Source organism: Pinus tabuliformis, chromosome 7 (genome assembly GCF_031772625.1).
Source record: "Pinus tabuliformis cultivar Carrire ecotype Pingquan chromosome 7, CPIR1, whole genome shotgun sequence".
Lineage (NCBI taxonomy): Eukaryota > Viridiplantae > Streptophyta > Pinopsida > Pinales > Pinaceae > Pinus > Pinus tabuliformis.
Window position 1 is genome coordinate 1,882,877,726 of NC_142293.1, and position 288,358 is coordinate 1,883,166,083.

At 38.6% G+C, this 288,358-nt stretch overlaps 2 protein-coding genes and 2 long non-coding RNA genes across 9 annotated transcripts; 2 read left to right on the forward strand and 2 right to left on the reverse strand.

Moving 5' to 3' along the window:
• Positions 1–29,122: 29,122 nt before the first annotated feature.
• On the reverse strand, positions 29,123–110,845 carry LOC149255995 (protein LPA3-like). 5 transcript variants are annotated; one of them, XM_089457356.1, is made up of 9 exons: positions 110,564–110,834; positions 109,065–109,280; positions 58,486–58,533; positions 58,310–58,349; positions 57,923–58,023; positions 48,991–49,183; positions 29,823–29,873; positions 29,519–29,636; positions 29,123–29,408 (listed from the first exon to the last, which is right to left on the reverse strand). In XM_089457356.1, the coding sequence occupies exons 1-9, from the start codon at positions 110,690–110,692 to the stop codon at positions 29,288–29,290; spliced, it is 1,017 nt and encodes a 338-aa protein (XP_089313482.1). In that variant the 5' UTR covers positions 110,693–110,834; the 3' UTR covers positions 29,123–29,287. The 5 variants fall into 5 exon arrangements, with proteins under 5 accessions (XP_089313482.1, XP_089313480.1, XP_089313481.1 ...); XM_089457354.1 differs by having other exon boundaries at positions 29,823–29,921; positions 110,564–110,829; XM_089457355.1 differs by lacking the exon at positions 110,564–110,834 and adding an exon at positions 109,810–109,986 and having other exon boundaries at positions 29,823–29,921.
• Positions 110,846–112,466: 1,621 nt separating this feature from the next.
• On the forward strand, positions 112,467–112,898 carry LOC149255996 (uncharacterized). The gene has a single exon (XM_089455177.1). The coding sequence runs from the start codon at positions 112,467–112,469 to the stop codon at positions 112,896–112,898; it is 432 nt and encodes a 143-aa protein (XP_089311303.1).
• A 10,511-nt stretch (positions 112,899–123,409) lies between these two features.
• Positions 123,410–124,623, forward strand: LOC149255997 (uncharacterized). Its single transcript, XR_016266434.1, has 3 exons — positions 123,410–123,541; positions 124,183–124,326; positions 124,437–124,623. It is a non-coding gene; the product is annotated as an uncharacterized LOC149255997 (long non-coding RNA).
• A 112,021-nt stretch (positions 124,624–236,644) lies between these two features.
• Positions 236,645–237,628, reverse strand: LOC149255998 (uncharacterized). 2 transcript variants are annotated; one of them, XR_016266436.1, is made up of 4 exons: positions 237,396–237,628; positions 237,268–237,321; positions 237,148–237,193; positions 236,645–237,042 (listed from the first exon to the last, which is right to left on the reverse strand). It is a non-coding gene; the product is annotated as an uncharacterized LOC149255998 (long non-coding RNA). The 2 variants fall into 2 exon arrangements; XR_016266435.1 differs by having other exon boundaries at positions 237,148–237,321.
• Positions 237,629–288,358: the final 50,730 nt, after the last annotated feature.

Below are 288,358 nucleotides of genomic sequence, written 5' to 3' on the forward strand. Positions count from 1 at the left end.
CCAAGGTAGAGCTATTACCTCGTGATATATGTCACCATGGTTTAATTAAGATGTTGAATGTACATGAATTAAATAAACAAATAGAGTAGTTGAGAAGGAGAATTTGGTAAACCCTACACCCAAAAGGCAAAGAAAGGATATGGCTGCAACCAATGTTGAAATCCTAGTTCTAGAAACAGAGACATGGTATCCTAGTCATCAAATCCCAAAAAACACAGAAAACCCTAGGACTAAAGGAAACACTAGAGTTTATAAGATAAAAAACAAAGAACATCAATAGGAAATGCAAGAGGAGGAAGGGTCGGGGCATGTAGCAGTAAAGAATAAAAAGGGAAAGCAACCAAAAATGGAGGCAAAGGATACAAGCTGAGATAAAGATTCTAGGGTTTATTATTCGAGAAAGCCTCGCACTAGAGTTAACAATAAGTTGGGATTAGGCTTTAAATCCCAATTTAAACCTAAACTAAAAGAACCAATAATCGTTGATGAAGAAGATACAAGATCATCCAAAAATAAGAAGAGAACCACAAAAAGGAAGAAAACAAAATCTGCAGAAGGAAAGGAACAATAAACCCTAACAACCAACAAAAACAGTCAAGTAAGAGATTAAAGGGTTACCAGATCAAGATCAAACCAAGACAAGTTGAGCATGCTTGCTGAAGCCATAGAACAATAATTAAAGTTGAGTGTTTGATGAAATGCATTGATCCAAGAAAAGGGGGAATGATTTTTGTTGTTAAAAGAAACCCAAATTTTGACTAATATATCTCATAGAACTTCGTTGAAGATTTTTGACAATCTATTCATTATAATTTAAGGTCTAATGATGAGAAATAGAAAGCTTTTGTGGATCAAATACATGCTAATGATGGTTTTGGTCACAAGTTTGATGAAAAGGAGATGACATAGGATAAGGGAGATAGGTGTATTTCAGTTGCATAACTTAAAGGTATTTTTTGGCAGGCTCAATATATCTCATGGATAGCTACAGGAAGGATCTACGCATGGACTAGATGGTGAATGACTCTACAAAATAATAAATAGTTCCAGATCCTAAAATATAGTGTGTGACTCATCAATTTGTTCCAGAGAATCAGCAGAGGCCTCATAGCAGTGTGCAAAGATTTTTGTTTTTAGTTTGAATGCCAAGAGAATAGCTAGAATAGTTAGGATAATCGGTTTTATGACATTTTGCAAATTATATTATGAGGTTTTCTAATATTTAATAGTTAAACTTCCAGAATTGGTGGATATTGAAAACTTTATGTAATTTCATGTATATACATTAGAAAGAAGGAAAAAGGGTTGGATTCTGAAACAAAAATAGCCTGTTATGTGTGATCAATTTGTTACATTTTCAAGTACTGAAAGGACTAAGATATTATGTTCATGATACAGAGATTCCTGTGATGGTATGCTCAATCAATTCTTCTACTGTGATAGTTTTCTTTCTATGTCATATCATTTATCTTCTATCTTTTGATGTTTAAATGAGATTATGTGACATAATTCATTAGTTAATGCTCTGGTTCATATGGTTTAGGAATCTACACTCTTTCTCCTAAAACTTGCGGGATTCATGTTTCATGCCCTGCTATAGTGGATTGTTTTCTCCTTCTACTACCATTCAGATAATGTTTGATATGTCTACCATTTGTCATCTATCTTGCCTTTGTCCCTCTTGATTCATACAGTTAGGATCTTGGTATCTATATATGAAAACTAATTTATTGACTCCATTGCCCAATAGAGTAATTGCTTCATCCCAACCAAACCCTATTTCAGCACAACCCTACTGAAGATCTAACCATTGTTTAAAAATACATCTAGTTGTTAAGCTTAGTGATTAAGCTGTCAGAGACAGCCCTCTTTAGATTGAAGGGGCTAGCCTTCAATTTGCAAGATTTGTTTGAAAAGGTTACCTTAGGGAGTTTTTTTGTTATAACAAATAAAACATTTTGAATGCTAAAACACCTAATCTTTGGGATTAGGAAAACCCATGTAAATATTGTAAATAGAAAAATAAAGGAAGTTGGAAGACGAAGAGACATTGGGAGATGGAACCCAATAGCCTCCCTCTCCTTGTATATATTCATATTCTCTCTTAATGAAAAAGACAACAATTTCATTCATTAGTTACTCCTGGCCTGACATGGTATCAGAGGCAGCTCCCAAAAATTAGTTTTTGTCTTCCTGTAACTCCTATCCACTACTAGATTCCCCTCTATATTCTTTTTCCATTGAATTCCCTATCCCTATGCATCAACTCTTGAAGTGTTGATTGTTCTCTACATTGTATTGTTGGAGTGATTAATTCCCTATGCATTGAGTTTTGAATGTTGTTTGTTGGTTATGAAGAATCACAATGGTTAAGTGTAGGTTGTGACAATGGACTGTGTATGATTTAGATCCCCTGGTTTATTCTTTATGTGTTAAATACATGCATTGGATTATACACTGTGTTGAACCTTGGCTGGTTTGTATTGAGTACTAAATAAAAGAGGTATTGTATTGAATGTTGGAGCCTGTTGAATATTAAGCATTGTGATTGAATGTTGAATGGTGAATGTTAAGAGTTGTAATCAATACTAGAGCATGAATTGTGTGTGTTAGATTATTGTTGAGCATCCAAACTTTGTGTTGAAGAATCTCCAACATCACTGTGCATACCGAGCACCTTTTTACGTTGAGTTTTTAAAGCAAGTGCGTTGGAATGGAGCCTTGAAATCCATGCATAACTCCTATTATGTTGCGTTGAATTTTTTTGAAGGGTTGCCTTGAATACCGTGAATCATGGCTTGAGTGATGGCATATATGTGTGCATTGACTAATGCACTAAAGTATTTTTTGGGTGGTTAATGTTGTTGAGAAATCTATGACATTAGGATTAGGTGATTTCTCTTGTAATGATAACTGCTTGTGAATGCTTTTTACTTATTTACATTAGGTTCTTCTTTAGATTATTATAGTGTTATTCTTCATCAAAAAGTTACCAAAGAATAAATAATAAGGAGAGAAGTGACACAAAATGTAAGCGATCAACCAAGGCCAAAACCTCTCCAACTTGAGAGGAAAATCCAAATGAATTCTTATTCTTATAGAAACTTCAAGTGACAAATACCAAGACCAAGACCCTTGACACAATGACCTTTCCGGGACCAAGTCACAAGACCCTTTCTCAATGCTTATCCTTCTTGTCAAAGTTAACATTGGTCAAACTGACTTCTAACACTGCTAACTTTAGTTATTTTGGTATTTCGGCCTTCCTCCACAGATCTGCAACTTTCGGTTGCCTAAAATCTCTGCAAACTCACACATGTGGGCTGGAATATGGACTCTTATGATGTGTTCCTCCTTCGCTTGGCTTGAGATATTCTTCTTGTAACTTTAGCTAGCAAGATTGAAGGTTTGATAACCTTTAACTTGGATTCTATAACGACTGATGTAATCCTACTGCAAAAACCCTAGTTTCTGTCACACGTGTAAGGAAGATGACCCAAAAAAAATCTCAAATTACTTCGCTTTCCTTCCCTTCCTCCTCGTTGGTTATGTCATTTATCTCCTTGTGAACCTTGGCTGGTTTATATTGAGTACTAAATAAAAGAGGTATTGTATTGAATGTTGGAGCCTGTTGAATATTAAGCATTGTGATTGAATGTTGAATGGTGAATGTTAAGAGTTGTAATCAATACTAGAGCATGAATTGTGTGTGTTAGATTATTGTTGAGCATCCAAACTTTGTGTTGAAGAATCTCCAACATCACTGTGCATACCGAGCACCTTTTTACGTTGAGTTTTTAAAGCAAGTGCGTTGGAATGGAGCCTTGAAATCCATGCATAACTCCTATTATGTTGCGTTGAATTTTTTTGAAGGGTTGCCTTGAATACCGTGAATCATGGCTTGAGTGATGGCATATATGTGTGCATTGACTAATGCACTAAAGTATTTTTTGGATGGTTAATGTTGTTGAGAAATCTATGACATTAGGATTAGGTGATTTCTCTTGTAATGATAACTGCTTGTGAATGTTTTTTACTTATTTACATTAGGTTCTTCTTTAGATTATTATAGTGTTATTCTTCATCAAAAAGTTACCAAAGAATAAATAATAAGGAGAGATGTGACACAAAATGTAAGCGATCAACCAAGGCCAAAACCTCTCCAACTTGAGAGGAAAATCCAAATGAATTCTTATTCTTATAGAAACTTCAAGTGACAAATACCAAGACCAAGACCCTTGACACAATGACCTTTCCGGGACCAAGTCACAAGACCCTTTCTCAATGATTCTCCTTCTTGTCAAAGTTAACATTGGTCAAACTGACTTCTAACACTGCTAACTTCAGTTATTTTGGTATTTCGGCCTTCCTCCACAGATCTGCAACTTTCGGTTGCCTAAAATCTCTGCAAACTCACACATGTGGGCTGGAATATGGACTCTTATGATGTGTTCCTCCTTCGCTTGGCTTGAGATATTCTTCTTGTAACTTTAGCTAGCAAGATTGAAGGTTTGATAATCTTTAACTTGGATTCTATAACGACTGATGTAACCCTACTGCAAAAACCCTAGTTTCTGTCACACGTGTGAGGAAGATGACCCAAAAACAATCTCAAATTACTTCGCTTTCCTTCCCTTCCTCCTCGTTGGTTATGTCATTTATCTCCTTGTAATTCTTGGGCCTTTTCTCTTATTTTAAATGCTTGACCAAATTCTACCTCAAGTGATGTTGAGTTGCTCTATATATAGTAGACTACCCATGTGTTATAGGTCGACTTTTCCTTGTGCCTAGGCCGACATGCCTTTCTAGGGTCTCTTTCTTTCAGACTTCATCAAGGTCTTCGTATATTTCATGGAGATATCATAGTCAAATATTTTAGTCCTTGGATGTTGATTGCTTTCTCCATAGTTTCATATATCATGATCTCTTTCTTTCTTCACACATTTCCTCTCCAGGAACATTCAATTAGAGTTCAACCACCTCATATTTCTTATGAGGACATCTTATGTTGATTTCATCTAGGCAATGTGTGACCCATGCCTTTTTGCATTCTTTCAAAGGAAGAGATCCTTCCTTTTGATCATGCTCTCAGGATAGAGCATTTATCCATGTTACCTGCAACTATATGACATGACTCTATTTTATAAAATACAAGCATGCATACCTCATTATCATTTTAGGTCACCTAGACTTCCTTCAACAACTTCTTTGATTGGAAGAACTTCAATTCCTTGATCTGCTTCACTTCTTTCAACATCATACCATCATTCCAAGAATCCCATATAGGTTGGAATTCCTGGAGAAACACTTGCTTCTTCTAGTATGTGAACCTTCCAATGAAGATTCCAATGAAGGATCTTGATCATCTTTATCCTACAAATGCTCCTTTTGAATGATGTATGATGAGATCTATGCTAGATGCCTTAGTTTTTCCCATAAGTACTACTTATGGTTCTAACGAGGTTACCAAGAGCTACATCTTTCTATAGATGACAACCATAGAATTCTATTTCAACTATCTTTCATGTTTCTTCATGATGATGTAACAAGCTCTTGCTTTCAAGTGTATGCTTCTATGATGCCATCTCCTAACATGATGCATCCTATCATGCTTCTAATGATTCTTACCATGATAGTAATATTTTACAACATAATATTGAAAAGAACTTAGGTGAGGAAGACTTATCTTAACAATAGTAAATATCTTTTACTTCCTCCATCTTGAATTTCTTCTTTTCAACTTCTTCCACTTCTTCAGTGATGTGGGCTTCTTCCCTTCTTCATTTGTTTCTTTCCTTCTTGAGCTTAGGACAGTTTCTCTTGAAGTGCCCATATCCTTGACATCCATAGCATTGGATTTGTGACATACTGATCTTCTTCTTTTTCTAAGGACCAACCTTGCCAAATATCCCTTTGCTTCTTGACATGACAACAAATGTTTGACCCTACTCATCTTATCTTGTATCACTTTTTTCCTTCAACTTGTTTTCTTCAATCTTGCATAGTGACCACAAATTATTGAATGGGATAACTTTCTCCTCTTCATAGGCCTTTGATACAAGGTTTCCTTTTTCATCAGTTAGAGCATTTAGAACAATGGTAATCATTTCTTTATCGGATATCATCTCTCCTAGATATTGAATTTGATTCCTTATTAGAGATGCTTTTGTTAGACGTGTAGATATCCCTTCATCATTGATGCTTTAAATTTGCGTAAATTAGATCTTAGTGATATGATTTTTCCTATCGTGCTTTTAGAGAATAGTTCTACTAGCTTATCATATATCCCTTCTGATGTCTCCAACTCTGCTATATAGGGGATGAGGGAATCCTTGATGGACTCTATAAGAATCCTTTGAGCCCTTAGATCCTTTTTCATATATTTAGATAGTTCCTTCCCTTCAGATGGTTTGTATACTTTTCCATTGACATGATTAATAACTTCATTTTCCTTGAGGACTAAGTCTATCCTTCTTTTCCATGCAAGGAATTTCGATGACCCAACCAACTTGTTGTTCTCCTTACAAAATGAAGTCATTCACTAGATTTAATTATAGAAATAAAGATACTTACTTATCAAGTGAAGATAAAATCTTCAACTTGATCCCTTTGTTGATGATGATTGATGACTTCTTGATGATGTCTTGATACTCCTTGGATGATCTTCTTTAAGGATAAGGATTTTCTTTTGAGATGAAATCCTTCACTTCAAGGAGAGGGAGATTGCCTTGATATCTTTGATGATGACAATGCCCTTGATACAACTACCCTTGGATGAGTAGTCTTCAAGATGCTTCAAATCCAAGTCCTTCCTTTCTTGAATAGAGATAGGGTCTTTGAGGTCCTTCTTCTTTGATTATGACTTGAGCGAGGATCCCAAGACTTCTTTTGGTGAAGACTTCTTCTTCGATCTAGGGTTTTGACACATCTTTGTAGATATTGCTTCAAGATGCTTATAGAGTGACATGATCTTTTAGATTTTCTTTGATTCCCTTTTAGAGATTTGATCCCTGAATGCTTGAGTGTCTCTTGATGAACTTCCCTTCCTTGATTTTTTATCTTAGCTCTAATACCATGTTGAGAAATCTAGGGCATTAGGATTAGGTGATTTCTCTTGTAATGATAATTGCGTGTGAATGATTTTTACTTCTTTATATTAGGTTCTTCTTTAGATTATTATAGTGTTCTTCTTCATCAAAAAATTACCAAAGAATAAACAATAAGGAGATAATAGACAAAAAATGTAGGCGATCAACAACGGCCAAAACCTCTCCAACTTGAGAGGAAAACCCAAACGAATTCTTCTTCTTATAGAAACTTCAAGTGACGAATACCAAGACCAAGACCCTTGACACAACGACCTCTCCAAGACCAAGTCACAAGACCATTTCTCAATGCTTCTCCTTCTTGTCAAAGTCAACACTGGTCAAACTAACTTCTAGCACTGCTAACTTTGGCTATTCTGGTGTTTCGGCCTTCCTCCACAGATCTGCAACTTTCAGCTGCCTGAAATCTCTGCAAAATCACATGTGTGGGCTGGATTATGGACCTTTATGATGTGTTCCTCCTTCGCTTGGCTTGAGAGCTTCTTCTTGTAACTTCGGCTAGCAAGATTGAAGGTTTGGTGACCTTTTACTTGGCTTCTATAACAACTTATGTAACCCTTGTTGATTTTTGGTAGCATTGGATGTGCTCTAAGCCTCAAAATTTACAGGGAGGCTTGGACACATGTATTCCACAATACCCAGAAATTGTTTTGGGAAATTCCACCTGGAGATAGTTTTATTAAAATAATTAATTATTTTTAATGGAGGCCTAAGTCTAAACTTAGGGAATTAAACTAATGAAAGGGTATTAATCTAACTGTGGGTGAAACTTCTAGAAGAAGATGAGGATCAAGCCAAAATGATCTGAGCCATTGATTAGAATCTAACATGGGTTTTTGGTTCTCAACAGAAGGATTATAAGAGGAGGTTTGCTGGGAATTTGGAAAATACATTGAATGAAGATTAGAAGATCAAATTTATGAAACAAAGCAGCTGCCGGAGAGAATTTCGAAGTGATTTTTTGCATTAAGGGGCAGGGATAGTATCCGGTGGGGATTTTTCCTGGGCTAGAGAGTACAAGGTAGAGAGGGCAGAATGACGTCTAGAGAGGCTGATGCTGGGCCACGCAAAGCTGACACAGTGGAAACGCAGAGCCTGAAGGGAGATTGAATTCCTGCTGAGGAAATCGAGTTTCAAAAGCCGAGAGTCAGGGTGTGAGACCGGGAGGCTGGAAGTCGAAGTTTCCAGCCAGCAGAGGGTCAGGAGGAGGAGGAGTGCAGTCCCCAGCAGAGGTGACGCAGAGACTATGTGGGGTTGATGCAGTTCTGCGTAGACGTTGATGCAGAAGGGGCGCAAAGGCTCATTCCAATGAGATCAGAGTTGGATCTTCCAGTGACAGGGTGAGATCATCTCACTATTTTGTTTTTTCCAGTTTCTCTCTGTATCGGATAGCCAGTTGGGCATCTGTTAGGTCCCTATAATACTATTGATTCCCTCATTACTATTGTCATTGTAGCCCTTATTGTTATTATTGTGCCCCTATTGTCCCCATATTGTTATTAGTGTGCCCTATAGAAGCCCACTATTGTTATTGTTGTGCCCTTATATTATTATTGTTATGTCGGCTTTGATTATATTGTGACCCCTCAGAGTCCTATATATAGAAAGGAGGTTTGGTCATTTGTATCATCCAAGAATTGTTCATTTGTGTAATGTAAATGAGGTTACCCCCTCGAAGAGGCTGATTTCTAAGGCGTTGATCTATCTTTTTGTGAGTTGGTTTCATAACAACATCCAATGAATCGTACTCATATTTACTACTGCATAATAATAAAACCCTTAGTGGTTGCACTTGTTTTCCCACATTGGGTTTTTCCAGGGACTTTTGTCCAAAAATCACTGTGTAGATGTGTGTGATGTTTATTTCTCTCCTGTGTTGTATTTAGTTTCCGTAGTTTTATTTGGTGTAGGTTGCAGTGTATGTATTTTAGTATTTGTTGTAGAAAACTGCAAATAACTTGTTCAATTAATTTAACAAGTGAAATATAATCAGTTGGCTGCAGTAGGAATCCAGTAATCGATTTTTCATATGGTATCAGAGCAAATATCATGAGAAGAAGAACTCAGAAGCAGAAAGGAAGAGGAGTTCGACTTCACTGCAAAGGCAACAATTTGAAACCCTAGAGGCAACGCAGTTTGAAGGCCCAAAGGGGGAAGTTTTGAGGAGAAATCGATTTCTCTGAGTGAGTCGACAGATAAATTCAATCTCCAAATTGAATCTTTCTAGAGGTCGAAGAGAGAAATGTACTTTTCCTTGAAGAGAAGATCTTCAGCTGGGATGCAGATATTTTGCAACAGTTGCTGGCAGAATAGAGTCAGTGGGAGAGAGAGACACTTGAGGGAATTTCTTCCTCAGATAATTCCTAGCCAGGGAATTCGAATTCTCATTTGCTGAGCAACAGCAAGGGGCAACAGATCTACTGACTCCAGTAGGGAGTGCGTAGGCTAGCCCAGCAACAATGCAGAGGAGAGAGGAGGTCATTTGAATTTTTCGATTGGCAGAGATGATAGGCAGTGGGTTGAGAGACTAGGATCGGTTGGATGGTGCATCCAACTATGTGATCTGTAAGGTGAGGATGTCATGCCTTTTGGATGAACATTTTCTCAAGATCTACATCGACAGTGTGGTAGTTGAGCTCGCGGATCTAGATCCACTCAAGAAGTACAAGGGAGAGATGGGAAGGCCAAGCGGATGATCCTCGAAGGAGTGAAGGATCATGTAGTGCGTCACATCTCAAGCAAAGGGAGTGCCAAGGAGATGTGGGATGCCTTGTCCACGTTATATCGGGGATCTTCCAAGCAACGTAAAATGTATTTGGAGCAGAAGATGAGATCCATGCAGATGCAAAAGGGGGAACACATTGATCCGTTCCTTGCAAAGCTTCAGGAGACCCATGACGAGTTGGCAGTTGTGGGGTCAACACCTCAACCTACCGAGATGGTGAGGCTAGCCCTGAACTCAGTCTCAGAAGAATGGCAAGTGTTTGTCTAGAGTATCCTGGGCAGAGAGAGATTGCCAGATTGGGAAGGGATGTGGGCTGCTCTTCAGCAAGAAGAGATGAGGAGAGACTTAGTCAAGTGCAAGATTGATAGTATGAGCAGTTGCAGTGGGACGAAGACCAAAGAGGAGGATGAGAATGAATCCCTAGCATCTAAGGGGCAGCGGAAGAAAAAGAAAGATATTTCGAAGATAAAGTGCTTTCGGTGTGGCGAACTTGGTCATTACGCTACACAGTGTCCTCTAAAGAAGAAGGACAAGGACGAGAAGCATGATTTGAAGGTTGCATCTGCACAGATCAAGGAGGAGGAGTTTGCCATGATTTCCTAGAAGTGGGGTGATATAGAACTGTAGTTCGGAAGAACTACAGATGGGCAAGATCCTTGAGGTGTCCACCTCTTGGATTAATACCTTGTTATGGGAGCCCAGATTAGTAGTAGCAGGATGGACCAAACCAGTTCATGCAGAGGAGTGTTGGGGTGACAGTTGCAGTAGCCAAGCGCGCTAGAGACTGAGCAGTGCAAAGCTAGACTTGGAAGCAGTGCAGTTGGCACAGAGCAAAGGATAGCAGCAGTGCAGAAGCTTCAGAGGGTTAGCGCAGATACTAGCAGTAGTGAGAACCCCAGCAAAAAGATGCATCATGTTGAACACCAGTTCAATAATTTTGGATTCTTTTCCGTTGCTGATGCAGTAGTAGCAACAATTGGGGAAGTTTGCAGTGCAAATGCGTGTGTTGGCAGTGGCAGGGCCAGCAGCAACATGGATGCAGAATTTGAGACAGAGTTGTAGTACGGATGCAGTGTTGGTAGTGGCAATGTCAGCAGTAGTACATATGCAACATTTGCGCAGTGGTTGGTGGGCAGCGTTGTCAATCAACAACAGTGCAGAGGAAGATGTTTAAAAGTTAGAGTGATGCTTTAGCACGTTGCATTACTAGAGCACATTCCTCGCTAAGATGGAATGTTGATTTCTGGTAGCATTAGATATGCTCTAAGCCTCAAAATTTACAGGGAGGTTTTGACACATGTATTCCACAATACCCATAAATCGTTTTGGGAAATTCCACCCGGGGACAGTTTTATTAAAATAATTAATTATTTTTAATGGAGGGCCAAGTCTAAACTCAGGGAATTAAAATAATTAAAGGGTATTAATCTAACTGTGGGTGAAACTTCTAGAAGAAGACGAGGATCAAGCCAAAATGATCTGAGCCATTGATTAGAATCTAATATGGGTTGTTGGTTCTCAATAGAAGGATTATAAGAGGAGGCTTGATGGGCATTTGGAAAATACATCGAGTGAAGATCAGAAGATCGAATTTATGAAGCAAATCAGTTGTCAGAGAGAATTTCGAAGTGATCTTTTGCAGTGAGGGGAAATGACAGTATTTGGTGAGGAGTTTTCCTGGTCCGAAGAGTACAAGGAAGAGAGGGAAGAACGACGTCTAAAGAGGCTGACGTTGGGCCACATAGAGCTGACGCAATGGTAGCACAAAGATTGAAGGGAGATTGAATTCCTACTAAGGAAATCGAGTTTTAGAAGCTGGGAGCTGGAATGTGAAACCAGGAGGCTGAAAATCAAAGTTTCCATACAATAGAGGGTTAGGAGGAGGAGCAACGCAGTCCCTAGCAGAGGTGACACGGAGACTACGTGGGGTTGACGCAGTTCTGCGTAGAGGTTGATGTAGAAGGGACACAAAGTCTCATTCCAGTGAGATCAGAGCTGGATCTTCCAGTGACAGGGTGAGATCATCTCACTATTTCATTTTGTTCAGTTTCTCTCTGTATTGGATAACCAATTGGGCATCCAATGAATTGTACTCAAATTTACTACTACATAGTAATAAAACCCTCAGTTGTTGCACCAATTTTCCCGCATTGGGTTTTTTCGGTGAATTTTGTCCAAAAATAAATGTGTAGATGTGTGTGATGTTTATTTCTCTCCTGTGTTGTATTTAGTTTTTGCAGTTTTATTTGGTGTAAGTTGCAATGTATATATTTCAGTATTTTCCTTAGAAAACTACAAATAACTTGTTCAATTAATTTAACAAGTAGGTAAAATATAATCAGTTTGTTGCAGTAGGAATCAAGTAATCGATTTTTCACAACCCTACTACAGAAACCATAGTTGTTGTCACATGTGTGAGGAATATGACCCAAAAACAGTCTCAAATTACTTCGCTCTCCTTCCCTTCCTTCTCCTTGGTTATGTGGCTACTCTCCTTGTGATTCTCATGCCTTTTCTCTTATTTCAGATGCTTGACCGAATTCTACCTCAAGTGATGTTGATTTTTGTGGACTACCCATGTGATATAGGTCGACTTCACCTTGTGCCTAGTCCGACATGCATTTCTAGAATCATCTTTATACCTTTTTGTAGGCCGAATTCAAGGAAAGCTTGTGACATGGTCTTGGAGGGTTAATGACTCAAACAAATTCTCTTTTTACAATGTATAATATGCCCAAATGGGTCTTCAATCCTTGACATTGACTCACTAGACTTTTATGACTTGATGACCAAACCTAATAGCTCACAATAGGAGCTTCAACTAACAATAAAATTCCTTGAGTATGAAACCCATGACTCAAACATTACAAAATAATTTTATTTTATTCTTTACATCAAATACATAAAATCATGATTACATATAACTAAATCAAAGCTCTTTTAATGGTGTAAAACTATGAGTCGAAGTTTTTATGGTTATATGAATGGTGAAAGACCACATGTATATGAATATGTGTTGGTTATGTTTTATTTAATGGAAGACCATATGAAATAAAGTTTGGATATGGTTCATATATTTGAAACCCTTAAGGCCATAATATGTGATATGTATGTGATATATATATGAGTTTTTTAAAAGAGCTTGTGTTGAGATTTTGAAACCATTATATGCATTAGAAGTTGGATGGTTTTTATATAAAATGCATATCAATTTTATTGTAGAGACATTTCATATTTGTTATTCAGGGTGCAGATAAGATCTTATGATGCATTCATTTATCTCCACGGTTGGATTTGTTCTCTCCAACAAAGACAACTATCATGAGTGGTCTCAGAAGATAAAACCCACCTTGATTTTCAGTGAGTTATGGAAAGGGGTTTGTGAAGGATGAGACAAAGCACTTGAGAAGCCCACTTCTGACAAGGAGCTTGCCATTTGGGAAAATAAAAACAGCAAGGCCTATGCCTTGATTGCAGCGTCAGTAAATGAAGAGGTGAGCCATCATATTTCACCATTTTCAAATTCTTTTGAAGCCTTAAAGAAGTTGAAGGAATTATATGACTCACACTCTAAGCTTGAATTTGTTCAATTGATGATCAAATTGTTCAATATTGAGTTGAAAAATGATGACCCTCTTGTCTTAGCATCCAAAATAAGATTCATTATGCATGACATAAAAGCCACAAGTTTTGAAATAAATGTTCCTCATACTGCTCATGTCAAGGAACTATATCCCACTTATTCACATTATCTTGATTCATTGCAAGCAAGTGGAAAACTTAATGATATTTCCTTTGACTCCCTTGAGAAGAAGTTCGCTAAAAGAGAGAAGGATTTTGGGAAGAAGAAAACTCCTCATTTTTCTTAAGAAGTTGTGTGCCTTGCACAGAAAGAGAAGAATCATACATAAGATTCTTCTAGAGGAAGAGGTGGCCGAAGAGGGAGATGAGGAAGATTTTTAGGGGTAGGGAGGCAAACATTTCCAAGGAGAAAAGTCTGATCTTCATTGTATACGATATAAGCTGCCTTGAGACAGAAACGAGTAGGAATGAAATGAAGAAAAATGTAAAACACTTGGTAAAGGGAAGGGTAAAGCACCCGAGTCCGCTCATTATGTTATGGTACATTGCAAAATTAGAGTAACTGAAGACTTATTTAATGCTTCATGGAAAGATGCTTTGTTGTTTGATTAAGGTGAAACTTGCCACATTCCTTTCAGAAGAGAATTCTTTGAAGAATTCACTAAAAATGTTGATCGAGCAATCTAATTTGTAGACAAGTCAAAACTCAAGCCATCAGGGCTTGGCACCATCAGGCTCAAATTGCCTGGTCCTCCATACTTTCTTTTGCATGATGTTCTATACCTCCTAGAGTTGAGGAGAAAATTGTTGTCTTTGGTCCACATCCGACAACAAGGAAAATCCATTCACATATTTGATGGCAAGGTTGAGGTCAAAAAAGCATCAGATCACTCACTTGTCATGACTAGAATAGAAGAAGAAAGACTTCTGACGCTGCAAGGAATCTTTATTCGTGCAAAAAAAAAAAAATCATATAGTTCTCACTATAATGAAGGTATACTTCCATCAAGTATTTTATGGGATGCTAGATTTGGGCACTTGAACTATGAAAACCTTCGTTTGTTGAAGAAAAATGGTGTTACTGGTTTGCCAACTATTCCTAGGAAACTTAAGTAATGTGATGCGTGTATCTTAGGAAAGCACAACAAATAATATTTTCATGATTCTCATTCCAGAGCATATAGAAAACTTGAACTCATTAATTCTGATTTATGTGGCCCAATGTTTGTTCCTTCTGCAAATGGTAATAAATATATGATGACATTTATTGATGATTACACCAGAATGTGTTGGGTTTATTTATTAAAGAACAAATCTGAAGCTTTAACTTTCAACATAGATTGAAAATGATGCACAATCTCATATTTGATTTATTCGTACTGATAATGCCAAATAACATACTTCAAATGAATTTGAAAACTATCTTCGCCAGCATGGGATCAAACATCAAACAATAATGCCTTATAATCGCCAACAGAATGAAGTAAATGAAAGAATAAACAAGACAATCTTAAATATGGTACGTTCAGTGATGTTTTTCAAGAATGTTAAGTTAGTGTTTTGTGTTGATGCAATTCTATGTGTTGTGTATATAAAGAATAGGTGTCCATCTCATACTATCAAAAACAAGACTCCCTATGAAATGTGGTATGGCCACATTCCTTCGGTGAGGAATTTCAAGGTTTTTGGTTCCACCTATTATGCCTTGATACTTAAGGAACATAGAAACAAACTTGGTGCAAGGAGTCACAAATGTATCTTCTTGGGGTACTCAAATACCTCCAATCCATACCGTCTCTATGATGAAGTGAATAAGAAGTTTATAATATCTAGAGATGTGATCTTTCTTGAATCTTTCAAATCAAGGAGGCTAAATCTTGATTCAACCCCATCTCAATCAAGTGAACAACCTGGGCCATCTCAGAAAGGTCCTCCAAAATGGCTGGCAAAGACACTTGAAAGTGTTCATCCTGATGAGGTTGGAAGGACAAGAACAAGAAACTCAAATAGACAAAATGGAGGTGATGTATACTATCCCGATTCACTTGTTGATATGGATGTTTGTTATGATTGTGAACTAATTGTGTCTACAGATTTCGAACCAACTTCCTTCAAAGAAGCTAGTTCTCATGATGAATGGAAAGAAGTGATGCAGAAAGAATATGATTCTTTGATAAAAAATGGCAACTAGAAATTGGTTGATCCTCATTGGGAACCAAACCAATAGGCTACAAGTGGGTCTTCAAGAACAAGTATAAAGCAGATGGCTCACTTGACAAGCATGAAGCCAGGCTTGTGGAAAAAGGTCTTACACAGAAGGAAGGGGTCAACTATGAGGAGACTTTTGCCCCCACAGCAAAATGGGCTACCATCTAGACACTCTTTGTCTTGGCAGCTCAGAATGGTTGGTAAGTCCATCAAATGGAAGTAAAAACAACTTTCTTGAATGGAGATATGATAGATAATATTTTTATGTCTCAACCAGAAGGATTTGTTGTGAAGGGCCAGGAACACAAAGTATGCAAGCTTGTAAAATCCTTGTATGGCCTCAAGCAAGCACCACGAGCCTGGTACAAGAAATTGATTGAGCATCTTCTGAAACTCAATTTCAAACATTATGATCTTGATGATGCAACTTTGTTTTTCAAGAAAATTGGAAAAACAGTTGTATATCTTGTGTGTATGTAGATGATCTTTTGATGATAGGGAACAATGAGAACTACATTGCATCCATAAAGAAAGAACTGAGGAAAGGTTTTGAAATGATAGATTTGGGCTATGTTCACTACTATCTTGGTATTGAAGTAACCCAACATCTAAAGTTCGTATTCCTCTCTCAAAAGAAATACATTGGAGATTTGTTGAACAGGTTTGGCGTGGCTGAGTGCAATCCCTTAACTACTCCAATGGAAAAAAATTTAAAGCTCACATCCACTAAAGGAAAAGAGTTTGAGGATGCAATAAAGTAGAGACAGCTCATAGGAAGTCTCAACTACCTAATTATTACCAGACCAGACATTTCATTTGTTGTCAGAATCCTCTCCAGGTTTATGCAAAAGCCTTGTGAGGGTCATTCGTTTGCTGCAAAAAGAGTTCTAAAGTACTTGAAGGAAAATCAAGACTTTGGACTCAAGTATACATGGGTGGGTGACTTCAACTTGATTGGACACTCTGATTTAGATTTTGATGGAGATAAAGAAACTGGAGTATCTACTTCAGGTTAAGTTATGAGTCTTGGATTAGGAGTTGTCTCTTGGAGGTCACGCAAAAAGTTAGTTCCAACATATTCCACAACTGAGGCAGAATATGTGGCAGCAGCTGAAGCAATAAAGGAAATTGTGTGGCTCAAGAAATTTTTGGAAGATTTGTAGGAGAAACAAGCGCATTCAACTCCTCTCTTAATTGGCAACAATTCTACAATAAAGTTGGCCAAGAACCCAAAATTTCATGATCGAATGAAGCACATCAATACAAAATACCATCTGATTCGACATCATGTTGAGGCCAAAACAATCCACCTACGACATTGTTCCACAAATGAGCAGATTGCAAACATCTTCACCAAAGCGCTTGGAAGGGAAAAGTTTGAAAGATTCAAAATGATGCTTGGACTCACCAACATCCCTTCAGATTAAGGGGGGAATGTTGACACCTAATCTTTGGGATTAGGAAAACCTATGTAAATATTGTAAATAGAAAAATAAAGGAAGTTGGAAGACAAAGAGACATTAGGAGATGAAACCCAATAGTCTCCCTCTCCTTGTATATATTCATATTCTCTCTTAATGAAAAAGACAACAATTTCATTCATGGAGTTACTCTTGCCTTGACAACATTGAATGACGTTGTCCTTCCCTACATACTCCTAAGACATATATCCATTGTTGAATCCTTCGCCCAATGTCCAAGCTCATGTAGTTTTAATTGCTCTAGAATGAGTGGGGTACCATTCTGCATTCCCTTGAAGTGAGGTATAAATGCGACAAGGATTAGTCTCCACCTCTCTTCGATCATGTCATTTTCTCCTTTTTCTAATAGTTATTCTCTTCCTCCACAACTCAACTTGTGAGGATGCCAACCGCCAGAGATCCTCTCTCCCACGGGATTAGAGTTTTCATTAATGGGCCTATCAAGGCTTAATTCCCATCTAATCATATCCCCGAGGTTGGTTACTTGGAATATATTGGATTCAATCATATAGCACATTAAATTCATGGTATATAAGATATATATGGGTCTCCTTGATCTTGGATTATTGTTCCTTGTTCAAGAGTTGCTCCTCTATTTGCTTGCTCATCTGCACTTTGGTTATTTTCCCTTTTGATGTGGAAGAAGGATATTGATTCAAACTTCTGGATTTGCATCCATATTCTAAGGGACATTGGAGACAGATCCTTCTCTTTGAGGTATTTCGCTTTGTGGAACTTTTGAATAATTATCATTGAGTCCCCGAAGACTTTTAGTTGGCATATCCCCCTTGAGAGGGAAATCTTCAATCCTTGCCAAAGAGCTAAAGGTTTCACTTGGTTATTTGTTTCCTTGCCTAATCCCCAAGTGAATTTCATCTTCATTTCTTCATCAGGGATGTAAATGATCCCTCTCGCTCCTACCTCCCCTGGAAGAGAAAGAGGCTTTCTCAACCAGATAACTTTTTTTTTAAATTGCACACTCCATTGGTATTGTGACACCAGTATAATCGTCGCAATGTATTTTGTTAAAATGTTGAGTTCCTCAGTCTTGCGATGATCTTCCCCATGGGCCAAACGTTACAACTATGGTATCTTCGTCACAATAATTTTTGTAAAATTAGTGGGTTTTGCGACAGTCTCCCACGACCACAATATCGCAACTACGACACATTCGTCACAACATACTTTGTAAAATTAGTGGCATTGCCACTCTTTGGATGGAATATCCCATGACTGCAATGTCGCAAGTGTGACGCCTTCATCGCAGCATTCTTTGTAAATTTCATTGTATCGTGGGTCTTGTGACGAGATTTCCTATGACGTAAACATAACAACTACAACAAGATTGTCGCAACATATTTTGTAGAATTGGCATGGTCGTCGGTCTAGCAATGATTTTTCCCACAAACAAAACATCGTAACTACAGCATGATCATCACAGAATTAATAACGTCTTCAGTCTTACAACGAACATTTACATCGGTACTTCAACAACGCTTTCAATGGCATAAGCAAGCTGTCTTCAAATTAATTGTGACGATGATTGTCGTCAACAAGCTGACCCTACAAATTGCGACAACGATTTTCGTCAAACTTACGATGGAGGAGATGTCAAAAATATGACTGGAAAATGTTCGACATTTCCCAAAATCTCTTTTATGTTGTTATAGCTACAAATGATCATAACAAGAAAGATAACGAGTCGTCGAAAATTGGCTCAATACTTAGTAGTGACCCTTAGCCATTGAATCTACTATGGGTGGCGATTGTCAAAAATATTTGTCACAGTTCTAGATCCCTCTATACCTATTGGCACCTCATGAATTTGTTGAGGGTTTCTATCAACTAGAAACTCGCACATAGCCCTAGACACCTCATTTATGGATACCTCAACAACGGATGACACCTCATCAACGGTGGACACCTTTATGTCTCCTAGCACCTCCTCAATGGATGGACCTATGGGTAGGTGCTCTACTCTCTCCACCAATGTGTCAATTGGAACTATCAAAAGAATCTCTAACAAGGGTAACTTTTGCGTCCCACCATGTATATCTACATTCCCCTCACAATCCTGTGTGACCTCATCCTCATGCTCAACCTCCTCCTCAAGCTCACCGCTAGTGTACCTACGTCCTAGGCCCCACGATCTGAAGTAAGATCTCCTCCTAGTCTCATAATCTAACTGCTCTAGTCCTGTCCACTCCTTTTGAGGAGGTTTGTTGCCCTGATTCTGTTGACTTCCCCCACATGATGTGAATGGCTTTACCCCATGGCCTACGCACCCTATAGTATCTCTGTTGCAAGGATGCAAATGGATCTAGTCCACCATCTTCCTCAGTTAGGCTAACTTCTCATCGTTCCTGCGAATCCCATCCCAGAGTTCATGCACACTCACTCTCCCTTGAGCCATTGATTGGTCGATAATTCTACACGTTACTATGCATGCATGTCCAACACCTCCATGATCTTGTTGGCTTCCCCATAGCTAGCCAAGATCATGATATGATTGTTAGAATATTCCGACACATAGGAAATAGTTAAGTATAACTTGGTCTAGTGTAGAGTTAGGTAAAGTGTGTTTCTTTACTATGTACTTTTGTAACTTACAATCTGATGGTCACAATATGTTCTAGACATGAAGTGATTTGATGGTTCATTCTCTCCTCGGTATTACAGACACTTGATCCATGGCTTAACACCTGATTGGTCCATGATCTCTATTTAAAGAGCATGGAGAGTCATTTGTAGGGTGACCATTCATGAGAGAAGCTTATGTAAATTTTCATTTTTTTATTAATAAATTGTCTGAAGTGGCCGTGTTGGCTCAGGCTGTGGACTGTTTCCCTCTTTAAGGGTTTTAACCACGTCAAGAATATTGGTGTATTGATCTAGGATATGTTTGTGAGTGGTGTCCTTTGGTGTTCTGCCTGAGGAACTTACCCTGTACATTCCTACATGGTATCGGATCTATTTGAGGGCCGCATCCGTTGGTGATCCAAATCGGAAGCCAATACAACTGCATCCAACTGTCATTTCCTAGATCTACTGTTTCTGACTGCTTTCGGGCCAAGAGGACTGCTCTAATGTGTTAGGAGTATTTCTGGTAGCCCTAGCTATGTCATTTTTAAGATCTAGAGGTATACAATGTTTATTTGTAGTTTTAGTTATTCATCTCTCTGTTTATTTCGGTTTATTTAGCTCTCTGTTTTTTATTACTAGATCTATACATTTCATTTCTACATATGCTCTTTGCCCCGCGACTCTGTGCGATCTGGGCAAATCAGAAACAGAAATGAAGGATTTTTCTCATGCATATGCTCTTTTCCGCCGCGCCTTAGTGTGATCTTGGAAAATCAGAAACATTGAGGAAAATATTTAGTTTCTGGCGAAAACTAACTTCAAGCCGCAAGGTTTGGTTTTTTTTGCATGTTCGTGTTGGTTTGTGTGGTTTTTTATTTTGTAGGCAAAAAGAGTTTTTTCAAGTAAGCACGCACCCCAAAGCTTCAGTGACTAAAAAAAACCCTTCCTCTTTTCGAAAAATTACTAACCTTTTAAACTAGCTCACTTGGTCCAAAGTTACTTTATGAGAATAGAGGTCTTGAATTCAAGTCTTTCTTTTTGTTGAGTTACTTTTTCAAAAAGAACATGTCACTTATGTTTTAAAGTTACTTTATGTAAAAGTGTTCTCACCCATTATAAAAAGTGACTCACTTATAATTCTAAAGTCTCTTTATTTTTTATTTAAGTTACAATTTAGTGGGTAGCTCATAAAGTACCATTGTAAAAGTGACTTTCACTTGTTTATAAAAGTGGGTCATAAAATCTTCTTTTAAAGTGAGCTAATTAGATTAAGTTTTGAAAGGGGGGGAGGGGGGTGGGGATTTTTTTTTTTTTAAATCTAACATTATCATTCACTTCTGCACATTCACACACTTTGTCAGCATCTTCAACAACTTTTCTTTAAAAAGCTATAACTTTTTCATCCGAAAGTTGTTTTTAGAGCCGTTTTTTTTAATCAGCCTAATTTTTCGAGATATTCCCATTGAAACATTTAGTTTCAACATCTACAACTTCAGTTTCTGTTAAAATGGAAAGTTCATGCCAAGTTATTCTTGACAACACCAACTACTTCTAATGGTGGTCCTACATTGTGGATTTACTTAGAAGTAAAGGTCTTTACAGAATAGCCTCAAGCCAAGAAACTAAACCTAAAGATGAAGATAAAGCAGCCAAATGGGAAAATAGGCAAGATCAAGCACGTGGGTTGATAGGGATGTCTATTTCTCCAGACCTTAGATTCCATATCGCAGAACTTGATACCCCTAATGAAGCAATGAAACAACTCACTAAAGTTTTTGGAATTAAAAATGAAATTAAAGCCCATCAACTCGAAAATGAGTTGCTTACGTTAGACCCTAATAATTTTTCTTCCATTGAAGATTTTTTGTCCAAGTTCAAGACCCTTAGACTTCTCTTGGAAGGTGTTAAGGTTAAGAAAGAAGATGGTAGCCTTATCTATTCCATTCTTACTAAGTTGGGACCAACCTACTCTGTGTTTGTTTCCACCTTCCATTCTACTAGAGAAGCCTTTATTTCTCAAGGTCAAGACTACAAGTCTCCCTCTTTTGATGCCTTTTGTGATTCTTTAATAAGAGAACAAGAAAATCTCTTACATCTTGGTCTTCTTAATCTTGTAAACTCTTCTAAGAAAGCCTTAGCCGTCCAACAGCAACCAATTTCAAAGAATCCTAAGAAGCAGTATCCAAGAAAGAATGGGTCTAAACCAACCAAGGGTCCTAAACACTTTCAGTCTCAAAATGAAAAATCAATTCAATAAAATGATAAGGCAAATAAAAACAAAGGGAAGAAGACTAATAGACATTGCAACTTTTGTAATCGAGATGGCCACTTAGAATCCAAATGCTTTAAGAAGATGGAAGCATTGGAAGCAGCAATGAAGAAGCATAACATCCATTTGGAACACTCTTCAACTTCAACTTCATCTTTAGGAATTGCACTTTCTGCATGTGGTTGTCAAGCATCTCGGTCTGGTTATGCACTAAATTTATCTTCTTCTTTTCATTCTCATGAGTGGCTCATTGATTCTGGAGCTTCTTATCACATGGCCAAAAACAAGGCCATGTTTTCTTCTTTAAATGATTGTAACACAAAAATATATATGTTGGTGACAATAGATCTCTTAGTGTTGTAGGGACTGGAACTGTTCACCTAGACAATGGTCAATTTAATGATGTATTATGTGTTCCAACCTTATCCTGCAACCTTTTATCTATATATCAAATAACTCATTCAGGTGAAGGTAAAACCGTTGAATTCTCACCTCATGATATTGTAATTAAGGACCTAAGAGATCCTAGACAGATTTTAGCTATTGGCATTGCTGATGATTCTACAAGGTTGTATAAGTTTAACAACTTTGGGTCATCAACTCTTCCCTCGATATTTGTTGCTCATAATGATGAAGTGAGCAAACTTTGGCATGAGTGATTTGGTCACTTAAACTATCGCTCCCTTCAAAATCTCTGTAAAGAAAATATGGTGATAGGTCTTCCTATGGTATCTTGCAAAGACGGTGTTTGTTCCGGATGTGTACTCGAAAAACATCATCGAGATAGTTTTGAAAAACGTGCCTCTTGGCATCCCTCAACCCCTTTATAGCTTGTGCATAGTGATTTATGTTGTCCACTTCCAGTTGTTTCATTCTCTGGCTACAAGTATTTCTTAACTTTCATTGATGATTTCTCTAGATGCACTTGGGTATACTTCTTAAAACTTAAGAGTGAAGTCTTTAACATGTTCTTAGCCTTTAAGGCCTTTGTCGAGAAACAATCTAGACATCAAATTCTTAAGCTAAGATCTGATAATGGCGGAGAATATGTTAACACCAAATTCATCAACTTTTGCACTGAGCATGGAATTCAAATGCAACATATTGTTCCATATACTCCACAACAAAATGGTGTAGCTGAAAGGAAGAATCACACCTTAAAGTAAATGGCTAATTGTATAATTCAATCTAAAGGACTTGGTCTTAATTTTTGGGCAGAGGCAATTAACTGTGCAAATTACATAGTAAATTGCTCTCCTACTAAGGTTTTAAAGAATATCACTCCAAAAGAAGCATGGAGCTCAATTAGACTAGATGTAAGTCACTTTCGTGTTTTTGGAAGTGAAGCATGGGCCCATATTCCAAATGAGAAACATAAAGCCTTAGAACCTAAGAGTGAAAGATGTATTTTTGTTAGATATTCTGAAGATGTCAAAGGATATAGACTTCTTTCACCTAAGTCCAAAAATATTATCATTAGAAGAGATGTAAAGTTTGTTGAAAACATATCGGCCTACGAGCCTAGTTCGGCAAATGTGCCACCTCTCTCTATCCCTTCTACTTCTGAAAATATTTCTTCTTCAAATGATGACAACGAGGATGACAATCCTCCCCCACATTTTCAGGATCCTCCTTCAGCTCCTCAGCTTCTGATATGGGTTTTTGCTACTCGGGATGCAGTAGGTGCTCTTGCAGGTGATCCTACGGATCAACGACATACACGTTCTCAGTTCGATAAAGCCTCTTCTTTACTGGCTCAAGCTTCACTGAATTACGATCCTGGAACCTTTGCAGAAGCTTCAGGCCATCTAGAATGGGACGCAGCTATGAATGAAGAATATCGTTCATTATTGGCCAATGATACATGGGATCTTGTTCCTCTTCCAAAGGGACAAAGATTTGTTAGATGCAAATGGGTTTACAGAACCAAGTTTGGCCCAGATGGAAAAGTTGATAAACATAAAGCTCGTCTTGTTGCTAAGGGTTTTTCACAAGTTGAAGGCATTGACTATACTGAAACCTTCTCCCCTGTTGCCAAAATGAACTATATCTGCCTTGTTCTTTCCCTTGCTACCTCTTTCAAATGGGAAGTCCATCAGATGGATGTTAAATCTGCCTTCTTGCATTGGGATTTGCATGAAGAAATATATATGGAACAACCTCCTCACTTTATACAAACAGAATCTGGCCTTGTATGTCGGCTTAAGAAATCCCTTTATGGTCTCAAGCAAGCCCCTCCGGCTTGGTATGCCAAAATGGATAGCTTTCTTTTAGATACTGGCTTTTCTAGGTGTCATTCTGACAATACTGTCTACACCAAGAAAGTGGGTAACTCTCTTATCATTCTTGTTCTTTATGTTGGTGATATTATCCTTAATGGAAGTGATCCCAACCTTATAAACCATGTGAAGTCCAGCCTTAAAAAGAAGTTTGAAATGATAGACTTAGGACACTTGCGTTATTTTCTTGGTCTTCAAGTCTTGCAAACCAAGGAAGGTATTTCCCTTTCCCAGTCCAAGTATGTCTTCTACGCCATTTTCACGTGGAAAACTGTAAGCCAGCCCCTTCTCCCTTTCAGTCTGCAGCCAAATTTTCAGTCACTTGTACTTCCCTTGAAGTTGATGCTACCTTATACCATCAGCTTGTAGGAAAACTTTTGTATCTGACCCATACCCGTCCTGACCTTTCCTTTGTTGTTGGCCTTATTGCTCGGTTTATGCAAAACCCACATGAAAGTCATTGGAAAGCATCTAAAAGAATACTTCGTTATGTTCGAGGTACAGTTCAGTTTGGGATTCATTACAGTGCAGAAGCATCTCCTCTATTGGTTGGTTTCACTAATTCTGTTTGGGCTAGTGACCTTGATGATAAGAAGTCTATTGCAGGTTATGTATACACTCTTGGTTCTAGACCTATTACATGGGCTTGCAAGAAACAAAGTGCCATTTCTCTTTCTTCAGTAGAAGCAGAGTATCGTGGTGCTGTAGAAGCTAGTAAGGAAGCCATGTGGCTTCATCAAATCTTGTTAGAGTTTGGCTTTCAGCAGCAGCATTAGACTACACTTTGGTGTGATAGTCAAAGTGCCATTCAACTATGCAAAGATCCAATCCAACATCAGCGCAAAAAACACATTGAACTACACATGCACTTCATCAGAAAGCTCATTCATGACCATGTTCTTGAAGTTCAATATTGTTCAACCGATGATCAAGTTGCAGACATCTTTACAAAGGCTCTCACAGAGGTGAAGTTTACTAAACTTCGATTTATGGTTGGAGTTCAGGAAGTTGTCACTAAGGGGGGATAGGCTCTAATGCCTCCTTCCTTCTCCTATTGTGTCATATTTGTACATCCTTCAATCCTATCCTAAGTTGTTCTTAAGGGGGGATGTTAGGATATTCCGACACATAGGAAATAGTTAAGTATAACTTGGTCTAGTGTAGAGTTAGGTAAAGTGTGTTTATTTACTATGTATTTTTGTAACTTACAATCCGACGGTCACGATATGTTCTAGACATGAAGTGATCTGACGGTTCATTCTCTCCTCGGTATTACCGACACTTGATCTGTGGCTTAACACCCGATTGGTCCATGATCTCTATTTAAAGAGCATGGAGGGTCATTTGTAGGGTGACCGTTCATGAGAGAAGCTTATGTAAATTTTCATTCTTTTATTAATAAATTTCCTGAAGTGGCCACGTTGGCTCAAGTCATGGACTGTTTCCCTCTTTGAGGGTTTTAACCACGTCAAGAATACTAGTGTATTGATCTATGATCTATTTGTGAGCGGTGTCCTTTGGTGTTTTGTCTGAGAAACTTACCCTGTACATTCCTACACTGATACAACTGTAATATTCCTAACTAGGAAAACACAGTAAATAATAGAGGCACGAACTAAGCCACAACAAATAAAAATGAACACACAAGAGGCAATAAATAAACACAACAAATAGGGCCAAATATTTGAGCCATTGTATTAATTCGAAAGAACTGAGTACAACAATGATAGAAATGGAACTTGGGCTTGCTACTACAAGCTATGGCAAAAACCCATGTGTGAATACAATGCTCAAGTGCTGGGAAGAACCCCCTAAAATGAATTGTGCAGGCCCGAGAAGAATTGCTAGCTGCTACTGGATGGATATTGAAAATTTTCCCTTAATAATGCCCTGATCGATTTGAAATCGCAGCCACAGGCTCCTCTCCTAAAACACTGAAATACCCAGAAAGGGTCTGGCTCAACTCCTAGCCAAAATTGAACCCACAAAGTGATGTCACAACTTCCCATCTAACCATCAATATGCCCTTCTATAAGAATATATGATTCTAGCTCGAATACTGCCAATATATGATTCTGGCTCGAACACTGCCCGGAAAATTCTATAAAATTCGCTGGAGTCTCCTCTCACCAAACCCACAAAAACCCAAAAATTGTTTGGGCCAATTCCAACATCACTTGGAACCCCCAAGAAGCGCATAATACCCAGATTGGTCAATTTTGCGCCCTACATAAACCAAACTGCTGAAAGAAGCCCAAATTCACCATTGAAATGCCATTGGAGAACGCTACAAAATCCTCCTCCAGGAATGGCTCTTCTCCTCCGGCGTTATCCCTCCTCAACTCCCTTTTCCTTCCACCCTTGCGCATGTCTATCCAGTGACCCCCCACGCAATGCCAAAATCAATTGAAATGGCTCCCCAAATTCTCAACACTACAGCCCAGCAATATCACCGAAAATCCTCTGGCTAAAATGACAAGAAACTCCTATAAATCCTCTAGTGCTAGAACCCTTTGTAGTTGACCTCCCAACGAGTAGTTCGATTTGCCTCTGCGCCCAGGAAGAAGCATGCTACAGTGGCAAGATGAAATGATGTGTCTCTACATGGCTTTGAAAGGGTCTCCTCCAAATCTCAAAATATCACCTAGGGTGACACTCGAAGTTCACCGAAGGTAGAGGTGGAATCTCTGCTTAGGAATCCCCTTGTGCTAAACAACACTGGTTGTCTTGGCTAAGCAGCTCAAGAGAACTATGTTCAAGACATAAAAATGGCCAAAAGATCCCCAAAAGTAAGGCCCTCAAGCTCTATTTATAATTTGCTGGCCTCTTCTCTGTCTTGTGGTCCCCACTCTCCCTAATTCACACCTCCTCCTTCTCTTTCCTTGGGTAAAATTTCTCTTTCTTGTGGCCCCACATTCCACTAGAGCTGCAATTTTTTCTTTTATCTCCTAAGTCCCCATGCCAAAAATGTTCCCAGGTCCAAAATTACAAAAATTGGCTACACTTAGCAATTCATAAAATTGGGGATATCACAGTGGAAGTTTGAGATGGTAAGAGAAAGACTTGGTTATATTTTACCTTGGTTGCTCCTTAATTTGGTTGTTCATAGTGATGGTGTATTCCAGTAGCGGAAGAATGAGCAGTAGGTCAGAGAGATGGCATAGCAATAGAGGAAGAATGAATGCAAACCACAGTTTTATAGGAGACAGTGAGGAGACACTCATGTTTCAAGCACATATGTGCTAGCCTTCAGTTATTTCCCAAACTAATTGCTGTTAGAATTTGTAATTTTCAGATTAGGAGTTTCTGTTTCCAACTTCAATTTGACTTTATCATAATTAGTAATTTCCAGAATTTGATAGAGGGGTGTTGCTCCCAACAGGAGGGTCAGCGTGCATTGCATGAGGTTACCTACTCTCATTTTGGCACAATTACATAGGAGCCCCAGCACATGCATTACATGCAGACTGTGCACTCCTACCTAGGTGCCTAAGATAGGTTGAGTTACATTGTAAACCCTAGGCAAACTATATAAAGGCAGGGTCCCCTTTGTTTTATTTTCCAATTTACTACCAAGAGTGTACACTGTTTTTGTTTCCTGAGTTAATAAAGAGAAAAAAAAACAGAGGTAATTTTCTGAGTGCTGCAAATTCCTTTTGTCTTGCTGTCAGTACTTTTCAGTTAGCAGATGCGTTTTAGATCAGAGTTCCTTAAGTTTTCAGTCTTCTAGGGTATAAATAGTTTCAGATCTATTTACCATCTACTGAATGTTTAACATACAACACTCACATTAACATGGAGGTGCATGTGGGGGAGATTTGACTTTCTCATATGGAGGTGCATAGGTTGAGTTACATTGTAAACCCTAAACAATCTATATAAAGGCAGGGTCCCCTTTGTTTTATTTTCCAATTTACTACCAAGAGTGTACACTGTTTTTGTTTCCAGAGTTAATAAAGAGGAAAAAAAAACAGAGGTAATTTTCTGAGTGCTGCAAATTCCTTTTGTCTTGCTGTCAGTACTTTTCAGTTAGCAGATGTGTTTTAGATCAGAGTTCCTTAAGTTTTCAGTCTTCTAGGGTATAAATAGTTTCAGATCTATTTACCATCTACTGAATGTTTAACATACAACACTCACATTAACATGGAGGTGCATGTGGGGGAGATTTGACTTTCTCATTTCTCTCATGTAAGAACAAAGCCTTTACTGACAAGGGGTTAATCCCCGTTGTAACCTCTAGAAAATAGATAGGTCCATATTTTCACTAGATGTCTAAGGTGGGCCTTCATTCAATTAAAAAAGGTTAAGAACTTTGTAAGTCAAAAGCTTGTACATTTAACCCCAATTTCTAATCAAACAAGTCCTACCTATTGTGCGATTAGAAATTCAATCTTCTCAACTTGATCTCAGTCTGGTTAATGTTAAGGACAAATTATTAAATCCAGGGTCAATAACCTAAATATGAATTGAGAAATAATATTATAGTTTATAAAGTTAGCCTCCATGTTCAATATTATTTGAGAATGACTTTCCTAAATAATAGCAGTAGCACGGTAATATGAGCTCTGGTCGTTTTCTCTTTTATCTAGTCGTAGACCCAAACACATGCAACCATTCCATTGAAAGTATTGAGAATCAAGAGTAATCCTGAGTATCTATGAAGAGTAGGACTCACAATAGGATTGGCTGTTTCAAGAGTATGGAAGAGTTTAACAAATCCATCCTAAAACACACAGGAATTTGCAATGAAGATCCTAAATTAAATTCCATAATTACCTTTAACACGAAAAGAATCATACAAAAAATGGAAAGGAGAAAAATCTGACAAAAATGGAAAAATTACATTATAATAACAATTATATAAATTTTATTTGATAAGAACACAAAAATTTCGAATTCCTATTTGTGATAATATGTAAGTTATCCAAGACAAACACCAAAATATAGAACACCAGAATATAGTTCCCATTTTGGAATACCCCATAACATATATACCTCATTTCCCAAGAAACATTTTAATGAAGTTTCTTGGACATCTGGGTAGAATTCAAATATCAAGCAGAAGGTAGAATGCTTAGTGCAACTTCTTTCAAAGATGGCATAGTCTCCTGTTGATGTATACACACATGTTTGTCTCCAACTTTTCTCAGTACTTGCCAGGGTCCTGGATATGACCTGCAAAATTTCAAATTTCAATTAATTCTCCACGGATCAGTAGGTTTATAGCTTGATTGATAGCCTGCATAACTCAGTATTGATTTTCAGTAGGAATTAATGAACACTACCTGAAAAGTGTTCCTCCAACACGGCCTTTGAAATTGTGTATATAATATGCAGTCTCAAACTTGGGTAAGAAGTTCCTTGCAAGGGCTCCAATCTTTGGATAGAAGAATGGAGGGTAATCTAAAATAGTCAAGGATAAAGTTAAAAACATCATTCTAAACTAAGTCCATTCACCCCAGGTGGAGTATAAATTGATGGTTTAAGAAATGATACTTGTAAAACAGAAATTTCACTGTAAAGGAAATAAAAAATAAGATATTAATCATGGATTGGCATCTATGTATTGTCATATTTCATCAAAGATACAACCACTCCTTATTCGGTCTAGTTCTCCATTGAATATAATCAGTTTGCGATCTGTATGCACAACTGCATCCTTGTAAAGCTCTTCCACAACAAGCATCTCTAGACAATGTAGCTTTTCATCAGTACAAGACCATAACAATAATGAAGCATCGATTCCTCAAAATTAGTGATAGAAATTTGTCATCAATCATTTTTTCAATAATCAAGTTACATAATCCAGATTGCTAGAAGAAATGCAGCATCTGAACTTAAGGAAGAAACCTTAGAGTGTTTGCTGGAAATTATTGTGGAAATCAGCCTTGGAGAGCTAGGGGTGCCACTCATCAAACAAATATGAAAGTGCTGTAATATTTGACAGAATTATTAATCAAATCAAATACTAATTTGATCGATGAGTGATAATGATGCAGAAATAAAACAGCAAGAAAGGCAAGAGGGATAGGTTCCTCACATTCACCTACTCCTAAACGAATGAAATTTTCATTAATAGGCCTTCATACTAGATGAAAAAAGAAGTTTCTACAACAAATTTACAATTGACGAGCATAAAAATAAACCTTACAACAAAGTAGATGCAATACCTCACTTTTTCATCAAGTCTTCAAGATTGATATACAATAGAGCTCATCAACCTTCAGTTCCAACCTCCTATTCTCTATCTCCTCCCTTCTCAATCACTAGCCATATCACTTCAACCCAATCCCTCTCAAATGGAGAGAGATACTATTTTATTAGAGTGGGATACATCTTCTTAGTACTTACAATAAACAAGCAATTGTTTTCCCAGATCCATTAGTTTTCCATGGAGCAACAATAAAATATCCTCCTCAACAACTTCCCTCTTAAGTATAGCAAATAGTTGTTGAGATTCACTCGAAGTGAATGCAGAAAAGCTTGACAACTGGATTAGGCAGTTGGAAGTTTACTTGAGGATCCAGAATATGCATGATGATGCCACCAAGATTCAGTTGGCTTCTTTGAGAATGGATGGAGCAGCATTGGTCTGGTGGGAGGCCAAGACTAAAGAGGAGATCAAGAAATTTGGTAAGGTTACCTTAACATGGCCTGAATTTCTGTTAGCCATTAAAAAACAGTTTTATCTTCTTGCTCACATGCAGAAAGCCATTATGAACTGGCAAAATTTCAGACAACTTAAGGGTCAGAGTGTCCAAGACTACACCCAAGAATTCAGGAGAAGAGCTCTCTTATTAGGGGTAGATTTACAGACCCAGGAAACCTTGCTGAAATACATTGGTGGCTTGCATAGCTACCTTAGACACACCATCTTGATGTTTAACCCTACTAGCCTGGACGAGGTTTGTGTCCAAGCTACCCATTTAGAGGCAAGGGGAAAAAACACATTTGAAGAGGGTAGAAACAAGCCCCCCAAGGGGAAAAACAAAGAGAAAACCTCCAAGGGAAAGGGCAAAAAGAATGCATCTGTCAAACAGGAGAGTGAGAAAGTGATCTGTAAACACTGTTCTAAACCAGGCCATAAGGAGAAAAACTGTTGGAAATTACATCCTGAAAAAAGACCTCAATTTAACAAATCCAAAGGGAAACAGAAAACTGCTGCTACTACATCTACACCACAAGATTTAGGGGATGATTCAGGTGATGAAACCAAAATTGCAGCCATGGGTTTGAAAAACTTGAAGGGAAAAGAAATTGAAACTCAAGCCAGCACTAGTACCTCAAACTGCCATGTACAAGCTCCTAATGAGGAAGAAAGAATTGAACTATTTCACGTGAGGGTGATTTCAAAACATACTAAGATTGACACACTTTTTGATAGTGGGTCACAAGCAAACCTTATATCAGAGGACTTGGTCAAGCAACTTAAACTTGAGACCGTTCCACATCCGAAGCCATATCCACTTGGATGGATTTGCAAAGATGCAAATTTACAAGTTTCAAGGAAGTGCACAATGCGCTTTGCAATTACTGCACATTTTATTGACACAGTTGAACTTGATGTGGTACCTTTTGATATAGCAAGAATTGTTTTGGGAAGTCCTTACTTGTTTGACAGGAAAGCTATCTTTCATCGCCATGAAAACAAATATCATCTTTTCAAAGATGGCAAGGAGTTCATTGTTAGAGCTCATCGCAAGAAGACAAATATAGCGATGGTGAATGCAGGACAGGTAAAAAGGCTGGTCAATTCAAGTAAGAATTTTGTTCTTCTTATGATTAAGCCCAAGGTTGATGTGAATCATGAGTCATTTGACAATTGTGATCCAAAACTTAATTTAGAACTGTATGATGTAGTGGATGCATATCATGAGATGTTTCAGGAGCCAACAGGTTTACCTCCTAAGAGGGAGATTCAGCATGAAATCCATTTGCATCCAGATTGTCCTCTTCCAAACATAGGCATGTACCGCATGTCTATTATGGAGAATGCTGAAATAAAGAAGCAAATCAAGGACTTGTTGGACAAGGGTTTCATAAGGCCAAGTACTTCGCCATGTGGGTCACCGATTGTATTGATTCCAAAGAAAGATGGCACTTGGCGTATGTGTGTTGATTTCAGGGCCTTGAACAAGATAACGGTAAAGAATCGTTACCCACTCCCAAGGATAGATGATTTGCTAGACCAGCTGAAAGATGCTCGATATTTCACTAAGTTAGACTTGCGCAGTGGATATCATCAAGTAAGAATTGAAGAAAGTGACATTTGGAACACAACCTTTAAAACCAAACAAGGACTCTTTGAGTGGCTTGTGATGTCGTTTGGTCTGTGCAATGCACCTGCAACTTTCATGCGGGTAATGGATGATGTCTTGCGTCCTTTTCTTGATGATTTCGTTATTGTCTACTTAGATGACATCTTAATTTTCAGCAAGTCTAGAGAAGATCATGTCATGCATGTTAGGAAAGTACTTGATGTTTTGAAGAAGAATCAGTTATTTTTTAAAATGTCAAAGTGTGAATTTGGAAAGACTTCTTTGGTTTATTTGGGACACATAGTAGGAGGAGGTGCTTTGAGAATAGATCCTGCTAAAATAGAGGCTATTGTGAAGTGGCCTACTCCCAAATCCATAACAGGGGTAAGAAGTTTTTTGGGTGCAGCTCAATATTGGAGGAAGTTCATCTCTAACTTCTCTTCTATAGCAGCTCCTATGCATGCAGTGACAAGTATGAAGCATGCTTTCCAATGGGGAGGCAAGCAGCAAAAAGCTTTCGAATCTTTGAAAGAGAAGATTAGTTCAGCTCCAGTCCTTGCATTACCGGATTTGAGACAGCCATTTGAGATACAAACCGATGCTAGTGATTATGCCATGGGTGCAGTTCTTCTACAGCATGGTAAGCCTATTGCTTTTCATTCTGAAACTTTTAATGGTGTTGTTGTAAATTATCCTACATATGATAAGGAGTTGTATGCATTGGTACAAAGCGTCAAAAAGTGGAAACACTATTTGATGGGCAAAGAAACTATTATACATACCGACCATCAGCCCTTACAGTACTTGCAATCACAAAGCAAGTTACAACAGTCACGACACTTCAGATGGATGGGCTTCTTGCAACAATTCCATTTGGTAATAAGGTACTTTGAATAAAGTTGTTGATATGCTTTCAAGGCCTATTATTGGTGTTGTTACTTTACTTAAGAATGATTCCATTGTACATGATAGTTACATAGAACAATATGCATCTGATGATGACTTTAAAGATGTGTATGCTAACTTGAGTAAAGAGAATCATGTAGAGGAAAATGACTGTCACATGCATAACAATTTGCTGTTTCATTTGGGAAAGTTGTGTATACCACAGGGGGAGAGAATAAATGTCATAAGAGAAGCTCATTCTTCTCTTATTGCTGGCCATTTTGGTGTAAGCAAAACAGTTGCACATCTACAGAGGTATTGCTATTGGCCTCGCATGGTAGATTCTGTTTCAAGGTTCATAAGAGGTTGTTCATTATGTGTTACAAGCAAGCCTAGTAATAGGAAACTTGGCTTGTATACTCCTTTTCCGGTACCTTCTAGACCATGGGAGAGCATCTCCATGGATTTTGTAGGAGGTTTGCCAAAATCTAGAAAGCAGCATGATTATTTATATGTAGTAGTTGATCGTTTCAGCAAAATGTGTATACTTATGCCTTGTAAGAAAACTATAACTGCTGAACAAACTGCTGAATTATTTTTTCATCATGTATGGATTCACTTTGGTTTGCTTACTTCCATCATTAGTGACAGGGATTCCATATTTGTGGGGAATTTTTGGTCCAACCTATGGGAGATGATGGACACAAAGTTGAAGAAAAGTACTGCTTTCCATCCGCAAACAGATGGACAAACAGAAGTTGTGAACATAACCATTGTGCACCTCTTGAGAGGTTATTGCAACAAGCATCCCAAGCTTTGGGATGAACATTTGCACTACATACAGCATGCTTACAATCGTGCCAAGCACTCTTCCACAAACACCTCACCGTTTGAAGCTTGTTTTGGTTACTTGCTAAAATCACCTCTTGATTTCATTCTTGAGAAAGATGTCGCCATTGAGGGACATAGTGATATTGACAAAGCTCGTTCATTCATTGAAATAATTCAGCAAATTCAAGAACAGCTTGAGAAGAGTCAAGGCAAGTACAAGGAAAGACACGACAAGCATAGAGTCGATCACAAGTTTCAAGAAGGGGATGAGGTATGGCTGTACATTAGTAAGGAAAGGATGCAAGGAGAAGGTAAAAAGTTGAAGCCTATTCGTTATGGTCCATTCAAAATCCTCAAGAAGGTTGGAAATAATGCCTTTCAATTAGATTTGCCTTCCTACATGCAAATGTATTCTGTTGTCAATGTGGAGAACTTACGTTTGTATGAACCTCCTTTGATTGTTGATCATGAAAGTGCTGTTCAGCTGCCATCTATAGAAGATTTCTCGCCAGAATTCTTAGATGAGCTGAAAGAAGATACAATCCTTGACAGAAGGGCACACACTTCAAGGAGGGGCAGTGTAGATTATGTTCGGGTTGGTTTCAAAGGCAGCAAACCGAACAAGTCAAAGTGGATGGAGGTGGACAGAGTGAGGGAGCTGTACTCTCACCTCTTTAACAGGTAGTTGAAGGCTTTTGGGGTCCAAAAGCTTCCCAATGGGGAGGCGTGATCAGGTGCTCATGTCCTAAGTGTCATAAAATGCTCAAAATTTAAAATGCTCAGAACTGGTTCAAAGTTGAACGACTGGAAAGTGCTCGTCCTCCTGATTCCGGCGCCACAAACGGTTCGAAAAACGGTCGCCATATGAGAAAGTTATGGCAAAAAGAAGAATTTCTCAATAACATTGAAATTTTGATTTTTTTCAAAAAAAATAAAATAGAATATTCTCGTAATATTCTAGAGAACATTCTTTTTCGGGCAGCATATGGCAGGATGACACGTGGCAAGCTCGGAGGCTGCCACGTGTCCATGGTAACGTCAGCATATGTATGGGAGTTGGTTTCAGGCAACCAATTAGAGGATGACACGTGGCAGGCCCGGAGGCTGCCACGTGTCCCATGGTGACATCAGCATTATGGAGCATATGCGTTTAAAAGTTTTTGGTCGACTTGTGGTTTGAACCCACGACCTGTCTTGTAACATTTCAACGCCATACCAACGCGCCACAGGGGTCACAGTTGTTATATGTGTGGTGGCAATTGTTTATAAAGTTTAAATTTGGTTTGGGCGGGAAATGAAAGGGGCCAACCCCCATACCATGTGACCACAGCCCAAAACCGTGGGCCAAACCCTTAACCGTCGGGCACAAAATCCGAGGTAAACCGCCAACCGTTCATATGCATTTATTATAACTGCAGTCAAGTTGGCGGAAATTTTGGCAGAGCGCCAAATTTGGGCGGACCCGCCATATTTGGCGGGCCTAACTGGCTCCAACTAAAGTTAACTGGAGTTTTTTTAGGCTAAACTGGAGGGAATCTTTAATGGGCCATAACTTTGGCTAGGAAAGGCGGTTTTGGACGAATTTTTTTTTTTTTTTTGGTATTTTCGACCTTCTGAAGCCATTGACACAGGTCTTACAGCCATCTGAGGTCATTTGCAAAGGTTTTGGAGCCGTGGAAGTTCTAGGAGCCACCAAGGCCCAGTATTGGGAAGACTGTATAGGGTTGCAGGTATCCATTGGAGGTGAACCAGTAGTCAATCCTGAAGGATTCAAGTGTTCTGAATTCGTTTTTACCATCTATTCCACCTGTAGATGCTTCTATTCAGTTGTGTATTCAATTTGAGCATTTAATTAAAACAAGGACAAGCCCATTTGGGAGCCTTGGACCCAACAGACGTAGCCCTGGAGGGGTGAACTGCTTCATCAACTTCTTTGGCATCTGTGGTTGATTTATTTTGCAGAACAAATTCATTTTAGTGTGTTAAACAGTAAAAGAAAATAAATCTACTATACTTAAATGGGTCATGAACAGCTGAAAATTTCATTTGTTTCTTTTCTGCAAGACATGGACATCTTTTAAACATGTATATTTCTGAATTGAATACCTTGCAAACCATTTACAAGTAGTTTCAAATTCAGATCAATTGGAGACTTTATTCCTCGGCTTCACCATTTGTGTTTTAATGATCAACCTTCAAGTTGTTAGGATCTGAGTGAAGGTACTGGCTCTGATACCAATTATTATAAATACTAGGAGGGAGGGTGAATCAATATTTCTTTTCAATTGTTACTTTTACCAGTTAGATCACTTATATTTAGAACACAAAATGAACAATAAGAATAAATACTTTTATTAATTTCTTCTTTACAATAAATCAAGTACTGTTGAAGTTTCTAAGTTTACTTAGTTTAGAAACCCTTCATGCAATTTTTCTGATTTATTCCTACCTACTTGTTATTTTTCTTTAACAAGTTATTTACAAAGTAAATACTGAAAATAAACACCAGTGCATGCTCAACATATTACAGATCAACAACTAAAAGAAACAAGAACAAACACACCACATGACACCATTATTTTTGGACCAATGTCCCCGGAAAAACCCAATGCGGGAAACCGGTGCAACTATCTGAGGGTTTTCTTATAAAGCAATATTAGAGTACAATCTGGGTGTCGTAACTGGCTTACCCAATAGAGAATTTCCTTAGCAGCTATACCTCACAGTTTGAGAGAAACATCTAGGCTGAAACCCCGGAAAACCCTTCCGGCAGCTCCTCAGCACAAAACTGCTCCTGCAACCCTAGCGTCTGCCCAATCTGGACTGCGTCAGCCCTTCTTTGTCTCACGTTGGCCCTGCGTCAGCCCCAGGAGGCCCTGCGTCAGCTATGGGAGCCTCTGCGTCAGCTACGCTGGCCCCTCTGGTGCTCTGCACGGCACTTGGCTGCCTCTGCGTGGCCCCGCGTGAGCCCTTGCTGGCTCTACGTCACTCTCCTTGGCTGTTGCGTTGCTCTTTCGGCACAATCTCTGCCTTCTCTGTTCCTCTGTATTCAATGCCCCTCAGCTTCTCTCCCGATCACTGATTCTATCTCTCTTAGAAAACCCCGCTCTAGAGAATAGAATGACTGATCATTTGGTGTGTTCTCCAAGTGACCCTCAAGCCTCCTCTTATGCTTTTCTCGTTGACATATCAACGGCCGAGATTAAGTCCTAATCATAACGGCTAAGATTAGATCCAGCTTGATCCATGTCTTTTGGACCACTCTAACACAGATTCATATTAATACACATTAATATTTTATTTTCCCTAAGTTTAGACTTAGGGACTCCATTAAAAATATTAATTATTTTTATATCTCCTGATCTGTTTAGAATCTACCCAAACCCTTTCTGGATATTGGAAATCTCATATGCCCCAACCTCTCCACCAAATTTCGTGGCTAGAGCACATTCGATGCTACCCCAAATCAACTCTCCCTCTTAGTGAGGACTGTGCTGTAGCAATACTCCTCATTGAGTATTACTCTGATCATCCAGCATTGGTACCTGTGCTGATGCTAGGCCTTCCTACCCAACATCCTCTACACTGCTGCATCCTGTACTACTGCCCATGGTTCTGCCACCACCACTACTGCATCTGTACGACAACTCCCTTTGCATCCGTGCTGTTGCTGGTCCTTTCTCCCAGCATTGCATCCGCACTGCACCTCCTCTCATCATGCTGCATCGTGTTGCCCACTATTGCACTGCAACTCAGTTACTGAGAAGTACGTAACTGATCTCCCAACTGACCTCCCTGTTGGGCTAGAAACACCAACTGATGCTGAAGCTCCCTCTACTGCTGACAAGTGCTCCCTCTCTGACCTCTGCGCTGCTGCAACAACTCCCTACATCTCGCACCGTTGCACACTTCACTGCGCCTTCCTGCACTGGTGCAACACTCTTGTGCCTCTCGCACTGCTGCAGCCTGCTAGCTTTGCGTTGTCTTGGGACTCCTGCACTATAGCTCTCTCTGCCGCTCCATCCCCATCCGTCTCTACCCACTCAGCCAATCCTGCTACACCTCGTCGGGGCTCCCGTAGCAAGGTCTAATCCAAGAGGCTGGGTACCTGGAGGATCCTGCCCCTCATCGCCTGTAATCCACCTAACTACAACTTGATGTCTCCCCACTTTTGCTCAAGTGGCATGTGTGCACTCATGGCACAATCATCGTCTGTCAAAACTTCCTTCTTTTCTTGTGCTGGCGTTGCCTTAGTCTCGGAAGACTCTCCCTTACTCTTCTTCCTTGGGCACTGGGTCACACAATGAACCATCTCCCCACAGTGGAAGCACTTGATCTTGGAGAGATCTTTCTTCTTCCGCTTCTCCTGCTTTCCCTCAGATGCTAGGGCCACATTCTCCTCCTCCTGCTTGACCTTGATCCCTTTGCTGTTGCCACCTGTCTTTGACTGTCGTCTGATCTCTTCCTTGCGAAGAGCTACCTACATCTCGTCCCAAGGTAGGAGAGTCTCTATGCCCAGGATGCTTTGGACAAACACTTCCCACTCTTTTGAGACAACATTCAGGGTTGTCCTCACCATAAGCTCCCGATCCGATGTTGCTCCTATAGCAGTCACCTGATCTTGGATCTCATTCAGTCCTTCGAGGAAGGAGTCAATCGTTTGACCCTTCTTCATCTGATACGACCTCATCTGGTTCTCGAGCAACATTCTTCTCTGCACAGAAGTATGCTGCTACAACTTGAGAGCCTCCCACATCTCAATTGTCATTTCCTTCTCGACTATATGTGGTACCACATGATCCTTGACCCCGTCAAGGATAATGCACTTGGCTCTCGCCATCGCCTCTTCGTACTTGTCATTATCATTTGGGTCAACTGGGATAGCTATTTCTTCAAGACGAAGTTCTTGACACGATTGCTATCAAGCACTGATAAGATTCTAGCCTTCCAGACTGCGAAGTTCGATGCTCCATCCAGTCTATCCTAGTCTCTTACCCCGTGAAGTGCCATGACGCTCCTCTACTTCCCTCCTGGAGGTTCTCTGTTCGACTCCTCTGAGTCTCTACTTCCCGTCTGGAAGTTCTCTTTTGGACTCCCTCTGAGTCCTGATTTCCCTCGTGGAAATTCCTCTGTCGCTTGTCGAGATGCCCCCTACTCTGATCGTCTTGTGCAACTGCACTGCTGATCTGAGTTCCTCGGCTAGAAACCCTCGGTAACAACTCCTTTGGCCCTGCTCTGTCAGGTACTGTTCTGACTACAATACCTCACCAACTCTACTCTGCAATATTTCTACAGCCTTCTAGACTCCAGCAACTGCCTCTTTGCCTCACGCTGGCTTTGCGTCACCCCAGATGGGTCTGCGTTAGCCCTGGGATGCCCTACGTCAGCCCTCTGGCCCTCTGTGTCAACGACGCTAACCTCTCTAAGGCTTTGCATAGCTCCCGACTTCTTCTGTGTGGAACTCGCTGGCTCTGCGTCACACTTCTTGGCTTCTGCGCTGCTAGAAATAGCTTTTGTCACCTCAAGATAGTTGTTTTCTACTGCTATTGCTCCGCTCGGCTAATGTCTTTTAGTCCTCCTGTGATCTGCAATCACCCTTTGATACCATGTTGAAGTTTCTAAGTTTACTTAGTTTAGAAACCCTTCATGCACTTTTTCTGATTTATTCCTACCTACTTGTTATTTTTCTTTAACAAGTTATTTACAAAGTAAATATTGAAAATAAACACTAGTGCATGCTCAACATATTACAGATCAACAACTAAAAGAAACAAGAACAAACACACCACATGACACCATTATTTTTGGACCAATGTCCCCGAAAAAACCCAATGCGGGAAAACCGGTGCAGCTATCTGAGGGTTTTCTTATTAAGCAATATCAGAGTACAATCTGGGTGTTGTAATTGGCCTACCCAACAAAGAATTTCCTTAGCAGCTATACCTCATAGTTTGAGAGAAATCTCCTCGCTAAAACCCCGGAAAACCCTTCCAACAGCTCCTCAGCACAAAACTGCTCCTGCAACACCAACGTCTGCCCAATCTGGACTGCGTCAGCCCTTCTTTGTCTCACGTTGGCCCTGCGTCAGCCCCAGGAGGCCCTGCTTCAGCTCTAGGAGCCTCTGTGTCAGCTGCGCTCGCCCCTCTAGTGCTCTGCAACACTTGGTTGCCTCTGCGTGGCCCTGCGTGAGCCCTTGCTGGCTCTGCGTCACTCTCCTTGGCTGTTGCGCTGCTCTCCTAGCACAATCTCTGCCTTCTTTGTTCCTCTGTACTCAATGCCCCTTAGCTGCTCTCCCGATCATTGATTTTAGCTCTCTTAGCAAACCCCGCTCTAGAGAATAGAATGACTGATCATCTTGTGTGTTCTCCAAGTGACCCTCAAGCCTCCTCTTATACTTTTCTCGTCGACATATCAACGGCTGAGATTAAGTCCCTAATCAAAGGCTTATATTAGATTTGGCTTGATCCATGTCTTTTGGACCACTCTAGCATAGATTCATATTAATACACATTAATATTTTATTTTCCCTAAGTTTAGACTTAGGGACTCCATTAAAAATATTAATTATTTTAATATCTCCTAATCTGTTTAGAATCTACCCAAACCCTTTCTGGGTATTGGAGATCCCATGTGCCCCAACCTGTCCACCAAATTTCGTGGCTATAGCACATTCGATGCTACCCCAAATCAACAAGTACAACATATGTAGGGCTCCAACCCTAGATGAAGACACCGATCTTCAATTCCCCAGGCTCCAACCTGTAATGTGCCAAGCACCGACTTGGACTTTCCAAGGCACCAACCTTGTCAATTTTGAGGCACCAACCTCAAGGGCTCCAACCCTATATCTGGTTCAGGCTCCGACCTGGGTTCTTGAGGATTCTGATCCTCTAGGGCTCCAACCCTACCTTCCAAGGCACCAACCTTGTATTTTCGAGGCTCCAACCCTTGCTTTACTTCATCAAGATGTGTTTAGTTGTACTTCACGGCACCCAATGTCTTCTTCACCGAGCCCTATCAATCTTCAGCAATGCCTTCACTTAATCTCCACGTCACGTCATCAATGACAACCTTGTTCTTCACATGAAGGTGTCACCATTGCTCTTCATGTTACCCAAACAAAACTTCTTCAAGGTCACCTCATGACGGCTTCAATGTATCATCATCTCCAAGGGTGCCTTCAGGAACAACTTCTACAAGTCTTCCAAATGTTTTCAAGAATCCCTCAAGGTGTCTTCAATGGGCTGCTAGATGACTCTCCAAGGTATGCTCAAGAATATCCCCAAGGAAGCTACAAATCCACTTCAAGATATACTACTTCAAAACAATGTTTGATGGACTGCTCTCAAACAATATTCAAATCAGCTATACCAAGATTAGTCTTCAAAGCAAAGCTTCACAAGTTCCAAAGATAATCCTTCAATTTGTCATCATGACAATGTTCCAAAGTAACTGCCAACCCAAGTCTGCTTCTAGCTGCTTCTAGGACTGTTTCAAGATGTCTACACAATGCTGCTCTAAGGTTCTGTCCAAACAATGCCTTCAAGAATGCTTTATCAGCCTGCTGCAATAAGCCTTCAAACTATGCTTCAATCTGCTCAAAACAACTAGTGTTTACTGTTCACAAGACTTTTACTGTAATCATAATCTCAAATGATCATACTGCTGCAATCATGATCGTACTTCAGAAACTGCTGCTGCTTACTGAGGTGGAGGAATACTACTGCTTGGTTCACACAGGATATATGAGCTGCTGTTTAAGAGGAGATTCCACCATCAACAATGCACACTGTTCAGGATCCGAATAATCACAGTCAAGAATAGTCCGAGGCCCAGTCAAGAGTTGTAACCACAGTCAAGTATCCGAGTAATGGGTGCACCACAGAGTTGTATTCAAAGGATCCGTTGTTCAATAAATTCAAGCCCAAAAACAATTCCTTCAAGCTCCTTCTTCAAAGTTCACGAGTTGTGAACAGTGGCTGTAATTCTGTGTTCCTTCACGCAGATCTTATGCTAAAATGAAGTCCGAAATCCCCTATTAATAGCAATTTTTGCAATGTCAAATGAAGAGATACGTCACTGTTTGGAGGCCGACTTGTGTAGGCTTGCTCAGGTCGGCTCCATGTCCAGAATTAATAACTTAACTTCAAAAATTAATTTCTCCCAAACCGCTTGGAGTTTCGGGCTGAGTAATAGCTCGTTGGAAAGGCAAAATTAAGCTCTTCAAGATGGTGAAGGTCTCATGGTGAGATTCTGCCTCTAAGGTAGTAAAAAATATTTTTCTTTGTGACTGTCCTTAAATTTCTGTGCATAAAATATTTGGAACAGTATGAGGAATGTTTTGGGATAGCGTGGCTTCTCCATTGTTTTGCACCAATAATGTCATCATGATAGTATCCAGCATAATGATGAAGGTATAGCATCATGTATTCAATGATAGTGCAGTAATATGTCATAGTTTAGCCTTCATTAATTTGTCAAAGACACCAAAGTAGTCTTCCAATTATGTCAAAGTGTGGTCATTCTTTAAAGAGTATGACATTATCACGTGTATGATTTCATCAATTATAGTACTCCACTTCAAAGGCTTGTATATTGGCACCTAAGGTCTAGATCACCAATCAAGGCACATGATTGGCACTTAGCAACATTATAGTTAATTCAAGGACTTGTTCGGGCAAGACTTCTTCATTAGTGTCTTGACATCTTCTTCAAACAAGGGTTATGACATCATCATTCAGAACCAGGCATCTCAAGAATATTTGCCATATTGGCTAGTGCCATATTGACATCAATGAAAACTTAGATTAACGAAGAATAACGTATTAGATTTTGTACTAGGAAAGGTCAAGGAACCCTCGGATGATGCAGGAAAGGAAAAGTACAAAGAAACTGATATTCTTGCCATGAACTAAATAGTAGATGGAGTCAAAGATAACTTGATTCCCTACATATCCTCTCCAGAAATTCTGTCTCCTGAAATTTCGGCCTCCTCAAATTTCACTCTCTTGAAATTTCGACCTCTTGAAATTTCGCTCTCCTGATGCTAATGAAGCTCAATGAGATTTCTAAAAAAACCTCCACAATAGTGAGTTTGGGTTTCGTCTAACACACCAAGAAACCCAAGGGTTTTTGTCACAGGGCTCTCCCTAATCTTGAAAACCAAGTTCTCAATATAACTCTCCAAGAAAATACTTCAATCCAAGATGTCGCAAATGACTTGCTTTTCCATCTTTTAAAGACTTGATGGATCTCTCTCCAACCTTCTAGAAGCACTTTTATTTTATTATTTTATTTCCATTCTAAAAGCTCCTCCCTTTTATTTTATTTGACTATTATTATTTTATTTTATTTAAGTCACTTTTAATCCCAAAAAATGGTAAATCTGTCTCTACAATTTCTCTGGCCACTAAAAGTCGCTTTTCATCATCTCATTCCGTAGATCTCTTCATCTCGGTTCCAATGAACTATTACACTAAGGTGTTTCTCCAAGTAATCCACTTAAAATAACACCTTTGAGTTAGTTTTTGTAGCATCGGAGGTGTTCTAATCTCGAAACTTTGTGGAGAGGCTAAAACACATGAGATCTCCATAACCCAGAAATTGTTTCTAGAAATTCCACCTAGAAGTGTCTCAATTAGATTATTAAACTATTTTTTAATGCTTCCTAAGTCTAAACTTAGGACAACTAGTTATTTAATCAGTATTAATTGAGATAAGGTGTGAATTATCTAGAAACTCTCAAGAATCGATAGGGATTTAATCTAGGCTCTTGATTAAGTTTTAATCTTGGTCATTGGAGGTCCAACAAAGGATTATAAGAAGAAGTCGATTGGTAGATGGAAAACACACTTGTGAGGTTTGATTTCCTTGGCAGTTCAATTTCCAAAGAGCAACAACAATTATTAGAAAGACAAAGAAGGAAGCAAAAACCGTGAGGGGCAGAGACAGTGAGGCCAGAGGAAGTTTTTCCAGATCCGGAGTGGGAGTAGCAAGAGATCGAGTTATTCCCAGTAAGGCAGTGCAGAGGACTGCGTAGTTGCTTCAGAAGAGCAATTCAATTTAGCTGGAGGAAAAATCGATTCATCTTCGAGAGGCCTAGAAAATCTTCCAGAAGGTCGAAGAATCATTTTCCTCAACAAAGACAGGAAGAATGACTTGATCAAAGGCTATTTTGGGTTAGACATCGAAGGGTCCACATAGAAGCCTGCATAGAGGGTCCAGGAGGAAGCATATTCTCAGGAAGAGTTGTGTCGGGGTTGATTGTGGAGGAAGGAAATTCCCTTAGATAATTTTGGCAAGATTTTCTTGTTGTTTGGATTGCTAGTTAGGCTTCCATAGATTGTACTCAGAATTTCACTACTGCATAATAATAAAAACCCTCAGTTGTTGCACCGATTTTCCCAAGTTGGGTTTTTCCGAGGACATTTGTCCAAAAATAACTGTGTTAATTTTTTTATGTGTGTGCTAGTATATTCTCAGTTTCCAATGTTATTTTCTTCCTTAGTTTATTTATGAAGGTTGCAGTGTGAATTATTTGGTATTTTCCATAGCAGATAAACTATTAAATTAATTAACAATTAGAAAAATAATTTCCAGTTGTTGCAATAGGATTTCAGTAGTGAAATTTCCACATGGTATCAAAGGGTGAGTGATCAACCAGGAAGCTCAGAAGTGGAGAAGGGAATTTCGCTATTCAGAGTGAGAAGTAGGCCGAAATTCTTAGAGGTTGCGTAGTCCCTAGCTAGGAAGTACGAATTGTTGGGGCAAGGTTCATTTTTCAGTTGCAGGGTAGCAGAAAATTTGACTTGCCCATAATAGTTATTTCAGCAGGCAAAGGGAGTAGCAGTAGCTTAGATTTTCGTTGAGAATATTGCTTGATTGGATGCAGAGGGTTTTGCAACAGCAGAATCAGCATCGGGTGGAAGAGACAAGCACACACAGCAGAGGGAAAATTTCTCTCAGGGGACTTCGAGTTTCAAAAGTCCAATTTTTCCAGGCAAACTGGCAGTAGTTGTGAGTGGATCTTCTCACTCTAGAAGGGAGTGCGAACAATAGAGAAGCAACAAAGCAGAGGGAAAGAGGGATTTTTTGACATGTTTGTTGAGATGGCCATAGTTAGGCTTAGAGATCAAGATAGGTTGGAGGAAGCCTCCAACTATGTCATCTGGAAGGTTAGGATGCCCTTCCTTCTAGATGAACATGGCCTGAAATCCTATATAGATAATGTGGTAGCAGTACCCCAGGACCCTGATCAGCTGAAGGAGTACAAAAGAGAAATGGCGAAGGAAAAGTGGATAATCTTGGATGGAGTCTGAGATCATATAGTCTCACATATATCTGGCCAGAACACGGCCAAGGAGATGTGGGATAGTCTTTCCATGCTATATCAGAGTTCTTCCAAGCAACAAAAGATGTTTCTCCAGGAGAAGCTGAGAAGTGTCAGGATGCAGAAGGGTGAGAGCATAGATGGCTTCCTCACTAGGATTTAGGAGGTCTGTGATCAGCTAGTAGCTATTGGGGAGGTGCCCCAACCTACAGAGCTTGTACAACTAGCACTAAACAGTGTCTCGGAGGATTGGCAGGTGTTTTTCCAAAGCATCTTGGGCAGAGACACATTGCCAAGATGGGATAAGATGTGGGTCAATCTACAACAAGAGGAGTTGAGGCATGCTCTATTGAAGAGTACCATTAGCGGAAGCAACAACAAGGTTGTGAAGAGTGAGAAGGAAGAAGAAAATGTGGCCCTAGCATCCAAGGGTCCCAGTCAGGGGCAGGGGGAGAAGAAGAAGAAAAAGGACCTATCAAAGGTCAAGTGCTTCAGATGTGGTGAGTTTGGTCACTACAGTATGCAGTGTCCTCTCAGGAAGAAGGACAAGCAGGAGAAGCAAAACCAGGCGACAACATCAGTCGAGATAGACAAGTTGTCCTCCAGGCTGGAGGAGGACTTCGCTATGATGGCAGCCATACCTCCAGGAGTGAGGTGGGGCAACTCGGAGCTATAGTCCCAAAGATTACAAATATTGGGCAGGGTCCATTGAGGTGTCCTCATGGATCATCACCTTGCTATGGGGACCCACAGTGTTCAATAGCAGGATGGATTAGTGTTAGTTATGCAGTCAGATCCAGAGTGAGAGTTGCAGACTAGTAGCAGTCAGGTGTTGAGGAGCGCAGTGCAGTGTTGACAGCAGAGCAGGTGGCTCAGTGCAGAGTTGGCAGCAACACAGTTTCTTCAATAGACAATGCAGATGCTAGTAGTAGTCAGGACTCAGGAGACAGATGCAACAGACATAGATGATTCAATATTTTGGATGCTTCTCAGTTGTAGTTGTTGCAGTTGCAGCAACAATAGATGAGAGGGAGTTGCAGTGCAGATGCAAAGTTGGTAGCAGTGTTAGCAGTAGCACAGATGCAACATCAGATTTGCGCAGTGGTTGGTGGGCAGTGGAAGGCAGTCACAGTGGCCAGACATCAGCAGCGTGAAAGAGGGTGATATAGAGACAGGGTGTTGTACCACTACGACACTAGAACACCTTTCTCGCTAAGAGGGAGTGTTAGTTTTTGTAGCATCAGAGGTGTTCTAGTCTCGAAACTTTGTGGAGAGGCTAAAACACATGAGATCTCCATAACACAGATTGTTTTTGGAAATTCAACCTAGATGTGTCTCAATTAGATTATTAACCAATTTTTTAATGTTTCCTAAGTCTAAACTTAGGAAAACTAGTTAATTAATTGGTATTAATTAATATAAGGTGCGGATTATCTAGAAGCTCACACAGATCGACAGAGATTTAATCTAGGCCCTTGATTAAGTTTTAATCTTGGTTGTTGGAGGTCCAATAGAGGATTATAACAAGAAGTCGATGGGCAGATGGAAAACACACTTGTGGGGTTCAATTTCCTTGGTAGTTTGATTTCCAGAGAGCAGCAACAGTTGTTGGAAAGCTAGAGAAGGAAGTAGAAACAGTGAGGCCAGAGGAAGTTTTTCCAGATCCAGAGAGGCAACAACAAGAGTCTGAGTTATTCCCAACAAGGCAGCGCAGAGGACTACACAATTGCTTCAGAGCAATTCGATTTAGCTGGAGGAAAAATCGATTTAGCTTCCACAGGCCTGGAAAGTCTTCCAAAAGGTCGGAGAATCATTTTCCTCAGCAGAGATAGACATAACGACTTAATCAGAGGTTATTCTGGGTTAGACATCAAAGGGTCTGCACAAGCACTGCACAATTAGAAAAATAATTTCCAGTTGCTGCAATAGGATTTCAGTAGTGAAATTTTTACACTTTGGTGTATGTAATTAGAATATGCTAATAATAACCCCATTTTGCAGGAATTGTCTAAATGCAACAGAACCAAGAACAAACTGTGGTACTAACCTTGAAGATGAAATATAGTGAGTGAACTCTGTCGGACGTCAAAAAACTCCGCAAAACTCTTCTTGCCCACTGATGACGTAATCTCACTCCTATGACCTGGCTGTCATAAACCCTAGAAACCCACCTGAACTGCATCATAAAAGAAACCAAAAATGGTAACATTACATAAGAAGGGGAGTCGCCATGAAGATGTGTATCCCCAAATCCATCCAAATGCTCCATGGGTACCACTTGCAAATCCCATCAATATGATGAGAATCACAATGTGAAACCTCATACAATATGAGGTGTAAAAGGATGCATTTACAATAACATTAGTACTAATTAAAAATAGACATATCATTCAAAATTTGTGACCACTTGATATAGAGGTTCTATGACATTATAAACATGCATCAAATTGTTGTCACAAACATCATCCCTTATCAATCAATTTTTAATCTCATATATGGGTCTTCAATTTGATCTTGGAGGCAACTCAATTGTTGATTAAGTGGTGTAAACAGTAAGGTTTTCCATCCTTATTGTTAATTTTTGCATTTGCCCACATCTAATCGATCCTAACAGACACTTTTTTTTTCCAACTGAAACTAAAGGCTCAAGAGAAATGTTGTTTACTTTATGAGAATGTCTAAAGCAAGATTTTAAGCTTCACTCTTTTACTAACCTTGTGTTAGGGGGCAGAATCTATCAAGAAAACCCATGAAATTCTAGTAAATATAAGGGAACAAATAAGTAAATATTTGTTCTAAGAAGTAATAATCTAGAACACGTTAAATTGATTTTTTGTTGATTAAATAATTTTAGAAAACTGTGATTTCTCATAACTTAAAACTTCAAATGTATCTGCACCTTTAGAAACTGTCAGAAATTTGAATACTAATGTATTTAACGCATAAGTTAATAGTAAATACTATGCCTTATGCCAAATTTTCCATTTACTTTTAATTGCATCTTTCCTTAAAGGCATTTTCAAAATGAATTTTAATTGATTTGAAATCATTTTAGTGTAGCTTTGAATGTAAAGCTTTTAAATTTATGTTTCTTATTTTCTAGTAACATTCTGTACTGCTTATTTCACTATTTCTGTAGTTCTATTTTTGTACTATTCTCTTCACGAAAAAATGTAACATTTGTTCTATCAAATATATAAGTTCTTTGGAATGCTATTTTTAGGGTGGCAAATTATAAAGTGTTTCCATTTTCCCACTTGCTTCAAATTCAAATTCTTTTTTCTATCGAGAGGAAAATACGTTTTCTCATATTAGTCACCCCTCTTACAATTTACTCCTTATGGTGGTTCTATTCTCTGAGCAATTCCCCTGTTTTCTAACTACAGTGATTGACATGTTTCATTGAAAATATTTTAAGTGATTAGTAGCCATTGAGAGAGAAAGGGAGACAAACCATCCACATTGAAATATGGATAGGCGACCAAAAATATTTCATCCGTCGGTTGTACTCGCTTCACCATTTTCACTTTTGTGCCAAATCCAAAATCTTCTAGTAATGATGGCTTGGTCAAATAGTCCATCTTGAATGCAACTCCCTCAAAAACTGTTTTCTTAGCGAATTCAACTTCTTTAGCTTCAGGGAAAAACTGTTCAAGGAAAAATGTTATAAAATTAGAAATCCAAGTCAGGACAAGTATTAAATGAAGTCAATGCCATACACTAGAGCAATTAATAGAACATAGCTAACATAGCTAAGAAAAAAATCATTAGAAAAGTCCATGTTTACTGTTAGATAGTGTCAATAACTAAAAAGTGGTACGGAACACAGATTATTCAAGGTTTTCAAGTTCAATCAAAGACACCTTAAAAGAGAATCTATTAGGTCAGAATTCTTAAACATGCAACTTATGAGCTTTTCCTAGTTTTTGGTTGCTTCTTTATGATCTTTTACCACATGTATCACACTTGCATACCTGTGTGAAAACTGTATACAAATGGGTGAAATTATGGAATCACAGTATGAACTCAGGTCAGAAATGTATAAAACAAAGATATATTTACAAATAAAGCACATGACATTTAGAAAAAATTATTGCCAGCATAGATCAAAAGAAACAATATCTAAAGGACCATCACAATCAATCTATCCAAGAACATGCAATGATGTATATTGAGTACATAATAAGCAACCACCTAAGTATGAAAAAAAATATGGATTGACTCACATAAGGCAATCCCACCATATAAGATCTTTACAATGGAAAGCAATATGCATTCAATAGAGCTAATTGATATAGAGAAACTTCATATAACTTATAACCTTGTACGTAAAACTGCAAATGATGAATGGATTAATTCAAGATCCAAAGGATTGAAATATTACTCAGTGTGTGCTACTGGCATTCTTTTCCATCTTTTATTGCTCTTATTTTCACTTAATCTTCAAAAGAGATATTGTTTGGTAGCTTCAAAAAACAACAAAGCCAAAAAATCAGTCAAGGGAGACACAACGAAAAAACTGTTGATCAATTGTTTCCTTGTTTTATTTACCTTTGTTACGCATCATATTGTGACTTCCATTATACTGAGTGAGATTTGATGTTGATTCCTTGGAGTTTTTCAATAAATTCGGGTGGTTAATCTTTATGGAACCCCCTCTCTTCATGGCATCATATCGTCTGATGGCTCGACCTTTGGGAGAATCTCAGTTTTCCTTTGCTGAATGCTAATTGTGCCTACTATTTGGTTCTCTCCTCATGGTTGCATTTCTTTGTTGATGAAACTTTGAAGTTAGGAGCCTATGGTTTCACTGAATACTTAATTTAGTTGTGGGATGCTTTTTGGTGGTAAGGTATATCATTGATGACTTGATGAATTAATCATGATTATGTTGTTTATCCTAAAGACATGAAATATTTAAAAATTTAAAACAAATTTCAAAATATCTTGGCTAAAAGCAATGAAAAGACTAATTTTACTTATTCATTAGAAATTAAAATTATATTAAATTTTAAAAAACCAAACTTTTTATTTTATTTGCCAGATATATACTCTATCAAACTTTTCATAAATAAATATAAATCACTTTAATGAATGACATCGTTTCGAATGACCTTATTTAATTTAAAAAAGGATTTGTTTAGGCAGGTGACAATTTTGCCCGGATCACAATTTTCTCGCTGGAATCTGGCAATTTTTTCTCAAAAAATCGGAAACAGAGAGTGTTTGAATTGTTTTTTAATAGTTGAAATGGATTCAACACTTTCAAGACCCTTGGAGCACCCAAAGTTCTGAAAATTGACAGCTGTCACTTGGAGTTCCAAAAATTTCTGCCAGATTTCGTCAAAATCATACTAGAAAAATGTTAAAATTGGCAACTAGGGCCAAACTCCATGTGGGTCATCTTATTTATGGCAGCTGATATTTTTCTTGGATCCCTCTCATCGAGAGGTGTAGGATTGATCTAAAGATCATCCGATTCCGATAAGTATTCATGGAGTTATGAATTTATTTGTGTTATAAGACAATTTGTCAAGGTCGGCCAGCAACCAAATAACCCACACATGTGCTCAACGTTTTAGTATAAAAGGAGATGACTTGAGAGTCATTTCACACACACTTCTCTCTTGATTTCTCTCCACTTGTCTTGGGTTTTAGTGTGAGAGAAATCTAGGAGGAAGTAGCCCTAAACGCAGGAGGAAAGGAGGCTAATCTATCTGCCCTAGCCGCAGTCCTAGCCCTAGCTTCTACGCATAACCTAGCCGCAGTCATGAAGAGATGCCCTAATTCTCCACGCTGTCCCAAGGGTAACCTAGATGCAGTAAGGAAGGAGTCCTACGCATGACCTAGGTGCTGTCCTAAAGAGGTCATGGACAGCATGAGAATTTAGGGACTGTTTGGAGGGTTCAGGGGTCCGAAGTGCAGGAAGGAGGGCCAAAGGACTGCTCTTGGAGGCTGAAGCAGAGAAGGGGAATTCTGGGTTGTTTGAGGGCCAAGTGGAGGGGAGGCAGACCCTAAACAGGCAGCCGCAGACCTGTGATGCCTTGTTGTAGCAAGCCACAAGCATATAGGGCAGGCTGAGGTTGTTAAAGAGGGATAGACTGCCTAGAACCACAGCAAGAAGGGTCAGCCTCCTAACAAAGGGCAACCGCACTCCTTAACAGCAGATCTGGGCAGAATTGAAGGTTGGATATGGGACTGTAATGATGCCCTAACCAGGCCTACGTGGCAGCATAGGAGTGGACCTCGAACAGTGAGATGAAGCATGCATTTTAGGTGCTTGGTGTGTGTGCAGCAAAGGTCTGTGGTAGGCCACTCCAAAATAGGCCAGATGGAAGTGTTAGGGACTGCCATATGCTCACAGCAGCATGAGGAGGCAGCCATCTACCTTGACTAGACATTAAGGTAGTTTAAGGTATGTTGGGTTGCTGTAGCAACGGGACAATAACAAACATGGTGCTGCAAACACAAAGGAGACAGCAAGTGATCATAGGAGCAACAGTCACTTACAGTGGGACAGCTAGGCAATGGTGCTTGTTGGAACAAGGTAAATAGGATAGCTAGGTAATGGTGCTTGGTGCTGCAAGCAATCATAGGAACAACAGTCACTAACAGTGGGACAACAATGCTAGTAGTGAGATAGCATGGTGCAGCAATACCACATGGGACAGCAGTGGCAAGCATGGTGCAGCAATGGCACATGGGACAACAAGTACATGGTGCAGCTAGGTGCAGCAATAGTACTTGGGACAACAAGGATACTTGGTGCAGCAATGATACTTGGTGCAACAAGTACATGGTACATTCATGATTGGTGAAGCATGATGATGAGGAGCAGCACAACGATAGGTGCAGCAAGGCGATGGAGTCACCTTGGAGAATCAGTTGAAGCAGCTTGTCTTCAACTGAGTTCAGCTACCTCATGTATCATCTTCTTAGAGATGATCTATGCTCTTATTTAGATAAGTCAAAGTGTTGACTTCTGTTGTAAATGTACTATCTCTCTCTCTCTGCTGAACTATTGAAGAACATATAAGAAGAATTGATCAAGGGTTTCCCCACATTGGGGTTTGTCCCTAGCTAGCGCCACATCTTGTGTCCTCTTGTCTTGGCTTGTCTTCTGCGATCTATGTTTATGTTCTATCTGCAATTTACTTTAATGCTGATGTGATTGCTAATCTGGAAAAGATATTGAGCTAACTGTGAAAATTGAAATAAATTGCTCTAAGCATAGAACATACCTAAAATTAACATGGTATCAGAGCTGAGGTGAAGACAAAGCCCAAGCAAGAGTGAAAGAGCAATCACTGAAGACAGTTGGGAAAGGACAAAAGGATCAATGGATTCCTCATCCCTCTTCAAATTCACGAAGGGTGAAATCGAAGCAGAGAATATTATCAGAATGACGTTGTGGAAGCTTCTAATGGCCTACCTAAAAGATCACTTCAACGGGAAGTCCGGATCTAAGGGTGGAAGGAAAGGAAGATGCCTTGTTAGTAATAAGTTTGACCATTATGCGAAGGAGTGTCTGAATGGCAGGAACACATCACTTGATGATGATGACAATCATTCCAGGGACATCTTCAATGATCGGAGGAATGACAAGTAATGGATGTCATCAAGGAAACAGCCGACTCTTCAAAGAAAGCAAGGAACCCCAGGTGTGAAGAATCAAATGTTGTTTTTGATAAGATAAAGAAGCGTTATCTTGTATTGGCCCTCTCCTTCAAACTCTTTGGGAATATGGCTTATTGATTGTAGTGCTCCAGAGCACTTCAACGAATAGAAGGGTGCTCTCTCTAATTTGGTAGAGATGGAAACAATCGTGGGATTATACTTGGAGTCGATGCCACCTATCCCGGAAAGGGTGTAGGGAATGTTATCGCTCAAATGAATGAGGGTAACTCGATTCATTTACAGAATCTCTTTTATGTACCTGATTGCAAGAAGAACCTGGTGTCCATTTCGGCAATGGAAGTCAAAGGTTTCAAGGTGGCATTCATCGATGGAAAGGTACGTGTTTGAAAATGGAATTTTCAAAGATGCTTTTGAGTTCAAGGTTGGCAGTTTGTATCAAGTTGCAGGATGGTCCATTGGGGACCATGTCAGTTGTCACATCTCATCTATAGCACCGGAGGTCTACTTATTATGGGGCCCTACCCAATGTGAGTCAGATGGTGACAGGGATGCTTGAATTCAAAAGGAGCATGAAGGTACATGTCTGAGATGTACCGAAGGAAAATCTTACAAGGGGACCATTCCCCTCATGTAGCAGGTCCATAGGTTTGGAACAACCCGAGGGGTTTGAGATTCATGATCAGGAATCTCATGTATGCAGGTGGAAGAAAGCCCTCTATGGCTTGAAGCAAAACACCTCGGGCATAGTATGAGAGGATTGATAGCTGTCTGATGAAGCTGAGATTCACTAGGAGTGAAGTCGATCCAAACCTTTGCTTGAAGGTTGTGGATGATAGACCTCTCATACCGGCACCTTCTGAGGATGACCTCTTTCTGACAGGTGCAAACCCTCTCATTTGCAGAAGTAAGAGGGAGTTGGATTCCGGATTTGGAATGGTGAACTGCAAGCCCGTGACTACCTCGATGGAGCTTAACTTTCAGAAGTTATGTGATGGTGATGCCGGACCAGATTTGGGAAATGCCTCTGCGTTTCATAAAGTCATTCGCTTTGATGTTCTTGGTGAACTTCCGTCCGGATATATGTTTTGCAGTTAGCATGTTGGGCTTATATTTGGTTGAGCCTCACTAGATTGGTGCCAAGAGTCTTCTGAGATATCTTCGGGGTACAATCTCTAATGGATTGAGATACATTGCCGGAAATGTGAAGCTGCATGATTATTCGAACGCTGATAGAGAAGGCAGTGTGGAGGATCTCAAGAGCACTTTGGAGTGTTGATTCTCTTTGGGTTCTGCTCGATATCCTGGATGAGCAAGAAGTAGAAGACGGTTTCTTTGAGCACCGCTGAGACTGAATACATAGCTACGAGTATGACCTCGTGTGAAGCTGCCTGGTTGTGGAAGCTCTTCAGTGAGTTGTTTGTACACATGATGGATACCACCGTGATCTTCTGTGTCAACCAGGGGGGATTCGATTGTTGAGGAATCTCATATTCTATGATTGCTCTAGCATATAGACATCAGATACTACCTTATCTGGGATATGGTACGTCGATGAGCGAGGAGGCTCCATCGCATTGAGACTGATGTACAAGTCGCAAACATTCTGTCAAAGCCCCGGGGAAAGGTCAAATTTGTGACTTTCTCGAACGACTTGGAGTCATTGAGAGACCCTCTTATGAGGGTCCTGCATGATGCATGCATTGAGCTCTAGGAGCTCCGGGGGGCTTGGGGTACTTCTTGGAGCAACAAGCAACCATAGGGCGACTCACCCTCCCCTAATGGTGCGTTGTGTACAGGGTGAATGGCTCAACCTTCCCCTGTGATACCCCGTGGCGACTTAGGGACAAGATGAGTGGTTCTCCTATCGAGGCATCCTATCCATGCAGTGTGGGACTCATGAGAAGTACCTCTCATCTGGCCAATGAGCAGGGAAATGGATTAGGGACCATAGTAGTACTATCGATGGACACATCGTTGTATCTACCGTACTCCTTATGCTAGGATGACCTCCATTGATCTGGGAGCAATATGAGTGGTTTGAGATACTCTCTTGTGATATTGAACTGGGATCAATGAAACTGACTTCGGGTCAGTAAGAATGATATGACTCACTCTCTTGGAATTGATCTGGGATCAGTAAGAGTGGTATGACACAGTCTCTTCATATGGAACTGACTTCGGGTCAGTAGAGAATGGTATGAGACATTCTCGATCAATTCTTCTTCTTCATGGTTCAACAGACCAAAGCAGAGATTAGCAACGCAGAGCAGTGCAGGGCACTGATGGCAGAGATAGTACAATCAGACAAATGGATCAACAGATGGAGTTCTCCCTAGTTAAGAGGGAGTGTTAAAATTGGCAACTAGGGCCAAACTCCATGTGGGTCATCTTATTTATGGCAGCTCATATTTTTCTTGGCTCCCTCTCATCAAGAGGTGTAGGATTGATCTAAAGGTCATCTAATTCCGATAAGTATTCATGGAGTTATGAACTTATTTGTTTTATAAGACAATTCGTCAAGGTCGCCCAGCAACCAAATAACCCACACATGTGCTCAACGTTTTAGTATAAAAGGAGATGACTTGAGAGTCATTTCACACACACTTATTTATTGATTTCTCTCCACTTGTCTTGGGTTTTAGTGTGAGAGAAATCTAGGAGGAAGTAGCCCTAAACGCAGGAGGAAAGGAGGCTAATCTATCTGCCCTAGCCGCAGTCCTAGCCCTAGCTTCTACGCATAACCTAGCCGCAGTCATGAAGAGGCCCTAATTCTCCACACTGTCCCAAGGGTAACCTAGATGCAGTAAAGGAGGAGTCCTACGCATGACCTAGGTGTTGTCCTAAAGAGGTCATGGATAGCGTGAGAATTTAGGGACTGTTTGGAGGGTTCAGGGGTCCGAAGTGCAGGAAGGAGGGCCGAAGGACTGCTCTTGGAGGCTGAAGCAGAGAAGGGGAATTCTGGGTTGTTTGAGGGCCAAGTGGAGGGGAGGCAGACCCTAAACAGGCAGCCGCAGACCTGTGATGCCTTGCTGTAGTAGGCCACAAGCATATAGGGCAGGCTGAGGTTGTTAAAGAGGGCTAGACTGCCCAGAACCACAGCAAGAAGGGTCAGCCTCCTAACAAAGGGAAACCGCACTCCTTAACAGCAGAATTGAAGGCTGGATATGGGACTGTAATGATGCCCTAACCAGGCCTACGTGGCAGCATAGGAGTGGACCTCGAACAGTGAGCTGAAGCATGCATTTTAGGTGCTTGGTGTGTGTGCAGCAAAGGTCTGTGGTAGGCCACTCCAAAATAGGCCAGGTGGAAGTGTTAGGGGCTGCCATATGCTCACAGCAGCATGAGGAGGCAGCCATCTACCTTGACTAGTCATTAAGGTAGTTTAAGATATGTTGGGTTGTTGTAGCAATGGGACAGCAACAAACATGGTGCTGCAAACACAAATGGGACAACAAGCAATCATAGGAGCAGCAGTCACTTACAGTGGGACAGCTAGGCAATGGTGCTTGTTGGAACAAGGTAAATAGGACAGCTAGGTAATGGTGCTTGGTGCTGCAAGCAATCATAGGAACAACAGTCACTAATAGTGGGACAGCAATGCTAGTAGTGAGACAGCATGGTGCAGGAATACCACATGGGACAGCAGTGACAAGCATGGTGCAACAATGGCACATGGGACAGCAGGTACATGGTGCAGCTAGGTGTAGCAATAGTACTTGGGACAGCAATGATACTTGGTGCAGCAAGTACATGGTACAGTCATGATTGGTGAAGCATGATGATGAGGAGCAGCACAACGATAGGTGTAGCAAGGCGATGGAGTCACCTTAGAGAATCAGTTGAAGCAGCTTGTCGTCAACTGGGTTCAGCTACCTCTTGTATCATCTTCTTAGAGATGATCTATACTCTTATTTAGATAAGTCAAAGTGTTGACTTCTGTTGTAAATGTACTATCTCTCTCTCTCTCTTTGCTGAACTATTGAAGAACATATAAGAAGAATTGATCAAGGGTTTCCCCACATTGGGGTTTGTCCCTGGCTAGCGCCACATCTTGTGTCCTCTTGTCTTGGCTTGTCTTCTATGATCTATGTTCATTGTTTATGTTCTATCTGCAACTTACTTTAATGTTGATGTGATCGCTAATCTGGAAAAGATATTGAGCTAATTGTGAAAATTGAAATAAATTGCTTTAAGCATAGAACATACCTAAAATTAACAGAAATGAAACTAACTAGTGAAAAATGGCATATGGGAAATGCTTATATAAGAGGTTCTCAATTATCACAATCGTCAGGCGATGTCAATTTCCATGCCTGAGTGGCTTTGAGACTTTTCATTACTGCAAAAAACCACATATTTAGATTTGAGGCAGTTTGAAATTTGAGGGTAGATGTGAACTAACAACTCTAGTTTTCCCATTGATCTGAAAAATAAACCATGCATAATGTTCCCTACCTTTTACAACTTTAATGTAAAAGAAACCAAAATCCAGGATAGAACACAAACAAACAAATTACCATAAAAAAGGGGAAGTTCAATTAGACAGTAGGACCCATAAGAAGGTAGAAAACCTGGATAAAATTGTAGGTAGATGTAAGAGACAAGTACAGCTTGCACTATGCTCCCTGCAAGTGATAATCATGAGCCCTTTGCTTTGTTGAAGAGATGAAATCACTGAAATGTGATTTTAAATAACTTGAACATAAATGAAGTTACCAAATAGAAAACACAGTGAAGCAGGAACATACTATCCGTGTGCGTGTGGCTTCTTCTGGTTTCAAGAAACGTCTACAGAATTCTCGAATCAGTGTCATGCTAGAATTCATCTCTATCCCTCCTTCATCATCACCTGAAGATCTTCATGCATGAAATCTGTCAGCACTTGTTCTGTAATGGTGCCGACTATCAAATTTACATTGTAATATATGAGAAGATAACATTTGTAGTTGCAAGGAAAATTGACAGGACTCCCTTCTTTCCTACTCACTTTTATCTGTCTCAACTGTTTGTGTGCACTGTGCAAAATGGGTGGAATGAAAATAACAGATGCTGCATGATTTTTATACATAAATACATATAAAGAACAAATGATCTAATGGAGCAAGTTAAAAGAGTGAGGCAAATGAATTCTGCACCTGAAACAGAATCGAGCCCAGCTGTTGGAAATTCGATCTCCTGGTATACATGCAACATATGGTTAGAATATAGTGTCATTGTATGTCCTCGGATGATGGCAGAGCCCAGAATGATAATAATAATTGACATATCCTTGATGACTTCGGAAATTATAGAGATCGATGAAATTACTTACCAGCAAATGCTTTGAATCAATCAATGCTGACTGTGTAGCCACTTTTACCTGTGAATATTTTTCTTTTGTGAAAAAACAACTTAAGAAAGGTTGAAATACATGAATATCATTATGTTTGAACTCTGACATGAACCTACAAATACTCAATTCAATATGCTCCATGTCATAATGATCTCAAATGTGAGTGTTTTTAAGATATCAGACAGACCTACTAACAAAATAAAGTGTTGACCCTGCATTTCTGTTCTTCATATCTTGTAATCATAGTGACTTGTACATGTGGTTACGGAATTATTACTATGTGGAGATGATGTACTTCATCACTTTATGAGTGAGGCATGAATTAAGTCATGAGAATATCACATCATGAAGACAATAGGAAGCCCTTGTTAGGATTCCCTGATTAGCTTGGTGAATGGTTGTGTTCCCTAATTATCCCGTACACAAGACCTCTATGCATAAAGAAATCCTATCTTGAATTGAGTTATCATCGTCAATGGAGGTCACATGATTGTATGCTGTGAACCATACCTCCCATCTCAATTGATGATGGGTATATATGTGAACATAAGAGTGTGAGTTGGAATAAGAGCTTCAATGAAGATTTCCATTTTCTTGTGAATAACGTTGTGATTGTTCTTTCTCTTCTTTATTTAAGTCTGAATACATACTATGTCTTGATCCACTTTGCCTTATTGTCAGTTCCAAACATGTAAATCTAGGTGGATGGACTCAACATTTGGTATCATTTTCAGGTTTGGATACTGACATTTGGGAGACTTCCAATATGATCATTGACAATACTTGGAGATGGGTAGATAAGATAATTTTATTAATGTCCTACAAATGACCACATACAGGTCAATGAGACGGCTAAGTACATCAATGTCATTACAAATAGGGAGCAAAAGCTACTTCCATAGAAGTAAGATAAAGCATATCTAACCTGTAAGACCTAAGATCTAGAATCAAGAATGAAAGAGGAATATACAAAGCTGTATTGCAGCCATAAAAATGCTAGCATCATTTAGAACCAAACCTTGGGAAGAGGAATGTCTCACATGGGTGTACTCAAAAGGGAGCCTCAATGACCCCTGATGCCATCGCTCGAGCATAAGGGGAGGAGGGACAACTTCTTCCGATGAGTTAATAATCTTAGTACATAAATTTCTCCTAACATCTGAGGATGCGGAGAAGATACTCTACATAGATAAGTAACTAGAGGCCCTAGAAGAGTTGGGTTGTGGCGTGTCTTGTTTTCTAGACAATCCAACCATAGTTATGAAAGATGGATAGTTTAGATTGGAATTGGCCAATTTGAATGAGTCCAAACCTTTCAGCACTTGAACCAATAGTTGAATTGGACTAGAGCACTGAATCGCTTTAGCTTTTTGACAACCATTTCATTCAATTCACAATTGATTCAGAATAGTAGGGTCACTAGTGGTTTTCTAGGGGCAAAAATATGAAAAATAAGGGATAAAACAGAAGTAAAAAAAAATCTTCTCCCTCCCTTCCAAACCCTAAAACAACCAAAAATTACATATTTGGTGTCTAATTGTTTGGATTTACATCGATATATATCTATATATATATATATATATATATATATATATATATATATATATAGTAGGGTCATTAGTGGTTTTGTGGGGGCAAAAAAATGAAAAATAAGGGATAAAACAAAAGAAAAAAATCCTCTCCATAACCTTCCAAACCCTAAAACAACCATAGTTTTAAAAACCGGAACCAGTGACCGGACCAGTCCACCTAATAAATGGGTTTCAAACTGGAACCGGTCAAACTGGGACTAGTCAGATCTCAATGAATCGATTTTTAAAAAAATACATGAAATAATTAATTTCTAATGAAAAAACTATTTTTAAAATTTAAAACCATGATTCCAAACCAATAGACGCAAAATATGCAAAGTTTGTTCATCTATATACCATGTAAAGGTGAATATATCAAAATGGCACCGAGTGCAATACATATCATCGACAAAATACATAAGCAATGAGGCTCTAAATGGCCTATAAAGTCCAAAAACAATGCTACAAGCTATGGGGCCATTGGCCTACTACAAGTCTATTAGTACATATCAGTGATCAACATGATCATTCCTAATCATGATCAAATTCATCACCACTACTAAATACAGGATCATCAACAAGAGCTACATAAACATCATCTGGATCAGAGTCTAAGGATGCCTCAGCCTCATCTGCAACCTCAGTAGTAGCAATGCCAGCAATAACAATAGAAGTGGACCTAATGGAAGCACGAGTTCGTCGAGTTGCACGACTAGTGCCTTCCATTGGTTGTTTTCCTTTGCTTGATGTGGCTACTAATTCTGGTTTCAATGGCGCTACCAAATATACTTCATGCCCCCTTAACACCATGTCAATATCAAAATCAATCTCAAACTCAAGATCTTCAATCTCCTCTGCTGAAATTTCTAAGTCTAACCCGTTAGGAATTTTCCTGCACTATCTGGTTTATTTCACCTACTTGTTTAATTACTGAACAATTTATTTAACCATATAAATATTGAAATAAATACAAATGCAGTCTCAACCATCTACAAATCATCAACTGAAAGAATAGACAAACACACAAGGGACATTGTTACTTTTGGACAATCGTCCTCGGAAAAACCCAACTTGCGAAAAGCGGTGCAGCAGTGCTGAGGATTTTATTATTAAGCATCTTTTCTTGAGTACAACTGGCTCACCCGACAGAGAAATAAAACTGGCAGTAAAACCTCTCTTCGGAAGCAGATATTCGGCAAGTTTGCTCCACAAAACTCTCTCCAACGCCTCTCTGAGGCTTTGCGTCAACCCTCCTTGCCTCTGCGTCAGCCTAGAACCCTCTGTGTCAACCTCCTAAAGCACTGCGCAACCTCCCTGGCCCTTTGCGACACCCATGCAGGCCCTCTGGCCCTCTGCGCATGCGTGGCTCTTGCTGGCCCTGTGTCTGCCTCTCTGCCTCTGTGCTGGTCTTCCAACACTATCTCTGCCTCTCCGCTATGCACTCACTACCCCTCATTGCAACTCCGATCAGTAGTTCAATTTCTCTCAAGAAAACCCGCTCCAAAAAAATCGAACTGACTGATCAACTTGGTGTATCTCCAACTGACCCTCAAGCCTCCTCTTATACTTTTTCTATTGAGTCTTCAACAGACGAGATTAAATCTCTAATCAAGGGCTAAGATTAGATTTGGCTTGATCCATGTCATTTAGAACCTTCTAACCCAGTTTTATATTAATAACCATTAATATTTTTATTTTCCTAAGTTTAGACTTAGGAACCCATTAGAAATATTAATTATTTTAATATCTCTCTCACTGGGTAGAATTTTCCCAAACCATTTATAGGCCTTGGAGATCTCATGAGCTTTAGCCTCTCCACCAATTTTTATAGGCAGAGCACATCTGATGCCACCCCAAATCAACATTCCCTCTTAGGGAGGAATGTGCTCTAGTAATGCTCCACCACTGAACATCACTCTGATCATCCGACACCAGTACCAGTGCTGATGCTTGGCCTGCTGCCCAACATCCTCTGCATTGTTGCATCCTGTACTGTTGCCCATGGCTCTACCACTGCCACTGCTACATTTATACGGCAGCTCCCTCTGCATCCGTGTTGCTGCTGGTCCTTTCTCCCAACACTGCATCTGCACTGCAACCCTCTCTTGTCATGCTGCATTGTGCTGCCTATAGCACTACCACTACTACTGCTACACTGCAACTCAGTCACTGAGACGATGGTAACTGATCTACCCAACCACTGACATCCTTGTTAGGCTAGAAACCCTCCTAATGCTGAAGCTCTCTCTGTTGTTATCCTGTGCTCCCTCTGCTGCCTCTGCGCTACTACACCAACTTTGTGCTTCTCGCACTGCTGCAAACCCCTCTATGCCTTCCTGCACTGCTGCAACCTCCTGTGTGCCTCTCGCACTGCTACAACTCCCATTGCGTTGCTCCAGATCCCTGCACTCTAGCACTCTCTGCCGCTCCATCCGCATTCGCTTCTACCTACATTCGTCATCCTGCTACTGTCACTTCGGGGCTCCCGTAGCCAGGTATGATCCAAGAGTTTGGGTACCTCAAGGATCCTACCCCACATCTCCTATAGTCCTCCTGACTACAGCTCGATGTCTCCCCACCTCTTCTCTAGAGGTACATGAGCACTCATGGCACAATCTTCATCTATCTCGACTTCTTTCTCCACCATTTCATCTCCTCTTCTGGACTCCCTCTGAGTCTCGATTTCCCTCCTGGAAATCCTCTCCTAGACTCCCTCTGAGTCTCGATTTCCCTCTAGAAATCCTCCTGCCAACTGTCGAACAACTCCTCTCCGATCCCCTTTGCACCTGCAACATGGGTCTGGATTTCTTGGCTAGAAATCCCTCAAGGCAATAACTCCCTCTACCTTGGTTCTGTCCCGTTAGGTATTGCTCTGCTTCGACAACAATAGCACCCCACCAGCTTCCCAATCCACAATCTGCCCATAGCTCCCTAGGCCCCAACAACTGAAGAAATTGAGGCTCTTAGCTTTGCGCAATCCCGGCAAGGCTGAATCACTCCTGTGGCCAACTGCATCAAGCCTACCTGGCTGAGTAGGATGACGTGGCTCTTCGTGAGCCTCTTCTGCCTCTCTCTGCTTCTGCGCTAACCCCTTCTCTAGCTCGGAATGATGATGCAGGCTCTCTACATCACTCCTTCTCTACTGCTTTTTGCTTAGGAACAACTTCTGTCTCTCGAGACAGCTATTTCTACTGCAAATTTTCTGATTTCAGCTAGTCTCTTCTATTTTCCTACTTGTTTAATTACTGAACAAGTTATTTAACCATATATATATTGAAATAAACACAAATGCAGTCTCAACCATCTACAGATCATCAACTGAAAGAATAGACAAACACACAAGGGACACCGTTATTTTGGACAATTGTCCCCGGAAAAACCCAACTTGGGAAAACCGGTGTAGCAATTCTGAGGGTTTTATTATTAAACAACTTTTCTTGAGTACAACTGGGTGCCAAACTGGCTCACCCGACAGAGAAATCAATCTGGCAGTGATACCTCTCTTCGGAAGTAGATATTCGGTAAGTCTGCTCCACGAAACTCTATCCAACGCCTCTCTGAGGCTTTGCGTCAGCCCTCCTGGCCTCTGTGTTAGCCTAGAACCCTCTGCGTCAGCCTCTTGAGGCACTACGTAGCCTCCCTAGCCCTCTGCGTCACCCACGCAAGCCCTCTAGCCTGTTGAAATTTCTAAGTCTATCTGTTAGAAATTTAATCTGTATTCTTCTGGCTTATTTCTTCTACTTGTTAATTCTGGACAAGTTATTTAAAACATATAAATAATGAAAGAAACACGATACATTTTCAACACCTACAGATCATCAGCTAAAATAAAACAAACACACAAGTGACACCATTATTTTTGGACAAATGTCCCCGAAAAAACCCAATGCAGGAAAACCGGTGCAGCTATTCTGAGGGTTTATTATTATGCAGTATTTCCTTGAGTACAACTGGGTGCCAAATTGGCTCACCCGACAGAGAAAAATAACCGGTAGCAATACCTCTCTATTCGGAAACAGGTATTCAGAAAACCTGTCCCACGAAACCCTCTCTAGCAACTCTGAAACTTTGCGTTGGCCCTTCTGGCCTCTGCATCAGCCCTCTGAGGCACTGCGCAGCCTCTGGGACCCTTTGCGTCACTCCAGCTGCTCTCTGCATGGATGACGCAGTCCCTCTGGTGCGCTATCTCTGTTGGGCTCTGCGTGGCCTGCTCTGGTTGCTGCTTCTCACTCTCTGCCTCTGCGCTGGTCTCTCGGCACTGTCTCTGCCTCTTTGTCCAGTACTCACTGCCCCTCGTTGTTGATCACTGATTCGACTTTGCTTAGCAACCCTGCTCTAGCAAATCGAATGACTGATCACTCTGGTGTATTCTCCAACTAACCCTCAAGCCTCCTCTTATACTTTTCTCGTTGGTCATTCAACAATTGAAATTAAATCTTTAATGAACAGCTAAGATTAGATTTGGCTTGATCCATGACTTTTCATTAATATTTTATTTTTCCTAAGTTTAGACATAGGAACTCCATTAAAAATATTAATTATTTTAATATCTCCCAAACCGGGTACAATCTGCCCAAACCATTTCTGAGTCTTGGAGATCTCATGTGCTTTAGCCTCTCCACCAATTTTCATGGCTAGAGCACATCCGATGCTACCCAAAATCAACACTCCCTCTTAGCAAGGATTGTGCTCTAGTAATACTCCTTACTGAGCATCACTCTAATTATTTGGCACCGGTACCTGTGTTGATGCTAGGCCTCCCCGCCCAACATCCTTTGCACTGTTGCATCTTGTATTGCTGCCCATCGCTCTGCCACTGCCACTGCTGCATCCATACGGCAGCTCCCTCTGCATCCATACTGCTACTGGTCCTTTCTCCCAAAACTGCACCCCCTCTCATCATGCTACTGCACTACAACTCAGTTACTGAGAAGTAAGTAATTGATCCACCCAACTTCTGACATCCCTATCAGGATAGAAACACTCTCGATGCTAAAGCTCCCTCTGCCGCTAACAAGTGCTCCCTCTACTGACCTCTGTGATGTTGCAACAACTCCCTGCATCTCGCACCATTGCACACCTCTTTGTTCCATCTTGCACTGGTGCAACACTATCCGTGCCTCTCGCACTGCTGCAATCTGCTAGCCTCACGTTGCCCGAGGATTCCTGCACTGTAGCACTCTCTATCGCTTCATCGCATCCATCTCTACTGACATCCGCCAGTCCTGCTATTCTCTCTTTGGGGCTCCCGTAGCAAGGTATAATCCAGGAGGTTGGCTACCTCAAGGCTCCTGCCCCTCATCGCATGTAGTCCTCCTGACTACAACTCGATATCTCCCCACCTCTTCTCTAGAGGTACATGAGCACTCATGGTAGAATCGTCATCCTCCTCGACTTCTTTCTCCACCTACGCTGGCACTGCCTTAGAGTCAAAACCTCTCCCCTATTCTTCTTCCTCGGACACTGGTTCGCATAATTACCCAGTTCCCCACAGTGGAAGCACTTGACCTTGGAGAGGTCCTTCTTCCTCTTCTCCTGCTTTCCCGCAGATGCTAGAGCTGCATCCTCTTCCTCTTCCTTCTTGATCCGGACTCCTTTGTTGCTACTTCCCGCCTTGCTCAACTGCCTGATCTCCTCTTGATGAAAAGTCGCCCACAATTCTTCCCAATTTGGAAGATCTGCCCAGCCCAATATGCTCTGGACAAATGTCTCCCACTCCTCGGAGACTGCGTTAAGTGTGGTCCTTACCATCATCTCCTCATCCGACGTGGCCCCTATGGAAGTTAGTTGGTCGTAGATCTCCTTCAACCGACCGAGGAAGAGATCTATCTACTCCCCCTTCAACATCTGGTATGACCGCAGCTGATTCTCAAGTAACATCTTCCTCTGCATGGAAGTATGCTAGTACAATGTCTTCAAGATGTCCCACATTTTCTTTGTTGTCTCCTTCTCGGCAATATGTTGGACCACATGATCCTTGACCCCATCAAGTATGATGCATTTTGCCTTGGCCATTGCCTCCTCGTACTTCTCATTAGCTGTCAGGTCAATTGGGATAGCCATTGTTCTCAAGGCGAAGCCTTTGATGCGATGTCTATCTAGAATGGACAGGACCCTAGCCTTCCAAACCACAAAGTTGAATGCCCCGTCCAACCTGTCTTGATCCCTCAGCCCATTCATGACCATCTCTCTACTCTTTTGTCGACTCCTCCGAGTCTCTCTATTTCCCGCCTAGAAGTTCTTTGCTAGACTCCCTTTGGGTCCTGATTTCCCTTCTGGAAATCGTCCTGCCAAACGTCAAGTTGCACCTCTTAGATCTTTTGTGCACCTACAACACTGATCCAGATTCCTTGGCTAGAAATCCACCTTAGTAGCAACTCCCTCTACCTTGGTTTTGCCCTGTTAGGTATTGTTCTAACCACAGTACCCCACCAGCTTCGCTCCCGCAAACTGCCCACAGCTTCCTATGCCCCAGCAACTAAAGGATTGAGCCTCTAGGCTCTGCGCAATCCCGGCACTGGCAAAAAAGCTCCCTTAGCCAACTGCGTCAACCCTCCTAGTCTCTGCGTGGCTCTGCGTGAGCTTCTCTCTGCCCTCCTTAACCTCTGCGTTGGCCTCTCTCTGGCCCGGACTGATGACGCAGTCCCTCTGCATCAACCCTTCTTCTGTTGCTTCTACAAGGATCAACTTCTGTCACTCGAGACAGCTGATTCTGCTGCAAATGCTTTACTTAGTTGATGCCTTCAACTCTCCTATGATCTGCAACCACGCTCTGATACCATGTTGAAATTTCTAAGTCTATCCGTTAGAAATTTAATCTGTATTCTTCTAGTTTATTTCTTCTACTTGTTAATTCTGAACAAGTTATTTAAAACATATAAATAACGAAATAAACACAATACAATCTCAACATCTACAGATCATCAGCTGAAAGAAAACAAACACACAAGTGACACCGTTATTTTTGGACAAATGTCCCCAGAAAAACCCAATGCGGGAAAATCAGTGCAACTATTCTAAGGGTTTATTATTATGCAGTATTTCCTTGAGTACAACTAGGCACCAAATTGGCTCACCTGACAGAAAAATAACCAACAGTAATATCTCTTTATTCGGAAACAGGTATTCAGAAAACCTGTCCCACGAAACCCTCTCCAGTAACTTTGAAGCTCTGCACTGGCCCTTCTGGCCTCTGCGTCAACCCCAAACCCCTCTGTGTCAGCCCTCTGAGGCACTGCGCAACCTCTGGGACCCTCTGCGTCACTCCAGTTGCTCTCTGCATGGATGACGCAGTCCCTCTGGCTTTTGCACTCTCTGCTGGGCTCTGCGTGGCTTGCTCTGGCTACTACTTCTCGCTTTCTGCCTCTGCGCTGGTCTCTGCCTCTCTGTCCAGTACTCACTGCCCCTCGCTGCTGATCACTAATTCGACTTTGCTTAGCAACCCTGCTCTAGCAAATCGAATGACTGATCACTCTGGTGTATTCTCCAACTGACCCTCAAGCCTCCTCTTATACTTTTCTTGTTGGTCCTTCAACGGCTGAGATTAAATCTCTAATCAACGGCTAAGATTAGATTTGGTTTGATCCATGACTTTTGGAACCTTCTAACCCAGTTTTATATTAATACCCATTGATATTTTATTTTTCCAAAGTTTAGACTTAGGGACTCCATTAAAAATATTAATTATTTTAATATCTCTTAAACCGGGTACAATCTGCCCAAACCATTTTTGGGTCTTGAAAATATCATGTATTTTAGCCTCTCCACCAATTTTCATGGCTAAAGCACATCTGATGCTACCCCAAATCAACATGGCCCTCTGCGTGGCTCCTACTGGCCTTGCATCTGCCTCTTTGCCTCTGCGCTGGTCTTCTGGCACTATCTTCGCCTCTCTGCTATGCACTCACTGCCCCTCGCTGCAACTCTGATCACTGGTTCGATTTCTCTCAGCAAACCCTACTCCAGAAAAATCGAACTAACTGATCAACTTGGTGTATCTCCAACTAACCCTTAAGCCTCCTCTTATACTTTTTTCTGTTGAGTCTTCAATGGCCGAGATTAAATCTCTAATCAAGGGCTAAGATTAGATTTGGCTTTATCCATGTCATTTAGAACCTTCTAACCCAGTTTTATATTAATACCCATTCATATTTTTATTTTCCTAAGTTTAGACTTAGGAACCCATTAAAAATATTGATTATTTAATATCTCTCTCACGGGTAGAATTTCCCCAAACCATTTCTGGGTCTTGGATATCTCATGTGCTTTAGCCAAAATCAACATCCTCCACCCATTTAGATGTTGGATCAATATCATCCAACACAATGGGATCTAGATCAGGGCTTCTGTTCATCATTTGGTTGCACCTTAGTCGAAGGTTGTATTGCATGAAGACAAGATCATTTAACCGTTTTTTGTTCCAAACGATTTCTCTTCTTCATGTGTGTGTACTCAAAAACAGACCAATTTCCCTCACAACCTGAAGCACTGCAAGTTTGGCTGAAGACTCTAATTGCAAACTTTTGCAATTGAGGGCATTGGCCGCCAAATGACTCCCACCAATGTGCTGCAAAGAAAAAGACGTTAATTAGTAACTTAGTTCATTTCATTACTTTTGTACAAGTAATTACAAACAATTTGAATTGTAAATTTGTAAAAAATTAAACTTTAAAAGAAAAACAAATTGAAATTGCTTACCTGGTTGATGCACATCTCTTGCCATCTTTTCCAAGTTTTTGCCAAAGGTATTGTTATGAATAAAATATATTAAATATAAATAATGATGATAATTGTAATAATGATTAGTTAATTAGTAATTAGTGTTGAAGAGGCATGTCTAAATGGGACATGACTTTCCATGAAGAGGCACCTGCCTAGTATATAAGCAGGCCCCTCACTCTCATTTGTATCATCATTCTCATTTATACATTTTAATATATATTCTTGTATCTTCAATGGAGATCTACATATTCCAAGTCTTCTGGAGTATTTAACTTGAAGAACAAACTTTGTTCGTTCTGGGTAACTGCTGCCATATTGAAATGAGTAAGTTATTTATGTATTTCCAATTGGTCTGCATGGCTAGGGACCATGCACTCCAAGCAATCATAAAATCCATATCTGACCTCCCCAACTAGCAGATCTCCTAGTCGGGCTTTATAATGATACTTTGGGTTCAAAAAATACCCAGTTGCATGTATAGGATGATGGAGTTGATTGTTTCATCTGTTATCAATGATCTCCCATATATGCCCATATTTGGCTAACTTATCCTTGTAAGTTTCCCGTACCTACTCCTTTGCCTAATCCATAGGCACATAAATTTATCCCATGGCCAGTTTTTCCCCATCCACCTTTCGTAGCACATTAACAAGGGACCAGTAATTTTCATAAGCTCTGTAGACCTTTTCCAAAAATAATTGTCAAAAAACTTTATTTTTGGTGTGTTTGCCATATTGTCTATGAGCCCACCAAGATGAAGTCCAATCATCAGAGGAAAATATTTTCTGCAAGTTTTTTTTGTTGAGAATTGAGACATTGTAACGTGAGGAAGTGAGTTGCAAATCTCGTAATTGCAGGCCTATTAAGCTCTTTTCCCCCGGTGTTTTTCCTCATTAGGATTAATACCCATGAGTGGTAGTAGATGTATTTTGTAATGCACTTGGCATGCTCTACAGTGTTTTTTACCCACTCCACTTTGCCTATGTCCTCAAGCATGAGGTCTATGCAATGTGCAGCACATGGAGTCCAAAATATGGTCTTATATTTGGACTCAATCATCTTTCCAGCAAGAACATAGTTTGAGGAATTATCTGTGATGACCTGCACAACATTTTGCTCCCCCACTCCTTGAATAATCTCATCCAAAAACTCAAATAGAAGAGTTGCATCCTTCACCTTATCAGATGCATCAACTGATCTCACAAACATGGTTCCTTGAGGGAAAGAAAAAAGGAAATTAATGATAGTGCGGTTCTTTCCATCAGTCCATCCATCTGACATGATTGAACAACCTGTTTTGAGCCATGACTCTTTATACTCAGCCAAATACTCATCAATGGAAGCAATCTCTTTTTGCAAAAGAGCTCCCCTCAAGTCATGCATAGTAGGGCCTTTGAAGCCCTTTCTTGTAGCTATAACAGAGTCCCACATAGCTTGGTAATAAGGTGAGCGAGCAGCATTAAATGGGATATTTGCATCATACCACCATCTAGCAATGTATTGAAAAGAAGATTCTTTGCATTTTTTTTTTCAATGTTCATCCAAAGTGGGTTGATGACTTGGCTAGGAGGAAGTGGGATTAGCAGAGGTAGTGGTGGCAGAGGATGAGAAATAACTTTGGATGTTCGGCCTCTTTGTTCCTTTAGATTGTTGGCCTTGATGATAAGACCCAAGAGTAGGAGGAACATAGTGAAAGGGGTCATTGGTGGAAGGGATAGAAGAGGAGTCTTGAATCTCAAAATCATCATACCCACTCTCTTTCATGGCTTGTAAAATTTCCTTCTTCCTTGCAATTTCTTCTTGGATAGCCTTCTCCCTAGCCTTATTCTCCTCAAACTTCTCAAACTTGGCAAGGTATTCTACCCTAACAGGACCTATCACTTCCTTTGGTGCATCACATGGCTTTACTTGGCCTCTTATCCCAACCAAGTGTTGTTTCAACCTGAGAATACCCCCACCTCCAATAGATTTATTGCAAAATTTGCATATCATTTTTCCATCAATCACATCACAATGAGCCCATGCACTATCCTTGGCTTTTGGAGGCATGGTGGCTAGAAATATTTGAAATTTGCAAAGAAATCGGACATTATAAAAAATTGCAGCTAAGAAAAATGGAAAACCTAAGATAAAATTGGGAAAAAAATGGACATATTTAGCCTACAAAATTTGATAGCAAAGAACTAGAGATTTGATAACAATGTAGCATAGAACACATAAAAAAATTAAATACATGGACAACAGGGAAATACGGATTTTTTCAAGCGAAAATCCTTACCTGGAAATGCAAACTAGCTTCCTTAGCCTCCTCTTGAAGATGCCAAGTCTACTAATAACGCCAAACTATCTCCAAAATAGCTCCAAATCCAACTCCAAACCTCCAAGATGACTACCCCAGCAAACACTCAACACTCTCGAAGCTCCCAATGAAACTCACAAAAACTTCCAATGAGATGTGTGAAACAAAAGAGAGGGGAGACCTCTTTTTTTGGCTTGGAGGGGGTGTTTTTGGAGGGAAACAACCCTTAGTTTCCCTCCAAACCACCCTAGAAGCTGCAAAACAACCTCCCAGTGGGTTTGCGACCGGCGTGGCAATGAACTAGCCAGTTTACGATGGAATCGGCCAATTTAGCCATAAACCGACTAGTTAGCCTTAGGTTTTGTGGAAAAAAGGAGAAATCGGCCCATAAACCGGTTTTTTGCCCGTCCGGATGGGTTTGCAAGTGAAACAGCTAGTTTGACCAGTTTCTGGTTCAGACCAGTCAATTTTTAGAACTATGATCCCAATTGCCAAATCGGCGCTCCAGATGACAAGTTAGATCAGCCTTTAGAGACACCTTTTCGGACATGGAAACAACTATATATTGTCATATATTCTCCACCATTTGGCAAAAAATCTAGATCTTATCTATGGAAGGGAAGTTAGACAGTTATATCTGTGGAATGCGAGCTACATGAGGACTAATATATTTGAAGTATGCGAGCTCTCTATAGCACTATATCTCTGAAGTATTCAAGCATCTATGAGGTAGTTCGTAGAGCATCTCTGAGGAAGTTTGTACACCATCTCTAAGGAAGAAAGGAAATTTTTTGAGGTACTTATGAAAAATTTCTGAGGCAAACAATGCAAAATTTCTAAGCATTATTAAAGATAGACATGTGGCATATCTTGGATAGACTTGTAATAGACTTCTTGTGGACTGTTGAAGGCTATTGTTTCATGGAGGAATGATGTTTCACTTGGGTTACTAGTTAGTTTGACTTGGATTTCTCTTGTTGACAAATATTCTATAAGGAAATGATTGTTGGGTTTTTCCCTTGGGGGTTTTTCCCTAGCCTCTGGCCTAACTTCTAGTGTTTATTGTCATTTGTGCGTTGTGATCTTGCATAACTAAATGTATAATTTCTTGACAACATACTTGAATAAAGAGAATGTTAAAAGTGAGCATATATATCAGTCACAAGTAATTATCATGATAAAAAACTCTAGATTGCACTTGAATTTGAACAGGTGCAACAAGCCCTCCCTAGTATCTCAGTGTGAGATCATCCTCATCTAGGCTCTGAATTAGCTCTTGCCCATCATGTTGTGTCAAGGACAGCCTAGGGGCATGCTAGGTCCAGTGGTGTCATCTTGAAGAATCCTCCAGTCTGGGTCAAATTTGACCAACGTCACAGGTCCGTGAGTTACTCTAGGACATGTGTCATATGATAGTGTTGCAAGGAGGCTCCAAATTCTCAACGCTTCACTTGTTTGTGCCAACGTACTCCTCTTAAGGGCTTGGGTACTTGTGGAGTGGGTGCCTAAACCTAGGATGCTGAACCACCTAACAAGAACATGGATTCTAGTGAAAGCAACCAATCATTAGGGACTAAGATCAATGATGCATCTAAGTGAACCAAACTTGAATGTTAAGGGAAATCTAATAATTCAACCAAGGATCCCTTTCCAAAATCAGGACCAAGATCACGTAAAGTTGTTTTCTCCATAGGTACGAGTGGCTAATGGTCAACCCTATTAGGTGCTTCAAGCCCCTTAGGGGAAGTAACATATCCCTAGTCAATTGTTCAATTGATAGGTGTCAGTGAACAATAATGTGGTAATGGAGGGGAAAATACTTCATGGTCAAGTGCCATAGTCAAAGGGACCAACTGATGGGAGTGTCCACATTCTGAGTGTATAGATGTGAGGAGGGAGCATTCGTGGATGCATGAGATACCATTTCGGCCTTGGTTTTTGTGAAATTTCCACGAATTGCAGTAAGTAGAAATTTAATCTTCTTTCTACTGGAGATTATTTGTCTTCAAAAAATTAATTCAGCAAATAATGATTAATTGACTAGTGCAATCTTCACAAATAAAAATATTGGAACTAAGAAAATAATGCACACACAAAAATTTGGACACCAATATTTTCGGACAATAGTCCCTGGAAAAACCCCAATATTTTTGGACAATAGTCACTAGAAAAACCCCAATGTGGGGAAAACTAGTGCAGTAGACAAGGATTTATATTATTAATTCTTCAACAAATTAAGAGTACAATAATCTACTTGCCTGATGTTGGCAAATCTCCGACAAATAATAATCTCCACTGGCAAAATAATCTAGAGACACAAACTATCCTTTGCTAATCAATATGGCCTCTTCCTAGCAACTCACACTCTTGGCTATTCGCACTGCCTGGGAAAAATGAACACTTCTTCTCCGGGAAAATTTGTACAACCTCTAGAAATCACTTCTTACAAGTCGAACTGCCTCCAACAATTCGCTAGACCCATTCGCTCTGCCTCTGAGTGATAGATCTAACACTGGCACACTGGAACAAGCTTTCTTCTGCAACTTGTTGTGGCTAACTAGCAAACTCGCACCACTGATTCGGCCTCCTCTTTAGCAGAAAAAATTGACTTCCTTTTTGCCTCTGGAAACTGGAAATCTTTGCGAAAATCTTCTCTGGAATCCTTCTCTCAAATTTCTTCTGAAACCCTTGTTGTTGGTGTCTCCCTTTGCGTCAACTACATCCTTACTATCTATGCAAATGGGTAAGTCAAACTGCTCAAGTATGTCTCTCCAACCCCATCGACTTGCTCTTATAATATTTCATTGAGCAATCAACAACCATGATCGAATCACAGTCAATGGCTAAGATCATATTGACCCCATTAAGTGACTTTTCTGGAAGTCTTTAGAGCAAAATCGATTTTCCCTAATTAATCTAATTTAATTAACAAGTTTTCCTAAGTTAGAATTAGGGAAATTTTAACAATTGGCTAATTAATTTAATTGAGGTGTTTTCTCGTGAAACGTTTTCTGGGTATTGGAGAAAATGTGTTCCCTAGCCTCATAGACAGCATAGAGACTAGAACACTTGTCCGCTGCTACCAAAAACTAACAGTGTTTCCACCCCACAAAAGGGATAGCACACAAACTGAGGTAGTTGGCCACAGAAATTGAGGTAGGTCGCAAGTGTGAGAAGGATGCACAAAAATCAAGGCAGTACATAGTAGGCACATTTTTTGAGGGTGTACAAATGCATGTGTGAGGTTTCATGTGTGATAGTTGTACACAAAAATTGAGATGGCCATTAGCACACAAATTGAGGCAAGTCTGGACCTTCTGTTGGCATGCAAATCGAGGTTTTATGGTTGTAATAAATTTCTGATTTTTCTCTGCAAGAAGAAATAAAATAAAAAAACACGAATGTTGGTTTTACCATGTTCAGTTTCAAGGTAAAAAGTTGTGTAAACATTTATTTGCTTGACTTTTGTTTCTACTTTGTGAAATTTGTTAGAAGCTCAACAATATATTTTTGTGCATAAATTTCATATTTGGTTTCGCTGTTAAAAATTAAATTCTAGGTATAAAATTTATTGGCACTATAAATTGACTTAATGGGTTTGAAAAAACTAACACTTCTTGGGGCACACAAATACCACCAAGGCATATTAGGTAAACAAGAATTTCATCCTTTCGAGAGATGTAATTTTTCTTAAATCCTACAGGAATAAAAAAACTATTAAGCAACAACTTGATTGTCTAGATAGATTCACTAATGGAAGAACACATCATGAGTTTGATGATGATATTTCACATTTTGAAGAGGGATTCCTATCTTTGATCAATCTCTTGAATCTCCTTTTGAAAAACCATCTCCCCCTCATTAAGTTCTGGCCACTTCATTAGATCACGAAGATCCATTGGATGATGTGATTGATAGGATTGAAAAGTTGAACCTTGATGTAGCACCATCTCAATCAATGGAGCAACCTGGACCATCTCAGACACTTGAAAGTGTTCATCTTGATGCGGTCAAAAAGACAGAAATTAAATATTCCAACAAACAAGATGGAGGTGATTCAGGTGATTTGGATGATATGGATGTTTCATATGATTATGAATTGAATTTATCTACTAACTTTGAACCAACTTCCTTTGGAGAAGTTGTTTCTCATGATGAGTGGAAAAAACCTATGCAAAAGGAGAATGATGCTCTCAACAAGAATGGGACATGGAAGTTGGTGGACCCTCCATTCAAAACCAGTAGAAATCAGATGGCTCACTTGAAACACAAAGCAAGGCTCATGGAAAAAGGATTTGCATACAAAGAAGGCATTGATTATGAGGAAAAAATTCCCCCATGGGAAAAATGGGCCATCATCGATACTGTATTTTCCTTGGCAACACAAATTGGATAGAAAGTTCATCAAATGGATGTGAAGACCACATTCTTGAATGGAGACTTGATAGAGAATGTCTTCATGTCTCACTTGGAAGGTTTTTTTGTGAAGAGACAAGAACATAATGTAAACTCATCAAGTCCTTATATGGCATTAAACAAACACCACGAGCCTAGTATGAAAGTCAACTGAACATATTTTGAAATTGAATGTCAAGAATTTTAATCTTGATGATGCAACTGTGTTGTCAAGAAAGTTGGCAAAATTGTTGTATATCTTGTAGTGTATATAGATGATCTATTGATAACAATGAAATCTACATTGCATCCATAAAGAAAGGGTTGAAGAACGGTTTTGAGATGACAAATTGGGACATCTTCACTACTACTTGGGCATTGAAATGACTTAACATCCAAATACATATTCCTCTCCCAAATGAAGTACATTGGAGAATTGTTGAACATTTTTTGAAAGGGCTAAATGTAACCCTCTTTCTACTCCAATGGAATAGAATTTGAATTTCACATCAAAAGAAGGGAGTGAATTTGAGGATGCAACCAAGTACAAAAACCTTGTATAAAGTCTTATCTACCTTAGTACCACTAAACTAGATATTTCATTTATTGTTGGGATTCTTTCTAGATTTATGGGAAAAACTTGTTAAGGACATTAAAAAGAGTTTTGAAGTATTATAAGGGAACTCAAGGCTTTGGACTCTAGGGTGGATGACTTCATTCTAATACTCTGATTTTGACTTTGACAGGGATAAAGAAAATGGAGTGTTGACTTTAGGCTATCTCATGAGTCTTGGATCACCAATTTTCTCCTAGAGGTCCCACAAACAATCCATTCTAGCGGATTCCACAACAAAGGCATAATATGTGGTAGTTACAGAAGCAACAAAGGCAATTGTGTGGCTTGGGAAAATACTTGAATATTTGCAAGACAAACCAGTGAATTCTAATTCTACTCCTCTGGTTAACATTACTTCTGCAATCAAGTTGGCCAAGAATCCTAGATTCTATGATCAAACCAAGCACATCAACGCAAAGCACAATCTGATTCAATATGATGTAGAGAAGTTCTCTTTAGTGCGACTTTTTGGACTTTCCGGTGCCGGAATACGGCGGAAAAAATTGAGGTGAAATCTTGAATTGTGTTATTTAAACTGGTTTTTTGATTGTATATATGGATTCAACAACCTGAAAAACCCCTAGGGAACTTCGATTGTGCAGGGATTACCCATCAAGCTTGTGATTTCAATAAATTCCTGCCAGATTTTAGAGAAAAATCCACCGAAAACGCTTCCAAAAAGTCTCACTAAAGACAACTCGTCATGTAAAGGCTAAAACTATCCATTTGAGACAATGTTCCACAAATGAGAAAATTGTGGACGTCTTCACCACAACATTTGGGAGAGAAAAGTTTAAAATGCTTAGAATGATGATTGGACTCACAAAACACCCCTTTAGCTTATGGGGAGGGAATGTTAAACACAATTTTCAGGGTTATTGTATCATTATTATTGTACATAATGGAAAGATATATGAAATGAAGATTCTTAAGAAAGACAAAGAGTCCCTCATAGAATGTGAAATGAATAGCCATATCCCATTGTATATATGCAATGTTTAGTTAATAAAATTATGAATTTGATTCCCACCTGTTAGCTCTGCTGTAACTGTGGTTTTTGAAGGCCAAATCTAAGCTTGGCCATATTGTTTATGCTCAAAAAGAAGCTCATGGCAGTCATCTTCCTTCTTCTCCTTTACTCCACTTACTCTCTTTCATCCCCGCTGCCTCCATTTTTCCTCTAAAACCCAACATAAATCCCTGTTTCCTCAGGCCCCGAGCGCAAAGCCTAAACCCTCATAAAGCCGTGTCCACATGACCCTGCGCTTCCATAACCCCATCATCACCTTTAAATCACAGTCGTTCACTCTTCCGTTGATCCAACGGCTCCTGTCACGTCAAATAAAGTAACCCGTGCGATCAAAACCCCACCGTTCGATCATCTCCGCCATGATCGGATAGCGTTCGCTCTCCTCAAGTCCACAAAGTGTCGAGACAATAACGCGCGATGGAGAGTGGTTTCCTCTCTCCTCTACCGCCACGTGTCACACTCTGAATGGGATTGCGCAGCGTTGTCCTTTTACCGCCCAACGTCCTATGGCGGTGCGATCAATACCGCTTACTGCCCGGTCCTCCGTCCTTGCCCGATAACCACCGCGCGCTTCCGCCACCCGACGACCGTTGGATCTGTCCACTTGAGATCCAACGGCCCACGTTCACTTCACCCCCGCTTTTCCCGATAGCCCCTGCCAAGCCATCTTCGCCGTCTATCCACCCGATCTGACGGCCAATCTTACTCCTTCATCCAACTCATCCACCCGCTATGCAGTCCGCGTCCCTTAACTGTTCTGTGCACCCGAAGGACGAAGGTGACCAGTCTTCCAGTACTGTTTGCAGTTGCTCCTCAACCAACATATTTAACAAACAGTATGGCCGAGGAGGAAAAGGACGGAGCACGATCAAATGGCTACATTTAACAGTTATGGGGCCTCATTGATACAAGCACTCCAGCTGCCCGAGAGGACAGCAGAGCACAGGAAAAGATCAGATTCATCCACGAAAGCAAGCAAACGCACTCCGAAGCTCCATCAGGCAACTAAATGCGGTTGGTGGTCAATTATGACCCCTCCATACCTAGAATGGCCAAGTGCCTTTGTATTGAAACTCTATATATACCCAGAAACAAGATGTAATCAAGGTTGATGGTTGATGTTTTGATGTAAGGTTCAACTTCTGGAGACTGTAACTATTTTGACACTTGCAGCGTCTCGTCTTCATTTTCAGCTAATACAAGCTTCTTTTGTTGTTAATTGCTCACTTTCCATTTCTCCTCTGTTCTAAGTTGTGCTTGATATGTTGTATGCTTGAACTCTTGATTTTAGCATTAGAGTAGCTGTCATCCTATCTCTGTGTTAAAAACTTGCATGTATCATCGCATAAGTTATTCAGGTTTCTATTCATCTAGTGCCAGAGAGTTGTCATCCTGTCTGTGTATTAGGAGATTAGATTTGCAGACTTTTTTACTGGTTGCAGCCGGCCATCACATGGTCTTGTGCATCTACTGGTGTGGTCAGTATTCTCCATAATCACCCAATCCTTAAACTGTGAGTAGTTGGTGGTCTAAAGCCTTGTAGTCTAGGGGTGTTCACGCATGTTTGGAGTGAAACATAATAGAAGTGGTTATCTGGCTTGGACAAGCATCATTCCTTCCATTCATCCATTTGCAACAACAAGTTGAATTTATATGTTACCAAGCATCTCCGAGCTACAACCTAGGAGAGTTTCTTGGAATCCTAACATAATTGGCGCCATTGCCAGGGAGAGGAGATTGAAGCCTAGCTTCCCTGGGAGAACGACACAGTTCCAGCTTTGCTGATAGACAAAGCTTGGACGCATTTCTGGTTGTAATCATCTATCTGGCGACTCTACTGGAGAACCAACCTTTGGCGACTCCACGTTACAGTTCTGGCTCAGTTTGTAAGACACACTCAGAGAAATCCTCAGAAATCACCTGTTGATTCAGTGCCTGACCCTGAGAAGATTGTTAAGCAAATAAAAACATCACAAAAAGGAGCATCAGGATCAGGTAAGCCTAAAAAATCTTATGTATCTCTGCGAGAGAAAATTATAGCCGAGAATGTACAGTTCGAAGATATAGAGCCTAGCATTGTTAGTGAAGAAATACCCTCAGAGATTCATAAAGCTCCTTGTTCATTAAGTTCCCCTTTGGATCTCAGTCCAAAGAAAACCTCCCACACAGTCCATCATATTCCTTTGTCCCTATCATTCATTTCACAGCTCCCTACCTTTCAAACTGCCAGCATCCATTCACCTACCCCAGCCATGGCAGGCCCACAAGCTCCCACTAAGATGGAAAGAATCATAGCTGCTAGGTATGGACCTCTTGTCCTACCTATTCCTTTGAATGCCATGCCCGCAGGAGAATATCAGAAATACATGCCTAAATTCACTGGTACAGAGGGAGTAACAGCTGAAGAACACCTTGAATCTTTTTATAGTTATGCTGATAACCTTGATATCAGTGAGGATGATGTGTGGATGAGAGTGTTTGTCCAGAGCCTTGATGGAGAGGCTAGAAAGTGGTTCAGAGAGTTGACCCCTAGGTCAATAGCAGACATTGAAGCATTAGATGATGTGTTTTTGAAGCATTGGGGAGATAAAAAAGACCTGCTATACTACCATACTGAGTTTGGAAACCTCAAGAGAGAAAATGGGGAATCACTGTCTGATTTTAATAAAAGGTTTAATCGTATGTATGGCAAGATACCAGCTGAGGTAAAGCCTACCCCACCTCTGCAAAACTCACTATGCTAATGCATTTGACTCTGACTTTTGCCTGTTGTTGAGAGAAAGAAGATGTGCCACGTTGGCCGAAATGCAAGATGCAGCCCTAGAGGTAGAATCTAATATCTTGGCTGCAGAAAAACTCAAGGGTCATGCTGATAGAAGGAGGCAGAGAGGTGAGGCTTCTTCTTCCTCTGCTTCATCTTCAAAACCCAAATTAGATAAGATGACTAAAATGATAGAGTCATTGGCTGCTGAGATATCTAAGCTGAAGATCGAGCAAAGCTCTGGAAAGGCAAGGCTTCCAAACACATTTGCTCCAAGAAACCCAAATCCATTCAGAAGAGCAAATGAACAATTGCAGATCATTCAGAGGGGTAAAGAGGCCAATGAAGAACAAAGAGTTAAGGCTCCTTTCCAGAACGTAGTCATGGAGGAGGAGCAGTTTGAAGAAGAGGATGAGATTCATTGCATGGAAGATAAAGGCAATGCTGCCTTTTTTACATTGGCTGCCTACAAAGAATCATTACTCCAGGACCAGACCAATCAAGAGTGGGACAGAGAAGCTGTTCTATAGACCAATGAACAACAACAGTATAATTTGAGGTCGAGAACGAACAATGTCAAGGAGAATCCTGCCCAAAGAGTTGTCGTCCCAGCTGAGCCACAGAATATCAGACAGAAAGGACCGGCAGCTAACCCAGTCATCCTCAAAATACCAACTCAAGAGGTAAGAGGTCCTGACAAGTCTCCTTCCTCTTTCAACTTGGAATCAGAAATCCAGAAGTTAAAGATATTTGTGCCTCTGATAGAACTTGCAAAGAGTGAAGTTTTTAGAAAGCCCATCCTTGATGCCCTTGAGCTGAAAGCTACACAAGCCTCTCATGACTATGTAAATTTGCAAGATGATAAGCCTGCAGTTGTGCTTAGCCCCATGACTGAACCTTCTGATAATTGCTCCCCATCATTCTATGTCTCCTTGACCATTCATGACAAAACCCTCCATAACTGCCTGCTAGACACAGGGGCTAGCCACAATCTGATGCCCAAGGCTGTCATGGAAGAGTTAGGCCTTGATATCACCAGACCATATCATGATTTATTCTCATTCGATTCAAGAAAGGTAAAGTGTCTAGGATTAATCAAAGACTTGGCCATTACCCTAACTCAGTTGCCCATGAAGAGCATGATGATGGACATTGTGGTAGCAGATGTCCCTCCTAAGTTTGGCATGCTGCTGTCCAGAGGATGGATTAAGAGGCTGGGTGGAACATTGCAGAATGATTTATCTTATGCCACTGTCCCAGTTTTTGGAGGGGAGAGCAGGAGATTGTATAGAGAAGCACAGTTGGCCTACATCATCAGTGATGAGAAGAATCCTTCTAATCATCCCATCTATGTTGTGGATACTGATTTTGGAGCATGTATTCTCCAAATTGAAGAATCCCAGAAGGCCTCGTTGCAGCTCAAGGAACCAATAGCCCAGGCTGAGGGAAAGCAAGGAAGTCAGGTTTGGGGGATGTTCTTTGATGGAGCATGTTCAAGGGAAACTGCAGGAGCAGGGGTGGTGCTGATATCTCCAAAACAAGAAAGCACACATCTGTCTTTTAAGCTGACTTTCCAAGTTACCAACAATATAGCAGAGTATGAGGCTCTGATATTGGGCCTTAACGCAGCTAAAGATAGAGGAATCAGAAACATAAAGGTGTTTGGAGATGCTGATCTCATCATTCAGCAAGTAAACAAAACGTTTCAAGCAAAGCACCCAAGGCTGAAAGCATATAGAGATGAGGTATGGAGACTCAAAGACTCTTTTGATAATTTTTGTATCTCATACATCCCTAGAGTCAAGAATCAGCTTGTTGATTCCCTTGCTGTGTCTGCTAGCATGTTTATTCCCCCCATGCCTCCCAGACTAGTTTATGAAGTTCAGATGAAATATAGACCATCCTTGCCTGATAATGTCCAGCATTGGAAAGTTTTTGAGGATGATGATGAGGTGAATAGGTTTCTGCAAGTCATTGATGAATTCTCTGAAATGCAAATTGATCAAGAGAATGAAGCCTTGGAGGAAAACCCCCAGCCCCAGCTTAAAAACAAAATTGGCAAAAACAGCATTGTCCAACTGCCCAGCAATCACATACCTAAAGGCCTAGTCCCTTTAGAAAAGTTGTTTGACCAGAATGATGTGCCTTATAAGGCCGCCCAAAAAGAAGACCAATCTGCGGTCTATAAGCACAACATAGGGAGCCCTGAACATCCAAGATATATAAATCTGTCCACCCATTTGTCTGCTACCCAAAGTTCTGAGTACTGCAATTTAATGAAGCAATTTGCTGATGTTTTTTCCTGGGAATATAGCGACCTGAAAACTTATGATAAGAAGATCATCCAGCATAAAATTCCTTTAGAGAAAGACACCATTCCTTTCAAGCAGAAGCTGAGACCCATAAATCCTTTGCTCCTTCCTCTGATTGAAAAAGAAATCAAGAAGTTACTGGCTGCCAAAATCATAGTCCCTCTGAGATATTCAAAGTGGGTAGCCAACTTAGTGGTAGTGAGGAAAAAGAGTGGAGAAATCAGGCTTTGCATTGATTTCAGAAACTTAAACAAATGCTCTAAGAAAGACAATTATCCTCTACCCAAGATGGAGCATTTGTTGCAGAAGGTCTCAGGAGCCAAAGTGATGTCTTTCTTGGATGGATTTTCAGGATATAACCAGGTTGTTGTACATCCAGATGACCAAGAAAAGACTGCATTCACCACTCCTTGGGGCACTTTTATGTATTCCAAGATGCCTTTTGGGCTGATGAATGTTGGAGCCACCTTTCAAAGAGCCATGGATATAGCATTCGTGGGGGAGAAGGATAAGTTTGTCCTTGTCTACCTAGATGATATAACGGTGTACTCCAGCAGCCATCAAGACCATTTGCAGCATTTGAAGAAAGTGTTCCTGAAATGCAGAAGGTTTGGGATATCAGTCAATCCTAAAAAATCACAGTTTGCTCTACAAGAAGGCAAGTTGTTAGGACACATTGTTTCTGCTGTAGGTGTCAAAATTGACCCAGAAAGAGTAAAAGCAATACAGACCTTGTCTGTCCCAAGGTCAAAGAAGGATATCCAGTCCTTTTTGGGCAAGATAAATTTTGTAAGGAGGTTTATCCCAAATTTTGCAGAACTTGTAAAACACATCACCTCCATGTTGAAGAAGGGGTTAGATATCAAATGGACTGATGCAAAAAGAAGATCTTTTGAATCCATAAAAAGGGCCATTATGGAAGCTCCTACTTTGATCAACCCAGATTATAGCAAGGAATTCCATATATTTTCGTTTGCTTCAGGTGACACCCTTGCAGCAGTTTTATTGCAAGCAGATGAGGAAGGTTCAGAACATCCAGTGGCATTTTTCAGCAAAACATTAAGGGATGCTGAGCTGAGGTATGATATCATTGAAAAACAGGCATATGCTCTTATCAAATCTTTGAAAGCTTTCAGAATTTACATTCTGCATTCCAAGGTAATTGCATATGTGCCCTCTACTTCAGTTAAAGATGTCCTAACGCAGCCAGATGCTGATGGAAGAAGGGCTAAATGGATTGCAAAGCTTATCAAATTCAACATAGAACTGAAGCCCACCAAGCTTGTCAAAGGTCAGGGCCTTGCTAGATTAATGGCTGAAGAAAATTGCAGAATGCTGGACATGAATTTGATAAGCACGAATTCAGAAGATGGTCAGACAGAAGAGGAAACAGTTGAACCAGGGCAAAGCCAGTTATTGGTACAAAATCTAGCTTCTTGTGAATGGTATTCCACAATAGCTCAATTCTTGTTGAAGCTAGAAGTTCCTCCAGGCCTTAGTTCAAGCCAAGCCAGAACTATCAAGCTTAGGGCATCCAAATATTGCATTCATGAAAATCTGCTCTACTGGAGGGACCCCTCTAGGATTCTTTTAAGGTGTCTGGACAAAGAACAATCCATAGAGGTTATGCAGCAGTTTCATTCGAACTTATGTGGAGGGCATCACTATTGGAAAACTACAGCCCACAAGATCCTCGGGGCTGGTTATTACTGGCCCACCTTGTTTGTTGATGTCCTTTCATTTGTTAAATCTTGTGACAGGTGCCAGAGGTTTGAACGAAAATAGCAGTTGAAGTCCCTGCCCGTAAAGCCAATACATGCTAGTGGCCCATTTCAGCAGTGGGGTTTGGATTTCATAGGAGAAATCAATCCACATTCTAGTGGCTAGCACAGATGGATCTTAGTAGCCACTGATTACTTCACTAAATGGATTGAGGCCATCCCTACCAGAAAGGTTGATCATCATGTGGTCATGAAGTTCTTGAACAAAAATATTTTCACTAGGTTTGGCTATCCACATAAACTGGTTACAGACAATGCAGTAGCCTTCAGGGCAAAAGAATTGGTGGACATGTGTGACTCAATGGGCATTAAGCTGGTTCATTCCACCTCATACTACCCTCAAGGCAATGGTCTAGCAGAATCCTCCAACAAGAGCCTGATAAGGATAATTAAAAAATTGTTGGAGGATAACAAAAAGAATTGGGATTCTAAGCTCAAGTATGCACTGTGGGCTGACAGAGTGACCACCAAGAAATCCACAGGGAATTCTCCATTCAGGCTGGTATATGGCACTGAGGTTGTATTCCCAATTCAATTAACCCTCCCTGTGGCAAAGTTCTTGCAAGAAGAGCAGAATGAGGAAGAGGACATGGCAAAAAGGATCACTGATTTAGCAGAAGTACATCAAATCAGAGAGCAGTTGGTGGAGAAGTCTGCAGCACATCAGGGAAGAATCAAGGAAGCCTTTGACAGGAAGGCAAAAGCAGATAACTTTCAGGTTGGAGACTTGGTTCTTAAGTGGGATGCACTGAAGGAGAAGAAAGGCAACCATGGGAAGTTTGATGCTCTGTGGACTGGACCTTTTGTCATCACTCAGATCCAAGGGAACAATACTTTCATGCTGCAGAGCATGGAAGAAGAAACAGTTCTTGATGGCCCAGTTAATGGGCGATTTTTGAAAATTTATGTTGTTTAAGGCTTTCAGGCCTTAAAAGTTGTAAATATGTTGTTTTATCAAGTTTTAGTGTAGGCTCAATTAGACTCCATGCCCAATGGAACACTAGGAAATTTTGCTAATCTGGTTTTCACAGGAAAGGCAATGATCTGCAGTTCTTGAGACCTCACAGGGAGGATCTCATCCCCAGAAGGAGCCAGTGTTAGCTCTGCTGTAACTGTGGTTTTTGAAGGCCAAATCTAAGCTTGGCCATATTGTTTATGCTCAAAAAAAAGCTCATGGCAGTCATCTTCCTTCTTCTCCTTTACTCCACTTACTCTCTTTCATCCTCACTGCCTCTGTTTTTCCTCTAAAACCCAAGCATAAATCCCTGTTTCCTCAGGCCCGAGTGCAGAGCCTAAACCCTCATAAAGCCGTGTCCACATGACCCTGCGCTTCCATAACCCCATCATCACCTTTAAATCATAGTCGTTCACTCTTCCCGCTGATCCAACGGCTCCTGTCACGTCAAATAAAGTAACCCGCGCGATCAAAACCCCACCGTCCGATCATCTCCGCCACGATCGGACGGCGTTCGCTCTCCTCGAGTCCACAAAGTGCCGGGACGATAACGCGCGATGGAGAGTGGTTTCCTCTCTCCTCTGTCGCCACGCGTCACACTCTGAATGGGATCGCGCGGCGTTGTCCTTTTACCGCCCAACGTCCTACGGCGGTGCGATCAATACTGCTTACCGCTCGGTCCTCCGTCCTTGCCCGATAACCACCGCACGCTTCCGCCGCCTGACGACTGTTGGATCTGTCCACTTGAGATCCAACGGCCCACGTTCACTTCACCCCCGCTTTTCCCGATAGCCCCCGCCAAGCCATCTCCGCCGTCTATCCGCCCGATCCGACGGCCAATCTTACTCCTTCATCCGACTCGTCCACCCGCTATGCAGTCCGCGTCCCTTGACTGTTCCGTGCACCCGAAGGACGAAGGTGACCAGTCTTCCAGTACTGTTTGCAGTTGCTCCTCAACCACCATATTTAACAAACAGTATGGCCGAGGAGGAAAAGGACAGAGCACGATCAAATGGCTGCATTTAACAGTTATGGGGCCTCATTGATACAAGCACTCCAGTTGCTTGAGAGGACAGCAGAGCACAGGAAAAGATCAGATTCATCCACTAAAGCAAGCAAACGCACTCCGAAGCTCCATCAGGCAACTAAATGCAGTTGGTGGTCAATTATGACCCCTCCATACCTAGAATGGCCAAGTGTCTTTGTATTGTGACTCTATATATACCCATAAACAAGATGTAATCGGGGTGGATGGTTGATGTTTTGATGTAAGGTTCAACTTCTGGAGACTGTAACTATTTTGACACTTGCAGCGTCTCGTCTTCATTTTCAGCTAATACAAGCTTCTTTTGCTGTTAATTGCTCACTTTCCATTTCTCCTTTGTTCTAAGCTGTGCTTGATATGCTGTATGCTTGAACTCTTGATTTTAGCATTAGAGTAGCTGTCATCCTATCTCTGTGTTAAAAACTTGCATGTATCATCGCATAAGTTATTCAGGTTTCTATTCATCTAGTGCCAGAGAGTTGTCATCCTGTCTGTGTATTAGGAGATTAGATTTGCAGACTTTTTTACTAGTTGCAGCCAGCCATCACATGGTCTTGTGCATCTGCTGGTGTGGTCAGTATTCTCCATAATCACCCAATCCTTAAACTGTGAGTAGTTGGTGGTCTAAAGCCTTGTAGTCTGGGGGTGTTCACGCATGTCTGGAGTGAAACATAATAGAAGTGGTTATCTGGCTTGGACAAGCATCATTCATTCCATTCATCCATTTGCAACAAGAAGTTGAATTTATATGTTACCAGGCATCTCCGAGCTACAACCTAGGAGAGTTTCTTGGAATCCTAACACCACCCATGACAGGTGAGGTGACAATGGACCCCTATTAGTTTCATTCAGATTGCACTTGAGCTTATTGGACTTTATCCCTACAAGTGTAGATTTTTGTGATAACAGGGTGTAAACAAGCCAATTAACTTTCAATTTTCAAACTCAAAAATTGTTTTTTTCAATAAGACAACTAAAATGTATCTAAGGCACAAATCAAGAACGTGATCAAGCCTGAAACTCACCTTAGCTTACACAAAGGGATGGACAAAAATATCATAGCAATATCGAAAGAAATATTTGCTTTCTTCTTAATCCATTCAACCAAGATTTTAAGTGTTATAAGGTAATGTTAGTTTGCCTTTGGGACTTGAGGAATGAATAAACAATTCTTGCCACGATATAGGCTATGTTACCCACCATTTTGTTGGTAATATCCCTACGAGATTTTTTTTTTCCAAGATGGTCCTCAGCTGGCAACCAACAGCCCCTTACAACCACTAGCTAGCTCATTATGCCATTTCTCCACCACCTGAGCCAGCCATGTGGTCCCTCGCCCATCCATGATCATATGTTGGAAGGTGGGTCTCCCGAACCTAAAGGTATGCCTTGTCATTTGGAAATTGAATATTGTAGTTTGCTTATCATGGACACTTCCGAGCATGGATTAATGGGGGGACTTAGCGGAAAGAATGGGCTAGGTCTGTGCTCTGTTAGTTTTTGTAGCATCGGATGTGTTCTAGCCACGAAATTTTGTGGAGCGGCAAGAATACATGAGATCTCCAAAACCCAGAGATCATTTTTGGAAATTCCACCTAGAGATGACTTAATTAGATTATTAGTCGTTTTTAAATATTTCCTAAGTCTAAACTTAGGAAATATGACTAATTAAACATAATTAATTAAGTCATGGTATGAATGTTCTAGAAACTCACACGGATCGACAGGGAAATAATCTGGGCCATCGATTATGTTTTAATCTTGATCGTTGGTGCTCCAACTAAGAAGAAGTCGATAGGTAGATGGAAAACACACCAGTGTAGTTACTCAATTGCCTAGGCAGATTGATTTTCTCTAAGGTTGTGATTTGAGCAGAGGAGATAGAGCTAGAGGGTGAGTAGCAGGTGAGAGAGAGGGTAGCAGCAAGAGTCCAGAAGGCAGATTTCCGAATTCAGGAAGAGGCAGCGTGAGAGAGAGTCTATTCCACAAGAGCACCAAGCAGGCACTGCGTAGAGAGTGACGCAGAGGCACCATCGTATAGGCAGAGGTTTTTCTCTGTCTAGATTGCCAGAATTCTTGTACTCAATTTTGCTGCTGAAAATTAATAAGAAAACCCTCATCTACTGCACTGGATTTCCCACATTGGGATTTTCTGGGGACAATTGTCCAAAAATAACTGTGTTAATATTTTCTATGTGTGTGCTATAATTTCTCTATTTCCAGCATTTTATTTTCCACAATAATTTATTGAGAAAATTGCAGTAGTAAACTTATTCGATATTTGTCATAGCAAATAAACTGCATAATTTGTTTCACAGTTAGAAGAATATTTTTCAGTTATTGCAATAGATGAAATTTTCACATGGTATCAGAGCAGATATGATCAGCTGGAGAGCTCAATAGCAGGAAAGGAAGAGGTTCAATTTCCGAGCAGCAATTCGAATCCCTAGAGGGCAGCGTAGTCTCTTAGCCAGGAAGCTGAAATTCTTGTGGAAAATCAGCGTTTCTGAGAGAGCGACAAAAAAACTTGATTTCCCCAGATCAAGAAAGCCCAAAGGCAAAAGGAGAAACCCCATAGTTTTTGCAGTGAAAAACTCTAACCAGACGCAATAATTTTTGCAGCAATTTGCTGAGCAGATTCAACGTCGGGAGGAAAGAGAAATAACACAGAAAATTATGGACAAAATTAACAGTCAGGATGATTCAGATTTATCTTCCAGGTTGGAGGATGAATTTGCTTGCCTATCAGGATCAACTTCACCTGGTGTCTGGTATATAGATAGTGGAGCTTCAACTCATATGACAGGAGTTAGAGAATATTTCTCTAGCTATCAAGAAGAGCATATGGACTTCCAGATCACTATGGGCAACAGAACTAAATGTACTCCTGTAGGGAGAGGCACCATAGAGTTTCAGAGGGAGTCAAGAGCCAGCACCAGCGCTACTAATGTATTGCATGTGCCTGGATTGGGTATGAACCTAATTTCAGTGTCCTAGTTGCAGGACAAGGGGTATGATGTACACTTCGTAGGGAAGAAAGTGTATGTCAAACACTCAAGCTGGAAGAAGGTGAAACAAATTGGAGCTCGAAGCAACAGGCTATATAGGTTGCAGCTCGATTCTCTAATGGCACTAATAGGCAGTGACAATAGCAGTGGAAATTAGTTGAACGAAATATGGCACAGGAGGATGGGATATTTACACCATGGAGCACTCAAAATGCTCAAAGAAATTGTAACAAGAGTTCTAGTTCTCAGTATGGAGCACTATGATGTATGCAGAGGATGCATACTTGGAAACTACGCGAAGGCAACATTCCCGAGAAGTGACAACAGAGAAAATGGCATGTTAGGATTGATACACTCAGATATTTGTGGCCCTATGTCCACTAGAGCTCTTAGTGGTGGTGAATGCTTCGTCACTTTTATTGATGAACATTCCAAAAAGACCTGGATCTATTTCTTAAAGACCAAAGATGAGGTCCAAAGAGTTTAAGGCACTTGTAGAGAACGCGACAACGAAGAAGATCAAGGTGCTTCGCTCAGATAATGGTGGAGAATACATTGATAAAGATTTCACAGATTTTTGTGTGAAGGAAGCCATCAAAAGAGAATCGATAGCTCCATATAACCCTCAATAGCATGTAGTAGCGGAGTAGAAAAACAGAACAATAGTTGGGGCTTAGAAGGCTATGTTGTATGATCAAAATCTACCCAGATTTCTATGGGCGGAGGCATGTAACACAACAGTGTACATACAGAACAGAACTCCTCATAGAGCATTGGGGAAGAAAACGCCAAAGGGAGTCTTCACAGGAAAGAAGCCTGAAGTAAGTCACTTGAGGATTTTTGGGAGTGCAGTTTATTGCCACGTGCAAGATGAAAAACGCAGTAAATTGGATCAGACTGTAGAGAAGGGGTTCCTCGTTGGGTATAGCGAGACCTCAATTGCATACAGGATCTACATTCCTAGCAGTAGGAAGATTGTAGTGAGATGAGATGTAAATTTCATGGAGAACAGAGCTTTTAGGAGATCTCGAGAGATGCCTACAGGTGATCAAAATCAATTAGCAAAAGTTCCGTTAATCCAGCAGAAGGGACAACTAGTGGGACCAATAGGAGGACAATCACAGGGATCAAGTACAATGACTAGTACCAGTATTTCCTCAGGGGTAGGAGATTTGCAGAGTTCTCAGCAAACAGAGCAGCAGGAATAGTAGGAGGAACTGATTGAACCTCCCACCACCAGTGGTAGAGCCAACAGGGAAGTTCATCAGACATTGAGAGATGCAGAGGAGTTTATCAGAACTTCTAGGATGGACAAGAGACAGCGCAGGCAACCTGATAGATATCAAGCCTTGGTAGCTCAGGTTACAGAACCCTCCAGCTTTCAGGAAGCCGCACAACATCAGGTGTGGGTGGATGCCATGGTAGAAGAGTATAGTTCTATCATGACAAATGATGTTTGGGAGGTAGTGCTGAGGGCAAAAAACAGATTAGTTGTAGGTTCCAGATGGATCTACAAGATCAAGTATGTTGCAGATGGCAGTGTAGAGAAGTACAAGGCTAGGTTCATGGCAAAGGGGTATGCACAAAAAGAAGGAATAGACTACGAGGAGACCTTCGCCCCAGTTGCCAGATATACCTCTATCAGATCTGTTATATCCCTAGCAGCTCAAATGGGATGGGAGATTCACCAGATGGACGTCAAGACAACATTCTTGAACGGGGTGATAGAAGAAGAGGTGTATATAGAACAACTTGAAGGCTTCGAAACTCATGAGAAGCGCACTCATGTGTGCAGGTTGAAGAAATCCCTATACAAGCTCAAGCAGGCACCAGGGCATGGTATGGTCGGATTGACAGTTACTTGCAGCAGTTGGGATTCGTCAAGAGTGATGCAGATCCCAACCTCTACTATTTGATGGTAGAGGACGAGCCACTCATTCTGGTTTTGTATGTGGATGATCTCTTTTTGACAGGATCATCAGGGCTCATAAAATACTGCAAGAGGAACCTTGCAGCATAATTCGACATGAAGGATATGGGGTTGATGCAATATTTTCTAGGATTAGAAGTTTGGCAAAAGAATGGGGAGATCTTCCTTGGGCAAGGGAGAGATGCTATAGATATTCTGAAGAGGTTTAGAATGCAGGATTGCAAGACCATGACTACGCCCATGATCACCAATTGGAAGAAGATAGATGCATTAGGGGACAAGGAAGTTGACCCCACCTTGTATAGATAGCTCATTGGGTCTCTCATGTATCTGGTCAACACTAGGCCAGACATTTGTTTCATTGTCAATACCCTTACTCAATTCATGGTTGAACCGAAAAGGGTACATTGGGCAGCAGCAAGACACATTCTGAGGTATGTGCGCGGCACAGTTGGGTATGGGTTGAAATATACTCGAGGAGATGATGTCAGATTATGTGGATTCACAGATGCAGATTGGGCAGGCAGTTCAGTGGACAGAAAAAAGTACCTCCGGGTACTGCTTCAGCATTGGATCAGGGATGGTTTCTTGGTGTAGCAGGAAGCAAAAGTCAGTAGCACTAAGCTCAGGAGAAGCAGAATATATGGCAGCCAGCACAGCTACGTGCGAAGCTATATGGCTTAGGAACCTGCTCGTGAGCCTGTTTAGGCAGAGAATGGGAGCAACTAGTGTCTAGTGTGATAATCAGAGTTGCATAAATCTCTCTGAGAATCAAGTGTTTCATGACAAGTCGAAGCACATAGCTATCAAATGTCATTTTATCAAAGGCTGTGTATAGCGTGGGGCAGTCCAGGTGCAGTATGTTCCCACAGGAGATCAAGTAGCAGACATACTCACGAAAGCTCTACGGAGAGCTAAGTTCATCCAGTTCAAGGAACAGATGGATATGGTGGAGAACCCATTCAGTAGCAAGATACTGGGAACCTTAGATGGTTCTCAGTTGCAGATGTTGCAGTTGAAGCACAAGCAGCAGATGAGAGGGAGTTGCAGTGCAGATGCAGTGTTGGCAACAGTTCAGCAAGGTCAGCAACAGCAAAGATGCAGGGTATATCAAATTTGCGTAGTGGTTGGTGGGCAGCAGCAGCCGGACATCAACAGCGTGACAGGAAACGATGCAGAGGCAGGGTGTTGTTTCAGTGGGTTGCAGCACTAGAACACATTCCTCGCTAAGAGGGAGTTTTAGTTTTGGTAGCATCGAATGTGTTCTAGCCATGAAATTTTGTGGAATGGCTAAAATACACGAGATCTCCAAAACCCAGAAATAGTTTCTGGAAATTCCACCGAGAGATGACTTAATTAGATTATTAGTCGTTTTTAAAGTATTTCCTAAGACTAAACTTAGGGAATATGACGAATTAATCAGAATTAATTAAGTCATTTTGTGAATTTTCTAGAAACTCACACGAATCGACAGGGAAATAATCTGGGCCATCGATTATGTTTTAATCTTGGTTGTTGGTGCTCCAACAGAAGATTATAAGAAGAAGTCGATGGGTAGATGGAAAACACACCAGTGCAGTTACTCAATTGCCCAGGCAGATCGATTTTCTCAGTGGTTGTGATTTAGCAAAGGAAATAGAGCCAGAGGGTGAGTAGCAGTTGAGAGAGAGGGTAGCAGCGGGAGTCCAAAAGGCAGATTTCCGAATTCAAGAAGAGGCAGCGTGAAAGACAGCGTATTCCACAGGAGCACTAAGCAGCCACTGCGCAGAGAGTGACGTAGAGGCACCATCATATGGGCAAAGGGTCCATCTCTTGGCCAAGGAGTTGTTGTGGAGAGTGAGAAATTTCTTATAAAATTTCTCTCAGTATTTTTCTCTGTCCAAAAATAATTGTATTAATATTTTCTATGTGTGTGCTAGAATTTCTATATTTCCAACATTTTATTTTCCACATTAATTTATTGTGAAAATTGTTGTAGTAAACTTATTCGATATTTGCCACAGCAAATAAACTGCATAATTTATTTGAAAGTTAGAAGAATATTTTTCAGTTATTGCAATAGATGAAATTTTCACATGCTCTTGTCCCTTAGACCCCTTTTAGGTATTAACCTTGGATTTTAGTCCCGTGGGATCTCTTATACTGACCATTTGGCTCTAGGGATGGTATTTCATGGGAGACCCCAATTTTGGTTGCGGGTCTCGCTCTCTTATCCACTTATATTACCCTCTTTCCATTCATTACTACCCCATTCATCACTTCTCCCACCTGGGTCCACATTCCCCCATTGGGTCCAAATAGGGTTAGCATGCCCCTTCCCCTTGCCCACACCTTGGCTCATGGCCTGGAATGAAGCTTAGAGGTTGATGCCACTAAAAAGAAAGATAGAAGCACATTTGGCCAAATTCAACAAGAAAATGTACAACAAAATGCAAAAAATGGTCGGGACAAAAACATTTAAAAAGTGGGAAAAATCCAATACATGAGATCTTGAAAAGACAACTCTTCAAGAACCATCCGGGATACCAATTACATTAAGGATTTTAGGGATTGGGAAGTTTCTTCATAAGTCATATTCCATAAACCTAACCCTTAGAATCCTCCTTTCCTTTCCATAAAAGACATTGTACTTTGCTTAGGAAGCAAGCAAACCTTATCCTTCTAACTCTTCTAGGAAAGGTATTGTTTGGGTCACTCCACATCATTTCATTGACTTATACCGGGTTTCCTCCCATCGGTGAAAGTCCATAAATAGAAGGGATTCCTAGTTGAGGTGACAGTGGACTAAGTCTCCATTCATTGTCCTTGGCCTAGCATTGGCCCTTTAGGGATCCCCTTTAGGTCCCCTGCTAGTTTGAGCAGTAACAGGAAGCAAACATGTTCTGGTAAAGAAAGGTTGTAACAACCCTTTTTCATAACACCCCCTATGAAACTGGATTCATCCCCCAGGCCCTACATGTCCCAAATCTGGCGAATCGAACACGATTCAGGCGGATTTGTGTCCGAAAATCGGGACAACTCGTGTCCAATCAGGACACTTCGAATTCGGAATGTGTCTCGATCAAGTCACTTCAAATCCGGAACGTGTCCTGATCAGGACACTTCGAATCCGGAATGTGTCTCGATCAGGACACTTCTATTTGCACATTCACTTGTTTAGTTTGTTGTGGGTTTGCTATGGGTGTTTGGGAGCAAGGAGCAAAGGGCGTGGGAGCATTTTCAAGGAGATTCAAGCAACAGGTAAGTTCTAGAACCTGTCAGATTTGATTATGGCGATACTATCGAGGGGTCATCCTCCACACCAACGGATGCAGAGATGACTTTGGATACAGAGGAGGAGGATGCAGCAGAGGAGAGCAATGGTGACCATGATGATGAGGACAGTGAAGCTGATTTTGATGATGACTATGAGGATTGATGACTCATGAGTCATGAGCTACCTACTGTCTTGAGGCTTGTATACTTGTAGACTTGCAGTTGTAGTTGTTTTGCATTTGCTATTTCTATTTGCCATTGGCATTGCACTACCTATGTAAACAGTAACACATTTTGATTTTGATGACTTAATGAGAAAACTACAATATCTTTATCTTACTATCTTGTCTTTCTCCTATTGGGTCATTGATGAATTGAATATGTATAGTAAATTTATAATTTATCATTTATGTCACAATTGTATTTGTAATTTTGTATGCATAATGTTACTCTGTAAAACTTACATCTAGATGAAGATCTATGTTTGAATTAATGAATTTGTATCATGAATGAGAATTTGTGTAAGAAATATCTAATTTTTAATATAAAAATATATATTAAAGATATATATTTTAATAAAATAATATATAACGTATCCAAACGTGTCATGTTCCAGTGGGTTAACGTGTTCGTTTCCGACACTCGAATCCCCATATCTGTCGAATCCCAAATCCCTGTGTCAGGTGACTTAGCATATAAGTAAACACAACTGTATGAATTATAGATGTACGCAAATATATGTGAAAATAACTTGATAACTGACTTGAATGGAGGGATGTACAGATCCAAAGCTCCAAAGGGATTGCCTATTGTGTGCTTGTCGAGTTGCTTGTGGCGAGCTATGAGTAAACCCATACGTAGCACAATAAACATGCAATACCCTACCTAACCACGGAACCACCACACTAACAATCGTTAAGTGGTGGAGTGGGCATAGGAGTAAAAAGGACAATGCCCATCCCCATCCTCCTGGGGGGTTGAGGCCGAGGGGGACAAATGCCTCAAGAAGAGGAGGCAAGTCAACAACATGAAGGGGATTGGCAAAGAAGAGAAGAGGAAACAACGACGAGAAGGAGAAGGGGGGTTATCAAACAAGAGAGGAGAGGAGGAGACGGGTAAGAAGAAGCTCAGGGAGAGTGCAGAAATACTGAAGACAACTAAGGAACAGTGCAAGTCGATGAAGAAAAATGGAGCATGGACGACATTTCCCTGGAGATTGGGATGACATTCCCTGTATGGTGATGAGAAGGCGCTAGACTGTGTGTGTTAAATCCTATATGGTTAGTGGGAGGCTCATTGGAGAATTGAACCACTTAGTGCTTGCTAAGTAGGTTGACGAATCACTAAGTGCTTGCTAGATAAGTTGGTAAACCACTTAGTGTGTGCCGAATGGGCTGATAGACCACTAGGCAGGTAAGTTGATCCACTGTGGTGCTTGCTAAAAGAGTTGTTAAACCACTAAGTTCTTATTGAGGAAGTTGATAAACCACTTAGGGCCTGCTAAGTAAGTTGATAAACCACTTGGATAGTGGGCTACATGCTCCTACAGTTCTTTCCTTGAAAATCCAGTTGATAAACCATCTAGACAATGAGTCTAGTCTCCTGGAACTGAGAAAATACTCCAGCTGAGCCTTGGGTGGAGTCCTGTTTTTGGTTCTGGGGAGTATGAGGGTCACTTTGGTGCTTACTGCTGGAGAGCGGTTGACAAACCACTTGGATAGTGGACTCCTCCTGGTTGTGTGATTAAACCTAGGGTGTGAATTTCCCTTAATATGCATCCCCTCAAACTTTGGATCTGTTGGGAGTGGTTGACTGCAAGAAAGACTACAATGTGGTTGGCCTACAATTCTGTGGAGAGTTGAAGTCCCTTCTTTAGTTTCCAACCATCTTTAATAACACAGATAAGTGTAAATTGTCTATGTACTCTATCTTATGGAATGTGATGATTTTGATTATGTTGTGTGCTAGTTTCTGTAGCATCGGATGTGTTCTAGCCACGAAATTCGCTGGAGAGGATCAAATACATGAGATCTCCAAAACCCATAAATCGTTTATGGAAATTCCACCTAGAGAAGACTTAATTAGATTATTAACCATTTTTTTACTGTTTCCTAAGTCTAAACTTAGGAAAACTAATTAATTAATTAAGTCAAGGTGACAATTCTCTAGAAACTCACACGGATCGATCTAGAAATGATTTGAGCCATCAATTAATATTTAATCTTGCTCATTGGCGTCCCAATAGGGATATATAAGAAGGAATCGAAGTGGTGATGGAGAATACACCACAGTCACTTGGAAAATTCGATTTTCCAGGGTAGCAGCAATCAGTTGCCAAAGAGTTCGAGCTTCAGTGAGGTAACAGAGACAATGATCCGGAGGAAGTTTTCCAGATCCAGAGAGGCAACAACAAGGAGGTCGAGTTATTCCCGGTGAGGTAGCACAAAGGACTGCACAGTTGCTTCAGAAAAACAATTCTATTTGGCTAGAGGAAAAATTGATTCAACTTCCCAAGGCTGAGAAAGTCTTCCAAAGGGTCGGAGAATCAGTTTTAACTTTTCACAGTAGAGACAGGCATAACGACTTCATCAGAGGTAGTTCCAGGCTTAGACATCCAAGGGTTTGCGCAAGCACTGCCCAAAGGCTAACGCAAAGGGTCTAGGAGGATGAATTTTTTGAAGGGAAATTGTGTCGGGGTTGCTTGTGGAAGTAGGGAAATTCCTTTAAATAATTTTGGTCAAATTTTCTTGCTGTTTGGATTGCCAGTTGGCATCCATAGATTGTGCTCAGAATTCGTTGTTGCATAATAATAAAACCCTCATCTACTGCATTGGGGACATCTGTCCAGAAATAACGGTGTCATTTTTATTATGTGTGTGCTAGTATTTTCTCAGTTTCTAGAGCTATTATTTCCACAGTATTTTATTTGTGAAGGTTTCAGTGTGATTTATTCAATATTTGTCGTAGCAAATAAATTGTTAAAATTAATTAACAATTAGAAGAATAATTTCCAGTTGTTGCAATAGGATTGCAGTTTTGAAATTTTCACATGGTATTAGAGCGTGAGTGATCAACCAGGAAACTCAAAAGTGGAAGAAGGAATTTTGTTGTTCAGTAGGAGCAGCAGACCGAAATACCTAGAGGCTGCGTAGTTCATTTACAGGAAGGTCGAATTGCCGGGGCAGAAAATTCAATTTTCAGTTGCAGGGTTACATAAAAGTTGAATTGCCAGGGATTGTGATTCCAGCAGTCAAAGGGAGCACCAACAACTCAGATTTTCGCTGAGTATATTCCTGGTTGGACGTGGAGGGTTTTTCTACAGTTTGTAGTAGTAGAATCAACGTCGGGTGGAAGAGAAAAACACACAACAGAGGGAAATTTTCTCTCAGGGAACTTCGAGTCTCAGAAGTTTGATTTTTCCAAGCAGATTGGGAGTAGCTGAGTGCAGATTTCCTCACTCCAAAAGGGAGTGCTTATAGCAGAGTAGCAACCAAGCAAAGGGAAAGAGGGAGTTTTTGAGAAATTCAGAGATGGCCACAACGAAGCTTAGAGATCAGGATAGGTTGGATGGAGGTTCCAACTATGTCATCTGGAAGGCTAGGATGTCCTTCCTTCTAGATGAATATGGCTTCAAAGCCTACATAGATAATGTGGTGGCAGTTCCCCAAGATGTGGATCAGCTGAAGGAATACAAGAAGGAGATAGCGCGGGCGAAGAGGATGATTTTGGATGGAATCTAAGATCACATAGTCTCACATATTTTTGGCAAGAATACTGCAAGGGAAAAGTGGGATGCTCTCTCCACACTATACCAGGGTACTTTCGAGCAACGGAAGAGGTTCCTGGAAGAAAAGTTGAGATGCATCAAGATGCAGAAGGGGGAAGGTATAAATCACTTTCTCACCAAGATTCAGGAGGTCCGAGATCAGCTTGCAGTTGTTGGGGCAGCACCTCAACCTTCAGAGCTAGTACGGTTGGCACTAAACAGTGTCTCGAAGGATTGGCAAATCTTTGTCCAAAGTATATTGAGTAGAGACACACTACCAATATGGGACAAAATGTGGGTTGACTTGCAACAGGAGGAGTTGAGGCAATCTCTTCTAAAGAGCTCCATCAGTGGCATCAGTAGCAGCAGACCGAAGGGTGTGAAGGAGGAGGAGAATGTGGCCCTCGCATCAAAGGGTCTCAGTTCGTGACAGGGGGAGCCGAAGAAAAAGGACCTACCTAAGGTCAAGTGCTTCAGGTGTGGTGAGTTTGGCCACTATAGTACCTAGTGTCCTCTCAGAAAGAAGGACAATTAGGAGAAGCAAGACTAGGCGGCAGCACATGCTGAGATAGATAGGTTGTCCTCCAGGTTGGAGGAAGACTTTGCGATGATGGCAGCCATACCTCCAGGAGTGAGGTGGGGTGACTTGGAGTTGTAGCCCCAGAGAGCTACAAAGAGGGGGCAAGGCCCTTGAGGGGTCCACCTCATGGGGAATTACCTTGCTACGAGGGCCCACAATATTTAGTAGCAGGATGGATTAGTGGCAGTTGATGCAGTTAGTACCAAAGTGACAATTGTAGACTAGTAGCAGTCAAGTGTTGAGGAGCGCAGTGTAGAGTTGGCAGTAGTGTAGAGTGGCACAATGCAGAGTCAGCAGTAGCACAAATTCTTCAATGATAGTGCAGATGCTAGTAGCAGTCAGGACTCGGGAGACAGATGCATCATACTGAACACAAATGATTCAGTGTTTTGGATGCTTCTCAGTTGCAATAGTTGCAGTTGTAGCAACAACAGATGAGAGGGAGTTGTAGTGCAGATGCAGAGTTGGCAGCAATACGGCAGTGTCAACAGTAGCACAGATGCAGCATCAGAGTTGCGCAGTGGTTGGTGGGAAGTATGGCCAGACATCAGCAGCGTGACAGGAGGTGATACAGAGACAGGGTGTTGTGGTAGGATGTGCAACACTAGAGAGAACACAATCCTCGCTAAGAGGGAGTGTTAGTTTCTGTAGCATCAGATGTGTTCTAGACACGAAATTTGGTGGAGATGCTAGAATACATGAAATCTCCAAAACCTAGAAATCGTTTATGGAAATTCCACCTAGAGATGACTTAATTAGATTATTAACCAATTTTTAAATGTTTCCTAAGTCTAAACTTAGGAAAACTGGTTAATTAATCAGAATTAATTAAGTCAAGGTGACAATTCTCTAGAAACTCACACGAATCGATCTAGAGATTATCTAAGGCATCGATTAAAATTTAATCTTGGTCGTTGGAGTCCCAACAGGAAGATATAAGAAGGGATCGATGTGGTGATGGAGAATACACCAGAGCCACTTGGAGAATTTGATTTTCCAAAGTAGCAGCAGTCAGTTGCTGGAGAGTTCGAGCTTCAGTGAGTTAGCAGAGACAGTGAGGGGCAGAGACAGTGATCTGGAGGAAGTTTTCTAGATCTGGAGAGGCAGCAGCAAGGAGGCCGAGTTATTCCCAGTGAGGCAGTGCAGAGGACCATGTAATTGCTTCTGAAAAGTAATTCGATTTGGCTGGAGGAAAAATCGATTCATCTTCCAGAGGCGGGAAAGTCTTCCAGAGGGTCGGAGAATCAGTTTCCTCAATAGAGACAAGCATAATGTTAAATTATGGTATGTTCTATGCTTAGAGCATTTTACTTATTTTTCTTCTTATTAGCCACGGATTAGCAATCACATATACATTAAGTAAAGTGCAGATAGAACATTAAATGACCAACAGAAAACAAGCCAAGACAAGAGACACAAGATGTGGCGGCTAGCCAGGGACAAACCTCAATGCGGGGAAACCCTTTGATCAAATCTTTTTTATCTTCAATAGTTCAGCAGAGAGAAATAGTACACAATCTGAATTCTGTAATTTTATATCAGCAGCAGCAAACCCTAGATCAGCAAAGTCAAACTTGGTCAAACTAGTTGAAATTGACCTCAAAATTACTTGGTCAATTTCCGGTCAACTTGTTCTCGAACAGCCTGAAGAAACAGCCCTTGAACAGCCCCAAAAGTTCAGTCAATTTGCAGATTTCTGAAGTCAACTGCAGCCCTAGACTAGGGCAGTCAACACCCAGTCAAACCAGAGGTCAGATCACCTCGATTTTCGTGCCAAAAATTGCGGCCTGCCTAGGAGAGGCAACCACACCCAATCCGCACTTCTAAAAGGTCAACGCTTGGTCAACGCTGGTCAAAAAGATGACCTGTTGCCCTAGCGTACTTCTTTCTGCGTCTTTCTTGCCCTAGGACATCTTCCTTTCAGCCACACGTGTGAGAGAGAGAGAGGCTCCTTTTGTGCGTAGGAGAGAGAGAGAGAGAGAAGATGAGTGAATTGAATTTTCCAAATGAGGAGAATGCTCCTTGTATTTATATGCAAACATTGAGGATGAATAGACGTGACTGTTGGGCTTCTGAGCCTACATAAGTTTGCTGGCCGACCTTGACAATTTGTCCATAATCAAAATAAATTCATATCTCCATAAATACTTATTGGAATCGGATGATCTTTAGATCAATCCTACACCTCTCGATGAGAGGAATCTAGGAAAAATATCAGAAGCCATAAATAAGGTGATCCACATGGAGTTTGGCCCTAGTTGCCAATTTTAACACTCCCTCTCAACTAGGGAGAACTTCATCTGCAATCTGTCAGACCATCGCTGCAATCCATCCATCAAATGCACTGTCCTGTACAACTTGACCCCACTCTGCTCTGCTTTGCTTGAACTATGAAGAAGAAGAAATGATCGAGGATGTATCATACTATCCTCCACTGACCCGAAGTCAGTCTCAGAGTGTGAACCACTCTCACTAATCCCAGATCAGTATCATTGATCCTAGATCAATGGAGGTCATCCTAGCATAGGGAGTATGGTAGATACAACGATGCATCCATCGATAGTACTACTATGGTCCCTATCCTCATTTCCCTGCTCATTGATCAAATGAGAGGTACTTCCCATGAGTCCCAGACTGCATGGGTAGGATGCCTCGACAAGAGAACTAATCATCCTGTCCACAGGAGAACGAATCATCCTGTCCAGTGGATGCCACAGAGAACTAATCATCCTGGCCTACAGGAGAACTAATCATCCTGTTCCACAATCGCCACGGAGAACGAATCATCCTGGCCCACAGGAGAACTAATCATCCTGTTCCACAGTCACCACGGGGTGTCACAGGGGAAGGTTGAACCTTTACCCTGTACATAGTGCACCACCAGGGGATGGTGAGTCGCCCTGTGGTCACATGTCACTCCAAGAAGTACCCCGCACCCCCCTGGAGCTCCCAGAGCTCAATACATCATACTCGACCCTCATAAGAGGGTCTCTGAACGACACCAAGTCATTCTCGGAAAGTCAGGAATTTGACCTTTCCTAGGGGCTTTGTCAAAATGTCGACGACCTATTCATTTGTACCGATATGTTGGAGCCTTATTGCTCCTCGCTGCACCATATCTCGAATATAGTGGTACCTAATATCGATATGCTTGGAGCGATCATGAAATACGGGATTCTCTGATAAACAGATCCCGCTCTGGTTGTCACACAGAATCACGGTGGTATCCAATGTAAATCCAAACAGCTCACTGAAGAGCTTTCGCAACCAGACTGCCTCACAGGAGGTCATGCTAGGAGCAATGAACTCTACCTCAGTGGTGCTCAAAGCCATCGACTTTTGCTTCCTGCTCATCCAAGATATCGAGGCAGATCCCAAAGAGATACAGCACCCGGAAGTGCTCTTCCGGTCCACCACACTACCTGCCCAATCAGCGTCAGTATACCCAAGTAGTCTCACATCTTCGGTAGTGTATCTCAACCCATGAGTGATTGTGCCACGAAGATATCTCAACAGATTCTTGGCACCAATCCAATGTGAGTGGTGAGGCTCAACCATATGTTGACTCAATGTGTTGACTGCAAAGCATATATCCGGACGGGAGTTCACCAAGAACATTAATGCTCCGACGAGTTGATGATACTCGGTAGCATTTCGTAAAACAGGTCCGGCAGCACTACCGCTTAACTTCTTGAAGTCAAGCTCCATCAGGGTAGTTATGGGCTTGCAGTCCACCATGCCGAATCTCTCCAATACTTTCACCACATATTTTCCTTGAGATAGGAAAGTCTCCCCTGGTTTTTGCGAGACTTCCAGTCCTAGGAAATAGTGCTTAAATCCTAGGTCTTTCATCTCGAAGTCAGAAGCCAGCGCCCTCTTACATTCGTGAATGAGAGGGTCTGCACCTGTTAGAAAGAGGTCGTCAACATATAGCACCAGTATGAGAGGCTTGTCATCTATAACCTTAAAGTAAAGGTTAGGGTCAGCTTCACTCATAGTGAATCCCAGCTTCATCAAGTAGCTATCTATCCTCTCATACCATGCTCGGGGTGCTTGTTTCAGCCCATAGAGGGCCTTCTCCAACCTACACACAGGAGATTCTCAATCATAAATCTCAAATCCTTCCGGTTTCTCCACATAGACCTCGTCTTTGATTGAACCATGTAAGAACGCAGTCTTGACATCCATCTGATGTAGGTTCCATCCTTGCGAAGCAGCAAGGGCTATGATCGAGCAGATGGTGGTATATCGGGCAACAGGTGCAAATATCTCGTCATAGTCTATACCTTCCTTTTGGGAGAAGCCACGAGCGACAAAACGAGCCTTATACTTTTCCGCACTTCCATCAACTACATGCTTTATCTTGTAAAGCCATTTTGAAGTGACAACTGCTTTGTCCTGGGGTCTGGGGACCACATCCCAAACATCATTTTTCATAATGGACTCATATTCCTCGGTCATAGCATCCTTCCATACTTGATGCTTGATAGCATCTGTGAATGACGAAGGCTCATTTTGGATGATTGTGCTCATGATGGTTAGGTATCCCTGATACTTGTTCGGCTTCTTACTTTCATGGAAGGTTCCTCGGGGTGCAATGTGTCCTTTAGCATCATCAAGTGTCCCCCTAAGCCATGAAGGCCTCTTCCTAGAAGAGGAAGGCTCTTGCGGAGGAGGATCAATAGGATCCATAGGTTCTTCCACATCGGGCATCGTCTCATCTTCCTTTTCCTTCAGTTCCCCGGTGTCAGCTTCTTTAGATCCCCTTAAAGTAGGAAGATTGTCTACCTTGCTAAGAGCCATATCTTCGTCAAAGGTGACATCATGACTAATCTCGACTTCCCTTTGACCAGCTACATAGATTCTATAGCCCTTAGTATTTTCGCTATAGCCCACGAAGATTCCTTTCTTTCCAGATGCACCCAATTTATTCCTTTTTTCTTTAGGCACATGAAAATATACAGGGCTTCCAAAAATTCTAAAATGAGATACATCAGGTTTCTTACCAGTGAACATTTCTTCGGGAGTCTTGGAACCCAATGCTTGATGAGGACACCAGTTTTGTACATATATGGCGGTATTTGCAGCTTCGGCCCATAGAAACTTCGAAAGTCTTTGATCATGGAGCATAGCACGGACAACTTCCACAATTGTACGATTCTTCCTTTCCACCACACCATTATGCTCAGGAGTATATAGTGTAGTAGTCTCCCTCTTAATGCCAACCTTTTTGCAAAAGTCATGAAACTCATTGGATTCATATTCAGTTCCATTATCAGTCCTTAAGATCTTGATCTTCTTTTCGGTTTGATTCTCGAGCAAGGCTTTGAAGTGCTGAAACCAGGAGAACACTTCATCCTTCTTTTTCAAGAAATATATCCAAGTCTTGCGAGAATAATCATCTATAAAAGTGAGTTAATATAAATATCCTCCCAAGGACTTCACAGGCATCATACTGGATATGTCTGAGTGAACTAACTGCAATATATCGGAGGTCTTGCTTTGGCTTGAGGGGAATGGTCCCCTTTTTAGCTTTCCTTTGGCACATCCTGGACATACACCTTCTTTCTCTAATATGAACTCGGGCATCCCAGTCACCATATTCCTTACATCAAGTAGAGCTTTATAATGAAGGTGAGCAAACCTCTGATGCCATAGTTTGAACTGAAGAGATGTGTCACAAAACATGACACCCAACGAACTTCCTCTGACTTGATATAATGAATCAACTCGAAACCCAAGAGTAAAAGCATCTTTAAAGTTCTTTTTCCATACACGTACATTGCCATCGCTGAAGGCCACTTTGTAGCCTTTGTCTTCCATTGCCGAAATGGACACCAGGTTTCTTTTTGAGATCAGGCACATATAATACATCTTGTAAGTGGATGGTATTACCCTGATTCAATTGAAGAGTGGCATTTCTTATGTCTTTCACGGGATATTTTGAATTATCTCCAAGAACAATTTCCAGGTTGGTTTCCTTCTCTATCAGATTATAGAGAGCTTCTTTGTAACCAGTGAAGTGCCTTGAGGCACCACTATCAATAAGCCAATTTCCCAACGAGTCCGGGGGAGCAGTAGTAGATAGAGCTGCTGGTAGATAATATTCATCTTGCTTATTGTTAACAGTGTTAGATTCATACCTGGAATTTCTTGCCTTCTTGAATGGTTGTCCTCTTCCTTGATTTCCGGCACTTCTTTTACCTCTGCCATTTGACCTGCCATTCCTTTGATTGCCTTGAGAGGGATTTTGATCATCGTCTCGGTGTGAGTCCCTTTTATCAGGGCACTCCCTTGCATAGTGACCCGTTTTATTGCAATTGTAACATCATCCTTTTCTTCCACCCTTTGGTCCAGCCTTTCCTTTGAATTTAGCCCCAGAATTGTTTCTTCTTTTAGTATGAGAAGAAAAGGCAGAGGGATGACCTTTAAGTATGGGCATTTCTTGCTCTTCCATCCTCGTTTCTTCTTGAATGCATCTGGCCATTAATTCCTCAAATCCAGGAATTACGTTATTGTTGAGAAGAGTAGTCCTGAATATATACCATTCAGATGGCAATCCTCCAAGAGTTGTGAGTGTCATTTCCCTGTTAGGAATTACTTCCCCAATAGATAGGAGATCATTCTTGATCTCGGTGATCCTTAAGAAATATGCTTGCATACTCTCATCTTTGCCCTTCTTAATTTCCTTCAGCTTATTTCTAAGAAACAAGACTTGATTTGCATCATTAACTTTAAATAAACTCACCAGTCTATCGTAGATTTCCTTGGAGGTGTTCAACTCGGAAACATAGGCCACCAAGCACTTGTCGATAGAGTCCCGGATGATCTTCCTTGCTTTGACTTCTCCCTTGGTCCATTTGTTCCTAGCAGCAGTGGATGCATTTGATGGAGGCTCAACAATCCCGCCTCTCACATGGTCCAACACTTCCTGCTCTTCTAATGTTAGATCGAGAGACATCTTCCATCCGTGATAGTCAGATTTCTCACAGAGTTTGTCTTCAGCAGGGAAGTGTGTTGAGGACCCCATGATTTCTTGAAGATAGCCTTGCCAACCTTCTCTTTGGTGATTGCTCTTGCTCTTGCTTGGGCTTTGTCTTCACCTCAGCTCTAATACCATGTTAAATTATGGTATGTTCTATGCTTAGAGCAATTTACTTATTTTTCTTCTTATTAGCCACAGATTAGCAATCACATATACATTAAGTAAAGTGCAGATAGAACATTAAATGATCAACAGAAAACAAGCCAAGACAAGAGACACAAGATGTAGCGGCTAGCCAAGGACAAACCCCAATGCGGGGAAACCCTTTCATCAAATCTTCTTTTATTTTCAATAGTTCAGCAGAGAGAAATAGTACAAAATCTGAAATCTGTAATTTTATATCAATAGCAGCAAACCCTAGATCAGAAAAGTCAAACTTGGTCAAACTAGTTGAAATTGACCTCAAAATTACTTGGTCAATTTCCGGTCAACTTGTCCTTGAACAACCTGAAGAAACAACCCTTGAACAGCCCCAAAAGTTCAGTCAATTTGCAGATTTCTGAAGTCAACTGCAGCCCTAAACTAGGGCAGTGAACACCGGTCAAACCAGAGGTCAAATCACCTCGATTTTCGTGCCAAAAATTGCGGCCTACCTAAGAGAGGCAACCACACCCAATCCGCACTTTTGGAAGGTCAACACTGGTCAAAGAGATGACCTGCTGCCCTAGCATCCTTCTTTCTGTGTCTTTCTTGCTCTAGGACGTCTTCCTTTCAGCGACACATGAGAGAGAGAGAGAGAGGCTCCTTTTATGCGTAGGAGAGAGAAAGAGAAGATGAGTGAATTGAATTTTCCAAATGAGGAGAATGCTCCTTGTATTTATATGCAAACGTTGAGGGTGAATAAACGTGACTGTTGGGCTTTTGAGCCTACATAAGTTTGCTGGCCGACCTTGACAATTTGTCCATAATCAAAATAAATTCATATCTCCATAAATACTTATCGGAATCAGATGATCTTTAGATCAATCCTACACCTCTCGATGAGAGGAATCTAGGAAAAATATCAGAAGCCATAAATAAGGTGATCCACATGGAATTTGGACCTAGTTGCCAATTTTAACACACAACGACTTCATTAGAGGAAGTTTCGGGCTTAGATATCCAAGGGTCTATGCAAGCATGACGCAAAGGCTGACACAGAGGGTCCAGAAGGATTAATTTTCTCAAGGGAAGTTGTATCTCAAGGGAAGTTGTATCGGGGTTGCTTGTGAAAGAAGGGAAATTCCCTTAAATAATTTTGGTCATATTTTCTTGTTGTTTTGATTGCCAGTTGGGCATACATAGATTGTACTCATAATTCACAGCTGCATAATAATAAAACCCTCATCTATTGCACCGGTTTTCACAAATTGGGTTTTTCCGAGGGACATTTGTCCAAAAATAACGATGTCATTTTTTTTGTGTGTGTGCTAGTATTTTCTCAGTTTCCAGCGCTATTTTTTCCACAGTATTTTATTTGTGAAGGTTGCAGTGTGATTTATTTAGTGTTTGCTGTAGCAAATAAATCGTTAAAACTTAAAATTAATTAACAATTAGAAGAATAATTTCCAGTGGCTGCAATAGGATTTCAGTTTTGAATTCTCACATTGTGCATGGTGTAAGATTTTGAATGTTTATGAACCCATTGAATCCCTGAATTGTAAAGGGTCACTGTTATGCTTATGACTGAAACAATATCTGGTATGGTCATGAATGTTAGTACATACCTAGATAGTTTTGCTTTTGTTTATGTTCATGTTGAATGTGAGAAATTGTGTAGTCTTGTGCAATCAAACATACTTCTAAGCCCTGTGTTTGAGATATGTGCGTAGAGACTAACTAGTTATTTGGTTGAAATTTACACCTTGTAGTTGTAGGTTGTAGGACATAAACTCTAGAGACCACAGTCTGGGTAAACCTGTGGTAAACACAATATTGGTCCTGTAACTGTGTATGTATGCCACTAGGACCGACATACGATAAGACTTAACCCATTGGATGTGGTGGTGTCGACACCGAGCAAGCGCTGGTGGAACCCTGACCTAGTGGAACCATACCACGAACGTTGGTCACCGGCCATTGACCGTTGTGGTTAAGTCTCAGAATGAGTCGTGGGCAAGCACTCTTTTAATTGCAATGGAAGGGCAGTAGTGGGGCCGGATGTAACCTTGAGGGCAAAACCCACTTTACCACTCACCACTCACCGTCATGACCATTACTTCGTCCATTTTAGTAAGCGCGTCGGTGGAAAAGGGGTCGATCCAGCGGATGTTCCATTGCAGAACCTTACCACCACTCACCGCCCACCGTCTCTTCTCATTGCGTAACATTGAACTCCACAGGTGGTAATACGACTAGGCGGCATGACCTAGACTCGACACTGCAGGCCTGTTCCTTTGACTTAATAGGAACACGAGGAGGCCACAAGGGTGCCACATGAACTGCTCAAAGAAATGGCATCTGCTAATAGGCTGGAAGTTCAGGCAAGTGTAACCTTTGATTCGGATCTCGGATCAAGATAAAATTGATATCGCTGGAAAGCTCTTGACGAGTATGACACAATTGTGATATCAAAAATTAATTTCGCAGACTTGCAGAAACTAGGTTTTTTCTAGTCCCATTCTCATAGCAGACCTTGGGGATCTAGTTAAACAGCAAGTAACACCTTCCGTACCCCAAGAAAATACAAGGGGGTGGAAGGGAGTGTTACAAAAGTGTGGAAAAGGGAAGCCAAATGGTAGATTCGGCATACCCTCTCAATCAGAGGTAGAGATTGGACCCTGACAAAAATGCATCTAAAAAATTCTGGCTGTATATATCCATCTGTGCCTTTATAATACCACTCTGCCTCTCACTCCAACCATTAACTCAATACCAGCTCATATCATTGATATTGAAAATAATGGTGTAGAAGACAAATGAAAATAAGAGTAACGGAAAATTGCAAACTACCATTAAAGGTTTATTTCTTGTAACGATAGAAGGTAGGCTCAAGATGAATCTTGATTTAGGAAGCTACATCAGGTTCTAGGCGAATGTGACCAAGGTTTGAGTTGTGGGTACATCAAAATAAAAGAACAATTTCTAAGTTCCAGAAGCACACTCACATGTAGTGAATTAATATGTTAATACATCTTTTATATTAAATGAAGGAAATAGAAAAGAAATTACATAAAGGCCCACATATGAGCAAATTATGTTGAAACGCACAATTTCTAAGTTCCAGAAGCACACTCACATGTTGTGAATTGATATGCTGATATATATATTTGATATTAAATAAAGGAAATAGAAAAGAATTTGCATTGACGCCAAATATGAGTGCCAAAAGCATCTATGCTATGCAGGAGTGCCAAAATTATCTCCTGATAAATGAAAGACGGAAACATGAATCTAAAACTGAGAAAGGGCAAATAACAAAATACCAAACAAACAGGGTAACCCGAATAATCTAACGATAGCAAAGAGGATTGAAAAATACCCTCTTAGTCTAAAACCAAGATGCGTACCTGCTCAAGCAGTTCGCTGTAGTCAACAGGGAATTCCACATCAATCTCAGTTGATGTGCCCGTACGACTGTCAGAACTTGCTCTAAGCCTCCGGATACCAGGGGCCAAATGGTTGGGATCATGGAATCCAGAAGAAATTGATCGTTTTGGGCTTCTCTGATTCCAATGTCGGCGGCAGAAAATTTGGGAATCTGGATTAAATATTTGCACATTAGCCTGCATATAGAGAACTACCAATTATCAAAATCCAGATTCAAAATCTGGTTCCATCACACAAATTATTAGAAAGAAACTCCTGCAAATATCTCCTTATGAAAATATTCAATTCAATGCAATCCTCCTTTCATAAAATTATTATAGGAAAAAAAAAATATTGCCATCGATATCTGCCCAAAATGGCCGCTTCTGGAAACTTCATGCAAAAGAGGTATTCAATACAATAAATTGTGTTTTGCGTTTCATCCGAAGTTTCGCTAATTTCGAGTATCTTATCGTTTTATTGAGGAAAGTCGAAGAAGGAGAGGACTTGATTGGTTAACTGCAAATTATTTACCAAAGTTTACATTAAGAAAATATTGCATGCACAGCATCTAGACAAAGTTATAAATTTCTATAAGTTTCTGAAAATGATCTAAACAAGTATCTTAACTCGCTGAAATGTATAACAGAAAAACACAGATCTATGATTATGAGAATGAATACTAAAACACATTATTTGTTTAAGATAGAAGAATATCCATATCACCTGCTGAGCTGGCAAAGAAAAGTCCCCTCTACAACGGTTTTGCAGGCAGGATAAAATGGGTAACCTCTCTGAGGAATTGGGAAATCTTGTAAACTGCATTTTTCATAATCTCTGAAGCATAAAAAATGAATAGGCCACCCGACGCTAACACTAAATATGATCAGATAGGTACTTATAACATTATCTCTTAAATTAAAGTCAATTTAAAATCAGCATTTATTCTCGGGTCAAGTGCTTTATTGGCTAATAATTTCGTTTGTCCACACTCCAAGAGCATTCAAAAGATAACCACCACTAGAATGATATCTTCTACCTATTCAGCCAAGAGACTTAACAATAGCAGGCTATTCAACACTGTAAACTACGGAGAGTTAAGAGCGTTTAAGGAGTTTTATTGAGAATGCTATGAAGATGTCACAGTTCGATGGTAAGAGACCTTTAGAATATTCATTCTGTGCTTGATTTTCATTTATTATCTGATGGGCATGGAATGTAAGGTTACGGCAATATGTATTTCAATACAAATGTACCAGTTTCCACTATTTCAGAAATTTACCTGGATTTAACCACCTGCGGGGAAATTGGGTTTCAATAAATCAATAAGATCTGCAATGTGTCAACGATTTGTTTATTAGAGGTACCATTGAAGAAATTTACCTTCTCTGCAGTGGGCAAATGGGTTTAAACCAAAACAAAATGGTCTGCAATGTGTCAATGATTTGTGTATTAGACATACCGTTTGCACAATTTTTACCATTTTGAAGAAGACGGGCCTGGTGGATTTTGTTTCCGTCTGTGTATCAGATTTGGCACTGGGTACACCATTTTCAAGGAGATGAACCTGGTGGATTTTGTTTCCGTCTTTGTGTATCAGATTTGGCATTGGGTACACTTGGGCATAAGAAATTTTTTTCCCTCGAATTTATTCGTGCCTTATAGGGCTCAAAATCCCCATTTTATTTACGTGATAAGATACTGAAATATAGGTGTAGTGTAATGAGTAAGTTTCTAGCAGATCGGACACAAGGAAGGGAAGAAAAAATGATGTTTTGATGAATAACGAAAGTATCTGATTTGTGCCCCGATTCTAAGTTCTGCCTGATATTAAATTCCTCACTGTTGTGACTGGCTATCCTGTTACAATTCCATAAAGATTACCACAAGCTATGTGTTTTATGAGATGAACATTTGCAAATTGCCAACATGGAAGAGTGGATGTTTAATTATTTGCAATTGAATTGAAATGTATATTAATCAGTTTGATATATATTAATTCTGGATTTATCAAGTTTCTCTTATGCTTTGGTAGGTTTGGGAGTTAATATGTTTTAATTTCTTATAGCTATATTCCATAGGAATATAATGAACAATATTATTATTAATTTTCATAAAATTGAAATTCAAAAATCATCGTTAACTTAATAAGTAAAATTTATCTTAATTATTCAAAAAAAATTATTAAAAAAATAATAACTTAGTTTTTTTAACATAGAGTTATTTTTATTTTTATTTTAAATTTATTTTAACTACCCAATTAAAATTGATAATAAAAAAAATAACATAGAATTTTTATTTTACTTAGTTTTTTTAACATAGAGTTATTTTTATTTTTATTTTAAATTTATTTTAACTACCCAATTAAAATTGATAATAAAAAAAATAACATAGAATTTTTATTTTTACGAAAAATTTATCGGCATAAGTGTAGTTCATCGTCAGGGCAAGTTGAAGAATCAGATAATGGCTACATATTATTAAATAGGGAGAGCAGAGCTTCCAACTGCTAGGTTTGACTAAACCGGCTATATTAGATTGTACCGGGTAACGGTTTGAGAAAATGGCTATATTACACTGAACCGAGCAAATGGCTATAATTGACCCAGAAACGGCTATATTTGACTATTTAATTAAAATAATATTATTATGTTAAAAAAAATCTTATTTTAATTTTTATTTAAGTAGAAAAGTTAACCAAGTATGAGTCAAAAATCTAGGGAATATGATAAAATTGTTAACTGATTAGTAATTGAATAATATTAATATTATATTATAGAATTATTCTTATTATTAATGACTAGGGTAACTATTTAATATAGATTAATTAGTAAAACACTAATAGATTAGTGTGCAAGGAATTAATATTAACTAGAATAATATTGATTATTAATATAATAATAATTAATATACTATTAGTTATATTATTATTTCAATATTAATCGATCTAGGGATATTAGTAAATGTAAGAATTATTATAATATTGTAATAATGTTATAATAATAGTATTATTATTAAGGGTTTGGTTAACTAATTAACAAAAAATCTTATACTAGATAATTTAATTCCTTTAGAAAGTTAGGATTTAATATTAACTAGAATAATCTGCTAAGGTGTGGGACTGGGTGGCCTCAAGCTTTAGACAAACCGACAGGGTCAGTCTCAACATATCCAACACTCTGAAAAATTGGAGGAAGAACTTCTCAGAGAATGAGATCATCAACAAAGCTTGGATGCTAGCACCAGGCTTTGTCATTTGGAATGTTTGGAAAGAACGCAATAGGAGGATCTTCACAAGTAAAGCTAGCGAGCCCTCGTACATAATCAATCAAATTCTAAAATAGCTTAAAGAAACAGTTAAGAGCCTTTTGAGGTCAATTCCCATGAATCCTCCTCTGCCTCACGAGGAGATTATTATTCTTAATTTGTGTCTTCAATCCATCAATCCTCAAGGAATAGGGAAGGAAGTGAGAGTAATTAATACAGGGGCCAGTAGATGGCAGCCCCCTCCTCAAGGCTTCTTCAAAGTAAACATTGATGGAGCTTCTAAGGACAATCCAAGGGAAGCTGGCTTTGGGGGGGCTATAAGAGATCCTCAGGGGCACACAAAATACATCTTCCATAACCACTTGGAAAAGGGTACCAATAACATGGTTGAACTTCTGGCGTTAGATCAATGCATGGAGATCTTGGTGGAGGTAAATTTACAGAATGTCATCATTGAAGCAGATTCGGATTTGATCATCAGAGCAGCCAAGAAGATTCAAAATGGAACTTTGCCAGATAAAGTGTCGAAGCACTGGAAGCTACTGTAGGTTTTTCACCGTATCCACTCTCACTTGCAAACCCTTAAAACGATTAGATTGTTCATGTTAGAAGGAAGGCTAATATGCTTGCATATCGGTTAGCCAACGAAGGTGTGGCCAATAAGGAAAGGGATTCTCGGCATGCATGGGAGCTGCTACCTAAAGGGAAACTGTGAGAGGATTATTTCATCCTGGTAGCCAAAGATTGGGATTTATGGATGAACAGTGCTGATCGAAGGGATTCGGGAGAAAGGAGTGAGGATGATATCACCTAATTCGTCCACAATTTTGGATATGGTGGTTGTCAACAACTTTATTCACTTTGGATGAATGCCGAAGGTTTCAAGTTGGGCAATGAAACAAAACGGACTGCCTGGGTGTATTTGGCTCAGCGGGTTTCTGTTGGCGACTCCAGGCGGAAGGCTCAGCAAGGTCTGCGGGAATGTTCTGGCTTTTCCGCGAAACCATGAACACAATACCATAAGTGGTATTTCACACAGGACTTAGATGGTATCTGGTATTTTGGTAGGCGCATGCGATTCCACTCAGTGGGTAACACATGGCATCGAGAGGTGAGAGAAAACTGCTCTCATCGCATGGTTAACCTCTGCGCTTCTCGTCTGTGCGATATCCCTGATGACCGTTGGATCGGGATTATGTATTCAACGGTTGAGATGGATTGTGCTTGTTGCCTTAGGGCTTCGGACTTGTTTTTGTTTTTTGGACCCAGTTTAAAGTTGCGGTCCGGTTCGTTTTGCAAGGGACAGTGGGGTCCACGGTGGGTCCCTGTATGGGCCCCGGGCTTTCCGCGAAACCATGGACACAAATCCCAAAACCTTATTTGATATAGCGTGCGGGTGATGGCTGGTATCTGGTTTTGTGGAAGATGCACGTGATTCCACTCAAGGGGTAACACGTGGCAACGAGAGGAGAGAGAAAACCGCTCTCATTGCACGGTTAACCTCCATGCTTCTCGTTCGTGCAATATCCCCGCTGGCCGTTGGATCGGGACTTTGCTTTAAACTGGTGGGATTGATTGTGCTTGTTGCTCGATTGTGGGTCACCTTTTGGATCCCTTTGATTGTTGGCCATTGGATTGGGGTTATGTTTTCAATGGCGAGGATTGGTTCCTGCCTGTTGCCTAAGGGTTTCGAACTCGTTTTGTTTAGTGGACTTTTTATTGTTACCATCGGGTCCATCTGGTGGATGTAGTAGGAACCACTTTGTGCTGTTTGTAAGAATCTTGTAAGCTTCGATCCCTGGTTTTTTTCCACCCTTGTTGTCTGGGGCACTCTGTATATTATGTAATTTGATCAAATTAATAGAAGGTTCGTCTCTTACTTATCAAAAAAAATAATATTAACTAGAATAGTATTGATTATTAATATAATAATAATTATTATATTATTATTCCAATATTAATAGATCTAGGGATATAAGGATTTAGAATAAAGTAATATTAATTAATAAAATAGTATTATTATAATAATGTTATAATAATAGTATTATTATTAATGGTTTGGTTAACTAATTAATAAAATATCTTAAAATGGATAATTTAAATCCTTTAGACAGTCAGGTAAAGGACCATATCTTGAATATAAGGACTAGAAATTGAGGGCGATTAAACAAAAAAAAACCAAAGAATAAAGGATAAAGAAAGTAGGTTAAAGGATAATAAGGGGAAAATTATAGAATTCTAGAACAAGTAATTAATAGAGGGAGGGGAAGAAACTACTAGGAAGAGAGGGCAGGGATCCAGCAACTGTTGATCTTCCAACCGTCATCTCTATTGAGATTGCTTGGCCTTTTTTCGATCTCAAGGGCTTCCCTAAATTTACGGTGATGGAACTACACAATCTTAGCAATAACCTGGGCCTCCTCAATACAAACATGATGTTTGGTCTTCTCTGCATGCTCCGCTAGTGCGGAAGACTTGGTTCTCCCATGTTTTAGGTCAGTTGCGTGCTCATTAATTCTTTGATTAATAGAGCGTCCAGTCTCACCAATGTAGGGGGTCCCACAGGAACAAGGAATAATATAGACACCCTTCATGTCCTTAGGGTCGACAGGATCCTTCACAGATGGGAGGGATTTACGAATGGTGTTAAGGGGTCTAAAGGTCGAGGGAACATTATGTTTCTTAAGAATCCTAGCAATCTTATCAGTGGTCCCTTGGACATAAGGTAGATGGACCCCTGGGATTCTATCTTTAGGTTCATTTTTAACTACTGCATTTTTGGAGGCTTTAAGGAAAGCCTTCTGACCAAGGTGTCTACTATAACCATTCTCAACAAAGACATTAAGGAGGTGGGATTTCTCTTTATCGAAGCTCTTTTCATCAGAGATCCTTAGGGCATGTGTAGCAAGGGTGTTGAGAACGCACAACTTTTGAGCTGGGAAATGATGGGAACTAGCATGAAGATACTGCTCAGTATGTGTTTTCTTCCTAAACACTCAGTGGGAGAGGGAATCGTCCATATTCTTTGAAATAAGAATATCAAGGAAAGGGAGGCAACCATCTACTTCTTGTTCCATGGTGAACTTAATAGTGGGGGATTGACTGTTGAGATGATTGAAGAAGAGATCTAACTCCTCTTGACCATGAGACCAAATGACATTAGTGTCATTTACATATCTTTTCTAGAGCTTGGGTAGGAGACAAGCCGAGGCCAAAGCCTTGGATTCAAAATCTTCCATAAAAAGATTAGCAACAACCGGGGATGGGGGTGAGCCCATGGCAACACCACAGGTCTGCTCAAAGAACATGCCCTCAAAACTGAAAAAAGTGGAAGTGAGACAAATCTCAACTAACCGAGCGATATCAGGATCCGTGAGATGGTTGATCACCTCCATAGCCTCCTTTATCGAGATGCAAGTGTAAAGGGAGACTACATCAAAACTAATAAGAATGTCCCTAGCGTCGAGCTTTATGCTCTTGAGTTCTTCAACAAAGGATGCAAAGTCTTTGACGAAAAACTCTGTACAGCCAACTAAGGGTTTAAGCTTCAAGGCAAGGAACTTAGCCAGAAGGTAGGTAGGACCACCAATGGTATTGACAATGGGCCTTAGGGGAGCCCCCTCCTTATGAATCTTTGGAAGCCCATAGATCCTTGGAGTAATGGGACTGCTCTCGATGAGTTTATGGCAAAGGGAACTCACAGAGCTACTGGACTTGATGGCAAGAGCCACAGTCCTAGAAATATTCTTCAGAGGGTTCTTAGGAAGCTTTTTATAGCTTCCACTATTATAAAGATGATCAAACATCTTCTTACGGTAATCCTCTTTGTCAAGGATGACAACAACCCCTCCTTTGTCGGCTTTTAGAACAACGATGTCATTGTTCTGGTTTAAGGATCTAAGGGAAATAAATTCTTCTTTGTTGAGTTTGTTACGAGGGGGATTTTCCTTCCTAAGGACAACAACACAATCTTGTTTAATAGTGTCCTTAATATTATCAGGTAAACCTCTAATCCCGAATTCCACGTCACAAATAATGTCATCAACCGGGATCTTTTTAGGGGCCAGGGAAAAATTTAAACCTTTGCCCAAAAGCTTAAAAACAGAAGGGGGAAAGGAGAAACTAGACAAATTGATAACTTTATTATTACGAGAGGGTGGGGGAAGAATAATGTTACTACCATTTGAATAACTTGATTATTATGAGAAGATTACCGTAAGAAGATGTTTGATCATCTTTATAATAGTGGAAGCTATAAAAAGCTTCCCAAGAACCCTCTGAAGAAGATTTCTAGGACTGTGGCTCTTGCCATCAAGTCCAGTAGCTCTGTGAGTTCCCTTTGCCATAAACTCATCGAGAGTAGTCCCATTACTCCAAGGATCTATGGGCTTCCAAAGATTCATAAGGAGGGGGTTCCCCTAAGGCCCATTGTCAATACCATTGGTGGTCCTACCTACCTTCTGGCTAAGTTCCTTGCCTTGAAGCTTAAACCCTTAGTTGGCCATACAGAGTCTTTCGTCAAAGACTCTGCATCCTTTGTTGAAGAACTCAAGAGCATAAAGCTTGACGCTGGGGACATTCTTGTTAGTTTTGATGTAGTCTCCCTTTACACTTGCATCCCGATAAAGGAGGCTATGGAGGTGATCAATCGTCTCACGAATCCTGATACCGCTCAGTTAGTTGAGATTTGTCTCACTTCCACTTTTTTCAGTTTTGAGGGCGTGTTCTTTGAGCAGACCTGTGGTGTTGCCATGGGCTCACCCTTGTCCCCGGTTGTTGCTAATATTTTTATGGAAGATTTTGAATCCAAGGCTTTGGCCTCGGTCCGTCTCCTACCCAAGCTCTGGAAAAGATATGTAGATGACACTAATGTCATCTGGTCTCATTGTCAAGAGGAGTTATATCTCTTCTTCAATCATCTCAACAGTCAATCCCCCGCCATAAAAGTTCACCATGGAACAAGAAGTAGATGGTTGCCTTCCTTTCCTTGATATTCTTATTTCAAAGAATATGGGTGGTTCCCTCTCCCACCAAGTGTTTCGGAAGAAAACACATACTGAGCAGTATCTTCATGCCAATTCCCATCATTTCCTAGCTCAAAAGTTGGGCGTTCTCAACACCCTTGCTACACGTGCCCTAAGGATCTCTGATGAAAAGAGCTTCGATAAAGAGAAATCCCACCTCCTTAATGTCTTTGTTGAGAATGGTTATAGTAGACACCTTGGTCATAAGGCTTTCCTTAAAGCCTCCAAAAATGCAGTAGTTAAAAATGAACCTAAAGATAGAATCTCAGGGGTCCATCTACCGTATGTCCAAGGGACCACTGATAAGTTTGCTAGGATTCTTAAGAAACATAATGTTCCCTCGACCTTTAGACCCCTTAACACCATTCGTAAATCCCTCCCATCTGTGAAGGATCCTGTCGACCCTAAGGACATGAAGGGTGTCTATATTATTCCTTGTTCCTGCGGGACCCCCTACATTGGTGAAACTGGACGCTCTATTAATCGAAGAATTAATGAGCACACAGCTGACCTAAAACATGGGAGAACCAAGTCTTCCGCACTAGCGGAGCATGTAGCGAAGACCAAACATCATGTTTGTACTTAGGAGGCCCAGGTTATTGCTAAGATTGTGCAGTTCCATCACCGTAAATTTAAGGAAGCCCTTGAGATCGAAAAAAGGCCAAGCAATCTCAATAGGGATGATGGTTGGAAGATCAGCAGTTGCTAGATCCCTGCCCTCTCTTCCTAGTAGTTTCTTCCCCTCCCTCTATTAATGATTTGTTCTAGAATTCTAGAATTTTCCCCTTATTATCCTTTAACCTGCTTTCTTAATCCTTTATTCTTTGTTTTTTTTCTTAGTCTCCCTCAATTTCTGGTCCTTATATTCAAGATATGGTCATTTTCCTGATTGTCTAACGGATTTAAATTATCCAGTTTAAGATATTTTATTAATTAGTTAACCAAACCATTAATAATAATACTATTATTATAACATTATTATAATAACACTATTTTATTAATTAATATTACTTTATTCTAAATCCTTATATCCCTAGATCTATTAATATTGGAATAATAATATAACTAATAATATAATTATTATTATTATATTAATAATCAATATTATTCTAGTTAATATTAAATCCTATATATCTAAAGGAATTAAATTATCTAGTATAAGATTTTTTATTAATTAGTTAACCAAACCCTTAATAATAATATTATTATTATAACATTATTACAATATTATATTAATTCTTACATTTACTAATATCCCTAGATCGATTAGTATTGGAATAATAATATATTAATAATCAATATTATTAGAGTTAATATTAAATCCTTACACACTAATATATTAGTGTTTTACTAATTAATTTATATTAAATAGTTACCCTAGCCATTAATAATAAAAATAATTCTATAATATAATATTAATATTAATATTATTCAATTACTAATAATATAAGTTAACAATTTTCTCATATTCCCTAGATTTTTTACTCATAATTGGTTAACTTTTTACTTAAAATAAAAATTAAAATAAGATTCTTTTTAACATAATAAGATTATGTATGTTGTTTTTTTACATGTCTTTTTACCTGGCTGCCCGTTCCCGCTCCACGACTCTGTTGTTTGACCTCTGGCATTCATTGTCGGTTTCTGTCTACTTGCTGCTCCTCCCTCTGGCGGTTACCAAAGGCAGTTGGCGTATAATATACCCTGACAGTGATGGACCTAGAGATGGTGGATTACTCGGAAGATGAGTTAGCGGAGGGCACTATCTAGGCGACCTCGAGACCTGCTAAGTTAGGGTCTATTTCGTTTAGCAATGATCTGCATGAGGCTATCTCTGGCCTCCCCTCGCTCTCAGGACCACCAGATAGTTTTGCCGGACGACCCTCCAACTTGGCCATCCCTCTCTACTCCCCCGCCATCTCCGTCTTCCCTAGGGTTTGCTACGGGTTGCCTTAACCCTAACCCTCCGTCCCCTTCCCCTGGTCACTTCCCTCAACCCCCTCATTCCGCTAACCCCCCCACTCCCCTTGCTCCTTCTTCCTCTACGGTCCCCCTGATCACGTTGTGCTCGACCACTCTCCCCTCTGGCAGTTTTACTAGTATCCCCCCTTTAGTGGAAAGCCTTCCCGCCGGCTCATCTTCTCCCCCGGTGAACCCTCCTGCCCTGGAGCACATCCTAGCCAGTTGAGAAAGCCCAGTAGCTAAAGTCAGGACAAGCAAGAAGACAAAGTGCTTCCGGACCAAGGAGGTGGATACCTTTCTCAGACTTGAGGAAGACATTCGGCTTGGCGAGACTATGGATTTTGCTGACAGGGTGTTAGTAGGCAGAATAAGGGGCCGAAGCTATACAATGACCCGTTTGAAAACTTGGGTCTCTGAGGTCTGGGGGAACCATTTGGCCGACTTGCCCACTGTGCAGACATTTGTGAAGGGGTGGTTCGCTCTCCGGTTCTCCAGGCCTGATCTCACGAATTGGGTCCTCTCGTCTTATTGGCACTTCGAGCATGCCCCTGTCCTTCTGAAACGTTGGTCCCCTCTTTTCGACCCGGACACAGAGCAGCTTGGTGTTGGGCCGATCTGGGTAAGATTACCAGGGCTCCCGTTACATTTCTGGTCTGAGGACATCTTCAGACGAATTGGGAATTCCATCGGCTCATACATGGAATCTGATAAATCATACTTATCTACTGGCAAGATGGCCTTTGCCAGAATTCTGGTGCATATGGATACAAGGGGAGGGTTGCAGGAATTCATTACTATTCAGTGGAGGTCTTTCACCCGGAAGCAGCCTCTGGACTACGAGGGCATTCCATACAGATGCCGCAGATGTCACAAAGTTGGGCACGTGTACAAAGATTTCCCTCTGGTCATCAAGAGAGGACAACAGCCGGTGGAAAATGTTCAGGAAGCCCGTACCCCACGGGAGGAACCTCAATCTGCAATAGAAGGGGAAGATCCAACACCACAAGATCCGACTGAAGCGGACAAGATACACAAGAAAGATCAAAGGAAGAAGCGTGGGAAAGCTCCTCTTCGGCCACCCTCCCCACCTCTGACTAGAGCACGGGCGGCTATAGGGGACGCTCACACCACAGGGAACAAAACACCATTGCTGATTGCTTATCCAAAGAAGCAGTGATTAAGGATGATGACACTTGGTTGATTTGCGAGGAACTGGATGGTGTTGTTTATCAACATTATCACAGGCCATTTGTAGACCCTGAAGCTCTCTGAAGCAGTACTTGAAAGAGACAACTTTCTTTTGTTTTGATGATTATCTTTTTGACTTATTGTAAATAGCTATCAGTACTTATCATATTCCCTCTACGAAGGGGCCAGACAGTTAATTATTTTTTGATATTTTCACTTACTCCCTGCATGGAGGAATGCACAGTTTTATCTATTTGGTCAGGCACAACCTTTTAAAGCAATGCGCATGCATATACAAATGTAATTTTCACTTATAATGGGAATTACAACTTTTTCCACGAAAAATAAATAAATAAATAAATAAAATATTGTTTTAATTAAATAGTCAAATATAGTCGTTTATGGGTCAATTATAGTTGTTTTCCCTGTCCAGTCTAATATAGTCGTTTTTCAGTGAAACCTAGCCGTTGGAAGGTCTGCTCTCCTATTAATATGTAGTCATGGTCTGATTCTTCAACTTGTCCCGACGATGAACCACACCCTGGTTCCAAATGCGTGACAAATGTATTATCATGTGATTTATGCCGAAAAACTTTTCGTAAATTTAATATGGATCACAGAGGCCTCAATTCAACACTAGAATTTTTATTTTAAAATGGGGTTTTATATATATATATATTTTACTAAGTCAAAATATTTACACAACGTAATAAGACAGACAACATCTCTTACACATTGGGCTAGAGAGAGCCTCTAGGCACAATAACCTTAATGAACAAAATAGGTGAAAGACACATGTAACTATCAGTTTTTTAATATATTGGAGTAATTTGTGTCACCAAAGAGTATAGTCAACAAGTTAGATATACTAATAACTTATGATTTAGCTAGAGCTCTTGCCATTGTAACACCAAAAGTATAGCTTCACCCAGATATACCAATAATTTACAATTTAGCAAGCACTAAGATTTCATGTGTGTGGAAGTACTTACTATTGGATCCTTATCACAAAGAGTCAACGCATCCCTTGAATTAAGCAAAGTCTTTAGGTAGAAATCACATAAGAGTCTTGATGATAAATCACACTTGTATGATAAACCACACTTGTGGTTGAACCACACTTGTTGGTTCTAAACTCATTGGCCAAAATTTTTCTATTATGTGATTTCTACTAATTTTTTTTTATTTAATTCATTATGAATCATAAAAACCTGAATACAGAAATATCCCTTGAAATTAAACCCAAATAAATAAGAGAATAAACCCTTGAAATTAAACCCAAATGAATGAGACAATAAACCATGTCAAAAACAACCCTAGCAAACAAAGAAAATAACAAATAAAATATAAATTTAACATTGAATATAAAAGAACAGTAAACCAAACGGCTCAACATAAAGACCTGGCTAGACATGACGTACAAGAAGGTTATCCCAAGAAGAAAGACCCTATAAAGTGGAAGAAAGCCAGTAAAGAAACACACTCCGGACAGAGATGCAGCTGCCACGAGGGGATGAGGGAGGGAGATAGCCATGTCCATAGATGGGACCAATTTTTCCTGATGACGCATAACCTGTTGATGAATAATGAAAGTATCTGATTTCTGCCCCGATTCTGCGTTCTGCCTGATATTAAATTCCTCACTGTTGTGACTGGCTATCCTGTTACAATTCCATAAAGATTACCATAGGCTGTGTGTTTTATGAGATGAACATTTGCCAACATGGAAGAGTGGATGTCTAATTATTTGAAATTGGATTGAAATTTATATTAATCAGTTTGATATATATTAATTTTGGATTTATCAAGTTTCTCTTCTTGTTTGGTAGGTTGGGAGTTAACATTGATTTTGGCCGTCTTAATTCGTTATAGCTATATTTAATATGAATATTATGGGTATTTGGAATTCAAAAACTATCATTAATTTGATCCATAAAATTATTTAACTATTAAAAAATAAATTATTAAAAAAAAATAATAATTTAATTTTTTTAATATAGAGTTATTTTTATTTTTATTTTAAATTTATTTTAACTATCCAACTAAAATTGATAAAAAAAATAACATAGAATTTTTATTTTAAAATGGGTTATTTTTTTTTTAATTTTTATTTTTACTAAGTCAAAATATTTACATAGCATAATAAGACAGACAATATCTCTTACACATTGAGGCAGAGAGAGCCTCTAATAACCTTAATGAACAAAATAGGTGAAAGGCACATGTAACTATCAGTTTTTTAATATGTTGGAGTAATTTGTGTCACCAAAGAGTATAGTCAACAAGTTAGATATACTAATAACTTGTGATTTAGCTAGAGCTCTTGTCACTATAACACCAAAAGTATAGCTTCACCAAGATATACCAATAATTTACAATTTAGCAAGCACTGAGATTTCATGTGTGTGGGAGTACTTACTATTGGATCCTTATCACAAAGAGTCAACGTATCCCTGAATTAAGAAAAGTTTTTAGGTAGAAATCACATAAGAGTCTTGATGATGAATCACACTAATATGATAAACTATACTTGTTGATTGAACCACACTTGTTGATTCTAAATTAGTTGGCCAAAAATTTTCTCTTATATGATTTATACTGAAAAACTATGTAATTCATTATGATCATAAAACCTTGAATACAGAAATATCCCTTGAAATTAAACCCAAGTGAATGAGAAAATAAACCGTGTCAAAAACAACCCTGACAAATAAAAGAAAATAACAAATAAAATATAAATTGAACATTGAATATAAAAGAACAGTAAACCAAATGGCTCAACCTAAAGACCTGGCTAGACATGACGTACAAGAAGGTGATCCCAAAAAGAAACACCCTATAAAGTGGAAGAAAGCCAGTAAAGAAACACTACTCCGGACAGAGATGCAGCTGCCACGAGGGGATGAGGGAGAGAGATAGCCCTGTCCATAGATGGGACCAATTTTTTCCTGATGTCGCATAACCTGTTGTGCCGGGCTTAGATCTAAACCAATAGCAGTTGCAATTTAGAAATAACTGTAAGTACTAAAACCTGCAATTAGAGAGTAGAAAAATGATAGTCTTGGATCCAAAATGTTAAACCATTTCACATATGAATTATTAATGTTGGGTTTGTGAGATCATTTTCGGAAAGCTAAGAGGAATTACTTAAAGAAGTAAACAAAGAGGAGAGGAACTACTTAAAGAAGTAAACAAAGAGGAGAGCAGATCAGGGACCAAAATTTTTGACACAGCTGCTTTCTTGTTAGATTCAAACGCATAGCAAATCTTTGACCCTTCTTCTCGAGAGAACCTAGACCTCTCCAAAAAAAATAAGAGAGGCCGAAATTGAAAAATGGATTCCTTGCAATCATTGGTTCAATTGTTAGTTGATCGAGAGTCTCGGAACCTCATTGATTGAACAATTGATGCGGTTTCTTAATAATCTGATTTCAGTCTGCCTCATCTTTATCTTTAAACATGCTATCAATTGTAAAGCTAGTTGGCCCAACTGTTCAATGACTTTTCAATGACATTTTGTAAAATTCCATCCCATTTTGTATTGTATTGTTCTATTAACTTATATAAATTTTTCATTACCAAAAATAGTCAGTAAGTCTTCCTATATTCCACTTCATTCTGTTGTCTTCAACTGATCAAACCAGCCGTTATCCTGCAGAGAAACAAATGTTGATATTTCCAACGCTTGCAACCATGGGCGTACTTTGCACGTTTTCCTCGCATAGTGAAACCATGCATTCTTCAGTCTTGGTGGTTTCACTGTTGCATTAACTGCATAGCCTGCATTTCCAGCACTCCATTGGTACGAAGAATCTGTCTCCTATCTGGATTGCTGCATTGTCGGTTCCCTTTTTTGCTAATAACCATTTTTGTCTTGTGGAGATCAAGTCTGTTACCATTTTTGTCTTGCAGAGATCAAGTCTGTTATGCATCTCTTCACCTCACCATGTTGGCAGAGCGATCCTGGACATTGTATTTTCAGATATAAATCCCTGAGGACAAACTAAGACCTTATCAGCCTTGGAGCCTAAAACAGATCTACTTTTTTTCAGAGAAAAAACACTTCGTCTTTCCATTAAAAAAAGAGAATGCATATTCTGCCTGTAAATATTCATTTCTTTCTATGATAATCCAGGACTTTCCTACTTCTATTATAACTTTTCACAACTGTTCAAAAGTTGTCACATCTAATTGTTCCTTTTTAGTTCATCATACAACAACAAAAAAACCCTTACATATAGATCTGTCTACATATTCAGACTCCTTCTTGGTCTTTGGATAGTCTCCTACGAATAGTTAATGCTACCGCCATTAACCATCATTCCCTGTTCAAATTCGTTGAAAAAGAACTTACCTAAATCCTTTGCTATCCCTCGCTTGGATAATAGATCTGCCATCCAATTTTGTTCTCGATAGATATGTTGGAATTGTATGCTCTGAAAGGTGCTTACCAGCATTCTGATTCTCTTCATCCAGTTGTTTAATATCGGAGGACAAAAGTTTGTGTAGTCTTTCACCCAGTCAATGATACCTTTCACATCTCCGAATATCTTTATGTTTTCTATTCTGAGCCACTTTGCCGCAATTAAGACACCCCACAATGCTAATATCTATGCCTTATTGTTTGACCCCTGTCCCCCTCCCACCAAAAATGGTAGAATCTACTTGGTTCCTTGATGATTACTGCCCCACATCCGCATTGTCTCCTTTTACTCGCTCCATCGAAGAATCCGACTGGATATGAATGCCACAGGTCTATATATTTACAGGTCCGGAGTATGTTTATCTTCGTAGTTGATCCCATTTCATTGTAGAATGTGATAGCCTTGATTATGTCTTCCTGAACCTTCACTGGTTTCTGATCAAAGATATGAGCGTTTTTGCTTCACCAAATAGTCCACATGATGAAATAGGGAAGGTATCTGAAACTTTTGTTATTTCTGTTCCATGCCTGTATATAAGAAATCAGAGTAGTGTGATTCCCCACAGTTTGAGTTTCAGTAGCCCCATGATACCTTCCCATACCGCCTTCGCATGAATACAGGTAAGAAGTAAGTGTTCAGTATATTCAGGGCCCCTCATACACATCGGACATATGCTTGGTCCGTTGAAACCTCGTTTTTGTAAATTATTCCACGTCAAAATTCTATCATTCACAACAAGCCAACAAAAACTTCTAATTTTGTAAGGGAGATTCCCTTTCCATATAGTCTGAGACCATTCATGACTATTGAATTTCTTCTCGACTCTAGGCATATATTGATAAATTTCTTTTACCCTCGGAAGGCTCTTCTTAAGACTGCCTCCCCATTTCATTTGATCATGTTCTCCCATCTCCTCTAAACTAATACCAACATTTCGAAGTTGAGATATATATTTCTCCCATTCCACTGCATATATCTCTATTAGCCCGAGATCTGAAGCCCTGTTCCAATGTTGTTGATCAATGCTCTGTCCACCTGGGTGATAGATCTGTCATAAAAAGAAAATACCATTCTTGTGTATAAGATTGAGAAGCTGCTCCGATAGGGTATGATTTCCTATCATCCCTATAATAGCATCTAGACCTATTTTGATCCTTGATCCATCTCGTGCCTCCCATCGGATGAAGGTCGACATCCATTGCAAGTTATGCATCATACTCCTCCATATGAATGATACACATGATTTTTTCCTCGCCCCACTGCCTATCCATTGCCTATCCATGTGGAAAAATCTTGTCCATACATGTATTTATCTTTGATGATGAGAACCCAAAGACTATTACCTGAAACCACTCTCCACATGTTTTTTATGATCAGTGCCTTATTAAATGTTGAGGTGTCTATTATCCCCCATCCACCTTCTTCAACAAGCCAAACAACATCTGTCCAACAAAGAAAATGTATTTTTTTTTGTGTCCCTGCCCACAAGAAACGACCCATGATCACATCAATCCTATGAATGATCTCCCTAGGCAATAAGAACAAATGCATCCAGTATACAGACAAGTTTTGTAGTATTGATTTCAACATGACAATTCTTCCTCCCATCATTAACCATCTGTGTTTCCAACTCGATAGTTTCTTCTGGAATCTGTTGATCAACCAATCCCAGTCCATATTACTGTATCCTATAGGTTTCAAGTTGAAACCAAGATATGAAAACCCATCATCAAGGCTCGTATATTCAACACCAAACAATACTGAAATCTCCTTAGTCCTTTCTTCCTCTCCTTCCACACCGACTAGCATAGATTTCCCTTCGTTCATACATAATCCAGAGGCTAGACCAAAAGATTTTATGATTCTATGTATAATACCCCATTCCCTAGTAGAGGATTGGCCCCCAAAAAGAAGGTCATCTACAAACATTAAGTGTGTAATATGATGTTGTCTCTATGAACATTGAGTGTGTAATATGATGTTGTCTAGAGATCCTCACACTAGTAATTTGTCCATTTTCCCGAGCTTCTCTCATTTTTATGCTTAGACAATCAATAACAAGCAAAAAGAGGAGCAGGGAAAGGGTGCATCCTTGTCGCAAACCTTTATTCGCCTGAAAGAAATGAGTCGGAAAATCATTAATAATGACCGCGAAGTTTGTAGTTTTTAACACACCCCATTATCCAATTGATATTCCGAATGGACATACCAATTTTAATCAATACCAACTTGAGAAACTCCCAGTCAATACAATCATACGCCTTGATGAGGTCAACCTTAAGGAGGCATGCTTTTTGTTTCCTTGTTTTTATGGAATGTATCATTTCTTGGGCAATCCCAATAGCGTCTTGAATCTGTCTTCCTTCTAAAAACCCAAATTGTTCCTCTATAATGTTCTTAGACAATACCAGTTTTATCCTGCAGGCAATCAACTTTGATATCATCTTATAGACTGAATTGCAAAGGGAAATCAACCTATAGTCCGCAAACAACTCAGGCCTCTCCTTCTTGGGGATCAACAATGAAAGTGGCATTAATGGCACCTGAAATATACCCTTGTGTCCTAGATTCTTCTGTAACCACCAATAAATTTGGAATCATCATCTCTTTGAAATGTAGAAATAATTCTACCCCCCACCCGTCCGATCCAGACTCTTCTCTTTGGCGCATACCTTCAATACCTTAGTCAACTCTGTGCGTGAAATTGGAAGCCCCATTTTTGCATTATCCTCCTCAGAAAACATTATGGGCAGTGATGTGATATATTCCATTTGAGACATAAACGAAGGTAATTGTTCTGTAAATTTCCCTTTAAAATGTGTAATTGTCACCTGCTCTATGTCCTCTTGGGTATTGTATATATTCCCTGAAGCATCCTTAATTTTCCGAATAGAATTATATATCTTTCTATTGTTGAATTGTGAATGGAAGAATCTCATGTTTTTGTCTCCAGCTTTAATCCAAGTAGCCCTGCTTTTCATCCTTATTTCTTCTTCTTGTGATATGAGGATATCACTTCTCCTACCTTCCAATTCAATGACCCGGTGTAACGCCCTCCTCCCACATCTACCCAAGTAACTGGCAACTGGGGTAAACATGTGATGAGAAGTTACTATGATATGATTCGACCTCCTAAGTCACCTTAAGGAAGTGGAACTACGGAAACACACCATACAGACCTTCAACATCAGCAACAAGACTCCCAAGGACCATCACAACCACTCAGGTAACCAGCCCCTGGGTCCTACTGAGTTTTTAGACCACTAAACCCTTGTACGATCCCTTCATATGGACAAGCATGTGTCCAAAAGGCTCCAGACGCTCCCATAACATGGGTATGCATGCGTCTAGGGACTTTTCTACCCAGTGTTGTGCCTGCGTCTCCGGGATTTGAGCCACTTTTTCAGGCCCAGAGCCCAGGTCACTGCCTAGAACTCAATGACACTTTCAAAATCCATAATTTACATAATGACAAGACTTACAAATCAAAAACTGACTCCAGGACTAGGCCTGACCATCCCCAACTAGGACTGACATTCTACCAAACACTTGGCATCAATGCAATCTACAAGAAATGAATACAAGACAAAGCATAATCGACTGATAACTCATATAGAACTTGACAAGAAGGATCACCACCCTCTTCTCTTAACTATTTTGACATCAATTAGGTCTTGCATCCATTATCCTTTCAATTACAAGTAAATACATTAAATAACCATGACAATAACCAATCATATAACCAACATTAAACCATGAAAATAACAATGAGATAACAACCATTAAAGCCACATATTAACAAGTACAAAAGCAAGAGAACTTAGATTTCATTAAACATAGGCAAAGTCGACTAGGTTCGAGACTTCCACGTACCACCCGACCATAGACATGGTTGAACCAAATATTTCTTTCAACCAGTCACCCCCGTGCCATATTCCAAGCATGAATGTGGGATCTCATGGATAAACCAATCCAAAAACAACCAAGGGAATCCAAAGGTTAAACCACCTCCACCCTCACCAAACCATGATCTCACCAAAACCGACACCGAGATCACAAAACCAAACCGAGCTTGGAATGCCTCCAGACTCCATCACTATCCTTGAGGAATTTTTCATCTCCTTGTCTCTCAAGCTTTACCACAATCCACACCGGATCATTAGGCCCTAAACTGAGACATCAGTCTCTCAGGCTTTACCACAATCCACACCGGATCACTAGGCCCTAAACCGAGACTCCATCCTTAGGCTTTACTGTGTATCCCGCCAAAATCGGTCAAGGGATTCCTAGGCCTTTGGGAATTTTCTTGAGACCACCTCCGCCTTGGATTCTAAAACCATCAGGAATTTCCAAAGCTCAAAACTGAGAAAACAATCCCATCATACCATGGCTATCCAGAGAAAGGCAAGGCAAGGTTGAAAGCCATTGTCATATCACAGAAAAACCATGCCACCGACAGTGAGAGAACCATATACCAAAATGCAAAGCCATGCATCTCAAAACCAGCTAGGAAATCACACATGCAATATGTTACCTGCAAGTATTCCTGCTGAAGCTACTTGATCTTGCTCCTCCTTGCTTGCTCTTTACTTTCCTTTCCTTTCCTTTGCTTGCTTTTCCCTTCCTTGCTCCAAAGCTAGAATGCTCCAAGAAAACTCTAAGTGTCCAAGAGTGAGAGAGAGAGAGAGAGAATAATGAGAGAGCTCCAAAACTAAACTAACCAAAAGCCATGAACTGATTCTCAGAAGCCTTTTTATCAATGAGGCCACTATTTTCTTCATTTTTCAGTGTTTTCTTTCAATTTCTTCCTCACATGCAACCTATGACCTTTCACCTCCTTTTTTTCTTATTTTCCTTTATTTTCATAAATAAATGTGGAATTTTTTTTTTCCTTTTTAATGCCTTAGTCATTGCCTTTGCCAATTTCCCTTAGTCATAAACATATCGAGTGATGCCCACTAGGGTATCTTTGCACAAAATTTAGCTTGTAGCTTGGAATAAGTGTCCCTTAACTGTGGTCTTATTTTTCCTCTATTAACTTCTATTAAATGAACTTTTAACCAGGGGTTGTTTCAGACCCCTCCCCCTTGGGGAACATTGTCCTTGGTGTTAAACCACACCAAGACCTAAGTAAAACCACTGAAAAGCAAACATATTACCCATGGAGCTTTATAACTTAGCTCGTTGCAGTATTTACAACTGCTCAAAAGGAAAACATCATGACAACATGACAAGATAACAACCATACCGCTTATTGGACCTTTATAACTCAACTCGTTGCAGTATTTACATTCATATACATATGTACATATACCAAAACATTAGCAAAACATGTGCCAAACATATACCAAACATTATACCAAAACTACTTTTCCTCCACCAGCAAACAAAGAAGGATACATGGCCCACGTTTGATCTTCCATCTCCCATGCAGCGTTTTTGGGCCTAGAGTGCTTCCACTGCACTTTAACTTGCTTTATGGCTCTGTTCCTAAGCATGAGCTACTTCCATTGCAACATGCATTGAGGCTCCAGCTGGAATTCTCCTTCTTTCTCCACCTGCAATACAGACCAATCAATAACATGATCAACATCCTTTATATATCAAACATGCAAAACATCATGGACTTCCATTGTTGGAGGCAATGCAAGTCGATAGGCCATTGGTCCAATCCTCTTAAGGATCTCAAAAGGCCCGCAATACCATGGTGCCAACTTGACACATGATCCAATCCTCAAAGAGCTCTTCTTGGGCTTGATGTGCAAATACACATGCTCCCCAACCTGAAACTCCTTGAATTCCCTATGCTAGTCCGCATAACTCTTATGTCTATCATGTGCTGCCTTTAAATTCTTCTTTATAACTTGCATTTTTTGTTCCATATCTGCCAACATATCCAGTCCAATAAGTACCCTATTCATTGGATCGCTCCAGCTGATGGGAGTATTACAACTCCGCCCATACAGTGCCTCAAAAGGACTCATCCTCAATGACTCCTGATAACCGTTGTTGTATGAAAACTCAACCAATGGAAGATACTCCTCCCATCTTCTCTACTGGTGCATCACGTACATCCTCAACATATCCTCCAAAATCATGTTGAACCTCTCTGTTTGTCCATCTGTTTGTGGATGATAGGCTATACTAAAGGCCAACTTTGTACCCAAACTTGTAAATATCTCCTTCCAAAACTTGGAAGTGAACTTTGCATCCCTGTCTGACACAATCTTCTTCAGAACACCATGTAATCTCACGATCTCCCTAATGAAAACATGTGCCACCTCACTAGCTGACTATGTAATCTTCATTGGAATGAAGTGAACTACCTAGCTCAACCTGTTGACCACGACCATAATAGAATCATGTTGTCTCACTGTCCTCAGAAGACCTGTAATGAAATCCATGGAAATGTGTTAATTTTAGATAACGATGGTATGTTCTATGCTTAAGAGAAATTTAATTCAATTTTCCTTATTAGCACAATATCAATTTCCATATTAGCAATCACATTAACATGGCAGTAAATCCAAATAGAACATAAATAAAAAGCCGAAGACAAGCCAAGACAAGAGGACACAATATTTGGTGGATGCTAGGGAAAAACCCCAAAGTGGGGAAACCCTTTGATCAAGTCTTCTTATTATTCTTCAAAAGTTCAGCAGAGAGAGAGAGTACAATATACAAAATTCACTTGCCCAATTACAGTCAAATTTGTCCAGTCAATTTGCAGTCAACAGGATGCCCTAACCAAAAAGTCAACATTGGTCAATTTAGCATAAATCTTCCTCCAAATTAGCTCGGTCAAACCCATTCAACTCAGCCTCCAAGGATGGTTCGAATCAACCCAAAATAGTCCCGAAAATATCAGTCAAACTCGGTCAACGAAGAGTCAAACCTGCTGTTAACGCTGGTCAAACAAATTGGAATGCCTCTATATATGTGCCTAGAAATGCGGCCTGCCCAAATAGAAATATTCCCACAAAAATCGCAGTCAAACAAGGTCAATGTTGCCTGGTCAACGCTGGTCAAACTTCCTGCAACTTGGTCAACGCTAGAAACAGAAAATCACAGTCAACCCTTCGCACGTGTGGAGGAGAAGAAGGTTGTCCTGAAGTTGTACGACCCAATCAGATGAGGAGAGAGAGATATGTGTGAGAATGAATGATGTCCAAATGAGGTAGATGCACCTTCTATTTATATGCAACGTTGAGGATGAAAATACATGTCTTCTGGGCTTTTCAACCTACATTAGTTTGTTGGCCGACCTTGACAATTTGTCCATAATCAAAATAAATTCATAATTCCAATTGTACATTTCTAAATGAGATGATCTTTAGATCAATCCTACACCACTCGGAAAGAAGAATCCAATAAAAATATTAGCTTCATCATATGAATTGTCCAAGGTGGATTTTGGCCCTAGTTTCCAAATTTAACACTCTCTTTCAACTAGGAAGAAATCCACCTACCAAATCATCTGTCAATCTGTACCATCTCTGACATCCCTGATATACTTTGCTCTACTATGCTATGTCAAACCATGAAGAAATAATGAAGAAAAAATGATCAAGAGTGTGTCATACCACTCTCCACTAACCCGAAGTCAGTCTCCAATGATCGAGAGTGTATCATACCACTCTCCATTGACCCGAAGTTAGTCTCCATTGATCCCAGGTCAATATCAAACATCTTGTCATAGGGAGTACGGTAGTACACGATGCGTCCATCGGTACTACTATGGTCCCTATCCTCATTTACTCATTGGCCAGATGAGAGGTACTTCCCATGAGTCCCAGACTGCATGGGTAGGATGTATCGGCAGGAGAAGGTGAACCACTCATCCTACTCATATGCCATAGGAGAAGGTGAACCACTCATCCTATGCATATATCAACCATCATGGGGTATCACAGGGGAAGGTGAAACACTCACCCTGTACATCGTGCACCACTAAGGGAAGGTGAACTACTCACCCTATGGTCGCTCATCGCTCCAAGAAGTACCCCAAGCCCCCCGGAGCTCACAGAGCTCACTCTCCAAATCAAACGGGGCCCTCATAAGAGGGTCTCTCCACAGCTCCAAGTCATTCACGGAAGGTTAAGAATTTGACCTTCCCTAGGGGCTTCATAAGAATATCTGCGACCTGATCATCAGTCCCAATGTGATGGAACCTTATTGCTCCCCATTGTGCCATATCCTGGATAAAGTGGCACCTGATATCAATATGTTTGGAGCGGTCATGAAACACAGGATTCTCAGAAAGACGAATCCCACTTTGGTTGTTGCAGAAGATCATAGTGGTATCAAGCACCTGTCCAAACAACTCACTAAAGAGCTTCCTCAACCAAACAACTTCACAGGAGGCCATACTAGCAACAATATATTCGGCCTTGGTAGTGCTCAAAGCAACCGATTTATGCTTCCTGCTCATCTAGGATATCGAAGCAGAACCTAGTGAGAAGCAACATCCAAATGTGCTCTTACGATCCACCACACTGCCAACCCAGTCAACATCAGAATAACCACAGAGCCTCACATTCCCGACAGTGTATCTCAACCCATAGGTTATTGTGCCTTGGAGATATCTCAAGAGATTATTGGTAGCAATCCAATGAATGCGGTGAGGCTCAACCATAAATTGACTCAACGTGTTCACTGCAAATCATATGTCCGGACGAGATTTCACCAAGAACATCAGGGCCCCCATGAGTTAACAGTACTCAAAAGGATTTCCCAAATCAGGCCCAGCAACACTTCTGCATAACTTCTTGAAGTTAAGTTCCATCGAAGTAGTAACGGACTTGCGGTCCACCATCCCAAATCTTTCAAGTAGCTTCATAATGTATTTTCCTTGAGAAAGGAAAATCTCACCTGGCTTTTGCTAGACCTCCAACCCCAAGAAATAATGCATCAATCCTAGGTCCTTCATCTTGAACTCGGAAGCCAACTCCCTATTGCCTTGATGAATTAGAGGGTCTGCACCTGTCATAAAGAGATCGTCCACATTAAGTACCAAGATGAGAGGCATGTCATTCTCAACCTTAAAGTAAAGGTTTGGATCAACTTCACTTCTTGTAAAACCCATCTTCATCAGATAGCTTTCGATCCTCTCATACCAAGCCTGAGGAGCTTGCTTCAACCCATAGAGGGATTTCTTCAACCTGCATACATGTGCCTGACGATCTTGAACTTCGATCCCCTCGGGTTGTACTACATAGACTTCCTCCTTAATTGAACCATGCAAGAAGGCGGTTTTGACATCCATCTGGTGTAAGTTCCATCCTTGCAAGGCATCAAGGGCTATAATCGAACAAAGGGTGGTATATCGAGCAACTGGTGCAAATATCTCATCGTAGTCCACACCTTCCTTTTGAGAGAAGCCTCAAGAAACAAACCTGGCCTTGAACTTTTCAACACTTCCATCAGCTCCATGCTTGATCTTGTAGAGCCATTTCGAGGTGACAACGGATTTGTCCTTGGGTCTAGGTACCATATCCTAGACATCATTCTTAATAATCGACTCATACTCTTCATTCATAACATCCTTCCATACTTAGTGCTTCATAGCTTCTTCGAATGTGCAAGGCTCAATTTGAATAATGGTGCTCATGGCAGTTAAGTACCCTTGGTACCTATTTGGCTTCTTACTTTCACGAAAAGTTCCCTTTGCGGCAATATGATTCTCAGCGTCTTCGAGAGTTTCCCTCAGCCATGAGGGTCTCCTTTTTGAGGAGGAGGGCTCATGAGGAGGTGGATCAATGGGATCCATTGGTCCTTCAACGTCGGGCATCGGCTCATCCTGCGGTTCTCCCTACTTTCTTGTATCTGCTTGTTTGTCCTTCCTTGGAATAGGAAGGTTACTAATCTTTCCAAGGGTAGCATCTTCATCAAAGGTGACATCATGACTTATCTCCACTTCTCTTTGACCAGGCACATAAATTCTATATGCCTTAGAAGTTTCATTGTAGCCCACAAATGTTCCTTTCTTCCTCCAGATGCATCCAATTTGCTTCTCTTTTCTTTTGGCACATGAAAATATACGAGGCTACCAAACATTCTTAAGTGAGAAACGTTAGGTTTCTTACCAATGAAAACTTCTTTAGGAGTTTTGGAGTCCAACGCTTGATGAGGGCATCTATTTTGAACATACACGACAGTGTTGGCAGCTTCCGCCCATAATAACTTCAGAAGGCTTTGACCATGAAGCATGGCACGAGTGGCTTCTATAATAGAACGGTTCTTCCTTTTAGAAACACCATTTTGCTCAGGATTATATGTGATAGTAGTCTCCCTCTTAATGGCAGCTTCTCTACATTAGTCATTGAACTCATTTGATTCATATTCAGTTCCATTATCGGTCCTCAATATTTTGATATTCTTCCTTGTTTGATTTTTGACCAAGGATTTGAAAGAATGGAACCATGAAAATACTTCGTCCTTCTTCTTCAAGAAATATATCCAATTTTTGCAAGAGAAATCATCCACAAAGATAGCATAATATAAATATCCTCCCAAGGATGTCACGGACATCATACCAGATAGATTAGTATGAACCAATTGCAAAATGTCGGTAATCTTGCTATCACTTGAGGGGAATGGTCCCCTTGTATGCTTTCCTTCGGCACATCCTTGACAAACACCTTCATGTTTTACTTTAAATTCAGGCATACCTGTCACCATCTTCCTCACGTCGGGTAGAGCCTTATAATGTAGATGAGCAAACCTTTGGTGCCATAATTCGGATTGAAGTGATGTGTTGCAAGACATAACTCCAAATGGGCTTCCTCCAACTTCATATAGGCTACCAACCCTAAATCCAAGAGTAGATGCTTCTTTGAAATTTATTTTCCAAACACGTACCTTTGCATCAATGAACGCCACCTTGAATCCTTTGTCCTCCATTGCCAAGATAGATACCAGGTTCTTCTTTAGATTAGGTACATATAGTACTTCTTGTAGATGAATGGTGTTACCTTGATTCAATTGAAGAGTAACATTTCCAACTCCCTTCACGGGATAGGTGGCATTGTCCCCAAGAATGATTTCCAAATTTGTATCATTTTCTATCAGATTTGAAAGAGCTTCCTTATACCCAGTGAAGTGCCTTGAGGCACCACTATCAATCAACCAATTTCCCAAGGTATCCAGAGGAGAGGCAATAGAGAGGGCAGATATAAGATAAAATTATTTTTGCTTGTTATCTACAACATTAGATTCATCATACCTAGAGTTTCTTGATCTTTTGGGAGGTCGACCATTTCCATGTTGAGTAGTGGGAGCATTCCTTTTTCCTTTGTTGTTGAATCTTCCATTCCTTTGATTATTGTTGCCCCTGAAATTGTTGTGGTTGTGGTTGTCATCATCATGAGGTGTATCCCTTCTATTAGGACACTCCCTAGCATAGTGGCTAAACTTGTTACAAATGAAGCATCTTCCCTTCCTTCCATTTTTGAATCCCGACCTTCCTTGACATTGCTTCTTTGAACCTGCATTGTTCTTCTTTTTAGTATGAGTGGAGAACGCAGTAGGATCACTCCTATTAGAAGGCATGTCTCTCTCCATCATTCTTGTTTATTCTTGAGTACATCTAGTCAACAATTCATCAAAACCAGGAACCCTGTCATTGTTGAGGATATTAGTGTTGAACACATGCCATTCACGAGGGAGACCTCCAAGGGCAATGAGAGTGAGCTCCCTATCAGCAGTAACTTCTCCAATTGAAAGGAGATCATTTTTTATCTCGATAATCCTCATGAAGTAGGATTGGATATCTTCACCTTTTCCCTTTTTTATGTCCTTCAACTTGTTTTTGAGAAAGAGGACTTGGTTTGCATTGCCAACTTTAAACATGCCAACCAACCTATCATACATTTTCTTAGATGTGTTCAAATCAAAGATGTATGCTACCAAATGCTTGTTAATAGAATCTCTGATGATCTTCTTTTCTTTGACTTCACCTTTCTTGTATTTTGTCTTAGTGGCAGCCAATGCATTTGAAGGAGGTTCAATAATCTTTCCCTGCACATAGGCCATAACATCTTGCTCTTCCACAGTCAAATCAAGAGACATCTTCCATGCATGATAATTAGATTTATCATTGATTTTGTCATCGGGCTTGAAGTAAGATGCAGAGGCCATTGAATCTTGTCCTTGTCCAACAAATCTCAATGATTACTCTTTTCACTCTTGCTTGGGCTTTCTCTTCACCTTAGCTCTGATACCATGTTAATTTTAGATAGCAATGGTATGTTCTATGCTTAAGAGAAATTTACTTCAATTTTTCTTATTAGACCAATATCAATTTCTAGATTAGCAATCACATTAACATGACAGTAACTGCAGACATAACATAAATAAAAAGTAGAAGACAACCCAAGACAAGAGGACACAATATTTGGTGTATGCTAGGGAAAAACCCCAATGTGGGGAAACCCTTTGATCAAGTCTTCTTATTATTCTTCAAAAGTTCAGCAGAGAGAGAGTACATTATACAAAATTCACTTGCCCAATTACAATGAAATTTGTCTAGTCAAACTACAGTCAACAGGATGTCCTAATCAAAAATTCAACGTTGGTCAACTTAGCAGATATCTTCCTCCAAATCAGCTCATTCAAACCCAGTCAACTCAGCCTCCAAGGATGGTCTGAATCAGCCCAAAACAATCTCAAAAATATCAGTCAAACTCGATCAACGCAGAGTCAAACGCACGATCAATGTTGGTCAAACAACTCAGAATGCCTCAATTTATATGCCCAAAAATTTGGCCTGCCCAAATAGAAATATTCCCACAAAAATCATAGTCAAACAAGGTCAACGCTGGTCAAACTTCCTGCAACTTGGTCAATGTTGGAAATACAAAATCGTAGTCAACCCTTCACACATGTGGAGGAGAAGAAGTGTTACACAGTAATTTATCACTGCCTTCCTGTCAGTCACCCTGCTGTGTCCAGAAGTTACAATCACTAAGTGTTCGATCCCTGAACTGGCTTAAAAACCCATTTTTCCAAAGTTTTGTGCATCAGCGCGTCTGTTCCTAAAATAACCGCGATGACCAACGCCCCACAGTCTATTTCGTGCGCTGCCATCGCGGAAGAACATCACTTTTCCGCGATGACGCACAGCGCGGCTTTCGCGTGTCCTTCCGCGCTGACATGACTTGTTCAGTTATTGTTATGTGCTGACAGCGCGGCAGTCGCCATATAATCCGCGCTGATCCAGTTTGGGCGAATTTGTTCAAACAACCAGCCTTCCAGATCTCTCCAGGCTTGGTTGTTAGCTTTGTGAATATCGACTCCCTTCTATGGCATGTCTGTTCGACCCTTTGCAACTACTCCCCTTAAAGATAAGCTCATCCTTCCACCTTTTTTGGAGACTCCTTCTCCTATATAAACTTCCACCATTACCATGAGCAGTTGGTTAGAAACTAGCTAGACTTAGCTTGGATTGTACAGAGCTTGTAGTGCTCAGATTGCTGCTATAGGTGTGGTGTGTTAGGAGTGGAAGTGATTGATTGCTTGGGGAAGTTTGTTTGTGACATTTGTGTGAGAGAGAGAGAGTTATTTGTCTTGGGAGAACCATCCTCAAAGGTGAATGCTTGAGATACATGCTGACTGATCCCTCCTGAGAAGTTTATCGACGTCAGAACATTTGGTTGTACTCTTCTCTATTCTGATTAATAATAGATGACTGCTATTATTGTTCCATTCTCGTTTGTTTATGCAATGGATAAATGTGAATTATGTCTTTTCTGACTGGCATATAGTTACTTTTACTAGATTTCACGCTTGCGTTTGCTTTCTCTTCGTGTGTGCAGGTGTCCGTTCGCGGGGATCGCGGAGGACTGTGACCAGCTGAAGCGAAGGAGCGAAGGAAACATCTCCTCGACAAACGACAGCGCAGGAATCCAAGTAGGTGCTCTTTACTTCTTGTTTAATTGTAACTAGGAACATGCGTGGCAGCATTGTGTGATTGTTGCTAGACCCCTATTGGGCTAGTAGGGATCGCCTCTATCCGTAGAGGGGATTTACCTTCTCAACAATTTGGCGACTCCGCTGGGGATCAGCCTTTTTGTCTCTTGAGTCCACTTTTGTGTTTGGCTTTGATTGATCTCTTTGTGGGTTTTTGGGATTGTCTTTTGTGGCTTATGAACTTTCTGGGTGTTTCTGGAAAGCGTCTTTATTATTAAAAAGCTCCTGCCTTTGGTTTGGGAAGTTTTTGTTTTGGCTTTCCTTGTTTTTTACTCCCAGCGCGTTTTATTTCGGAACAGTCGCGCTGACATCGCGACTCTGTTCTTTTGGTTTTCTCTTCATCGCGCCTGTACGTCTAACAGCCGCGCTGACCTCGTTTTCAAGGGCAGCGCGCTTTATTCGTGTTCTTCCGCGCTGACATCGCGCCCCCTCTTCTTTGCGATTTCGGTCATCGCGTCTGTGTGCCTTATATCCGCGCTGACCTCGTTTGTCCTAGGGCAGCGCGCTTTTTCCCTGATTTTCCGCGCTGACGTCGCAAAGTTGCTGAAGGCCTCTCCCTGTCAGCGCCAAGTTGCTGAAGGCTACCCGCGCTGAGCCTGAAAAACTCTTTTTTGTCCAAATCGACCTCCTGAACCTCTTGCTGTGACTTTCCCTTCTTCTCCCCGCTTGTCTGATGACTTGTTTTTCACTCTCTGAACTTTGAACTGTTTGATTACGGAGCTCAACTCCATAGGGTTTCGTTTTGCTTGGTTTTAAGTTTGCAAACAACTTCCCTTCTAGCTGCTTGGTTCATGTTTTCATCCTTACTTTTGCGATTACTGGATTGTGTTTGGGTCTCTAATTGACTGGTTGCGACTCTGGTCCGTCGGATGTTTGCTTTTCTCTATTTGATTTCACGCTCTGAACCCTAGGACATCTAGCGGCCGTGTGTGTGTCAAGCCTCCCGCGAGGATCCCTGTTTGCTTGATTGACCAGCTCGTTCTAGACTCGCTTTTCGCATTTTTTCAGTGATTGTCAGAGTGTATTGGTTTGTGCTTCCAAGTGGTCTTTTTCGCTTCCTCCTTGCTTGCGATCCTTGCTTGTTTTGCAGAGCTTAGATCACATAGCTCGTGCATTGCCTTGTTTCCCTTTGATTTCGAGACTTTGGTTGAGTGTTTTCGGGAACTTCGTGTGCTCTCATTAAGTAGTTTACTTGGTGTTCAAGTTCCTCCAAATTCCTTTAGGTGTTTTATGTCACTAAAAGAAAACGAATTAGTAGCTTACTTTAAAATTCAAAAAGGAAAAGAACATTTCATTGATTTCCATTTTCAAAAGAAAAGTTTCCTTTCCTCGCTTTAGTTGCATTTAGCTACTTGTTTGTTTGTATTCGTTTTGTTTAAAACATTCTTTGCTCTCTCGTAGCTAGAATTCATCGAACGAAACGAAATTCTTTTGCATATAGATTGCATCTAAGTAATTGTGAGCGAACATACGATAGAGCTTGAAATCGAAACTTAATCTCAAGATCAACTATAAAATGAACCAAATGAATCTAAAAACGCATTGGAACTAAACGCAAATATTTAGAGGTCTAGGTTAGAGACGTGTTCCGGCGTCTTAAAACATAGTCACTGTTGTTTCACATTAGGTTGGGTGATTCCTCCTTCTGTGACTCGATAGTGGTCTAATACGGACTGCGCTCCCACGTACCGTCGAGTATATAGGGAGACCCCACTAGGCTTTTATCCTTTATCCATAGGAAGCCGAGTCGGCCGCCCTACAATTCGCAATGCAGTGAACACAGCATTCACAAAGATTGACCACCCGTACCCTAAAAAGTATTCTGTGGTTTTGCGAAGAGTTTGGCACACCCTCTACCTAGAGTTCCAGAGCAGTCACTTTTGATCCTTTTCGGACTCCCTAAACGAAAAGGTGCCTGTGAGCGTCTTGTCACTTCGTGCTCATTAAACATTCGAAGGAGACTGGAGTCATCTTTTCGTCCTTTTCTCGACTCCTGAAATATGAAAAGGTCAAGTTTGGTTCTTGTGTCTTAAAATTAATTTGGCCACGATAACATCACCTGGTTAAATCTTGTGTGCGTTAGCTTGAGTAGGTTTCGTTTTCGTTTGCTATGGCAACTTTTCCAGGATTCACCAACCTAGGGTCCCCCTCTGATGGGAACCCAGGACAATTCCCTCCTCTTGGGAATGTTGGTGCCCCGTATATGGCGACGTTGTCCCTACCAGGGTTAACTGTCGGGTTGCCTGTGTGGTTGTTTTCAACCTCTTTGGTCTCTACCGTATCGGCTGTTAGTCCATCAGTCCCTCCACCTGAACAACATCATGTTGATCCTAAGGTGGATCTCTCCCCTTCGACGCCCACCTCTACGTCTTCCTCTTGTACTTCGCCTGGTGAAAGTCTCGATTCGCATAACCAGGTGGCTAAGAAGAAGAAGAGGAAGACCAAGAAGAAGAAGTCCCCTAAGGGAGAGCCTACACACATAGTCCCCCCCTCAAGTCCAGCTATCCACTCCACTATACCTGAAGTCGGGTCACCTTCTGCTCCTCCGCGGAAGGTCAAGTTTCCTTGTCGATTATGCAAGGAGGACCATCTCCTTCGTGATTGCCCTGGCATTCCCAGGGTATTAGAAGTTTGGTCTCACGATTTGGCCCGCCCTCCATCGTCCACTGATGATCATGGCGATGCTACCTCATCAGCTAGGATTGGTAAGGAAGGGAAGTTTCGAATCCCCTGTCGACTTTGTGAAGGCAAACATCCCCTTCACCTTTGTCCACTCATGGATAAAGCCTCTGCTGTGTTGGAAAGTCTTGCTGCTCCTCCGAATCCACTTCCCGCTGGTTATCAGCGTCTTTCTACAGCTGTAGATCGCGCCCTTGTTGACAAAGAGATTGTTACAGATTCCTCTTTTGTCCAAGCCCCTCTTCCCGAACCTGGCTGTCCCCAGCCTGTTCCAGACCCGCCGTTGGTCGGAAAGAGTGTTGATTCAAGTTCCCCCCCTCTCGAGCACTCTATTTCGGAAGAGCAAAATTCTCATGTTCTTCTCGTCTCCTCAGATTCTCCTGAGCTTGATGAAGGTTCTCCTGAAACCTCTCCGGAGAATTTAGATTCGGTTCTTTCCGAGCAGGGGGGCAACCATATGGTTCCCCCACCAAGTAGTTCGGTCGTTTCCTTTGATTGGAGTCGTTTGACTACCCCTCCCCTTCCATCCCACGTGCCTTTCTGGGTCACCGCCTATGCTTGCAATAAGGCGCTGCCTGGCACTATGTTAGACGAAGGAGCATCGGTTAGTCTTATGCCCGTTACTACTTGGCGAGCTTTGGGTTCCCCATCGCTTGTACCTGTCGCACCGCATCTCACCGCGTTTGACGGAGGAACGAGTCAGCCATTAGGGATCCTTCCACAGTTTCCTATCACTTTGGGAGGCAAGCCTGTCTATATCGACGTCTCGGTTACCCAAGGTTCTTTAGACTTCAGTCTTCTCCTTGGTCGTGACTTTGTGTATGCCATGGGAGCCCTTGTTTCTTCACTTTTCCGTGTGGTTTGCTTTCCACACGATGGAAGAATTGTGACGTTCGATCAATTATCGTTCGTTCGTCCACAAGCCCCTCCGGCGCACTCGTCCTTCCCTCCTGGCTTTCATCCACAAGTTGCATCTGCCTCGCCGCAAATCAACTACGTGGCCACCTACCCCGTGCCCGTACCCCGTGATGACACCATCGTGCATAGTGTCCTGGGGGCATTAGGTCCTGATTTCCAAGATGTCGGCCTTCCCTCCGGAGCCACTTTCTTGGGGGCCTCCACTTCCCGTTCATCATGATGAAGTCTGGATGGAGCATAGTTCCTTTCCGGTGTCAAGCTCCTTAAAAAATGAAACCAGGTCTGGTGGAGCATAGTTCACTTTCCTATGTCAAGCTCCTTAAAAAATGAAACTAGGTTGGTCGGAGCACGGTTCTTTGTCTTGTGTCAAGCTCCCTAAAAAATGAAACAAGACGTTCCGAGGATAGTTCTGATCTTGTGTCGACCTCGTTAAAAAACGGAACAAGGAGACGAGCATAGTTCCTGATCTTGTGTCAAGCTCATTAAAAAATGAAACACGGGTTATGAGGATAGTTCTTTTATTGTGTCAACCTCATTAAAAAATGAAACACCTCCCTTTCCAAATCGAGTCTTTTGATTAAGATCTCGTAAAATACAAGTCGAGTCTTTCATCGATCTCGAGAGTGAACCTTCATTCCATCCACTTTGTTGAATGCAATGAAGCTTGGGGGGCATGTACCTCGTTTTGCGTCATTATGCTGGGGGCATGCGAACTTATAACAAGCATAGTTTTTCGTTTCAAGCTTGTGTAAACATGAAACCGAATCCAAGCAAAGTTCTCCACGGTTCAAGCTTGTGTAAAAATGAACCCATACCCGATTTACATCTCGTGATTGCCATTTTTATCCGCTGAATTTTGCTAGATGAGCCTTGCTTGTTTTCATTCCATCGCCACCATCTCTTTGGCCGATCATATGCTTTCACTTGGTTGTTTATCCTTTCCTGAGGAACCGCAGCAATGAGTGGTTTTATTAGCCAGCCTCTTGACCATTACATGTTTTGAGCAGTTCCACCATTACCGGAACCAGTTGCTACCACTCGTTCCTCTAGGACGAGTCACCTTTAAGCTCTTTTCTGACTCGTAAAATGTGAAAAGATTGCCGAGTATTTTTCCCTTTTGACTCGTTAAAGAGAATAAAAATGGAGGTCTGCTTTCAGCTCTTTTCTGACCGTTTAAAGATGAAAAGATTGCCGGGTTTTTGTCGTTTCGAACTCGTTATTGGCTCCAAAACGACGTACTTCCGACCGCTTTTTTACTTTTTCGGGTCGAAGGCACTACTTACGAAAAGTACTCCTCGATCGTAATGGTCGGGCGGTTCTTTCGAGCATTGTTTTATACTTTTTCGGGCTCGAGAGACACAACTGTACGAAAAAGGACCCCCCTGGAGTCTCCTTTTCCGCTGTCTTTTCAGACTCTCTAAACAAGAAAAGACGCCGAGTTTTTCCTTTGTCAGGCTCGTTAAACACTTGATGACATTGGACATTGTCAAACTGACACTCTTCAAGCATATGCTATCCCCGTCAAGCTTGTCATCCAAAAATAACCGGGGTACCTGCCAGAAATGGTGGGGAAAATGGAACTGTAATAATTGTCGTGTCGGCAGTATGTCGCTCTTGAACATGGCACTAGCCTGCATTCGTGTCTGGGTGGGGATATCTCATCTCATTTCACATTAGCCTCCGTGGATTTGGGTTACCCTGTTTTGACCTCTCATCTGCTCATTGCCCTGTCACCATGACCTCTGCTCATTTGATGTCAAATACTGCCAAATCCGTTATAGTGCCGCCGATATGTTCAAGAGAAGTTGACCTCTGCAATAATACAACCTCATCTGCTATCTCATACAAATCATTTTTCCTCTGTCTCGCGTCGATGATGTGGGAAGCATTATGGCCCACCTTCGATCAAGGTCCCTTCCTGTCGACTTCAACTCATTATCCGGGAGGGTGACTTAGAGACTCCCTTCAGGTGCCTTAGAGCCTGCATACCTCAATGGCAGGTTCTTCGTGTTCGACGAGAGGTTTACATCATTGGCCTCCGATCGAATGATTCCGTGGGTGTTCGACACCAGCTCATTGATTCACACGCCACGGATTGTACCTATAGTACCTTGAGGGCCATTGTCATTATTGGTGGTACCTCTCGCGTCTGTTAACGGTTCTCATCATTGGTCGGTAATCAGGCGATGTTCATACATGTTCGACTCCAACCCCTGTATTCACATGTGTGGACTTGTACTCTATTCGGGTCGAGATGGAGCGCAAGACCCTGGATCCTTGCTCACTGTGGTCCAGGTTGCGATTTTGTGGATAATCATTACATGACTCATTGATGGATGGCTACGCCCATACCTGAGTCTTCATGGATGGCTGCGACCATACCTTATCATTATTATGGTCTCTTTAGCTGGGTGGCTGCGTCCATACCATAGACCAGTCTTGCATGTCTTTTGGATGGCTGCGCCCATACCTAGACTGCGTGTATATGATTGTCAGAGATTTTTCGGTACTTCCTGGTGGTGTTCCAGTTCGGCGTGTGTTGTAAAGCATTTCACCCCTCCCACTCTCTCGGTCTTCATGCTTTAGGGGGCATCTGTTACACAGTAATTTATCACTGCCTTCCTGTCAGTCACCCTGCTGTGTCCAGAAGTTACAATCACTAAGTGTTCGATCCCTGAACTGGCTTAAAAACCCATTTTTCCAAATTTTTGTGCATCAGCGCGTCTGTTCCTAAAATAACCGCGATGACCAACGCCCCACAGTCTATTTCGTGCGCTGCCATCGCGGAAGAACATCACTTTTCCGCGATGACGCACAGCGCGGCTTTCGCGTGTCCTTCCGCGCTGACATGACTTGTTCAGTTATTGTTATGTGCTGACAGCGCGGCAGTCGCCATATAATCCGCGCTGATCCAGTTTGGGCGAATTTGTTCAAACAACCAGCCTTCCAGATCTCTCCAGGCTTGGTTGTTAGCTTTGTGAATATCGACTCCCTTCTATGGCATGTCTGTTCGACCCTTTGCAACTACTCCCCTTAAAGATAAGCTCATCCTTCCACCTTTTTTGGAGACTCCTTCTCCTATATAAACTTCCACCATTACCATGAGCAGTTGGTTAGAAACTAGCTAGACTTAGCTTGGATTGTACAGAGCTTGTAGTGCTCAGATTGCTGCTATAGGTGTGGTGTGTTAGGAGTGGAAGTGATTGATTGCTTGGGGAAGTTTGTTTGTGACATTTGTGTGAGAGAGAGAGAGTTATTTGTCTTGGGAGAACCATCCTCAAAGGTGAATGCTTGAGATACATGCTGACTGATCCCTCCTGAGAAGTTTATCGACGTCAGAACATTTGGTTGTACTCTTCTCTATTCTGATTAATAATAGATGACTGCTATTATTGTTCCATTCTCGTTTGTTTATGCAATGGATAAATGTGAATTATGTCTTTTCTGACTGGCATATAGTTACTTTTACTAGATTTCACGCTTGCGTTTGCTTTCTCTTCGTGTGTGCAGGTGTCCGTTCGCGGGGATCGCGGAGGACTGTGACCAGCTGAAGCGAAGGAGCGAAGGAAACATCTCCTCGACAAACGACAGCGCAGGAATCCAAGTAGGTGCTCTTTACTTCTTGTTTAATTGTAACTAGGAACATGCGTGGCAGCATTGTGTGATTGTTGCTAGACCCCTATTAGGCTAGTAGGGATCGCCTCTATCCGTAGAGGGGATTTACCTTCTCAACAAGAAGGTTGTCCTGAAGTTGTATGACCCAATCAGGTGAGGAGAGAGAGATATGTGTGAGAATGAATAATGTCCAAATGAGGTAGATGCACCTCCTATTTATATGCAACATTGAGGATGAAAAGACATGTGTTTTGGGATTCTGAGCCTACATTAGTTTGTTGGCCAACCTTGAAAATTTGTCCATAAACGAAATAAATTCATAATTCCATTTGTACATGTCAGAATGAGATGATATTTAGATCAGTCCTACACCACTCAGAAAGAAGAATCCAATAAAAATATCAGCTTCATCATATGAGTTGTCCAACGTGGAGTTTGGCCCTAGTTGCAAAATTTAACAAAATGACCTCCCATTTCCATTCTGGAATCGGAATAGGCTATAGAAGACCACCTAGATGCTTACATTCTGCCTTTACCTGCTGAAAATCCAAACTTCTAGCCACGAACTCTGCCACTTCACTCTTCAAATTCGGTTAATAGTAGAATTTCTTCACCACCGTCAACGTCTTCTGATATCCTAAGTGACCTGAGTATGGCTTCACGTGAAACTCCCTCAGGATACGTTTCTTGAGCTCACTGCAATTCGGCACATAGATCATGTCCCTGAATCTCACCAAACCATCTATTGTGAGATGACAACATGCATCTTGATCACTTGTACCTGTACCTAATATACACTGTTGTAACTTGTACATAATCTCCATATACCTGTCATCCTGTTGTCCTACCTATCAGATCCTATCCTGTAACTTTGTCCCATAAGATCTTATAGTTGCTATATGATTCACCTGTACCTTCCTGCTAAGCATCTGCAACGCGGTTCTCATTTCCCCTAATGTATCTAATCTTGAATTCAAACTCACTAAGGGTAACCAACCATCTAGCTTGTCTGCCATTTGATTCGACTGGTCGAACAAGTATCTCAACCCACTGCGATCGTTCATCAATACATATTTCCTGCCAAGAAGATAATGTCTCCACATATTCAAGGCATGAATAATAGCTTCCAACTCAAGATCATGAGTCATGTATTTATGCTCGTGCTCATTCAACTTCAGTGACTCATAGGACACTGCTTATCATTCTTGCATAAGGACTCCACCAAGTCCTCTCTTGCAAGCATATGTACATACTGCAAATTCTTTTTCTGGATTTGTGATCTTTAACACTGGTGCATGTGTCAACTGCTGCTTAAGTTGCTCAAAACTGGCCTCACACTCCTCTGTCCATTCAAACTTCTTACCTTTACTTTGCAATGATGTAATAGGATAAGCAATTTGCGATAAGTTCCTGATGAACCTCATGTAATAGCCTACTAACCCCATGAAAGATCTCACCTCATCTACATTCCTAGGAGCTGCTCACTCCATGATAGCTCTTACCTTTTCTGGATCCACTGTTATGCCCTCCTTAGAGACAACATGTACCAAGTAATGTACCTTATTCTGAAAGAAACTGCATTTGCTAAGCTTAGCATACCATTGATGCTCTCTCAACAACCTCAATGTTGTTGCTAAATGCTCGATCAATTCATGAACACAATAATACACTTGTCCAAATAGGGATGCAACACAATATTCATCAAACACATAAAGGTAGTTGGGGCATTAGTCAAACAGAATGGAACTACAACAAACTTATAATTCCCATACCTAGTCCAGAAAGTTGTCTTATAAATATCCTCCTCTTTAATGCATACTTGATGATATCGGAATCTCAGATCAATCTTCGAGAACACTATTGCTTCCTTCATTGATCAAACAAGTCATCAATCCTCGACAATGGATGCTTGTTCTTGATCTTTATCTTGATCAACTGTTTGTAATCAATGCACAATTTGAGAGTACCATTTTTCTTCTTTACGAACAACACTGGTGCAACCCAAGGTGATACAATTGGCCTAATGTATCCCTTGTCAAACATCTCCTTTAATTGCAATTTCAACTCTACTGGCTCCGAGGTACTCATCATGTAAGGTGCCTTCGATGCTGGTGCTACCCCTGACACCAACTCAATAGAGAAATCTACTTCCCTGTGAGTAGGTAACTCTGGAATCTCTAATGGAAACACATCCTGATACTGCTGCAATATAGGGTACCTCTTGAAGATTCATGCATAATCAACATTTTTACCCTTGTCACTAGATATATGAACTGTAAACATCACACAACCTTTTCTGCAACTACGCTTAGCCTACATAGTGGTAACCATCCTCACTGATGTTGCCTTCTTCTTACCCTACAAAATTCTCTTCTCTCCATTGTCATCCAAGCACTCAATGACTTTGTCATAACAATCCACTCTAGTCCTGTGAAGGTACAACTAATCCATACCCAAAACCGTGCTATATGATCTCAATGGCAGTACATTCAAATGTGCTACTATAGGCATACCATTTAACTCAAATGCACAAGCTCTTACCCAATGGTGAACTCTCTTCTTTGCACCTGTAGCCAATTGCACCAACCAAGATTCTACACGCACTTCTTTTCTCAAACCACACTTATCCACCAGGTCAGGATTAATATAACTATAATTAGATCCAGGATTAATCAAAATAGAAACAACTCGATCACAAAGCTTACCGTCCATTTCAATGATATATGGCTGATGATCTACCTGCATGTTATCCACAGCTACATAAATTCGATGAATGCTATGACCAACATCCCCAACTGTATGCACCTCCTGAGAACCATAGATCTAGGGTCTACCACCTTGATAGTGTGGACAATCCCTCTTACGATGATCATTTCCACATATCCAACACTACAACGGTGCTCTACCATTGCCTCTAGTATCTTGCTCTCCATGTCCCTTCTCAAATGTATTGAACTTCTTATAAGGGACTACATTTTCTTTGTCACTTGCATCTTGAGGTCTTCCTCGCTTTGGTGGCCATTTTCCTTTAACTTTCGTAGTTCCTTTCAAGTCACGCTTATGCTCAATTTTGTGCTTCGACTGCTCATAACAATGTTTCATATTTCAGATGGATTCCTCCAACGATCTAGGCTCATCAAACTCAATCCGATCTCTATATGCTACTAGAATCCCACTGATGAATCTCTGAACCTTGGCCTTCTCCTCCTTGAGGTAAGGCACATATCTCAATAGCTCCAAGAACCTGCTAGTATACTTGTCATCTATCATGGAACCCATTTGCAACTCATAAAAATCCTTAGCTTTATCGTCATAGTACCTTTCTGACAAATACTTCTTCTTCAAGAGCCTCTCAAACTTGTTCCAACTCAAGTCGTCTTCCTGAATTCCTTTAAGACTGAACGTGGATATCTTTTCTTTCATGTTTTTTGAATAACCATGCAGTCTGAAGAACTTCCTCATACTAAGAAATCATGCCTCTGTATCATGTGATTTCTTCATCTCTTCCTTGAATGTAGGTGGCTTTTCTTTCTTAAACTCATCCGGAAAATATCCCTTGTCACTCATCCTGTAAGGATGATATCGATGCCACTCATAATATATGTCAGAACCAGAACTAGAATAGTTCCTATGTCTATCACCCCTCCTATCCGGAGTATCCAAGTGTTACACAGTAATTTGTCACCATTGGTCACCGTCCTCGTTACCCCTTTCCCGTACTTTGGAGGACTCATTTCGGGACCTGTGAGCAGTGACATAACTTAAAAACACTTGCATTATGTTCCCCTAAGTATGGACTTCATGTGCCCTGAAGACACCTCCTGCAAAATATCCCTGAAAAGTGCCCTTTTTCCATTAGCGCGGGTCCACAATGTACTACCCGCGCCAATGAATGAGATCCTCAAAAGAAGGTGCGACCATTGGCGCTCTGTCTTAGAGTAACACCCGCGCCAACCAAGTTTGGAAAAGATTTTTAACAAACGCGCGCCCATATGTTTTTTCCCTTCAAGTCATGAAGTCTTTTGAGGATAAAGCTCATCTTCTAGATGTCGAGAGTCATCATCTATCCCTTACATCTATCCACAGCGGCTTTAAGAAGCTTTTTGGAGTTGATGGTCTGCTGAGACGTTTGGTGCGAGCGGTGACATGCTATCATGAGCATCACCGTGATTAGACGCAGTAGCTGAAGCATTTCCGTAATCATATGATGTCGGAATTAACAACCCAGCTAGGCTTGCAGCGCGATAGTTCAACTCCATACTACCCTCAGTCCAATGGCCAAGTTGAAGCTATCAATAAGATTTTGGTTACAATGCTTCAGCGTACCGTTGGCATGCATAAGTCTAACTGGCATTTGATGTTGTTCCCTGCCTTGTGGGCCTACCGAACCTCCGTGAAGGATGCCACTGGTTTTACTCCATTTCAACTTGTTTATGGACTAGAGGCTACCCTTCCAATCGAATGTGAAATCCCTTCATTAAAATTGGCTGTCGAGCTACTTCCCAACACTACTCCGTTAGAAGAACGCCTTCTTTACCTGGAACGGCTAGATGAGACCCGTCGCCTGGCCTCTTTGGCCATCGAAACACAAAAGAAGCGAGTCAAGACTCACTTCGATCAGACTTTACATCCACGTTCTTTTGTTGAGGGAGATTTAGTCCTACTGTACGATCAGGCAAAGGATAAATTAGGAGCAGGAAAGCTCGAGTCTATGTGGCTAGGCCCTTACATTGTCAAGAAAGTTTTGCAAAAAGGGGCCTACGAGCTAATTGATTATGAAGGGAACCCTCTTGGGAAGCCCCGAAACGGGCTGTATTTGAAAAAGTACTATACATGATGCTTGTACATTTTATTTTGTACATACATGTACTCTAGCAAGTGTGTTGTGTGTATGTGTGTCAGTTTTAAAGGCGTAATTGCCACTTATTGTGTCTTTCGCTTCTTGTGCAGATGTCTGATGCACCTTATGTTGGTTTCGCTGATGGTGCATGTCGCAGTACTCGCAACTTGTTCTCTGCGACGTGGGTGATCTATGATCCTCATGGCGAGCTGATAGATTTTCAAGGTGTGTGTTTGGGTCGTACCACTAACAATGTCGCCGAATATTGTGTTGTAATCGAGCTCCTTGCTGAAGCAATTAATCTCGGCATTCGTGCATTGGTAGTGAACCTGGACTCTCAACTTGTCGTCCACCAGCTCAACGGGCAATATTCCGTCAGAGACCATCGCATTCTAAGGTTGTATTTACGTGTGAGATTGTTAGAAAGGAACTTTGATTTTATCACATATCAACATATTCCACGACAATTAAACACATTATCTGATGCATTGGCTAATCATGTACTAGATAGACATTTGCGTAATTTGTAATCAAAACATTATACAAGCAAGCGCATGAAAACACAATAATAAACCATAGGCATATGTATATATATACGTGTGTGTCATAATGTTTGCGTCGCGCGCATTACATAGTTCAAAAAATTAATACATGTCCGAATCTCATATGGCCGAAGACAACATGTCTCTCAAAAATATGCAAAAATGAAACCTAGAAGTCTAATCATGGTGATGCTCATGATAGCATGTCACCGCTCGCACCAAACGTCTCAGCAGACGGTGGACGCGAGTTGGTACTCCCACTGTGTGCCTCTGGTACGCGAAGGGCACATTCGCCAACCTGGCATAGTCTGGAATCCCTCGAGTGAGTGCCTCAAGGTTCTATACTAGCTCATCACCCACACCACCCTCTACCTGAGGGTCGGCTGCGGGTTGTACCCTCCGTGCTATGTGAGACAGATCAGCTGGTCGCTCTGCACCAACATCTGCATACATATATATAGCTGTTGTTAGAGACAGGCATGTATTACAAAAAAACTTAAATACATAAAAAACATCAAAAACACAAAGAGTTCTTACCAAGCTCCTCATCCCAGTCTTCTCCCACAGGCAATGGGAGATCTGCGTCTCCAATAAAATCGGTGCCCGCATAGGGCCAGTCCTCTATAACGATCATCTGGTGACGAAGCCATATGAAGAACTCGGGCCTCCAGGCCATCTGCTGGCCCCCTCCTCCTCTGGGCATCAGTGCTGCCCATCGAGCCAACCTCGGTTCCCGTAGCACTGGATTTGCCACTATACCTCCCTGAATTCGGAAAATCGACAATCGCTCCAAGAAGAAGGATACTACAATGGATCCATACCCGAATTGTTTGTTATCCCCACGCTTACACTTCGTAAGCTGTCTCTTGATGTTTGTAGTCACAGCTGTGGCCCAGTCAAACAGAGTAGGGTGGAGACACTCGGTTGCCAGAAGTAAATGATTCTTGTTGGCCTCATGGGGCGCCTGTACCCCAGCCGTCCGTGTGATAGTGAATATTATCACTTGTAGCACTAGGTCTGGAACTGTGACAATATCTACCTTGGCATTGTTTGATCCAAACTGTGCCCCAGGACAAACCCGTTCCATCACCTCCCCCATCTTTTCCCCGGAAGGCCTACTTCCAGTCAAGATGGGTCGTGCACCTCTCCGCGATAACCCAGTGATAAAATAGACATCGGAAACATCCAGCTCCAATGTCTGATCTTTCAAGCAGAATACCTGATCCTCTATGTCCCAAGCATCCACGATGAATCGTAGTAACTCTGGTTGTGCACGCAAATAGGAGGTGAGGAAAAAATTCTTTAAGCCGCAGTCCCTCAAAGCATCCATGCAGGCTTCATCCTCTAGTGCCAGGGCATCTATAGCATCATGCTCTCTTTCTCTCCATTCTACAACCATTTTGACGAATCCCTGCAACCATAAAGTCGAAAATACCATCATTAGATCACTGGTGAAATCATAATCCAAGGAAATTTGCAAAATCAACGGTGAAATCCATGGGAAAATTAGGTCGCGCGGTTGGCGCGACTGTTTTCAAAACAGTCGCGCCAATGTCGCGCCCCCTTTTGGAAAATAATCCCATTGGCGCGATCCCGAGTGGGAAACCCGCGCCAATGGCGCAACCCTAAATTTTGCAAATCCCCTTGCAGGGGATTCATCTGTGGATGAAAAGCTTAAAAAATGGAATGAAAATGAAGCTAAGGACAAGACCTCTTACCTGCTTCAGACGGCGGCTCGATTGCTTTCCTGGATTGATCACAATCAGCGGTTGAAGTTTGCACCCAAAACCCTCCAATGGTAAACTCACAAGGTGAAAAGTAAAAAGTGAATTTGTTTTTTACCATTTCACTATTTTATATCATTTTTGACCTAAAAATACATTAAAAATATTATTTTTTGGGGTATTTTTGAATATATTTATGTCAAAATGGGTTTTACGCTGTTCTTGGTATGATGACAGGGGTTGGTGCAACTCAAGCGACGAAACGAGCTCATTTTTTCTACTTTTTCAAGCTCGGTAAAACATGTAAAAAGGTTACTTTGAGGTCCGCTTTCAGCTCTTTTCTGACCGTTTAAAGGCGAAAAGATTGCTGAGTTACTCCTCTTGACTCGTTAAACATTAATAAGGGGCGGTCGTTTTAAGTTCTTTGTGTCGCCCGTTAAAACATAAAAAGATTACCGGGTTTTTGTCGTTTCAGACTCGTTAACGGATACAAAACGACTGGTTTTGATCGCTTTTTTACTTTTTCAGGTCGAAATCACTATTTATGAAAAGTACTCCTCGATCGTAATGGTCGGGCGGTTCTTTCGAGCATTGTTTAATACTTTTTCGGGCTCGCGAGACACAACTTTACGAAAAAGGACACCCCTGGAGTTTCCTTTTCTGCTGTCTTTTCAAACTCTCTAAACATGAAAAGACGTTGAGTTCTTCCTTTGTCAGACTCGTTAAAACCTGATGACATCGGATTCTGTCAAAATGACGCACCACAAGCATATGCTATCCCCATCAAGCTTGTTAAAAATAATTGGGGTACTCGCCAGAAATGGCGGGGGAAAAAAAGGAACCATAATTATTGTCATGTCGGCAGTATGTCACTCTTGAACATGCCACTTGTCTGCTTTCGTGTCTGGGTGGGGATATCTCATCTCATTTTTCACTTGCCTCCGTGGATTTGGGTAATCTTGTTTGACCTCTCATCTGCTCATTGCCTCATCACGATGACCTCTGATCCATTGATGTCAAATACTGCCAATTCCATTGTCGTGCCGCCGATATGTTCAAGAGAAGTTGACCTCTGCAAAGAAACAACCTCCCTCTGATAGCTCACATAATCCTGATTCACAACATTATCTCTCTGTCTCGTGTCGATGATGTGGGAAACATTATGGCCCACCTTCGATCAAGATCACTTCCTGTCGACTTCAGCTCATTATCCAGGAAGCTGATCTAGAGACTCCCTTTCGGTGTCGTGGAGCCTGCATGCCTCAATGGAAGGTTCTTCGTGTTCGACGTGAGGTTTTCATCATTGGCCTCCGATCGAATGATTCTACGGGTGTTCGACGCCAGATCACTAATTCGCACGCCGTAGATTGTACCTATAGTACCTTGAGGGCCATTGTCATTATTGGTGGTACCTCTCGCGTCTGTTAACAGTTTTCAATATTGAATGGTAATCAGACGATGTTCATGCATGTTCGACTTCAGCTCATATATTCGCATGCTTGAACTTGTACTTTTGTTCGGGTCGAGATGGAGCGCAAGACCCTGGATTTTGTCTGTTGTAATCCAGGCCTGATTCTTGTTACATGACTCATTCATTGGATGGCTGCGACCATACCTGAGTCAATTCATTGATCCTAACCAGATGGCTGTGCCCATACTATGGATCTAGATTATTATGTACTCTCTTATGGATGGCTGCGACCATACCACATATATCATGTACTTGAGCTATCAATTGTATCTCTCAATGCAGATTCTCGGCGGTAGCTACATGTGTTCTTGTAAAGCATTTCACCCCTCTCTCTCTCTCGAGCCTCATGTTTTAGGGGGCATCTGTTACACAGTAATTTGTCACCATTGGTCACCGTCCCTGTTACCCCTTTCTCGTACTTTGGAGGACTCATTCCGGGACCTGTGAGCAGTGACATAACTTAAAAACACTTGCATTATGTTCCCCTGAGTATGGACTTCATGTGCCCTGAAGACACCTCCTACAAAATATCCCTGAAAAGTGCCCTTTTTCCATTAGCGCGGGTCCACAATGTACTACCCGCGCCAATCAATGAGATCCTCAAAAGAAGGTGCGACCATTGGCGCTCTGTCTTAGAGTAACACCCGCGCCAACCAAGTTTGGAAAATATTTTTAACAAACGCGCGCCCAGATGTTTTTTCCCTTCAAGTCATGAAGTCTTTTGAGGATAAAGCTCATCTTCTAGATGTCGAGAGTCATAATCTATCCCTTACATCTATCCACAGCGACTTTTTGGAGATAATGCCAATCCATAATGGGTGTCTTGATTCATTGTATTTTCTTCCCCTTCTCCATCTATAAAAGTCTATCCTCATGCATTTGACAAGCTAGTTTTTGAGTAGTAGTGATAACGCTTGTCTCGAGTGATAGTAAGAGTTTTGGAGCATGGGAAGGTTATGCTGCCGGAAGTCTGAGAGAGAGAAGGTCTATTGCAAGACATGTATAGCTGCTCGCCCAGCCAGAGGAGAGATTCAACGTCAGAACTTTGGTTGTATCTTTCTCTGTTGATTATTCATTAATAAACGACTATCATTATGGTTCCGATCTTATTGTTCATTATGATAATGTTTGATCTATTTCCTTTCTGACTGATATATGGTTGTATTTAGTGGATTTTATGCTTGTATTCGCTTCGTTCTTTGCATGTGCAGGTATCCATTCGTGGAGATCGTGAGGATTGTGACCTGCCGGAGCAAGGGAACAGGAGTATCAACTCTTCTACGACACGAGCGTTGGACTCCAGGTTGGTTCTCATAATCCACTTTCAATTTGCAACTAGGAACTTGCATGGTAGCGTTAATTGATTGTTTCTAGACCCATTTTGGGCTAGTGGGATCGCCTCTGTCCACAGAGGGGATTTACCTCTCAACAATTTGGCTGTAGGTGAAGCATTTCCATAATGCGACACCTACTGCCCAAAAAATCCTCCGTGCTGGCTACTTTTGGCCCTCTATCTTTAAGGATTTCATTCTTGCCGTCCGCTCTTGTCATGAGTGCCAGATATACCAGCGGAAGATGCGAGCATCTCCTGCTCCAGACGGCGGCTCGATTGCTCTCCTAGATTGATCGCAATCAACAGTTGAAGTTTGCACCAAAAACCCTCCAATGGTAAACTCACAAGGTGAAAAGTAAAAAGTGAATTTGTATTCCCCAGTGGAGTCGCCAAATTATTGGAGAGGTAAATCCCCTCTGCGGACAGAGGCGATCCCACTAGCCCAAAATGGGTCTAGCAACAATCAATTAACGCTACCATGCAAGTTCCTAGTTGCAAAATGAAAATGGATTATGAGAACCAACCTAGAGTCCAACGCTCGTGTCGTAGAAGAGTTGATACTCCCATTCCCTTGCTCTGGCAGGTCACGATGCTCACGATCTCCGCGAATGGATACCTGCACATGCAAAGAACGAAGCGAATACAAGCATAAAATCCACTAAATACAACCATATATCAGTCAGAAAGGAAATAGATCAAACATTATCATAATGAACAATAAGATCGGAACCATAATGATAGTCGTTTATTAATGAATAATCAACAGAGAAAGATACAACCAAAGTTCTGACATTGAATCTCTCCTCTGGCTGGGCGAGCAGCTATACATGTCTTGCAATAGACCTTCTCTCTCTCAGACTTCCGGCAGCATAACCTTCCCATGCTCCAAAACTCTTACTATCACTCGAGACAAGCGTTATCACTACTACTCAAAAACTCCTTTGTCAAATGCATGAGGACAGACTTTTATAGATGGAGAAGGGGAGGAAGATACAATGCATCAGGACACTCATTATGGATTGGCATTATCTCCAAAAAGCCGTTGTGGATAGATGTAAAGGATAGATGATGACTCTCGACATTTAGAAGATGAGCTTTATCCTCAAAAGACTTCATGACTTGAAGGGAAAAAGCATCTGGGCACGTGTTTGTTAAAAATCCTTTCCAAACTTGGTTGGCGCGGGTGTTATTCTAAGACAGAGCGCCAATGGTCGCACCTTCTTTTGAGGATCTCATTGATTGGCGCAGGTAGTACATTGTGGACCCGCGCTAATGGAAAAAGGGCACTTTTCAGGGATATTTTGCAGGAGGTGTCTTCAGGGCACATGAAGTCCATACTTAGGGGAACATAATGCAAGTGTTTTTAAGTTATGTCACTGCTCACAGGTCCCGAAATGAGTCCTCCAAAGTACGGGAAAGGGGTAACGGGGACGGTGACCAATGGTGACAAATTACTGTGTAACAGATGCCCCCTAAAGCATGAGGCCCGAGAGAGAGAGAGGGGTGAAATGCTTTACAAGAACACATGTAGCTGCCGCCGAGAATCTGCATCGAGAGATACAACTGATAGCTCAAGTACATGATATATGTGGTATGGTCGCAGCCATCCATAAGAGAGTACATAATAATCTAGATCCTTAGTATGGGTGCAGCCATCTGGTTAGGATCAATGAATCGACTTAGGTATGGTCGCAGCCATCCAGTGAATGAGTCATGTAACAAGAATCACGCCTGGATTACAACAGACAAAATCCAGGGTCTTGCGCTCCATCTCGACCCGAACAAAAGTACAAGTTCAAGCATGCGAATATATGAGCTGAAGTCGAACATGCATGAACATCGTCTGATTACCAGTCAATATTGAAAACTGTTAATAGACGCGAGAGGTACCACCAATAATGACAATGGTCCTCAAGGTACTATAGGTACAATCTACGGCGTGCGAATCAATGAGCTGGTGTCGAACACCCGTAGAATCATTCGATCGGAGGCCAATGATGAAAACCTCACGTCGAACACGAAGAACCTGCCATTGAGGCATGCAGGCTCCAAGGCACCGGAAGGGAGTCTCTAGATCAACTTCCTGGATAATGAGCTGAAGTCGACAGGAAGTGACCTTGATCGAAGGTGGGCCATAATGTTTCCCACATCATCGACACGAGACAGAGAGATAATGTTGTGAATCAAGATTATGTGAGCTATCAGAGGGAGGTTATTTTTCTACAGAGGTCAACTTCTCTTGAACATATCGGCGGCACGATAGTGGAATTGGCAGTGTTTGACATCAACGGATCAGAGGTCATGGTGACGAGGCAATGAGCAGATGAGAGGTCAAACAGGTTTACCCAAATCCACGGAGGCAAGTGAAAAATGAGATGAGATATCCCCACCTAGACACGAAAGCAGACAGGTGCCATGTTCAAGAGCGACATATTGCTGACACGACAATAATTATGGTTCCATTTTTCCCCCGCCATTTCTGGCGAGTACCCCAATTACTTTTAACAAGCTTGATGGGGATAGCATATGCTTGTGGTGTGTCATTTCGACAGAATTCGATGTCATCAGGTTTTAACGAGTCTGACAAAGGAATAACTCGGCGTCTTTTCATGTTTAGAGAGTTTGAAAAGACATTAGAAAAGGAAACTCCAGGGGTGTCCTTTTTCGTAAAGTTGTGTCTCTCGAGCCCGAAAAAAGTATAAAACAATACTCGAAAGAACTGCCCGACCATTACGATCGAGGAGTACTTTTCATAAATAGTGATTTCGACCTGAAAAAGTAAAAAAGCGATCAAAACCACGTCATTTCGTAACCATTAACGAGTCTGAAACGACAAAAACCCGATAATATTTTTATGTTTTAACGGTCGACAAAAAGAACTTAAAACGACCGCCCCTTATTAACGTTTAACGAGTCAAGAGGAGTAACTCGGCAATCTTTTCGTCTTTAAACGGTCAGAAAAGAGCTGAAAGCGGACCTTAAAGTAACCTTTTTACATGTTTTACCGAGCTTGAAAAAGTAGAAAAAAACAGCTCGTTTCGTCGCTTAAGTTGCACCAACCCCTGTCATCATATTAGAAATAGCGTAAAACCCATTTTGACATAAATATATTCAAAAATACCCAAAAAATAATATTTTTAATGTATTTTTAGGTCAAAAAATGCTATAAAATAGTGAAATGGTAAAAAACAAATTCACTTTTTACTTTTCACCTTGTGAGTTTACCATTGGAGGGTTTTGGGTGCAAACTTCAACCGTTGATTGCGATCAATCCAGGAGAGCAATCGAGCTGCCGTTTGGAGCAGGAGGCGCTCGCATCTTCCGCTGGTATATCTGGCACTCATGACAAGAGTGGATGGCAAGAATGAAATCCTTAAAGATAGAGGGCCAAAAGTAGCCGGCACGGAGGATTTTTTGGGTAGTAGCATATCCGGACATGTGACCACCACAGGCACCAGAGTGGCAGTCATTCAGGACACGCTCAGCTTCCTCAAGAGTTAAACATCGGCGGAGAACAGAGTCGGCGCCGAGGTGATAGAGTGTGTCACCAATGATACGGTATGGTTGAGACTGATGACGAATCCTTCGCCGAGCGTCTTTGGACACGCCCGGGCGAAAGGAGGACGTTTGCAGATATATAATGATATCTCCATACCAGGGATCAAGGGTGCTAATGAGAAATAAAGTCTCATCCGGAATTTTATCCTCTACGTGAGAGGTCGGGGAAGAAGATGGAAAAGAGAAAATTAACTCAGCAAATACAAGGGATTTATTGGACTTGGCAGTGGTATATTCCAAGTCGAACTCTTGGAGGATAACAATCCACTTTGAGTACTTGCCCCCCAGCAACTGGCGTGACAAAATGTACGTCATGGGGTTGCAATCAGAAATCACGGTGGTAGTGCGCAGCAGAATGCAGTGACGGAAGCGTTGGACAGCAAAAACGACGGCTAAAGCCAACTTCTCAACATAGGCATATCGAGTTTCCATATCTAAAAGGTTGCGGCTGAGATAATAGATAACATGCTCAGTGTCATCATCGTCAGTTTGAACAAGAACCATGCCGATAGTGGTGTCGGCGGCGGCCAAATACAAAGTGTAGTCACGATAATAGTTCGGGGGACGGAGCAATGGAGCAGAAACAAGGAGGCCCTTGAGACGCTCAAAAGATTCCTGAGCAATGGTGTCCCAATGAAAAGGGACATCGCGCTTTAGTAATCGTGTGAAACCTTTGGCCACCTCGGCATAGTTTTGAATGAAACGTCATAGAAAATTTTCTTTACCCTACAAGCTTTGCAATTGCTGTAAGGAAGCAGGGGGAGGAAGATTCACTATAGCCTCGACCTTAAGGGGATCTAAACGGATGCCCTCTCGGGAGACGACAAACCTGAGAAGTCGACCGGATTCAACGCAGAAGACACATTTGTGAGGATTAAGACTGATTCGGTAGTATCGACAGCGAAGAAAGATCTCGCGAAGGTGAGTAGGGTGGTCCTGACGTTTGGCTGAATGAGCTGGAAGATCATCCAGGCATGGTTGTACAATGTGTCGAATGTCATGAAACGCATAGGACATTGCACGTTGGAAGGTAGCACTAGCATTTTTGAGACCAAAAGGGAGCTTCTTATAGGCAAATGTGCCCCATGGACAGATAAAGGCACTCTTGTGTTGATCAGCGGGAGCAATATTGATCTGGTTATATCCAGAAAAACAGTCCATAAAAGAGTACATTTCACTTCTGGCACACTCGTCAATAATTTGATCAATGAATGGTGTGGGAAAATTATCTTTAGGACAGGCCCGATTTATATCACGATAATCGACACAAACACGGATTGTACCCTGTTTTTTATTCACAGGTACGATATTGGAAACCCAATTTGTGAGCGGTATAGGATAAATAAAACCGGCTTTAAGAAGCTTCTCTACTTCGGCCTTAATAGCTGCAGCCTTTTGGGGGTGTACAGGGCGTAAACGTTGACGAACAGGCTTAGCACCTGGGTACGTGATTATCTCATGCACCACTATGCTAGGATCAATGCCGAGCATTTCTTCATAGGACCATGCAAAGACGTCACGAAATTCGCGAAAATTATTGGAATAAAGTTGAATCTCCTCCGGAGTACAGGTGACTCCAATATGAAGATGCTCGACAATCCCTGGTTTCACAGAGATGTCGATGGGCTGGGTTTGCGTAATGTTTGCCATATTCCCTTCAGAAGACACCTGATAAATCTGAATAGGTGTTTGTAATGGGAGACAAGGAGCAAACCGCTCAAGGCAAGTGAGAATATCTTGAGGGGCAGGGAGAAACGAGGAACGATGGTGAGAATCATGCCAAGGAAGTTCCTCGAGAGACATAGTCTCAATAATGGCTTCGTCGGAAGGGAATGTTTCTTTTAAAGGATCCGAAGAAGTCTCACCTACAAGCCCTGAGGATGGAGCGAATGAGTGGAGAACCTTGCTCAAAGGAGCAAGTTCAGAAGAGGGAGCCAATGCAGCGATAATTTCAACATAGTTGAGTTCGGCAGGACTCAACGGCATCTGGTCGCCCCAAGAATCTACTTGGTCGGTGGGAGGGAGGATCCACGGATCAGAACAAGTAGTAATCATATTGACGGAAGCGACGTTAGGAGGTGGGAGCGGAAAAACACCCATAAGGGCGGGATATTTGAAAATTCTGGCTCCCAGACTCAGATAATTTTGAGGTATGGTCCACAAAAGGGATGTTGCCTTCAGAAGAGGAAGCGAAGAAGGATAGCTGGTCTACGGTAACAATCTTCCCTTGATGAGGGAAACGGATGATACGAAACAAAGATGAAGCTACAGCTTTCATCGCGTAGATCCAGCTACGTCCGAGAAGGAGGTTGTAGGTAAGAGTAGCATCAACAACTTCAACTTCCATTTCGACCGTCTTCCCTTCCAAAGAGATGGGCAAACGTTCGAGTATACCATAAGGACGAGATGCTCTTCCATCAAAAGCTTCCAAGGTTGTGGGAGACTGGCAAAGTGTTGGAGATCCAATAGCTTTCCAACAGGCAACAGACATGATGCAAGTAGAAGTAGCTTCATCAATGACTGTACGATGAATCGTTTTGGAATCAATAATAACCTGTATAAGGAATGCGATTTGGGGAGGCAGTCTCTGCGTATGGCGTTCTAAGTCAAAAGTAATTAAATCCGAGTCGGCCGGGTCTATGCCACCGATAGCGGATAGCAAGGACTTCCTCTGAGAAGGGCAGCTCTGGAGAACTTCTAAAGCGGACATAGCCGACGGAGTCTGAGCTAAGTCCTCAACGATATTGTAGTGCTGTGCAGCACGAGCATTTGGGTTGTAAGAAGATTTCCGGAGTACTCCTTTTGGAGGGGGTCGAAGAGGCGTCTCAGTAGTAGGTCTCTCGATGTGGAGCGGACCTGAACTGAACGGAGGAGCACTAGAGGGGATCTCAGGCTCTTTCCCGGCAGACGGCGGATAATCTTTTGTTCGAGTACTAATATTGACAGGTATCGTTCCAGCCATAAACACTTGAGAACCGAAGGAAGAGGGAGGCTGAGAGGGGTCAGCCACCATTTGAGTTTTTTGAGTTTGTTGTGAGGGAAAGGGTTCTTTGAGCACCGCAGGAGTCCCGGGAGCGCCCTTCAACAAACAACTAACTTCGGACCGCCTAGGGCAGTCTTTGGTATAGTGATCTTCATCACAGATAAGACAAGGATACTTGTGTTTGTGCTTGGCACCGTCCTCGGGCGGAGGTTTAGGGGAGTCCTGTTTAGGTTGATCTGGTTTATTCTTCGCTTTCCCTTTCTTCTTTCCTTTCGAGGCTTTGTCTTCCGTGGTGGACTGGACGGAATTGACCTCGGAAGTAATATTCAAAGTGGGTGTTACCTGAGGAGTGTGTTCAATCGAAGCAGGTAATTTTTGCTTCCCAGGGTTCGCGGAATTTTTCTTCGAGGATGAATTAACAGAACCAATAATATCGTCAACAGTTGGTGTTGGCAGGGCTTTGGATGTCCCTGGTCTCGGGGCGTCAGGCAAATAATCATACAATGTACCTGACTGTGAATAAACCAAGTCAAGGTACTGAGCGCGTGCGATAGCTTGCTCTTCAGTGACACATGCCCCCATGGCAATGTCCCGAGCTATTGGAGGAACGAACGAAGTCGTAAACCAATCGGTAAGAAGTTGGTCAGGAATCCAAAATTTGATCATACGTCTACGCCGTCTCCATTCATGGATATGATCAGAGATATGCGTAGTCGTTGTCTGTCTTAAGGATGTGAGGAGGTGTGTACCCGTTTCATATCGAATGGGAAACTGAAAATGAGTAAGAAATGCCATAGCCAACGAGTTGAAATCCTGAAAGGATCCGCGATTGAGCTCAATATACCACTTAGCTGCAGAACCAGTGAGAGTCCTTTGAAAAAGGCGAAGTCGAATTGAATCATCGAGCCATGAATTGGATGAACACCAGAGGTGATAAGTCATGACATGAGCTTGTGGATCTTCATTAGCTTTACCATCGAATTTTGGATAGTCACCGGGAATTTTCGTTGGAACCGGAGGCCAATATGGATTATGGAGAATAGGATCATTGGTCAATTTGGACACATCCGGTAATTCTAAAGTTGCTAAGAAAGGTAATTGAGGATTGAAGGACATCTGGGGCTGCTGGTGGGATGGAACACCAGGGTTCCAACCAACTGGCGGTTGTCCCCAAGGGCTTGGTCTGGACGGATTTGGCCCCATAGGGTTTTGTCCGTAGAGATTTGGGTTCTGCCCCACAGCGTTCCAAGGATTACCAAACGGTCCTGCAGGAGCACCATATGGTTGCGGATAATTCTGAGAAGGATTCGCTTGCAGTTGTTGATAATTTTAATATGGGGCAAACAAAGGTTGCCCTTGAGGTTGCTGGTAACCATATGGGGGCTGGACTCCAAACTGAGTTTGAGAAACAGGCTGAGTTTGATAGGCTTGTTGGGATTGAACTCCAGCTTGCATTTGAAAACCAGATGGGGTCTGGGGTCCAGCCTGGGGCAAAAACCCGGGTTGAGCAGTGCCAGAAGGATGTCCTGTAGGTTGGGCTATCTGGCCTAAAGGATGACCTTGTTGATATTGAGGTTGGCCTCCCTGCCCAAAAGGTTGTACCTACTAGGAATGGAGTTGTTGTTGCACAAGCGAAGATTGTCCTAAAGGACCAGATGGTTGAGTGGGCTGGGCAGTTGGTTGGCCTGATTGGATTTGAGGCCGACCGACTTGCCCAGAAGGTTGACTATACCGGATGGTAGGCTGACCATGTGGTTGAACAGCTTGTCCAGATATTGGACCATACTGGACATTCGATTGGTTTCGGTTAACATATGATTGACCAATTTGTCCAGTAGGATAACCTTGCTGGATACCAGGTTGGGCTTGTTGAACAGAAGATTGACCTGAGTTACCAGAAGGTTGAACATAAGAGGGGAAAAACGGACCACCAAAGGCAAAAGGGTTTCCCTGGAAGGATTTCCCTTGTTGGTCTTGATGAGGTGGTCTTGGAGATTGCGCAGACGATACTTGGCCACCATGAAAAGAGGTGGAGCCCCAATCAATTGACAATGGAACTGAAATCTCAACAATCGGTTGAGACGACAAATATCGATCGTATGGCCCCTCTGCTAGGAGGTTTGACGTAGGATCAAAGACTCCGAATAAAGAAGCCGAAGGACGACTTAAAATAGGAGTCGAAGAAGCTACACATACCATTGGAGCGGTTGTGATTGAGGTAACAGACGTACTGCGACTTTGTGGAGTAAAAGGCTCCGTGGTGGGAAAAGCGAGTTGTGACCAAATAGAACCCGTGAAAGGAGTTCCAGAGGGCATAGAATCCCTTAATGCTTTATAGCGTGGAGGTAGGTTCCCAGTAGTAGGAGTGCTACTAACAAGTGTAGGTTCTGTTGCGGTGGGAATTTCACCGCTCGTCGTAACGGATTCTTCAGTCGAAGTAGGGGATACGTCCTCCATGTCGGAGGAAAAAGGTGGGACTGAAACACGAGGAGAAGTGTATTCCCAAAAAGGGACACCATCCTCAGAAGGTTCCCAAACAGGGTTCCAATGAAACTCGTAAGTCTCGTCACCTGGAGCACGAGAACTAATCGGTTGTATACTCGGAACAACAGGAAGAATTCCACTCACAACCGGTATCTCGACAAAGGAAGAAGACGAAATTGGTAATTCCGCCAGGATGAAACTTCACAAAACCTAGGGAGTCTAACGAGACAAAACCCTACTCAAACTAACGCAAACAAAATCTAACCGGGTAAACGTGTATCGTGGCCGAATAAATTTTAAGACGCAAAGACACAACTTGACCTTTTCATGTTTTAAGAGTCGAGAAAAGGACAAAAAGATGACTCTAGTCTCCTTCGAATGTTTAATGAGCACGAAGTGACAAGATGCTCACTGGCACCTTTTCTTTTAAGGAGTCCGAAAAGGATCAAAGGTGACTACTCTGGAGACTCTAGGCAAAGGGTTTACCAAACAATCCGTAAAACTGCTTATACACCTTGGCAATCAGATGAAAACCAAGGACTTCCCGTACGACAGTCAATCTTCCCGAATGCTGTGTTCAGTGCATTACGGCTTGTAAGGCGGCAGACACGGCTTCCTGTGGATAAAGGATGATAACCTAGTGGGGTCTCCCTTATATACGCGACAGTACGTGGGAGCTCAGTCCGTGCTAGACCACTATCAAGTCACAAGAGGAGGAATCACCCAACCGTAATGTGAAACAATAGTGACTAGGTTTAACGACGCCAGAGCACGTCTCTATCCTAGACCTCTAGAATGTATACGTTATGTTCCAATGCATTGTTAGATTCATTCGGTTTATTTTACAGTTGATCTTCAATTAGGTCTCAGTTTTTAGGTCCTACCGTATGTGATCTCTCAGAATTTCCTAAATGCAAACTATATGCCAAAATATATCATTCCGTTCAATGAATGCTAACTACAGAAGAGTTGAGATTTTCAAACAAACAAAATGATCACCAAACAATCAACAAAGATCCTAATGCAGCTAATAGCAATAAATGAAACTTTTTCTTTTCTTTTTAAAAGTGACTAATTGCCAATAACAATAAATGCTAACTAATATAATGCAAAAATATCATTTGTTTTTTTCCTTTTAAAATGGCATAATGCACTTAAACAAATCTCGAGAGATGTTAACAAGCATAAACAGGCAAATTTCACTCAATGCAAATAGAACCAAGTCTGAAACACCAAGATAAACTGTCAAAACAAGGAGAATCACAAAGACCTCAATGAACCATGTGATCTAAGCTCAAACGAAGTCAAGCAAAATCCAAACGAGCTAGAGGTGAATTGCTCGAAGCACAGAATAATAAGTTTTGACAACCACTAGACAAGTGTAGAAAACAACCAAAAAGTTGACTGGACAATCAAAGAACCAAAAACTCCCACGGAAGGCTCGATATACAAAGCCACTAGATGCTCTAGGGCTGGGATATAAAATTGATGGAAATAGGCAAACACCCGAAGGATAAAGGTAAAAAACCAGTCAAACAGAGTTCTGACACACTGCAGTAGCTGAAAAGGATGTAAAAAGACAGAAATCTGAGTTTAAAAAGCTTCCAACAAACACACTGGCAAAGTTCACAGGACTGGCGCGACTGTCAGCCTGTAACTAGCGCTATTAAGGAATTAGCGCGAGTTGTTGTTGTGCAACATGCGCCAACTGGCGCGACTGTCAGGTAGAAAAACGCGCCAATAAAGTTTGCTGGTCTAAAAAATAAATCAAGCAGTCCAGGGTCTGTTCGACAGTATTCAAACAAATCAAACAACAAGAAACAACTTTAAAACTGACCCAGAAAGCTCATTTACGCAAGCAATCAAGAGAAAACCAAAATGCAAGACAAACTCCAAGCTGTTCGGTTTGTAAACCAAACCGGAGATTGACTGAAGTGGCGTTGATCTACTTCGCTAATGCAAAGCAATAGCGTTTCGAAGGCTGCCTGGCCGTGCTTCAGACTCCGTCCAAGGTTTATGAATCAAACAACAAATAGCTTCTCCCCAGCGGAGTCGCCAAATTGTTGGAGAGGTAAATCCCCTCTGCGGACAGAGGCGATCCCACTAGCCCAAAATGGGTCTAGCAACAATCAATTAACGCTACCATGCAAGTTCCTAGTTGCAAATTGAAAGTGGATTATGAGAACCAACCTGGAGTCCAACGCTCGTGTCATAGAAGAGTTGATACTCCCGTTCCCTTGCTCCAGCAGGTCACGATCCTCATGATCTCCGCGAATGGATACCTGCACATGCAAAGAACGAAGCGAATACAAGCATAAAATCCACTAAATACAACCATATATCAGTCAGAAAGGAAATAGATCAAACATTATCATAATGAACAATAAGATCGGAACCATAATGATAGTCGTTTATTAATGAATAATCAACAAAGAAAGATACAACCAAAGTTCTGATGTTGAATCTCTCCTCTGGCTGGGCGAGCAGCTATACATGTCTTGCAATAGACCTTCTCTCTCTCAGACTTCCGGCAGCATAACCTTCCCATGCTCCAAAACTCTTACTATCACTCGAGACAAGCGTTATCACTACTACTCAAAAACTCCCTTGTCAAATGCATGAGGACAGACTTTTATAGATGGAGAAGGGGAGGAAGATACAATGCATCAGGACACCCATTATGGATTGGCATTATCTCCAAAAAGCCGTTGTGGATAGATGTAAAGGATAGATGATGACTCTCGACATCTAGAAGATGAGATTTATCCTCAAAAGACTTCATGACTTGAAGGGAAAAAGCATCTGGGCGCGTGTTTGTTAAAAATCCTTTCCAAACTTTGTTGGTGCGGGTGTTATTCTAAGACAGAGCGCCAATGGTCGCACCTTCTTTTGAGGATCTCATTGATTGGCGCGGGTAGTACATTGTGGACCCGTGCTAATGGAAAAAGGACACTTTTCAGGGATATTTTGCAGGAGGTGTCTTCAGGGCACATGAATTCCATACTTAGGGGAACATAATGCAAGTGTTTTTAAGTTATGTCACTACTCACAGGTCCCAAAATGAGTCCTCCAAAGTACGGGAAAGGGGTAACGGGGACGGTGACCAATGGTGACAAATTACTGTGTAACACCAAGGACCCACCATCTCTGATTGTGTCCTCTCCATCCAACTTGTACTCACCATGAGACCTGCTACCATACGCCCCATTAGTTCTTTCCTCCTGCTCATGGTTATTTCGAAGTGGTCACTGTCACTGTAATTCTAACAAACTCTAAAGTATCATTGCATTTACCTCTGCTTGGTTCTCCTATGCCTATATGATTATGTCATTGTATGCCTTGCAACTCTTTATTTCCACCTTTAAGATTCTCAGTGTCTGTTCCAAATTAGAAGAGTGCCCAACACCACGTTGCTCATCTGATCCATAAGGAGAGTCTTGGGAACTATAGTCTACCATTTTGCTAGTCATGTTTGATATCCTTCTTGCAAGATATATCATCTCAGCTAAACCAAATCACAATGAACCAATGTACCTTAGCATAATTCAGGGAGGACACTTTTTCTGCAAGATCCACAAATCAGTGTAATACATGTATAACATAATCATAACAACATATAGACATATAACAAATAGGTGTATCAACACATAAACATCTTTCTAGCTAGAGTCCAGTCATCAATGCATGACCATATCAACTACATATGCCCTGACCTCATGCATAACAACAACAACCATATCAATGCACATTTGACAACATGTAAGCACTGACACGCATAGAAATGCATAACCAATCATACACTCATGACGACACACTTCACAACAACAACATCCTCTTTCACATGGTGACATCACTACAACCATGACCAACACCATGCATATGCAATAAGCATATATACCACAAGGATGATTAACACATGTGCAACTGACATGAATGCATGACCAACACACAACCCATCCAATCTGAGGGGTGAGGCATGTTCTAATACCACTGTAGTGCTCTCCTCCCACATCTACCCAAGTAACCGACCAACTGGATTAAACATGTGACGAGAAGTTACTATGATATGATTCAACCTCCTAAGTCACCTTAAGGAATTAGAACCGACAGAAACACACCATATAGGCCTTCCACACGAGAAACAAGACTCCCAGGAACCATCCCAACCACTCAGGTAACCAACCCCAGGGTCATACTGAGTTTTTTTTATCATTAAGCCCCTGTAAGCTCCCTTGATATGGACAAGCATGCGTCCATAAGGCTCCAGACACTCCCACAACATTGGTATGCATGCATCTAGGGACTTTTCTGCCCAGTGATGTGTCTGCGTCTCAAGGATTTGAGCCACCTTTTCAGGCCCAGAGCCTAGGTCACTACCCATAACTCAATGATGCTTTCAGAATCCATAATTTACATAATGAAAAGACTTACAAATCAAAAACTGACTCCAGGACTAGGCCTGACCATCCCCAACTAGGAGTGACATTCTGTCAAACACTTGGCATTAATGCAATCTACATGGAATGAAAACAAGACATAAGCATAAATCATTGATAACTCATATGGAACTTGACAAGAATGATCACCACCCTCTTCCCTTAACTATTTTGACATCAATTAGGTCTTACATCCATTATCCTTTCAGTTACAAGTAAATACATGAAATAACCATGATAATAACCAGTCATATAACCATGCTTATAACCAGCATTAAACCATGAAAATAACAATGAGATAACAACCATTAAAGCCACATATTAACAAGTACAAAAGGAAGAGAACTTATCGTTCATTAAACATAGGCAAAGTTGACTAGGTTCGAGACTTCCATGTACCACCTGACCGTAGACTTAGCTAAACCAAATCTTTCTTTCAGCTAGTCACCACGTGCCATATTCCAAGCATGAATGTGGGATGTCATGGATAAACCAATCCGAAAACAACCAAGGGAATTCATAGGTTAAACCACCTCCACCCTCACAAAATTGTGATCTCACTAAAACTAGCATCGAGATCACAATACCAAACCAAGATTGGAATGCCTCTAGACTCCATCACTATCCTTGAGGATTATTTCATCTCCTTGTCTCTCAGGCTTTACCACAATCCACACCAGATCACTAGGTCCTAATTGAAACATCAATCTCTCAGGCTTTACAGCAATCCACACCAGATCACTAGGCCCTAAATCGAGACTCCACCCTCAGGCTTTATCGTGTATCCCACTAAAACCTGTCAAGGGATTCCTGGGCCTTTGGGAATTTTCCTGAGACCAGCTCCACCCCAAATTCCAAAATCCTCCAACAATTCCAAATTTCAAAACCGAGAAAACAATCCCATCATACCATGGTGTTACACAACATTTTGTCGTTTTCCTTGTACTCCATGTCCACGATCCTAGAGGACCTCTATAGTATTCCTGATATGCTTTCCTATCATGAAGAAACTCATATTGTGTCCCTCTTCATGATCAGATCAATTCCCTTTTGCATCATTTCCTGAAAATCCTCTATTTATCCCAGTTTACAAGACCGACGCTAATGACCTGTGTCCTCCTCGCACCGATATGCAGGGTTTACAACCGTCCCTAGCGCTGATTGAATCAACTAAGCCCTTTCTCAGTCGCCCCAATCCTCTTTTGGAGAGTTTTTTAAATATGGAGCCGAAGCTTCGAGCTCTAGAAGCTTCGTAACAGAAGTCTGGTAAATGGTTAGGCCGGATGGAGTTAAAGAGATTAGTTTGGGCTCCTCTCCCCTATTAGGATGGAACTAATCCAAGAAATAAGGCCTTCTCCCATGAGAAGAGGATCCATCTCCCCTCCATCCCAACTATATAAACCTCTCTTTTTCCCAAGCGCAAGTTAGCTTTTAGTCCTAATTAAGTTCTGGCTGATGTTTAGATTTTGGAGTAGTCAGAAAGCTACCCATAGTTTGTAGCTTTCTAGTTTGTGTTTAAGGGAGAACTGTGAGTTTGGATTGGTGTGAAGACTAGAGGGAAGAGCCTTGAGACTATCATTGTTGAGGCTATCCATGAGATGCTAGCAGAAGTGTGGGAACCCGGATATGTTGGAGGAGAACAACAACGTCAAGACATTGGTTGTAATCTCTTCTTGAACTAATATAGATGCAACTATCGATTGATTTCCTACATGAAATGTCATCTCACATATTTATGGCTTAATGTTTCTTGACCTGTTAAGTAGGCTGAATACAATATTGTATGCTATTACGTTTGTTGTTTGCTTGTTTCAAGTGTGCGAAAGAAGGAAATGAAAGACAGCTAGAGCGAGGAAGCATGATCATAACCAATTGGAATATCGTTCTAAGAGGTAGGCCTTCTTAATTGATTCTAGCCTAAGGAAATCTTCCATAGGTCGTGTTGGGTCCCTATAATACTAGTGATTACCACATTACTATTGTAGTTATACCCCTTATTTATATTGTTGTGCCCCTATTACCCCCATATTGTTATTTTTGTGCCCCATAGAATCCCTCTATTGTTATTTTTGTGGCTTTATATTATTATTGTTAGGTCGGCTGGATTATATTGTGACTCCTTAGACTCCTATATATAGAAAGGAGGTTTTGTCATTTGAATCATCCAAGAATTGTTCATTTATGTAATGTAAAGGAGGTTGCCCCCTCGAAGAGGCTGAATTCTAAGGCGTTGATCTATCTTTTCTATCTTTTCTTGAGCTGGTTTCATAACATTTGGTATCAGAGCTTTGGATTCTAGGGTTTCGCTGCTCCAAACAGGTCATCGTGGCATTTTCGCTATAACTTTTTTTCTGTGACGTTTCAGAAGTTGAAAAAAAAACCCATTTGAGAAGAAATCGCGCTGAACCTTGGGTCCGAATTTCAGAGCTTTTCGCGCGATATTTTCGGAGATATGATCTGAGGAAGTTGGTCTTTTTGCAGACTCCTGAATTACATTCAAAACAGGTGACCTGGGGAAAATCGTCATAACTTTCTCTCTGAGGATCAGATTGAAATTTCGTAAGAAGGTACAGAAAGAGGACAGACTGTAGTTTCTTGTATGCATTTTTCAGATCCAAAGGTCGAAACAGTGACTCGTGGCACGTCGTACAAGTTTTCTCTACTGAACTAGTCTATAAGCAAGTCACTGTGGGAGATTTCGCATAACTCTTCCTTGGAGAAACCAATTTGGGTCAGACTTGTGGCATTGGAAAGAGGACTCAGAAGGCTACTACAGGTCAAAATTTCAGAACTGGATGATTCGAAATTACAGAGATACATCAGATTCAATATCAGGCTTCTACAAAGTGAAAAAAGGTGTGTAGTTTTTTTTTTAAATTTTTGCATAAGCTTGGTTTGAAGGAATTCAAAGGGCATAGTAAAGCATTATTATCGGTAACTGATGCCCCGAGGAAAGAAAATGCAAACACCTAGTAAGGAACCTGAAAGCTCTAGCATGACTCATGAAGAAGAGGAAGAAATGCTACATGATATATCAAAATTACAAGAACAAGTGCAACAAATGTCACGCTCACAAAAACTAACAGAAGCTAAGATAAATGGCGTGGAATCTAAGATAAAGGGCATGGAAGCTAAGATGGATAATTCGAACACAGATTTGAAGAGAGACATGGCAGATTTGAAGACAGACATGGACGAATTGAAGATAAATATGAATAAGTTGCTACAAGAAATGGACACTAAGGATGAAAGGGTACTAAAGGAAACCCATGATGAGAACAAAAGAAATGTTAATCATGATTCCATAGGTGCTAATGTTGGATCGAAGACTCACCATATTCCAAAAATCGATATGAGGAAGTTTGATGGCAAGGATCCTGCCACATGGATATTACAGATGGAGCAATTCTTCGATCTCAATAATGTGCAAAACACACAAAAGGTACGTATGGCAACTGTATATTTGGAACCAAATCAGTTTGTATGGTATCAATGGCTTTGCTCTCGTAAACAATTTATCACTTGGGCAATTTTTACGGAAGAATTGATAGCACATTATGAGGATACAAAAAGCAACACTTTTTTTAGCCAATTGATAAGTCTCAAACAAAAGGGTTCAATAATGGAGCACATTGAGGAGTTCCAAAAATTGAACATAAGGGTAAAAGATATTCCAGAGGAGCATAGGATTGATGTGTTCATAGGGTCTTTAAAGGATAATATCCAACATGATGTTCGCCTTTGGGAACCTGATTCATTAGAGAAGGCATTCAGGTTAGCAAGAAAAATGGAAAGCAAAATTATGGCAACCAGGAAGCATACCACTCACAACTATAAAGATGGAAGTGTTGTTGCCCCTAGTCTTCCACAACCTATAAGGTTGACACCACAACAATTGGAAGAAAAAAGAGCAAAAGGGCTTTGTTACAGTTGTGATAGCAAATACACTAAAGGTCATAAGTGTGCTGAGAAGAAATTATTCTACATAGATTGTGAAGAGGAAGAAGAAAAGGAGCAAGAAAGGTCAAAAGAAGAGGATATACTCCAGGAACAAAGCCTAGATGAAGAACAAATAAATCCGACCATATCTTGTAATGCATTGGCGGGAATTACCACTCCTCAAACCATCAAGATAGAAGGACAAATCAAGAAGAAAAAGGTAATAGTGTTGATTGATTCAGGAAGCACCCACAATTTTATTCATTGTAGGGTAGCAAAAGAATTGAATTGCTTCCTATATCCAGCACCAGAGTGTCAAGTGATGATTGCAAATGGAGGAACAATAAATTGCTCTGGAAAGTGCCATAATATCAAGCTATCCATGGGAGAATATGTATTGACTAGCCCAATGCTTTCCATTCCAATGGGAGGTGCTGATGTTGTACTAGGAGTCCAATGGCTACAATCCTTGGGTACAATAGCTTTTAATTTTCAAGAACTTTTCATCAAATTTTCTACGGAAGGAAAGGAAGTTGAATTAAGGGGTATTGCAGGGAAACCAGGAAAGATAATCAGCTCTAATGGTATGACAAAGCTTCTAAAAAAGGAGCAAAGAGGTGTAATTGCACAATTATGTTCGCTAGATGTTTCCACATCGGAATCATCTATTTCTCCAGATCTCCAAAAAGTCCTGGACAATCATTCCAAGGTATTTGAGACTCCCAAAGGTCTCCCACCTATGCGTGATCATGATCATGCTATTCATCTGATTCCAGGAAGTGTTCCTCCAAACATCAGGCCGTACAGATATCCCTATGTCCAAAAAAGTGAAATTGAACGTATGGTTGCAGAAATGCTAGAGGCTGGTATAATTCAACCGAGTCAAAGTTCTTTCTCTGCTCCAGTAGTATTGGTGCACAAGAAGGATGGATCATGGCGCATGTGTCCGGATTATAGGGAGCTCAACAAGCTCACTATTAAAGATAAGTTCCCCATTCCTGTCATTGATGAATTACTGGATGAATTGCATGGATCAATTTACTTCACCAAGTTGGATCTTCGTTCGGGATATCATCAAATCAGAATGAAGATTGAAGACATTCCGAAAACAGCATTTAGAACTCATGAGGGTCATTATGAATTTTTGGTCATGCCTTTTGGCCTTACCAATGCACCTTCAACATTTCAAGGTTTGATGAATTCAATTTTCAAACCATTCCTTAGAAAATTTGTGTTAGTATTTTTTGATGATATACTAATCTACAGCAAGTCTTGGAAGGATCATGTTGAACATGTTGACAGGGTGCTACAACTATTGGAGGAGAAAAATTATATGCAAAAAGATCCAAATGTTTCTTTGGAGTCCAGGAGGTGGAATATTTGGGTCATATTGTATCTCATGAAGGAGTTAAGGTAGACCCTAGCAAAATTAAAGCCATTAAGGAATGGAAAATCCCCACATCCATAAAGCATCTGCGAGGATTTCTTGGGTTGACAGGGTATTATCGCAAGTTTGTTAAGAATTATGGGAGAATAGCAGCACCTCTAACAACATTATTGAAGAAAGATGCATTTTCATGGACTCCGGAAGCAACAAAGGCCTTTGAACATCTTAAAGAGGCAATGTGCCAAGCACCGGTCTTAGCTACACCGGACTTCACAAAAACCTTTATTGTGGAATGTGATGCTTCAGGAAATGGAATTGGTGTTGTTCTAATGCAAGATGAAAGACCCATTGCTTTTGAAAGTCGTCCAATCAAGGGAAAGTTTTTAAGCAAAGCTATTTATGAGAAGGAAATGTTGGCAATACTCCATGCACTTAAGAAATGGCGACCCTACCTAATGGGAAGACACTTCAAGGTAAAAACGGATCATGATAGCCTTAAATACTTTTTAGAACAAAGATTATCCTCTGAAGAGCAACAAAAGTGGGTCACAAAGATGTTGGGTTATGACTTTGAAATCATCTACAAAAAAGGGAAGCAAAATGTGGTGGCAGATGCACTCTCAAGAAAGGATGAGGATGTGGAAGCATTGTTGTGCGCCATTTCTATTATCCAACCAGATTGGATAAACGAAGCAAGGGAGGAATGGAAGAATGACGAAGAAGTGTGGGCACTTATTCGAAAGCTACAACAAGATTCCAGTACGTCTGATACATTTAGCTGGAAAAATGATTCGTTATGGTACAAAGATCGCTTATACCTCTGTAAGAATTCCCAGCTAAAACAAAAGATTCTTATGGAATTGCACACTTCTCCCTTAGGAGGGCACTCAGGATTTTTAAAAACTTACCACAGGGTTAAGAAGGAATTTTTTGGGATGGCCTTAAATCAGATATTCAAAAGTTTGTGGCGGAATGTTTGGTTTGCCAACAAAATAAAGTTGAAACAATTAAGAAACCGGGTCTATTACAACCCTTATCCGTTCCAAGCCAACCTTGGGAGGAGGTTTCAATGGATTTTATCACAGGTTTACCCAGGGAAAAGTGTCATCATGGTGGTAGTTGACAGACTTACCAAGTATGCACACTTTTGTGCATTATCACATCCATTTAAAGCCAGTACAGTTTCTACTGCATTTATGGAAACAATTCAAAAGCTACATGGAAACCCAAAGATTATTGTAAGTGACAGAGATCCCATTTTCACTGGAAATTTTTGGACATATTATTTTCTTGTCTTGGTACTCAGTTAGCTCATAGCTCATCTTATCATCCTCAATCTGATGGGCAAACTGAGATAGTAAACAAATGTTTGGAAGGATATCTTCGTTGCTTTGTATCTGATAAACAGACACAATGGGTCAAATGGTTGCCTCTGGCTGAATGGTGGTATAACACTTCCTTCCATACAGCAACAAAAATGACCCCATTTATGGCACTTTATGGGTATCAACCACCATCCATCACATCATATTTAAGAGAAAATTCTAAGGTTCAGGCAGTGGAACATCACATCGAACATCAACAACAAGTCCTCCAACTCTTAAAGGATAACCTCGTGTTGGCACAAAATAGAATGAAACAACAGGCAGATCAACATCGCAGTGAAAGAAGTTTTGATGTAGGTGATTGGGTATTCCTACGGCTACAACCATATAAGCAAATGTCCCTAAAGCAAGCTAAGAAGGATAATAAATTATCACCAAAGTATTATGGTCCGTACAAGGTGTTGCAAAAGATTGGTACTATGGCATACAAATTGGAGCTTCCTGCAGCTTCTCGATTGCACCCAGTTTTCCATGTTTCATGTTTAAAGAAGGTTATAGGCGACAAGCTCCCAGTTCAAACAATATTGCCAGAACTTGACGAGGAAGGAAAAATTATATTGGAACCGGAAGCAGTCACAGAAACAAGAACTCGACAGCTACGAAATCGATCAATTTCAGAGTATCTTATCAAGTGGAAGAACTTATCCGCTGAAGATTCCACATGGGAGGATGAGAATTTTATGCAGAAGTATCCAGAAATACTCAAGCGTTGAGGACAACACTTTTTTGAAGGAGAGAGGCATGTTGGGTCCCTATAATACTAGTGATTACCCCATTACTATTGTAGTTATACCCCTTATTTATATTGTTGTGCCCCTATTACCCCCATATTGTTATTTCTGTGCCCCATAGAATCCCTCTATTGTTATTTTTGTGGCTTTATATTATTATTGTTAGGTCGGCTGGATTATATTGTGACTCCTTAGACTCTTATATATAGAAAGGAGGTTTTGTCATTTGAATCATCCAAGAATTGTTCATTTATGTAATGTAAAGGAGGTTGCCCCCTCGAAGAGGCTGAATTCTAAGGCGTTGATCTATCTTTTCTTGAGCTGGTTTCATAACAGATCGTTTGTTTGTGACTAGATGCGCTCTCTTGGGCTAGAGGAATTGTTTGTGTCCGCACTTAGAATTTACCTGCATCACAAATTGGCGACTCCACTGGGGATCCAATCCTTTTGTTTGATTGATTGTCATTTTATGGTTTTGTGTGAACTTTTCTAGTATCACCATTTCCCTATGGTTCTCTCTGCCTTGCTTGGTTTACTGCTCTGAGCTTGAAATTTACAGTGGTAAGTCTGGTTTTAGCCTTGAAAAAATTTATTTTTTTCCTTGAATCCTCAATCAACACATTTACTTTTCTGATAGTCACGCCGATCAGCGCGAGTTTCTCAAACACAGTCACGTCGACCCCCTTCTAGCCCTTATTGTCAGTTAGCCAGTCGTGTCGATTCCTGTAGGTGAAGATCAGGGTTTCCCCTAGATCATAACCAGTATGCCTTGCCCTCTTAATTTTTGCCTCTTAGATCATTTTGACTGTGTTTTGATGCAGGAGCATCAAGGCCAACTTTCATTTTTTATTTATGTAATAAAGGGGGTGTGACATTTTAATTGTTTTATTAATTAATTTGGTATTTTTAAAGAAAATAGGAGATAAATTCTAAAAGTGAGGATTTTGTAAATAATTCTCAAATATGAGAGAATTTCGTCAGTTGAGGATGTAAAGGGATGAGAGATTTTAATTTAGAAATTAGTTTCATTAATTTTGGGTGAGAGAGGATCCTTAGGGATTCAAAAGTGATTTTAGGATTTGTTGAGATATTTGGAGATTTTGTTGAGTGATCAAAGGGATATGAACCAGAATTGGTTCAATTCAAATTGTATAAATTTATGAGCCTCAAAGGAAAATTAGGGTAGATAGGATAGAATAGAGAGGAGAAAGTGAAGCTTGGACAGCCAAAGCTTGAAAGCCTCTGGGCAATTGTAAAGCCATCAATCTGGAATATCAGGCCAATAAGAGTTTGTAAGTAATTTGTTTTGATTTCAGATTATATATATACATTCGGTGATTGATTGTGAAAGTTATATTTATTTATGGTTAAATGTATATATATGGTTGAGGAATTGATTGTTGGAAAGATCGACCAAAGGAAGGTGCAATGAAAGAATTTGTGAGGTTGATTTATGCATACAAGCTAAAAGGATCGATATTCATATAAAAATTGTCATCTGTGTTAAATAAATGAGCTTATCTATGTCGAAAGAGTGGTTATGTTAAATCGATCTGAATTTGATTGATAATGGAAAGAGGAGAGCGCCAGTAAATGTCAAAACCGTTATGCATACTTGGTGAGTATAAAAGGCGTTAAACCTCTACGTAAGGGGGTATTTTAATACATTTTAGGTTTACAGTTTGGTGAGGAAACTTGTACGCAAAACTCTGTTATGTCAGGCTTATATATTTCTGAGTGATCGATAGCAGAAATTGTTATTCGTTGGTGCGTTGAGACCATTGTTGAACTGAATGGAAAGCATTAAGCTGTATAGGAACAGAGTACTTTTATATGCATTGATTAAAAAAAATCCAACTGCTATATGACTGTGCGGTAATGTAGAACAGTAGCAGTTTTAAATCGATCTCATCTATGGAGAATTTGGATGCGCTGTTCTATGTGGATCAATATTGTAATTGTTAATTGCAGCAATCGATGGGATTATAATTGTTTACAGCTTGTTGAAAGTTTTAAATAAAGCGCAAATTTAATTACAATTCAGTGGCAACAAAAGCGTGGAGTGAAAACGCTGGTGCAGAGGACGAGTTTATTATCAAAGGTGTCAGGACGGATTGATGATAGGTTGTATAAATCAGAAGCACTGGTATGAAGACAAACCAGTTCGAATCCAATGCAGATGTTGAAGCGCCAGATGTGAACAAGGTAACGCAGGTAGGCACAACATTCAATTAGAACTTGTATTGATGTGTTGAGTTTTGTATTAGACTTTGAATTAGAGCACTGGCATGTTGAAGAAGTCAATATTGAATCTGGGTTTTACACGAATTACTGGTGTCTAAGGGACGCAGTAAGTCAATTTCTGAACTTTGTGGATATGTTGCTGAAATCGATTCCACTAGTGGCATCGATTGGAGGAATTCTGTTCGATTAAATATGTTGTAGACGAGTGAATACCATTGAAGTCGATTTCAGGTCTGTGTAATTTAGATTCAGAGGAATCGAATGTCAGTTTGAAGCGGCAGTTCGAATATTTAAAGATCCAGTTTGGAAGCAGTGTCAAAGAATTGTGTCAGCGCTGGAGAATTGGGGAAATACAAGTCGGGTAAATTCGCTGAAGGCAGCGTTGGGTAAGCATGAAATTCTATGAGTTTGGTTGGTTTGGTTTAAAACAGTGTCTAATGGAATATTAGAACATGGTGCATTTGTTTGGTTGAAATCTGATCATAAAAAGAAATCTGATCTTAAAAGGCGCATGTACAAGATTGAGCTTTAGAATGAATGATGTTTATGTTATTTGAAGGCAGGTAAATTGGGATTGGAAATACAAATATGTAAATTGGGATGATGTGTATAAACACATTTGCATGGATGATGTTTATGATTGAAGTTAAATGAGTTTCCGCAGAAATGAATTTGCTAGAGATTGAATTTTGGATTTGAGTATTACTGAGCATGCATTCTTATAGGCACATATGTTTGAATATCCTAGGTATTGCAGGTTTAGGCCTGCGTCATTTTTGGTATCAGAGCTGGAATAGCTCTGTTTGAAGATTCAAGTTTTTAAGTTAAGTTAATTGCATGTGATGAATGAATGTTAGATTTTGGAACTGATGAATATTGCAGCACATAGATGCAGTGCGGTTGAGGAAGTGAAACAAGATCAACAGGATCTTGAAAGGTAAGCTGATAGGTATTATTTATCTCTGGTTTAAAGGTTATGCTTGGATAATTTGATTTACAGGCATAGTGAAGAAGTCTCAGCAGGAAGAAGTAGATCACAGCTAGAGTGCAGTGATGAAGGAGTCCAGCAAGCGATTCTAAGTGAATGTGGCAGAACCTAAAGATTCAACAGAGGTTGCATAAAGTTGTAGATGAGAGAAGCCTAAAGGAGCAGTGGAGAATGCTTGAAAGGTTCCAGCAGAGGACCGGTGATTACCAAAAGACCAGATCCGAAGGGAAGGATTGGTGAGGTAAGTGGCAGCAAGAGAGTTTGTTGTTGTAGAGGCTTGATGCAACTCATGGGTGAGAAACTCATGGCAAAGGAGATGACCAATGAAAGTCATAAAGGAGAAAATATAGGTTCAGGAAGAGGCCATAGTAGAAAACAGAAGAAATATGCCAAGGCGAATGGCATAAGACAACAGTTGACTCAGGAAGAGTATGAGAAAGAGAAAGCTGAGATAGTAGTTCATCTTGAGCTATTGATGGAGTTGTTACGAGAAAGTGTGAAAGACCAGAGACATGGTTTGTTGATGAGGAAGAGAGTGAAGTGGCAGAGGCTACAACATAAAAGAGATCAACATATAAACATGCAGTTAACAGAGGAGACGAGGAAGCTCGAGCAGATGATGGATATACAGATGAGATGTGAAGAACTCAGAGCAGCTGAGTTGAGAGTGGAGGTTTCCATTGATGAAACAGAGCAGGAGATCATTGATGATTTCTTGAACTATTGGGCAGATCCAGATCAGCTGGATAATGTGAACTCTTGTGTTTTTATAGCTGACAATTGTGATGTGATTACAGGTTTTACTGAGGAGGATGCACAATCTTGTGAAGCTGTCACAAGTATGGAAAAGACTCTTTTAGGAGATAAATACTCGGAAGAAGAAAGCAGCGATGCCTTTGTACTTGAAGCTCTTATAGTACAAGAGGAAGTTCTTGTGAATAAGGAAGAGGATCAGCTTGAAGAGCTGGCATATAAACCAACATTTGAGACTGTTGAACTTTGTGATTTTCAAATTGAAGATTTGTGTGTGAATGCAGGGACTATAAGTGATGATGGTATGCTTCAACAATGCCACAGAGAAATTGCATTGTTAGAATATTTGTTGGAGAATTCAGAGTATGACAGGGAGATTGCAGAAGAAAGAGTTCAGTACAGTGAACGAGAACAGAAAGACATCATGGAAACAGATGGTGTGAGAGGAAGACTAGTTGATAGTCTTGAGAATTCTTTCGAGAATTCTTTGGGAAGAGAGAATCAGCATATTGATGTGTTGATTGAGAGGGAGAATTCAGAACAGCATATTGAGGTGCTAGCAGAGGGAAGTAAGGCACTGATGCCTTATGATTTTTGTTTTAACAAGTGTTTTGTGAATGCAGGTATTATCGCAGGTGTTGAAGGACATTTGACTCAGTTGAGCAGTCAAATGAAGGAGAAAGACGAGAATTCTATGGAAATTTCAAAACCATGGGATGAGGACGTTATGTTGCTGGAAAGGATGCTGAATTATCAGAATTCAGTGCAGAAAGAATCTCAATTTCAGAATTGGGAATTGCAGATGCATAGAGATGAAGATAGCAGAAAGGAGTACACAATGTACCAGTCCAGTAAGTTGCTGATAGGAGAAGGCAAGGAAGAAGTTTTCTATTGTAGAAGACAAGAGGGCATGGATGATTGGGTGGCAGTAAGAAATGAGAAGGTAAGAACGGAAACAAGTATAGAAGCAAGAAGTCAGCAAGTGACAGTACAAATAGACCAAGTAAGAACTGAGCAAGTCATCTTAGCTCAGCAGACAACAAGAAATCAGAAGCTTGAATATCTATTGGACAGAGAAATTGAATTAATCAGAAGAATCATGTTGAAAGTGTCTCAGAGGAAAACATCAGCAAGGAAGAGAAGCAGCAGCAAAATGAAAACAAAGACAGATTGTGAAAGTGTAGCAAGTGGAGCAAGACAGCATAAAGTGTGGAGACCTGGAGAAGAACAACATACAGAAGCAACGACAAATGGAAACTTGCAGCACAAGATATGGGATCCAGGCAAACAAAGATCTGAACACATGATCAGGCGATCATGATTAATTTCAAATTTGGGAGTTTGATGCAGGAGCATCAAGGCCAACTTTCATTTTTTATTTATGTAATAAAGGGGGGTGTGACATTTTAATTGTTTTATTAATTAATTTGGTATTTTTAAATAAAATAGGAGATAAATTCTAAAAGTGAGGATTTTGTAAATAATTCTCAAATATGAGAGAATTTGGTCAGTTGAGGATGTAAAGGGATGAGAGATTTTAATTTAGAAATTAGTTTCATTAATTTTGGGTGAGAGAGGATCCTTAGGGATTCAAAAGTGATTTTAGGATTTGTTGAGATATTTGGGGATTTTGTTGAGTGATCAAAGGGATATGAACCAGAATTGGTTCAATTCAAATTGTATAAATTTATGAGCCTCAAAGGAAAATTAGGGTAGATAGGATAGAATAGAGAGGAGAAAGTGAAGCTTGGACAGCCAAAGCTTGAAAGCCTCTGGGCAATTGTAAGGCCATCAATCTGGAATATCAGGCCAATAAGAGTTTGTAAGTAATTTGTTTTGATTTGAGATTATATATATACATTCGGTGATTGATTGTGAAAGTTATATTTATTTATGGTTAAATGTATATATATGGTTGAGGAATTGATTGTTGGAAAGATCGACCAAAGGAAGGTGCAATAAAAGAATTTGTGAGGTTGATTTATGCGTACAAGCTAAAAGGATCGATATTCATATAACAATTGTCATCTGTGTTAAATAAATGAGCTTATCTATGTCGAATGAGTGGTTATGTTAAATCGATCTGAATTTGATTGATAATGGAAAGAGGAGAGCGCCAGTAAATGTGAAAACCGTTATGCATACTTGGTGAGTATAAAAGGCGTTAAACCTCTGCGTAAGGGGGTATTTTAATACATTTTAGGTTTACAGTTTGGTGAGGAATCTTGTATGCAAAACTCTGTTATGTCAGGCTTATATATTTCTGAGTGATCGATAGCAGAAATTGCTATTCGTTGGTGCGTTGAGACCATTGTTGAACTGAATGGAAAGCATTAAGTTGTATAGGAACATAGTACTTTTATATGCATTGATTAAAAAAAATCCAACTGCTATATGATTGTGTGGTAATGTAGAACAATAGCAGTTTTAAATCGATCTCATTTATGGAGAATTTGGATGCGCTGTTCTATGTGGATCAATATTGTAATTGTTAATTGCAGAAATCGATGGGATTATAATTGTTTGCAGCTTGTTGAAAGTTTTAAATAAAGCGCAGATTTAATTACAATTCAGTGGCAACAAAAGCGTGGAGTGAAAATGCTGGTGCAGAGGACGAGTTTATTATCAAAGGTGTCAGGACGGATTGATGATAGGTTGTATAAATCAGAAGCACTGGTATGGAGACAAACCAGTTCGAATCCAATGCAGATGTTGAAGCGCCAGATGTGAACAAGGTAATGCAGGTAGGCACAACATTCAATTAGCAATTGTATTGATGTGTTAAGTTTTGTATTAGACTTTGAATTAGAGCGCTGGCATGTAGAAGAAGTCAATATTGAATATGGGTTTTACATGAATTACTGGTGTCTAAGGGACGCAGTAAGTCAATTTCTGAACTTTGTGGATATGTTGCTGAAATCGATTCCACTAGTGGCATCGATTGGAGGAATTCTGTTCGATTAAATATGTTGTAGACGAGTGAATACCATTGAAGTCAATTTCAGGTCCGTGTAATTTAGATTCAGAGGAATCGAATTTCAGTTTGAAGCGGCAGTTCGAATATTTAATGATCCAGTTTGGAAGCAGTGTCAAAGAATTGTGTCAGCGCTAGAGATTTGGGGAAATACAAGTCGGGTAAATTCGCTGAAGGCAGCGTTGGGTAAGCATGAAATTCTATGAGTTTGGTTGGTTTGGTTTAAAACAGTGTCTAATGGAATATTAGAACATGTCGCATTTGTTTGGTTGAAATCTGATCATAAAAAGAAATCTGATCTTAAAAGACTCATGTACAAGATTGAGCTTTAGAATGAATGATGTTTATGTGATTTGAAGGCAGGTAAACTGGGATTGGAAATACAAATATGTAAATTGGGATGATGTGTATAAACACATTTGCATGGATGATGTTTATGATTGAAGTTAAATGAGTTTCCGCAGAAATGAATTTGCTAGAGATTGAATTTTGGATTTGAGTATTACTGAGCATGCATTCTTATAGGCACAGATGTTTGAAGATCCTAGGTATTGCAGGTTTAGGCATGTGTCATGTTCTCCCTGACTGGAAAGCTTCATTAGCTTGGTTTGTGTGCTTGTTTGGTTTAGCCCACCCTCTGATGTGTTAAGTCTAGCCCTGTGTGAAGTTCTTTTTTATTTTTTCTTTGAATCCCTCGATCAATGCTACTTGTAGCCTGGCCAGTCGCGCCAATCAGCCTATCAGCACTAGTTGTAGTCTGGCCAGTCATGTCGGTCGTGTCGATCGGTGCTAGTTGTCAGTTAGGCAGTCGTGCTAGTCTCTGAGTTAAGAAAAATCAGAATTTCTCCCATTCCAGTGCCAGTGTGTCTTGACCCTTAGACTCTCTTCTTCTGCCTAGAAGTGACTAGGATGCTTTGTTTGCTAGTTTTTATTGATTGATTGGCTTGAAGTTTCATTACTTGATTTTTTGAGTTTTTTGGATGGTTTCTATGACCCTAGGGAATCTAGGTCAATTACCGTTCATTTGTTTTTTTACTCATTGTGTCAAGTTTTTGATTGCTGCTTCATTTAATCCATCTTTCAGTCGCAACATCTTCATTTCTTCATTTTCAATCGAATGAGTGAAAGAGTCTCATTTGTTCTTTTATTTCGAGTGTCTCTTTTCTCGTTCCGAGCATAGATTACATTGTTTGGTTTGTCGATTGAAGCATTTATGTGTTTGGTTTGTTCGATTCAGGGAAGAAGTTTCTTTTAGTTTCATTTATCATGCTTTGGATTTGATCGATGCTTGTTTGTTCGGAATTGTGAAAATTTTCATTAAAGTGCTTTATGTGAAAGATTCATTTTTCATTTTATGAAAAGAAGAACATCATTCTAGTTTACTTAAGCGAAAATATTGCATTAGTAGCGTTATTGAGAAGCTAGAATTGCATCATCATAGGCATGGAAATGAAATGGAACTTATTTTGTTGTTAAGGGAAGATTAAGTGCATTTAGGACATATATTAGTGAAAGATTTCATTCTTTGATTGTTGCATTGATTTTGTGCTCTCTATCCCTCAGTTACTGTTAACTTTCATCGAAGAAAGATCTTTTTTCTCATATCTCTGCATGTAGGAGTTTTGTCAGATGACAACAGTAGGGCCTTGTAATTGAAACCTAATTCAAGATCAACCATTAAAATTTATCGAATTAACCTAAGGAAGCATTGAAACTTAACGCTTACATTTAGAGGTCTAGGCTAGAGACGTGTTCCGACGTCTTAAAACCTAGCAGCTGTTGTTCGCTTCGGCACTAGACATCGCTAGTACGGACCTTCGCTCCCTGTATTGTCGTGTATATAAAGGGAGACCCCACTATTTCTACAATCCTTTATCCATAGGAAGCTGAGTCTGTCGCCTTGTAAACGTGATACAACAAACACAACATTCGGGGAGATTGCCTGCCCATACTTCTCAGTTCGCCGGGAGGTATTCTACAGTTCACATTTACCTGGTAATCCTTATGCCTAGAGTACCCTAAGTGGTCATTTTTGATCTTTACTGACTCTCTAAATTTGAAAAGATCATCGAGCACTTGTCCTTTTGAGCTCGTTAACTCCGAAAGTGACTAGTGTCATGTTTCTTCCTTTTCTCGACTCTTAAAACATGAAAAGGCCAAGTTTTGTTTCAGTGTTTTAAAATTAACATCCCATGAAATATTCCTGGTAAAAGTTATCTTCCTTAGCAATTCTTTAGAGTCGATTCCAATGGCAACATTTCCAGATTCCACCAGTCAAGGATTCCCCTCAAATGGGAATCCTGGTCCTTTTCATTCTTTTGGAAATGTTGGTGCTCCTTATATGGCGACGTTGTCCTTTCTTGGGTTAACCATTGGTTTACCTGTCTGGTTGTTTTCAACCTCGGTGGTCCCGAGTGTCCCAACTCCTGCCCAAACATCTCCTTCATTTGAATCATGTTATGATGATTCTAAGGTTGACCCCTCTCCTTCTTCCCCCATTTCTTCACCCTCCTCTTCTACTTTTCCTGGTGAAAGTTTCAAATCTAATAACCAGGAGGCTAAGAAGAAGAAGAAGAAGAAGTCAGATAAGCGAGAGGCCAACCGTGCAACTATTTCTCTAAATGCACTTCTTATCGAAAAACCTTTCGATCCTCCACGGAAGGTTAGATTCCCTTGCAAGCTGTGTAAGGGTGACCATCTCCTTCGAGACTGTCTTGGCATCCCCAGAGTCTTAGAGGCATGGTCTCAAGACCTGAATCGACCATCCCCGTCGACCTCTGGAGATCATGTTGATGCTACACCTTCAGCTAACGATGGTAAGAAGAAAGGGAAGATTAGATTCCCCTGTAGGTTATGTGAAGGAGAGAATCTTCTTCACCTTTGTCCTCTTATGGATAAAGCTTCCAAAGTTTTGGAAAACCTTGTAACTCCTCAACCCCAACTTCTTGTTGGCTATCAGAAGCTTTCTTCTGACCCTCTCCTGGTTGGTAAAGAGATTGACTTGGATTCATCTCTTGTCTATCCTACTCTTCTTGAGCGAGACTCTCTTGTGTCTGTTCTCGACCAACCATTGGTTGAAAAGAGTGTCGACTTGGTCCCGCCACCAGTTGATCACTCTGTTCCAGAAGAGAGTGGTGATCATACTGCTCATGTTCTTTTTGTCTCCTCAGATTCTCATGAATCTAAGAGTGACCCTCTTGTCCCAGTGGTTTAGGAGAGTCATTCTCTTATTCCTGCAGAGCATGGGGGAAATCATATGATACCCCCACCAAGTAGTTCTTTCGTTTATTTTGATTGGAGTCACTTGACTGCTTTCTGTCTCCCATATTATGTGCCTTTCGAGATCATAGTACAAGCCTATAATATGGTAGTCTGTGGCACTATATTAGATGAAGGCGCGTTCGTTAGCATCATGCCTTCTACTACTTGGAAAGCTTTAGGTTCCCCACAACTTGTGCCTATCACCCAGAATCTGTTGGCTTTCAATGGAGGAACCAATCAACCTTTTGGGATCCTTCTAAAGTTCCCTATTACTTTGGGAGGGAAGACCATCTATATAGATGTGATGGTAGTCCAAGGTCCTTTAAATTTCAATCTTCTCCTTGGCCATGACTATGTTTATGTCATGGGAGCCCTTGTTTCTTCACTTTCTCGTTTGGTTTGTTTTCCACACAAAGGGAGAATTGTGACCATTGATCAACTATTGTTCATTGGTCACCAGGCGAATCCTTTGCAACCATCGTCCCATATCGGCTCTTGTTTGCAAGCAGTACCTTCCTCGCCACAGGTAAATTATGTGGCTACCCGTTCCGTCTCCACACCTGCTGATGATCAAACAAATGGTATAGTACATTATGTGCTGGGGGAATTGGAACCCAATCTATCTTTGGTACCAAATGACATGTATTCCTCCCAGGCCATGGTTCTTTCGTCTGGTGAAGACCTCTTGGGAGCCATGTTCTCTTATGATTCATGAACAGGAGTCATGAGGATAGTTTCTGGTCTTGTGTCAACCTCATTAAAAAATGAAACAAGGGATGTGAGGATAGTTCCTGGTCTTGTGTCAACCTTGTTAAAAAATGAAACAAGGATTCATGAGGATGGTTCCTTGTCTTGTGACGACCTCATTAAAAAAATGAATCAAGGGTCTCGAGGATAGTTCTTTTACTGTGTCAACCTCATTAAAAAATGAAGCACATCTCTTTTCCCAATCGAGTCTTTGTTTAAGATCTCGTAAAATCCTAGTTGAGTCTTTCCTGGATCTTGAAAGTCAACCTTCATTCCATTCACCTAGTTCAATGAAATGAAGCTTGGGGGGCATGTACCTCGAATTAAGTCACTATGCCGGGGGCATGAAAACTTATCTCAAGCATAGTTTTTCGTTTCAAGCTTGTGTAAAGATGAAACTAAATTCAAGCAGAGTTCTCCATGGTTCAAGCTTGTGTAAAAATGAACCCATGCCCGATTTACATCTCGTAATTGCCATTTTAATCAGCTGATTTTTGCTAGATGAGCCTTGGTTGTTTTATTCCATCGCCACCATCTCTTTGGCTGATCATATGCTTTCACTTGGTTGTTTTTTCCTTTCCTGAGGAACTGTAGCAATGAGTGGTTTTATTAGCCAGCCTCTTGACCATTACATGTTTTGAGTAGTTCCTCCATTACCAGAACCAGTTGCTACCCTTTATACCACTCATTCCTCCAAGTCGAGTCACCTTTAAGCTCTTTTCTGACTCGTAAAAGATGAAAAGATCGTCGAGTATTTTCCCTTTTGACTCATTAAAGCAAATAAAATGAGAGGTCTGCTTTCGGCTCTTTTCCAACTCTTTAAACACGAAAAGATTGTCGAGCTCTTATTGTTTTGAACTCATTAAAGGTTGTGAAACATCATGCACCCAATATACATTTACCCCTTTTCGGGATAAGGTAAACTATTTACGAAAAATGTACTCCTTGACTGAAATGGTCAAGAAGTTCTCTCAAGTATCGTTTTCTACCTTTTTGGGTTCGAGAGACACAAATGTACGAAAAGGGACCATGTGGAGTTTTCTTTTTTATGTCTTTTTCAAACTCTCTAAACATGAAAAAGATACCGAGTTACCCCTTTGTAAGACTCATTAAAACATTAAACGACATTAGATTCGTCGCCATGACGAATGCGAGCTTCTCCTTCCTAGGGCTCATTAAACTTACTAGGTCGGATTCGTCTGAAGGACAAACTTACAGTGCAAGAATATGATATCCCCTTCAAGATTGCGATGAAAAATAACTGGGGTACCTGCCAGAAATGGTGGGGGAAAATTGGAAATTTTATCATTTGTGTTGGCAATTCACTCTTGAACATGACACTTTTTGTTTCGTGTCGGGTTGGGATATCCTCTTTTTCATTTAACCTTCTCGGGTTGGGCCACTCATTTTTGCCTTTCATTTGATCTCTTCCACGTCATCATGACCACCGATCTTATGGATCCAACAACTGCCAAACTCCGGAATCATGTCATTGATATGTTCAAGAGTCAGTCCCTCTACAATTACACTTACTCCTGATTCTCTGTATCATCTGAAATAATTTGCATCCCTTTGTCTCGTGTCCATGATGTGGCATACATCATGTCCCTCCTTCAACACGATCGCATCCTGTCAACTTCAGCTCATCATCTAGGAAGCTGGCCAAGGGACTCCCTCCCAGTACCTTAGGGCTTCCGTGCCCTAACAACAAGTTCTTCACACTAGACGACAAGTTCACATCATTGGCTTTTGATCGGGTGATTTCACGGGTGTTCGACATCAGTTCCTTTACTCACATTCTGTGAACTGTGCTGCTAGTACGTTGAGAGCCATTGTCATTATTGGTGGTTTCTCTCTCCCTTCTTAACGGTTCACATCATTGACCGGTAATCAAGCGACTTCCTAGCATGTTCGACTTCAACACATTCATTTTCATGTTAGGATTTGTACTTTGATCGGGTTGTTTGGAGCGCAAGACCTTGGGCTAAGATTACATTAAGTCCAAGTTGCGAGGCGATGTGACATGATCATGTTGATATACATGTCTCTTTCAGATGGATGGCTGTGACCATACCATGAGTTGTTATATGTGATCCTTCTCATTATTGGATGGCTGCAACCATACCTTGGTTTCGTTATGATCCTTTCTACTAGATGGTTGCGCCCATGCCTTGGATCCATTTACATGATCATTCTCTGGATGGTTGCATCCATACCACGATTCATGTATTATTCAAAGTTTTTCAGTGATGTATATGTATCTATGCTTGCTTGCAGGTTCTCTAACGATGGACTCCGGTTCCCCACATGCACTTGTAAATCATTTCACTCCTCACTCTAGTTCGGCCTTCATGCTTTAGGGGGCATCTGTTACACAACATTTTGTCACTGTCCCTGTATTCCCCATCCATGATCCTGGAGGACCTCTATAGTATTCCTGACATGCTTTCCTATCATGAAGAAACTCCCATTGTGTCCCTCTTCATGATCAGAACAATTCCCTTTTGCATCATTTCTCAAAAATCTTTTGTTTGTCCCAATTTACAAGACCGGTGCTAATGACCCTGTGTACTTCTTGCACCAATATGCGAGGTTTACAATTGTCCCCAGCGCCAATCGGATCGACTGAGCCCTTTCTTAGTCGTGCTGATCCTCTTTTGGAAAGTTTTTTAAATATGGAGCCGAAGCTTCCATCTCTAGAAGCTTCGTAACGGAAGTCTGGTAAATGTTTAGGCCACATGGAGATGACGAGATCAGTTTGGGGCTCCTTACCCCTATTAGGATGGAACTAATCCAAGATACAGGGCCTTCTCCCATGAGAAGAGGAACCATCTCCCCTCCATCCCAGCTATATAAACCTCTCTTTTTCCCAAGCACAAGTTAGCTTTTAGTCCTAATTAAGTTCTGGCTGATGTTTTGATTTTGGAGTAGTCATCAAGCTACCCATAGTTTGTAGCTTTATAGTTTGTGTTTAAGGGAGAATTGTGAGTTTGGTTTGGTGTGAAAACTAGAGGGAAGAGCCTTGATACTATGATTGTTGAGGCTATCCATGAGATGCTAGCAGAAGTGTGGGAACCTGAATATGTCAGAGGAGAACAAAAACGTCAAGACATCGGTTGTAATCTCTTTTTGAATTAATATAGATGCAACTATTGATTGATTTCCTACATGAAATTTCATCTCACAGATTTATGGCTTAATGTTTCTTGACCTGTTAAGTAGGCTGAATACAATATTGTATGCTATTACGTTTGTTGTTTGCTTGTTTTAGGTGTACGAAAGAAGGAAACGAAAGACAGCTGGAGCGAGGAAGCGGGATCATCACCAAATTGGAATAACGTTCTAAGAGGTAGGCCCTCTTAATTTATTCTAGCCTAAGGAAATATTCCATAGATTGTTTGTTTGTGACTAGACCCGCTCTCTCGGGCTAGAGCGGGTCTAGTCATAAACAAACAATCTACTCATCATCTAGGAAGCTGGCAAAGAGACTCCCTTCCAATACCTTAAAGCTTGCGTGCCCTAACAACAAGTTCTTCGCACTCGACAACAAGTTCACATCATTGGCTTTCGATTGAGTGATTTCACGGGTGTTCGACATTGGTTCCTTTATTCACATTTCGTGAACTGTGTTGCCAGTACCTTGAGAGCCATTGTCATTATTGGTGGTTTCTCTTGCGCTTGTTAATGATTCACATCATTGATCGGTAATCAAGCGACTTCCTAGCATGTTTGACTTCAACACATTCATTCACATGTTAGGATTTGTACTTTGATCGCGTCGTTTGGAGTGCAAGACCCTGGGTTAAGATTACATTAAGTGCAGGTTGCGAGGCGATGTGACATGATCATGTTGATATACGTGTCTCTTTCAAATGGATGGCTGTGACCATGCCATGAGTTGTTATATTTGATCCTTCTCATTATTGGATGGCTGCGACCATACCTTGGTTTCATTATGATCCTTTCTGTTGGATGGTTGCGCCCATGCCTTGGATCCATTTACATGATCATTCTTTGGATGGTTGCATCCATACCACGATTCATGTATTATTCAGATTATTTTTAGTGATGTTTATGTATCTATGCTTGCTTGCAGGTTCTCCGATGATGGACTCCGATTCCCCACATGCACTTGTAAAGCATTTCACTCCTCACTCTAGTTCGACCTTCATGCTTTAGGGGGCATCTGTTACACAACATTTTTTCACTGTCCCTGTACTCCCTGACCATGATCTTGGAGGACCTCTACAATATTCCAACATGCTTTCCTATCATCAAGAAACTCCCATTGTGTCCCTCTTCCTTACCAAAAATATTTCCTTTTGAATCATTTCCCAAAAATATTATGTTTATCCTAGTTTACAAGACCGACGCTAATGACCTGTGTCCTCCTCGCGTTGATATGCAGGGTTTACAACTGTCCCTAGCGTCAATCGGATCGACTGAGCCCTTTCTCAGTTGCACTGATCCTCTTTTGGAATTTTTTTTAAATATGGAGCCAAATCTTCCAGCTCTATAAGCTTCGTAACGAAAGTCTGGTAAATGGTTAGGCCGGATGGAGTCGAAGAGATCAGTTTGGGCTCCTTTCCCCTATTAGGATGGAACTAATCCAAGAGATAAGGCCTTCTCCCATGAGAAGAGGAACCATCTCCCCTCCATCCCAGCTATATAAACCTCTCTTTTCCCAAGCACAAGTTAGCTTTTAGTCCTAATTAAGTTCTGGCTGAAGTTTTGATTTTGGAGTAGTCAGCAAGCTACCCATAGTTTGTAGCTTTCTAGTTTGTGTTTAAGGGAGAATTGTGAGTTTGGTTTGGTGTGAAGACTAGAGGGAAGAGCCTTGAGACTATCATTGTTGAGGCTATCCATGAGATGCTAGCAGAAGTGTGGGAACCCGGATATGTCAGAGGAGAACAACAACGTCAAGACATCGGTTGTAATCTCTTCTTGAACTAATATAGATGCAACTATCGATTGATTTCCTACATGAAATGTCATCTCATGTATTTAGGGCTTAATGTTTCTTGACCTATTAATTAGGCTGTATATAGTATTGTATGTTATTACGTTTGTTGTTTACTGTTGTTTCAGGTGTGCAAAAGAAGGAAATGAAAGACAGCTAGAGCAAGGAAGCATGATCATCACCAATTGGAATAACATTCTAAGAGGTAGGCCCTCTTAATTGATTCTAGCCTAAGGAAATCTTCCATAGATTGTCTGTTTGTGACTAGACCCGCTCTCTCAGGCTAGAGGAATTGTTTTTGTCCGCACTTAGAATTTACCTACATCACAAATGACTATATGGAAAAAGGAAAGGCAAGGATGAAAACCACTGTCATATCTCGGCAAAACCATGCCACCAACAGTGAGAGAACCATATACCAACATGCAAAGCCATGCATATCAAAGCTGTCTAGGAAATCACACATGCAACAAGGATTCCTGTTGAAGCTTCTTTATCCTGCTCCTCCTTGCTTTCTCTTTACTTTCCTTTCCTTTCCTTGTCCTTCCTTTGTTTTCTTTTCCCGTCCTTGCTCCAAATCTAGAATGCTCAAAGAAAAGTGTCCAAGAGTGAGAGAGAGAGAGAGGAATGAGAGAGCTCCAAAACTAAACAGACCAAAACCCATGAACTGATCATCATAAGCCTTTTATCAATGAGGCCTCTATTTTCTTCATTTTCTATTATTTTCCTTCAATTTCCTCCTCACATGCAACTTGTGACCTTTCACCTCCCTTTTCTCCTATTTTTCCTTTATTTTCGTAAATAAATGTGCCAAAATACCTTTTCTGCCTTTTTAGTGTCTTAGCCATTGTCTTTGCCAATTTCTCTTAGCCATAAACACATTCAATGATGTCCACTAGGATATCTTTGCCCAACATTCAGCTCGGAGTAAGTGTCCCTTAACCGTGGTCTTATTTTGCCTTTATTAACTTTTATTACATGAACTTTTAACCAAAGGCTGTTACACCTGGAATCTATATGCCTCTGAAAAAAAAAGGGGGACTTGTTATCTCTATAAATGTATTGTAGATAGGTTTGTATAGCTCGTTAATTGAGTTATTGCATGATTGCTGCTTTATCTCTTAGAAAGTATTGAATTTATTCTTTTACCCTTGGGAATTCTTGGATACATAGTGCACGAGAGAAATGATGGTCACTTACTAATCAACATTTTCGTCTTGGCTCATGGAAATTTAATTGTTTGATCCTAAGTTGTTATTTTACCCTTGGGTATGCTTGAATACATAGTGCACTAGACCAATGATGATCTCTTACTAATTAGTATTTTCATCTTGGCTCACAAAAAATTGTTTTTGATCCCATCTCCAACAACCACCAGGAAGATTGTTATCTCAAGAAAAAAATATTATTTTTTTATCAGGAGTAGACATGCCCTCTCCCATGTATAAGACCTAGGATTCATCCAGTCAGTGCCAAGGTCACTATACTCCTGAGCCTAGCCACAAGCCTAACTCACCAAGTAAACCGAGTTACTAACATGGGTAAACCTGCTATATTGGTTATGTTGGCAAATGCCTTCTAATACTAAACTATTTCAAATAATAATAATAATAATAATTAATATGCTTGTAATGATGGCAAAGTTGTGTTTAAACGTTTTCCAACATTGAGAATCTGGATACCTCGTAGATAGACCTCTTATATTAGTTAGGTTGGCCAACACCTTCTAATATTGAACTATCTTAATAATAATAATAATAATAATAATTACTATGGCAATGTTGAGTTTAAACATTTTGCATGGATACCTAATATGCGTGGACTCACAATTGAGCCCCGAGGTTCCCCAAATCATAATTAAATATAATCTAAGTAACTAATCTGCATGGACTCACATTTGAGCCCCGAGCTTGGGCAGCTCAAAATTAAATTTTGTAAAATTCGCCAAAACACAATTAAATAGAATCTAGGTACCTAATATACATGGACTCATGTTTGAGCCCCAAGCTTGCCAACTCAAAATTAAATTCTATAAACTTTATAGATGTACCTAGCATTTATATTAACATATTCATTGATTTTTCCTGCCATTTTATCTTCGACAGTGATTAGTGGTTATTGATCTAAACTTAGTGGTTGGATTCTCACTATAGTACGCTTTTTTTTAGAGGAAAAAAACAGAACCATTCTTCATTAAAAATGAGGAAGAGTTTTACATCTGCTTGGATCAAATACAGTTCATCAGTGCTACTCAACAATGAGCCTTGAAGACCAAAATCCATCCAAAAAACAAAACAGAGCAACCCTCAGAGAGCATGGCAACAAGCATACTTAGATGGAAGCAAGCATACTTAGATGGCATCAAAACCAAAAAGGAAAACAAAGATAGACATCGAACCATACAACAGGCCTAGGAGAGGCCACGAGAGATAGGAAAAACCTGCCAAAAACCACCTATGAAAATTCGAAAAAGCCTTGCCCACATAACGAACCAACAACAAAGTACTCAAAATGGAAAAAACCAAGAGAAAGAGACAGGCCCTGCTTGGAGAGGGCATCAACAACGAGATTCTGTTCACGGAAGATATGCTGGAAGGAGATGTCAGAAAAGGTTGCCTTTAGATCCCTAATATGGATCATCCAATTGCAGAGGGAGGAGACCCCAAGGGTGGAGTGGCCCGAAATCCATTGAATCAAAGTAAGGGAATCCCCAAAGATTGAAATCCACTCGATGCCCAGCCATAAGGAACATTGTAAGGCACCCCATAAAGCAATCATCTCGGCCCTGATGTTGTCTCCCCTACCACTAGACCAGTAGAACCTATAATGTGAAGAGGGGTCAATTCTCAGGAAAGCACCACAGCCACATATGCCTCCCGAGGCAGCCCCATCAAAAAAAAATATGGGAAAGATGCCAAATAGATCAAGCATGGAAATAGAATGGGAGGCCTTTGGCAGCCAAGGATTGATTTCCATGAAGAAGGCAACAATTTTTAAGGCAACCTGATATGAGTCAGAGAATTTTCCTTCAAAGATAAGATCATTCTGAGCCCTCCATATCCCCCACAGTACATATAATGGAACAGACCTGTAAGCAGGTGCATTTTGAGCCCAAGTCATGAGGCAGGCCACAATTGAAGAGTCATCTCGAGTGACAAAAACACCCAGCAAAAGAGAAACCTCCAGCCAAATAGTAGAAGCAAAGGGACAGTGTAAAAATAAGTGGGAGCAGTCCTCAGAAGCCGATTTGCATAGAATGCACCTGCCAGGGCCAATGAAACCCTTCTTCAACAAGATATCCCAGGTGAGAATGCGGTTATAGACTGTAAGCCAAGAAAAACATTTGATCTTCAATGGAGCGTCCTAACCCCACAGGCTAGCAAACCAATCACTGTAGTATGCTTTATCCTTAAATTTCTTGATGTATCTCATTTTCACTCGGAAAAGTTGTACAATACTCTTACAAGAATACAGAACGAATTAGTTCACTAAAAATGCACTTAAGTATTCTTTTCTCAAAAGAACTCTCTTACGCATGAGAATCCATGGGAATATTTTCCATGGCTTTATTAAATAACTAATATCTTTTCCAAGGCTATGGAAATATTGTACCATGAGTAAGCACAAAATCATTTCAAGAACACCACAGGATTTATTTATTCTAATTAACTAAAAGGTCACAGTTACTTATTTTTTTCTTCAACAAAGACTTATGTCTTGTAAACACAGCACGTAGTTATTAAAACTACACATTTCAAAACGGAAATCACACTTTCCAAGAAAAATAATCTAATTAACTTTTCTCTTTATTTTTCAGCACCCATGAAAATATTTCACAAATTACCCTCTTTAATCTATATCAACTTTCAAGAAAATAACTTGAATTTGTTATCCCTTTTTAAGAAAAGAAGCATGCATCTTATCTTTTCTTACATAAAAGTTATATTCAATGTTATATAAAAACAAGCAATGTTACTTATCTTTTAACATTGCAAATATATAATAACAATATTTTTCTATATGTAGTAATAACAATATTTATCTACATGTAATAACTTTACCAAGAAAAATATATAATTACAATCTTTATCTACATCTAATAATATATTTTCTTTATCAATAAAAATATATAATAACAATATCTATTTACATGTAGCAATGTATTTTCTTTACTAAGAAAAATATATAATAGGAATCTCCTCAAGAACTTTAGATGTCTCATGCATCTTTCCTCGAGGATATCTTGGATACTTAGCAAGAATCTTGCATAATTTATCCCAAAGAAATGACAAAGCTACTTAGCTTTCCACACACAAGATTTCCTAAAGAGGATATCTTGGATACTTAGCAAGAATCTTGTATAATTTATCCTAAAGAACAAAACTACTTAACTTTTCACACACAAGATTCATATGTAATCTTTCTATTAAAAATATATTTAATCATAATTTTAAATTGTCTTTTTTATTATAATATGCTTTATGTTTTATTTTAAATATTATTAATTAAACTGTATAATTTTTTAAAATCATGATTTTGAATTTTTTATTTCATAATATGCTAAAAGTTTTATTTTAAATATTATTGATTAAACGAGTATAATTTTTAGTAAAAAAAAAAAACTATATAAGATAAACAATAGAATTTCATTCTATTTCTTTTAATAAAAAAACTTACATCTATTCATTTTAATAAATAAATCTTACATCATCATAAATAAATGTTACATCATCATAATAATAGATATTAAATAAATATTTTCTTATAATAAATTTTAAATAATAATAAATATTTTATTCTCTTCCCCGTAATAAAAATATATTATATTCCTTAATAAAAATATATTATATTGCTTTAAGGAAAGAAAATGTGTGCCTAGCATATATTTAATCATGATCTTATCTCTTTTTTCTTTCTAAAATATGTTTTAAAGTAAATATGTATATTTTATTTTTTATTAATAAAGTAAAATTAACATGTATATATTTTTATTAAATTAGTGTTTTTTTATGAATATAGTAAAGAGAAAATTCTCATGGTTGTAGATTAATTGGTTATAAAATGTATTGAATAATATTGTTTACTAAAACTTTTATATTATCTATCTGAGTCATCATGATAACACGCACTTGGAGGTTAGAGAAAAGTGTATCTGGAGATTGTGATGGGTAGTAGTCAAATTGTCTCTTAATAAATCTTTAAAAAAAATCAATCCATATTACACCTGTATAAATCTATATATATATATAATATTAGAAACTCAAAAAATACAAATCCAAATTAATAAAATATAGTTAAGTGAGAAACTTTTAGAATTTTATATAATAAAATGTTTTCACACAATTGTTTTCTTCCGAACTTTTATGCTCATTCTACATTAAATAATCTTAAAGACTAAAATTCTGATTTGATATGTCCACTTTTCTACGTGGCAATGCGGGAAGTGAAGGAGAAAAAAACAATACTTTTTCTTTTCAGTACTGGGTGTCAATAATAAAATATTTGTTTTGCAGTTTTCTATATAGAAAATAAACAAATACTTATATTTATTTCATATTGATTAGACTTTAAAATAGTTGGGCATTTAATTTAAAATTTTAGGATTTAGAATTAATATGATAAGTATTTGATTTTTTTAATTTTAAATGGGGTATTAATATAATTAATTAAAATTTATTTTAGTTTTGGGATTTATTTGAGAGATTGATTTAATTATTAATTATAATTATTTATTTTATGTTTTATTTAAAATATAATTTGAAAAAGTTAAAATATTTTTTTGATATTTATAAATATTAATTTAAAAAAATAAAAAAATTAATGCAGTGAAAATGTTAAATATTATAACATTTCTCTTATACTAAGTGAGAGCATTTCTTAAAAGGAGAAGGAGAGCACCTTTTGGAGTCACTATACTCATTTGTGAAGTAGATGTTAGACTAATCTCCTATACTGTCATGTTAAATATTACAACATTTCTCTCTTATACTAAGCCGAGAGCACCTCTCAGAAGGAGAAGGAGAAGGAGAGCACCTCTTGGAGTCACTATACTCATTTGTGAAGGAGATGTTGACTGATCTCCTATACTGTCATTTTTTTTTTCTCTAGCTCCACCAATATGATAAACTTCCCTTGATGAGTCCTCCTCTATCTCCCATGCAACTTGCAATATTCAAATGACTATTATAATTTTGTTTATTATAAATTTAGTTCATCAAATATTATAAGCATAAAAATGATTAAATAATTTTTGTGAAGTTGGATCATTTAAGTATTTTTTTCCTAAATTTTTTGTTTTATATATAGGTTAGGTAATGTGAGTCTAGACATGACTAACATGCTTAACTTGTAGGGCATCTAAGCCATCAAAATTACAGTGTATCTAATCACACTAGCCCTGAACATGGTTGTATTTTTGCCCACAAATTTTTGTACTAATAACCTTTACACCAAAAAATACTTTAAGAAAACATCTACATCATATAAAAATAAATGAATCTTTCATATTATAAAAAAATATATTAGGATAATTGAATTATGATTTTCATATGAATTTTAAAATTTGATTTTAAACTCATTAATAAAATAAGTAAATTTGAAATAGATGTAAACAAAAATTATATATCGTTGAGAACAATGCATTATATTATTATCAAAATTAATTTAAAAATACATCGGCCAGAAACCTAACATTTATGAATTAGCATAAAATTTAAAATAAAAACATGGTATATAATCATTCATAAAAACATGCAATCTAATTAAATAAATAATACAATTTCAGATTGTGGGCTGAGGTTCTCGAGAGATACAACTATGGGAAATTTAAAAGAATTCCCACTTAGCCCGGGCTCCAGCTAAAATAGCATTAAGGCCAAATGCAGAAAAGTACATGTACTTCCCCGTGCTTCCATATGTCCATGCTGGTCCACTGCATTCACGTGGAATATATTTACCCAGAAGATAACTGCCAATTCCCCCCTTCAACTACACCAGACCTTGCACTGCACCATAGACCCATTTACCAAAAGCTTTTACTCCCAAAGCTCTTCCTACTACGCTGATTGATACAATGCACAATATTTGGAAAACTATCATTGTACAAACTACAAAAAATTATTTGATTCTTTTTAATAAAGAAAATAGACATAATAAGAATATATATTAAATGTGTACTTCAAAATATATTTGATTATAGTTTTAAGTTGTCTTTATTTTATAATAATAAAAATAAAAATGCTATGTAATAGGATAAGAATAATTGTTATAGATGTACTTAAAGATATATTTAATCATGTTTTTAAATTGTTTTTTATAATATGATTTAAGTTATATATATATATAAATAATAAAATCATGATTTTAAGTTGTCTATTTTATAATAAGTTTTAAGAATTTAAATATTAATAAGTTTTAAGAATTTAAATATAATTGATGAGAGATATATAGTTTTGAATTTTTTTTAACCATATGGTGTATAAGATTAACAATAAAATTTGATTCCATTGTTTTTAGTTAAAACAATTTACACTTATTTTTTTAATAAAAAATTCTACATAATGATCATATATAATATTATACATGATATTTTTAATCATAATTTTAAATTACTATTTTAATTATATTGTTTTAATTTTGTTTTAAATATTATTAATCAAATAAATATAATTTTTTTTTATTAACCACATAATATTTAGAATTAACAATAAATATCTTCTTAAAATTGTATTCTATTCCCTTAAATCCAAAAATCATCACAATAAAAAATTATTATATCCTCTCAGATAAAGAAAGTCTACATAATAAGAATATATTACATTCCCCTAAATTAATAAGAATATATTCCATTCCCCTAAATACAGATAGTTCACATAACAAGAATATATATTATTGTCTGGCATATATTTAATCATAATCTTAAGTTATCTTTTTATATAATCTTAAGTTATCATTTTATATAATATTTTAAAGTTTTGTTTAAAATATTGTCAAACCAGACAGTAACTCCTCAAAGCAAAATTGATTCGTATATTTTATTCTTTCAGGTTGGTCTTCATTATATACATGAGGGAGAGACTCTTCACTTCATCTCCCGATGACTGTTCATGTTACTTATTTATTTATTTACATTATATTCACCCAATCCTAATGATTAGGTGTCAACATTCCCCCCCCCCCCCCCCAAAATCTAAGGGATGTTGGTGAGTCCAAGCATCATTCTGAATCGTTAAAGCTTTTCTCTTCCAAGTGCTTTGGTGAAGATGTCTGCAATTTGCTCATTAGTGGAATGACGAAGATGGATTGTTTTGGCCTCAACATGATGTCGAATCAGATGATATTTAGTATTGATGTGCTTTGTTCAATCATGGAACTTTGGGTTCTTGGCCAACTTTATTGCAGAGGTATTGTCAATCATGAGTGGAGTTGATTGTACTTGTTTTACCTACAAATATTCAAGAATTTTCCTGAGCCACACAATTTATTTTGTTGCTTCAGCTGCTGCCATGTATTCTTCTTCTGTTGTGGAATTTGATGGAACTGATTGTTTGCGTGATCTCTAGGAGACGGCTCCTGATCCAAGACTCATAACATATCCCGAAGTAGATACCCCAGTTTCTTTGTCTCCATCGAAGTCTGAATCAGAGTATCCAATCAAGCTGAAGTCATCCACCTGTGTATACTTGATTCCAAAGTCTTGAGTTCCCTTCAAGTACCTTAGAACTCTTTTCGCATAAACCAATGTCCCTCACAAGGCTTTTGCATAAACCTGGAGAGGATTCCAATAGCAAATGAAATGTCTGGTCTGGTAGTAGTTAGGTAGTTGAGACTTCCTACAAGTTGTCTATACTTTGTTGCATCCTCAAATTATTTTCCTTCAATAGATGTGAGCTTTAAGTTTTGTTCCATTGGAGTAGTAAGAGGATTGCATTCTGTCATGCCAAACACGTTCAACAGATATCCAATGTATTTCTTTTGAGAAATAAATATGGACTTTGGATGTTGGGTTACTTCAATACCAAGATAGTAATGGACATAGCCCAAATCAATCATTTTAAAACTTTTCCCCAATTCCTTCTTTATGGATGCAATGTAGCTTTCATTGTTCCCTGTCATCAAAAGATCATCTATATATACCACAAGATATACAACTGTTTTGCCAACTTTCTTGACAAATAAAGTTGCATCATCAAGATCATAATGTTTGAAATTGAGTTTCAGAAGACGCTCAGTCAGTTTTTCATACCAGGCTCGTGGTGCTTGTTTGAGGCCATACAAGGACTTCACAAGTTTGCATACTTTATGTTCATGTCCTTTCACAGAAAATCCTTCAGGCTGGGGCATAAAAACATTCTCTTTTAAGAAAGCAGTTTTTACATCCATTTGATGGACTTTCCAACCGTTCTGAGTTGCTAGGGCAAAGAGTGTCCGGATGGTAGCCCATTTTTCCATGGGGGAAAAAGTATCCTCATAATTGACCCCTTCCTTCTGTGCAAAACCTTTTGCCACAAACCTAGCTTTGTGCTTGTCAAGTGAGCCATCAACTTTATACTTGTTTTTGTAGATCCACTTGCAGCCAATTGGTTTGGTTCCTAATGGAGGATCAACCAGCTTCCAAGTGCAGTTCTTTATGAGGTCACCATACTCCTTTTCCATCGCTTCTTTCCATTCATCATGAGAAGCAACTTCTTTGAAGGAAGTTGGTTCAAAATCTGTAGACAAGTTCAATTCACAATCATAAGAAACATCCATATCAACAGGTGAATTAGAGTCATCTACATCACCTCCATTTTGTCGGTTTGAATTTCTAGTTCCTGTCTTTCCAACCTCATCAAGATGAACACTTTCAAGTGTCTTTGTCAACCACTTTGGGGGACCTTTCTCAGATGGTCCAGGCTGCTCCATTGATTGAGTTGGGACTGAATCAAGATTGAGTCTCCCAATTCTATCAATCACATCACTTAAAGCATCATCCGTTGTTGGAGTTTCATGCGGGGGAGAGTGTTCTTCAGAAGAAGATTCCACTTGTTGATCTAGTAGAGGAATCCCCCCTTCAAGATGTGGAATTTGATTATCAAATTCTTGAAATGATTTTGCTTTTGTGAATCTATCCAAGTGATCAAATTGCTGCTCAACAACATTGTCAGTTTTGGACGATTCAAGAAAAATTACATCTATAGATACAACAAAATTTTTATTTACTTCATCATAGAGACGGTATGCTTTGGAGGTGTTTGAATACCCTAGGAAGATACATTTATGACTTCTAGCACCAAGTTTGTTTCTATGTACCTTGTGTATCAAGGCATAACAGGTGGAACCAAAGACCCTGAGATGCTTTATCGAAGGAACATGTCCATATCACATTTCATATGAAGTCTTGTTTCTGATAGCATTAGATGGACATCTATTCTTTATATATATAGCACATAGAACATCATCAGCCCAAAACATTATCTTTACATTTTTGAAGAAGAGCATGGATCGTACCATATTTAAGATTGTCCTATTCATTCTTTCAGCTACACCATTTTGTTGGGGATTATAAGGTACAGTTGTTTGATGTTTGATCCCATGTTGGTGAAGATAGTCTTTAAATTCATTTGATGTGTATTGTTTTCCATTATCAGTGCAAATAGACCCAATTTGAGATTGTGCATCATTTTCAATCCATTTATGAAAGTTCTTGAATGTTTGAAAAGCATTAGATTCGTTCTTGAATAAATAAACCCAACACATTCTGGTGTAGTCATCAATAAATGTCATCATATATTTATTTCCATTTGCAGAAGGAACAGGCATTGGACCACATAAAAATGAATGAATGAGTTCAAGTTTTCTATGTGCTCTTGAATGTGAATCATGAAAAGACTATTTGCTATGCTTTCCTAGAATACAAGCATCACATTGCTTAAATTTCCTAGGAATTGTAGGCAAACTAGCAACACCATTTTTCTTCAACAAGCGGAGGCTGTCATAGTTCAAATGTCCAAATCTAGCATGCCATAATAAACTTGATGGAAGTGTACCTTCTTCATAATGAGAATTGTATGAGAAATGTTGTGCACGAGCAAAGGTTCCTTGCAGCTTGAGAAGCCTTTCTTCTTCTATTCCCCTCATGACAAGTGAGTGGTCAGATGCTTTTCTTACCTCAAGCTTGCCATCAAACATATGAATGGAATGACCTTGCTGGCGGATGTGGACCAAGGACAACAAGTTTCTCTTCAGCTGTGGGAGATATAGAACATGGTGTAGAAGAAAGTCTGGAAGACCAGGCAATTTAAGCCTGATTGTGCCAAGCCCTGATGGCTTGATTTTTGATTGGTCTGCAAAGTATACTGCTCCATCAACATTATCAGTAAATTCTTCAAAAAAATCTTTTCTATGAGTCATGTGGCAGGTTGCTCCTGAATCAAGCAACCAATCATTTTTCCAAGAAGAAAGTGAAGCATTAAATAAATCTTCATTTACTCCAATATTACATTGTGCTACAACATAGTGAGCGGATTCAAGTGCTTTACCTTTGTCTGTATCATCAGTTTTACCTTTCTATTGGTTTATTTGCTGCTCAATTTTGTCCGATGGTAACTTGCATGTAGAGGCATCATGTGATCCATTTCTTTTGCAGCGTATGCAGTTTAAATCTGCCTTTTCTCCTTGAGAGTGTCTGCCCCCCTGCCTCTGAAATATCTTCCTCTTCCTCTTCGACCACCTCTTCCTCTGGAAGAATATTTAGTAGGATTATTTTCTTTATGAGCAAGGCACACAGCCTCTTTAGAAGATTCAGGGGCTGTCTTTTTTCCAAAAGCTTTCTCTCTTTCAGCAAACTTTTTCACAAGAGAGTCAAAGGTGATATCTTTGAGATTTCCATTTACTTGCAGTGACTCAAGATAATTGGAGTAAGTAGGATAAAGTGCCTTGAGAAAATCAATAAGAGGAATATCCAATCCAACCTTAGTGGATTTGATATCATGCATTATAGACTTTACTTCAGATGTAAGAGCAAGAGGATCATTATTTTGCAGTTCAAGAGTGAAGAGTTTAATCATGAGTTGAACAAATTCAAGTGCAGAATGTGAGTCATAGAGTTCTTTCAGCTTTTGTAAGGCTTCAAAAGCAGTTGAAAATGGCGAAATATGGCAACTCACCTCTTCATTTACAGATGTTGTGATTAATGCATAAGCTTTGTTGTTCTTGTTTTCCCAGATGACGAGCTCTTTGTTTGAGGTAGGCCGTTTTGGCTCTTTGTCTCCGTCTCCAACACACACTCCTTTCCACAACTCATTGAAAATGAGTGTGTGTTTTATCATCCGGGACCAATGAAATCACCATATCAGCGTATCTTGTCATGTAAAATCGATTTAAAATAAAAAAATTGTACCCAGCTTTGCCCAGTAAAATCACCATATCAGCGTAGCTTGTCATGTAAAATCGATTTAAAATAAAAATCGTCTCCAGATGCCCGGCCTCCTTGTAATCAAACGAGCATCCATGCTTGTCCGAATATCAGTGCAGAAAACATAACCGCACTCACACTTGAAACCCGTCAATCCCACACGCTTCCTGCAAGATTGGCATCGGTTCGGAGCCCTCGTCGGCTCTTCGGAAGACACAGAATTCCCATCATCTAAGGATGACCCAACAACTTCAGCAAGGTTTTATTCGGAGCTGCATTCTCTAGGCTTTCACCACAGGGGTTCATTCAACGCAGAGAAACAAAGGGCGGAATGGTTATGCGTTAGACAGTGGCAGCGATTATGCATTAGATAGTGGCAGCGACTACAGAGTGGCAGCGACTGTGGAGGGGACAGAGAGCGCAGTAGACAGTGGACAGAGAGCGCAATAGGCAGACTCCACAGGGGCAGAGGACAGAGAGTAGTAGGCAGAAGGGAGTTACAACTATTTTGGGAGCTGGCTCTGATAACATGTCAGACCAGGCAGTAACTCCTATTGATTCGTATATTTTATTCCTTCAAGTTGGTCTTCATTATATACATGAGGGAGAGACTATTCACTTCATCTCCCGATGACTGCTCATATTACTTATTTATTTACATTATATTCACCCAATCCTGATGATTAGGTGTCAACAAATATTATTGATTAAATAGATATGCATTTTAATATTTTTATTTTTAACCATTTATAAGTTAAATTGGCAATGAAACTTATTTGATCATCAATATAATAACTAAAGAAATTCTCATGGATATAGATTAATTAGTTATATAGTGTATTGTATAACATTGTTTGTTGAATTTTTTATATTGTTTGATTCAGGAATGTAACATGCATCTAGAAGTTAGAAAAATATGTATTTAAGAGGTTATGGTGGTAATAATGGATTCATCTCATATAATAATATTTGAATGAAATTTTGAAATTTTTTATTACGGTTAATCAAAAGAAATTGTTATGGTTAATAATCAAAATCAATCTATATATGTTAAAAAAATAAAAAAATAGTAAATAAAATATCTTTAAGTGTCAAGTTCTTAAAATTTTATATAATAAAATGTTTTTATTTTACTATTTTTTTTTAACTTTTAGGTTTATTCTACAATAATTAATCTTAAAGATTAAAATTATTTTTAATTTTGTTTATTATTTACTTCTTATACAAAATGTAATTGATAAGAATTATTGAATGTGTAAATAAATTCATAAATTTAATGATGAAATATATTTGAAAGAGGAAGAGAAGTAAATGAAGTAATTAATGGACTAGATAACCTTAGAGAAAAATAGAGATAGCTGCATAAGATCGATGAATAGATCATTTTGGATGAAACATTAGCCCCAACATTATGGTTTGTTACAAATGTTAAGAGCTTATTGAGATGTGCTCCTGCACATTTTAGTCTATCTTTTGCTTATAAGACCAAATAAGGAGGATAAATTACAATGTCTAGTATCCTTATATTAAATAATGTATAAATATGATATAAATAAAATAAATAATTAAAAAAAGAAAAAAATTATACTCAAGAGAATATAAATAATCTATGGTAGAATCTCTCTGTCTAAAAAATCAAATTGATATGAAGTATTTTGTATTGTCTCGCAAAGAATCCATATGTAATAAAATGTCTAATATAAAAAATTACAATGTTTAGTTTATAGAAATAAAAAAATTAGTTACACAAAGGCTCAAGTGAGTGCAGAAGATTTCTAAAAATTAATTTTTTATTTTATCTTTATAAATTATGATATTATTTATTGTAATGTTGACATCATTTTTTCTTTTTATATTGCATGATGATTTAAAATTGAATTGTGAAAATATATATAATATAAGTGAAAATATATATATATATAATATAGGTAAGGTTTATTGAACAACATGATTGACCAGAGTCCATTGAATAATAAAATTAGATGAAAAAAAATATGAAATAAAAATTCATAAATCAAGATTTGTAATATTTGATACTATATTGTTATAAAATAGTTGGTATAGATTAAAATTAGATGAAGAGAATATAAAATAGAAATTCATAAAGCAAGATTTGTAATATTTGATATTACATGCTATAACCGGTATATATTTTGTAATGATTATAGTATAAGTTTCAATTTTATGTATTTTTTTTCAAATTTTAAAAATGTTTTTTAATTTTTAGAAAATTAACTTTATAAATTTAGATTTTTTTTTTTGAAAAGCCAAATAAACTTGGTTGTAGAAGGTATCAAAAGACAACATTTGATATGACATGTCTACTTTTTTACGAGGCAATGTAGAAAGTGAAATTTTAACATTTAGTGTTAATATAATAAATATTTATATTGTTAGTATTTAATTTTATAAATAAATTTAAATGAGTTATTAAATCTATCAAACTCCAAGAGTGATCAAATTTTTTTTCACTCTCAAATAGGTTTGTATTTCAAAACATGAGATTTGATAAGCTTAGAGTTTAGTAGATCTAAAATTAAGATCTATCTAATCTGGTTAAATTATTAATTATAATTAGAATTATTAGTTTTATGGTTTATTTATTTTTACTTTTATTGTAACAAACTTTACTAGAATTAATAATAAAAAAAAAAAAAAAAAAATTACTTAGGACTTTAATCATGAACCTACTGACAAAATGGATCCTCATCCTTATACTACCGAACCTTTTATATGTTAATTATTCTGCATATATCAAAATTGATATGAAATATATTAATGATTTGGCACTATTGGATTGTGATTGGTAAGGGTTTAGAGCCGAAACGATGATAGTGCTACTTGGCCTCCTTGCTGGAGCTCCGCATGGGCCGCCAAGTTGTGTCTGCATTTACTGGTTTTGATCCTCATGTCCTCAGGCAGGCCCCTCCTCATTAAGGCAGGAGCGCCCCAAGGGTCTCTCCAGCCTAAACTGTACACCACTGAGCTGGCCATCTCCATTGTTGCTTTTCGCTAAAATTTCTAATGTACTTGCAGGTTCCATTGCCACAGCGAGGCTGGTCCAACTCTTACTCATGTAACCCACTTACCTCCAAGGTTTTTGTATATTAATATTAGACCGTTGTGGTCGTTCGGTTGTAACCCTTGGCTTCCTGTGTAGGTAAGCTCTCTACTGCTCTTAAACCTTCATTCGGCTTGCGGTCGACAGAGAGCAGTATCCTGTTGATACTGTGCTTCGTTCTGTGTTTTCTAGGTTGGTTTGGGATTATGACTTGCTCTGTGCTTTAGCTCTTCGAGATGGTGTTTCTATGATATAAGGTTTCGAGGGTTTGGTTGATGGTTAGGGTCTCAGGCCACGGTCGTTATCTAGTTTTCTTCTCTGATTATAAAGATTGTATTAAGTTATCTTTTTGGGGATTGTCGGCCTTACAATGCCAACATTGTTTTGCTTCTTTTGAAATTTGTTCAATCTTAGACTTGTCCTACCTCTAAAGAGGTTAGTTGAACATTTTTGGGCACGACTTCAAAGTATTTATCTATTCTTATGTCGTAGTAAGGATTTTAATGTTGAAACTTGACTATGGTTAATCTGGTTTATGAAATGACAGACTTGCTTTCTCATCAGTTCTTAATATGAAGGGTTTTGATGTTTACGTGATTCCAGTTCAATCGTAAAATTATACAATGAGCTAGAATGTTGATTTCTAGTACTTATATGTTCTTCTCTTTTATATCATGCATGTTTAATATATTACCTTACTAAGAATTCAAAGATTTTGGTTTTGCTACTCCTGCGTACTAGGTTTGGGATGAGTTCCCTCCGGGGTTTGTACGGGAAACGTTAAACCCTTGATTGTCGTTATTATGGATGTCAACTGTAATAATGATCTCAGTTTATAATCTTATGAATTCTTTATTTTGATAAGAAATAAGGAAGATTACCATAATGTAGTTTAATAAATGATCTGTAAATTTGATGTAGTATTTGTGTTCGTCCATGGATTGCAATTTCAGTGTTATAAGATTTACTGGAGGACTAGGAATAGTATAAGTTTACTGTTGCTTAGCAATGATTTCCAAAAAAAATCATTAAACTATTTGCTAGAAATAACAGTGAACTAAAATATTTTCCTTTCTTAGCATATTTAGTTTGTGAGTCAATATCTGTTCATACATAATTAAGACAAAATTCTCTACTATAATCAGAAATCAATAAATGCTATCTACCTTTGCTAGTCTATCAATGTACTTTGCTACTATAACAGTATGAATCTATTCTTGCGACTAATATTGACTGAATGGTTATAACACTTATAAGTTTCCTTATTATTGCATATAACTTAGGTTTTAGGAAGGTATCACCACCCAGCCTCGGAATTGGAAATTACGTTTAGATTCCTCACTCCGAGCTCTTCCACCTTTGACTGTGATGAACAGTTGGGCACCTTGGGCGTCACAACTCAATTCAGCCTCAAGTCTTGTACCCCACAACTGTTATCACCACTTCTTTCCCACTGGTTAAGTCTTGTCCAGCTTAGGGAAGAATTCCACATAGTCCAGTTCCTCTAACACCCACAAGGTTTTGCCCTTTTTCCTCTTAAAGGAAAATGGTGGAGGAACAGTTGTAACTGTTCTCAAAAGTTATTTCAACTATTTCTTTAGTATTTTAACAAACTGATGCTTGATCTTTTAATTAATATTCAACAACATTGGTTCTGGTTTTTCAGCCCAGTAATTTAATAATTCATATAAAAACAAAAATAAAATTAACAGTAATAATTAAACTTGGTAAAACCATTTATGATGTATCGTTGTATGTTACAGCTCCCTCCCCTCGAGAGAAACACCGTCCCTAGTGTTCTTCCTTTATGTAGATAGTGCAGGATAAGATTTTTGCATGGCTTCCTCTTCTTCCCAGGTCACCTCATCTGGGTCAAAGTGTTTCCACTACACTTTAACTTGGATGATGGCTCACCTCCACAAGGTGGTTTCTTTCCGATCGAGGATACGAAGAGGCTCTGCCAGAAATTCTCCCCTGGGTTCTACTTGCACATTCACAAACTGTTGTCAGAAAAATTCCCGTAACAACAATCTTAACATATTGCTTCTATATGCTTGTTACCTGAATGCTTTCCCAGTTAATTATATGTCGAGGGTCGTAAACATATTTTTTTTAATAAGGATAAATGAAAGACGTTGTGGACTCAGCTGTGGCCTGGAAGTGTTAGCTTATACACCATGGGCCCAATCCATTCTAAAATCTAAAAGGGTCCACAGTACTGAGGTGCCAACTTGGCACAACCTTTCCATTGTAATGTGCTCTTATGGGGTTTAACCTTTAGATGCACGTGATCCCCCACCTGGAATTCTTTATGAGTCCTCTTCTTATCTGTGTACACCTTTTTCCTGTCTTGCGCCGCCTTTAAATTTTGGCAAACTTTCTTAACGGTGGCCTCCATCTCTGCTAACATATCTATGCACAACGCTAGTTTATTATTTGGATTGTTCCAGTCTGTACGTACCTGACACTTTCCTTGATATAGTACTTCGAAAGGGCTCATACCCAAGGATTCATGATGACCATTATTGTAGGCAAATTCTACCAAGTGGAGGTAATCATCCCATTTCTGTGGTTGTTGCATTACAAACATTCTCAACATGTCTTCCAAGACTTGATTCACTAGCTCTGTCTAACCATATTTCTGAGGATGGTAGGTGGTGCTGAAATGGATTTGGGTACCCAACCCTGTGAGAATAGTTTTCCAGAAGGTGGATGTAAATTTTACATCTCTGTCAAAGATCACCACTCGGGGTATCCGGTGTAGTTGGAAGATTTCTCTCATAGATATATCTACATTGTCCATCATTTTGTAGGTGCATTTTACTAGAATGAAATGAGTAGTCTTATTCAGCTTGTCCACCACAACCATGATGGAGTCATGTTTCATTTTTGTACGAGGTAATCCAGTGACAAAATCTAAAGTGATTGTCTCCCATTTCCATTCTAGAATGGGTAATGGTTGCAACAGACCCGCAGGATGTTGATGTTCCATCTTCACCAATTGGCACTCCAAGCATTTGGATAAATATTTAGCCACAACTTTTCTTAAGCCTGGCCAGAAATAACTTTTCTTGATAGCTGAATACAGTTTCTGGTATCCTGGGTGAGCGGCGTAAGGCTTTTTGTGAAACTCATCTAATAACATTTGCTTCATAGAGTTTTGGTTAGGAATATAAATCCTACTTCTGAAAGTTAACAATTTGTCGGGGTTAATTGCATACTCACAATGCTCCTCTTTTGCTTTAGTTTCCGAAGCATGTTGCCATAGAAATGCATATTCTGGATCTTTAAGGGCTGCCTCTCGAATAACCTCTGGTAGGTTAGATTGCGCTTGACTAAAATGTACCTCATAGATGCAATGTACTTTTCTGCTCAAGGCATCTACTACCTAATTTTCTTTTCCTTTGAGGTGCTTCATGTCAAAGTCAAATTCGCTCAAGAATGCGGTCCACCTAGCCTGCCGTGCATTTAAACTAGACTGATTAAAGAAATTGGTCAGGCTGTTGTGATCAGTTAATAACAGAAATTTCTTCCCTAGAAGGTAGTGTCGCCACATTTTCAATGCATGTACTACCGCGGTCAGCTCCAGATCGTAAGCAGAGTAGTGTTGTTCATATTCTTTCAGTTTGTGTGACTCATAGGCAATGACCTTTCCTTCTTGAGTTAATACTCCACCTACACCCTGTTTTCTTGCATCCGTGCATACTACGAAAGATTGTTTTGGATCTGCTACTTTTAGCACCGGAGCAATGGTAAGTAGTTGTTTTAGTTGTTCAAAGAATTGCTGACATTCCATTGTTCAGTGAAATGAACGCCGCTTTTTCTGAATTGAAGTCATTGGGAAGGCTATTTTCGAAAAGTTTTTAATAAATCGACGGTAATACCCTGCCAAGCCCAAGAAGGACCTTATGTCAGCAACATTTTTCGGTGTGGTCCAGTCCATAATAGTTTTAATCTTCTCTGGATCCACCGCTATTCCTTCTGCTGATATAACATGACCTAAGTACTGGATTTCATTTTTATAAAAGTTGCACTTACTAAACTTTGCATACAACTGGTTATTTCGTAAGATTTGCAAAACTGTCCTCAAGTGTTGTTCATGTTCCTCCCAATTCTTTGAATAGATGAGTATATCATTGATAAAAATCAGTACAAATTTATCTAGAAATGGTTGGAAAATGACGTGCATTAGACTCATGAAAGTGGCTAGAGCGTTGGTAAGGCCGAAAGGGAGTACCACAAACTCGTAGTGTCCATAACATGTTTGGAATGCAATTTTACATATATCTTCATCTTTTATTATGATCTTGTGGTAACCAGACCTTAAATTTATTTTTTAGAACACGATAGCTCCTTGCACTTAATCAAATAAATCATCGATGCGAGGTAAAGGGTACTGATTCTTGATGGTCAACTTATTTAGCTGGAAATAATCAATACATAGTCTTAAGGTTCCATCCTTTTGCTGAACAAATAACATAGGGGCTTCCCAAGGGGACACACTGGGGTGAACGTACCCTTTATCTAAAAGCTCCTAAAGCTACATTTTAAGTTCTATTAACTCAGGAATCCTCATACGATAGGGGGATTTCGAAACAGGGGCAGTAACCCAAGAATGGATTTAGGGAATACATATATGAACTCCTGAATTACAGGGATATTCTCTAAGGAGGTCATTTTATTTTTCTCATTGTTGTACCCAACCCGGAGAACATATATTTGGCAACCTTTCGTTATGCACCTTCCAAGTTGGTTAGCCATAATAGGATGTAATCTGATATTTCTTTGATTCCTTGAATTTATTTTTGCTGTCCTGACTCGGTAAGATAACTTAAAGATTTTATTTTGCAATCCACCAAAGACCAATGAACTTCCAGCCAGTCCATTCCTATTAATACATCATACGAACCCAAGGGATGAAGATTCAGATTAACCTGAATGGGTTATCTTGAAACTATTATAGGGCAGTTTTTTGTCCTTACAGACACTTTTCGTTTTGTTCCAATGGCTAGCTGAACTAGCCAAGATTGTTTAAATTTACTTCTTTGCAAATGACACTTTTCTACCACTTTAGGACTAACGTAGCTTAGGCTAGCACCGGGATCAAACAAAATAAAAACAGGCTGATCAACAATCATACATTCACATTCGATCATGGTGGACTGGTATTCCGCCTGATGATTGTCCAAGGCAAAATTAATTCTGGGCATGCTCCTTGTGATATCCCCTACCATAGAAGCTTCTTGCATGTTCGAAAGTTGTTTAGTTTGAGCTTTGTGTGGGCAGTTTTTGTAATAATGTGCTTCCCCACATCCCCAACATTGCAGTGGCGACTTTGGTGGTTTTTCTGTGGCAGTTATGCTAACTCCTTCAGGTTGTCTATTTCTGAGTATGTCTGAGTTCTGGGCAGATTTCTTGTAAATTTCTTACAAGGCTTTTGCTGATTATTCCTGCCATTCATGACTTTCTGTTGCCTGTTTGGTGGTAAGTTTCTCATTTTCTTACCGATATCTCCTTTAGAACCTTCATTTTTCTACTTCATCTGCTGATAACAGATGCAGGCCTTTCGTACTGCATCATCCATTGTTCTAGGATAATCAAATTATATCTTTTCCTTCATGAAGTTGGGAAAACTACTAATAAACCGTTGAATATTAGCTTTGTCCTCTTGCATATGGGACATATTGCAGTAGGGAAGTAAACCGTTTAACATATTCATCCATGGTCAAGGTTCCCAGCCTTAACTCATGGAACTCTTTTTCCTTTTCGTCATAGTAACGTTCTATTAGATATTTATCTTTAAAATGTTTTTGGAATTCTTGCCACGTCACTTGTTCCTCATCAATCTTTCTTACGGTTTTAATTTCCTCCCACCAGAGGGTGGTCTTTCCCTGCAATTGGTAAATTGATAGCCATGCTTTAAGCTTATCGATATATTCATAAATCTGGAAATATTTTCCCATGTCTATCATGCAAGCTTTTGTTGCTTCCTCTGACTCTCCTTCAAACAACGAGAGTTTGATTTTCTAGAACTCACCTTGTAGCTCTATCTTTCACCTTTTTGTCTTTCTTTGATAAAAAATGTTATTTGAATGTCCTTTCGTTATCCTCCTTATTGCCTTTTGCGAACTCTGGATTATCTTCCCCATTATGGGCAGTTGGGGTCTTTTCCCTATTTTCCGTACTAGGTTTTGGGCCTCACTGATTTTGTTGATCGGATAGACTTTAAGGATCTTCTCCTGTTAATGTCTTAACCATTCATTGTACGTCCTTAATTTCATCATCTCTGTTCGCAATTGTTGTACTATTCTAAGCAGGGCAACATTATCCTATCACGATTCTTCTCCCAGTTGTACCCATAATTCTGGGTTGGCCTCCACATAAGGCACTTCCGGCTGGTTTGGTGATCTAGGGCTCCTCTGCATTGTACCTTGGTGTTGTCTTCATTTTTCACACTCTAACTTTGTGTTCATGTTCATCGTCACTCAATTTATTTTTCTTTCATTAATGCTTAAGTATCCTAACTTAATTGACTGTTAAATGACCCAGAAGTCTCAGTGTGTGAGCTTGGTCTCTGATACCATTTGTAACAAACTTTACTAGAACTAATAATAAAATTAAAAATAAAATAAAATTGCTTAGGACTTTAATCATGAACCTACTAAAAAAATGGATCCTCATCCTTATACTACGAGCCCTTTATATGTTAAATATTGTGCCATATCAAACACATATATACGACGGAATTATGCATATATCAAAATTATTACGAAATATATTAATGATTTAGCACTTTTGGATTGTGATTGGTAAGGGTTTAGGGCCGAAACAGTGGTAGTGCTACTTGGCCTCCTTGCTAGAGCTCCATAGGGGCCGCCAAGCTGTGTCTGCATTTACTGGTTTCGATCATCACATCCTCGGGAAGGCCCCTCCTCATTAAGGTGGGAGCGCCCTGAGGGTGTCTCCAGCCTAAACTATACACTGCCGAGCTGGCCATCTGTTGTGACATTAATGTGCATAACTACTATCCTCCGGAAGGGTCTCGATATTTCCCACCTAGCCATCCATTCATCGTTGGATGTGGTAAGTTCTAAGGTCATGATCCATCTAGTTTAGCGGGGAGGTATAATGTTTCTCCCGGCGCTGAGTGAGGTTCATTTGCTCCTCGTTCGACTCAGCTCTCGGCTCTATTACAGTGACCTGGTGCATTGTTGTGGCAAGCTTGTGACCGACCACTCCAGGCGCCTTGTGATTTTGATTGTTGCTACCAATGAATCATTCAGTGTAAGCTGGATGCACTGTTAAGATTTGAGTAGGTGTGTGATGGGTTCCTGGGATAATTTGGAACATGTGTGATGCCCTTGTTATGGATTCGAAGACCACTGTGGAGTGAGTCAACTCTACAACAGAAGAAGGTAAGACATGGCTTAGATTCAAAAACATTCAAGGTCATTCTCCATTATTTCTTTTTGCTAAAGTTGCTAATGTACTTGCAAGTTCCATTGCCACAATGAAGGTGGTACAACTCTTGCTTAGGTAACCCACTTACCTCCATGGTTTTTGTATATTAATATTAGACTAGTCTGGTTGTTTGGTTGTAACCCTTGGCTTCCTGTGTAGGTAAGCTTTCTGCTACTGTTAAAACTTCATTCGGCTGGCAATCAACAGAGAGGGGCGTCCTACTAATATTGTGCTTCGTTCTGCGTTTTTTAGGTTGGTCCGGGATTATGACTTTCTCTTTGATTTAGCTCTTCGAGCTGGTGTTTCTATGATATAAGGTTTTGAGGGTTTGGTTGATGTTTAGGGTCTCAGGCCACGACTGTTATCTAGTTTTCTTCTCTCTTTATAAAGATTGTATTAAGTTTTCTTTTTTTTGGGATTGTCATCTTTAGAATGCCAACACTGTTTTGCTTCTTTTGAAATTTGTTCAATCTTAGACTTGCCCTACCTCTAAAGAGGTTAGTTGGACATTTCTGGGCACGACTTCAAAGTATTTATCTATTCTTATGTCGTAGTAAGGATTTTAATGTTGGAACTTGACTATGGTTAATTTGGTTTATGAAATGATAGACTTGCTTTCTCATCAGTTCTTAATATGAAGGGTTTTGATGTTTCTGTGATTCCAGTTCAATCGTAAAATTATACAGTGAGCTAGAATGTTGGTTTCTGGTACTTATATGTTCTTCTCTTTTATATCATGCCTGTTTAATATATTACCTTATTAAGAATTCAAAGGTTTTGGTTTTGCTGCTCCTCGGTACTAGGTTTGGGATGAGTTCCCTTCGAGATCGTCCGGGAATCGTTAAACCCTTGACTATTGTTGTTATGGATATCAATTGTAATGATGATCTCAGTTTATAATCTTAAGAATTATTTCTTCTAATAAGAAATAAGGAAGATTACCATAATGTAGTTTAATAAATGATCTGTAAATTTGATGTAGTATTTGTGTTCGTCCATGGACTGCAATTTCAGCATTATACAAGATTTACTCGAGGACTAGGAATAATATAAGTTTACTGTTGCTTAGCAATGATTTCCATAAAATAATCATTAACTATTTGCTAGAAATAACAATGAACTAAGATATTTTCCTTTCTTAGCATATTTAGTTTGTGAGTCAATATCTGTTCATACATAATTAAGACAAAATTCTCTACTCTAATAAAAAATCAATAAATGTTATCTACCTTTACTAGTCTATCAATGTACTTTGCTACTATAACAATATGAATCTATTCTTGCTACTTGTTAGTGCCTAAATCTACCTCAAGATAAAAGAGGGCAGGTCTAGGGTAACATCAAACAACGCTTAACCTGGTAGCTAGCCCTACCAGGTTGGGAGAGGGCTCTCTCCTTGTCAATCTCAATTAGAATATGGAAAATAGGGCTTGAGATGATTGAAAATAAATGCTGATTTTAGGCTAGGTATATTAGGTCAGAGGATTTTGTTTGATTTTGATGTTTGGTTGCTGGATCAAATGAGGAAGGCATATTTGGGGTCTGGGAAATCAACTCAGATTTGCAGGAGGTTCTGTGGGGCGAGGTAGGTAGGTGTTTTGGCACTTTGAATTGGATGTGATGGTAAGTCTAAGATAAATGAGGAGTTGGAGAGGGCATGCAAGGTTCATGAGTCCTCTACAAACAACAGAAAACATTAAAAACGAAATGTATCCTCAAGGCAGAGCACTGAATATCAATGGATTCCACCTATTTATCTTGATTCATTTAGTTATGAAGAAAGAAATAGATGCTGGAACATATACACATAAGAGAAACTAAATAACAGAGGAAGAAACAATACCAAGACACATTACCACAAGAATCCCACAAAATGCTGCAAAACCCTGGTTCATTTCCTTGCCAAACTGCAGAAGTGATTTACAATAAATCTCAATGCATCCACAAGAGTTCAACCTTTACAAATTACTAAGAAAGTACATAATATAGGCATCAAACCACCTATGCTAGCCATCAGGGGTTGAATCCATGAGTCAAGGAGCTGTTTCAACAACATTTAAACTAGGAACTAGAAAATAGGTAGTGCAATAGCTTGCCTCTAAAACTATGGAAATTGATTCATTCAACCTCAAACCACCTCTAACTGATGTATCCACCCCCTCAAGTCATTTTTCATCATATTACATCATTTACCATCACAAATTTACCAAGGAGAAGAGAAAAAGTCAACTGATAGTCAAATTGGGCGAAATTATGAGTTTTTAGGCAAAACTGGCAAAAATTTGCCTGATGCGCAGCGCCCTAAGCCTGATGCACAGCGCCACTTCAAGGCTACTTTTGGAGGCCTTCCACTTCACCAAATCAGGCCCAAGATAGCTTGTTGGAAATCTTTGTCTGTCTAGTTTCTAGAACACTTTGAATTTTCTGATTTGGAGTTGATTTGACCCTTCAAAAATCATTTCTCCCAAGACTGGTTCCTATGGGTCCAAAAAGTGGCAGAGAGGGCATTTTTTAGGTGTTTTTTTCCCTTTAGGTGACCCAGATCTTCTCCAAATTTTATGAAAATTTCTGGGTTTCATTTTTTTTCCATGAGGAATCCAAAAATGCAAGCCATTTTGCAAAATATTGAGCCAACTCACCGGCGCTGCACATCAGCTAAAAATTCCTATGTTTTTAATTACAAAATTGTGAAATGACAAAAATTTCCCAAAATTTCTTCAAATTTGGCAATAGTGTTGTGGGGAAAAATGCCTATGCAGGACGATCCTATCCACCTAAGGTGTGACAGTGCCTTAGCAACAAACAGAGACAACTATTCTAGTATTCTTCCTTTATGAATTAAGAATGAAGAGAGATGGATGGACTAACCGGTGTCTTCCGTTTGTCCCTCGATCCGGTTTCTCTTCTCTTGGAGAGTTCCCAGCTACTTGCCTTCTCGCTCGCCCAGCTTCAAGAGGTTTCTGCAAGATCACAAGAAGAGAACACTACACAAGACATGGATTCATATTCATAACTAGTTCAGGATTAGAAATAAACTAAACATACTAATGCAATCATACATAAAAAATACATCAGTATATAGGAGAAACCAAGATAGATTTATTGATGAATAACAAGGTTCAGGAAGAGATACAACCCAGAGGGCTCCAATCCAGCATCTCCTTCCCAGCAAATGGAATTCCTATCTTCACCCCCTTCAAAGCATTAAGCACCCAATAGTTCCAGTCTCAAACCAACAACAATTCTTTGCAATAACAAAATTCCAGCCCCTAGATCTCATGGAGGAGAGATCCATATATAGATGTTTGGAGAGAGGATGAGTCAGCTTGAGATCTGACTAGTGTCCTCTCCCTCTGTCAGTTCTTGATTCCACTTGGAGGTTCTTGCTTCCACTTGGAGATTTGGAACCTCTTACTCATCACCAGTCGAATTCCTTGAGGCAAGTGTCATTGAGGAAGATTTTGGAAGCTTCCTGGGTCTTGACACCTCGTGGAATGAACTTGCCACATGTCAACTCTCGCTCAGCGCAGGTAGCCAGTGTTGCCTTTGACATTCAGCGCAGGTAGCCAGTGTTGGCTTTGACATTCAGCGCAGACAGCTAGTGGAGCCACTGAATTGATCCTGAATTGACTTGTTTTTGAGCAGTTTCTGGTGGAGAACTTCTGTGAATTGCTGTGGTTTGTTAGCCTTGTTCCTCTAGGGGTAGGAACAACATGTTTAGGGACTTTGGATCCCTTAGATTATGGACATTTCATGCTCAATGCTGTAAGGCACAAAAATGTCTATAACAAATAGGCAAGCTTACTAACTACTTTTCTGAGTTAATGAAGCTTCATCCAAAATTTTAAGTTTATCTTGTTCCTTTTTGGCTCTCAAGGCTCTCTTTAACTTATCTTTTAGGTTTTTTATCCTTGTCTTGCAAATTTTGTTCCGAGCTAAGTATTGATAAGCCATATGACGCAGCATTTTATTTTCTTTGTTAGCTTTCTCAAGCATCTTCTCAAGGTTAATGTTCACCCTTTCCAACCATGATTCTCGGTCAGCCTCAATTTCTTGCTCAAGAGATGTCATTTTTATTTTTCTTCTCTTCGCCACTTGCCTATTTTCTCTAATTGTTTGTAGCTCCATAATAGCTTGCTTATCTTCCAGTTACTTGTTCTCCTACTCAAGAAAGTTGATGATCCATTTAGCCCTCTCAAATTCATGTGATAAGGCTTGTATTTGAGCCTCCTTCTCCTTGATTATCGTATCCTTGAGTTTTGAGCTTTGAGAGCCCAAATTAGTGACATCCTCATCAACCAAAACAAAATCTCTATCTTGCCCTTCAGTAGGGCCCTCTTCATGCATCTATTTCTTTCCTTTGTCTCTGCCCTGTACCTGTTTAGCTGGAGAAGAAGGAAAATCCCCTTTCACCCCTAGTGAAGATAGCATTTGCCTGTGGTCTGGTGAAGAAAACGAGACCCCTTCCACCCCTGGTGGAGATAGTACTCACTTGGCAGCTACAAAAAGCATCCTAGTGCCTCTTTCATAAGTAACAAACACAGGAACATGACACTCTTTTGTTTTACTTTCAGTCTATTTTTGTTGCCCGGAAGGTTCACCTTCCTCTTGAGGATCTGAAAATATTTGAGGCCCCTTGAAGCATTCATGGGCAATGAAAGTTTCCCATGACAGTCCCAACTGAGTGAGCTGATGCAAAACCACAATTTTAATGATAGAAAAATGATAAATACTATTGAGCTGTTGTGGAAATGGTTTTCTTTTTGCAATCACTGTCATCCTCTCTATGTTTTTACATATGAAATAAGGAATGCTCATCATTCTAACCCTGGTGAAGTGCATAAGCAATCTGATGTGGTAGGCATAAAGTCTAGAGAACCTACCCTCACATGTAAAGTATTTGATGATAAGTTTCATGAGTGGAACATACTGGTCCTCCAAGAATTTGAAAGGAAACACCCTGCTAAGTTTACCATGGTATTTGGCCTTGATATAAGGTTCATAATGCTGCTTACTGATATTCTGCCTTTTGTTCCACTTTTCCCCTACATCTGGAATTCTTGTAGCTTCTGCAATGATAGCTGGTGAAAGAGTGAAATTGACCCCAGCAAGATGTACCACATTATTTTCCATGTTTATGACAAACTGCCTTGCCAACTCATGGTGATATTTGACCCTCTCAACCATTTCACAAAACTCAAAACAGGACTGATATCTGAAACATGTGGTGGCTAGAGGGCAAGCAAGGAGTTCAGTCATGCTAATAGGTTCCTCCCTAATAATTTTTCCACCCTTGTGAGGTCTCCTGGGCTGCACATTTCTTTCCCTTGAGCTATCACTAAGTGTTTCTTCTTCAAAACTTGATTCACTGCTTCTTGCCATGATGCTTGTCTTAGGGATGTGATGTGATGATGGTATGGTGCACAATGACAATGGGTGGGGACAAAGAAGATGAGTATGAAGAGATTTTACAAATGTGAAGTGGAGTAGGGGAATGAAGGGACAGATTTAGGAAATTAGGGTTTTGACTTATGAGGGACTTAGGGTTTGATGAAGGGAGTTAGTTTTCTTAGGGGAATGGGAAAGGGAAAATGGAATTAATGGGTAGATTTAGGGCAATGAAGTGTGGAAAAGGGGAAAAAGATGTTGGTTTTGTAATGCAGTGAGAGTTTTTGCAATGAGATGAAAATATATGAAGACAAGCTAGGGTTTGATCTCAAGAAGCAAAACTCATGAAGAAAACATGAAGAAGACCAAATTTAGCTCAAGATTGATGAAAACTTACTTGAATGAGTGAAATGCAGCGTTTGGGAGAGTTTGGGATGAAGTTGAGTGATTTTGGAACCTCCCTGGCCAATGCACAACGCACTGGGCCTAATGTGCAGTGCCTGTGTATTTTTACACTGGCAGAAACTGTCTGATGTGCAGCGCCAATCCTCTGATGCACAACACCAGGCAAACTTGCTGCAAAAAGAGGGTTTTCTTCCTCCTTTGCTCGATTTCCCTCTAAATTGCAATTTTGGCTCTTCACTTGATGTTTTGCACAATGAAATGGATGAATAGCATGAATTCACTTTATAAATGGATGCACTTTAATTTTTCCTCATTGCAAACCCACTTTTATAAAGTCTTAGTCACTTTTCTCAAAAACTCTATTTTTCATTTGAAATTTGACTTTTTCTTGACCATTTGATGGATTGATGCATTGGTGCTTTTGTTTTTGCAGTGGCTGGAGTTGGAAAGGTGACTAAGAGTAGCTGCTGAACTTATTACATATAGAAACACTTAAATTACATGAAATTTGCACATAAAATGAAAAAAAAATTGTTTTCACCTCAAAACAGAGTTTTGAGGTAAAAAAAATTTATTGAGCATATCAACAATAAATTTGTGATTCTATGAACTTATTAATCCTCCTCATGTGCCTGCTAACCTTTTATTTAGTTTTGGATGACCATGATGACAAACCCTAGACCTAGTGGGACTAAAACCCTAGAACTAATTTTTGTAAATGAAATGAAACAGGATAACAGTAAATGACCTAAAAAATGTGAAAATAGGTTAGCAGGTGAATGTCATGAGGGAAATTGACATGAAGCCACTAGCATCAGTTGATCCATGACCTAATGGAATGTAACTAATCGGATGAGACACCTAATATGCATGCAAAAGAGCAATTTGATCACTGATGGAAGTGTGAAGATACTGACACTAACACTACTAATATTGACTGAATGGTTATAAAACTTATCTATTTCCTTATTATTGTGTATAACTTTGGTTTTAGGAAGGTCTCTCCACCCAGCCTCGGAACTGGAAATTGCATCCAGATTCCTCCCTCCGAGCTCTTCCACCTCTAATTGTGATGAACAGTTGGGCACCTTAGGCATCATGACTCAGTCAAACCTCAAGTCTTGTACCTCATAGCTATTATCACCACTTCTTTCCCACTGGTTAAGTCTTGTCTAGCTTAGGGAATAATTCCACACAGTCCAGTTCCTCTAACCCCCAATAAGGTTCTGCCCTTTTTCCTCTTAAAGGAAAATGGTGGAGGAACAGTTGTAACTGTTCTAAGAAGTTATTTCAATCGTTTATTAGTATTTTAACAAACTTATCCTTGATCTTTTAATTAATATTCAACAGCATTGGTTCTCACTTTTCAGCCCAGTAATTTAATAATTCATATAAAAACAGAAATAAAATTGATAGTAATAATTAAACTTGGTAAAACCATTTATGATGTATCGTTGTATGTCTCTGGTAGCTAGCTTGTTGGATAAACTTCAGGGTGATGATAGTGGATATTAGTGTGTTTATAGTGTTTAGATGGTGGCCATGCTTGTGTCACCCTGCAGGGTCTTGAGAGTGGAGGGTTTCTGTGGGAATTTTATTTTCCCTTTGGTCATAAATAATGAGTCACAAGGTGCTCATCCAGTTCACTCGGAGCTTAGCATGGATAACGTAGAGTGTGCGCTTGTTGTGACTACTTGGGAGGTGCATTGGGTCTGGTGCTTGCTAAGTAGCCAAGGTGACTAGGAATATTTGGCTTCCATGCTTCGTCAAAAGGATTTTTCTTGTTGGGGAGGGGGTCCACAAGACCATGGAGTTGTTCACCCTGCAGCCAATTTCAACTTGGGGGAAGAGGTCGACCAACCAGTAGGTTTGTCTCTGGGTAGATTCGAGATTCCTTCTCCCTTCGACACATTGGATGGACATCTTCAAAAAATTACAATGCTCTTGAAGAAGATGGATCGTGCTAGGTAGGAGGACAAAAATGAAGCTATAGGGTTCATGAATGACTTCTAATAGAACCACTGACAGATGATGGACAAAATGGATTCCCTACAGAGAGGGAAAAAACAAATCCATGAAAGATTAACGAGAGTGAAAGTTGGAAGGATGCATATGGAAGCTCATGTACAAGAGGCTTTCCATCCTCCTTTATCTCCAGACAATGAGTAAGGTGGCCCAATTTCATCTCTCCATCTTGATCAATGATGAAAATCAATTGTTTTGAGGTTCTTGGAATTTTTTGGTTCTCTTGGGTTATCGATTTATGGCTATCTAATGTCATTAGCTTGTTTGTAATGTGGTTTTTCATCTTTAGGCCAACAAGTCCAGTAAGAATGAGGCCAATAGTTTTGGTTTTTGGAGCCTCTCATGATTCCATGAATTTGAATTAATAGAAAAAGTTGATTTAAAAAAGAATTGTAATTAAAATTAATTGATTATAAATAAGTTAAAAATAAAAATGTAATTAAAAAAAATATCATCAAATTAAAAATAATAATATTAAAAATAATTTTAAAATAAAAATAATAATTTAATTACAAATATAATTGAAAAATATAGTTATAATGAAATTAAAATAATAAAGAATCTATTGAAAATTACTCATGTATATTATCTAATATCTTTTTTATTTCTATCAAGAAAGGTATTTTGGTAACTCCATAAAATGAATGCTATTAAAAAGAGTTATATATATATATATATCTATATATATATATATATATATATATATATATATATATATATATAGGAGAGGGAGACTCTTGGAATTCAGATTCCAAGGTCATCTTCTTGATGATGATGATGGTTAACGTCCGCTAAGACCAAACATTGGTCTATCGAACCTAAATAAACAAATTACTTATTTTGATTTAAGATTTTATTCCTATGCTCAAAAAGCTTGGAGAGAAGCCTCCCGAGCTCACTATAATTTTGACATTGTAAAAGGCTAGGAAGGTCAGTATTGTAACAAAGATTGTGAAACTGAGATCTAATGTGGTTGTACACGGGGCACTCTAAGAGGAAGTGTTTTTCATCCTCGATGTTCCTATTCTCACATATATGGCAGATCCTTTCCATCCATGGCGTTTTAGGAACTGCCCAACGACCTGTTTCACTAAGGAGCTCATGAGAATTCATTCTAATCTTTGCTATATTAATTTTCTTCTTTGAGCTAGTTAAAATAAAGAGATACTTTTGATCTTTTAGGGTGGGGTTAATAACCTTCTTATAATAACCTAATTTTCTTTTAGCCGCTAAATCTTTCTCACACCACATTCTTTCTTTGAACTTAGAAGTAACAATATCTTTAATGTTATATATGTTTTGCAATGCATCATTCTCGTTGATCTCCCAATAGTTTAACCAGGCCCTTGTGTCTTTATGCCACCCCCGATTGAGCCTTAGGTGGTTTTGGCTGGAATTTAAAGCTAGCTTAGGAAGTCTATGATCGTCTATGTTATTGAGTTTGTGCTTGTACAGAAGAAACCTAATCATAGCTAGGCTCTCAATATGGGAAATACCTGCTTCTATAAGGAGAATAGGATAGGGTGTATTACTTTTAATTTTCAGGTTATAAGTTATAAATGCTTCTGGATTTGCTCAATCTTTCTCCATGATTCTCTGGAGATGCTACAACCCCAAACCTCATAGCCATATAAGATAACAGGAGTGACTAAAGTTTCAAAGAGGAACTTATTTTTATCCCACATTACAAGGTTTGATGTTTTACAATTATTTTCAAGACCAAAATAAGCTTTCCACCCCCCATTAATCCTTTTCTCAATGTTATGGTTCCAGTTGAGCTTGTGATGAATATCAATTCCTAGGTACTTGTAAGAATACACTTCCTCCAAGTTATTATTGTCATACATAAAATTAGCGTAAGTGTCCTTCTTGGATTTGATAATCATAACTTTTGTTTTGTCAGTGCTAACAGTCATACCCATGGTAGAGCAGAAATCCTTAAGAAGCTTGAGTTGCTTATCAAGATCAGATGGGCACCTTGCCAAAAGAACAATATCGTCAACATAGAGAAGAACGATGACGACTATCCCAGCTAAGATTGTGCCATCACATCCTGCTTCCTCTAAATAGCCTTCGAGCTTATCGATGTAAATGCCAAATAGGGTAGGGGAGAGGGGGCAACCTTGTTTAACTCCGATGTTACACTTAATATCTTTTGACCACCCCTCATTACTCTTTAGCTTGGCAATTACATTCTCGTATAACGTTATAGCGGCAGCTCTCAACTCGAGAGGAACCTTTAGCTCTTCTAATCTATTCCAAAGGTTGTATCTAGGAACCGTATCGAAAGCCTTTCTAAAGTCCACAAAGCAATAAAATAAATTGGATTTATCATTACGACAATTCTCCGCAATGATCCTAAGCGTAATGAGGTGGTCTATTGTTGAGTGATGCCTTCTGAAACCTGCTTGGCCTTTAGCCCACTTACCTTCACTTTCAAGCCATATGCTTAACTTCTTTTCCAAAATACTACCATATAACTTGGCTAAGAGAGGGCTGATCATAATTTTCCTATAATTAGAGGGGTTATTTGTATCCCCACTTTTAAAAATAGGGATAACGAGGCTCTCAGTCCAAGGTTTAGGGAACCCTTGCTTGACTGCTTGATTGAAAAGCTTGTGGATGTGGGGGATGAGGACAGGGCCTCCATTTTTAAGATTTCCGCCTGGTAACCTTCAATGTCCTTAGCTTTCCCATTAGTGAGGTGATTAGCCCCAAACTTAATGTCTTCTAAAGAGAAAACTTCTTTCGTTGTGAGCAGGGTTTCCAAATTATCCATGACATTTGGAGATTCATAAAGATTTTTAAGATAGGAATTCCAATCATGAAGAGCAATTTTATTATTATCTTTAGTCTTCCTAGTCAGAATCTGCCTCCAAAATTTCTTAGGAGCTACCTTAGAGAGGTGTAAGAGATTCTCCCGTCTTTGACGAATGTACTGCCTCTTTTCCTTTAGTTAGGGATTTATATATTTTTATCTTGCCCATTTTAAGAGATTCATCAACAACTTCCTTAATTGCTCTCCTCGCACTTTTACAATCTTTGTCATACCATGGATTGGTTTTGCTATTTCTTTTATTATTTGAAACTTCAATTGAGAATTTGTTAATAGAATATGAGAGGGTTGTAGTAAAATTATGATAGAGGTCTTCTATGTTGTCTATACTAGATAAAGGAAGCAAATTAGTTTTTAATTCATTTAGAAAGAGATCATTTTTATTTTTATCAAATATTAAGTTCTTTTGGCTATAAGTATTTACATATTTACAATATTTACCCTTCTTTAAAAAATTAGGTATGAATAATTTCCACTAAAATATATAATAAATATGAAAATAAATAAATTTTTCTTAAATAAAAATTATGTTTAATAAAATTGAAATTTATTTTTTACATTTTTTTTAACTATTATAAATTTAGTTCATCAAACGATATACACATAAAAATATCAAATCATACCTGTGAAGTTGGAGCATTTAAATAATCTATCATAAAATTTTCTAATTAGTATAGACGAGTCGTGCATGTCCTAAGACATTTGTTATGGTAATCGAATTGTAGCTTTCATATAAATTATAAAATTAATTTTCACTTCAATAATTAAAAAAGCAAATTTCAATTTGTATATAACAATAATAATAAAATAAGTAAAATTCAAATGTGTAGATAAGTAAAATTCAAATGTGTAGATAACAAATTTAATATTGTTGAAAACAATAAATTATATGACTAGCAAAATTGGAATCAAAGTGCAATGAAAAATAAATAAAATATGAATGTGCAAAAAAGCTGAAATAAAAAGCATACAAACATATAATTTTTTATTATTACCAAAGATACAAATATACAAAATAATTATACTTAAAAATGTATGACTTTATTAATGTTTTACAAGTAACTGGAATCTGAAATTACAAATTGGAGAGATATAATTTAACAATGGGAATTCTAAAAAAACACCCACTCAGCTCAGGCTCAAGCTAAGATAACATTTAGCCCAAATGCAAAAGAGTACATGTACATTCCCGCACTTCCATATGTCTATGGTATACTACATTCAGGTGGGATATATTGACTCAGAAGATAACTGCCAATTCCCCACTTCAACCAGACAAGACCTTGAACCCACAACATGGAGGCTTCACTCAATGAACCTCTGACGTATCACATGCATTCGTGGCATATTAAACAATACCCTTAATTTGACTACATATTGGAAAATACCTCTAAACATCAAATTATTTAACCCCTACCAATACAAGCCCATTACACCTTCTCATTTTAAATACCCCCTAGATATTGTAGGTATCCATTTTTTCATGAACATTTTTTATACCCCTTTATATTTTTTCATTAACTTTGGCCTCCATTCTTTATACATGCCAATATAAAAACCCTCTACCCCCTATATATGCCCCAATATATTATGTCATTTTTTCCTCAATAAATATCTCCCAATATGAACCTAGGTGGTATGGTATTTCTCCCCCAGTGAAGTCCCCGTGCTTGAACCCCAACCCATTTACCAAAAGCTTTTACGGCCAAAGCTCTTGCTACTACGCTGATTGATACAATGCACATTATTTGGAAAACTATCATTGTACAAACTATCAAAATCTTTCTTCCATATCCTTCAGTTACTAAGTTCGACCCATTCTTTTTCTTTTCATTTTTCATTTTGCAAATATAAATACAAATAAACGCAATCCATTCCCAAAGCAATAGCGATGGCTACAAATATCACAAGCATTCTAGTTTTAGAGGGTGGCATGGAATGTGGATGACACCATTTGTTACTGCCTCCTTCTAATGCAACAAGCACCACCGAAATAATAGAGCATGCCAAGTTCACTATACCCACTATAACGGACAAGGCTCTGGGGTTCCAAACATTATCTTTGAATGACAACACTTGGCAAACATTGGTGTTATTGTCATTATATTTGTCCTCAACTTTGTTTATAAACACATAAGCAGCGAACCCCCTTATTGAGTCGTCCACAATATAGTCTCTCATTGCCCTTCCAGCCACAACAGAGTTAGAGAATCCATCCACTTTGAACTAGAGTGTTAATACAAGATTGATTACTATTTCTGTTAACCTGGGGACTATTGTATTCTTCTTCTACATAGCATTTTCCCTTCTGATCCACATAGTTTTTGAGGTCATCTGAAAAGTTTCTTTTTTGTCATCTTATCATAACTCCTCTAGTTTCATAATCTTCATACTTGAAATATCCAATCAGTAACTTTGTCCAACGATCATTACCTCTATCATAACTCTCGTGAAGGACTGGAATGTAGATGCATGTAGATGGCTCTCTAAGCTGGAATGTAGATGAATAAGATATTCCACACACTGCAACAATTGATGTCACTTCAGGGTCACCCTTTTACAATTTATTCATTCCAAAATCATCCTAGAATACTATCTTGCATACGTAGAAGATCTACCATAGAAGAAAACTAAAATTAGAAAAACCTATAATAATGCTAAAATGAGGCTCCTATAGAATCTTTGATTTTGTAGGAGTATTTTATTTAAAATTAGAAATACAGATTGCAACCAAACATACCTGAAACACTTCACATGTACATATGAAAAAAAAATCACTATTTATCTGCACGAGATCCCTCTAATTATGAGGAAATAGTGACTTTGAGATTGAGAGACTTAATCAGGATGTGAGTGTCCTTCAAGGGGGTTTTACCCTTAACACTAGATGAATTTCTTTCATTAGATTTATCCTTTTCATGGAATGAAGCTCTCAACTATTTATTCTCATAGATTAGTTGGTTGAATCGATGTTCCAAATGATGGACCATAACAATGTATTGTTGTTTCCAATACATATTGGCAATTAAATCATCCAAATGAGCGGTAGTGGTGGAAGAATCATCACAATTGGCCATGTCACTGTGATAATGAGGAGTTTTCCATATTGGGGCTTGTTCTTTTTTGGTGATGACTTAGGATTAGTTTCCAAATCATCCAAGGAAACGTCCACAGGAGGACTTTTATGCCTAGTCCTTTTGGCTTTAGCAATTCTCTTTTGAAGCTGCTTTGTTTTAATCATACCTTGTTTAATTTGACTAATTGTTTTTACTTGTGCAGGTTAGGAAGTTTGAGGTTCAAGCTGAGGAGACTTTGCAGAGGGTTTCAAAATCCTAGGCTCTTGTTGCACTTCTATTAAAATGAAGAGAATTTAAAACTCTCGAAATTGCAACATGGATGTCACCTGAAAAAGGTGACCTGGTGCTTGAAAAAAGGCCTCACACTTGTCCTGTCGGCATTCATTGCTAATGATGGTGTTGAACTGATAGGAGAAGGTTCAGGGTCCATTGCAGAAGGACACTCAATAGGGCTAAATGGTAAAGGTTTATCATAATTGTTACAAATGAGAAAGGAATCCCAGTCATCACCAATTTGAGCCAAATGGTGTTTAACTAACATGCATATTAAACTATGGTGGAACATGGACCTTTTAGGGTTTTTGTGGTTGGCTTGATAGGCCCTAGCCATTTTCATTACAATGTTAAGAAAATAATAAGGAAGGTTAAGGTTACAACTCAAGAAAACCATTAGTAGTATGATATGATACATAAAAGTTATGCTATATCGCCCTTCAAAGGTTATATACCTACAAATTAAGTGTAACAACTCATGCCATTTTGGCTTTAGAGATGATATAGGGATACCTTTAATATGATAATGATAGTTCTTATTAGCAAGCAACTTCCTTCATGGAATGCTTTAGGCTGCAACATTCTTGGACCAACATTTGCCTTCAAGAGGAAGGTGTGAAGTTGTTGTTACAAATTCCAAGTTAATTTCGATTTCTAGGTCACCCACATGGGCTCTAGTCACATTAAAAGAGTCAGCAAAGGCATTCACGACGTCATTGGTGTGTCCCTGAAATAGCTATAATAATTCCCACCAACCAACTTGGCAGAACAAAGGCAAACACTCATCATTTGCTTCACCAAGTTCCACCCCAATGAGCTCGATTCACACTATAGGTGACATGTCAGAGGATGAGATTAGAAATAGAGTGAAACAAGGTTCGGGAAAACGTAAAAACCATCCATCAAACCCTAAGTTGCAGAGCCCTCAGAATGAAAAAGAGGAGACATAATGAGGCTTTTTGGGAAAACCCTCTCGAAAAACTACGTAATGCATTCACAACTGTCAAGTACCAGCTCAAGTCATGGCCATGTTGGCCTAACGATTGAGCAACGAATGGTGGTTGTGGGATAATGAGCCATATGAAAATTGGCATTGCCACAAATTGACAATTGAGACTTTGGATTCTAGATCTGATGATGAATAGGTGTGATAACATAGTAGATTACCTGAAACCAATATTTTCCATAAGTGGGGATCCATGAAACAAATTAGCAGGATCATATATTTAATTTGAAATTAATGAACCGTCAATCAACATACATGATATGATTTAATTGTTAAATAATGTAAACGAAATGTTAAAAAACACAAAGCACCACTCATATAGGGTGTAAACCATAGGTTATGACCATTAATACGAGCATTGAAACATTTAAATCAAAACATCATACAGAGATAAAAGCATTAACATAAGAGTCGAAATGATAGTTTATATCCTATTAGCATTTCAAACTCAATTAGGGCTAATAAAGAATCTATGATTCTGTAACGACTCATAAACTTAAACATTTTCTTGCTATGAGGAGCAATGATAAATTCACTAATAATAACAATCAAAGGAAATAACCTCTTATCACCAATGGTTGAAAGAATGGGCCATATAATGTTACACACATCATGAACAAAAGTGAAATCAAAATGATGATTAGAGGAAAATATGTAGAAATCATTCCAATATCAAACCAATCAAATCAAAATGAAAAAATTAGTGAAAATTTCTAGGAGGGGCCCTTTATTTTATCAAAATAAACGGGATAGGTTGGACTGCCAACAAGTCATTTCATTGAAATTGTAATCGAGAGATGAATTTGGAGAGGTGTACAATTGGAAGTTCCTTTTACACTCCTACACCTCAATAAGTTGCAGTTATTATGAATTAAAACAAGGGTTTGCATGCTTGTTTTGTAGAGTGAACTTTTGTTGGGTTGGTTGTCGGAATTTTGTTGGGGCATGGCTAGGAAGCTCATTGACTGGATGAGGATAGGTTCTCTAGCAACTGGCTCGCTGGATAAGCTTCAGGGTGATGATAGTGGATATTAGTGTGCTTATAATGTTTAGATGGTAGTTTGCTTGTGTCACCCTACGAGGTCTCGAGAGTGGAGGGTTTCTGTGGAGATGTTATTTTCCCTTTGGTCATGAATAGTGAGTCACAAGGTGCTCAACCGGTTCAATGGGAGCTTAACGTGGAGAGTGTAGAGTCTGTGCTTGTTGTGACTGCTTTGGATGTGCATTGGGTGTGGTGGTTTCTAAGTAGCTAAGGTGACTGGGAATATTTGGGTTCAATGCTTTGTCAGCAGGGTTATACTTGTTGGGGAGGGGGTCCATAGGGCCATGGAGTTGTTAACCCTAAAGCTAATCCCAACTTGGGGAAAGAGGTCGACCAACCAACAGGGCTCTCTCCATGTAGAGTTGAAATTCTTCTCCCTTCGACACATTCGATGGACATCTTCAGCAAATTACAACGCTCTTGAAGCAGATATATCATGCTAGGTACGAGGAAAGGAATGAAGGTATAGGGTTCATGAATGAATTCTAATAGAACCACTGACAGCTGATGGACAAAATGGCTTCACTACGACGAGGGAAAAAACAAATTCATGAGAGATTAACGAGATTGAAAGTAAGAAGGGTGCATATGGAAGCTCATGTCCATGAGGCTTTCCATCCTCCTTTGTCTCTAGACAATGGGTAAGGTGGCCTAGTCTCTCCGTCTTGATCAGTGTTACAAATCGGTTGTTTTAAGGTGCTTGGAATTTTTTGGTCCTCTTAGGTTATCACTTTATGGCTATCTAGTGTCATTAGCTTGTTTCTAATGTGGTTTTGTTTTTCATCTTTAGGCCAACAAGTCTAGTAGGAATGAGGCCAATAGTTCTAGTTTGTGGAGCTTCTCATGATTCCATGAATTTGAATTAGGAAAAAATTGATTCAAAAAAATGTAATTAAAATTAGTTGATTATAAATAAGTTAAAAATAAAAATGTAATTAAAAAATTATCATCAAATTAAAAGTAATAAAATTAACATTACCTTTAAAATAAAAATAATAATATATTTACAAATATAATTATAATCAAATTAAAATAATAAAAAATCTGTTGAAATTTACTCATGTATATTATCTCATATCTTTTTTTATTTCTATCTCGCAAGATATTTTGATAACTCAATGAATTGAATTCTATTACGAAAAGTTATTAATATTTACATAAGAGACCATTGAAATTCACATTCCAAAGTCTCTTCATTTTCTTATTTTATATTTACATATTTATAATATTTACCCCTCTTAAAAAAATTAGGTGTTAACAATTTCTACTAAAATATGTGATAAATATGAAAATAAATATATTTAAGAAATTAGGTGTTAACAATTTCTACTAAAATATGTGATAAATATGAAAATAAATATATTTTTCTTAAATAAAATTGATCTTTAATAAAATTGAAATTTATTTTTTACCATTTTTTTTAATTATTATAAATTCGGTTAATCAAATAATATAAACATAAAAAAATATCAAATCATTGTGTGAAGTTGGAACATTTAAATAATCTATCATAAAAAATTAACGAATATAGACCGATCAATAAAATTGAAATTAATGTTTTACAATTTTTTTTAATTATTTTAATAATCAAATAATATAAACATAAAAAAAATATCAAATCATTGTGTGAAATTGGAGCATTTAAATAATCTATCATAAAAAAATTAACGAATATAGACAAATCGTCCGTATCCTAAGACATTTGTTATGGTAATTGAATTATAATTTTCATATAAATTATAAAATTTAATTCTCGCTTCACAGGAAAAAATAAATTTTAAGTGAAATTCAATTTGTAAATAACAAATTTAATATCGTTGAAACCGATAACAATGATATTATTTATAAAGTTTTCAATTATATATATAATTTTTATAAAGTCATGATTTTAAATTGTCTATTTTATAATAAGTTTTAAAAACTTAAATATTATTGATAAGGGATATATATTTTTGAATTTTTTAACCATATAATATATAAGATTAACAATAAAATTTGATTCCATTGCTTTTAATTAAAATAACTTCAATCTATTCTTTTAATAAAAGAATTCTATATAATGATAAGATATAATATTATACATGTATTCAAGATAATTTGAATCATAATTTTAAATTACTATTTTAATTATATTGTTTTAATTTTGTTTTAAATATTATTAATTAAATAAAAATAATTGTTTTTTAACCCTATAGAATTAACAATAAATATCTCCTTAAAATTATATTATATTCCTTTAAATTCAAAAATCCTCACAATAAAAATTTATTCTATTCTCTTAAATAAAAAAAGTTTTATAATCTTAAATAAAAAAAATCCACATAACAACAATATATTCCATATTCCATTCCCCTAAATAAAGACAGTCCACATAATAAGAACATATATTATATATGTGCCTAACATATATTTAATCATAATCTTAATTTATCTTTTTATATAATCTTAAGTTATCGTTTTATATAATCTTAAAGTATTTTTTATATTATGTTTTGATGTTTTGTTTAAAATATTATTGATTAAATATACATGTATTTAAATATTTTTATTTTTAACTAGGTTAAATTGACAATGAAACCTATTTATCATTAATATAATAATTAAAAAAATTCTCATGGATATAGATTAATTAGTTATATAGTGTATGGTATAACATTGTTCGTTGAAACTTTTATATTGTTTGATTAGTGAATGTAACATGCATCTAGAAGTTAGAAAAAAATGTACTTAAGAGGTTAGGAGGCTAATAATGGATTCTTCTCATATAATAATATTCGAATGAATTTTTGAAATTTTTTATTATAGCTAATCAAAAAAATTTATTATAGTTAATAATCAAAATCAATCTATATATGTTTATTAAAAGGTTAGGATGGTAATAATAGATTCCTCTCATATAATAATATTTGAATGAATTTTTGAAATTTTTTATTATAGTTAATCAAAAAATTATTAAGGTTAATAATCAAAATCAATCTATATATATGTTAAAAAAACAAATAAATACTAAATAAAATATATTTAAGTGTGAAGTTTTTAAAATTTTATATAATAAAATGTTGTTATTTTACTTTTTTTTTCTTTTACTTTTATGTTTATTTTACATTAATTAATCTTAAAAATTAAAATTATTTTTAATGCTGTTTCGTACTTACTTTTTATGCAAAATGTAATTGATAGCAATTATTGAATGTGTAAATAAATTCATAAATTTAATGATGAATTATATTTGAATATGAGGAAGAGAAGTAATTGAAATAATTAATGGAGTAGATAACTTTAGAGCTAAATAGAGATAGGTGCATAAGATACGTGAATATTTTGGATGGAACATTAGCACGAACATTATGGTTTAATGAAACATTAGTCCAAACATTATGGTTTGTTACAAAAGTTAAAAATTTATTGAGATGTGCTTGTGCACATTTTAGTCCGTCTTTTTCTTATAAAACCAAATAAGGAGAATAAATTACAATGTCTAGTAACCTGATATTAAATAATGTATAAATAAAATAAAGAATTAAAAATATATATATACTCAAGAAAAAGCAAATAATCTATGGTAGAATCTCTATGTCTAAAAAATCAAATTGAAATGAAGTATTTTGTATTGTCTCGCAAATAATTCATATGTAATAAAATGTCTAATATAAAAAATTACAATGTTTAGTTTATAAAAAAAAAAAAAAATTGTTACACAAAGGCTCAACTGTGAGTGCAAAAGGTTTCCAAAAATTATTTTTTTTATTTTATCTTTACAAGATATGATATTATTTATTGTAATGTTGATTTTTTTTTATATATATATATTTTTTATATTGCATCATGATTTAAAATTGAATTGTGAAAATATATATAATATAAAGGAAAAAATATATAATATAAATAAGGTTTTTTGAATAGCATGATTGACCCAAATCCATTGAATAATAAAATTAGATGAAAAAAATATAAAATAAAATTTTATAAATCAAGATTTGTAATATTTGATACTACATTACTATAAAAGAGTTGGTATAGATTAAAATTAGACAAAGAGAATATAAAATAGGAATTCAAAAATCAAGATTTGTAATATTTGATATTACATTGTTATAACCGCTATAGATTGTAACGATTATAGTACAAGTTTCACTTTTGTGTATTTTTTTTCAAATTTAAAAATGTTGTGATGCAAGAGCATCCAGCTGCGAGGAGTCAAATGACAGTTGACTGACTCATGGAAGAAGAACAGAAACAAGACAAAGACTACAAGCTTGGGTGGACAGGTCATTAAGTTGGTTGTTGTCTATTTTCTTTTAATTGTCGTTTGTTTTCATTTTATTTCAGAGCATTGTTAATTACAAGTTGTTTTAGCTTAGGAGATGAATAGGGTTTAGTTACCTCTTTGTTAAAGAAACTAGGTGGCAGTTAAAAAATTCAGGTTGCACAGTTCAACTGAAATAAGGGGAAGCAGTTATGCTCTCCATGTAATTTAAAAAAAAAAACAGAAAAAAGAATAGAACAGGAGAGACCCCTCCAGCACAAGAGTAACAGACAGCAGTATAAGACCTCTGTAATACAATTTTATTATTTTGCGAAGGAAATAATCTACTGTTAATTTTTCTCACATGCATGTACAAAAACTCTTTCTATATGTTCTAAGAACTAGATTGGAACGAACAACCACTGACTGTAAAAGGAGTGAGATAACGAAAGAAGTTCTAGCAGACACCCATTGAATCGGAGTAACAAAAGAAGCGCTACAGACTTGCGTTTACAGCGAACAAAAGCACAGAACCTTTTCGGCTGTTGCAAAAACAATCAGGTACCAACAAAACGAGCTACTGTTTCGTTTACTTTTATAACCAACACAAATACTGTGTACAGAAAGAAAGGTTTATTTAATACAGTTCACCACATAACTGTGGGCGTTGTAAAACCACACAAACTACAATTTTCTGAGCCTGTCGAACACCTAACGCCTCCAGCGAAGCGGCCATATAAATTATTACATTCCAACAGAGAAATAAGGGTCACAGAACGCCGGAATAGGCACGGCCTACACATTACAATCAAAATAAAGCCAACACCTAAATCATCAAACCCTCCATGGTCTACAGTTAAACTCAGAACGGAGCAAACCTACCAGTTTGCGAGATTAGCCAGGTCGAGTGGAGCCGAGGCTGAGTGTGGACAAACCCTCGATAGCTAGCACCAAGACAACCTGCACACAAACAGAGCAAGGTTAGAACAGAAACTGGGCAAAACAAAGAAAGACTGATATTAAAAGAAATGAAGTTGTAAACCATGAGAAACGCACTGTACTTACCGTCGAATTGACAAGGAAACCAGCAGAAGCGAACCTGAAACCTTAGCTGAACAAGGAACGAGAATTGTGAGAAGTTGGAATAGGAGCAGTGACAGTGTAAGGCAAAGAACCATAAGTTACCTTCAGAGACGAGGATGAGCACAGCTAGCCGCGAGCGTTTGAGTTGCAGACAATCTGTACAGGAGCGCCACTAATTAGTGGAACTAGAAGAAACCAGCGACAGAGAGTGCCCATAAAACAAGACTTACCATTATATACAGGTGAAGACCAGCCAAGCAACGCGCGCCAAGACACTCGTAAACTAAGCAGAGGAAGTCCGAAGATACAGCAAGCCACCAGGAGTCGCAGCAGAGAGGTGTTTAGGACGTGGGTGTGGCGTATCACCCGTAGAAACCATCGTGCGGCAGAGCCAGGATCGAACCCGGAGACCCATCAGCCAGACCGCAGAGCAGAGCTTGGACTGAGCACGAGAATAAGCGAAATGACCCGAAAGCACAAGGAGTAGGGTTTTACAAAAGGCGGGAGGATAAAGAACCGGGTGAACCGGCAGGTGGCCACTCACAACCGGGAAGGAGGGTTTGTAATAAATACAGACAGATAGAAATCAAATCGACCATACGGGTGTACATAGCATTAAACGTTAGAGTGTGACAGTTCGCCTACCCAAATTCATCACCGAAGAGTCGAGAGACCTGTAGAGTGACAGCGTGGATTAAGTAGCCACGTCACACATTGGGCTGGGCCATCATGTTGTTTAATTTTTAGAAAATTAACTTTATAAAACTTTTAGATTTTTTTGAAAAGCCTATGTCTACTTTTTTCCCAGGCAATGTGTCTACTTTTTTCCTAGGCAATGTAAAAAGTGAAAATTTAACATTTAGTGTTGATATAATAAATATTTATGTTGTTAGTATTTAATTTTATAAATAAATTTAAATGATTTATTAAATCTATCAAACTCCAAGAGTGATCAAATCTTTTTTCATTTTTAATCTCAAAACATGAGATTTGATCAAGCTTAGAGTTTGGTAAATCTAAAGTTAAGATGTATCTAAACTGCTAGTTTAATTATTAATTATAATTATAACAATTAGTTTCATGGTTTATTTATTTTTAATTTTATATAATCTCACCAACTTAAAATTATATATATAATTTTATTTTCACAGATTCAAAATGTTAATTATTACAAAATCTTATTTAAATATTTAATTTAATTTTAATTTAATTTTGATTTAATTTAATTTATTTTAAGGATTATATATAGACCAAAGATTTTATGCTACTACTCTGAACAAAGGGAAATCAGACTAGTAACATAAGTTCAAGGCTTTGAGATTGCTAATACCTCATCTAACTATAACATCTTGTACATAGAAACTTATAAAAATAAGTTATATGTGCGAGACCTTGACATAGATCCACATGAGAATACAAAAAAGACTTAAGCAACGAGTCATAAGAACCACATGAGAATACAAAAAAGACTTAAGCAACGAGTCATAAGAACTATTGGGCATAATCTATAGGCATTCGTGCTCGATGGTCACTACCCTCATCCACGAGAGCCGACACTACTCTCATCAAAGGAGGAGATGTTGGGTGATGTCCTGGATTGAATGGTCAACTTGTGGTCTATACTGTCAATTTTTCCTCTAGCTCCCCCAATATAATACAATTTTATGTATGAGTCCTCCTATACCTCCTAAGGAACCTACAATATTCAAATAGCTATTAACCTTGTGCCAAATCTATGCCATGATCCATAAAACCATGGGAGTGCATGCAATGAGCCAAGTATAGTGGGAGCCACAACCCCCTTTAATATAAGTTGTTATCATATCAAAATAAGAGACACTTACTCTTGGGCACAACCCTTGAAAGATTAAAAATTAAAATAAGAAAGATTTTTTATTTATCTATTTAAAATTATTATTATTTTTAGACATTATATTTTCATGATTTAAAAATTAATTATAAATCTTTATTTATCAAAATAAATGACTTAATTTATAATTTTGTATCATTTAATTCTATTTTATGTATTAATTCTTTATATAAAAAAAAAATTGCACATTAATAAATTTGATACTTTTTACATACTTAATACATCTAAATTTAAAATAAATTTATGTTAATTTTTATTTTTAATTTTAATATTATCACATAAATATATTTATATTTATTTATTTAATTTATTATTATTATTATTAAATATATTATATTGAATATTTTACTTTTATTAATTTTAATACGCTAATATTTTTAAGAATATCAGATTAACAAAATAATTATTAAACATCAACATAATTCTTAACCTACATTACAAATCATATTTATAGACATCCTCGTGCACAATTGCTTTAGATTCATAAAAACCATCATAAAAATCAAGCGAGTGCCATTTGACTTGTATATTTGAACACTACCATTTGTTCCTCGATTAATTGGATTTCTCACGTTCGTAAGAGAAGAAAAACACAAGAAGCACTATTGGTATGGTAATGGAATTATTCTCATGCCATTTAGAAAAATATTTATATGATTTCATATATGTTATTTGTATTAATGTTTTATATGGGTAAATATCCCTCTCATATATATATATATATATAAACTATAACGTTAAATGTTTTGTGATTTATGTTCATACTTAAATTGTTAAGGTTAATGTGTAAAGTGTGAATGATGACTTGGAGTCCAAGAGAGTTTTGGAAAGTTTTTTTTAAGTGTAATTGAAATTCTCATCAATCAAAAGCAGATTATATTACAATTTATTTATTTAGACCAACAACACATAGAATTGTGGGTAGAAAGTTTATCTTTGGTAAAAGCTAATGGTGACATAGTTATAAGGTTGGGAACAATATTCATGCAGTTTATTATACTTATCCAAAATTCTTCATACAGTTTATCATAGTTATCTAAAATTCACTTGGTTTGCTATAGTTACAAAGAACAACAAGAACTGGAGCGAACATATAATGATCTTAGATCAGATCTAAGTATCTTCCTATTCATTCAATACTTGACTCGTAACTAGTAGTCTGGTAGTAGTCTGGTTGTTGACCAATGGGAACCAAAGCTTTGGAAATCAAGGATGCAAGAATAAGTTGATTAAAGACGCAATGCCCAAGCTTATTTTCAAGTGTTTGAAATAACAAAAAAACATAATAAAAACCATACAGTAAGACTATTAACAAGTTATCAATCCACAAACATCTTTGCAATCACTCACTTCTCCCCAAAAAAAATAGTCCAAACTCAAATGAGACCTGAATCAGTCCTTCCCTAAATCCACCCATAAAAATGCATCTGGCAATAAAAAAACATAGCACAACAAACAATAGACTAGAAATAAAGCACAGCACAACAAACAATAAAAAAAATATATACCATAACCAAGACATTTTAAGAAACATAACCTTAATATCCATAGCAAACAACTTCCCACAAGAATCAGTACCAACACTGGGGCAAGAGATAACTTCTCCCCAGATACAAGTGTTCAACGCCAACTGGGCTAACTGAACTATCATACACCGTGTTCCCTCCAAAACTGGATAACCACGATGACCCATTGGATGCCCAGGAGGATCAGTCAAGTGGCCAGAGGTAGAGTTTGAAACCAAAAGGGTCTCCACCCGCGACACTCTGAAATCAACATTGTTGAGACGGAAGCGAGTTTTGGAAGTTGAATGTAACAGTCATGGATATCAATTCAATGAAAAACGTATTTACGAACATCTTTCATTTTAGTTTGCAGAGTCCAACAATGATATCAAAACAAGCCAGGCCTGAGCATTTTCCAAAGCATGTCAGCTCTGAACCGTCATTGCTCTGCTCTGCATGGAGTACAGAAACGCTACACTTCTAAGCACTATTGAACGTTTCCCTACGACTTGGCTAGATCGTAGTCTTGGATTATGTTAGAAACCAGGCCAACGATTCCCTTTTCGTAATAGTCTTGACACGCTCGCCCTATTTCTGCTTCCACTATGCCCGGAATCTTATTGAAAATGGAGGACTGAGTTTGGCACTAGTTCAGAGCATGGGAAATGAGAATTTGTCTGAGATGTTGCATCAATGGATAGTTCTGGTTGCAGGAGTCGTCCACGTAGGCAAGGACGTATAGATTCTCGACGACCCCTAGGAGATCCTTCTCACATAAGCACCTCGTGGTAAAAACCTCCCCATTGTGCATGCTCACTGTTTTATTAAGCCATCTAAGAGACCACACAGTTCATAAGTTCATAGTGCTCAACATGTTTTCTTCTAGGTGCCTCATATCAGCGGCCTGGCAGAGCATGCGCAAATACGTGGGGGCCATTACATTCAATATGTCGATTGTTTCATCTGATTTTCGGGCAGAGACTAGGCCTAGAGAATTGATATCCAGTTGTGCTTCTCGAAATGTTCGAGCGGTGACTTGGCCTTGCCAGCTACTGGAGCTCCGATATGTACGAAGCCATGGGTATCTCGGCACCCTTGAAGCTGTAGTCGAGGCCTGGATTTAGGCCACCATTGAGATTAGAAGGCAAGCCACGGTTGTTGTAGTCGTTGAAAACCTCCGAGAGCTGGGCGAAATTGAGGTGGAGGTTGTCAATTGAGGCACCGATTCATGTCCCCTGGAAGGTCCCGTTGTGCAGGGCTCTCTCTCTGGACCATGTATGTACCGGCTCTGATGACTTCAATCTAGGGACACGTTGGACGAGAAAGGACGAGTACCTGTGGGTAGACCGAACAGTTAGTCCAGTGGACTATGGCCCGACGCTTTCCAGCGAGGGGTTGCTACCTGAGCTGAATTCCACTCCATGGTGGCAATCCATAAGAGGCCCGACTCTCAGGAGGCCTTTATGGCGGACATGACCTCGCTCATTTGGAGCGTGACCTGGGCTCTCTTCGAGCCGACGCTGTGGATTCCAACGTGCTTACGAAACTCCTGTGCATATGTGCACATTCACGGTGCACACGAGATCGATCCGGCAAGGGGCAACATCTTAAATTTATCAAATTTTTGGGCCCTGATTCACATGAAAATATCTGTACCATTGATATGCCTTATGGGGTTAAGTCTAACTCTTCATTGTTTTGATGATGTGGTCTGAAGAGGTTTGGTGGGTCTATTTTTGGGTAGGACTATTTATATTCGATAGGTTCATGTATAATTTTTTTAATTGAAAAAAATAAAAATCTAATCCTTCATTGTAAATTAGAATCAACCTAACTAGTTTTAGAATACATTTTTATGACTAGTGACCTCTTTTTTCTTTTTTTCTGAAAAAATAGAGTTTGAGCAATATTTGTACTATACCTAGGGGGATAATATGGGGTACAATGGAGGTACCTAAGGGAATAATGTAATAATGAGATGGGTAATAGTAATAAATAAGGTGGAAAATCCGTATCATGTAAAAGACCACAAGTAGTTAGCAATAATGTAATAAGTCCATGTATTAGATAGATGTTATTCAGGGAACTATGGTAATTACCCATAGTATTGTATGTATGAAGACTATATTGTATATATGAGGTCTATATAGAGGCTAGAGACTCCCCATTGATAGAGGTGAATGATTATTGTATGAACAGGCATATGGCTTGTGGAGTGTTCTCCTTCCTTAAGGAGTGAATGTATGGTGTTGCCCTACCTTAAGAGTTTGATCAATAAAGAAGCATTTCTATCTATTTAGATCTTATTATTTCTTGGGTTTATTTCTATTATCATATGTTTCTGAGTTAGATCTATAACAAGTGGTATCAGAACATTTTCTTGGGCAAAGTGGAGAAATTTTTTTTTATTTTTTATTTTTTATTTTTTTGCAGGGATTTTTCAAGGCGGCGAGTTTGCAGATCAGATATGTACATTTTTGTGCAAAATCTGCAAAATCTAATTGTAGATATGGATTCCTTGTGAAAAATACCCAATTTGAAAAAAAAATCGGCCGAATCGAAGTCTGGATGAGGGAGATATTGCTGATTTAAAAATCAGTTGGGTTGCAAACATTTTTACGGGTCGGCGGGTTTGCGGCGTAGATCTGTACGTTCTGGTGCACAATCTGAAAAATCTAATTGCAGATCTGGATTTTTTGTGAAAAAATACCCAAGTTAAAAAAAAAATCAGTCGAATCGGAGTCTGGATGAGGGCGATATCGCTGATTTAAAATCAACGTTTTTTTTTTCAGAAATTTTTTGTGACGGCAGGATAGTTGCAGTGCCGATCTGAAATTCTATTGCCTAGATCGAGATTTCTACCACATGAGAAGATGCAGAATGGTTGTTTATTTTCCGAAAACAGATCATAATAGAAATTCTGAGTAGTATTGACGGAATTGTGGCCATTTCAAATTTTCGCCAAGTAAGTGAATTTTTTTCAAAACACTCTTCATGGCGGTTCTTATTTTTACAGGGAAAGATAATGGCCATACTATTGAAGAATTCATAGAAAGAGAAAAGTCATTATGACCAAAAAAATGGAAAAAATTCCTAAGGCTTAGTATGAAAGAAGAGGCTGTCATATGGTGGGACTCACATGCTAACAAGGAGTTGTCCAAAATTTTAGATGAAGAATTTGAAAGACTCCTTTTAGACAAATGGTCTCATGCTAGAAAACAGAAGAATAAGACATGTAAGGAGTTATTTTTTACTGGTATCTCTTTATTGCCGCTTCATGGATTGATTCAGAAGGAGAGGATCATTGTCTCTAAATCCTAGTTGCAAGTAAAATCTCATAAATGTCAATTTGACAAAAAAAATTACAAATGCCAGCAAAACACATGGAACACACACAGGTTAATAATGAGCAAGTGAAAGTTTATAAAGATTTGAAGTTTTCTATGAACAAATATGTATTGCATTCTAATTTTTATGCTTCAGATATGGCTAATGAGGATGTTGTTTTGGGATACCCTAGGATGGAATCGGTAGGTACTATAAATATTAATGTGTAGAAGAAATTCCTGAAGCTCTGATATAAAAAGAAGAAAATTACATTACAGGATATTTTCATCAATAAACAGGTAGAGTCCATGGAAGCTGAAGCAAAATATGTTCCAGGGACTAACATATCAGATGATGAGCTATTGATGGTCGACAACCAAACACAAACGTCAAACCAAGTACCGAAAAATAGGTAGAGTCCAAGGAAGCTGAAGCAGAAAATGTTACATTAGATGAGGATTCAGTGGTGGAAGTAATATTAGAATATAAGAAGCAACATCAGGCACCACAACATGTACCAGATACCGATCAGGCTCCATTAGCTGGTAAATTAAAGAAAGATACACTACTGGTTAAAACTTCAGCGTATCACCACCCACATCACCCAGCAAGAAAAAAAAAAAACAAGATGGCAACAAATTAGCTACAAGGACAACATCCCCCACATGGCATATAGAGAGCGACGGTGATCCACCTAATATACATCAACACAGAAGAGCTACGAGGATCAACTTCCATCTCAAGCGAGCAAGGCACCAGTTAGATCGAGAGTTCACCTTTCTCTTGGATAACTAGATGCACGTGCATGGTACCAGTGGACTACTCATTTGAGTAGATCTTATTATTTGTGTTCTTCCCATGTTTTGGGGACAAAACATGTTAAGTGGGGTGGAATGTAGTATACCTAGGGGGATAATATGGGGTACAATGGGAGGTACCCAAGAGAATAATGTAATAATAGGATGGGCAATAGTAATAAATAAGGTGGTTAACTCGTATCATGTAAGGGACAACAAATAGTTAGCAATAATGTAATAAGCCCATGGTATTAGATAGATGGTATTGAGAGAACCATGGTAATTACCTATAGTATTGTATGTATGAGGCCTATATAGAGGTTAGAGACTCCCCATTGATAGAGGTGAAGGATTATAGTATGAACAGACATATGGCTTGTGGAGTGTTCTCCTTCCTTAAGGAGTGCATATATGGTGTTTCCCTACCTTAAGGGTTTGATCAATAAAGAAGCATTTCTATTTATTCAGATCTTGTTATTTCTTGGGTTTATTTCTATTATCATATATTTCTAGGTTAGATCTATAACAATATCATACTGCATTCAAGGAAGAGGAAAAATGGTGGAGACTCAAATCATGAAGTCTATTCCTCCAAGCAAATGATATGAATACAAAATTCTTCCATAATAAAATAACGATCAAATATAGAAGAATAATGTCATAGAAATCACAGTTCAAGGAAACAAAATAAACGATTTCTCTCAAAATAATTCTGAAGCTATTCTTCATTATAAAGAATTCTATAGGGATTTTATCCCAAGTAAAAAAGATTCGAAACATTGTATGTTGGAGCAAGAACTAGTCTCTCAAGAGGATAATTTTTATTTAAAAAAAATAATTCTAAAAAGAAATTAGATCCATTGTGTTTTCTTTTAGCCTAGATAACAGTCTTCAAACTAGATGAGTTTTCTTCCCATTTTTATCAGTAGTGATGAGATGTCATAAAATTTGAGCTTTGAAGAATGATTGATTATTCCTTCAAACATAATTGTATTAGAAGAGTACTAACTCAACTTTTTTGGCTCTTTGTTCCAATGGAGTCTAATCCTCTCAGTTCAGGCTTATTTTACTATGTAATTTATCTCTAATATTTTTTCATCTAGACTCAAGCTTATTCTTCCAAAAATCATTAGTGAAAATCAAAGATGGTTTGTGCATCAACCAAAAATATAATTAGTGAAAATCAAAGAGGGTTTGTGCATCAACATAAAATCTTTGATAACATCATTTTCGTCCATCAATCATGTCAGGGTTCCAAGATGGAACTGCAAGACTTCCATATCGCTCACCGCTCATTGCCCAATCTTTTACTCACGCTGAACGCCCTTATTAGTCATACCACTGAGTGACATGACGTGGATTTGACCCGACAGGTCCCTTTTCTATTGACTAGTCAAAGTACTTGGAAGCCATGTGGTGCGACATGGTCACTGGATAATGTGGAATTTTCTTTGATAGACCAAACTTTAACTAAGTATAATTTTTAATCTAAGAGTCAAATTTAAGTATAATTTATATTACAGGAAAACTCTCCATAAGTTGAACAAAAGGGTGAAATTAGAAATTAATTGCGCAGACTTTTAAAAATGATACTTTTACTAACACCTTGTAGAGCCCAAGGCACTTCAAGGGGGTGACACATGGTTACAATTATGGAATTGATGTTTTTCTACATTTTCATAAATAGATTTTTTAAATAAAAAATATTGTTCACAAGATTAGAATCACATCTGGAATTTTAAGTTTGTTTTGCTTATCAAATCAAAATTTGAAGAATTTATTTATTTTTTATTTTTTATTCATATTTATTATTTTAAGTTCTATGCAGATTCATAAGTGAAATTTTTTTCCTTTCGTTATATAGAATTTTTAATAAACAACATTCTATATATAAATGTGATTACATAAAAAAATGCCCATTTTACTTGGGAATCCACCTTATATTCTTAATCTTAAACATTTCTAAAGTTCAAAGCTTACATCAATATTAAGGAACTCTATTAGAAATGAAACATAAAAAACACTTTAAATATAATCTAAGCTTAACCTAATTACCAAAAAAACACTAACCTAACAATTTTACTCTCAAAATATAACAAAAACTAACCAAACATTTATGAATTTACATAAATTTTAAGATAAAAACATACAATTTTAATCTATAAAAATTATCTATAATAAATATAGACATTTATTTCACAATTTAATTATAAAAACTTAAAAAATTTCTTTTTAGAAAGTCAGCTCATCCTTGGCACCCATCTCCAAATAGAGTCACTCTCTCAGAAAACTCGAAAAGAAAACAACTAGATTTGCTAAGCAGGTTACTCCCAGGTCATGAAAATTTACAGCACCTGATACACCTTCACTTAGTTCATGTTGTCCTACATCAAGAGAAGACAACCATCCCAAACAACAAACTAATTTAATAAGAAATAACCCGACTTCGGAGTAAATCCTTGAATAAACCCATTGAACATAAAATTCCTGAGAAATTTCACAAACCACAAGAAACAAAACCTTTGATTACGCTCCACTAATGTATATTGTAACGTGTTTGGAAAATATTTTAACATTATATTTATTCATTAATTATACTATCTTTTTTAATAAGATATTAAATTTAAAATTATATATATAGACACTAAATGTAACATCTCTAGTGGCCTCACATGAAATGTAAGGAGTAAGAAAAATTTTACACAAACTACCCACAGGTAATTATCCAAATCACTGTTCCATATTTTCATTAACCATTAGATAGAATTTCAGTAGAGGAATAGTTTTGGTTTGTGGGGCCTTTCACAATTCCATGAATTTGAATTAACTAAAAAAATTGATTTAAAAAAATATTGTAATCAAATTTAATTGATTATAAATAAGTTAAAAATAAAAATCTAATTAAAATTTTTTATCATTAAATTAAAAATAGTAAAATTAAGAATACCTTTAAAATAAAAATAATAATATAATTACAAATATAATTGAGAAATATAATTATAATTAAATTAAAATAATAAAGAATCTATTGAAAATTACTCATGTATAGTATCTCATATCTTTTTTATTTTCTATCAAACAAGGCATTTTGGTAATTCCATGAATTAAATTCTATTAAGAAAAAACTATTAATTATGCCGTAAGGCGTTCCCCTTTGGAATCAACTCTCCTCTAAACCTACGTGTACATTCATCAGCGCTTTCCCTTTGAAATCAACTCTCCTCTAAACCTACGTGTACATTCATGAGCCCTTGATTTAAGTGTTAGACGATTCAAATAATTTCAACCATGTGATTGATTCTAAAATTAGTTATTAAATTAGTTACAATTCTAATTCTCGTAACCTGGCTACGCAGCACAGCGGTTCGACCCCCCTTCTCACGCATTACTTCTTGCCCAGCACTACGCTGCAGGTACGTGTACATTCATTAGCCATTGATTTAAGTGTTAGACGATTCAAATAATTTCAACCATGTGATTGATTCTAAAATTAGTTATTAAATTAGTTACAATTCTAATTCTCGTAACCTGGCTACGCAGCACAACGGTTTGACCCCCCTTCTCACACATTACTTCTTGCCCGGCACTACGCCATAGGTCGACCACACTTGCTCACACTCTGCACTACGTCGCAGGTCGACCGCCCTTGCTCACACTGCTTCCTGCTCGACACTACTTCCAGGTGCTGCCTCCCCTAGCTGGTCACCCAAACCCTCATTCTCGTCTTCTGCGACCACAAAATGTTGCTCTGCAACTTCTCCAGGCCTTTGTGGTTTCTCTTTCTAGGTGCTGCCTCTCCTAGCTGGTCACCGAAATCCCCATTCTCGTCCTCTACCACCGTGAAATTTTTCTCTGCAACTTCTCCAGGGTTTTGTGGTTTCTCTTCATGGTTTTATAGGATCTCAGACTGGAGATTATTCGAAATGGGGGTTTACCTTTGAGAAGCCAGGCGCCCGGAGTCGATAAAGGTGTCGGTGGCGGTACAGGCTGAGCCTCCACAATTGCATCCAAACATTGTGTAGGGTGGGGAAACTGTAGCAGGGGATAGAGGGCATTAGTCCAAACATGTTTTCCATGATTCATCCCACCATCTTCACCACGCAGGTGAACATGCTGATGTGGTTTCCCTATTTAATTTAGTGAAGCAGATGCCCCTTTATTCAAAAGCTCTCGCTCCACTTGTTTTGACGCCCTGTTCTGGTCTATTGTTGATGGCTCTATAAAGCTGGACAAATTAAAGCGAAGTAGGTTATTACTCTATTATGTCTTGCGTTAGTGGTCAGTCAAGATGTGTGCGTTTAATATTCATTTTTTTAAACTCTTGAAGATATATAATTGTCTCACTTACAATTTTTTTTGTTACAAAAATCCTCGTTGGCGTTGTGGGACACAGAGGCATGTTACTTCTTTATTCAGTCAAAGGTTTTCATGTGCATTATTCGGGATTCAAAAGCATTTAGGCTTTTTACATATTGATGTTCTCAGGTATTGTGAAATTTCAAGCAGGTTTCTATGACTTGTTGTATAGTTATTGCGATTGATGGTTCAGTGCATAATTTGCAACAAAAATGATCAAGAATACCGGTTAATGATAATTAAGCCCATGCATGATACCACATTGTTTATAGGAATAAATAATTTCTCATCGGTGAACTCCTTGTTGATGTGGAATGCCATCTTTTTCTGTTGAAAAAAGGCAACTATGATGTATTCTTTAATTGTATATGCTTTAGTCTAGGGAAGAAATCACAGGTCTTATCAAAGGAGATCTGTGAAAATTATTTATTATTTTTATTAGATTATTTTACAGAAAGTATGGCCAACAATTAGCTTACAGAAAGTATTCCCAACAATTATCTTATTGTTGCACAGTTCAATCAAATTTGACATCATTAAGGAAACTCTGTTTTTTACTGTCAACAACATTGATACATACATCTCAAAGAAGTCTCAATCTAATATTCTATATAGGTTTTGGAAACTACTCCTTGGTTATTTCCTTTGACTACTATGATTTTTTCTTGCAAATTCTCAATGTATAACTTGATGGTGGGGCATTTTCCTTCTATAGGTGAGATAAAATTTGACCTCATTAAGGAAACTCTATTCCTCCATAACTAATTGCATATGAGAAGCTCTTCTAGGCTCTCATCTCAAAAAATATTGCTCTGCTCTGGCTCAACATGATTCTTCGACCCAATCAGGGTGCCGACACAGTGAAGTGAGGTGGTGACCAGACATGGCCCTCTAACATGCCCCTCATGTCAATCATTAAAGGATTGTATTGAAGATCTAACCCACCACCTACCACCCACCAGCTTACATGGCATATCATGTTGAATTTGTTCATGTGGGAGATGTCTCCAAAATCGCTGCAAGGGTTTTCTCAGCCAAGTTCCTTAGAAAGATTTCTATATATGTTTTGGAAACTAATCCTGACATACTCACCAATGAAAGCTACAAATTGCAATCCTCCATAATTAATTGCACCTAAGAAGCTCTTTTGGACTCTCATCTCAAAGAATATTGCTTTAGTCTACCTCAACATGATGGGTAGCAGCTGTGTTGATCAATATTTGCAAACTCCCTCAACTACCAAAGACTTGAGACTCTCAACACGGGAGATTCCAAACTAATACTCAGAAACAGAGATGGAACATGTCTCCTTCCCATGGCATGCCTGCACAAAAAATAATTATGTTAGCAGACCTTCAGTTATCTCCCTCAATCAAAATAGTGTATTAAAGAAGTGCATACCTTTTCTACAATCGAAGTTGAATTCAAGGCATGGCAAGAGCCCTTGATGAAATTTCTGCAGGACCCACTTGGATTTCCAAAGCTTGCAAAGCTTATGGATGATATGTGTTGCCCTAAAGAACATTGGAGACGAAGCTTTGGCAATGTCAATGAGGTGACGGTAGGATGAGCTTGAGACACATGGGCACAGACAGAATGTTGAATTAAAAATCAATCCACAAATTGTGCTCCAAACATCATTCAATTACCCTCAAAATAGTGTGGATTAACCACACAAAAATAACCCTGAATATGTGTGAATAAGCAACTTGCTCAAGGCCGAAATGATGTGTGCGTGATTACTAAAGGCCACAGAAATTAGAGAAGAAAATCACAAATGATGGCATGTTTAATTCATGAATTTATGGAGGATCCATGCCCATATTTATAGTGATGAAGGTAGGGGGCTTCTTACAGAGCTGACTTATTCAAAAAGGGGAAGCCAACCCTCCAAAAATTTAAAATTTGAAATTTAAAAACATTATATTAATTATCCAATATAGCAGAACTAAATAGAATCCCAAAATTAATAAAATACCCTCATGGGAATTCTTTTTAAAAGCTAAAGAGATGCTCATTAGGATTAGATGTATATGATCAGATAATGTGAATGCTATTTTACGACATCTGGTGGCTCTGCAACAATTAACACATTCTCTTGATGTATATGATCAGACCATTTGAATCCTATTGAATGACATTTGGTGGCTCTGCATTATGAAAGAATTAAGACATTTCATTTACCTTCCTGGTAGGTTGTGAAAGAAGTTTTGAGATTGTCCTCTTTTGTGTCATGGATTCCTCGATTTTCTATTAATGGTGCATCCTTATCTGACAATATGCGTAGCAGCTGTGTTGATCAATATTTGCAAACTCCCTCAACTGCCAAAGACTTGAGATTGTCAGCATGGAGATTCCAAACAAATATTCAGAAATAGAGATGGAACATGTCTCCTTCCCAAGGCATGCCTGCACAAAAAATAATTATGTTAGCAGACCTTCAGTTATCTCCCTCAATTAAAATAAAATTTGAAATTTAAAAACATTATATTAATTATCCAATACAGCAGAACTAAATAGAATCCCAAAATTAATAAAAGACCCTCATGGGAATTCTTTCTAAAAGCTAAAGAGATTCTCATTAGGATTAGATGTATATGATCAGACCATATGAATGCTATTTTATGACATCTGGTGGCTTTGCAACAATTAACACATTCTGTTGATGTATATGATCAGATCATTTGAATGCTATTGAATGACATTTGGTGGCTCTGCATTGTGCAAGAATTAAGACATTTCATTTACTTTCCTGGTAGGTTGTGAAGGAAGTTTTGAGATTGTCCTCTATTGTGTCATGGATTCCTCGAGTTGCTATTAATGACTGCATCCTCAACGGTGATATATTCCATATCTCTCTAGGCAACTCAGTGGTTAGAAAACTACAGAAAGTATGGCCAACAATTAGCTTACAGAAAGTATTCCCAACAATTATCTTATTGTTGCACAGTTCAATCAAATTTGACCTCATTAAGGAAACTCTGTTTTTTTACTATCAACAACATTGATACATACATCTCAAATAAGTCTCAATCTAATATTCTATATAGGTTTTGGAAACTACTCCTTGGTTATTTCCTTTGACTACTATGATTTTTTCTTGCAAATTCTCAATGTATAACTTGATGGTGGGGCATTTTCCTTCTATAGGTGAGATAAAATTTGACCTCATTAAGGAAACTTTGTTCCTCCATAATTAATTGCACCTAAGAAGCTCTTCCAGACTCTCATCTCAAAGAATATTGCTCTGGTTTGGCTCAACATGATTCTTCTCCCCCAATCAGGGTGCCAACACAGTGAAGTGAGGTGGTGACCAGACATGGCCCTCTAGCATGCCCCTCATGTCAATCATTAAAGGATTGTATTGGAGATCTAACCCACCACCCTACATGGCATATCATGTTGAATTTGTTCATGTGGGAGATGTCTCCAGAATCACTGCAAGGGTTTTCTCAGCCAAGTTCCTTGGAAAGCTTTCTATATATGTTTTGGAAACTAATCCTGATAGACTCACCAATGAAAGCTACAAATTGCAATCCTCCATAATTAATTGCACCTAAGAAGCTCTCCTGGACTCTCATCTCAAAGAATATTTCTCTAGTCTGCCTCAAGAAGATGCATAATAGTTGTGTTGATCAATATTTGTAAACTCCATCAACTGCCAAAGACTTGAGATTGTAGCATGGGAGATTCCAAACTAATATTCAGAAACAGATATGGAACATGTCTCCTTCCCAAGGCATTCCTGCACATGATCAGACCATATTTTCACAATACCTGAGAACATCAATATGTAAAAAACCTAAACGCTTTTGAATCCTGAAGAATGCACATGCAAACCTTTGACTGAATAAGGAAGTAACATGCCTCCATGTCCCACAGTGCCAGCGAGGATTTCTGTAACAAAAACAAAATGTAAGTGAGACGATTATATATCTTCAAGAGTTTGAAAAAACAAATATTGGATGCACACATCTTGACTGACCACTAACGAAGGACATAATAGAGTAATAACCTGCTTCTCTTTAATTTTTCCAGCTTTATAAAGCCATCAACAATAGACCAGAACAGGGCATCAAAACAAGTGGAGTGAGAGCTTTTGAATAAAGGGGTGTCTGCTTCACTAAATTAAACAGGGAAACCACATCAGCGTGTTCGCCTGCGTGGTGAAGACGGTGGGATGAATCATGGAAAACATGTTTTAACTAATGCCCTCTATCCCCTGCTACAGTGTCCCCGCCCTGCATAATGTTTGGATGCAGTTGTGGAGGCTCAGCCTGTGCTGCCACCAACACCTTTATTGACTCCAGGTTCTTAGGGATTCTGTGCAATTCCGGTTGCGCAATGTCCGAGCGCAATTTCGTCTATGCTGCAATCTACTCAGGGGAGGAGCGATCAAGGAACAGGGGAATCGAGAACAGCCATTGAAGGAAAATGAAAAATTTTAAATGGTAGATGGAAACGTGTCCTTAATGTCCCCCACCTTCATTAACAGCTTCCTCCCATCAACCGACGTCATCTTCATTGATTCCTCTCAATCATAACAACTGTTCTAACATATCTAAAACTTGTTTCATGGAAGACCGACGATTTGGCATGCTGTTGGTGCAGTGCATCCTTCTTCACAAAGATTTCTATGGAAAGTTGAGGCATCCATTCGCACACGACTATTTTTTGGTTCATCTATAGACGAGGCCAAGTTTCCTTGCAAATTGTTGAGGTTGATATGAGGCTATTGTGGGTTTATCTAAGGCTACATCTTTTGCTTCTTATGATCTTTATTCATTATTTCTATAGACCTCTATTGTGGCATATTTCGGTCCTTTTTGAAGTCAATTCGAATTTCTGGGTTGAGGTAGAATGGGCTTATCTTGAAGCGAGTTCTTGCCTCCCTCTAAGGCATATTCTTGGTCATCATTTGCAGATACTTATCACCTACATTTCAGCCTTGAGGAAGTTTCTTATTCACATAAATTCAAGGTTATTTCTGTGTGGTTAATCCACACTATTTTGAGGGTAATTGAATGATGTTTGGAGCACAATCTGTGGATTGATTCGAAGCAATTTTATAAGTAAACTAAAGGCTGGTGTTCAGTCTACATCTGTGGCTTGTCTTAGGATTTGTTGAAGACCTATTCAAAAGTCTCATCTAGACAAAGATCAGTGATGTTCCTTGAAGTGTTTTGCAAACTCATCTGAAGGTGTGATTTTCTTCTCTAATTTTTGCAGCCTTTAGTAATCATGCACACATGTAGTAATAGGTCACATTTTTGGAGTTGATTGGGTTTATCTTTTATGTTTTTGGTTATGTTTTTTTGTTGGAATTTTGGAATCAACTGAGTGGACTTTTTGTCCCTTATTTCGCTCTCTTTTAATAGACTTCTCTGGACCCTTTCTGAGGCTACATGCACAGGTCCTAGAGGTCATATTTGGCTTGCTTCCTTGCAAGGGTTTGGCCTTCAAAGAATACAATCTAAGGTCTGAATTCATCCTTCTTCACAAAGATTTCTATGGAAAGTTCAGGCATCGATTTAACATTCTATTTCAGTCCTTTTTTAAGTCAATTTGAATTTCTGGGTTGAGGTAGAAAGTGCTTATCTTGAAGCGAGTTCTTTCCTCCCTCTAAGGCATATTATTGGAGATCTTTTGTAGATACTTATCACCTACATTTCAGCAGGCTTGAGGAAGTTTCTTATTTACACAAATTTAAGGTTATTTCTGTGTGGTTAATCTGCACTATTTTGAGGGTAATTGAATGATGTTTGGAGCACAATATGTGGATTGATTTTGAATTCAACATTCTGTCTGCACCCGTGTGTCTCAAGCTCATCCTACTGTCAGCTCATTGACATTGCCAGAGCTTCGTCTCCAATGTTCTTCAGGGTAACACATATCATCCATAAGCTTTGCAAGCTTTGGAAATCCAAGTGGGTCCTGCAAAAATTTCATCAAGGGCTCTTGCCATGCAGTGAATTCAACTTCCATTGTAGAAAATGTATGCACTTATTTAATACACTATTTTGATTGAGGGAGATAACTGAAGGTCTACTAACATAATTATTTTTTGCGAAGGCATTCCTTGGGAAGGAGACACGTTCCATCTCTGTTTACGAAGATTTGTTTAGAATCTCCCATGCTAACAATCTCAAGTCTTTGGCAGTTGAGGGAGTTTGGAAATATTGATCAACACAGTTGCTACACATATTGTCAAATAAATATGTAAAAATATAGCACTTGCTTCAGATAATTTTATATATGGAAGCCTGCAAAAATGATTCGAAGCAATTTTATAAGTAAACTAAAGGCTAGTGTTGAGTCTACATCTGTGGCTTGTCTTAGAAATTGTTGAAGACCTATTCAAAAGTCTCATCTAGACAAAGATTAGTGATGTTCCTTGAAGTGTTTTGCAAACTCATCTGAAGGAATCCTTAATGACAATTAACTTAATAAAATGGTTGGCCCAAAGATTGGTTTAAGGACTTTATATGACAGGCCCCTCTAGCATATTAAGGCTATTCATTGTGGTGATCAATCGTAGGCTACTCTTCCACATTTTTGTGGTACAATCTAATCCTTAAAGGCTTATATTTATAAGTAAGAGTTTCATTGGATGATTTGAATGTGTTTTTTATGCTTTTTAAGAAAATGGAATAGTGGAATTCAGACCCAAGTCCTCACCATAATATTTTTTTATCTCGGAAACAATGATGCCAACGAATGTTGTTAGTGTAATCTTGTTTTTAGAAGTTCTTGTTCTGCTTTATAATATTTTTATCTGTCCTTCTTTTAACATAGTTGTCATATGAATTGCAAAAATATTATTATAGGTCCCTTTAATATAGTTGTCATAGGAATGGCAACATTGTTAATATATTTTCTTCATAGTAATTGGTTTGGGAAGTTGAGAAGTGCTTTATAATATTTTTATCTGTCCTTCTTTTAACATAGTTGTCATATGAATTGCAGAAATATTATTATAGGTCCCTTTAATATAGTTGTCATAGGAATGGCAACATTGTTAATATATTTTCTTCATAGTAATTGGTTTGGGAAGTTGAGAAGACTCAAGACTGAAACTTGAAAAAAACCTTAAAATAATGTACAAAAACATGTTCACATAAACAACAACAACTACATGGATAATGGGGATAATGGATAACCTGTGACATGACATTAACTATAACTCATTATCATCCACCCTTGCTTTCAACAATGTCCATTCACATGTTCCTATTCTTCCATACACTATTATTATTTACAAAATATCCATATTCAAAATACACAACGAATACTTTCAATGGTAACTCATTATCATCCACCCTTGCTTCCAACAATGTCCATTTAGTTATTTTTCTACTCACTACTATTATTTACAAAATATCCTTATTCAGAATACACATAACTAAAAATTTCAATTGTAAATCATTATCATCCACCCTTACTTTCAACAATGTCCATTCACATGTCGTTATTCTTCCACACTTTATCGTTATTCTTCCACACTTTATGCCTTACGGTGTTTCCTTTGCAACATCAGATGCAAATGCTAGTATATATATAGGAGAGGGTGACCCTTGAAGTTCATATTCCAAGGACTCTTCATCTTCTTATTTTATATTTAAAATATTTACCTCTCTTAAAAATTAGCTGTCAACAATTTCTACTAAAATATGTGATAAATATGAAAATAAATATTTTTTCTTAAATACAAATTATCCTTAATAAAACTGATATTTTTTTTTTTTTTTTTTTTATATGATGATGATGATGGTTAATGTCCGCCGAGACTAAACATTGGTCTATTGGACCTAAAGAAACAAATTATTTATTTTTATTTAATATTTTATTCCTATGCTCAAAAATCTTGGAGAGAAGTCTCTAGAGCTCACTATAATTTTGACATTGTAAAAGGCTAGGAAGGTCAGTATTGTAACAAAGATCGTGAAACTGAGATCTAATGTGGTTGTACGCGGGGAACTCTAAGAGGAAGTGGTTTTCATCCTCGATGTTCCTATTCTCACATATATGGTAGATCCTTTCCATCCATGGCATTTTAGGAACTGCCCAACGACCTGTTTCACTATGGAGCTCATGAGAATCCGTTCTAATGTTTGCTATACTAATTTTCTTCTTTGAGCTAGTTAAAATAGAGAGATACTTTTGATCTTCTAGGGTGGGGTTGATGACCTTCTTATAATAACTTAATTTTCTTTTAGCCGCTAAATATTTCTCACACCACATTTTTTCTTTGAACTTAGAAGTAACAATATCTTTAATGTTATTTATGTTTTGCAATGCATCATTCTCGTTGATCTCCCAATAGTTTAACCAGGCCCTTGTGTCTTTATGCCACCCTCGATTGAGCCTTAGGTGGTTTTGGCTGGAATTTAAAGCTAGCTTAGGAAGTCTATGATCGTCTATGTTATTGAGTTTGTGCTTGTACAACAGAAACCTAATCATAGCTAGGCTCTCAATAGGGGAAAGACCTACTTCTATAAGGAGAATAGGATAGGGAGTATTACTTTTAATTTTCAGGTTATAAGTTATAAAACGCTTCTGGATTTGCTCAATATTTCTCCATGATTCTCTGGAGATGCTGCAACCCCAAACCTCACAACCATATAAGATAACAGGAGTGACTAAAGTTTCAAAGAGGAACTTCTTTTTATCCCACATTATGAGGTTTGCTGTTTTACAATTATTTTCAAGACCAAAATAAGCTTTCCACCCCCCATTAATCCTTTTCTCAATGTTATGGTTCTAGTTGAGCTTGTGATGAATATCAATTCCTAGGTACTTGTACGAATACACTTCCTCCAAGTTATTATTGTCATACATAAAATTAACGTAAGTATCCTTCTTGGATTTGATAGTCATAACTTTTGTTTTGTCAGTGTTAACAGTCATACCCATGGTAGAGCAGAAATCCTTAAGAAGCCTGAGTTGCTTATCAAGATCAGATGGGCACCTTGCCAAAAGAACAATATTGTCAACGTAGAGAAGAAGGATGACGACTATCCCAGCTAAGATCGTGACATCACATCCTGCTTCCTCTAAATAGCCTTCGAGCTTATCGATGTAAATGTCAAATAGGGTAGGGGAGAGGGGGCAGCCTTGTTTAACTCCGTTGTTACACTTAATATCTTTTGACCACCCCTCATTACTCTTTAGCTTGGCAATTACATTCTCGTATAACCTTATAGCGGCAGCTCTCAACTCGAGAGGAACCTTTAGCTCTTCTAATCTATTCTAAAGGTTGTATCTAGGAACTGTATCGAAAGCCTTTCTAAAGTCCACAAAGCAACAAAATAAATTGGATTTATCATTACGACATTCCTCCGCAATGATTCTAAGCGTAACAACGTGGTCTATTGTTGAGTGATGTCTTTGGAAACCTGCTTGGCCTTTAGCCCACTTACCTTCACTTTCAAGCCATATGCTTAACTTCTTTTCCAAAATACTACCATGTAACTTGGCTAAGAGAGGGTTGATCATAATTGTCCGATAATTAGAGGGGTTATTTGTATCCCCACTTTTAAAAATAGGGATAATGAGGCTCTCAGTCCAAGGTTTAGGGAATCCTTGCTTGACTGCTTGATTGAAAAGCTTGTGGATGTGGGGGATGAGGACAGGACCTCCAATTTTTAAGATTTCCGCCTAGTAACCTTCAATTTCCTTAACTTTCCCATTAGCAAGGCGATTAACCCCAAACTTAATGTCTTATAAAGAGAAAACTTCTTTCGTTGTGAGCAGGGTTTCCAAATTTTCCATGACATTTGGAGATTCATAAAGATTTTTAAGATAGGAATTCCAATTGTGAAGAGCAATTTTATTATTATCTTTAGTCTTCCTAGTCAGAATCTGCCTCCAAAATTTCGTAGGAGCTACCTTAGAGAGGCGTAAGAGATTCTCCTTTCTTTGACGAATGTACTGCCTCTTTTTCCTTTTAGTTAGGGCTTTGTATATTTTTATCTTGTCCATTTTAAGAGATTCATCAACAGCTTCCTTAATTGCTCTCCTCGCACTTTTACAATCTTTGTCATACCATGGATTGGTTTTGCTATTTCTTTTATTATTTGAAACTTCAATTGAGAACTTGTTAATAGAATATGAGAGGGTTGTAGTAAAATTATGATAGAGGTCTTCTATGTTGTCTATACTAGATAAAGGAAGCAAATTGGTTTTTAATTCATTTAGAAAGAGATCATTTTTATTTCTATCAAATATTAAGTTCTTTTGGCTGTAAGTATTATTTTCTGTGGGAACTCTATGCATGACAAAATTGAGAGTTATAAGTAAAGGCCTATGATCAGAGTCAGGTTCATGGTCATTTAAGATGTCAAAATTTATTATTTCATTGTATAATGGGAGATCAGAAATAATGTAGTCTACCATGCTGCTACCAAGTCCATGGATGTAGGTCATCTTGTTGGAATTGGGCCACTTCTTTAGACCATAGCAAATTATGAGATCCTGAGCACTACAAAGCTTGACTAGCTTCGACCCAAACAAATTTTCCGCAAGGTCTTCAGAGCTCGATTTGTACCTACTAGCAAGAGTAGGGTCTTCGTCTAACCAAAGAGGATTAGGGTTGGAATGATTGCTTAGAATAAGAGCTTGGTTGTTTGAAGTTCGAGCATTAAAGTCACCTATTAAAAGGATATTACTGTCATTCCTTAGGCTAGAAATATCATTCTCTAAACCATTGTAAAGGTTAGTTTTATCTAGATTCTTCTTCTTATAGAAGTTAGAATTGATAGGGGGAAATAACATATTGCTATGTAGGACTTTTTATTATTAATGTCTCTCATCTCTATCCAACTATATTGGTTGTGAGGGTCGTTTTTATAAATCCTAGCATGGGGGGAGATGTTCTTCTTAATGTAACAAGCTATTCCCCCAATGCCTCTACGAGAAGATCACTTGTTCTAGGTAGACCATAGCATAAAGCCATCTATGTTAGGGACCTTAGATTCTTCGTGCTCCCATATAAATTTAGTTCATCACATAATATAAACATAAAAATATCAAATCATCCTGTGAAGTTGAAGCATTTAAATAATCTATCATAAAAAATTAACGAATATAGACAAATCCTCCATATCCTAAAATATTTGTTATGGTAATTGAATTATAATTTTCATATAAATTATAAAATTTAATTTTCACTTCAATAAAAATAAAAGTAAATTTCAATGTGTATACAATAATAATAAAATAAGTGAAATTCAATTTGTAAATAACAAATTTAATAGAGTTGAAAACCATAAATAAGTAAATTTCAATGTTTATACAACCATAACAATAAAATAAGTAAAATTCAATGTGTAGATAACAAATTTAATAGAGTTGAAAACGATAAATAAGTAAATTTCAATGTTTATACAACAAAAAAATAATAAAATAAGTAAAATTCAATTTGTAGATAACAAATTTAATATAGTTGAAACCGATAAATTATATGACTAGCAAAATTGGAATCAAAGTACAATGATCTAATTATACTTAAAAACCTACCATTTTATTAATGTTTTATAAGTAAATGGAATTTGAAATTACTTACTAGAGAAATACAATTGAACGAGAATTCTAAAAAAACTCCTATTTAGCCCGGGCTCCAGCTAAGATAGCATTAAGCCCAAATGCAGAATAGTGCATGTACATCCCCGTGCTTCCATATATCCATGGTCCAGGTAGGATATATTGACCCTAAAGATAACTGTCAATTCCCCACTTCAACCACACTAGACCTTGAACCCCACCATACACCCATTTACTAAAACTACTTAATAGTCTTAGGTAACTATTATTACTTGAACAAGTTTCTTTTTTGTAATGTGTTTATTCCACATTGAATAGGTTTGGGCCCACAGATTACGATTTTCCAACTAAAACTACTTAAGTAACTATTATCTTTTGCTTTTCCATGTACCAAATGAAGACCGTATAACTTTTATCTTAGTAACAAATGAAGACCGTGTGTTATGATGCCATCATTTCTTTTCCCTTTTCAAAAAAACTATTTATATAAAAAATAATTATATATATATATATATATATATATATATTTATTTTTTTTAAAATGCTAAGCAATGATATTATTTATAAAATTTTTAATTATATATATAATATTTTGACAAAATAACTAATTAAATATAAATTAATGTAATATTAAATTTTAAATTATATGTAAAAATAATATCAAAATAAATATTATTATTATTTTTTTAATATATATAGTAGGTTACATTCTGATAGTGATTTTTTTATTATGTTTTAATTTTTATTATATTGTTAAAATAGATCTAAATTTTGAATTTTATTATTTTTAATAAAGAAAATAAGCATAATAAGAATATATATTATATGTGTACTTTAAAATATATTTAATCATAGTTTTAAGTTGTTTTTTTTTATAACAATAAAAATAAGAGAAATATGATATGATAAGAATAATTATTATATATGTACTTAAAGATATATTTAATCATGTTTTAATTTTTTTATTTTTTTTATAATATGATTTAAGTTAGTTATATATCTATATATATAAAAAATATGATTTAAGATTGTCTATTTTATAATAAGTTTTAAAACCTTAAATATTAGTGATAAGGGATATATAGTTTTGATATTCTTTTAACCATATGTGTATAAGATTAACAATAAAATTTGATTTTATTACTTTTAATTAAAACAACCTACATCTCTTCTTTTAATAAAGAAATTCTACATAATGATAATATATAATATTATACATGATATTTTTAATTATATTGTTTTAATTTTGTTTTAAATATTATTAATTAAATAAATATAATTGTTTTTATTAACCACATAATAGATAGAACTAACAACAAATATCTCCTTAAAATTGTATTCTATTCCTTTAAATTCAAAAATCATCACAATAAAAAGTTATTCTATTCTCTTAAATAAAGAAAGTCTAGATAATAAGAATATCTTACACTCCCTTAAATTAATAAGAATATATTCCATTCCTCTAAATAAAAATAGTCTACCTAATTTTAGGTATGTTCTATGCTAGAGCAATTTATTTCAATTTCTTTTCCACATTAGCAATCACATCAACATAAAGTAAACTACAGATAGAACATAAATATAAATCGCAGAAGACAAGCCAAGAAAAGAGGACACAAGATGTGGCGCTAGCCAGGGACAAACCCCAATGTGGGGAAACCTTGATCAATTCTTCTTTTATGTTCTTCAAAGTTCAAGAGAGAAAGAGAGAGAGAGAGATAGTACATTTACAATAGAAGTCAATGCTTTGACTTTTGATATTGGCAGAGATTAGTTGAAGACATATTGCTTCAACTGATTTTCTAAGGTGATTCCTTCACCCATCATAGTGCTGCATCTCGTCCATTTGCTGCACCTTATCGTGTAGTACCATCATGCTCCTCATGATCTCATACATCACTAAGCTGCCCATACATCATGCTGCCCATGATCTACATCATGTAGCCCATGCATCATGCTGCCCATGATCTTAATCATGTTGTCCATACATCACGCTACCCATGATCTTCATCATGTTGCCCATACATCATGCTGCCCATGATCTTCATCATGTTGCTCATACATCATGTCATCATGCATCATTATGCTGCCCATGCTCATATCATCATGCTACTTATTATGCTGCCCATGATCTCACACATCATGCTGCCTTCCTTCAGAGAGAGATGCTCCGACTATTTCAGAAGTTCTCGGTAGTTCCAACTTTTCCCGCAGTTCCGGCTTTTCCAGCATTTCCGGCATTTCCGGCTTTTTTGGCTTTTCCGGTGTTTCCGATGTTTCTGTTTCGGCTTTTCTGGCAGTTCCGGCTTTTTCGGATTTTCCGACAGTTCCGACTTTTCCAGACTTTCCGGCAGTTCCAACTTTTCTGGCTTTTTTGGCTATTTCGGCTTTTCCGGTAGTTTCGACTTTTCCAGCTTTTTTGGCAGTTCCTGTTGAAAATGCAACAAGATGATGGAGCTTAGTGGAAAGGAGTCGCCTTCACTAAGTGGGCCCGCAGGCTATTTTTGGCGCAAAGTCTATTTTTAGACATATGGATCATGGTCTATGAGTTGTAGGATAATGTTTATGGATGATTGGTCATGTTGGGAAAAATAGATGGACTTCTATTTTTGGTTTACAGCGGAGTGATTAGAGTCTATTTTTAGACTGTGAGGATAAAAATAGAAACAGTCAAATATTATTAGCCCTTAGTAATATTTGGACTCTAAACATTATCTTATTCTCTTGGAGCACTTTAGTTCGAGCTACGGATGTGGCACATGCAGCTGACAAAATGAATCACGTGGTTTCTTATGTGTTAGTTGAGCTATTGCATGGAGGACTTCAGTTAGAACTCATGCATGTGAGTTCTGTGGAGTTGGATGTGGAGTTGATGGAGTTGTGTTAAGTTTGACTTAGTTGAACTAGTTGTATTTAGTCTAACTAAAGAATAAACTAGTGATGAGTTGTGTGAATTAAATATTAATTAATTCACTAATTATTAACTCATAAAGAAACTAAAGAATACATCAGTTAACTCAGTGCATGGATAGTTCAACAGAGACAGGTGTTAGAGGTAAGTGAAAGGGTGAGTTGTGACTATCAGTTGTGCATGAGATTTGCACATGCATGGATTGAGTAATGCCAATGAGGATTGCGTAGTGTGGGCCAATATCAAGGAAATTGTAGCTTGTTCTCATGTGGATTTCACTTTGAATTGCGCAATAGAGGCAGGCAAAGCAGCGGAGTAGATTTGAACTTGTGACTTGTTCCGATCTGAGCTAGTTTTGTGTGTAACAGGTGGAGATAGTGATAGATACTTGAGAGGAGTATTGTACTATGTATTGTTACATGTTCTCAATCATTATAATATACAGATAGTGTGGGGTTTTCAGCTGTATGTTTTCCCTGGGTTACATACTGTGTTAATGTGCGCATGCGATTGATGTTTCATTGTTTTTAATGATGCTAAATTGATGATCAACGCAGAAGAGTTTATGTATTATGCATGTATTCTGCAATAGTGTATAATCAGGATACTCTCTATGAATAAGTGTCATATTATTCAAAATTTCTACAGATCCGGCTTTTCCGGCTTTGCCAGCTTTTCCTCAGGATCTCTCCTCCTACTAAAACCCAAAGACAAGTAGAGAGAGGAAGAGATCCAAGTGTGTGTAGAAATGAGTTGAAGTCCTCTTCTATTTATACAAAAACTTAGAGGTTGAATAGACATGACTATTGGGCTTCTGAGCCTACATAAGTTGTTGGCCGACTTGACAATTTGTCCATAATCAAAATAAATTCATATCTTCATAAATACTTATCGGAATCGGATGATATTTAGATCAATCCTACACCTCTCGATGAGAGGGATACAAGAAAAATATTAGCTGCCATAAATAAGATGACCCACATGAAGTTTGGACCTAGTTGCCAATTTTAACACTCCCTCTCAACTAGGGAGAACTCCATCCGTTGATCCATATGTCCAACTGTACTATCTCTGCCATCAGTGCCCTGCACTGCTCTGTTCAGCTCTGCTAGCTCAGCTCAGCTCTGCTAGCTCTGCTCTGCTCTGCTAGCTCTGCTCAACTCTGCTGGCTCTGCTCAACTCTATTGGCTCTGCCCTGCTCTGCTCAGCTCTTCTCAGCTCTTCCTAGCTTTGTTGGCTCTGCTTAGCTCTGCTGGCTCTGCTCTACTCTACTGAACCATGAAGAAGAAGAATTGATTGAGAATGTGTCATACCATTCTCCACTGACCCGAAGTCAGTATCAGAGTGTGTACCACTGGTCCCAAACCAGTCCTCAACCGACCCGAAGTTAGTGTCATAGTAGGTACAACTCCTACCACTGGTCCCAGACTAGTATTCTACTGACTCAAAGTCAGTCTCAAAGTATGTACCATTGGTCCCAGACCAGTCCTCTACTGACCCGAAGTCAGTGTCATAGTGGGTACAACTCCTACCACTGGTCACAGACCAATACTCTACTGACTCGAAGTTAGTATTAGAGTATGTACCACTGGTCCCAGACCAGTCCTCAACCGACCTGAAGTCAGTGTCATAGTGGGTACAACTCCTACCACTGGTCCCAGACCAATACTCTACTAAATCGAAGTCAGTCTCAGAGTATGTACCACTGATCCCAGACCAATCCTCAATCGACCCGAAGTCAGTGTCATAGTGGGTACAACTCCTACGATTGGTCCCAGACCAGTATCATTGATCCCAGATCAATGAAGGTCATCCTAGCATAGGGAGTATGATAGATACATCGATGCGTCCATCGTTACTACTATGGTACCTATCCTCATTTCCCTGCTCATTGATCAAATGAGAGGTACTTCCCATGAGTCCCAGATTACATGGGTAGGATGCCTTGACAGGAGAACTAATCAATCCTGTCCACAGGAGAGCAAATCATCCTGTGCCACAAGAGAGCGAATCACCTTGTCCACAATCGCCATGGAGAAAACATCATCCTGCTACATAATCTTCATGGAGAACACATCATCCGGACCTCACAGGAGAACTAATAATCCTGCTACATAGTCGCCACAGGGTGTCAAAGGGAAAGGTTTGATTCTTTTACCCTATACACGTACATCACCAGGGGATGGTGAGTCACCCTATGGTCGTATGTTGCTCCAGTAAGAATTGCAAGCCCCCAGAGCTCCCAGAGCTCAATGTATGCAACATGAAGGACCCTTTTACAAGGGTCTTTCGATGACTCCAAGTCGTTCGGGAAAATCACAAATTCAATCTTTCCCCGTGGCTTTGACAAAGTGTAGCGACCTGTACATCATCTCAATGTATGGAGCCTCCTTGCTCATCGACTTACCATATCCCAGATAAGGTAGTATCTGATGTCTATCTGCTGGAGCAATTATCGAATATGGGATTCCTCAATAATTGAATTCCACCTTTGGTTGTCACAAAGAATCACAGTGGTATTCATCATGTGTACAAACAGCTCACTGAAGAGCTTCCACAACCAGGCAGCTTCATACGAGATCATACTCGTAGTTATGTATCCGGTCTCAGTGGTTCTTATAACAACCAACTTCTGCTTTCAGCTCATCCATGATATCGAAGCAGAATCCAAAGAGAAACATCATTAAGAAGTGCTCTAGTGATCCTCCACACTGCCTGCCCAGTCATCATTCGAATAATCAAGCAGTTTCATATTTCCAGCAGTGTATCTCAATCCATGAGAGATTGTGCCCTGAAGTTATTTCAGAATATTCTTGGCACCAATCCAGTGAGGCTCAATCAAATATGAGCTCCCCGTGCTAACTGCAAAACATATGTCCGGATGGAAGTTCACCAAGAACTTTCCCAAATTTGGTCCGACATCACTACCATATAACTTCTAACAGTTAAGATTCCCGAGGTAGTCACAGGCTTGCAGTTTATCGTTCCACATTCGGAATCCAACTCCCTCTTACTTCTGCAAATGAGAGGCTCTGCACCTGTCAGAAATAGGTCATCCTCAAAAGGTGCTGGTATGAGAGGTCTATCATCCACAACCTTCGTATGGTTTGGATCGGTTTCACTCGTAGTGAATCTCAGCTTCATCAGACAGCTATTGATCCTCTCATACTATGCTCTGGGTGTTTTTCTTCAAGCCATAGAGGGCTTTCTTCCACCTGCCTACATGAGATTCTTGATTATCAATCTCAAACCCCTTGGGTTGTTCCACACCTGTGGACCTGCTACATGAGGGGAATGGTCCCCTTGTAACATTTTCCTTTGGTACATCTCAGACATGTACTTTCATGCTCCTTTTGAATCCAGGCATCCCGGTTACCATCTGACTCACAGACCTCTGATGCTGAGTCAATGGACATGGTCCCCAGTGGACTTGATACAACCCTGAACTCTAAAACATCATATATTTTATGCTAGAGCAATTTTTTTCAATTTTTTTTCCACATTAGCATAAAGTAAACTGCAGATAGAACATAAATATAAATTCAGACCATGTCATCCTCGTCAGCATAAAGTAAATTGAGACCAAAGTTTGGTCTCAGCGGACGTTAACCATCATCATATATATATGTGTGTGTGTGTGTGTGTGTGTAGCATATATTTGATCATAATGTTAAGTTATCTTTTTATATAATCTTAAGTTATCGTTTTTTATAATCTTAAATTAACTTTTTATATTATATTTTAAAGTTTTATTTAAAATATTATTGATTAAATAAATATGTATTTAATATTTTTATTTTTGTTTAAAATATTATTGATTAAATAGATATGTATTTTAATATTTTTATTTTTAACCATTTATAAGTTAAATTGACAATGAAACTTATTTGATATCAACATAATAACTAAAAAAATTCTCATGGATATAGATTAATTAGTTATATTGTGTATTGTATAGCATTATTGGTTGAAATTTTTATATTGTTTGATTCATGAATATAACATGCATCTAGAAGTTTGAAAAATATGTACTTAAGAGGTTAGGGTGGTAATAATGGATTCATTCAGGAATGTAACATGCATCTAGAAGTTACAAAAATATGTACTTAAGAGGTTAGGGTGGTAATAATGGATTCATCTCATATAATGAATTTTTGAATTTTTTTATTATGGTTAATCAAAAGAATTTGTGATAGTTAATAATCAAAATGAATCTATATATGTTAAAAAAACATATAGATTGGCTAGCGCCACATCTTGTGTCCCTTTGTCTTGGTTTGTCTTCTGCAATTTATATTTATGTTCTATTTGCAATTTACTTTATGCTGATGTGATTGCTAATGTGGAAAAGAAATTGAAATAAATTGTTCTGGCATAGAACATACCTAAAATTAACAGGGTTTGTCCCTGGCTAGCGCCACATCTTGTGTCCTCTTCTCTTGGCTTGTCTTTTGTGATTCATATTTATGTTCTATCTGTAGTTTACTTTATGCTGATGTGATTGCTAATGTGGAAAAGAAATTGAAATAAATTACTCTAGCATAGAACATACCTAAAATTAAAATGTTATCAGAGCATAAAGTAAATTGAGACCAAAGTTTGGTCTCAACCGATGTTAACCATCATCATATATATATATATATATATTACATATGTGTCTAGCATATATTTAATCATAATGTTAAGTTATCTTTTTATATAATCTTAAGTTATTGTTTTTTATAATCTTAAATTAACTTTTTATATTATATTTTAAAGTTTTGCTTAAAATATTATTGATTAAATAGATATGTATTTAATATTTTTATTTTTGTTTAAGATATTATTGATTAAATAGATATGTATTTTAATATTTTTATTTTTAACCATTTATAAGTTAAATCGACAATGAAACTTATTTGATCATCAACATAATAACTAATAAAACTCTCATGGATATAGATTAATTAGTTATATAGTGTATTGTATAATATTATTGGTTGAAATTTTTTTATTGTTTGATTCAGGAATGTAACATGCATCTAGAAGTTCGAAAAATATGTACTTAAGAGGTTAGGGTGGTAATAATGGATTCATTTCATATAATGAATTTTTGAAATTTTTTATTTGGTTAATCAAAAGAAATTGTGATAGTTAATAATCAAAATCAATCTATATAGGTTAAAAATCTATTTAAGTGTAAAGTTCTTAAAATTTTATATAATAACATATTTTTATTTTATTATTTTTTTAACTTTTAGGTTTATTCTACAATAATTAATCTTAAAGATTAAAATTATTTTTAATGTTGTTTAGTCTTTACTTTTTATGCAAAATATAATTGATAGCAATTATTGAATGTGTAATTGATAGCAATTATTGAATATGCAAAATTGATAGTATAATTGATAACAATTATTGAATGTGTAATTGATAACAATTATTGAATGTGCAAATGAAGACCGTATAACTTTTATCTTTTGCTTTACCATGTAATAACAAATAAAGACCATGTGCTATCATTTCTTTTTCTTTTCCAGTAATGTGTTTATTCCACATTGAATTGGTTTGGGCTCACAAATTACGATTTTCCAACTAAAGCTACTTAATACTCTTAAGTAACTATTATCTTTTGCATTGCCATGTAACTTTTATCTTTTGCTTTACCAAGTAATAACAAATGAAGACCGTGTGTTATGACGCTATCATTTCTTTTCCTTTTTCAAAAATACTCTTAAGTAACTATTATCTTTTGCTTTGCCATGTAACTTTTATCTTTTTCTTTACCAAGTAATAACAAATGAAGACGGTGTGTTATGATGGTATCATTTCTTTTCCTTTTTCAAAAACTATATATATATAGATATACGCTAAAAATTGATATTATTTATAAAGTTTTCATTTATATATACATATATAATTTTTTGAAAAAATAATTAATCATATATAAATTAATATAATATTAAATTTAAAATTATATGTAAAAATAATATCAAAATAAATATCAATTTTTTTTTTAATATATATAGTATGTTACATTCTCTTAGAGTGATTTTTTATTATGTTTTAATTTTTATTATATTGCTAATTAAATAGATCTAAATTGTGACTTCTTTTTATGTGATATATAGAATTCTAAAAAAAAATCTAAACTTTGAATTTTATTATTTTTAATAAAGAAAATAAACATAATAAGAATATAAGTTATAAGTGTACTTTAACCTGGATGCGGGTGTCTTTAATAGCTGTTAATGCTCATGCATGCGCAGCCGGCAACTGGCAAGCACACAAGCAAGGTTAGGTGGTATAAGGTAGAAATTCATTTATCATTAATGCAGGCACGAGCCCAAGGTACGCAGACGAAGGTTAATAGGATGGCGCGCAATCTTCTGGTTTCATTTGCTCTGGTTCTTTTAAGATATTTCGCAGTGTGTCCGCTCTCTGATAGCAGAGGTCTCCTCTGGTGGTCCTGGTCTCAGGGGAAGCCGCCATGGACTCATAACAGTCCCCAGTTGATCAGCCTAAGGAATTCTATTCTGCTTCTTTGCGTAGGTGCTGAGCGCTCTAAATCAGTTTTCGCCTTTTGTGTCTGGTGTCTCAGGTCAGTCTTCGGCATATACTCTGTAAGAAATTTGGTCTCTGTCCCTGTTGTAGGTGTCTGGGTTGGGAATTGGGTTCACTCGGTTGTGGCTGGGCATTGTCTGCTAGCCGGGTCTTTCTCATGTGAGCTCAGAGTCTGGGTCTTACATTTTTCAGTTTGGTCTTCATTTTGGGTTCCTTCAAGCTATAAGTCGCTTTTCCCTTACCCTCAGTCTTTGAGCTTTTTCATTCCGCTGTCTTATTTGATCATGGCCCCCTGTCGATGGGGCATTCCCAGGCGTGGGAGTAATTCGGGGTCCCGGGGAGGGCCGGGGGGGCGGGGGAGCCCTGCACCTCGTTGCATATCCTCGTTAGCCACGACCTCGCCTTCTTCTCCGACCTCAGATGAGTCTGGTCCCTCCCTAAACAGTTCGCTGCATTCCTCCAGGTTCAAATTCAAAAGCAGGCTCAACAGACCGCTCATCTCTGCCATAATCACGGTCATCTTCTCGGAGGAAGAAGATGAGCTCGCCAGCTCAGATGAAGTCTCCAAGGATCAATCGCCGTCTCAGAACGCCAGTGCTTCTCAGAGTAGCTTGGCGGAAGCTGTCCTCAAGGTTTCTACTATGGTGCATGAAGAGGATCGTCAGGGAGAGGCCTGCACTCAGCTGGACTCTCCTCAGGAGCATATCATTGCCTGTGAGCCAGTGAACCTTTATGAAAGCGTCCTGCACCTTGTGCCTCCTCCGGAAGGCAATTTGATGGAAGTCGAAGACGAGGTGATGGTTACCTGGGAGCGCTCCCCGGACAAGGTCAATGATAACGCTACTAGTGAGCCAAAGCAGGTTTAATTCCATTTGCCTTCAGCTTCAGGATAGTACATCAGTTTTTGGATTTCCATATTTTGTCATTAATTCTCAGGGCGCTTGGTACCGAACAACTCCAGCTTGTAGTTGATCATACGCATGGATTTTGTTTTGGATCTCCTTTCTTGTAATGAGGCTAAAGGACAGTAATCAGTTATGTATTGTTTAGTTTTGGGTCTATATAGGTCTGTTCAGGTTTTAAGGTTATGATTACTACTTTTGTAAACAGAAGGAACAACAATATTTGCAAAGGTTTTTTGACAGAGGGATGGCTACAGCTCCCTCAGAGGTTCAATCCTCTTTGTACATATTTTTTCTCTTTTTAATCTTAATAGAATAGTCTTTACTCAGAAAAAAAAATAAAAATATGTGTACTTTAAAATACATTTAATCATAGTTTTAAGTTGTTGTTGTTTTTTTTTTAATAAGAAAAATAAGAATGCTATGATAAGAATAAGAGAAACATGATATGATAAGAATGATTATTATATATGTACTTAAAAATATATTTAATCACGTTTTTAAATTGATTTTTTTATAATATGATTTAAGTTTTATTATATATATCTATATTTATATTTATATATTTATATATATCTATATATATATATATATATATATGATGATTTAAAATTGTCTATTTTATAATAAGTTTTAAAACCTTAAATATTATTGATAAGGGATATATAGTTTTGATTTTCTTTTAATAATATGGTGTATAAGATTAACGATAAAATTTGATTCTATTATTTTTAATTAAAACAACTTGCATCTCTTTTTTTAATAAATAAATTCTACCTAATGATGATATATAATATTATACATGATATTTTTAATCATAATTTTAAATTATTATTTTAATTATATTGTTTTAATTTTGTTTTAAATATTATTAATTAAATAAATATAATTGTTTTTATTAACCACATAATATATAGAATTAACAACAAATATTTCCTTAAAATTGTATTCTACCCTTTAAATTCAAAAATCATCACAATAAAAAATTATTCTATTCTCTTAAATAAGGAAAGTCCACATAAGAATATCTTACATTCCCTTAAATTAATAAGAATATATTCCACTCCCTTAAATAAAAATAGTCCACCTAATAAGAATATATATTATATATGTGTCTAGCACATATCTAATCATAATGTTAAGTTACCTTTTTATATAATCTTAAGTTATCATTTTAAATAATCTTAAATTAACTTTTTATATTATATTTTAAAATTTGGTTTAAAATGTTATTGATTAAATAGATATGTATTTAATATTTTTATTTTTCTTAAAATATTATTGATTAAATCGATATGTATTTTAATATTTTAATATTTTAACATTTATAAGTTAAATTGACCATGAAACTTATTTAATCATTAACCTCCTAACTAAAAACATTCTCATGGATATAGATTAATTAGTTATATAGTGTATTGTATAACATATTTATATTGTTTGATTCAGGAATGTAACATGTATCTAGAAGTTAGGAAAATATGTACTTAAGAGATTAAGTGGTAATAATGGATTTATCTCATATAATAATATTTGAATAATTTTTTGAATTTTTTTATTATGGTTAATCAAAAGAAATTGTAATGGTTAATAATCAAAATCAATCTATGTATGTGAAAAAAACAAATAAATAGTAAATAAAATATATTTAAGTGTGAAGTTCTCAAAATTTTATATAATAAAATGTTTTTATTTTATTATTTTTTTACTTTTAGGTTTATTCTACAATAATTAATCTTAAAGATTAAAATTATTTTTAATGTTGTTTAGTATTTACTTTTTAGGGAAAATGTAATTGATAGAAATTATTGAATGTGTAAATGAATTCATAAATTTAATGATGAAATATATTTGAATATGAGGAAGAGAAGTAAATGAAGTAATTAATGGACCAGATAACTTTAGAGAAAAATACAGATAGGTGCATAAGATAGGTGAATAGATCATTTTGGATGAAACATTAGCCCCAACATTATGGTTTGTTACAAAAGTAAGAGTTTATTGAGATGTAATTGTGCACATTTTAGTTTATCTTTTGCTTATAAGACTAAATAAAGAGGATAAATTACAATGTCTAATATAAATATGAAATAAATAAAATAAACAATTAAAAAAATATTATACTCAAGAGAAAATAAATAATCTATGGTAGAATCTCTATGTCTAAAAAATCAAATTGATATGAAGTATTTTGTATTGTCTCGAAAAGAATTCATATGTAATAAAATGTCTAATATAAAAAATTACAATGTTCAGTTTATAAAAATAAAAAAATTAGTTACACAAAGGCTCAAGTGTGAGTGCAAAATATTTCTATATATATATATATATATATATATATATTAATTTTATCTTGATAAATTATGATATTATTTATTGTAATGTTGACTTAATTTTTTCTTTTTATATTGCATCATGATTTAAAATTGAATTGTGTATGTATATATATATATATATATGAAAATGATTGACCCAAGTCTATTGAATAATAAAATTAGATGACAAAAATATAAAATAAAAATTCATAAATCAAGATTTGTAATATTTGATACTATATTGTTATAAAATATTTGGTATAGATTAAAATTAGATGAAGAGAATATAAAATAGAAATTCATAAATCAAGATTTGTACTATTTGACATTACATTGTTATAACCATATGCAAATAAAAGAAATGTGCATTTCATAACACAACCACAAGTTAATCCAAAATTAAATAAGCTATAGATTTGGTAATGGTTATAGTATAAGTGTAACATATAGCAAGACATCTTAAATTGTTTTTACCAAGTTTAATTTCATTTATATTTTATTTAAATTATTAAAAACAATTGGGCTTAAATAGCCATAACAAATATTGTTAATTATTAATTAAAAGACTTTGGACCACTTTTTAGAAGATCAAAGAAATAGTTGTAACAGTTGAATTAACTTCTGAGAACATTTACAATTGTTCATTCACCCTTTTCCTTAAGAGGAAAAGGGGTAGAACCCTGGGGGGTTGGAAAAACATGACTATGATGAATTCTTCCTAGAGGTTGGGGTTGGAAAAATAGGATTGTGATGAATTCTTCCTAAAGCTGGCAAACCTAACTAGTGGGAAAGAAAATTGTGGTAACCGTTGTGGGGTATGAGACTTGAGGTTGGATAGAGTCCTGACGTCCAAGGTACCTAGTTGTTCCTGTTTGACAGAAGTGGAAGGGCACGGAGGGGGAATCTGGACATAATTTCCACTTTGACGCTGGGTGGTGAGATCTTCCAGATAACTAGTGTGTGCATAACTAAAGACAAATAAGTGATACTATCATGTTAATCATTATCACCAGAGAAGATAGAATGTTTACTGTAAGTAGAAAGTATAGAAATGATTTAGCATTAGTAAATGATATCTATTAATTCCTGAGTAGAATAGTAAAACTAGACGATAGTATGCATTACCAATGTTTACAAATATATAAATGTAAACTGTTAATTAGCAAGAATGCTGATTTAATAGGCAAGATAATTTTAAATACAGTTGTTGATTTAACCCAAGAACATATAAGTGGAAAACAGTAAAGCAAATAGCCTATCTATTCTCTGTAGGTTATATATATATATGAATTGTATAAGACTATAAAAATATTCATATTGCAATATATGTCTAATATCGGTTCTTCGATACACTCAGGAAATATTTCTTCAAACTGTAGAATAAAGTCAGCATGGAGAACTTTTCTAAACACATTCAGATTGAATCTATGTTTGCATCACATTTCGATAGAAACCTAGGGTTTGTAGCCCTCGAACGAGTTCGGAAAGAACTTATCCAGAGTCGTGTACTCCGGTTCAGAAAACCGAATCTCATGATTTCTAATCATGCCTATCACATTTACAATTAAACTTATCTGCTAAATTCACTTAAAAACGAATGGTGTATTTAATCAAAGAGGCTGAGAAAATCATAAAAACAAATACCCTTCGGATAATTATATTGAACCATTTCCAAACTCATTAACTGATTCTAAAACGAACTAGAATACATAAACCCAAAATTCATTAACAAGTCAAAATTATAATTGTATCTTGTTGGAATAGTCTAGATTTGAAACATTGTACAAAATTCATAAATAAGTTCTGTGAAGTGTTCGAAGAGAACAACACAAGAAAATAACAGAGAGATATAAACCCTGGGATGGCTTATATAAGCTGATAATATCCAAAACATCAAAGATTGCTACAAATCATAATTAACAACACATATTGGCCATAGCCTCAAACATCAACTTTTACAACTCATGAAACCCTCTGTCACAGAAACTGATTCACACAACCAAGGCACACAAACGTAGATTCCAAGACACCTGGAAAGTGAGGAAAGGAGTAGAGTTTAGCAAGGAGGTCGCCCTAAAAAATGCATAGATCAAACGAAGGTTTTGAACCAGCTTTGGAGACCTTACCTGCACAACAAATCAACTATGAGAAACCAAAACTGCAACAAAACCAAACCAACTTAGCCTAGGTAGAAAAGGAAAAACACATAAACTTTAAAAGACATTGAATTATCAGTTGAGCAATGTTTTCCTAAAGTTGCCCTAGCAACAACTCTTTCATAGCTGTTCCAAAATGACCAAGAAACCCTTCAAGTAACTCAAAGAACTATCACAGCATACCGTCACAGCAGTGGAAAAAGACTTAACTGAATAATGCTAGTGGAAAGTGGGACAAATATAGGCACCTGAGGCTTCACAGGCGAACTGGTCAAATCTATTCACAGGGTCGCCATAACAGTGCAGAGCGTCGGGATGGAGCATGGACAAATGAACCATTTTTTCAGCCAAAACAGTTAATAAACCTTCCAACCAAACTCGACAAATAAAGAACATAAATTGTATCAGATCGAACGGTAGACAAGCAGCTAGATGCACAGTCTCGAGACTCTTCCAAGGTATGGTAAGTAATGTCATTAATGCCATCATAGGTGTCCAGTACAAGCATGCATGAACCATGTAGGAGGAGACCTCAGGGCTGTCCCGCCTTAATGGAGGGAAGCTTGCCCAAGGTTGATGCACACGGAATAATACAAGCAACTGTGGAGTGAACTACGTAGGCTTCCACCGTGGAGACCACATACCAACCCCGCATCAGATTCTCTAACCCCAATCCATAATGTAATCAAACTATGTTAATACTGTTCAATCATATGGGTCCATGAAGTGATGGACCAAGTGTATGCAAGAAGTGATTTACATAATGATTATTGTATGATAGGTAAAATAATTAAAATTGGAGGGAAGCCCGCGTGAGGTCGATCAAAGAGCGCGGAATAAATACAAGCAGCTATGGAGTGAAACACGTAGGCTTCCAGCGTGGAGACCACATACCAACCCTGCAACACATTCTCTAACCCAAACCATAATGCAATCAAACTATGTTAATACCGTTCAATCATATGGCTCCACAAAGTGATAGACCAACTATATGCAAGAAATGATTTACATAATTGTTATTGTATGATAGGTAAAAGAATTTATTTATATATATATATATATATATATATATATATATATATAGATATATATATAGTTAGGATGTTACAAATGGTATCAGAGCCCAGGCTCACATAGTGAGACTTCTGGGTTATTTTAACAGTTGATTAAGTTGTGATACTTCTATATATATGAAATAAAATAAATTGAGTTTTGGTTGAATATGAACACAGAAGGTGAAAGTGGGAATTATTATCAACACCAAGGATAAAATGCGGAGGAGCCCCGATCATTGAGCTAGCCAGAGGTGCCTTATGTAGAGGCCAACCCAGAATTATGGGTGCAATTAGGAGAAGAATCGAGACAGGCTAACGATGCCCTGCTCGAAACAATACAACAGCTTCAAGCAGAGATGATAAACCTCAGAAATGATAACAAATGGTTAAGACAAGAACAAGAGAATATCCTTAAAAGTTTGTCAAATCAAAAAAATCAGAGAGGACTAGACCCCAGTACAAAAAATAGAGAAAAGACCCGAACTGCTCAGAATGAGGAAGATAATGCACAATTTGAAGAAGGTCATAAAGAAGAATATGAAGGGCATTCAGATAATGTTTTGGATCAAAGGACGCCAAAAAGGCCGAAGACAAAGTTACAAGGTGAGTTCAAGAAAATCAAATCCTCACTGTTCGAAGGAGAGTCAGAAGAAGCAACAGAGGCTTGGCTGATAGACATGGGTAAATACTTCTAAATTTATGAATATACGAGCAAGGCTAGCAGTTTACAAATTACAGGGAAAAACCACCCTCTAGTGGGAAGAAATTAAAACCGTAAGAAAGATTGATGAGGAACAAGTAACATGGAAAGAATTCCAGAAACAATTTAAAGATAAATATTTAATAGAACGTTATTATGACAAAAAGGAAAAAGAGTTCCATGAGTTAAGATTGGGAGCCCTGACCATGGATGAATATGTAGCATGCTTTACTTCCCTGTTGCGATACGTCCCATATATGCAAGAGGAGAAAGCTAAGATTCAATGGTTTATTAGCAGTTTACCCAACTTCATGAAGAAAAAACTATACTTCAATTATCCCATAACCATGGACGATGGAGTCCAGAAGGCCCACATATGTTATCAGCAGATGAAGCATAAAAATGAAGGATCTAAAGGAGCTACTACCAAGAAAATGAGGAATTTACCACCAAATAGGCATCAGAAAACCATACATGGCAGAAACAATCAGCAAAGGACCTTCAGAAAATTTGCAAGAAATCCGCCCAGAACTCAGACATTCACCAAGAATAGACAACCTAAAGGAATTAGCGGAACTAATAATGAACAACCACCAAAACTGCCACTGCAATGTTGGGGATGCGGAGAAGCGCATTATTACAAAAACTGCCCACACAAATCTCGAACTGAGAAACTTTCTAACATGCAGTAAGCCTCTACAGTAGGGGATATCGCAAGGAGCATGCCCATAATTAATGCTGCCTTGGACAATCATCAGGTGGAATATCAACCCACCATGATCGAATGCGAAGGTATGATTGTTGATCAATCTATTTTTGTTTTATTTGATCTAGGTGCTAGCCTAAGTTACATTAGTCCTAAAGTGGTAGAAAGATGTCAACTGAAAATCAATAACTGTAAGTAGTCATGGCTAGTTCAACTAGCTACTCAAACAAAAAGAAAGGTGTCAGCTAAAACAAAAAACTGCCCTATAATAGTTTCAGGATAGCCTATCCGGGTTAACCTGAATATTCTTCCCCTGGGCTCATATGATGTATTAATGGGGATGGACTGGTTAGAAAGTCACTGGTCCCTGGTGGATTGCAAAGAAAAATCTGTAAGTTGTCTTACCGAGTCAGGACAATGAAAGGAAATTCATGGAATCAAGAAAATTATCAAGTTGCGCCCTATTACAACCAATTAGCTTAGAAGATGTATAAGAAAAGGTTGTCAGATTTATGCTTTCTAGGTAGGGTATAACAATGATAAAAATAAAATGAACTCTTTAGAGAATATCCCTGTAATCTAGGATTTCATAGACATATTTCCTGAATCTATTCTTGGATTACCACCAAGGTGAGATATCGATTTTACCATTGAGCTAGTGCCCAGAGCAGCCCCTGTTTCGAAAGAACCTTATTGTATGAGTATCCCAAAGTTGAATGAACTTAAAATGGAGCTGCAGGAGCTGTTAGATAATGGGTACATTCGCCCAAGTGTGTCTCCTTAGGGAGCCCCTGCTCTATTTGTACACAAAAAGGATGGAACCTTAGATTGTGCATTGGCTATCCTCAGCTAAATAAGCTGACCATTAAGAACAAGTGCCTATTACCTCACATTGATGACTTATTTGATCAAGTGCAGGGAGCTAGCGTGTTCTCGAAAATTGATTTAAGGTCCAGGTACCACCAGATCAGAATAAAGGATGAAGACATTTGTAAAACTGCATTCCGAACTCATTATGGATATTACGAGTTCATGGTACTGCCTTTTGGCCTTACCAATGCACCAACCACGTTCATGAGCCTAATGCACGACATTTTCCAACCATTTCTAGATAAATTTAAACTGATTTTATCGATGATATATTAATCTACTCTAAAAATCAGGAGGAACATGAGCAACACTTGAGAACGATATTGCAGCTTTTGCAAGAAAACCAATTGTACATGAAGTTTAGCAAGTTTGATTTTTACAAAGATCAAATCTAGTACCTAAGCCTTGTTATATCAGCAGAAGGGATAGCGGTGGATCCAGGGAAAATTAAAACTATTATGGAATTGACCACACCGAAAACGTGGCTGACATAAGATACTTCTTAGGCTTGGCAGGGTATTACCACCGATTTATTAAGGGATTTTCAAAAATAGCCTTTCCAATGAGTTCACTTCGGAAAAAGGGACGAGCTTTCCACTGGACAATAGAATGCCAACAAAGTTTTGAGCAACTAAAACAACTGCTTACAACCGCTTCAGTGCTAAAGGTAGTAGATCCGAAAAATTCCTTTGTAGTATGTACAAATGCAAGCAAAGAAGGCGTTGACAGAGTATTAACTCATGAGGGAAAGGTCATTGTCTATGAGTCAAGAAAAATGAAGGATTATGAACAATGCTACTCTGCTTATGATTTGGAGTTAACTACAGTAGTGCATGCATTAAAGATGTGGTGGCACTATCTTCTGGGGAAGAAATTTCTATTGTTAACTGACCATAGCATTCTTAAAAATTATTTAATCAATCTAATTTAAATGCACGCGAGGCCAGATGGACGCGTTCCTATGTGAATTTGATTTTGACTTGAAACATATCAAAGGAAAATAAAACTAAGTAGCTGATGCTTTAAGCAAAAAATTACATTGCATCTATGAAGTACATTTCAGTCAAGCACAATCTAATCTACTAGAGGTTATCCGAGAGGCATCCCACAAGGATCCAGAATATGCATTCTTATGGCAAAAAGCTTCAAAATCTCAAGAAAGAGGGAAACAATGTGAGTATGCAATTAATTCTGATAAAATATTAACATTCAGAAATAGGATTTACATTCCTAACCAAATTTCTGTGAAGGAGATGTTATTAGATGAGTTTCATAGGAAACCTTATGTCGCCCACCCAGGATACAAGACAAGAAGAGAACTCATAAAGAATTACAGCTGGTCGATCACGTGTATCTAAAGGTGAAACCTCGGAAGAGAACCTTGCAATGGAAAGGTTGTGAAAAATTGGCACCACGATATTGTGGACCTTTCCAAATTTTGGTACGGATTGGGCCCGTGGCATATAAACTAGCACTACCAGGCCACATCCAAGTACATAATGTATTTCATGTTTCGTTATTAAAAAGGTATTTAGGTAATGATAAAATAGAAAGCAATATTTTAAAGAGTTGTTGTTTTGGAATCTTCTGACAACAGATTATGAATGTGCAAGTAGAACTTGAGGGACAATTTCTGGCAAAGCCTCTTCGTATCCTCGATCGGAGAGAAACAACCTTATAGAGGCGAGCCATCATCCAAGTTGAAGTGCAGTGGAAGCACTTTGGCGTGAATGAGGCTACCTGGGAAGAAGAGGAGGCCATGCGAAAAGCTTATCCTGTACTGTTTATGTAGACTCAGGAAGAACACCAAGGACAGTGTTCCTCTCAAGGGGAGGGAGATGTAACATACAATGAAACATCATAAATTGTTTCTACCAAGTTTGATTTCATTTATGTTTTATTTAAATTATTAAAAACTATTGGGCTTAAATATCTAGAATAAATACTGTTAATTATTAATTAAAATACTTTGGACTAGTTTGTTAAAAGATCAAAGAAATAATTGAATTAACTTCTGAGAACTATTACAATTGTTCCTTCACGCTTTCCCTTAAGAGGAAAAAGGACAGAACCCTGGGGGGTGTTGGAAAAATAGGACTGTGATGAATTCTTCCTAGAGCTGTCAAACCTAACCAGTGGGAAAGAAAATTATGGTAACAGTTGTGGGGTACGAGACTTGAGGCTGGACAAAGTCCTGATGCCCAAGGTACATAGATCTTCCTGTTTGACAGAAGTGGAAGGTCTCGAGGGGGAATCTGGACATAATTGCCAGTTCCGGGTCTGGCTGGAGAGGTCTTCCAGATAACTAGTGTGTGCATAACTAAAGACAGATAAGTGATACTATCATGTTAATCATTATCACCAGATAAGATAGAATGTTTATTGTAAGTTGAAAGTACAGAAATTATTTAGCATTAGTAAATGATATCTATTAATTCCTGACTATAATAGTTTAATTAGCAAGAATGTTGATTTAGTAGGCAAGATAGTGTTAAAGACAATTGTTGATTTATCCCAAGAACATATAAGTGGAAAATAGTAAAGCAAATACCCTATTTGTTCTCTGTAGGTTATATATATATGAATTATACAAGACTGTAAAAATATTCATATTGCAATATATGTCTAATATCAGTTCTTCAATACACTCAGGAAATCTTTCTTCAAACTGTAGAATAAAGTCAACATGGAGAACCTTTCTAAACGCATTCAGATTAAATCTATATTTTCATCGCATTTCGACAGACACCTAGGGTTTGAAGCCCTCAGACAAGTTTGGAAAGAACTTATCTAGAGCCATGTACCCCGGTTCCAGCAACCGAATCTCATGATTTCTAATCATGCCTTTCACATTTACAATCAAACTTATCTGCTAAATTCACTTAAAAACGAATGTCGTATTTAATCAAAGTGGCTGAGAAAATAATAAAAATAAATAGCCTTTGGGTAATTATATTCAACCATTTCCAGACTCATTAACTAATTCTACAATGAACTAGAATACATAAACCCAAAATTCATTAATAGGTCGAATTATAATCGTATCTCGTTGGAACAATCCAGATTTGAAACATTGTACAAAATTCATAAATAAGTTTTGCGAAGTTTTCAAAGAGAACAACACAGGAAAAGACCTGAGCGATATAAACCCTGAGATGGCTTATATAAGTCGATAATATCCAAAACATCAAAGATTGCTACAAATAATAATTAACAACACATCCTGGATGTAGCCTCAGACACCGGCTTTTACAACTCATGAAACCCTCTGTCATAGAAACCGGTTCACATAACAAAGCACACAAACATAGATTCCAACACACCTGGAAAGCGAGGAAAGGAGTGAAGTTTAGCAAGGAGGTCGCCCTCAAAAATGCACAACAAATCAACTATGAGAAACCAAACCTTTGTAATAGCTCAGTCCATAATGAATAAACTTGGGAGATAGAGATGACTTACCTGAGCAAGAGATGGGTAGCCATCGAATCCGTTAGCAAGCCTGCAATAGAACCAGACCAAGTCAACCGAGGTATAAGAAAAGGAAAAACACATAAACTTTAAAAGACATTGAATTATTAGTTGAGAAATGTTTACCTCAGGTTGCCATGGCAACAACTCTTTCCTTGAGACTGTTATAGACCAAGTCGTGCCCTTCATCAATGTTCCAAAATGACCAAGAAATGCGTCAAGTAACTCAAAGAACTGTCACAACATACCATCACAACGGTGGAAAAAGACTTAACTGAATAATGTCAGTAGCAAGTGGGACAAAGATAGGCACCTGAAGCTTTAGAGGTGAACTAGTCGAAGCTATTCACAGGGTCACCATAACAGAGTAGAGCGCTAAGACAGAGCATGGACAAATGAACTAGTTTTTCTGCCAAAACAGTCAATAAACCCTCCAACCAAACTTGAAAAATCAAGACCGTAAATCGTATCAGATCGAATGGCAGATAGGCAGCCAGATGCATAGTTTCGAGACTCTTCCAAGGTATGGTAAGTAGTGTCATTAACGCCATCACAGGTGGCCAGTACAAGCATGCGCGAAATAGGCAGGAGGAGACCTCGGGGCTAACCCGCCTTAATGGGGGGAAGTCTGCCCTAGGTCGATCAAAGCGCATGGAATAAATACAAGCAGTTGTGGAGTGATCCACGTAGGCTTCCTGCGTGGAGACCACGTACCAACCCCGTAGCACATTCTCTAACCCCAAACCATAATGCAATCAAACTATGTTAATACTGTTCAATCATATGGGTCCACGAAGTGATGAACTAAGTGTATGAAAGAAATGATTTACATAATGATTATTGTATGATAGGTAAAAGAATTAAAATTGGAGGGAAGCCTGCCCGAGGTCGATCAAAGCGCGTAGAATAAATACAAGCAGTTGTGGAGTGAACCACGTAGACTTCCAGCGTGGAGACCATGTACCAACCCTGCAACATATTCTCTAACCCCAAACCATAATGCAATCAAACTATGTTAATACCATTCAATCATATGGGTCCACGAAGTGATGGACCAGGTGAATGCAAGAAATAATTTACATAATGATTATTGTATGATAGGTAGTAGAATTTTTTTTGTTTTATATATATATATATATATATTAGATGTTATAATAAGCTTCAATTGTATGTATTTTTTTTCAAATTTTAAAAATTTTTTAATTTTTAGAAAATTAACTTTATAAAACTTTAGATTATTTTTGAAAAGCCAAATAAACTTGGTTGTAGATAGGTATAAAAAGACAACATTTGATATGAAATGTCTACTTTTTTACGAGGAAATATACAAAGTGAAATTTTAACATTTGGTGTTAATATAATAAATATTTATGTTAGTATTTAATTTTATAAATAAATTTAAATGAGTTATTAAATCTATCGAACTCCAAGAGTGATCAAATCTTTTTTCACTCAAATAGGTTTGTATCTCGAAACATGAGATTTGATCGAGCTTAGAGTTTAGTAGATCTAAAATTAAGATGTATCTAAACTGGTTTAATTATTAATTAGAATTAGAATGATTAGTTTTATGGTTTATTTATTTTTGGTTTTATATAATTTCACCAACTTAAAATATTATATATATATATATATATATATATATATATATATATATAATTTTAATTTAAATATTTTTTTATTTAATTTACTTTAAAGATTTATATAGACCAAAAATTTTATGGTACTGGTCTGGACGAAGGGAAACCACACTAGTAACATAAGTTCAGAGCCTTGAGATTACTAATACCTCATTTAACTATAACATCTTATACATAGAAACTTATAAAAACAAGCTACATAGATCCACATGAGAATGCAAAAAATACTGAAGCAATGAGTCATAAGTACTATTGGGCATAATCTCTAGGAATTCGTGTTGGATAGTCACTACCCTCATCCGAGGAGAGCCTACACTACTCTCATCAAAGGAGAAGGAGATGTTGGGTGATGTCTTGGATTGAATGGTCAACTTGTGGTCTATAGTGTCAATTTTTCCTCTAACTCCCCCAATATAATAGAGTTTTATTTATGAGTCCTCCTATGCCTCCTAAGCAACCTACTCTCATCGATGAAGCCATGAGAGTGCATGCAATGAGCCAAGTATAGTGGAAGCCACAACCCTCTTTCATGTAAGTTGGCATCATATCAAGGCAAGGGACACTTACCCTTGGGCACAATCCTTGAGAGATTAAAAGTTAAAATAAAAAAGATTTTTTATTTATCAATTTAAAATTATTATTATTTTTAGACATTATATTTTCATAATTTGAAAACCAGTTTTAAATCTTTATTATCAAAATAAATTACTTAATTTATAATTTTGTATCATTTAATTTATTTTATGTATTAATTCTTTTATATCAAAAAAATTACACATTAACAAAAAAATACTTTTCCATGATTAATAAATCTAGATTTAAAATAAATTTATGTTAATTTATTTTTTTTTAATTTCAATATTTTCACATTAATATATTTATATTTATTATTTATTTATATTATAAATATTTTTAAATATATTGATGATGATGGTTAATGTCCACTGAGACCAAACTTTGGTCTATCGGACCTAAAGAAACAAATTATTTAGTTTGATTTAAGATTTTATTCCGATGCTCAAAAAGCTTGGAGAGAGGCCTCTCGAGCTCACTATAATTTTAACATCATAAAAGGCTAGGAAGGTCAGTATTGCGATAAAGATTATGAAACTGAGATCTAATGTGGTTATACGCGGGGCACCCTAAGAGGAAGTGGTTTTCATCCTCGATGTTCCTATTCTCACAGAGATGGCAGATCCTTTCCATCCACAGTGTTTTAGGAACTTCTCAACGACCTATTTCACTATGGAGCTCATGAGAGTTCGTTCTAATCTTCGCTATATTAATTTTCTTCTTTGAGCTAGTTAAGACAGAGAGATACTTTTGATCTTCTAGGGTGGGGTTGATGACCTTCTTATAATAACTTAATTTTCTTTTAGTTGTTAAATTTTTCTCACACTACATTTTTTCTTTGAACTTAGAAGTAACAATATTTTTAATGTTATTAATGTTTTGCAATTCTCATTCTCATTGATCTTCCAAAGGTTTAAAGAGGCCCTCGTGTCTTTATACTACCCCCGCTTGAGCCTTAGGTGGTTTTGGCTGGAATTTAAAGCTAGCTTAGGAAGTCTATGATCTCCTATGTTATTGAGTTTGTGCTTGTACAACAGAAGCCTAGTCATAGCTAGGCTCTCGATAGGGGAAAGACCTACTTCTACAAGGAGAATAGGATAGGGTTTATTTCTTTTAATTTTTAGGTTATACATTATAAAATGCTTCTGGATTTGCTCAATCTTTCTCCAGGATTCTCTAGAGATGCTGCAACCCCAAACCTCACATCCATATAAGATAACAAGAGTGACTAAAGTTTCAAAGAGGAACTTCTTTTTATCCCACATTACGAGGTTTGCCGTTTTACAATTATTTTCAAGACAAAAATAGGCTTTCCATCCCCCATTAATACTTTTCTCACTACTATAGTTCCAGTTGAGCTTGTGATGAATATCAATTCCTAGGTACTTTTAAGAATATGCTTCCTCCAAGTTATTACTGTCATACATAAAATTAGCGTAAGTGTCCTTGGATTTGATAATCATAACTTTTGTTTTGTCAGTGTGAATAGTCATACCCATGGTAGAGCAAGAATCCTTAAGAAGTCTAAGTTGCTTATCAAGATCATATGGGCGCCTTGCGAGAAGAACGATATCATCAGCATAGAGAAGAAGGATGATGAGATGATGACTATCCCAGCTAAGATCGTTCCAGCACAACCTACTTCCTCTAAATAACCTTCAAGCCTGTCGATGTAAATTCTAAATAGGGTAGGGGAGAGGAGGCAACCTTGATTAACTCCAATATTACATTTAATATCATTCGACCACCCCTCATTTCTTTTTAGCTTCGCAATTACATTCTTGTATAATCTTATAGTGACAACTCTCGACTCGAAAGGAACCTTTAGCTCTTCTAATCTATTCCAAAGGTTGTTTCTAGGAACTGTATCGAAAGCCTTTCTAAATTCCACAAAGCAACAAAAGAGATTGGATTTATCATTACGACATTCCTCCATAATGATCCTAAGCATAACAGGGTGGTATTTAGCCCGCTTACCTTCACTTTCAAGCCATATGCTCAACTTCTTTTCCAAAATAGTACCATATAGCTTGGCTAAGAGAGAGCTAATCATAATGGTCCAATAATTAGACGGGTTATTTGTATCCCCACTTTTAAAAATAGGTATAAAGAGCCTCTCAGTCCATGGTTTAGGGAACCCTTGCTTGATTGCTTGATTGAAAAGCTTGTGGATGTGGGGGATGAGGACAGGACCTCCAATTTTTAAGATTTCTACCTGGTAACCTTCGATGTCCTTAGCTTTCCCATTTTCCAGGCGTTTAACCCCAAAATCAATGTCTTCTAATGAGAAAACTTCTTTTGTTGTGAGCAGGGTTTCAAAGTTATCCATGACATTTGGAGATTCATAAAGCTTTTTAAGATAGGAATTCCAATCGTGTAAAGCAATTTTATTATTATCTTTAGTTTTCCTAGTCAGAATCTGCCTCCAAAATTTCTTAGGATCTACCTTAGAGAGGTGTAAGAGATTCTCTTGTCTTTTACGAATGTACTGCCTATCTTTTCTTTTAGTTAGAGCTTTGTATATTATTATATTGATTTATAATAATATTTTACTTTTATTAATTTAATACACTAATATTTTTAAAAATATCATATAAACACTCGGATATGGGTGAAATCAATGTGTCATAATGTCTCACTGGACAGATGGAGGCGCTTGGTACTGCCAGATGCAGACCCGCGCGATTCTCCAGAAGCTTATTTGGTTGATGTGTGTGACATTCAAGCGGCTCACTCGGTTCTTGAGGGATCATTTGCAGAGCAAAAGGTTTGGCACGCTCTCTGCATTTACTACTCGTCCCGTCCAAGGTATGGCTTTCGTTATTTTATCCATGGTGTTCAGGGATTTCATTACCACTGTAAGCACCCTGCCTTCGTATCTATGGTTAAAGCCAGAAGTGGGTTTCGAGGGCTGGCTGTTCTCTGCAAACAATACTGAGTTTTCTTTGTGTATTCTGTTTTTTGTTCACCTCTGGCTTGGGAAAGTGTGGTGTTTAGATAGCGGTCTGGTCTCTGGAAACTTTGGCAAGCTTTCAACTTCCCCTGCTACTTTTCCTGCGTCGCTCTCCCTGCATTTACAGTCCTGCCGTCTGTGTCTTAAGTTGGTTTCTATGTTGTGTAACCTCTCTCTGGGTTCTGCTTTCGGTTTTCCGGATTGTTTCATCACCCTCCGGTCTCGGCCTCTGCGGACTCTCCTCATCATGGTGCGCCACAGCACGAGGAGTCGTTCTGGGGAAGTCGGGGAGGGCGTGGAAAACGGTCGGCTCCCAGCTCTGAGAATCCTGCTCACAATCCAATTCCGTATCATGGGTTCCAAACAATTCATTTCACTTTTCAGAGCAATTTGAATAGCCCTGTAATCACTGCTAATATCACCATTCTCTTCTCTGAAGAAGAAGCTCCACCTCCAATTCGGGTGCAACTGATGTCTGAGCCTCCTCAGAAGCTTTCAACGGAGCCAGCGTCAAAGTAACAGACAGGTTACTTCAGGGGAAAGTCTAGCGAAATATCTGGGGGAGAAACTTGAAAGGAGCGAGGCTCCCAGTGCCTCTCGACGTCCGGATACCGCTGTCTCAAGGATTCGGGAAGAGATGGATAGTGACACGCGTCCCCTGATGAGGCACCCAGGCAATGAAGATGTTGGACATGAGGATGCATGGAAGGATAACGCCTGTCCGGTGGTGGAGGAACCTCAGCATGAGGACGCTGCATTTTGAGGCCATCTGGGCCCTTCCCTTTTTGGTTTTCTGGATGACTAACATGATCAAGCTCAAGCGGTTTTGGACGCAGCTCGGGTCGGAAATCTTCAGACAGGCGGTCTTAATTTTCTCTATGTTGCTTAGTAATGTAAAAATCTTCTGGAATTTTGAGCATTGTAATGGTCTCTGGAATTTTGAGCAATGTAATGGTCTCGTGCTCTGGTCATATGCTCTAGATAGATGGTTTTCACCTCCTCTTC

Bases quoted from the DNA above. Each gene is read 5' to 3' on its own strand.
- LOC149255996 (XM_089455177.1), top strand. From the start codon at position 112,467: ATGAATCCTCCTCTGCCTCACGAGGAGATTATTATTCTTAATTTGTGT.
- LOC149255995 (XM_089457354.1), bottom strand. From the start codon at position 110,692: ATGCCAAATCTGATACACAAAGACGGAAACAAAATCCACCAGGTTCAT. The intron at 58,534-109,064 runs GTACGCATCTTG...AAATATTCACAG, and splicing joins ACAGCGAACTGCTTGAGCAG to GTAAAAGTGGCTACACAGTC. The intron at 29,409-29,518 runs GTAGTGTTCATT...GAAATTTTGCAG, and splicing joins GTTGGAGGAACACTTTTCAG to GTCATATCCAGGACCCTGGC.